The sequence below is a fragment of the Anguilla anguilla genome, chromosome 11 (genome assembly GCF_013347855.1).
Source record: "Anguilla anguilla isolate fAngAng1 chromosome 11, fAngAng1.pri, whole genome shotgun sequence".
Taxonomy (NCBI): domain Eukaryota; kingdom Metazoa; phylum Chordata; class Actinopteri; order Anguilliformes; family Anguillidae; genus Anguilla; species Anguilla anguilla.
The window spans coordinates 8,063,555-8,271,726 of NC_049211.1; the positions used below are offsets into that span (position 1 = coordinate 8,063,555).

At 46.9% G+C, this 208,172-nt stretch overlaps 9 protein-coding genes across 14 annotated transcripts; 2 read left to right on the top strand and 7 right to left on the bottom strand.

The window, feature by feature from the left end:
• Positions 1–871: 871 nt before the first annotated feature.
• Positions 872–36,758, bottom strand: mib2 (mindbomb E3 ubiquitin protein ligase 2). The gene is made up of 5 exons (XM_035382199.1): positions 36,499–36,758; positions 26,069–26,422; positions 22,197–22,368; positions 1,587–1,707; positions 872–934 (listed from the first exon to the last, which is right to left on the bottom strand). Exons 1-5 carry the CDS (start codon positions 36,593–36,595, stop codon positions 872–874), a joined length of 807 nt encoding a protein of 268 aa, XP_035238090.1. The 5' UTR covers positions 36,596–36,758.
• A 14,251-nt stretch (positions 36,759–51,009) lies between these two features.
• Positions 51,010–55,381, bottom strand: ubiad1 (UbiA prenyltransferase domain containing 1). Of its 2 annotated transcripts, none has more exons than XM_035383532.1 (3): positions 55,191–55,381; positions 53,901–54,519; positions 51,010–53,617 (listed from the first exon to the last, which is right to left on the bottom strand). In XM_035383532.1, exons 2-3 carry the CDS (start codon positions 54,454–54,456, stop codon positions 53,130–53,132), a joined length of 1,044 nt encoding a protein of 347 aa, XP_035239423.1. In that variant the 5' UTR covers positions 54,457–54,519; positions 55,191–55,381; the 3' UTR covers positions 51,010–53,129. The 2 variants fall into 2 exon arrangements, with proteins under 2 accessions (XP_035239423.1, XP_035239422.1); XM_035383531.1 differs by having other exon boundaries at positions 55,099–55,379.
• A 1,516-nt stretch (positions 55,382–56,897) lies between these two features.
• On the top strand, positions 56,898–67,828 carry mmp23ba (matrix metallopeptidase 23ba). 2 transcript variants are annotated; one of them, XM_035380748.1, is made up of 8 exons: positions 56,898–57,473; positions 61,935–62,074; positions 62,698–62,837; positions 63,396–63,563; positions 64,231–64,395; positions 64,811–64,921; positions 66,135–66,261; positions 66,831–67,828. In XM_035380748.1, exons 1-8 carry the CDS (start codon positions 57,345–57,347, stop codon positions 67,003–67,005), a joined length of 1,155 nt encoding a protein of 384 aa, XP_035236639.1. In that variant the 5' UTR covers positions 56,898–57,344; the 3' UTR covers positions 67,006–67,828. The 2 variants fall into 2 exon arrangements, with proteins under 2 accessions (XP_035236639.1, XP_035236640.1); XM_035380749.1 differs by having other exon boundaries at positions 61,939–62,074.
• Positions 67,829–68,366: 538 nt separating this feature from the next.
• Positions 68,367–82,918, bottom strand: cdk11b (cyclin-dependent kinase 11B). Of its 3 annotated transcripts, XM_035380743.1 has the most exons (22): positions 82,813–82,898; positions 80,417–80,465; positions 79,798–79,928; positions 79,333–79,448; positions 79,115–79,242; positions 78,707–78,857; positions 78,573–78,620; positions 77,820–77,959; positions 77,388–77,513; positions 76,506–76,604; positions 76,185–76,295; positions 75,652–75,723; positions 75,002–75,201; positions 74,218–74,308; positions 73,995–74,116; positions 73,770–73,875; positions 73,064–73,185; positions 72,540–72,647; positions 72,211–72,327; positions 71,771–71,919; positions 69,515–69,704; positions 68,367–69,205 (listed from the first exon to the last, which is right to left on the bottom strand). In XM_035380743.1, exons 3-22 carry the CDS (start codon positions 79,906–79,908, stop codon positions 69,113–69,115), a joined length of 2,400 nt encoding a protein of 799 aa, XP_035236634.1. In that variant the 5' UTR covers positions 79,909–79,928; positions 80,417–80,465; positions 82,813–82,898; the 3' UTR covers positions 68,367–69,112. The 3 variants fall into 3 exon arrangements, with proteins under 3 accessions (XP_035236634.1, XP_035236635.1, XP_035236636.1); XM_035380744.1 differs by lacking the exon at positions 80,417–80,465 and having other exon boundaries at positions 82,813–82,918; XM_035380745.1 differs by lacking the exon at positions 78,573–78,620 and having other exon boundaries at positions 82,813–82,897.
• A 1,723-nt stretch (positions 82,919–84,641) lies between these two features.
• si:ch73-236j9.2 (solute carrier family 35 member E2A) lies at positions 84,642–96,385 on the bottom strand. The gene is made up of 9 exons (XM_035380746.1): positions 96,261–96,385; positions 92,652–93,085; positions 91,395–91,530; positions 90,737–90,864; positions 90,252–90,372; positions 90,112–90,165; positions 89,563–89,635; positions 87,647–87,789; positions 84,642–87,483 (listed from the first exon to the last, which is right to left on the bottom strand). Exons 2-9 carry the CDS (start codon positions 92,929–92,931, stop codon positions 87,246–87,248), a joined length of 1,173 nt encoding a protein of 390 aa, XP_035236637.1. The 5' UTR covers positions 92,932–93,085; positions 96,261–96,385; the 3' UTR covers positions 84,642–87,245.
• A 2,468-nt stretch (positions 96,386–98,853) lies between these two features.
• On the top strand, positions 98,854–105,380 carry LOC118207687. The gene is made up of 9 exons (XM_035381523.1): positions 98,854–99,117; positions 99,933–100,029; positions 100,209–100,377; positions 100,907–101,055; positions 101,586–101,762; positions 102,028–102,144; positions 102,347–102,433; positions 102,687–102,834; positions 104,144–105,380. Exons 1-9 carry the CDS (start codon positions 99,104–99,106, stop codon positions 104,164–104,166), a joined length of 981 nt encoding a protein of 326 aa, XP_035237414.1. The 5' UTR covers positions 98,854–99,103; the 3' UTR covers positions 104,167–105,380.
• A 235-nt stretch (positions 105,381–105,615) lies between these two features.
• nadka (NAD kinase a) lies at positions 105,616–125,856 on the bottom strand. Its single transcript, XM_035381522.1, is given in 13 exon segments — positions 105,616–107,888; positions 108,106–108,188; positions 108,666–108,823; positions 110,680–110,779; positions 111,887–112,029; positions 112,193–112,295; positions 112,452–112,537; positions 113,046–113,154; positions 113,373–113,502; positions 119,415–119,498; positions 123,307–123,386; positions 123,388–123,501; positions 125,673–125,856. Coding segments are annotated over 13 exon segments (1,455 nt in total). The 5' UTR covers positions 125,787–125,856; the 3' UTR covers positions 105,616–107,737.
• Positions 125,857–130,213: 4,357 nt separating this feature from the next.
• gnb1a (guanine nucleotide binding protein (G protein), beta polypeptide 1a) lies at positions 130,214–178,344 on the bottom strand. The gene is made up of 11 exons (XM_035381543.1): positions 177,929–178,344; positions 145,017–145,124; positions 142,075–142,113; positions 141,025–141,131; positions 138,105–138,168; positions 137,545–137,707; positions 136,810–136,876; positions 136,075–136,276; positions 135,322–135,538; positions 133,477–133,592; positions 130,214–132,320 (listed from the first exon to the last, which is right to left on the bottom strand). The coding sequence occupies exons 2-10, from the start codon at positions 145,071–145,073 to the stop codon at positions 133,486–133,488; spliced, it is 1,023 nt and encodes a 340-aa protein (XP_035237434.1). The 5' UTR covers positions 145,074–145,124; positions 177,929–178,344; the 3' UTR covers positions 130,214–132,320; positions 133,477–133,485.
• An 18,538-nt stretch (positions 178,345–196,882) lies between these two features.
• LOC118208337 (transmembrane protein 52B-like) lies at positions 196,883–199,291 on the bottom strand. Of its 2 annotated transcripts, none has more exons than XM_035382916.1 (5): positions 199,117–199,291; positions 198,932–198,969; positions 198,766–198,798; positions 198,053–198,231; positions 196,883–197,726 (listed from the first exon to the last, which is right to left on the bottom strand). In XM_035382916.1, exons 1-5 carry the CDS (start codon positions 199,156–199,158, stop codon positions 197,299–197,301), a joined length of 720 nt encoding a protein of 239 aa, XP_035238807.1. In that variant the 5' UTR covers positions 199,159–199,291; the 3' UTR covers positions 196,883–197,298. The 2 variants fall into 2 exon arrangements, with proteins under 2 accessions (XP_035238807.1, XP_035238806.1); XM_035382915.1 differs by having other exon boundaries at positions 198,757–198,798.
• Positions 199,292–208,172: the final 8,881 nt, after the last annotated feature.

A 208,172-nucleotide genomic window follows, 5' to 3' on the forward strand; every position in this document is an offset into this window, starting at 1 on the left:
CATGGCACGACCTTTAAACCCCAACATATGGTGGCCGGGCACGTCTTCCAACGTCCAATTACAGCAGAGAGAACAACTCCAGAGCCAATCAGCAGCAGATGGGCCCCACCCCCTTCTGCTCAAGGTTTCCTCCTATTACCAGCCAGGGAGTTTTTCCTCCCTGCCCCTGCCCCCCCCCCCCCAGGCCTGCTCTGGGGGGGGTCAGGCCCAGATCTCTGTAAAGCTGCTTTGTGACGACGCCCTTTTCGTGCCACACAAATAATATTGGGCTGAATCAAATCGAGGAACCGCTCGAGCACGAGGGGGCTCCGTTTGAGATGTGACCAGCCCCCCCCCTGTGAAGCAGAGAAGCACAGATGGCTGCTCCACCCCCCCTGCCCCCCCCCCCAGATTGATTTCAGAGACAGCACACAGACATTTTGACTCATTCTGTTGGTGGCTAAGACGCAATAAGCGGCACTGCTGATTACCAGATACCCGACAGCTCACACGTACACCATGTCACACACACACACACACACACACTCACGCACACACACACACACACACACACCAGCGTTTCAGCAGCGAGGAGAAAATTAAACGCAGAAAACAAGGGAAGTGGAAGGAAGCAGATCTATCCGGTGACCTTTAATCACTTACAGCAACTTTACGCAATTTATTACATTCCAGCATCAGTTCGTCACCCTCGTTCACGTCCTCCGAAGCGCTCGATTTTAATTAAGCGCGTAACGCACCGACCATTCAGCGTCGTAAAAGCGTTTGTGAAAAGGCAGGAAACCGACACAGCGGTGGCGAACGATCAGGTTCCACTAAAGCAGGTTCCCCGCACGCGCACAGTCACAGCCGACCACAAAACAGCGTTTTTTTTTTAGTCCTGCTCGGAATACGGAGACGCGTTGTGGGTAATCCACGTGACGCGTCGGGGCCCGTTCTACAAAACCACAGGAAAGTCGGGGCCGAGGGTAGCGAAGCCCGCCGCTTCTGAAGACGCGTCTCTGAGACGCGTCTGCGCTCCCGATCGCGCGACCCACTTCAAAAGGCCGATTAACAGCTCTCGGCGCGAAGAGCGTGACTCATTCCGTAAGACGGAGGTTCCTGAATTAAACGACTCGCGTTCTTGCACGTCCCCGACCGCCAACACCGCGTCCACGCTGAGCTGCACCGGCTGCAGCACTTCTCACCTCTGTACCTCAAAATGCACCTTTCAGCACGCACACACCGTATGGCACTGAATGTGTTGAATAACTCAATAAAGACAAACTGAATCAACAAAATGTGAATAAAGTTAATTTAACTGGAAAATGGCAGATATTCATGACTTTGATTCTATTTGAGGCGATGGGATGGAATTCAAAAAACACTAATTCACCGCGCATCTTTTTGACATTTTAAATATTAACCTTTTCAAAGATCGTAACCTTTTAGTCAGCAAGTGAAAAGGGTAGAGACCAGAAAGCGGCAGACGAGGACGGCATGCAGGCAGGAAGCGTGTTCGCCGTGGATGGTAAAATGCATGCATTGCTAGAACCTTCCGCGTGCCCCACAGCCCCCCCCCCAAAGACAGAACCATGCACCCCCCCCACCCCCCCTCGCTCACCGTCTTGGTTGCCCCAGTCCCAGTCAGGTCCACGAACCACTTTCACCCCCTGGAAGATGCCCTTCAGGATGATCCGGGACAGGTTCTGTCTTGGCACCAAGCTCACTCTGTGGGAAATGACACACGCGGTCTGTCAATCAAAATGACAGCTTTGATACCCTAATGATGGCTGAACACTGAAAAAGATTTGGTTGATTTGTTCTGCAATGTGACAACATTTACAACGGCAGATTTCCAAAGCAGGCAGGGAATGAAACAATCACGCCCTGATACAGGTAAAGGTAAGGCGAGCCACCCATATTTTACACTCTCTCCCCCCCTCCCCAAAAAAGCGTTCCGATGAGACTGGTGCCATCAGAAGCAAACATTAATAATAAACTGTACAAACACAACACAAAATGTACATGTGAATGAAGATGCAGCGTGTGTGTGTGTGTGTGTGTGTGTGTGTGATCGGCAGACGAACAGGACGACACCGTGTGTGACTCAAACACACTTGTACGCAACACCATGACTCAAACACACTCGTAAACAACGCCGTGTCTCAAACACACTGGTAAACAAAACCCTGATCGCAGGCCGTGGGACTGGAGATGACCGACGCGTTCGTGTCCTCGCGCTCCCCGCTCGACAGCGCAGGCCGAGCGCGTGACCCCCGTCGACTTAGCGCGCTTTTCACACACACACACACACACACACACCAGCGGCGGCGGCGGCGCGGCGGCCATCTTACGAGTCAGTCAGACACGCTAACCCTGGTCAATGCCACGGGGAGCTGACACACTTAAGAGGTGCGTGCAGGCTGCGGCGAGCGGGGAACCGACAGGCGACCTCACAGAAACCGAGGGGGGGGGGGGGGGGAGAGGGGGAACTTTTTAAAAAAGTTTAACCGTTATTTAACCAGGAAAACCCCACTGAGATTGAAATCTCTTCTGCAAGGGGGACCTGACATGAAACACAAAGTTGCCCAACAAGACTTAGCCTACACCTAACAAAATGTACAAACATCAAATGTGGAATGAGACAGAGGTGTAACAATAATTAAAAGTAGAGAAGAGGTGAAAAGAGGTTAAAAGCAGGAGCATACTTCGGGCCAGAATTGAAATGAATTTGTCAAGTTTAAAATTCTTCTGCAGATTGTTCCAGCTGTAAGGTGCGAAACATCTGAAAATATCTGAAACAAGAGCCGCAGTTACAGTCCTGTCTCTGACCCCGTCAGCGCGGGACGGCTAGCACTGCGCTGAGCCTCGCCCCTGTGAAATACGCAGGCTTTCCATCTGACCTCAGACACAGGCTCCAACTGCGCCCCGCAGTCTGGGACCGAACCGCAGGGACAGCTAAAACCCAAAAACACGCGGAGTCCACGTCTCCATCCTCCCTTAAAGGCTCCGTCAAAGACTGCCAGCAACCCCACAGCTTCTCAGCCCCCAAATTACTCTCATGAGCCGCTCTGGAAGGTGCTGGCAATAACACAGCCACGTTATAAGACCTGTGGTTCACCCGTGGATTAGACCAGAAAAATCAGGGAAAAATCAAGGGGGAAAGTAACAGTAACAACACCAATTGGTTATAAAAAATAAAATAAAATAAATTTATAAAAACGTACCTGATGGTAAAGATTTGGTCTGATCTGGGTGCAAAGGAACTGCCTATTCCCATACTTCCTGGACGAGGTCAGCGTCCGGCCTACATCCCACCATCGGGGCGGCTCAGCGCCTGACCCCGCGGCTGCTCTACAGAGTGGGGCGGCCCGGGCGGACGATGGCGAGCTTCCTCGCGGTAAATCTTCCTCGAGGGCCGACCGCGGCGGTCTGCGATCACCGTGACCTCGTTTTCTAAAAATTCGGAGGCCTTAACAGCGTCTTGGGCATTTCGGTTCTGAGGACCGCCCGTAAAGCGCCAGCGCGGATAAACGCATCCTCGTGTCCCGCGCTCTCTCGTGTCCCCCTCTCTCTCTCGTGTCCCGCTCTCTCTCGCGCTCCTCCTGTGCGGACTGAAGCAGGCGATCCACACGACAGCACTGTTTGCCTGTGAGAGGCTTAGGGCAGAATAGCTCCAAATCCCCCCGCTGGGCCGTCTGCCCTGGCTCCCAGAGTGCCGAGCTGCGTGGATGTATGGACAAGGGCGGGGCGGGATGGGATGGGGGGTGGGGGCAGGGTTGGGAGGGGGGGGGGGGGGGGGGTTACCTAATCCCCCGTCACAAGGCCACTTGAGCCTCCCGTTGCCAGGACACCTTCGAGAGAATCAGGATCTGGCCGGAGTCGAGCGCTCTGCGACCTGGCCCCGCCCCGCCCCGCCCCGCCCCCCTCTCCGCCGACCGCGCGCCCCGCTCGGAACCCCGCGTGACCGTCGAGACACGACAGGTGTCCGCGGGACGGGCGACTCTTCACCTTTAATCTTCCTCAACAGTCGGGCCGCTCGAGGATACAGGGGTATTTATGGAAGCCTAACCTTCGGGAGGTTCTGAGGAGCGCGTATATTTACACCGGGATGAAAGGTCCTGAACTCGGCAAGGGCGGACGGTGACCCATATTCACCATGTCATCTGGAGACGGACGTAACGGCGCGCGTAACTCTGAGGTCCTGCGCCGGAAACGAAAGGCGTTATATGATTCCGGAAGGGGCAGACAGGTCACAGACATGGTCACATGATCACCAGGGTAAGGGGAATAATGCAGTGAAATAAACCGGAACATTCCACCGACACACGGACCTGGAGCGGCAATGTCTAAAGCAAATGACGGAAGGAAACGGACCAAAATGCAGCTGAACTGAGAAGTAATTAGAACCGCCTGCTTCTCTGGGAGCAGCCAATGCCGTACGACACAGTAAGACAATATCCCAGCGTCTAGCAAAGTGCCTAATAAACGAGAGCAGTTTCGGACGCCACCCACGAGAGATCCACCTTATCAGCACCGACGCATTTAAGAAGCGCTTTAATAAAATCAAGCTGCTGACCTGAGCACATGTGGGTCCTGGCAGGGGGGAGGAAACCCAACCTGCAGGGAACCGGCCAATCGGAGGGAAGGAGAATGCAATCACGGCCAATAGAAACCGTGCTCGAGCGTTAAAGGGGCCGGCGCGCCTGAACAGCACCGAAGGGTAATGAAATCATTCCCACGTTCGGCTCAACAAAAATTAAATGAGCTGCGTTCAGCCCAGCAACGACGGTGCTCGTAGTGAAGTCTGCATCAGCACAAGCAGCTCACAGTTGACCTTTACAGACCCGCAAAGGCTTCTGGGTAAGGGCCTCACCACATCTTCGCACTGGAGCAGCGTTCCTCTCTGGTGTGAAAGACAGATGTGATAATGGCAGAGCTGCACAACTGTCTCTGCACCATCTGAAACTGGGCTGGAACAAAATGGCCGCAGGGTCGATTACCGCTACCATTGTGCTTAACCCGAAGTGCTTCAGCACAGGGGTGTCCGGTCTTACCCGAAAAGGGCCAGTGTGGGTGTGCAGGTTTTCGTTTCAGCCTGGCACCGAGACACCTGATTTTACTTATCAAGGTCTCGATCGAAGACCAAGATTAATTAGTTCATCAGCTGAATCAGGTGTCGTAGAACCCGCACCCACACTGGCCCTTTCAGGATAAGACTGCACAGCCCTGCTTTAGTACATATATCCAGCCGCATAAACTAATACCACGTAAAAATGTAACACTGTGAAAGGTGTGGTAAGGTTCTCTTATCCAGAGCGTATGCCAGCAATGTAACTTAATATACAGGATATTACAAGAGTACCATAATGCAGATCACACAACTTCCAGAAAAGGCACGGTAATCCTCTCGGTATTTGAAATGCCTTCCAACTGTTGGAAAGGCCTAGAAAGCAGTGGCACACAAAGCCACTTAGCCAACAATGCGAAGCGGGTAATGTGAGTTTCCAGTCTTACTCGAGTGCATTCTCAAAGACTGAAAGGAACGTTTGACCTCTCCTGGTTTGGGGGCAGGTAGGGTAAACGTGAACACTGAGGACATCTTCCTCAGAGGTTTAATCTGTACACCCTTGGCCCACTGCTACAGTGGTGGAATTGACAAGACAAAGAAAAATCTGGAAAGCATTTTCCATCGCGATCGCGTTTGTTTACCCTGCCAAACAAACTAATCGGTCGCGGGTCACGTGCGAAACGAGGCCTTGACTTCCTGCCCGACTGCGGTGCGGACGCAGCCAAAGCTCCCGGAGCCCGTCATCTGCAGATAGTTAAGCGTGATGCAATAAAATAAAAATGTGCACAATATCAATCCTTGCCTTTTTTTTTTTTTTTTTTTTTTTTCCAAAAAATCGTTTCGCGGAAAGCATTCACGTTAACTGAAATCATTCCCCCGTTCTACAAATATCGGTGCTACGCGCCGCCACGCAAATCTGCTGTACTACCGAATTGCGCTGGTCCGAATGCAAATGTTTCCATGGAGACCTCTTGTTATTTGTTTTTTAATTATCTTCAACTCAATGCTGAGGATTAGCGCTTTCCGTAGCATACTCATCGGCTAGAACTGCAAGGGGGCACATTTTGGACCGACTCACTGCCCTGACTTCACCGCTCAATAATATGGGCACAATAAAAAGAGAACAGATCCCTCCTTCTGGTCTCCTCCTATAAATCACAAAAGTTAGTTCATCGCTGCACTTGGAAGATCTTCATTTCGCAGTGATGGAAAACACGGCACTTTTTTTGGATTCAGCTGCTGGGCTGCAGATTGAAGCCGGATCCAACTGGCAATCAGTGCGACAGTGCGAGAAATAAAAAGAAATATATAAATAAATAAGTGCACATACTCTCTCCCTCCTCCTCCTCCTCCTCCTCCCCCAAGCTCCCTCAACGCAACACTGAACGCCAGGCTTCCAAACAGCAATGAGACCACAAGGGAAATATCCAAGAGCTGTGTACATCCAAACATTCCAGCCTACTTCTACAGTTTCATGCAGCGAAGACAACTCACTGAGAAGGGGGAAGGGGGGGGGGGCAGGAACTGGAACACAAGTTTCAATCGACCTAAAAAAAAAAAAACGATCAATCAAAAATGGAAAAAAAGAGGAATTGACTCCAATGGTTAAAAAAAAAAGAACAGGATGAAAATAAAGCAGATTGGCATGACTGGTTTGAACCAGAGAGGATGTGAGCCTTGTCCCGGCCCCCCCCCCCCCCCAGTGGAACCAGCTTCACAACAGGGAGCCTTGCAAAACCAACCAGACAAAGTCCAGGGCCGGGGGGGTGCACACCGTGAGCGATCGATGTGGCCTTTTTCTCCTTCGCTGTTCAAACAGGAGATTACTGCAGCCAGCGTGTGCGCACGCACGCACGCACGCACGCACACACACACACACACACACACACACACACACACATAGCCGTGCGACAGCCGCGGCTGGGGGCTAGCTTAGCGCATCGCGCACCAGCTTCGTCCTTTAACATTCAGGAAAAACGCCAGTCCGGGCTGCACTTCCCGAGCAGGTTTCAGTTTCGAGTTGAGCCTGTCGGGGACAAACCAGTTTCCTCGCTGATTCACTCAACCGGCATTCAATGAGTTAATCAATCAGCCTCAACCCCACAGTAATGGAGCCGGCTGCATACCAAACATTTCTTTCCTCCACACGGTGCGAATCCCATAAATAACGATGAGATGCGCATGACGCATCTGCACGGACTGCACGCATCATCACTGTCATACTTTCAGTTCCCTGAACATTCAGAACATTCCAACCAGAGTGTTAGTACACCGGCGTCCCAGCTGGAGGACAGCCCTTGGGGGCAGTGTTCAGGGCCAGCCCTACGACAGGTGTAAGTAAAACATTCCTCCATTAACATTTAAGACGGAGTTTACTGAATAAAACATCCCTTCGGAAAACAAGGGACACATCAAAATGGCCGTTTTTTTCCACAGGATGTGAACCTCCGGTTCCTTGGGGCCGGGTCCCACGTGGTTTTCCCAGTCTCTTCTTCTGTGGTGCCTAGGCCCTGCCGCCAGCTACCAGCGCTGGCCTGCTTTTGAGTGGGGGCGGGGCTGGGAAAAATGAGTGACAGCGGCGAATGAGTCGAAAACACACTCACACGCTGTGTGAAAAGGCAGACCCCATTGTAGCCTATCGCTCACAAACACACCGGCGGTAAGCAGGAGCGCGATGGAGGAGTGCGATGGAGGAGCGCGATGGAGGAGTGCGATGGAGGAGCGTGATGGAGGAGCGCGATGGAGGAGTGCGATGGAGGAGCGCGATGGAGGAGTGCGATGGAGGAGCGCGATGGAGGAGTGCGATGGAGGAGCGCGATGGAGGAGTGCGATGGAGGAGCGCGATGGAGGAGTGCGATGGAGGACTCCCTGCTTTCGTTCCGGAAGAACGTCGGTCTTGGGCCGTAAAACCAGCCGGGGCCGCCCGCGATCCCCGTCCGATCTGGCGTCATAGACTACAGCTCTGGGTCGCGGTGGAGGGGGGGGCGGGGGTAGGGGGAACAGTGACCGAATCGGCCAGAACGGGCTTCAGCTGATGGGGGGGGGACCAGCTCAGACTCGGCCCTGCGGAGGGGACGGCGGTGTCTGTGGACGGCGGTGTCTGTGGCAGCCTCTCAGATCGAGATAAGGGCTCGGGCCATTGTGAAGCGGACAGCCGATAGCTGAGTCATTTCCACAGGGCCCCGCTCCCCCTCCGAGCACTCAGTGCCTGAGAAAACAGCTGCTGTTTCCCAGGGCAGCACAAACACGCGCCTCCCACTCCTCAACACAATCCCCCTTCACTCCTCCTAATCAGCCTGGAGTTCTTCTGTCGCTTGCAGAAACACCGGGGATGAATTACGACCTCCGCTACTGCGGACTAACAAAACCTGAGGGTTCGCGAAAACATTTTCGGTGTTATGTTCCGGACACGGTTAAAACAATGAAGGCCGCGTATAAATTATACATTTTTTACGTGAGCGGGCACTCGTTTCCCGAACGTTAATAAGCGAGGCGTGGCTGTTTTCACTTAACTCTGGACTCGGCGCTCGCTCAGACTCACGCAGCGGATGTTACGTGGGGGGGTGGGACGGAGTGTAGCACAGTGGGTAAGGAACTGGGCTTGTAACCGAAAGGTCGCAGGTTCGATTCCCGGGTAAGGACACTGCCGTTGTACCCTTGAGCAAGGTACTTAACCTGCATTGCTTCAGTATATATCCAGCTGTATAAATGGATACAATGTAAAATGCTATGTAAAAGTTGTGTAAGTCGCTCTGTATAAGAGCGTCTGCTAAATGCCTGTAATGTAATGTAATGGGTGAGAGGGGAAACGGCTGCTGCCCTGTATCGGCAGGTCAAAAGCACGCGGCGCTACTGCTGTTTGTGCTAGGGGCTGAGCGCGCCGCGTGTTAGCATCGCCGCTACATCCTGCAGGGCTTACGGACGCAAAGCAGAAACTGCAGGCGCGAGGCCCGCGGGCCAACTCAATCAGCAGAGTCAGAGTATACATGAGGACTGCTGATTGGATGACCCTGGCATAAGCGTGACTGTCAGAAAAGTCCTTTACAGTGCTGATAAATTAAACAGCAGCTTCCCATTGGACTAAAACCTTTAAAAAAGTGCTCTCCCTAGCAAACTCCAAATTAAGACAGAGACCAGGACTCTAAAAAAAAAAAAAACTCTTTAAATGTTTATTGAGATGACTTATTACTGTTCGTATTATCTTTCATACGATAATGTGAAATATATATATGTGTGTGTGTGAGTGCACTTGTGTGATATATGAATGTCTTAACCGCTCTGCATACTCCTAAACATTCTTTCAAAGACCACATTCCTCATCGGAAAAGAGACCGAGATCCAGACTGAGCCTGTATATGAGCCACAGCCCCCCCAGCCCACCCCCCCACCCCCCTCGCGTGGCTGATAAACGAGAGCAGGCCACTGCAGCAGAAACCCATCACGGGAGGAGGGTGCTCAGAGGGATAAAAGCCCTCAGGGGCCTTGCCCAATTTCCACTGCAAATGAGGGTGTGCGCAGGGGCGGGGCAGCGGCTGTCTCCCCCCTTCCCCCCCCTCCGGGACGCCTGAGGGGGTGCGCACATCTCCCCCGACAGCCCGGAGAGCAGCCGACCCGGCAGGAGAAATGCCCCCCAGCCAACAGCGTCCCCAGGGCCCGGTACCAGTCCCAGCCAGAAACACACGTACACAAACGCACGCGCGCACACACACACACACACACACACACAAGCACACACATACACACGGACGCGCGCACGCATGTCACGCACACACACACACACACACTAACACACATGCACGCGCGTACGTCACACACACACACACACACACACTAACACACGCAGGCACACACACACACTTACACACACAGGCACACAGAAAGATTTATTTCCATCCTCTCAGCCATTGTTTGAAGCACACAAAGAACATATCGGCCAGATGAACTCTTGTACTGAAAACTGCACCCAAAGAGACGTCAGCAGAGCGCATCAGAGCCCGGGCCTCTCACACTGCGCATATAATAATGCGCTCATTATGGATGCCCGCTGGAAAGGAAATTTCCCCAACTGGAGGAAGATGAAAGGAGTCTGCCGGGAGCCAATGGCAAGGCTGCTCCGCATATGATAATGCACCCCGTTTCTGCCCCCCGAAGCTGCTCCACGGCACCCTTCTCCACCCGAATTCAGCACAGACGCACCTCACGCCGGCTCTGGAAAGCTCAGAGAGGCACACGGGCATATCTCTGAGGATGCTGAGAGACCGACGAAAAAATGTCCACTAATTTAACACCTAATAGATCACATTTGGTCCCACATTCCAGAGTGGGGCCAAATGTTATCTGTTCAGGGTTGAATTAACACTGCTATAGTTATATTAACACCGTCAGAGTTGAATTGGCACAGAACATTTTATTGTGCAGAGGGCCCTGATGTAGGCATATTGGCGAAACAGACAGAGAAGAGGCAGCTGACACGACCACACAGTAAAGCAGATTAGCCCCCCATCCCCCTCGCCCCGGCCCCGCCCACCCTCTCCCACCAACCCAATGAAATCCAGCCAAAGTCTATTCACCCCCCCCGAGACGCGAAGCCAGCAGCTGCCCTCGTCTTCCGCCGGACCGCCACGACCACTGACATGGACCCCGCCCTGCAGTAAACATGAGATTGCCCTCTCTCCATCAAAACCAGCCAATCAAATCCCCACCCTGAACGGCCTCCGATGTTCCCATTGTCCAGAAAGATAAAGCAGAACTGAAGGTGGAACATGAGCCAATTTTTAGCCAGTCTGAAGGCTCTTGGTGAAACAAATGTGTGTGGAAACGGACACAAAACTGTACCACTTCCTGTGAACACTCAACATCACGCTGACCCTGAACAACAGCGGGTCTTAGGGAAACGGCTAAAAATGTTCCAGATAAAGACGCCCATGCCATTCACACAGATAAATGACACAAGCAAACCAAACAACAGCCACAGCAGAAGCGGGGGAATGGAAAATACATCACAGTACCATTAAGTAAAAAAAAAAAAAAGACCAACAAACCAGGCATTTCCTGGGTGGGAGTGAGAGAGAGACACAGAGACAGAGGGGGAGAGAGAGAGAGAGAGAGAGAAGGAGAGAAAGAGAAAGACAGACAGAAAAAGGGGGATAAGTGACGACAGCCACCTGTGCTCTTAGACATTAGAGGTGAGCCCAGAGCCTGAAAGATGCACACACAGGGCACGACCCCCATGGGGGGGCGAGGGGGGGTGTAAGGCGGGGTCGGGACACTCTGGGGGGGCTGTCGCAGACACGCGATGAGGATTACCCAAATCCCCGGCACCGGGGCGTCAGTACCTGCCCCCAAGCCGATTAGCTGACCGGGGGAAGTTGTTGTTGTTGTTGTTGTAGTGGCTGTTGCTGTTGTTGTTGTTTTTCCTGCTCCCTCTTAAGCATATGCACGCCCGTATGCTGCACGGCACATCGCCCACAGCCCCCCGTACATCAGTATCCATATGTCCCCACCCCCCCACCCCACCCCACGCTATCACGCGCGAGAGATGACAACGATGGCGACGCCGGGCGTTTGGAACGGCACTCGCGTACCGTCCGCCGTCTGCCGTCCGTCAGTAGGATCTGGCCCCCGTTCTGGCCCCGTTCTGGCCCCTGCAGACGGGGACGCACGCCAAAAAAGGCGGCGGGAGAACGCGACAGACGGCAGGGCTCCAACTGCCGTTTCTGGGTCGCTGCGGCGCCCCGCTAATGCTAACGTCCTTAGCGTCACGGCTGAAGCTAACCGGGCGGCAGCCGGTCAGGAGGCCATTTTCACAGCTCAGGTCTGGCCAGCGAAGCGCGCAGGGCTTGTGAGAACACGCGTAGCAGTCATTCAGCAGCTCGGACCGAATTCAGTGCACAGACCCATTTTTGTTAAAACAATCACCAGAGCCGATAGCTGAAGAGCATGCATTTTCATCACAAAAGGCTCAAATTCTTTTTCTCTATGGAACAAGAGAGTCTGAATAGAGAAGTTGTATTTACGATAAACGAGGCTCATTCACGAGCAGATCAGCAGATCTGTGCAGCAGATCAGAGGGTTTGGGCAGCTTTGGAGTGTTATTTCCCACAGATACTGAAACTGGGGGAAATTCTAACAGATACCAAATTTGGGGGGGAGGGGTTTTCAGCTCCTCATATGCTGCAAGAGCTAGTGTTTGTTTTAGGCCGTGGACCAGTAACTATGGAGACCATGCTAGTGTTTTCCCCACCGAATGCTACGCATGGGCGCTCTCCAAAGGCCGGACTGATTCAAGGGCAGAAGGATCATATTCCTGCGACTATTTCCATGCCAAACAAATTTCCATATTACCTCATTCATATATCAAATCATCATTATATTCACGCAGCAGGCGCTCTTACCCGGAGTGACTCAGGAACTTGTGCGGTATCACCAGGAAGGCACAGGAGGCCATTTATAATCAGTATGTGAGACGATAGCCAAACAAACCTACAATTAGTATTATAAATAAAAACAAATGTCGCTACATGAGATAGCTCAGCGATATAGCGGCATTTGCTTTTGCCGATTATTAATAAACAGTCCTACTAGAGTTTAGATGTAATATTGCATTCACATTATGGAGCCAATGAGGAACAAAATGCACTCATCTTACTACGACCACTGCGTGTACTGCAGGAAAGAGCACTAATGTAACTATAGTACTAAAGAAGGCTATCTCTGTGTAACTTCTGGACTGGTCAGTTAAACAGGACTAGCACACAAAAGGTATGTTTGAACACTATGAACATTAACTATCTGAAAGGGAAGGAGATGGACTTGGACAGAGGCGATGACATAATCCCGCTCATTTCCAATAATACAGCGCGTTATTTCGATTTTTGCACTAAGCTGTCTCTTGGATCTGCATCATTATCTGTAGCGCATCGGACAAGCAAGAGGCCAAAGACTTAATTGGTGTCAATGGCTAATTTTTCTGTGGAAGCAGCGAAATGCTAAGGAAATAAAGAGGCTAAAATAGATGGCAAAAAAAACGAACGTGGCACAAAGGAGGTGGACTGAGCCGAGCGGAGAAGCCAGTGCAGATTAGGGTCTCCCCTCCTGGCGAAAGCGTTCTCCCCAGCCCCAGGTCCTGTAAAGAGATACGCATCGCCCCCATATCGAACGCCCCTGTCACCCTGCGACAGATGGGGGCGGAGAGCCGGGCGAAATTGACGGCGATCGATTGGGTTGATTTAAGGACAGATACAGCGGCTTCCCTTCCTGGGGGGCGGGGGTGGGGGGGGGATCGCGTGAAGGACACACCTTTAGACGCTCGGACGGGGGATAGCCAGTGGCATCGCGTTACGGTCGTGAAACAGGACGCCGTAATCGAAAGCGGAAAATCGTTTGAATCTGAAGATGATTTCGCCAGCGCAGTAGCTCAGCTGCTGAATATGAGTCACACTCAAAGAGTCACATGGCCTGTTTTTCACGGGCGTGAGATGACAGGGATCAGAAAGGCTGGCAGAGCCGCAGTGGGCTGACTGTGGTGTGTTCAGATAAACCCTAGCACACTTTTCACTTCCGCATCTGTTCACCCCATTGCCCTGACCCAAGTCGTGACCTGGAGCAAGGTCACATGACCCCAGGGTCCAATGAGGAGGAGGGGGGGAGGGGGCTTGTGTTGACAAGACAGGAAAAGCAGGCATCGAACCAACTCCTGGACTCCAGGCACTGTGAGGCAGTGAGGCTTATGGGTAAGCGTTTATTGAACAGCGGGCCATGAGGGCACAAAATGGCTGCAGTCCTTACACAGTGAACAGCAATTTTTCAGCTGGGAAAGGGCAACTGGGATTGGAGGAACAGCTGCACGGCATCAGCAGCGCACTGCGAGACCGCGTGAGGAGAGGGAGGGCCGGTCTGACGCGATCTCAATCGACCTCTAAGTGCTGATCACCTGCGGACGCCCCCGCGGCTCGGAGAGATCCGCCTCTCCGCGGGCGCGCGGGTTCCCGCTGAGGGGAGGGGCCTCCCGCAGACGGCCCGTCGGCTGGCGGGGGCGGCCGGGCACGGCGGGAGTCCGCCCGCACCCCAGCCTTAATCTGCGAAAGGGGCCGCTCCCGGCCTGTCCTGGGCGAGAATCTGCACGCACTTTTATGTACGACGCTTTGGGTAAAAGCGTCTGGCTAAATAAATGTAATGCAATGAATGGGGCGCGTGCCCGTTGCTAAAAACCGCCCCCACCCCCCCACCCCGTCATCGCACCCCCCCCCCCCCCCCCCATGCAGGTACCAGAAAGAACAAAAGGAGCTCAGAGACCTCGAGGTTTTCGCGTGGGGAGAAATTCACTGCTGTGATTCACGAGGCTGATCACAGGATCTGATAATTTATCGCTCCTGTTGGGAGTCTTTTCTGGCGTGGAAGAACAGATCTACTGCTGATCTGTTATAAACCCGCTCTACCCCCCCCGACACCTCTCTCTCTCTCTCTCTCTCACGCACATACTATTTTTCTGATCTATATTTATGAATCACTGTCCTTGAGAGTCACCCTTAATACTGAAAAGAAGGGACTGAGCCCTGCGACTAACAGCATCAAGACCGGACATTTCCTCTTTCCTTTCCACACACGCATGGCAAAGCGCGCGCGCGCACGCACACACACACACACACACACACACACACACACACACACATACACACACACACACACACACACACACACACACGCACACACACACACACGCACACAGCACAAACTCAATTCTTTAATTCATTACGCTCTACGCATTAGGGATGGGGAAATAAAAGAGGGGCACGCACGCAAATGGAATACATCCATCTTCCCATCTTCAGAGCGGCTACTTCCTGTGTGGCACTAATGTAACGTAATGGCCACCGTGGTTTCCCTCTCTCTCTCTCTCTCTCTCTGGGTGTGCTGGTAATGGTGCACCGTGACAGCACAGTCAGAGCTTCGGACGTGCTCCTTAACATCTGATAGTGGAACGTCCAGTGGACCCTCACAGCGGCCAGCGATTTGGTTCCAGAACGAGTGCAGGTATCTCCTTGCAGGTAAGCCAGGTCTTCTCAGGAACCACCCTAACCCCCCTCCACGGTCAGATGGATCAATGCTGAGCCTGAGCATCAGGACGTCTCCGTTTAGCATTTGTGGTTTCCTTGCAATTCAATCAGCAGCCAAATACAGCCTTGAGAACAAGATTCATTCAGCCAGGACTCTTCGGCCAATCGAAGACTTAAATTAAATCACTCGTGCTGGAACGCACCAGAAACCCAGCGGACACTGCGGCCCTGCAGGACTGGAGTGGGCCAGCCCAGCTTTTAGCAGTTCAGATCTCGGGGTTCCATGCATTCCTCCTCTTTCGCAAAAAATACAAGAAATCTCACCAGCGGAGGACTCAAACCGCAGGTTTAAGTTTTTTCCCGCAGCTGGCCTCATCAACAAGGCCCGGGACCCCCACTGATACTGTACTGTTATCCTGACCCCCACGGACACCAAAGAGACAGCACCTGTACTTACAACACTTTATCCCCTTGCACTATTGTTTATTGTTTACTGTTTACCGTTTGCACTATGTTTATGTTATGTTATGTCTGTTATGTTTTTTATTGCACTGTTTATTTTATCTTATTTTATGTTCATTGTTACGCACCACCTGACCAAAACAAATTCCTCGTATGTGTAGACCTACTTGGCAATAAAACCTGATTCTGATTCTGATTCTGATTCTGAGGTATGAGTGGGGACGCGATCCCGCGCGGTGCGGTCAGCCGCGAAGGCGATACGCGGATAACCAACCGCTGCTGGATGAAGCGCGCGACGGCATTACTGCGCGGTGCGACACTAAAAACCCTCCCCCCCCCCCCAGCCTCGGGATTCACTGGCTTAATTATATCAGTGAGCGGCCAGAAAGGGGCGCGGCTCTTCTGCTCCGCACACGTCGCTTTCAATAAAGGAAATATTCAGTCAGAGAGGGGGACCTATCAGGCGGGGCCGGGGGCCGCTCGCACGCCGAAGGACGAGGCCTTTGTTCGGTCTCTTCCTGTCTATTAATCCTGTCTTTCCTGTCGTTTTCACTCCTCCGCTTCCTCTCTTTTTCGCAGGCGAGGGTCACTGCCAGGAGGTCCGAACGGAGACTGAGAGTAAAGCCCACACCGTTGCGTGCTGCCCCCCCCCCTCTTTCCCACACTGACACGAAACACTCACAAAATAACACCCGTGATCGACACACCGTTCCACCGAGAGGAGGAGCAGCATTCACCCCTCTGGGTAAAACGCTAGGCGGGAGCGGTGAGGAAAACAGGAAGCCTCAGCTCTCTGCACCTGACCTTCAAATCACCCCCCAACCCCCACCCCCCCAACCCCCCCGGCCTGCGATCAACAGCAATACCCCTGGGTGGGGGGGGATGACCAGGAGAGCTCCACTCCTGAGTGTATAAGTATTCTGCACTAAGCGCTCCTTCGGTGGGGGGGGAGGTCACATCCGCCAGGCCGTGTCCACATAAAAGGGCTCCAGCATCACACATCACTGAGCGAGCGTGCAGCTATCGATCCGCTCCCGCGCTCCAGCGCTTCATCAACCGTCCTCCCGGCCCTCCCGCCCCCCCCGCCCCCCCCTCGCCCACCCACCCCCTCAGAGAGTACAGCACTCACAGACGGGTGGGCATCCAAACTGTCAGAGAGGTGCACCATTACCCAAAGGATTCATTTACCGGGATTCACCTAAAACTCTCGTCTTTCAGATTGTGAAAAGCACTATATAAAATACATTTGTTATTATTATTATTATTATTATTATTATGTCTTTTCAGCGTTTACCTTCCATTTAGTAATTTTAAAACTGGAGCCTATCTCAGGACTCAGATAGCAGGCGCTGTGCGTGTTACTATGCTGGAGATGCAGCGTGGTGCTTCTGCTCTTGTTTATTTGAGTCCGATCGCTACCAGATGCTTATATTTCAGCGGTGTGCTTTTCAGCTTCGCGGCTGACGGTTCGGTGCCAGTGTTCCTGCTCCCTCGTTCCTCCTGCGATGAGTGTGTGTGTGTGTGTGTGTGTGTGTGTTTAATGCACTCTGCACAGATGGCCCTTTACGCTGCTCCAGATGAAGGCAGCGCCTGGTAAACCAACCGAAGACAGAAATAAACTGGAAATTAAATCAGGAACAATAATCTGATCTCGTAATCTGAATGAGACCCTTTCTGTGTGTGACCTCGGGTGATCACACCACACCCGTTCCCAGCACCTGAATGTCTCGTAAGTCTAAAAGTCTCCTGGAACAGCGAGCCCAATTTAAACGCACAGCTGATGCCAAAAAATAAATCCTATCCACTCTTTCATGGAAGAGATAAAGTCACTAATCGCCCCAGTTGGAGTGTGTTGTTTTTGTTTTTGAATCTCTAATCTGATTGCACTAATTAGTCTTCCAGTGGCACTATAAAGCTGGAATAATCAGACTCCTGGAATAGAAGCCCTATTTGATTGGCCGAGGCATGGGAACGTCTTCTTCATAACCGAGCCACGGGCGTTTCTTTGGGTAGTATGTGCCTCACGTGCGCTCAGAAGAACCGAATGAGAGCTCGATCAGATCAGGCTCAGACAATAGAGAACAGACCCAACAACCTTAGCTCGCTTCCCCAAACGTCGTCCTCCTCGAAGGACGTCAGAGGGGCCCGGGCGACATTCCGCATTACGGAGGAATCTGTCCAAACACCGCACGCAACGGTGGGGCTGCCCGACTGGGCGGGAGGGGTTAGGATGATTCTGTCTTTCGTCCTCATTTCTCTCTGTTCACACGCACAGGTGAACCAACATGGCCGATTTTGTGTCACACCGTAAACAGGAATCGCCTGCCTGGCCTCCCAGACTGAAATCAGGTGGTGGGTGGGCGGGGCGGGGGGGTTGTGGTGAGTGAGGGCTGGGGGAACTGTTTGACTGCAAGTTGTAATGGGGAAGGGAAAATAAATAATAATTTTTAAAAAACGTATCCAAAATGCTGACCTAGTTTAGAATCCATGGAAACACACAGAGTTCCGCTACTTGCTTTGAAGAAGAACCGAGGATGAGCACTGCGGCGAGGCCAATTACACAACTGGAAAAGTGAAGCGGAATTTACAGATCATTAGCCAGGCACAGAGGGTGACACACACGCACACACACACACACACAAACACGCACACGCACACACACACACACTCATACACACACACACACACACGCACGCACACATCATTTAAAAACGGCTCTCCTCTTGTTTGGGGAACGCGCTCATCCTGCTGGGTTGGCAATAACGCCCCGAGATGAAGCTCGCCCCCACAGCCATCAGTTTGGGGAGATAAAGAACCCCGGCGGGGTCCGGTTGTTAAAGCCGTTTCTGAAGGCACGACGCCCCCCCCCCCCCACCCCGAAAACCAGGGCCCGGCTGTAATGATGCAACTCCTCTGACAGGGGGTCCGTTTCCTGTGGTTCAATCGGACCTGCAAGAACAGCGCCTCGGAGCAAAGTGATGAGAAGAGCTTTTTTTTTTGTTGTTGTTTTTTTTTGTTTGTTTCTATCTTTCCCTCCATGACTCAGCCAATAGGGTGCCGTACCGATGACAGGCGAATCGCAGTGGAGCCCGCCTATCGGGCAAAGCAAACACACTCCGACAGACGGACGTCAAGGAGAGGCGAACAGGACATGTGGCCGGCCCGGTGGGGGGGTGGGGCGGTGTTTGGCCGATGGGGTTGGCTTATGTAAGCGCGGTTTTTGGCTTTTGCTCCTCATCCCTGGACAAACAGCCAAAACCCAGCAGCCCCGCTCCCCCCCTGCCTGCCTTTGCTCAGAGCAGGAACGACAATATTGGAGAAGACAAATCAATACAATCACGAGCGGCCAGAGCCGGTGTTCTCAACGAAACGTCATCCGATTACAGCGGCAGCTCCGGGGCAGGCAGGGACCGGCTGGCTCTGGTTGCTAGGAGCGGGTTTGGCCACAGCGTCCCGATATGGAGGAACAGAGCGGGAGCCATTTTGTAAGAGGAGGCCCTTTCTCCAGATATTGAGTTTAACCCATTACCTTCTTACCAAAAATGGGGGGTTTGGCTCCATAAAAGGCTACTGCTAACTGCAGCAGAGGGTCCAGAAATGAAAAACAAGCCAGGTTCACTGCAGGAGGCACACAGGCCCAACATTTACGGTCTGTATTCACTCACTGCATTGCATTGCATTTAAGCGCTTAGCAGATGGCCTTATCCAGAGAGACCAGCACACCCTACATTCCACACAGAGTCTGTTTAAACAGCTGTATATTTACTGTGGCGGTTCAGCTTCGTTACTTCGCTCAAGGGCGCAACGGCCTCGTCCCCGCCCAGGAATCGAACCCATTGTGTCGGCGCTGCAGCCCCAGTTCCCCTAATCGTTACCCCAGGGTTCGCCGCCCAACCCTGTTCCTGTGTGGTTGCCGCTCCACGCCCAAAAAAAAAAGCACACCTCATCCAATAGCCAGACATCTCACCGAGCCGCTGACTAGTATGTCTGTTTGGCAGTCGGAGGGTTGCCGGTTCAAACCCCACCCTGGGCGTGTCGAAGTGTCATCAATTGTAAAGCGCTTTGGATAAAAGCGCTATATAAATGCAGTCCATTTACCGTTTAGTATAATCGGTGGTGTGCCAAATCAGGGTTGAAGAGGAAAAACCTTACAGGGCGGTAGATCTCCAGGAGCAGGGCTGGGCAGGGCTGGGCAGGCCTGGCTTAGACTACCCCTCCGCCCACTCCCGTTACTGTATAATGACACAGTTATGTCAGCGTTGGGAGGCTGGAGGCTCAGGTCGGGGCTTTCCGGTCATTAACGCTGATCTCCCCGCTCAGGGCTGGTCCAGCCTGCGGTGCTCACAGAACCCTCTGCTGTGCCGACGGGTTTTTTATTCCTGTTGTGGAAAAACTTGCCGTTCCCTCAGCAGCAGGCCCAGGCCCTGTGTGTGTGTGTGTGTGTGTGTGTGTAATTGGGATATGAATTATTTATAATTACAAGGGGGGGGGGAGCCATTATAATGGCCCCACATCACCAAGCTGTCTAAAAATGGGAGATGCATCCATCTCGCTGTGGGAGGGGGGAGGGTGGGAGTGCGGGGGGGTGCAGGGGGGTGCGGAGGGGGGGGGGGGTCTGATGAGGACTGTGCGTTCCTTCGCGCTCTCTCCTGTTTAATGAAGGACTGCGCTGAGCCGAGGAGCACCCGTCTCCCACAATAAGAAAAGTGATCGATACCCAGGGAGGAGAGCAGGGAGGGAGGGAGGGAGGGAGGGGGGGAGGAGAGAGAGAGAGAGAGAGAGAGAGAGAGAGAGAGAGAGAGAGAGAGAGAGAGAGAGAGAGAGAGACAGAGACAGAGAGGGAGAGAGAGAGAGAGAGAGAGAGGGGGGAGAGAGAGAGAGAGACAGAGACAGAGACAGAGAGGGAGAGAGAGAGAGAGAGAGAGAGAGAGAGAGAGAGAGAGAGAGAGGGGAGAGAGAGGGGGGAGAGAGAGAAAGAGAGAGAGAGACAGAGACAGAGAGGGGGAGAGAGAGAGAGAGAGAGAGAGAGAGAGAGAGAGAGAGAGCGACGCTTCCACACTGGCCTGCTCTCTCGCCGAGGAAACGCAGGCAGGGAAACACCCAGCGGGGGGGACGGCAGATTTGAGGAAGCGGGCACGGAGGGGAATGCCTGGTGCTTTATGTAGCGAGACCAGCCATGGGAGAGCGGAGACTTCATGAGCCCATAAACGGGCAGCCATCACCCGCGCACCAATCAGCACCAGGGTCCCGGTGACTTCTGCCATGCACTGCAAAGTCATTTGTAAGGCTGTGCATACGGCTCATAAGTCTGATGCTGACGGCCACAGTACGGCAGCACCCAGAGCCGTCCCTCCCACTAGGCAGATTATGCACTGAGCCTAGGGCCCCGCCTTCTCACCCAGGGCCCTGCCTTCTCGCCCAGAGCCCCGCCTTCTCTGGCTGGGACCCGCCTTCTCGCCCAGGGCCCCGCCTTCTCGCCCAGGGCCCCAGCAGCAGTAGCACTGGATCCCAAGCAGGAGAATCAGAAGGTGCAAATATTTTGGAGGGGCCCCCAAAAATTCTAGGGACAGCTCAGATATCCACCACCCACTGCAGGAGTAATAAGGACTCACGCTTCCATCGCAAACTAACCATCAGGCTCCAGTGACACTTGGCTATGGTCACATGACAGAGCCCAACCTCTGGACGGTTTAGATGGAGGGGTACAGGGTCTGTGAATCAGCTCTAAAATAGGATTCCCAACACAGAGAGCATCATTTACTAAAGATGATCTACTCACACTGTGCCTCTCCACTTATCTGCATAGAACAAGACACAAGGTTCAGAGCCATTCACTATACTGCCAGTTCACTACAGTGCCAGAGAGAGAGGGGGGGGAGATATTATTTTGTAGTTTATCATTTTGCTAATAGCAGGGCCGTGTCTTGTAATGTACAGTTGGATGAGTTCCCTCTTAACGAACCTTGTTAAGAAAGTGAGCTTCAGAACTTGACAGCTATGCAAACAGCCATTGTTTTCTTTTGTCTCTTCACTTACCACATGCACACAAACGCTCACGCTCACTCACGCAGACCCACCCACACACACACGCGCACGCACACACACACACACACAGAAGCGCACAGAGACACACAGGTGCACACACACAGTGATTTGCTGTGGGTGTTGTACAGAGGAGCGAAAGAATAGCTGCTTAACGAGAAGTCCTCTGTTCTGAATCTCCTGGACAGCACAGCCAGACAATGGATGCAATAGGCCAGCACGGCCTGTCAGTCACATAGTGCCAGTGGGTGAGGGGGAAGGAAGGGGGGGAGGGGCAAAGTGATGCAGAAGGACCAATCAGAACAGAATGGTAATGGTAAATGGACTGCATTTAGATAGCGCTTTTATCCAAAGCGCTTTACAATTGATGCCTCTCATTCACCAGAGCAGTTAGGGGTTAGGTGTCTTGCTCAGGGACACGCCCAGAGCGGGGATCGAACCGGCAACCCTCCGACTGCCAGACAACCGCTCTTACCTCCTGAGCTATGTTGCCCCAGCGGAAGGGAGCAGCTGTAAAGTGCTACAAACCGTGATGTCATGACAGGGCGGGGCCAGGCGGGGGGGGGGGCGGGGCCAGGTGTACTCACGGTTGGGAGTGCGCTGTCTCGTAGCGCTCGAAGGCGTGGCCGAGGTCGTGCTTGTTGTTCATGTAGCACTGGGTGCACAGGTCGTAGTCGAAGCACACCTTGCACTTCCACCGCATTCCCATGATGCCGTGCTTGTCGCAGCTGTCGCAGATGATGTTGGAGTGGCGGACCCCTGGGCCAGAGAGCGAAGGGACGGCGTTACAGAGCAGAAGGAACTCACAACCGGGCGGCACTGCACATCATCATCATCATCATCATCATCATCATCATCAACTCAGTCTGGGGCAGAACACTGAGCTCTGCTCTCACACATAGGTAAAGGTTTATAACATCCTGGGTGGACAGAATTTGAACTTGGTCTTTCACTTCATTACGGACTAATTCTGGGGGGGGGAGGGGGGGATACTGTACACTGCCCTCTCCTAACAAGTAAAGGGTTATAAATTTAAATAATTTTAAATCTTTAGCGAACAGAATTTGAACTTGGTCTTTCACAACATTACCAACTGATTCGGGGGGGAAAAATACTGTACTCTGCTCTCTCTTAACAAGCAAAGGCTTATAAATTTAAATAAAAAATTTTTAATCCTTGGTGAAGAGAATTTGAACTTGGAACAAAGAGTCCAACGCAAACAACAAATAACAAACATTGCTTCCGGCTCTGAGCACTTTAAGCACTGCCTCTGTTAAAAAGCAAAAGCTCAGCAAAATGGCTCAGTCATCTTGGTTGGCACTCGCTCCTAAATTAATTAATGGAACACAAGCCCTGACCCCTTAATCCAAAAACCCATTTTTTTACTTTATTCATTAATTTACGTAAAAACTATAATAGCACTTGCTGGGCAGCGGTCTTTGGAGTTTGCCGGCTCAAAAGGTGCATTCACTGTCTTCTTAACAACATTTTGTGTGGTCATTTATTTGTGGTCTTTCTGTTTTTGCTCAAGTGAACGTAATCCAACGGACTCCCATGAATAATAAGCAGACTTTTGGGCCGTGTGAGTTTTACTGACAGGAACGGCCCAGAGTCACAACAGGAGGCTTCCTTACAGGGGATCTGGCATCCTGGACAGGCCGCGCCCACCACAGCTTAAATGCAGGTACAGGGAGAGCGTTCCATTTCCCCGAGCTCTTACTGGGGGAACGTCAGATAATTCGCACCACAATGATGCAGTTACTCAGTGACCTTCAGAGTTTCTCTCTTCGCCTCTCCCTGCCAGCTTCTCTCTTTCTCTCGCCCTCTCCGTCCAACATCTCTATCTTTCTCTCTCTCTTTCTCCCTCTCACATCTTTCTTTCTCTCCACACTCATTTACTCGCACGCTCCATCAAACAGAAGTGCAATCCGGTTAATTATGAAATATGTACAGTACATGAATTTGCAATATACCATTTTCAGCCACCCCGCCCCAAACTCCCAGTACCCCGGTTACGGTGGAACCAAGACAGGAAACAAGGTGGGACCCGAGGGGAAGTGAGAGAAACGAAGAAGAAGGACACTGCACATCCCAAAGACAGAGAGCCACATAAGGGAGCCATTTTATAAAACAACAACAACCAACAACGACAAAAAGAGCCTTCATAACCTCATCCTCCCCTCCACGAAAGCCTTTCCCAGGCCATTCTCACATCCTGTTCCTGTTTCCGACGGGGTGTCTGTCGGTCAGCAGATCTCCCAGAAAGCAGATCTCTCAGAACTCCCGCAGCGAACCCAAAGCCCGCTCAACGCCCCGCGGTGGCTAATTAAGGACCGCGGTGACCTCATAGGCTGAGACCTCAGCGTCTCCCGCTGCGGGGTGGAGCGAAGGCCCATTCCATTAAACGCGGGACTTAAAACTCCCCGGATTAAACCCACATCACAAACACGGGCGTGTCCTCGAAACGTTACCGCCGCTGCCCGCTGGTAAACAGTCACCTTCGACTAAAAAGGTCACTCAAGGTCACCCGCGAAAGGGTTAACCGAAGCCATTTTTTGGCGGATAATCACTGCAGAACATTCCACCTGCGGTTTGATGACATTCACACAAAAAAACAAAAAAAAAAAAAACGCGTGCCTCAGCAAACGCTCATAAATAATGGATCTAAATTACACGAAGCAGGAACTGGGAGGAGGGCGCGCGCCTCATCACGCAAGGCTTTTTATGCAAACAAATCATTCAGCGGGCGAGCGACTAATGGATCGCTCAAACAACGCAAACAATTCAGCCCGTGAGAAGCCTTCGCTGCGGCTGTAAATCACGTTTGTCTGGTTAAGAAAAAAAAAAGAGAACATCTGAGCGGATTTCTGCAGCGTTGCCCAGACCGCCCTCCTAAAGGAGACAGAATGTCCAGTTTGACACGCACAGGTTTGGGAACACCATCGCAGTGCAGAGCACGACCGCGGCTAATAAGCACTGCGGCGGTGTGCGGGGCATTAATTCGGTCCAGATTGTGTTGTCGTCCCGCTGTTGCCAAATCATTTAACTTCTTTTGGGATACGAGGCTTTTAAGGGTCTCCATCTGCCGCGGGTGCCCTCCTGTACCCCTCTTGTCAATCCCAGCATGCCTCGCTCCCTCCCCCCTCCGCCCCCGCGGCAGGTGCGAGCGCGCGCTGGCTCGGCAGGTGGGTGGGGGGGGGGCAGCTGTCACGGCGTGCGGCGTGTTAATCGGTCGATTTGGGCAGCGGGCGTGAACGCCGGGACACGCGGTGCCAGTCCGCTCCGGTAACGAGGAGAGAACGCCTCCACCGCACCCCACTGCCGCACCTCTCCTCCACACCCCACTGCCGCACCCCTCCCACGTACCCCTCTGCCGCACCCCTCCTCCACACCCCACCTCCGCAACCCACCACCGCACCACCCCACTGCACCCATCCGCTGCACCCCTCTGCCCCACCCCTCCTCCGCACCCCTCCGCCTTGCTTGCCAACCAACGCCATCAGCTCCACGACCCCACAGACACACACGCGCTTCAGTATAAGGAGAGCAGGCTGGAAATTAAGCGATATTACAAACAGCTTAAAAAGCAAGTTCTTGTGCGACTGTTAAACTTTTAAAATACTGTTAATGCGCATTTAATCTATGAATGAACTTCTAATTAGAATCTCGATTGAAAATCAACAAGATTCCCTGGCAACTCGAGGAAGAGCTGATTAGATAAACACAAACGCAGAGATCAATCTGTGTGTGCGAGTGTGTGTGTGCGTGCGAGTGTGTGTGTGCGTCTGACTGTCTTTGGGAGAGAAATCAGAAATCAGAAGAGAAAAGTCTAAAGGTAGCAAAACCCCTCTTATCAGGATGGTGTTCACTATATGAAACACATCTGTACATGTAAACATGAGATTTAAGTGTATAACAACAGAATGCAGGAGATCAGTATGTACTCTAAACACACTGGCTCGAGGTAATCTTTAAAATAACAAAGCTCTTAAGATTTACAGGTTCAGGCTTCATTCAGCAAAACTGCAACACACCTTGCGTGCGCTCCCAAGCATTCTAAGCATTTTTTAACAGCAGAACCTTTGAGCTGCAAGCACTTTGAGAATGACTGTCATTTGAAAAGGATCTTGCCTTTACCACAGCCCTTCTTTAAAAAAAAAATTAATAATAATACATTTTTAAAAACAAGCCACTTTTACTTTGTATGTATAAAACCGTTTAATTTAACAGCTAATGGGCTAAATGAGAGGCAGGGTCTCATTAAGACAGTAAACGACTGAAGGAGAGCACGAGTAAACGAAACGGGTCAGTAAAAATGACGTGTGCCCATAACGAGCAGTGCCCGAATTCAGCAGAGCCTGTAAATGAGCAGGGCACGTCCCCTCATCGCAGGCCCCCTCTGAGGGGTGGGGAGGGGACGGGGCGGGGCGGGGGGTCAGCCGAGGCCCCCGGGACTCACCGATCTGGGCGTTGTCGTACAGCAGCAGGTCGAAGGCGCCCTGGTAGCCCGTGCGGTAGTTGGTGCGGGTGCCGTTGTCCCACTGCACCACCACGGTCTTGTCGGGCGTGGTGGTGCTCCCCTGGCGCCCGATCTCCACCACCGTGCCCACGTGGCCCTCCCCGTCGTCCTGGCCGCCCCACTTCCAGTCCAGGCCGCGCACCACGCGCATGCCCACCTCCATCCCGCCGCGGGGCGGGGGCCTCCCCGGCTCGACGCGCTTCCGGGACCTCGACGCGGGGGCTGGGCGGGGCCGGGGGCCGGCTGGGGGGAGGAAGGGAGGGAGGAAGCTCTCCGGAGACGGCTCTGGGGCGACTGCCAGATCAAAAACAAAAAAAGGAACGCGGGAAAGTTAGCATGGCGAGAACAGGCCGTTCAGCCCATTGGGGCTGGACAGGCTACAGTACTCCAAATCTTAGGCTCCCGACAGGGGGGCCCACAGACCGCTGGGGGTTCTCCAAAGGTACTGTAGGGGGTCCCTGTTCAGCTGGCACATGCACAGTTATAACCCGCCCCCCCCCCCTTCCCAGGCTAGAACCTTTATAAAACTTTTCTTAAATATAGGCAAACCCTTTTTTCTCTATGAAGGGGGTCCCCGGGAAGCCTTTGAGCCTGGGTTTGGGTCCCTGGATCAAAAAAAATGCCTGGACTAAAATACAGTATCCAGCGATGTGCCAAGTCTGGTCTTTGGTCTTGAACACTATGATCTGTGCTTGTACTGCAGGTCTTGGTAAACGATTCAATGCAGAAACAATAAGAACACAAATAAACGACCGAACATTTAGTCAAATCGCTACTCCCAGCACTGATATTTCAGTCGCTAACCCCAAACACCAAAATCATTATAGCTCAAAGCAGCATGGGAACTTCCTGTTTCTCACATTCTCACGCCATTTTGAAAAGGCCCCCGGGGGGGAGCTTCCCGAAACGCGGAGGAGCGACGAATCGAACCCCAGGCTGAAGAGCCACCACAGCTCGGCCTCACATCAGCAGGCAATCCCAAAAAATGAGAGCGCCTGCGCGATGTTCCTACGGAGTGGTACGCACAGGCGCGCTGATGTCCCTCGCTTTAGGCTGGAGGGGCATGCCAGACAACTGCTACTTTAGTGAGCAACGGCCTTTAACCACACGCCTGGCAAGCATCACTAAGTTATCTAACGTCATCTCACTTGAAAGGGTCTACCAGTAATTTATGTACTGACATGGAAGCCATCACCCGATAGTCATCTGAGAATCCAGTACATCAATGTATATTCCTCCAGATATGCTTGCAGTCGTTATGCAAGGGCAAATTTTACTGGAACTTTTGTTCTGAAAATGATGAAAACCTGACTTCTGTAGAAGCCCATTCATTGGTCAAAGCACCATTACCTCATGATGCACTGCAATGAGTGCAGAAGTTCACACTCTCTCAGTGGACATCAATATGAAGAACTGTTGCAAGACGTTGCATAATGCTGTGCTTGACACGCATTTTTAACACTAATGTCATGAGTCTATTGCCGCCTTTGGCTACACTTTCCGTCAGTACAGTTACTTCTTCTGTCCGTCTAATTTGCCTGGGTTACACCAAGTTAAAACTGTTCGAAATTGGCACACACGAATGAGCACACGTTCGCGTTTCAGTGTACCTGCTTTCTGAATGGCCAGCCAAGTCTTCCTCTCTTAATTGAGGACACGTGTAAAAATTAACTGCTCCCAAGCGTGAAGCTCGCAGTTAAGCGTTTAATAGGTCTGACTCAGGGGGTGGAGGCCCTCTATAATCGTTCCCTCTTTTCGTGGGTCGTTTCACACCTTCGGTTTCCGAAACACAGAGGGGTACCCGCTGCTACAACCTGCACCGTTACCAACCGCCTTCGCTTGCATCACCCGGGCCAGCTACCCGCTGTAAACATCGCTTCACTCCCCCAAAATCTTGCACCTTTCGGGGAACTGGTCACCCCCACAGAGTCTCAATCTGCAGCCAGGACTGCAGCAGGTTTGTCTGAATAAGCAGGTCACATGGATTAATAAAGATGAGTCAACCAATAGTGCCTCAACCTCTGTGCTGGTGAAACTGTTTTTCAGGGATTCTTCACGTCTCCAGAAAAGTAAATGTAGGTCCTATCCACAGGATCCAGACTACACACCAAGAAATGGTGTGGGTGCACCAGCTATCAAAGTGGGAAGCACATAATTCTGCCAATAATTATACTTTTGTTTTCTGCTGTATCAAAGCCAAATCCAAGGCAAAGAGTGCCCCAGGCAGCCATTTCATTTTGAACCCTACTGTTCATTTTCTGTGGCTGCAATTTCTACCTGGCAAACCCTTTACCAGATGACATATGTTCAAAAAATACTTTTAAAATGTTATTTGAAATGCAAGGACTTCATGTGAGGTTTAATGGCATCCCACAGTCTTTGGATCACAACTTACAGTTCCACTTTTTGGATGGGGTAGGGTAGGGTTGACTGAGCATGGGGTACAGGGCAGGGCTGACTGTGCAAGCATGTTCTTTTACATTAACACCCTGTTAACACACAATTACCCTAGCCTGTATGTCTTTGGACCGTGGAAGGAAACCCACGCACTCAAGGAGACAACATGCAAACTCCACGCAGGAAGGCCCCGGCCAGGACTCGAACCCGGCACTCTGCTGCTGCAAAGAAATAACCTGCTATTTTAATTCTATTCCATCACGCCCCCCTCCCCCAGCTGACAGCTGGCTGATCTCATCACAGGCACCCGCCTTTCGGGACAGTGATGTCATTAAGAGAATAAAATACAGAGAGGAAGGTCAAAGGTCAGACAGTCGTGAAAAGGAAGCCATCATCTGGTTCTTAACCACAGATCGCAGGCCAGCGGTGACTGAGCTCTCTGGGGACAATGCAGGCAATTGCGTTACAGCCTTTTTTTTAATATAATGAAAAAGGCTAGAAGCAACTCTATAAAAAGACACATGCTGGGCAAAAAATTGGAGAGAGAGAGAGAGAGAGAGAGTGTATGTGTGTAAATATATGTGTGTGTGTGTGCATGAATATGTGTCTGAATGTGTGTGTGAGTGTGTGCGCGTGGGCAGAACAGACGGAGCTGCAGTACTCATCCCACACACACACACACACACACACACACACACACACACACACCTCGGCTTCCCGCTCAGACTGCGTGAGGCACACAGCCCAAGGCGAAGCTTCCCAGCCGCCATACCGCCCGTCTGCCTGGGCAGAACACTCACACAGACGCCAGAAAGTCAGAACCCTGAAGAGAAATCACGGAGGCTTTCCCACACACGCACACACACACACACACACACGCACACGCACACACGCACACACACACGCACACACGCACACACACGCACACACACGCACACACACACACAACCTCAGCTTGGCAACATCGAGGCTTTTTTCTTCTAAACAGTGGGAAGTCATGCTTGAAGTTAACAGAGCAGCAGCACTACGTATAAAGCAGCTTGCGTAACAGGCACTTAAATAAATATGAAGATTTCAGCAACAATTCCTTTAGCAACTAAAGCGCAAAGGGTCTGTACCCTTGATTGAAAGGAAAAAGAAAAAAAAAAACATTCTAAGCAGCATCTCTGGTTCCATATATCAACAATGATGTTCAGCAGTCCACGTTCAACAGAATAGCCGAGCACATCTTGCTATAACCAACATGTGGACGCAACTAGCTTGCACTGAAGAGCACCCCAATTAAGGATTTAACACTGTTCCCACCTACGTATTGTCAACCCGGGGCCAAATTATTTCATAATTATTTCAGAATTTTGAAAAAAACATATTTGTTTTCCTTAATGTGCCATCAGCTGTGAGCAATAAAACCACCCGGCTACTTCGACATCCGCGTGAACCTGGCCAATTAAAACTGACCTCTTCCTCTGCATCCACGGCTCAGACAGACGGTCATTTACAGAAGAGCGCGCAAGCCAACTGCCACCACCGAGAGCGAAAATAAGCCAGAAAAAAAAGGAAAAATGGTCAGCATTCACTCTGTCAACAACTATAAAAAGACCCATTTATAGAGCACAGAAGAATGCTAAACACAAAGATGGTGGCGCACAGCTCCAAATCCTACAGCGACGGCTCCCCGCAGAACTCACCCGGGCTGAACTTGCACAGGAGGGCTACGAACTCGTCCTCGTCGGCAATAACGACGTACGACCGGCGGCACGGCAACGCTTGCGCCTCCATGGTTACAAACGAACGGAAGTCAGCGGAGGGGGAAAAAGACAGAGCTGTACAGGGAAGAGAGAAATTTGCCCAGCCTGGCTGCCAAATTCTGCCCCCCCCCTCTCAGGGGTACCGGCGAGAGGTACAAGGTCGTCTTCAAATCCCTCCGCCGCGCTCCTGAGCGAGGTACGCGCCGTATCGCTAATCTCCCGAACTCCGACGCTTCCCCTTCCTGTTTTCGGCGAGCGGGCGATTCCGGCGGTCGGTCGGTCGGTCGGTCGGTCAGTCGGTCGGTCCTTCGTTCGGCGAGCCCTGACACTGCCATCCCCGGACCCGGAGCGGACGGGGTAAATATCGATCGGGGGGGGGGGGCTGGCCGCGCACCAAACGCGCCCCCCGCTTCCCAGGGAGGAGAAAGCCCAACACCGCCCCCCCCCCGGGGCGTCCCGTCAGAAAACACCCCGCGCGCGTCAGCAGGAAGGGTGAATCAGAGACAGCTCGCGACTTCGCGAGCCCGCAGAGGCGCGGCTGACTGAGCCCAGCCCGGGTCTCATTATCGCCCGCGGCTCGACGGCGTTAAAATGTGACGTGTGGGGGGGGGGGGGGGGGGACACAAAATCATCCGAGGCCAGGGAAGAGAGGGGGATAACCAGGGGAAGAGCCGTTCTGCCTTTCTGCTGTTCAGCGAGGCCGGTAAAATGGCCGTCATTTGTGCAACATAAAGATAAGGCTTTAGGGCATCGGTGAGCACAAGCTATCTCGCAAAGATAACAACTACAACGACCGCAGAGAACGCAACGACACGGCCATGCGTAGACTACTGGGAGAATGAATCACGATCACGAGTAAAACAACCTTTCAGTTAAATGAAAGAAATTACGATTTTACTGATGGCGATGGCACTACAGGACCACGATCAGTCATCTTCCTGTAGAAATACATGTAATGATAACAGGACACCGTCATGCCTCATGAACCCATTAAATAATGATTGTGGGGGTGCTGCTGGGTGGCTAATCCAGTTAAGGAACCGTTCTGGTGTGCGTGTATGAGCCCCACGGTCTTAGATCGAATCCGCAATCGGCAATGACTGTGTCGCCAATGAATGGGAGGGTTCAGTCAAACGAGGGCGGGAATTGGGCAAGTCAACTTTTTAAAAAAAAATTTTAAATAAACTATGATTGTTGGAACCTCAGAACAATTACTGGAACTGTATGTACAATAATGTGATCGTTTCAAAGATCAACCCGCCTGACTGGTTTTAACAGGCACAGTGCAAACACAGGCACTACACCAAGGTCATAAACTACACTCAACACAGACATCAGAAGCGATCTTCTACACACGAGAGGCCGCAGTCCTCCTGTGTTTGCACACCGTGCACTGCGACTTGCGAACAGGAGGCTATTCGGAGAACAGCACGCGTTATCACAAAGGTTATCTCCTGCAACACCAATCGTAGCCTCCTGCAGAAACCGGTGGCTGAGCAAGCGACTGAACCAACGAGAGGACCGACGTCCAAAGTAAGGCCGCGCCGCCCCCCGTCGACCCGCTCACAGAGAACCGGCGTGACGAAACCACGGGGCAAACGCCACCGTGCGACTCCCCAGCGACGGCGCAGGCCCGGGCGCGGCTCCTTCCGCGTAGCGCTGAGGCGAACCGCGAGCCACCGATGCCGTTGACATGCCGGTGACATGCCGGCGCTGCATGCGCTGCAGAGAGAGTTATGCGTGTGCACAAGCACAGAACGCCGTCTGCCAAAGGGGGACGACAGAGTCCTGGCACTCAAAAACAAGGCTGCCTCAACGTCAAGGTTAGAGAGAAATCAGTGCGTGCGCACGAACACAAACACACACACACAGGAAAAAAGCACACAGGGAGGGAGAGAGACACACACATGCACACGCATACATACACACAGAAGTAAAAAGCATACAGAGAGAGAGACACACACACACACACACACACACACACACACACACATACATACACAGACACACACACACAGGAAAAAAGCACACAGGGAGGGAGAGAGACACACACATGCACACGCATACATACACACAGAAGTAAAAAGCATACAGAGAGAGACACACACACACACACACACACATGCATACATACACAGACACATACACGCACTCACACACACTTACACTTGCACAAACACAATTCGAATAATCCAGTAGAAGCTGTTCTTGAAAGATACCTGAATATGTTTCAACGTTTGTTACCGATCTCGTGACAGAACTGCAAAGTACGATTTGATAACCTTTCATTCTGCTGTGGGAACAAGAGGTAAAATGGCAACAGCTATTAAATATAATGCTAAAAGCCACAAAGACTGAGCACTGGAGACACCCCCCCCTTTGAGCTGTGTGGACAGTAACGAGCCCTCAAAGGACAGGACCGAAAATCACACAGATGAGACCTGCAGTACCGGAGAAGGGTAAATGGTAAGTGGACTGCATTTATATAGCGCTTTTATCCAAAGCACTTTACAACTGATGCCTCTCATTTACCCATTCAAACACACACTCACACACCAACGGTGAAAGGCTGCCATGCAAGGTACCAATCAGCTCGCTGGGAGCTCGTTTGGGGGGGGGGGGGGGGGAGGCCCCCAGAGAGGCTCTGGTGAGGCACGGGAGCTGGCGCGGGTCCGGTCAGGAGCGGAACATTCCGGGTGCCTTGCGCCATCAGTCTCCCAGGAGACAGCGGCTCCCGCTGGCGGGCGGAGGACAGCGCCACCCAGGGGCTCGGTCTTGCCCCGTCAGGCCATCGCTGCAGCCCGCCCCCACACCACTCACCCAAAACTTCAGCCTCCCTACAACGCACACACAGCACAGGGCCCAGGCTTTTTACACCACGGGTCACATTGCTTACACAGGACAGCAACCAGGGGTGCACCGCCGCTATTCGGGGAAGGAGTCGTTTTGGTTCAACGGCGCACTTCCTGCCCGCCAGCACACGCAGGAAGGAGCGCTGGTGTAGGAGGGCATGCTGGGCACTTGGCGGCGTTCCCCCCCGGGCACGCCACCTGCCAGGGCATGTCCTTGCCAATCTATTTCTGAAGGCTAAGACTGGGAGGGGGGGCGGGGGGGGGGGGAATAAACAGCTCTGCTACAGCAGATGGGCAGCCCGGGCACACTGCTGGGATTCTGGGGGGGGGGGGGGGGGGGGACAGAGCGAGATAAAGAGGGACATGGAGCAAGAGAGAGGAAGAGGGAGAGAAAGAAAGGGAGGGTGTGAGGAAGAGGGAGAAATAGGGAGGGAGGGAGGGAGGGAGGGAGGGAGTGACAGAAAGGAGGGAGGGGAGAGAGGGAGGGAGAGAGGGACCCAGAGGGCCTCCCTGTGAGTCCTGCATAGTTGCCTCCCACACAGCTCAAAATCTTATAAGGGGGCGGAGCCACAGACTTCACAGGACGAGGAACTGGCGGCACTGTCCTGATTCTGAGAGATGTGACAAAAATCGGAATACTAGCATTCGAAGGAAGCTCGCCACTCGACTTGTTCTTCAGTGCTCTTTCAGGTAATGATATTTAGAAGGTTTCCAAAAAACCTGACTGACTAGCAGTTTCAGTTTTCTGACTGAGAGGCACTTTCAGTTTAGTAAGGATATGAAGAGGCCTATAGCAACAGAAAGGGTAAAATGAACAATGAAGAAAATGTTTTCTTAACAATCTCATAAAACCAGATAAAACTAAATATTTGTTTTATATATATCAAAAACTGCAACCCCCCTCCCCCTGACTATTTCCAGCGTCAGTCTTTTATTTTTTTAAAAGTGACAGCAACGTGCGTTGTTGTATAATATCAAGGTTCATCAGTCCTTCTAAGTTCTATAATATTAGGCACACACAGGATGGATGTGGTCTAAATAAAGTTGTGTTCTTGATCTTCAGACCCTCTCATTTGAGGTCAGAGTTGGATTCTGGTCTTGCGTTCTCTCATTTTGCTGAAGCCATTTTTCTTAAAGTAAACATTGGAAAACAGGCATACATGGGAACACACCATTTTCTGTTTTTTTCATCATGGCTTCTTGAACCAGGGTGTACAACAATGGTCTGACACTGGTTTCTACAAGGCTTTCACCTCAAAGGTTGTGGGTTCGAATCTCCCACTGAAGCACTGCTGTTGCACCCTTGCGCAAGGCTCTGAACCTGCATGGCTTCAGTACAGGTCCAGCGGTATAAATGGGATTGTGTATAAAAAAATGTGATCTGTGCGAGTGGTCTGGATTGTCCCATCGGAGAAGAACCGTAACGTCTGCTGCAGACCACAGAAAATTCCGCTCTGCCAACAGGTCTGCCGAGTCTTCGGTTTCTATGGCCAGTCAACTCCCTTGTTTTGTAAAACCTTGAGCGTTTCACTATTACATTAAATATTCTATGGCATAAATGCTCTGTGGTTGTACATCTTGGTTTCTTGTGCAAAAGTAGTGTGGTGACAGAGAGCAACATTTTCAGGCTGTTCAGGTAGGTATGCACAGAAGCTCACAACATGCAGGCGACTGGACCCAACATTAGCAGAATCACACAGGAAGCGGCAGTTTGCGGTTACATTAGGAAATTATGCAGATTTTGAGAGGTACCGGTGTGTGGCTGATTGATTTTCCTGATTTCACGAGTACTCCCTAGTTCAAAACAAGACTGTTAGTTATCAAGCAAATTGCAGAAATTTAGGGAAGGGATTATTACTGTTCAGATCTCAATGATTGCCTCCAATTTCTGTCTCTCTGTCTGTCTTGTTTGTGTGTGTGTGTGTGTGTGTTTGTGTGTGTGTGTGTGTGTGTGTGTATATATATATATGTGTGTATGCCTAGTCCAGGGCTGCCCAACCCAGATCTACCGTCCTGTACACTTTCAATTCAACCCCAATAGAAAATGTTGATTCTACTAAGTATCAGCTCAATATCTCTAGCAGTTGAACGGAGTGTACTTTGTTAGGGTCGGAGTGAAAACCTACAGGACGGTATCTCCAGGAAGAGGGCTGGGCAGCCCTGGCCTACTCAGTACACTACTGCCCTAGTCAGTAAACCAGGAGTGACTAATCAAGACTGACGACATGTGATGTAGGATTCGCCCCCCTAGGCGGTGTGTAAGACTAATCTCCCAAAATGAGCACCTCGTATGACTTAAATGCGAGGTTTTAACTGCCTCGGGGTTAGAGACAAAGGCCATAGTCCTTGATGGCCCATTCACCCAACAACACTGATCACTAATCAGTATTAAGCAAGTGAGTCACAGAGCAGGCATTGTGCATAATGTGCTGAGCAAGGATCAAAGATCAGCGCTGCTGAGTGGAACAGCGACTGCTTTCAAATGCCCAAAATGCAAAGACACCGGTGACAAAATGGCCGGTAGTCCACCACAAACAGACTTTGTCTGTATGTCAATCATACCACATGCGTTGTGTGATAACCTACATCTCCATTACGCTTAGTATGGTAGTTAGGAGGCTTAACTTGGAGCCAAAATGTTCAACTCACACGTGAGGTGATGTCGTTATTTTCTTAAGCAATGTACACTTCAGTAACCCCCTATAGAAAATACCTAGAAATATAAACGATCAGAATAGGCCGTGCTGTCTGAGTACATTCGGTTAAAGCCGTTCGACTACGAAAGTTAACAGTAACAAGTCATAGGACCTGTGAGGTAAATTTGTTGTTTGCACAGTAAATGTTAATCAAGCTGCTCCAAAAACAGACTCAAAGGGGAAATTGGGCCATTTTAAATATCCTGAAACCTGAAATTGCGGAAAATGTTTATTTTTTTTATTTTATTTTGTAAAAGCACAGACCTTTTTAATCACAGATAGCAGACTGCATCTTGTCGTCGACCCAGCGTTATTCTGGGAACACATCTCAAATCTCACACTCTCCCTCGAAAGATTCATCCAGGTTGGGTGGGCAGACGCAGACCAAAATACGCGAATACAGCATTTTCACAGCATTTAAGCCTACGGTATTTCCACTTCGGTTTTAAAACGTCAGAATAACCTGTTTCCGATAAGGAAAAACGATAGGTATTGGAAACTTTTGAATGAATAATGTAGCTATAATTGAAACAGTTTATCTATTGCACCGTTAGCAGGCTATGTGGCCCGACGCGGGTTGTCATTTTATGTGAGCATTTCTCAACGAATGGGCACGTCCCCAGTGCCCACACACAGACAGACGCGCAAAAAATAATTAAAGGTATTATTACCCATACGTTTCAGGCCGCTACGTAGCATCTTTACCACGCGGCTCTTCCTTTTCTCGTTGTCAGACTTTCCGGCTAACGCCCGCTTCCAAAAGATGATGTTCATTCTGGGACCGCCCCAGAACACAAGTGCCACTACAAGGATCCGTGGGTGAATTAACCTGCCGCAGCAGGTCTGTCCTGTTTGCCTGCGTGTGAACTTTGCTCTTTGTTTTGGAACATGTACTTTTTGCTCTTTTTGACAAGAGGATGTGGCTCAATGTCTTAAACTGGCAAGCTTGAATACATAGAAGTGATTTAGTTTAAATAACTGCTGTTAATAGAGTAGATCCACTGCTTTTATAGCATAAAAGCACTCTCTATATAATTGGAACGTACTTTATAAGTCGCACCCGAAAATTCACCCGCTGTCTCATTGGCCTGCGTTGATAGATCTATATCACACATTTTAAGAATAGTGATACGAACTGAACGTTAAAAGATTAAAACAACTGATGTAATAATCACCGGTTAATAACCAACAAACCCACTAGGTCCATTTCAGCACAATGTTGCAGCTTGAAAGCATCTATATTGACATATTTAATTTTTAAAAACAGACTTTATAAATACAAAATAACCTTTAAAATCCCAAGAGTGTATCAAATACATTTCTGCAAAGCTGTGGCATTTAACTGTTTCATGAGACTTGAAATGTACAATATCTGGCTAATTAAGGGGGGGGGGGAAATATTATTTTGTATTAATTCTTACTTTTTAATTAATTAAATGAAAGAGAAAGATCGCATAATAATATGGATTGTGTTTTTTATTTTATTTCAGGATTCGTTTTGAATTAATTGGAAGCCTACAAGCTGTGCTTTCATATTTTGGTCTCATGCAAAATGCAGTGATATGCATTGAAAAATGCTAATAGCCAACCACCTTTTTCAGTATTTCCATATCTTTAGCTAAGCAGCCATAACAGTGTTAACTATCTACCCCCAAGCAAGAAAGAAAAGAGCTGATTCTCACAATACATAATGGCTAACTAGCTACATGGGTGGTAACGTGGAGTTTTGCTCTTTTTTCAGTTGGACAGGCCACATGTAAAAAGTAATATCATATGCTTTTCAATATAACCATACATTAGGCCTACACAACCATAATAAGAAAACGCAAAAAGAAATATACAGGAGCCGTTTAATCTAGTATTACAAGGGGATGTTGGCCTAAATATTAACCCCACACGCAGTGGGGTAGGTTTCGTTTGGACATTGGGGGGGACACATTAAGCGGGGGGTCTTCCCCGCCCTCAGGAAATTATGAGCGTCAAACACTTCATTTCCTGCATTCTGGTGGATTTTTATGCACCAATTTGTGCCTTTTCTGCATCATTTTAAAAGTCCTCTGCTTCTTTCATGTTTTTATTGGGGGGGGGACAAATGCACGTGTTCTAAATACTGAGGGGGACGTATCCCCTGCGCCGCCCCCCCCGAAATCTACGCCTATGCCCACACGTAATCTCTGAGATTTCAAAAACAAGACTTGGACCCACTTACTAACGTAATCAAAAAACCAAACAAACTATACTGAAGTGCTCAGTGTATTTATCAGAGAGTAACTGGGTAAACACTGGACTGCCTGCTGAAGTTATGTAATTTGCAATGGGTCAAAGTTTTGTCTTTGGTCTTACCCAGGACAAATTCAACCCCCTCACCGCAGCCTGTGTGGGTTTAGTGGTGTTTTTTTAAGATAAGGTATTTGCATTAGCACCAGCACTCACTAACATTATCATTTCACGCCGAGATGCCGGGCTTTTAAAAATAGATTTGCATCAGTTAATTTAATCAGGTAAAGGAAAGGTGTTGGTCTGCCTTCCCAGTTCAACTCAAATAAATTGATTATATATTTTTTCCTTCTAACTGTAAGGATAACTTGATTTTTATTCTAGAATACTGACCTACTACACAGCAATGATTGTGGGTTAGAAGCATCTCGAGCCCTGCTCTAGTTTCCTGCATAGTAGGACACTCTTATAGCGGAATTTACTATACACAGAAACGGTACGTCTATTCTTCGTGATGCATTTACGAAAGGAATTCTTCACATAGCAAATTATTTATTCGTCAGCACTCCGAAAACTCGTCATAATAAAAGAAAACAAACATCCCGCATTTTGATTGGAATACAACGGACAATCCTCTTTTTAAATAAGCAGCGTAATCGCAACAGCTGTAGCCTCAGGGCAGTGATATACAGCCCTGCACCCAAAAGACATGACTGGCTGCTACAAGCACACAGGACAGCTGCAATGAACTCATGCATACAAATGCTAGCTATGCAAGCATTTAGAAATATGGTAAATACAGTACATGTCTATATTTATATCTATATCTGCAAATGCCAAAAAAAATCCCCAAATAAAAAAAATATAGGCACAATAAAAATGAATGAAATAACCATGCCGGTAATATTACCGTTTAATATGTCACGGTTTGTCTCTTTACCTGTTGGAATAAGCGGGGGCCAGCAAACAATATTCAAGGCGCCAAACGGGGAGGACTAGGCGGCCGATCTTTCAGAGACGCGCGAGATGCTGAAGAGCAGCGGTCCAGCCGCCGCCGCAGCAGCAGCACCCCGAAACCAGCTGCGACGGGTGTCCTGGGGGGCGCGAGCCTTGCGCGGTGAGGTAGCCCTCTTTGAATTAAAATGAGACAGAACGCGCTGCGTCCCAGAGCCAGATTAATCAGCAGCCACACCACCGCCAGGGCCAGCAGGTTGAGCCGCGCACGCCGCCGTCTTCTGCGGAGACATCGGCGATTAAAAAATAAATAAAACGAATAAAGGGAAATAAAAAAACGGAGACGTCGGGAGGGAGGGATCGGCTTCGCGCTGGAGGATGCGGTGGGTATTTAGCCCATTGTGTGCCTAGTCAGAAGGGATTATCTGAGAAGGACGAGGAAAGTGGAAACGGCGCGTTCAGGTCGTCGCACGCGCACGCGCGCACGCACACACGCCCGCACTAACACAGAGGCTGACGGCTTCTGTCTTCGCTGTTCCTGGTGCTATTTCTGTCTCTGGCAAACCCCAGTGACACACATGCGCGCGCACACACACACACCACGCGCTGTGCTGGTTTTCTTCTCATTACCCAGGAACACCTCCGCATGCGTGGGTAAACAGAAGACATGAGCAGGAATATCTCTCGTGCAAAACAGAGGCAGTGGAGGGGGTTGGCTCTGTGCGTGTGTCTGTTGGGGGGGCGGGGGTCTTAAGAGAGCATGAGCTGAAAGGGAGGGGCTGACGACGGGTGACGATAAATCAGCACCTGCCATGACTCTGTTCTTCACTTAAAAAGCCCCTGGAGATCCCCGGGCTCAGGGAGAGGGGAAGAAAGGAGAGAGAGCGAGGTCTATTCCCGAGACCACGGGACGCAGGGATAAATCCGGGCGCAGCTGTCGGAGGCGTGGACGCTGTCCAGACCCAAGCTGCATTCCCTGCTCGCAAGCACCCAGCCGCGAGAATCGCACCGCTCTCCACCGACGCTACTGCCACGGTCCGCACGGCCTGGATAAAAAAACACGCAAACGCAATCGCGCAGGCACTCGCGCATGCACGGCCGCACGTTCGCACCGCAACAACAAAGTTGTAACTGCCAGAATGACGGCAGAGCCGCTCTGGTGTGCGATTTACGCCTTAAAAACCAAAGCACTTATACTACAGTAATGTTTCCAAAAACAAAGAGCGCTTTGTTGTCCACCAAGGTCAGCCATATCAAAAATGGCCTGACTGAAATGCCAACTCCCTTCAAAGGGACTAATCTGGGATTTTATTCATTTGTTTCTCACAGTCATCTTTTAAAGGTTCAGAACTGGAACACAGAACAAAGCCAAAAAGGACCAGGCTTCCGCAGGTAGCCTCCCTGTAAATCTGGCAGCGTGAGCAAGTCCACGTACAGAGACGTACAACACTTTGCTTGCCAGCCAACAGCACTGGGAGCTCATTCTTGGTTCCAGTGAGTGATCTTGAGAAATTTCTGGTTGTTGTTGAAAAAAAGAAAAGAAAAAAAGATCTCCCAGACTCTTGCTAGAGATATCTTGCTAGCCACCGTGTGGGCATCTTCGCTATTCGGGTCAGTGATCTGCTGTGCAGACGCTCAGACTCATATTCTGGTGAAGGGACACTTCCTCTCTACCCTTCCTAAATTCCGAGCGACGAGGAAAATACCCTGAACGAGCTCTGGGTGGAAATGTCACGTCAAACGAGGGAAGAGGGCATAACTCATCGCTCTGCGCTGAGTGGCACACACTAAGGGGAAACGGCTCGTGCGCTTTTATCTCCTCCGGGCCGGAGCCTCGACTCCTGGGCCGTGACACTGGCTGCCGAAGCCCATACGGCCTGGGTCCTCGGTGCCATCAATCTAGGCCCGCGGTCCGCAGGGGCAGCCGAGTACAACCGGACGGAGTGTAGCACAGTGGGTAAGGAACTGCGCTTGTAACCAAAAGGTCGCAGGTTCGATTCCCGGGTAAGGACACTGCCGTTGTACCCTTGAGCAAGGTACTTAACCTGCATATATCCAGCTGTATAAATGGATACAATGTAAAATGCTATGTAAAAGTTGTGTAAGTCGCTCTGGATAAGAGCGTCTGCTAAATGCCTGTAATGTAATGTAATGTCATTTCTACATTTCTGAAGGGATGCTACCCCTGCACTGGGACCCCTTGCGATCTGACAAACGTAAACGTTCTGGTGCGGTCACAAAAGGCAGCCCTTCCTTGCTAAAGGTTTTTTTTTTTTTTTTAAAAAAAGGAAAAAGGTTTTGTTAAATTTGTTCATGCCCACTTCTAACACATTGCTTTTTGCACGAACCTCCAGTTCCACAAAAAAAAAAAAAAACAAAGGCCTCAGTCATGTTATGCTTCTCGAAGAAGGGAACAACACGTCCCCAAGACACACCCCCTAAAAACAAAGAGCAACTGCAAACACCACCGCTTCCCAAAACTACAAGCAGCGAATCAAACCCTTGATTCATCTCTTCTGGTGTAGACGCTATGCTGAGGTTTTCAAAAAAAAATTTAAAATGGGGGGGGGGGGGGGGGGGGGGTTTGGCTCTATGGATATTTTTTGCAAGCTACTGCTGTAAACAACTCATGTATTATTCAAGAGACTGCAGTTTTCTAAAAAAATGTTTGAGATAATATCACAGCCTTTGCAGCTCCAAGACTTCCTAACTCCAGTGAAGGCCTCGTTCAATGCCAAATTTCTGGTTTTTACTCACAGAACGTTCAGCTTTCTGTAAACCAACACAATTTTTTTCCAGCAAAAGAGAAGGTATAAAAATGAGATAAGAAAAAGTTAAACTACTTCAAAAGTAATTGAGGAGATAAGATAGGGTAGTATATGATGTGTAACCCTTTTAAATCAGTAATGTTTAAACATTAATAACACCACAGAAATACGTTAGGAAATCAGGCAAACCACCAGGTCTGGGAATGATATAGGCCTGATCAATCCTCCTTGATTGCTAACCTTAAGGTCATAACTAACCACCATATCAGTTAAAACATGGGGAAGATAAACTACCTGGAAAGGTAACAGTTTATTACACTATGACTTCCACAGTCTCCGGGCTAGGGGGCACACTGCCTTGGTTTGAAATTACAAACGTAATGCTCCAAGCTAATACATTCCTGTTAATTTCAGCCTAACACCTGATCTGGAATTTAAGCCATTTATCAGCTAAACAGACATTTAAACAGCCTTTTGGTTGGTTCTCACTTTTATTTCAGTGCATACTAGTAATTAATTCAGTAACTCAGCCATGTCTGTTTATGTGTTCATTTGACAGTTGTTACTAGGCATAGAACAAATAATCAACCAAAACAATCACGCCCAATTCTACTAATTAGCAGCTCAATGAGATCTCAAGCTGCTGAATGAGGTGTGCTTTGTTAGGGTTGGAATGAAAGCCAACAGGACCGGTCTCCAGAAGCAGTGTTGGGCAGCCCTGGCTCATAACCCTGCTATAAGCACATTTATTTAAGATATATACATACATATTAAACTCCTTCACTTGCCCTTTACTCGTCCTTTGGTCAACAGGGGCGGCTGCGTAGTATAATGGGTAAAGAGCTGGTCTTGTAACCTAAAGGTCACAGGTTCGATTCCCAGGTAGGACACTACTGTTGTACCCTCGAGCAAGGTACTTAACCTGCAAGGCTTCAGTATAGGCCTATATCCAGCTGTATAAATGGATACAACGTAAAATGTTGGTAAATGCCTGTAATGTAACGTAACAGCAGGGTCTGCAAGATGCTGTTCGTAGGAGTAGCCCTACATGCATGACATTAAACAATCAGAATTACAGTCAATGACAAAGGGGAACTGCAGCAACAGTCCGTTCCATCACCGCACAGGTGGAAAGATAAACCTCGCCATTATCAGGGGGCAGTAGATGCGTGACTTCCTTGCAGAGCTGATTAACTTGGCTAAATTTAACTTTCTTACACTATGCTTCAACTGCAACTGCAAGTTTCAGGTCTGCTGTGACATTAAACATTTCTTTCTTTCCTGATCCACAAGACCATAGGTGCTCTGTTTATTTGCTCTCATGTCAGTGGGTTGATGCATGCATCAGTGCTGTGCAAAAAAAAAAGAGGGACTTACCAACTGACTAACATGAATGAAAAAAAAACATGACCTTACAAGCTAGACAGCAAACTTTAATCTTTGCTTACTAGCATCCATTCACTAACACTGAATTCATTTGAATGGGCTTAGACAGCAAGCAAGCAAAATAACTTGTTAATTGTACACATTACGTGCCGTTTAATTAGACTGATAAAAATAAAAATCACACAGCACTGATACCTTGTTGTGTCGCTTTTAAAACTAGTCTTAATTATATATTTTTAGCTGTCTTAATTTGAGTAGAATTCCATCATTACTTTGAACATGATGAACTGTGAGAGAGCAAATTAGGCTATTCAAAGCAAGCTTGAGGCAATGTACATAAAGTTACTGATGTAAAAGTAAGTACATAAAAAAAATGCAAATGTTTCATAAAGACATCTTAACTTTCATGCCATTGAAAGGGACATTTATGCAAACACCCACCTGTGCAGCACAGGAAATGTGCTTCTTATGAGTACTGCTGAGCTGGTAGAATTTGCCCAGGTGACTGCACTCAAAAAGATCAGTTCTTGTTATTTTAGCCGGCTCTACATTGTTTTCTCCCTCAATAAGATAGCTGCTGGTCATTACACAGATCTTTAACATAGGCTTTCCAACATACAGGTAATAACTACAGACCAATCAACTGTAAACATATCAGCCTCTACAATTTACCTCTGTGTTGGCAAGTTCCCCATCACACATTTTGCACTGACCTGTTTTTCTGTCTCCAACAATTAACTACAAAAAAAAATTATTTCCATTGTCGCTGAATGCACCCAGGTCAGTGAAACCAGGCTCCATATATATTTTTTTTTTTCATCGCATAGAAAAAGCAATGCATTGGCTCATTTTGTCTCTTCATTTAAAGGAGCCCCCATCTGTAATTACCACATTGACAAGAGCCTTCCCGATTAGGCAATAACAAACAACCAGCGACATTGTTTCCACTGTCTCGTAAATACTGTTTTTCTTATTATCTGACTCTCCTTCATTCCTCAGATCTTAGCGCGCTTTGATCATTTTCAAATTTAACTGTCTGAAGCAGCACTTTTGTGGCAGAGCTGCTTTCTTTCCCCGTCAAAGAAATTAATGGGTTTCTGTTATTGTTGCTTTGTTCGTAACAGGAACAATATGGCTGGCAAGAGAGAAAAATATAGCCTAGGCCTTTGTTATACTTATTTATAATGGCACAATTGTACATAAAACCAAGCTCTACAGCAGGTTCACATTTTCAAGTACACAGGAACTACCATACATATTGAAAGTTGTAAATTGGAAAGAAATACTGTAACATCACTGTTGTTGCATCAGCATTTTCCCTGTATTGTACATTACACATACCAATTACTCAGGCCTACTCTCCAGCACAATATTCAGTTAGTAAGGACTTATTTATCTGTACAGAAAAAATTTCTTGCTGGAATGGACATGCATCTTTGCTTTGCCAGTTGACAATGTTCTGCACAGTCACAAGGAAGCAAATGATTAATGCCATCAAACGATTATAGCTTCAAGAATTCACAAGTCCAAGAGACATGAACTACTGTATTTGTGTTCCAGGGTTTCTTTGCAAATCATATTTCATTACTTCTCCCACTTTTATTTCCATTTTTGTCAGTTTCAAATATTTAAAAAAAACCTTAGTGGAAGCAGAAATGATATGTGTAGGCTTGCTTTCACATTTTTTCCCTCACTTAAACTAATTACTTTACTGGCATTGTCTGTGTTCCATCAGTTAACGATACTACTGTCTTCTATAATGAGCTCCTTTGTATCCATGACTGAAGATAACCGAAGATAGTCTTGACAGAAAGTCCTGACAGCACATTTAGCTTCTTCTTCCTTGGTTACAGCGCCTTCGGTTAGTATTACGGTAGTCTAATTTAAGATTCACACAAGCCTATATATTTCCAGTGTATGCATGGGCAGAATCACATAGCTGTAAATGTATGAGTTTTTTAAAATTTATTATACAGGCCCACCATGGCCTCACTGGAGAGACATATCCAGAGCAGGTTCTGTGATGAACAGAATGTAGTTAATAGTGATTGCTGGGGGGGGGGGGGGGGGGGGACTTTGACTATTCCAATGAAGTTTCAGCGCCATTTCCAAAACAGTGACAAAAGGACAGTAAAAGAAGACAAATTAGCATAAGTGGACCACTGCCCATTCACCGACTCAAGACTATATTTACATTTAAAGTTAAACATTTTCTTCCAGCTCTTCCAGTCTACCACTTCAGTTCCTGCTCCTCCCCTCCCCCCCCCCCCCCCCCCCCCCCCCCCCCCCCCCCCCGCCCTGAAAATAAACACAACCACGTCAACACTTATAAACACGAACTGGACGGAAAACCCAGAGCGTATTCCCAGTGTGCACGCTGCACCCGAGCAGAGAAGTTTTACACTAACTGAACAAAGCAAGAAAGCTGGGTGGCAGCCACTGCGCGCGTCTACAAGTGATTTAATGAGTTTGCATGCAAAGAAGAAGAAGTACTCATCTAAAAAGGCAGCCATGCAAATAGCCATCAGAGGAACTACTAAAATGTAATTCCGGCTTCAGCACCAGACATGAGCAAATAAGCTTACCAAACACTGTATTTGCATGTATTTTCACCAGTCACTGTGTAAAGCCAAAAAGACCAGTTCTTCCAACGAATAAAGTGAAGTAATTAAGTAGTGATATAAACGGAACTGAAACTGAATTAAAGCATCAGTTTTTTACGGAATCGTTCAACCTAGATGCAAGGGTCTTTTTCACTGGAAAACTGGAGATCGGTCAGAAACCATCAGCTGGAGTATTGTGCAATGGATAAATATTTCTCTGCAACTACAGTAGCCTAGATACTAACGTACGAGACTACCCTGTCCTGTTTTGTTGTGCTTATATCCGTAATGACACGGATAACACAGTGCCTCTTTTGTAAGAAAGCATGTATAAGAAGCAATGTGACTTTCTTTTCCCACATTCTGTGTCCAGATTTTCCAAGATAAAATACCATGAATAAACGTGTCAGGATCAGATTACATGATTGCATGTTTTCAAGCGGAGTCATGCATGCAAACTTAACATACATACACGCATAACACTAACCGTTTCAGCAGTGCGTGGCTCCGCTTTTATCAATAATGCTTACTATGCCATTTAAAGATGCTCCAAGCTAATACATTCCTGAATTTTTATAGCCGAAGTAAAGTTGGTACACTTTTTTTTTTGCTGTTATATACATCAGAAGGGGAGGTAAAAGCAAAACTAGTCCACTTCTCACACCCACACTCGTGACAACCTGGGTAAACAGAATCATGCACGAAACCATGCAGACCCACGGCGCACCTGTACAAAGTGTCATGAGTGAAACTTGGCTAACTATATAGCTAGCTATGGTGTGTCCTCACCTCTGTAACGTTATTTGTTGTCCTCCGTGTGTCCATACATCTGTATCGGTGGTACGCGCTAAGTAGGTTAACTAAAGTAGGCGAAACGCTAACATGTTAGGGTTAGCTAAAGAAACGTTAGGCAATAAAGCTGTGCTTAAAAATCTTGTGCCGTTTGAAGTGGTGATTTTGGGAGATGCACCTGCGCATGCGTCCTACTAAACGAAGCACCACCTGCGCATGCGTCCCACAGGTCGTCCATGAGTGAGTGAGTGAGTGACCACAATTTGCCATGCATAGGCCACGGCGGCAGTTCCTGCGCGTCGTGGGAAAAACTATCAATGAACGCATTTTCAATCAGAACCATTTTGGAACTTTGATGAAAAGCGTAGGCCTACACAAATCATTCATACAGACAAGGCAAACATGTTCACTGTTTAACAAAATATAACGTGTGTACTTATATTCTCCTGATAAACTGATGTTGTTTCTAGTACGACAATCTGAACATAGAACTTCACCCCCTTTTGAATTTGTTTACCATTTGTAAGTGGAAGATCTATGTATGATAGCTGCGCCTAGCTGTGATCTGTTGCTTTATTCTTCAACGTAGAGCACCAATAATCGCAATGTTTCATAACGAACGTGGGATTTGCTAATGTTAGTTCGCTTCCAAAATAATGAATAAATAAATACGTGCTATTATTTTATTCCCCTTTGGGAGAAACACCTATTTCGCGAGCTATTTTTTTATTTTTTTAATTAACGTTAGTTTACAGCCACTAGAGTAACAACAGTAATGTAGCTAGCCAGCACTGGCATACCTTTTTCATAATCTAGCTATCACAATCTTGACATCACAGAGCAGACGGTTATTTATGTATATAGCAAACGATAACTAACCGATTTAGCCACATTATGAGCTGTGCTTGAGTAACTAGATGGCGTTATGTGCTTGAGCAGTAGCTAGCAAGTCCAGCATAGTCAACGTTCCCCAGGTGTTAAGCAAAACGCGAATAAGTAGCTAGCTATTTACAAATCGTTAATGCATTGATTTCACGACAGTAAAAAAAATATTGCCGTCTGGCTAATTTGCCTGACAGCAGCATTTGCGCACTGTAGCAACAAAAATACCAAGCTAATCAGTGAGCCACCACATTTTGTTTAGCTAGCTATCATAAGTAGCAGACTATTTGCGCTAGTCTATATTACAGCTACACAAACCGCTTTATGTCACGATCGCACCAAGCTTGTAAAATATTTTGTTTATATATATATCAAAGTTAACTGAATATAACTAACCTTATTAGGAAGATCCTTAATGTACCCGGACTTTTAATTCCATGCCGGTGATCATAACATTATATCAGCTTTCTCTGCCGAGGCGCTCTCAGGCGGAAGTTATTGGTCAATGTGTATGAAGAAGCACTTGGCTACTAGCTAGCTACCAAGCAAGCTAGCTAACGAACGTGTACTCCCTCCACTAGTGAGTCACATGTATTTTCAAGTCATTTCTTCTTTTTCAAAGACATACAATATTAATTTTTAAAAACATAATCAATGTGCGTTAGTTACACACATTCCAAGCACGTGTATCAAAAAGGCAATATAGGCATTTGTACGTCATGACGTTAGTGTAGCTGCACGCACTTTCTACAATTACGCGTTCTCCAAAATTCAGAACATTATCACTTGAAAGATTTGCTCACATTTTTCCACGGGCGTATTTAGGTTCGACAAACGACATAAACATTTGCGTGTTTGAACCATTCTTCGGGCAGCTAGTTTCGCTTAGATATGGCATTTATGCAGACCAGTTTTATGGAACAATTGCATTTGATTTAAGCAAAGTATAGCTGTATATAGGTGGATGTGTACTGATGAGAGAGGTTTGAGGTTTTATGAACCTCACAATGGACAGCTACAATGAATGATCAGGCATTACCTTGTTTGTAACAATCAAAACATTTTGCTCTCCGCAACTAAGCACAATGATCGAATCATTGAGTCCACTGATAACACATGATGAAGCCTCATTTCTCCATCACTACTGATTTCAGGTCAAGATAACACCTTCAAGCTTGTTTCTTTTTATGGCACAACAATAAATTCAGATTGATGGTAAACGCTTCCCTGCCATTCAAATATTGATAATTTATTATTTTCTACTTCATGAGAGTAGGTAGACATTCTGAAATGTATTAATTGCCCAGCACTGATTAAATGTGACTTGACTGTATTCATTAGAATGTTAAAAAAATTTCATTTTCTGTTCACATTGATATAAATGGCTTACTGGTGGGCATACTGCAAAACAACCGAGAGCAATCTTACTTTAAATCAGTGACTCCTAGTGTTAGTCCAAAGCAACAGCACTTATAATTTCCCCCGTGTTCCAAATCCCAACTGTTGGCCCTTCCATCTCAGCAACAAGGGAAACATACTGCACTCACATGGTCTGAAACCAGGTACAACTTTTCCCAATGTCCAATCAGATAGCTAAGTTGCTGCAGTTACTGGACCATATGAATTTGCAACTGGTGCAGGCAAATCGCAGACACCGGACCCAGCAGTCATCAGTAGTGTGCCATGAAGCATGGCTACCGTATCAACTGAGACATTTCAAATACAATTTCTTTCCCATTGCTGCCTGTGGCAAATGTTGGGTGATATACACCAGGGGTGCTCAACAAGGGCAGTTTCAGTATTTTTGTGCCAACTTCTGCTCTTATTTATTTAATAAGCTCAATCATATCTTGATATGACATTTTGACATTTGTATAAGCACCAGCTACAGCCACAGACAAGTGTATCCTAAAGGTTCTACTGTGCAGGTGTGAACAGGGCGTATAAAGCTGTAAGAAAAACAAAACTAAGCTAACAGGTTTGAAAAAAAAAAAAGAAAACAGCATGCAGACCGGCCCTCAAGGAACAGATTTGTCACCGCTGTTTTACACACTTTAGTGATGACATCTATGACACTAAAAGTGAAAAAAAGTGAGTTTTTACCATAGGGATCTTTCACTCATTTAAATGCATGTACTAATGGTTTGATTATCACAACATTTTTCATAAACACTGAGATTAATGAGCTCTCTGACTAGCTCTTCATTGATTAAAGCAGAATATTGAAGATTGGAATTCTAAAAATGGGTGTGAATCTGTCCTTCACGTTTTGTTATTTCCACTTGGATAGGCTACCTTTTGAATGGCTAGAGCAAGCATGTAAACGAGTGTGCATTTTAATCAATCATGAGTGGATGGCGGGTGTGACGTCATAGCCTGTTGTAGCCTATGCATGGACCGTAGAAAAAAAATACATTATATTACCGTGCATCGCCGATAGTTGGTTCGCGGCAATGTTTGCAGGCTTACGTCCAAAGATCAAGAACTGGTTATTATTTCGACATCCAACAAGAGGTGTCGAAAGACGCCAATACCTAACCAAACAACTGATCAAATCACTGCGATCGAGTCGCGCTGCAACGCACGGCCATTTTCAGTTATTATTAGCTAGTTCCATCTTGCTACATGTGTCAAAGCCAAGGTATATTTTTGGTAGGTAACAGTGCATGTGGACAGCTCTTAAATTCATTCACGAGTGCTGGTCGATCTATTTTAATCTAGCAGGGGTCCAGCACAGCACGTCAACGCATCAGCTATACAGAAATTGATTTGAATTCAGCTGCCTAGATCACATGAGCCAGATAGCCTGCAATCAGTGAATATTTAATGTTTGCTCATAGAAACAGACAATATTTCGCTCAATATCTATGAAGCTAGCTTGCTTCAATTCCAACCGGAGCACACACGTTTGCATCGGAGATATTAAAGCAATTAACCTTTGGACACTGGACTGTTAGTAGTAGGGCCGTTGTACCTGCGGTTAAAACCAATGTTTTGGAAGTTTTGGAAAATGTCATAGAAACGACATGCTCTTGGCGACTTGCGAACTACTTATTCAATTTCATCGTGATCTCTGGTCATTTTAGAAGCATGGCTACATCTGAACATATACAAATGTGACAATTTGCTTCATTGTTCCGATACATTAACTTGTAGGATAGCGCCTTCTGCTGACATAAAACATAGATTTACAGTGCACGTATAGTTTCAAGACTCACCATATGATAAAACGAATATATCCAAGGTATCACTGCACAACAGAATGCATTATTTGTCGCAGTGATTCTCAAACCAGTCCTGGGCCCCCTTTCTATGTTGCTTCCGTTGCATCTGATCTATTGATCAATTAAGGTTCTTGAAAACGTGTATATATTCTTTCATGTCTTCTCATTTGAAACACGTTTAGCCCTTTCAATCACTTAAATGTTAAACAAATGCACTTTAAATCCCTGCTCGACAATTTGTGAAACATGTTACAACAGATAAGAATAACTCTAACCTTATAAGATTTGGTTACGTGGATTAAAAAAGAGCACAATCAGAATGGGCGTAAAAATGTATTTGTGTAAAAAAATTAATAAATACATTGCCGATTTAACCGTTTATTTCCTACTTCCACCATGAAACTGTTTATGAAATAATGAATGAAAACAAAGCAGACATAAAATGCATTTGAGAGCCTCTTGCATTTGTAAACCAACACAAAAAAGCTTGTAATTTCTAGCAGCTTTCACAAGTGATGAGTAATGGCCACCAAAAGCATCACACAGCCTACAAATAATTGCGCAGCAATAGGCACTATATGGCACCTGAATCAGAATTATTCTGGCCAGTGAGTTTTGCTTAGCACAGTAAATGGAGGCTCTCCTGGATAAGCTTGACAACTAACTTTATTGTTTTGTTTTGTTTTTTTTGTTTTGTTTTTTTTTTTGTTTTTGAGGGGGGTGCTGATAGATCAGTTGGTGCAATGAAAGAAGAAAAAAAAGCTATAAAATTCGATGCTGTTCAAGAAAACAAAATGGCGTATTATAAATTTTTCTGTATTCCCCATCAAATAAATCTGAAATGAACAAAGGGAAAATCAAGTGTTACAATTCAGTATAAAAAACATCGGTTCAACTTTAGAAAAACACAACTCTGGCTCACTATATATAAATTACCCATGTAGAGAGACTGACAGATCAAACAGCCTACATGTAGGCTAATTATTGGCAATTTTGAATTTTCAAGTCTTGCAAATGTTTTTAGACAGATTACCGCATCACAAAACTGAACAAAACTTCCAGGGCAAAGGGGTAGCTGAAAAATTATCACCAACCAGCATGTAATCATCTGACTTTCTGCGTTTGGTACAATTTGACAGGTACACAAGTATTCCAAGGAATGTCAGAGTTTCATATTCTGTTCTCGGTTAATTTTGGGTCTTAAAAGTGTATTTTAATGTTATAGCAAGCAATCCCTTTACCTGCAGCTGAGAAAATGTTAGCTGCTGCTATACAACCTGAAGTACCTGTATTCAAATGCAATTACCCTCTGAAGTACATCTTATAAAATGTGATTGGGTAATTGCTCCATTTGACATTCTTCATTTTGTTCAATTTTGTAGATGCACATTTTTAAGGAATGTCCCAAAGGTTATTTTCTAACTGCAGGTCTATTTTGGGTCTCAAATTTGATCTTATTGCGAACCGCTCCCTTTGTATGCAACCACAGTAAATTATGCAAAAGCTACACAAAATGAAAGAACAAGATTGACCCACAGACTGGTGTTTCTGTAGTTAAACTAAATTTGAGCTAAACTGGTTTCCTCCATCGTGACAGGCCCTATATGTACAAGACTGAAGAAACAAGTGTTGTCAGATTTTCTGACTGTACGTATGACACGCTAAGGTCATAGGCCGCCAAAACACCAACCTAACTCAATTAAAATAACCATTACAATTTTTTTCCTTCAAATCCACAACAGTATGTAGATTTCAGGAAGGGCCCAAACACTGAACACGGTATGTCTAATAGTACTATGGCATGTGCTACCTTTTTGAGACAATGCATTTAAAAAATAAATTAGTTGCTTTTTAATCTTGTCAACAACTAGTAGCAATGACTGAAATGTTTGTGTGTTTAAAGATTCATAATACGTTTTGTGAAAGAACAGAGAGCATAGCCTTGTTAAAAAAATCTCAAGACCTGCAGTCTGTTAATCTAGTACTGAAAAGGGTTGTTAACACTTCTCATACACCACATTACATCTTGTATGTGCAATGTTAAAACAATAACAAACCCGGTGGTAAGCTATAACAAAATTGACAAACCTGGTGATATAATATAAACAAAATTGGTTAAACACCAGTAAAGGGTTTACATCTGTCCTGAAATACAATTTAAACAAAACAATAAATTAAAGCCGTTAAACCGCACAAATAAATCAGAATAAATACACCGATGCATGTAATCTAATCTACTCTGTACTACAGTGGTCCCCAACCTTGCTCCTGGAGATCTACTGTCCTGTAGGTTTTCACCCCAACCCTAAGAAAGCACACCTCATTCAACAGCTACAGATCTCCAAGAGATGCCGATTAGCAGAATCAGGTGTGCCAGATTTGGGTTGATATGAAAACCTACAGGACAGCATATCTCCAGGAACACAGTTGGGAACCGCTGCTGTACTAGAACGACGACAAAAAAAAAAAACCGAAGATGAATTCACAGGCGCGGCAAACTGCCTCGCGGTGACAATATTATCCCAAAGACGTAGAAGAGCCCCATCAGGAGGTTGAGTTTTGCGGTTTTCTGGGGGATTTTGGAGTAGCACTGGCTGCGGAACTGCTTCTCCAGCGGGAAAGCCATGGGGAGGGTGAGCAGGGGCAGGGCCATGCTGATGGTGTAGCGGGTGGCCAGGATGCAGAAGAGGACGTACGGGACGAAGAGCAGGAGGTTGAACAGCACGTAGGACAGCGTGGGCCCGATGAGGATGGCCAGGGTGACGATGCCCGCCTGCTTGTCCGAGTCCATGTCTCGCGTGTTGTTGCTGTGCAGGATGGCCTCGGTGTTCAGGGCCAGCGGGACGGCGTAGACCAGGGGCAGCACGGACAGGTGACCCACCTGCACCGCGTGGGCAAACATGACCGCGAGGGGGCCAAAGGTAATCAGGATCACCACGTCCCCCAGGGCAACATATTTCAGCCCAATACCTGCAAAGGGAAAAGGAAAAAGATGAACAGAATTAAAACGGGCAAGATTCTCACCGTGCCACTAGAGACCCTCATTTCACAAGTGGTCAAAACTTCCATTCTAAATACAAAGCTTGAACTAGAAACCAAAATTTACGTGGAGTCATAAATAACTACAGAGAGAACAAATATTAAGCGGAAACACGGCAGTTACAACTACTGCGACTCCACATTTGTGTATCAACAAGGCACTAGGGAAAGTTAGTAGTCGAAGAAGCACAACCATCCATCAGCAGAAATTCACCTCCGGTATAAAGGAAGGAGCTGGAGAGCCCCCCAAAGTAAATGAGGGCCAGGTGCTCCAACCTCAGTGCGGACAGGTAAAACAGAAGAGTCGCACACAAGCACCCGAGGGAGTAGAGCACAGCTCCAAACATGACAACATCCTGGGGCTCCAGGATCTGATCCACCAGTGTCCTATCATCGCTCTTCTTGTGGTCAATGCCCTTGGAGAAATCGTAGTAGGTGTTCACCAGGTTCCCGGCGCCATGAACCACCAGTACAGCCACAGCACACACCAACAGGATCACAAAGTCCACCGTCCCCTCTGACTTGTAGGCCAGCGCACTGCCCAGGGCCACAGGTGTCAGCGAGGCACTAAAACTCCACGGACGGAGGGCCAGGACATAGGCGGCACACTTGTGCTTCATGTCCATCGCTACTCTGGCAATTCCTGAGGATTTTTCGACGTGGTTCCTGTCCAAGCCATTCAGGCGGGCATCTTCTCTGCTTCCGTTGTGCCCGTTCGATCCAGCGAATATACAAGTCTCTGCACCGCCCGATTTCTGCCCCTCTGCCATCCTCCCGACGGGATGTGTTGGAGTACTACAAAGTGCTCCAGCCCAGGGGCAAGTAAGGGAAACCTGAGGAAGAAAATGCATTTAAACGAGTCAACTGATTAAGGTCCATTAGAAGTAGATAAGTGTATGCATTTAGTTCGGTGTGCGTATCCAAAACATGTGAATCCCTTAACGGTGAGTGTGGAACACTATTGCAACACAGCGAAGGGGTACTTCGGTACACTGCTGCTGCACTTCACAGCACAATACAGTGCTGTACAGAGTAGAACTTAAACTCTTAAGAAATGGGGGCGCTGATTAGCCCTGATCTACTGGCCGCAATATAGGCCACCAAGCAAGTTAGCTAACTTGAGTTGAAGTTTGCAAGCGATTGTCTTGGCAAGCTTTAAAGGTAGATGTATAGCTAAATTAGAGACCTTAGTTAATCATCTCAGCGAAAATGGAACCCAAAACTTCGTTAAAATCTTATCAAATACTCCTCTAACATTCAACATCAATATCGCATTCCTAGCAAACGCTGCATTAGCTGACAAACAAGCCAAGTGATTATCGGAGATTATCTCATCGGCTCAGTGTTAGCTAACTAGTTAGCAAGCTACCAAGGTAATGTCTAAACAAGGAACGCAAACATTCTAAACTTACCCACGCGTGAAATATTCTAAAAAGCCTCTCTAATGCACCGAGATATCATCCCTCTTGTCCTTGCATGACCCTTTTGTGACAACTTGACTTGCCTTGATATCACACAACCACCCAGTTACGTGTCAAATCAGACATCGCAAGCCACCATCTGAAAGCCGCCATTTTGTCCAACCCTTTTAAGTGTAACATGTTTAGTGTCCGAAGGAAACATGCTACCGATTCAAGTATATCCTCCCAATTACAAAATATACAGTGGTGCTCGCGTGTCAGACCACCCAGTCTGTGTTCTCGTTTTCCCTCGATGCCAAGATGCCTTTTCCAAACAGTTAGTTTTCGGGAAGTTTGCAAGTTTACGTTTTTTTTTACCTAATCGAACCCAGACTGTGGTATTGTACCATTTCACAACGTTGTCAAAGTCAACTACTGCAAAGTCAAATGTGCCAAACGCTCAGTACTCAGTTAAATGAATTCGTCACCGTACACTGTATTCAATTGTTAAGGTCTATTTTACACGAAGTGAGATATTCCCACATATGTAGAATTTACACTACAGTGCAATTGCATAATCGTTACAATCAATTAGGCAATTGCATGTAGAAATTAAGTCAGGACCAAGCAAGACTTCTAGTCTTAGAAGGTAAAGCAAAAATGTAACAATTTACATTTAAGTGTATTTGAATTCTTCTGACCATTGCACATAATGTGTCGTCTTTCTGTCACATTTTCAGTGATACATTTATTCAATGACCCACACAACCTCTGCTATAAAACAAACAAAAATGAGGTTTAAAAACTATTTCTAAAAACTATATTCAAATAGCTTCAGTAATCTAAAATGGATAATCCCTTGTAGGCTGTACCAGTTACTTGCTAATTTATAAAATATTGGCTGAAATGATTGCCTTTTCTGTCAAATTAGAAAGAAATTCACACAGGCATCACTTGTAAAAGACTCAATTTCAGGCAACTCACGAGGAGTTGAAAAGGTTTGATACCATTTTGACATACATATAAGTATGAATACCTATGTGTGGGCATATACATGAATACCTATGTGTGTATGCAAAAATGGTGTGCATATATGGATGCTTACTGTGGCCTTGTTGAGAAGTAGGACTACACACAATGATGAAACACATACTGATTCATACAAATATGATGTATGAATCATTTGGTTAACTGTTGTGGCTCTGAAGACCATTTTCAATTTGAGCTACTTCAGAGCCTATGGGGTACACTTTGGAAGCAGCACTTCATCTTGAAGTCTTCTGTGGTTCTGCTTTAAGATTACACATACCCTGAAGCTGAAACGGTTTATAGTAGCATGCCCTCAATTAGCTGATCTCCTGGGGCTGAATGCAGATGTTTTTTGTTTGTTTTGTTTTTTGACAGGTCCTTTGGTAATTTATTGTACTTTTCTAGCCTTTTCTGGACCTGTTGACAAACCTGACAACAGGCATATAGCAGAATCTTAACTTCCCATCCACTAGTTATAGGCCTACTCAAGGAGCAGCCAACCTATAATGAGGATACTGCAGTCTCTATTCTAAACTAGCAGGATTTACAACAGAAAAGATCTGAAGTACCTGTTTTTTGTTTTTTTTTAGATTTGTTGGCGAGGGATCAATGTGAATGCAAACAGAAATTGATAATTAGATTTTCCATATATCTGATGTCTCATACACGTCTATTTTAGAAGATAACACCAGAAAATCGTATATATTTTTAGCTATGACTCGATTGATTGCGTAACTGGTCTTGCTGCAGAAAGATCCTTTTGCACAATACATGTTTGACTCGATGATATCCCCTTCACTGCTAGGCTAGGATAGCCCTGTGATTTCAAGTCTAACAAGGGTCGACTGGCTTTACGAACAATGTATAGAAAACTATGGTCTAGGACTGGCTTTATATTAAAATGCGTACAGCCGGTTTCCTTTCGGCATGAACTTGACAAGCAATGACCTCCATAAGTAATGTGATACCGCTTGGCCGTCTGTGCGGAGTAGCGCTGCAGTAGAAAATAGAAAAAAAAGTGGGAGTTTGGTGCAGACACCAAACTTGAAAGCGACTTTTATATTGAAGCGGAGCCGGACTGTTTGTGCTTTCCCGCTCTAACTTGCATTCTTGCCATAAACTAAGAATAATAGCCTAATAAAGACCAGTTCGATGGTCATTGCATAAATGTTGGCGAAGTACGCTAGAGTATTTCTTTCTTAGGGAAAGCAGTTGGAGGCTTTGCAGTGATGGAGTGTCAGACATTCAGAAGTCATCGACAAGGCGACTCCAGTGTTATATTCTTCACATTGTGTGTGATCAGTGTTTTTTTAGCAGGGATGCAAGAAATCGCGGCATTCCCCACCTGGAGGATTGAGGTAGGGTGTGCCTATTGTATTTTCTGTGTGCATAATTTCTGTTATGTCATCGTAATGTCAATTTATGTTGAGAATTCATTATGTTTTAATACAATCAATTGCTTTATTGGTTTCTTTAAAAAATCCAGTTTTATATGTGTACGATATTAAACTACTTTATTATAATAAGAGAAATCCTAAATATGAATATGATCAGACTACATCAAGTATGAAAGGGATCCAGACTTTATGTTGGCTTGATTTTTCGTTATGCAAAAACAGAACTTTATGAAAAATTACTTAAGTAGAACGTTCAGTAACTTGCAAAAAGTTGATTTTAGCCAGACGTCTTTCCCATAGTTTTCATTGCGATTTGAGCTGAAATCCGGCGCGTCCTCTGAGATTAAAAGGCTGCTTCCGCTGTAAGGTCATTTCCATGACAATTAGATAACTTCACAAAACAGCACCGGCGTCTGTCTTCATTGTGTTTTTTTATGTGAAAACCTTCTATTTTCCATACTTTTTTCATAATCATTCTTATTCGGTGCCTCGTGTAGCCTATACATACCTTGCCAAAACTTTATTCCTTGCCAAACCTTTGCGTCTGGAATCTCGTAACACATGGAACCTCAACATCCATTAACCTAATACTTATGATGACCCGGGCTGTCTGATAAAGGAATTTTATTTCAATGGATTTTATTAACGTTTTTAAAAAAATTTTTTGAAAGGTAATTCTTAAATCACAAATAAACCAATTAATAATTTAGGAAATGCCATGTGAATCATGTCAGTGAATGTGGCAGTACATACTGTTGGAGAAAGACAGTTTTTGGACACAACACTGGCAGTGAAATGTTAGTGAAGGCATGCCTTTCATAAAACAATTCCTCAAAATTTTTTAATTTAGACTAAGAGTAAAATGTAGTTTAAATTAATAAGGCATAGTTTGTTGTAGCTGACAGTAGCAATCAATAGTGAACACATCATGAGGAAACAAGTTGGACTGGGGGGTCAACATAGTTCTATTGTCAATTTACTTTACAACCACTCTTGCGTACATACATGTGATTTGTTCCTTCTCTTTAATACATCACACGGTACATCGTAGGCCGTCATACAGCTGGTATATTTTAGCAAAACTTTAGCTTTAGCCAGGGAGCTGCTGAGTTCCTCATTCAGATGGCAGGGTCACAGGTTCAGGCTTCAGCTTTTTCAGTAAGCAACGATGACCGAGAGGCAGTTCTGAGAAAGAAGCACTGACAATCGGCCTTGTCATAGAATGGGACTCAGCCTGTCAATCCTCCTTGGGCTACTCCTGCATACAGTAAATGCCCATTGGTTTTTCGCCAGGCCGAAATTGTGGATTCCAAATTGGGAAGAACAAAGGAAAAGAACATAAAAACATAAAAGCTACACATTCTTTTTTGGGGTAGCCGTTTATTGAGCGGATCAATCGGAGAAACTGAATGCCAATCCTCGTGCCTTGGCTCAAGTTGGGATGAACCTCAGAATGCGAAAAAGAAAGGACGAAAAGTTGAACGGTCAAGAGAAACGAAACAAGGCCAGAAGCCGGTGCTTGTCCCCAGGCGGAGACAAGAAATGATCTGGTTCGAAGGGCTGCCTCCGCTGAGCTCGTCTTGGACTTGGAATACCTTTTCCACTTTCCCTTCTTTTTTCCTAGGAGCGCAGCTAGCCACCCCTTTGCCAAGGCTGCCTTCTTAAGAGTAACGCTGAGCTCCCAGTGCACCTGAAGAGGTGCCAGCGGGTTTGCGAGTGGTACTGTATCAGACACGGCCAGAACTCGGCCGTCCTCCTCCTCAGGAACGCCAGCGCCACCTCATTTTGGGTAGAAGTGACAGGGCTCATAAATCCAGTCTCCCTGTCTCCGTTATCGGTAGTATGCAAAGGCTTTCCTACACGCCCATCATCGCTGGCCAGAAAATGTGTCTGGCCTCTGCTGCTTGGCAAAGCTGTGCTGTTTTCCTGAAGAACACTGGAAAAAAAGGGAAGAACTTTAGGAATGCAAATTATATATACACGGTGCTTCTTCTGTTACATGAAACATCTTACTTAAAGAAATTTGGCTTGAAACTCCCCCCCCCCCAAAAAAAAGAAGCGTATTTATGCTTATGCTGCTTTTGGAAGAAAATATTCAGATTAATTGTTTCCAGTGTCTGTGCGGAAGATTTACTCAGTTGGGCAGTTGTCTCATATAATAAGTTGGGCAGCTCTATGCAATATAACCCAATTTTCCAAATCTCCTGGGTAACTGAATAAACTATTTATGCTCATGCTAAAACCTTTTATTTCAAGTTTTATTTTTCGGACTGAAATTAAATTTAAAAAGCACCTTTTTCTACCAGCATTTTTTGAACATCTTTTTTTGGTGAACTATGTGTTTCCTCTTCTTCCTCCACATGCTCTTATCTTTTACCTTAAAAACGGTCATGTTTTCTCTTTAGAGTCCCCTGTCAGCAGTCATTTTTGCTGCATTTTAGACTAAAATATTTATAGTCTTCCCCTCTTAACTCAGTTGGAGCGCTTTCCTTGTGCCGGATGTACTGATGTTTAATGAGGAAACATGTAGGGCCAAAACAACATTAAGAGCATCCCTCCCTTTTTTTTAAAAGTCGTGGAACAGCCAGTTCTGCAGCCCTGTCTGTGTCGCCCCAAGTTCATGTCGTTCATTCTCATTTCTCAGCTTTATGACCCTAGAGTAATGGCTGGATGGGGTGGTTAGCCACATCATCAAAAAGGCAAACAGGAAAAAAAAAAAAATCTTTTTTTTTTTTTTTCTTTCGTCAGAAAAGCAAAAAAGCACAGAGGATGACAAATAGGGAAGGGACCACAGCGGAGAAAATGGCACAGTGGGGATCGAACCTCCTCCCACGCGTACGGCTTAAGACCCGGCCGCCCTACGGACTGCGCCACACGCCTCGCCGGAAATATTATTTTAAGAACAGCGCCGGAGACGGCGCGGGCTTAAGCAGAGAACCAATCAGTGCGCGCGGTTCTTTATATAGCGCAATTGTACTCCGGTGACCTGCCACAATTCCCACATAAACACAAGCTCAGGATACAGGCTGAGCTGCAGTTTGCAGAGAAGGATTGTGATCAGAACTAATGCATTACTTTTCAGCTCTGTTGCTGGCTTTATTAAAGAGAAGGATTTAATCCATAAGGAAATCTAGCTGTCATTGGTATGGGTTCCAAAAACGGATGACTAGGCAACTAGACCATTCAGTAGATCCGCGGAACACGTCTTGCTCAAAATGTTGGACATAATCATTAACAACGGATGCCTTCCTGTTCCCACATACCGTAATGGGATGGCCTTGCATGAAAGTGCAAAACATTCCATTCACAATATATTCATTTAGGTGGTGACACAGTCATGTGAAAATATTAGAATTTGCCAGGTTTGCAGAGGAGGCCTGCAACGTGTAGCTTTAAATTCCTGGAAATGTAAATTTCTCATTGTTAACATCCTTGGTATTTGGACTGAGGCCAGAAAAAAAAAATCAAGTTGGGTCATTCACCGTCTTGTTACTACCCCACCACTCCCCCTCCCGCCAAGAGTTTCATTTCCCCCTTTCCCGATGTATGTTTGAGAACACCATCTTAGACAGGCATCTGCCATTTCGGAGAAAGGGAAGACATTACTTGCTTCTCGGACTCGTGATGGCTGCTTTCCCCACACTGAGAGAGGTGCATGTGCTTCGGTTAAACCCCATCCCATTAAACCCTATCCCAAAGATCATCAAATGCAATTTATGAGTTTTCAAATGTGCGTGTTTAACATTTTACCATGCGTGTTTGAAAACTCATAAATTGCCTTTTTCGATGATCTTCAGGAGGCAGGTTAATTTATTTGTGTTTTGTTGTAGGGTAAATCTCTCCCTTTTTTAACCGTAGAAAATGTTTTATGGAGCATTAATTCGAAGAATATGTTTAGTTTGAGTGGCCGCCAGGTCCAGCCTAGTGTGGGGAGCGCTGTAGTCATCACGAAGGCCTCCAAGTCACCGAAAGGTGAATATAATTGGAAATGCAGGGGCTCCCCAGCTGCATCCGGCTAGGTCGCTCATACATAATGCAGCAAGGCGTCCCGTGGGCCAGACCCAGTCGAACTGGGAACCGTGAGGGAGGACTTCGGTCAGCAGGCAGGGGGGAAACCCCTTACCTCGTCCCCCTGCAGACATGCAGCTGTTCAGGATGACTGCATGTCTGCAGCCTCCCCGCGTTTGACCACGCTGCCCTCGGGCACGGTAGGTCAGCTGTGAAATAATCGCAGTAATCGAGTTGGTGAAGTGGAAGAGAAGCAGTGGACTGACTGCCCATGTTTTATAGAAGGCACATGCTTGTGCACTTCCTCCTAAATGGACAACCTTGAAAGGCTGTTTTTTTATTTTTAATAATAATAAAAAATGACCTGTATCAGTTGAAAGATTTTTGATTAATCTAAAGTTCTTTTTGTCCAAGGAAGAAGCTCATCCCTCTGGGGTCTTGATGTTTGGCATTCGTAAAAATGCCCGTTCTCAAGTTCTGCACCTCTCCAGGAACAAGCGCTACGCCCTCACTCCAGAGAAGCTGAAGTGGGACAAATTCAAGCTCACGTACAAGTAGGAACCATTATTTTTTGCAGTCTGCGTAGTTCCCTTGTGGATGGAGATGGACCAGGGAAGTGAACTAGGTTTATCTCCACAAACAGGAAACATTTAAATAATTAAACATAGAATAAACAGTTCCTCTGTTTTTCCAAGCGCCACCCCCGCATCCCCGTTTGTTTATTAACCGCCATTCTCAGTTCTGTGGAGAACTTTTTCTTTCAGAACAAGGCATGGATGGTAAATAAGTTCAAATGGAAAGGCGAGAAGTACTGAAGCCAGAACAAGACATGATCCTGATGAGATTTGACACATATGATTGTGTTAAACCACTGCACTAACTTTATTTTCATCATCTTGTGATGTATAAGCCTGTGAACTTTAAATTTATCAATTAGATGAGAGCTTTGAGCCTTGGTCATCTTGAAAAGCTCTTTTTAAAGGTCTGGTTTATTATTATTAATGTTAATAATAATAATAATAATAATAATAATAATAATAATACCTTTTCATACAGGAAAATAAGTTACTCATGGTGTTTTAGCTCTCTGTTGATAACAGCACCAGGCGCTAGTTTTGGGGAAACTGGTTCAGCACGTTCAGATTGCGCCCCGCGTTGTGTTGTGTGTCCTGCTGAGGTTGCTGTCCTTCCCCCAAAACCTGATGAACGAGAGTGACACGAGGAAGGGGTTCGCCAAGGCCTTCCGCATGTGGAGCAACGTCTCTCCCTTCAGCTTCCGGGAGGTCCCGGCGTACGAGGAGGCCGACATCAAGATCGGTGAGACGCGAGCGCGCTCTGCGATTACGGCATTACAGCGACTGATTGCATCTGTCTGTTGAACCAATCAGCGCTTGCCCTTTTGCTGGCCTTTAAGTGGATGTGTGCATTTCACTTAAGGCATAGACACATCGCTATAAAACAATCTTGAGAAGTTTGTGAGAAGTCCCATATCAGAGAAATCCCATTAAAAGAAACGGGCATCTAAAATTTTATATTTAAGCTGCATAACCACACTTCATGAGCAAAAAAAAAAAAAAAAATACTTACTTGGCCAGACTTACCTTATTTTCTATTCTGTCCTCCAAATATGCACAAAATTAATTCTACATCCCTTTATTGAGACCAGAGATCTTTTCCCTTTCATTCCAGCATGAATTCCCTGGAAGAGAGAGAATGGTTTTCCTCTGGAATGGGAGTTTGATTTGTAGAGGACACACCCAGACAGTGATATACAGGATGTGGATCCAGGCGCATTAGAGAATATGTCTCCTAGGAACTGAAAATTCTGTTCTCCCTCTCTTTCTCTCTGACACACACACACACACACTCTGGTAGGCTTTTACCCTATCAACCATACTGACTGCATGCAGTCTTATCTGCACCACTGTTTCGATGGCATCACCGGGGAGCTGGCCCACGCATTCTTTCCCCAAAATGGAGAAATACACTTTGATGACCACGAGTACTGGATTCTGGGAAACATGCGTTTCAGCTGGAAGAAAGGTACGTACAGTTAGATGCTGTCGTTTTGACTGCTGGTAGCATTGATTTAACAACTTTTTGTCCACGTTTAAAAAAATAAATAAAAATTTCCCCTAGTTTTGAATGAGCAATTGCATTTATTTACCTGTCCCATCCCTAGGAGGGGACAGACGAGTATGTGCATCCTCGAAACGCATGCAGCTTGCAATGGCTTTACACTTGACCAGCTGAGCTGTACAGCCATTGTGCTGCAGGACTCCCCATCTCATGTAGCCAGTGCTGTCCCTAGACTTATGGGGGCTCTGGGCAAAAGATTATTTGGGGATTACACAAGAACATTGGCATCTTCTGATTCTTTATTCTTGGGCGAGACGGCGGGGCCCTAGGCGCAGTGCCTGATCTGTCTAATGGGAGGGACGGCCCTGCATGTGGCAAGCCTAGTACACGGAGTGGTCTTGATTGAGCAGTTGTTCCCCAGGCAACATGATGGCCAACACATGTCCCAGAATTCCATTCCTTTTGCTAGACAAGCTACCCAAAGAAGCCCTATTACAGCTGGTAATCACTGGCTCATTGTAGAGGGGATGTTTGGAGTCATGCCACAGTCTGCAGATTTAATGAAGTACTGTTGTATTTGTGTGTCCACGCACATGTGTGTGTGTGTGTGTGTGTGTGTGGGCACGTGCAGGGGTGTGGCTGACGGACCTGGTCCACGTGGCGGTTCATGAGATCGGCCACGCCCTGGGCCTCATGCACTCGCTCAACCCCATGGCCGTCATGCACCTCAACGCCACCCTGACGGGACGCAAGCACATCACGCAGGACGACGTGTGGGGCATATTCCGACTCTACGGTAGGCGCGGCGCGCTCGGAGGGCACCGAAACGTTAAAATCATGACTTTACTTCGGCCGACGTACAGCAAGTCAGCATCAACATCAATACTGAGATTACTGCCGTTTGTTCCTTAACCCTTCGGATTGTTTTTTTTTCCCAAGGCATTCTAGAACTCCGTTGCTTCCAGTTACCAGTAGCGATTGTTACATCAGCATTAGAATGTTCAGTTACAAACATTTTAATCACGTGCCTGTGATCCTACGCCTTAAAGGGTTAAAACATAAAACAGCCGCACTGTTAACCTTGCACAGGTCAGCATTCCCCTGCTCCTCCTCCTCCTCCTCCTCCCCCCCCCCCCCCCCCCCCCCCCATTTCCACAGTGTTGATTCACTGCCGTCTCCTCCCTCCCCCAACCCCACCCCCCCCACTCCAGGATGTTTGGACAGGCTGTTCATCTGTTCTGCCTGGGCCCGTAAGGGGTACTGCGACAGCAAGCGAAAGCTCATGCAGAAGCACTGTCCGTCCAGCTGCGATTTCTGTCATGGTAAGAGCCATGTGCTGCATGCCTCGGTGAAAAAGAAGACATCTGCCGTGGTTATCTTGGCCCCCCCCCCCCCCTTCGCACACGGCACCGTTCCCACCGGGGTCCGGGACGGGGGACGGGAACCAGCAGCTTTTTTACCGGTAGCCCTGTATATTGTTGGAAATAAATCAAGGAGGTTCGCTTACTCTGAGGACGCGCCAATAAATATCTCCGCACGTCGGGCGTCGTCCAAATGAATTACGCGAGCGTCTTTAGCGCTCCTCTGTGGGACCCAATAAAAAAAGGACACCCCTATTAGTTTTCACGAGGGTCCCATTCGAGGGACTTACGGTTCCCTTTCCGCTTAAGCCGCCGTCGTTCTCCGGAGCTCGCTCACATTTTTATTTGTAAAAAGCAGGATAACGGGGGGGGAATAAAAAGTGGAAAGGATAAAATTCCCTCGCCTGTAATCTGTTTCTCATTGTTGATTGGGGGATAAGTCGCATTGCTATGGAAAATTCCAGCGTGACTACAAACCATCGGAATCTCAAGACTGTGGCTTGTGGGCTAGAGACAGAAGGGGGTCAGCTCCGCATTTACACTGGCTTTGCCAGAGCGGATCGAGAAAAAAAACGAAAAAAAAAAAACGAACTTTCAGACGGACCGAATGAAAAGGATCGGTTTTCTGAGGGGACTTGCCGAAAAGAAGCACACCGTTAATAAATCCAAAGTTCGCTTCCCTTCGATAAACAGTATGTTACATAACCTTCACAGGGCAAAAAACACGGGACAGACATCTCTTTGAATCGATATCTATTAAACCAGACCGAACTGGAGCAAAACCAACCCCTGAACACTCTCTAGGTCAGGGCTGCGCATCCCTGTTCCTGGAGATGTACAGTCCTTCATGTTTTCACCCCAACCCCCAACGAAGCGCACCTCACTCAACAGCTGGAGATCTCGTTGAGCTGCCGATTAGTAGAATCGGCTGTGCCAAATTAGGGTCGAAATGAAAAACCTCCAGGACGGTAGATCTCACAGAACAGGGCTGGGCAGCCCCGATCTGGGGTATGACACAAGCTCCGCATTGCTGTGTGGCACAGAAACTCCACTGCCCTTCACCAGGGCGAAATTCACAACTGTGCATGAAAATTAATGGGATGCGTAATTAGGAGGTGGAAAACTGGAGCACTCACAGAGCGCTAACCCCCCCCCCATATCTCCCTCTCCACAGACTTCCCTTTCCCGACTGCCGCCCCGACCACCATCCCCCCCAGGACCAAACACAAGCTGGTGGTGGAGGGCAAGAAGCTGACCTTCCGGTGCGGAAAGAAGGTCGCCGCGAAGAAAGGAAAAGTGTAGTGAGTACATCCCCTGCTTTTCTGTCACCCCCCCCCTCCACACACACCCACCCCCCACCCCCTTCCGTTCTGGCTGATCCTGGGTCCGGTCTCAGTGACAGAGATGTAAAAAAAAATTTTCATGTGCACTTCTAAAACTTCTAGTGCCGCCATTTTAAAACGACACCCTTTTATGTGCTTTTCGTGGAAGCGCGTGCTGTTGCTCATCTGCTCACGCGCAAACACCGAGCACTGCTTTGGCGCTCCCAGCTATGCAACTGCCCTGGGAGGGGAAGCACTGCATTACATTACAGGCATTTAGCAGGCGCTCTTATCCAGAGAGACATACACAACTTTTTTTTACATTGCATTTACACTGCAACCATTCATACAACTGGATATATACCAAAGCAACGCAGGTTAAGTACCTTGCTCAAGGGTTACAACGGCGGTGTCCTAACCAGGAATCGAACCTGCGACCTTTAGGTTTCAAGACCAGTTCCTTACTCGTTACGCTACACTGCCGCCCTTTTTTCCCCCCATTCTTTCATGGTTTTTCCCCCTAACGCGGAGCACTCTGGCCTCCACAGCTGGTATAAGGACGGAGAGCTCCTGGAGTACTCGCACCCCGGGTACATCTCCCTGAAAGACGACCAGCTGAGCATCGTGGCCAACGCCATCAACGAGGGCACGTACACCTGCATCGTCAGGAAGAAGCACAAAGTGCTGACCAACTACTCCTGGCGGGTACGCGTGCGCTTCTGAGGGGGTGGGGAGGGGGGGGGGGGCGCGCTACCACGGCAACGGACAAAGCGAGAGACGGGGGCGCGCTACCACGGCAACGGACAAAGCAAGAGGACAGACCCTTACCACTCACCTCCACTATAATCAGGCTAAGACCTCACACTAAGCTGGGCACATATTTCAGAAATGATAAATGAAAATTGTCATTGTTTTATTCAGGTTTTTTTTTCTTTTCTTCCAGTTTTTGTACATGCTGATGCCAATTAAAACAATTTTATTCTGTCACTTGATACGTGTTTTCATTAAATATTCTATCTTTTGGAGACAAATACGAATTTGTTATATTCATGAGGTTTTAAAACTTTTCCAAAACCAGATAACTCGGCTCATGTCAAATTTCAAAAATAGTTAAAATGGAGGATATTACATTGCTATATAGTTGAGTATCAAGCAGGAAAAGAAAAAATGAACATTTGCATTTTAGACGCCAACAACATCAAAGGGGAACAGCTATTGAACAGCTAGTGCTCCTCTCATAAAATGTTTTGAAAAATTCAGACAGCTGTATGCATCGTACATGGCCCATCAAGCACGTGGCCACAACCACATATGGCATCCAAGTCAAATATTAGCTTTGCAAAAAATACTGTAAATATTTGAGGAGAGATGACAGACAGCTGAAGCATGTCTGGAGCATAAGGACACCCTTGCTGTCAGCAAAAAGAATGAACTATCTCCATTTGTTTGTAAATCAAAAAGCCTTGTGGCTCTCCCCGTGTCAGACACTGTTTGGTCTAGAGACGTCTGCAAAAGAAAACAAAAAGAAAAGAAAAAAAAAAAAAAACTTTTTTGGTTGTGCAATCCTTGGCCCGCACCAGCTATCCCCATTGTTAACACATCAAAGTTCAGCTGCTGAATGTCACATAAGCACTTAAATTCAGAAATAAAAGTCACCCCAAAAAAAAAAAGAGAAGAAAATTATATAGAACTTAAGTGGCACAACAAGAAGAGCACAAAATTCATAAGAGCGGTTAGAAACCTGAGAATTGACTGGTTAAATAAAAATTCAGAACACACTCCTCCCCCCTCTCACAAAAGAAGGAAAATTAAGATCGTCTACTCCGAGCAGAACAAAGTAGCGTGTGATCCTCCTGCAGACGGAGAGGGGCGTGCCAAAGCATGATATCACATTTGGATGTCTGCCGTCCGAGTTCGGTTCAGTGCTGGACTTTATTAAATAGGCTAACTCTTCTAGCTAAGAATGCTTTATTGCAAATTGCGGAAACCTATGAAAGGACCAGGTTGAATACGTGTATGCGTGTGTGTAGCTTCGGATGACACAAAATCGCAGAAGTGAGAAAATGAGAATTTCATGCATACTGAACGTTTTAATTATGTATATATTTATTTTTTAAAAAGGCCCTTCTCTGAAGTTAGCCGAACCCGAACTGACTCCATCCTACCGAATAAAACCATTTTATTTCTGTGCCAAAAAAAGAATAAATCTAAATCATAGAACTCTCCAGAAGAGTCCCACTAATGACAGCTTTAAAAAAAAGGACAAAATAACTAACGCAAAATAACTAATCCCAAATGCTTTTTTGTTTATTTTTCCACTATATCTTCACAAGAAATAAAGCCTTAATTCAGTGATATTATAAAGTACTGAGTACTACTGAAATGTAGAAACCAGCAGGTGGACATTTCCCACGAAAAGGAGGAGAGGAACACGGACATTATAACAAAAGTTTGCATCTGTGTGCGAGCCAAACCGACCAGCACCCCTCCCAGTCCGGGCCTTTCCGCGGGAAGGGGGAGAAATGGCGGTTTAAATCCGCCTCGTGCTCTCTGAATAGGGTCTCTCGCACCCTCTCCCAAAAACAAGGCGTAGGATTCCTTCCCATCTGCATGGCTCTGCGAGTGCTGGTCACTGATTGGTCAACGTTCTCGTGAACACACGGGTTCCAGTCTCCACTGCTCAGGGAGTGGGCGGGGCTGGAGGGCGGGCGGGCGGGAGGGAGGAAGGGAGGGATAGGGCCAGAGCAACCGCGTTTCTGTGCAGATTCCATTTCTGTCCAGTCAGTCTGCTCAAAATTCCCAAATCCGGAATAAAGGGGCCGGATCCGGATCAGAACTTGAGGCTGAACCCCGGCCCGGCCGCGGAAGCTCCCTGGTTTGTGGTGGTCAGATGAAAACCCGTGTCCTTCAAGTCGTCATCACCCTATCAGAACACACGAGGACGCGTCCACGTTAGCTGGCTTTAAAGGCTAACAATCATACGCAAAATAAGAAGGTAAAGGCACTCCAAAGCAAAAAAAAAAAAGAGTATTACAATAAAACATGCACCATTAGAACCATATCTTCTCAGTCTTAAAAAAAAGTGTTTTGAGTATTTGACTCTAATAATGAATAAGAATAAGATGTACTGGATGCCCGTGTCCTGTTTGCTCAGGCCAAGTTTAAGTTTGAGACGCAAGCGAGCGAATAGGGACGCGGGACGTGCAGGGAAGGGTCCAGACGCAGGACTCACCAGCTGGCTGTACCCCAGACCGCCCTCTGGGGGGCGCGGGCTGGTACCCCGTTTCACTCTCTGCTGCTCGCTCTTGGCCGGCCACGTGGGGAACATGGAGGGGTCGATGGGCAGGGGGGTCTCCCGAAAATACTCGTGCTTCAGGGCCTCCTCTGCCGTGATCCTCTTGCTGGGACAGTAGGTGAGGAACCTTTGGGACAGGAGAGGCGGAAGGGGTGCTCAGGTTCGGCGGTTCACCCTCACACACACGCACGCGACAATGTTCAGGGTTCAGATGGCACTTATTAACCGATTTTCTCTTTGCTACCCTAATTTTGAACGGCCCATCATGGTCTTGCTGCAGCGGTCACGGCAACCTCTGGATTTGGGAAAACGCAGACAAGTGTGCATTTTTCAACGCGTGCGACGTCAGCCATCGGTTCTGACCACAACACAGAGCGCAAGTTGGGCTCGTGCCGTTACGGGTCGGTGGAAAACGTTTCATGGGCAGGGGGGGGGGGGAGGGGGTGTCACTCGCAAGCGGAGAAACACTGTCAGCTTAACCGACCAAAACTCCCGCATGCCCGGCCAATGTTAGAGCCGTTAAAAAGTGAAGACGTGCTTTTAAATAAAAATCCTGTCTAGGAAGATCTGGTTTATTCAGATTTTACGTGCTATGGAAAACCAAACACTACTGACCCAGAGGTCATAATACTTGGGGCGAGCACTCCTCTTGAGAGGAACCTGTATAACAATGGAAATTTTGCTTCATAAATCGCATAAACCAACCGAAAATCGAGCAAACGCATGCACAGTGCAAAAATCCAAGCGTTTCGGCGACGCTGAATCTTCCACACGCGGAAGGCCTGTGGGAACCCGACGCCCAGCTGCCTCTCTCTCCAACTGCTCCGGACAGCTGTTGCTGAGACGGCGGTTACCGAGACGACGGTTGCATAGCGCGCCAAGCCAAACCCGACGGATGCTCCACCCAACCGAAACAGCGCTAGCCGGCTGCCCCGCCGGGCCGGTTCAAACGGGGCGTGGGAACGGCGCACGGGGGCTCGAGGCCGCCCCCGCCCGGAAGCCGCCGTTCACCCGCCGCCGGCCCGAGGCCGTGGCCTCCGCGGTCCCGAGCGACAGGGTTCGATCCGGCTCGCCGCAGGGGCCCGGGGCTGCACCAGAGCACGACATTCGCAGCGTGACCGCGATGTCCGCCAGCCCGGCCGGCTCCGCACCGCACCGCACAGGGAGAACCCCAAAACTGCAGAATCCCCCCCGCGCTGGGCTCACGACTCTCTGGCTGCTGTCCACGGCGTCAGGGCTGGACTCAATATCAGGACTGATAGGACACACATGGGAGGTCCGCTGTGGAGCTTACACCTCCCATTCACACACTGGGACAAACAACCCCAGCGTCTGGGTCACTCAACACGTGCATGTATTTTTGGTCCTACCACTGCAGTGCTTTAAATCAGGTTTCAGCAGGTTACCAAGTTATTTATTTATCCTAGTAATCTAAGGTCAAAAAGCAGGCCTCTTATTTGCTGAATGCTATACACAGGAACAAAATGAACCCGTTCACTGGCCTGATGTTGATGTTGACAGCAGTAGGATTCACTGAAGACAATATGACACAGTCCCAACATCAACTGAACAGTAACCAACTCCTGCTCAGAGCAGAGGAAGCATCCTTTTTCCCCCGTCTTCTCCAGATATAGAGGTCAGTGTCTTTTCTGAGCTAATATTTGCTGGAAGGGGAGCGAGGTCGTCTGTGACATTTAACACAGGGCTGCTGAGAGACTGGGGACAAGCACAGCCTGTCACTGCACAGCACCTCACACACCGCAAAAACCCCCACATCACAGCAGAGTCAATAACCCTGTCACCAGGCACATTCACCCCCTAAAAAGAGTGGGCCTTTTTTTTGGAATGTTTGTTCAAATTTCCATATGTCAGCATTCTAGAACTGGTAGGCTTGCTTTCAGTCACCAGCAATGAATGTTACATCAGCATTAGAATGTTCAGTTATGAGCATTCTTATCACGCATTTGTGAACTTACACGGTAAAGGGTTAAGAACATTCTGACTTTCAGCCACGAAAGTAACTATGAAAAAACATACACTCCCCCCCCAAACCCAGATTTATTCAGGTGCAGCTGTACACCCAAACCCCATATTTATGGCTTCCCGAGGAGATACCGGGGCCTGAGAATTTATACTAGAGGAACCTCCCCATATATGTAGGTATGTGATAGTGAGGTCGCCGCGGAGACGTACTTGTTCATGAGGTCGAAGCCCTGGTCGGACAGGAGCGCCCCAAAGCGCTTGCGCAGGTTGTTGTAGGGGTACTCCGTGAAGGTCATCTTCTTCACTGCAGGCAGCTCGTTGTAACCTGGCCAGATCTTTTCACTGGGCGATCCCAAATCCTGGTGTGGGGAGAGAGAGAGACAGCCACAAACACCCTGGGTCAGAGGTCTCATAAGTATTTTTCTCATGATCTGACAGAATTCTGCTGAGGAGATGTACACTTCTATGATCCAAAGAAAACTGAGAACCGAATAATGTTCAAATGCCTACGTACTGTGGCTAACATCTTTGCAAAAACCCTTACTGTTTTTCTGCTTTCATAACTAGCAATCGTACAAAACACTGACACCTAGTGTTCACAAATGTTGTTACACCTCACTCGTGCGCAACCACAAAAGTTCAACAGGTACCTTAAAAATCTTGTTTATTTGGTCAATTTCGGACTTTCCGGGGAAGAGAGGCTTCTGGGTCAGGAGCTCTCCAAATATGCAGCCGACGGACCACATGTCCACAGCGGTGGAGTACTCCTGTGTGGGGGGGGGAGAGGGATTTAAAATCAAAACTTCCTCTTGAGGTTCTGAGGTCTGGTACAGGCTGCCAGGGGGGAGAGGTGTTAACAGCCGGTGTTTATAAGCAGAGTTTTAACAGCTGAGCTCGACAGCAGCTGCTCCCTCCAGCCTCCAGGGAGCCGGCGCTGGGGGGGCCGGGCGCTAGCGGGCCGGGCCCTAACGAGCCTCACCTTGGCCCCGAGCAGCAGGTCTGGGGACCGGTACCACAGCGTCACCACCACCGGCGTGTAGGGCTTGAGCGGGGAACCGTACTCGCGGGCCAAGCCGAAATCTCCCACCTGCGGGAGGACGGGGTACAACGGCACCACTCTGTTAAAATCAATCATCCTCTAATGACTTTAATGAAGTAGATAAGTATTAACACTGAAAACCCCGCCCCCCACGCTGCTGCCAGCTCATCAGGGAGAGATGATGGTCTGCTTTAGAAAACCTTACGCTGATGGCCAGGAAGTGCCAGTGTTCTGGACACAGCTTGAGTGGGATATAATTAGGACTAAGGAACATTTCGTTTTCATAAAATGCAAAAACCGACCAAAAATCAACCTTCATCGTTACAGGCGACTGCATGAGAGGCCAAGTCTCACGAACGCCAAATTTGGACATGACAGTGGAGCGAGACAAATTAGCCCGAAAAACACAACAGAAAGAGACAGCACACAGAGTGCTTGGGCTGCACACGGCTCTGGCTCTCCACCTTCAGAATGCCCTTGTGGCTCAGCAGAAGGTTGGAGGTCTTCAGGTCACGGTGGAGGATCCAGTTGTCATGGAGATGGCGCACTCCCCTAAGCAGCTGGATCATCAGGGTCTTCACCTCACCTGGAGGGAGAGGGGGGGGAGGGAGGGAGAGAGAGAGAGAGAGAGGGACAGAGTGAAAGAGTGAAAGTGAAAGAGAGAAGGAGAGTGAGAACGTGGAAAAGCAAAATAGAGACATGGGAGAGTCGAAGTGGGAAACAAAGGGAAGAGGGAGGGAAGAAAAAAATTGAATAAGAAAACAGCATGAGGAGGATGAGTATGAGAGGACGACAGATTGCAGAAAGAGTGATGGCGACAGCAAGTGACTGACAGACTGTGTGTGAGGCACTGTGACTGCGTCAGACACACTGACTGAGACCGTGTGAGGGACACTGACTGACAGACTGAGAGGCATGGTGATGGACCAACTGTGTGTGAGGCACTGTGAACTGACAGACTGTGTGAGAGGCACTGTGACTGACAGACTGTGTGAGAGGCACTGTGACTGACAGACTGTGTGAGGCACTGTGACTGACAGACTGTGAGGCACTGTGAATGACAGACTGTGTGAGAGGCACTGTGACTGTGTGAGAGGCACTGTGAATGACAGACTGTGTGAGAGGCACTGTGACTGCGTCAAACGCACTGCGACTGACAGACTTGCTCACCTGGCAGAAAGGGCTGCTTCATGGTCTCCATCAGGCTCTTCAGGTCATGCTCCACGTAATTCATCACAATGTAGATCTTATCCATGTTACTGCCAACGACAATCTCCTAAACATGGCGGAGAGGGAGAGGAACTTCCATCAGCTTACAGCCTGCAGGTTAAACTGCCTGAGCATCTGCCAGAGCATTAACATCGGCAGGGCCCTCTTACCCCCCCCCAAACTCACCCTGACTGTGACGATGTTGGGGTGCTGCGCTTTCAGGATGGTGTTGATCTCTCTCAGGGAGGTGATGGGAAAGCCCTCTTTCTCCTTCTCCATCTTCAGCCTCTTCAGGGCCACAATCTCATCTGAGACGCAGGGGAACAGCAGCAGTCTGAGTTTCAGACTCAACTCCAATCGCGAAAATGAAAAAGCGGTTTTTGAAAATACACAAGATGGCGCTGCATACCCGTCTTTTTGTCCTTGGCTCGGTACACCACCCCGTAAGTGCCTTCCTCTATCCGGTTCAAACACTGGAACTCCTCCACACTGCGACACCCCTGAAAGAGATACAGGCACGTTAGGGAATAAGTAACTCGCTGAGGGTACAATCAGAGTCCTCTGGTCATTCCTTCAGAGCAGAGGTTGCCAGCCCTGTTTCTAGAGAGGCAAAGCATTTCCTGTCCACAAGAAACCAGCTGAGATGAGTTAATGTTGTAAATAACAGCAACTTTAATTGACCAATTCAGTGTTAAGTAAATAAAACCAGCCGACCCTACAGGGTAAGAAAACCCCCCCCACACACACTTCCCCCACCACGCTGCACATCCTGGTCACATCTCCCATCTCTTTTGGAGTGTCCCACTGCAGTCAGGGAAGCAGATACGCTGTCTATCTCCAGACACAGACTGAAGACCCACTCTCTTCAGATAGCACCATGGGTCCCCCGACCCCCTACCTATCATCTTTCTTTTTGCATTTCTATTTGGCATAGTAATGGTATAGGTATAGTTATGTAAAAATCGGCTAGCTGTATAGTAGCATTTACTTTTGCATGTGCCACTAATTCCACTAATTTCTGGTTTGGTGGGCTAACTTCACATGTACGGATTATAAATGGGTTTGCAGGGCAATATCAACAGTACAGAAATAGTGATACTGCACGTCTGTATTCCTGAGACAAACACAGTGTCAGGAGCTCTGGATGAGGCTGTACACTGAATGTGATGTCATGTAAAGCAGCAGCAGCACACCTGGAGCGCAGGCAGGTATTTGGGCAGCTCCTTCTTCAGCTCCACGGGGGACATGACGGGCGAATCCGGGATGTACTTGTCATCCGGGGTGGGGGAGCGCGAGTGGGACGGGGGCGTGGGCTCGCCCTCCTCCACCTCTTCGGGCTCCTCCTCCTCCTCCACGCTGTCCTCCGTGTCGTGATCGAAGCGCGACTCGGGCACTGTGCCGGAAAGCGGAAAAACCGAAGATCTCCTAAGAGGCGGCCCCTCCAGCAGCACACAAACTTAAGTCTTATATTATTCTCTCTCTTTAGTCTTACACAGGTATGGGGCATGCTGCCCCGCCAAGGTGTAATTTGGTGGGATGGCATACCTGCCACCCCAATATTCCACTCTCTCTATAGTCTTATATTCTGCTCTCTCTAGTTGGCTTGTTTTCTGTTGAACCTGTGTTGCACTCTAAAAAATTATTTAGAAATGATCGAATGGGCATATTGTCCAGCGCTACTTTTAGCTCATAACAGATATGGTTATGATATGGACAGGGAAAAACTGATACACAATCAGCACTCCGAGCTGAAAGCTACAGCGCGATTTACAGCGAGAGAGATTCATTTGGTTAGAAGGAAATGCTAACAGCATTTTTCCCAATGTGGAGTTGCCATGCCTACCGGGAGGAATGTGGTTTCCGTTCTCCGCCTCCTCTTCGTACTCCTCAGACTGCTCTTCCTCACTCACTTCATCTGAAATGAAAAGAACGGTGTGAATGACCGGATCGCTGCTCACCCTCTGGAGCACCTGTGCACTGAGAGAACACACGGTCTCACCTGTGCACTGAGAGAACACACGGTCTCACCTGTGCACTGAGAGAACACACAGGCTCACCTGCACACTGAGAGAACACACGGTCTCACCTGTGCACTGAGAGAACACACAGGTTCACCTGTGCACTGAGAGAACACACGGTCTCACCTGTGCACTGAGAGAACACACGGGCTCACCTGTGCACTGAGAGAACACACAGGCTCACCTGTGCACTGAGAGAACACACAGGCTCACCTGTGCACTGAGAGAACACACAGGCTCACCTGTGCACTGAGAGAACACACAGGCTCACCTGTGCACTGAGAGAACACACAGGCTCACCTGCGCTCTGTGAGAACACACAGGCTCACCTGTGCACTGTGAGAACACACAGGCTCACCTGCGCTCTGTTCAGAGCCTGCCGAGTTGGAGCCGGACTCCTCCTCCTCTCCCTCGCTCTGGCTGCTGGTCTCTTCCTCCTCCTCCTCTTCCTCAGACCCTGACCCTGATCCTGGATGGGAGAAACAGACCAACGACTTCACACCAGTGTCTTTACCCATTTACCCAGTCCACCTCCTCTGCAGGAACATTACACGGGAAGACCAACAGCCTCCAAGTCTCTGCAGGCATCTTCCTAAGCTTTATGTGCATCACCTTTGCTGTCCCATTCTGGGTGTTTCCATGGTTACCGTGGTTAAAGAGTGTAAGGTCCTGGGCGTACCTGAGGAAGACTCTGCCGTGCTGGTCTTCCTCTCGTTGTCGCTGATGTCCTGCAGGTCAGAGAGCAGGTCCCTGTCCTCAGGCTTCTCATCCCGCACCGCTGGAAAACACCACACACCTTTACCCACAATGCCCTGCATTGTCAAAAACACCACAGATCTTTACCCACAGTGCCCTACGCTGTCACAAACACCACAGTCCTTTACCCACAATGCCCTACGCTGTCACAAATACCACAGTCCTTTACCCACAATGCCCTGCGCTGTCACAAACACCACAGTCCTTTACCCACAATGCCCTACGCTGTCACAAATACCACAGTCCTTTACCTACAATGCCCTGCGCTGTCAAAAACACCACAGATCTTTACCCACAGTGCCCTACGCTGTCACAAACACCACAGTCCTTTACCCACAATGCCCTACGCTGTCACAAATACCACAGTCCTTTACCCACAATGCCCTGCGCTGTCACAAAAAACACCACAGTCCTTTACCCACAATGCCCTACGCTGTCAAAAACACCACAGACCTTTACTGCGCCGTTACAGAAAAAAACAGACCCTCACTCCTACCCACCACATGTCAACTCAACAGCCAGTCAGCTTCTTTATTTTACCCCTTTCTCCATTTAATGTATAGATATATTTTATGGAATGAATGAGTGCACAGGTGAATGAGACTCAGAGAGCGAAAGCTGCAGTGAGATGTGGGTCTACTTCCACACAGATTGCAGGTAAGCCTGGTAAACCTTAGACTTGTAGACTTTGCGGTAACATTTCTATGTAGCTCTAACAAACAGAAGACGTCACATTCTGTAGAACACCAGGAGGGTGTTCCTAGGAGACTGACGCTAGGGGGCGCCAGACCGTCGGCTCCCTCACCCATGCGGCGGGGCTCGGCCTGTTCGGGCTTGCTCTCGCGGGGGGGCCGGAGGGGGCTGCGGCTGCGGTGGCTCTGTTTGGGCTTCTCCCCGTAGTCGTCCAGCTGCCCCCGGTGGTGGGACGGCACTGCGGGGCGGGACACGCACGCGAGACGTTAACACCGGGAGGTCTGTAACTGAGCCAGGTACAGCCGCCAGGTGCTCACAGAAAGCAGAAACACTGAGGAGCTGCGCCTGAAACACTGATCCCAGTACAACCTCGCATTCACTGTCAACAACTGAACAGGGGTAACGCACATCACAGGAAATGACCCGCGCAAGGTCAGTGTCTGTTTCCATATATAAGTCCAGTTATTAGAGTACCGCATCCAATACAGCACTGTATGATATAGACAATTTTACCCAAACAGGTTTAAGTTCCCCAGCCTCTGACCTTCTCTGCGCGCCTCCCTCTCTTTCCGCCTTTCCTCGGCCCTCCTCTCTCGCTCCTTCTGCTCCCTCTGCTCCTTCTGCTGCTGCTCGCGGAGCTTCCGTTCCCGCTCCCTCTGTCGCTCCAGCTGTTCCAGGCGGTCCCTGCGTCCCGGGGGAGGAAAGGGGAAGTGTGTTTAGCAGTTTACCACACGCCAGGCACAGCTGGAGAAGGCTGGCAGAGCACTCAGTACAGAGAGCCCACAGACAGGAACCGCAGAGTACTGCGTCCCACACACAGGCTCAGGCTCAGACACGCACATGCACGCACGCACGCACGCACACACACACACACACACACACACAGGCACTACAAACACTGAAAAACACATACATGCTCAAACACACACACACGTGCACGAACAACACACGCGCGCGCGCACACACGCACACACACACACACACACACACACACACAGGCACTACAAACACTGAAAAACACATACATGCTCAAAAACACACACACGTGCACGCACGACACACACACGTGCACACACACACACAGGCACCACAAACACTGAAAAACACTCAAATTCACACAAATACACCACATGCTCAACTAGGCACACAAAAGTATACAAAGCAAAACACACAAATATTATCCCTCCATTTCCCTGGACATCATCTCTATGGCCTGTGTTGAGTCCAGGGAATCATTTTAGTTTCCGTCCCCCATATCAATTTCAACTGGGTTTTCCGCCTTAATTTAGAAAATTACCTCTGCAAATGGCCCCTTGTTGTGTGCTGCGTCTCTGTAAGTGATGCTCTAAAGGATAAATGACATAAATGACTGACAGACTGATCGACCAGTCCTGCGGAAGCACCCTCGCTGAGGGGGGGGGTGGTGGTCACCTCTCCATGCGGGAGTGGGCCCGGGCAAGCTCCCTGCGCTTCTGCCTCTCCCAGTCCCGCCGGGCCTTGTCCTGCTCCTCCCTCTGCCTCTTCCTGCGCTCGTTCTCCCTCTCCTTCTCCTTGTCCTTGTCCTTCGAGCGAATGTGCTTTCCTGTCGACCGAACCAGAGCAACACCCGTTAGCCTGACGGCGTGACAGGGTTGTGCAATATGACAGGGATCTAACCCCTCTGAAGAGTACATTCACAGGAATGGAATGTCAGTGTTCTAGAACTCCGTTGCTGTAGTTACCAGCAGTGATTGTGACATCAGCATTAGAATGTTCAGTTACGTACATTCTAATCATGCATTGGTGATTTTACGCCGTAAAGGCTAAAGGAAGAGGAAACGTGCGGCCCCCCGAGGTCACCTCCTTCTGCCGAGTGGCTGCGGCGACGCCTCTTGTCCTTTCTCCTCTCCTCTTTCCTGTGGTGCGATTTCTCTTTTCTTGCCATTTGCTGGGGGGGCTTGATAGCGAGGGACTCGTCCTCTTCCCCTCTGGAAGACACAGAGCAGGAGGAGACGATGGCGGCCTCTGCTGGCTCGGAGGCAGACCGCCGGTGGGCGGGCCCGGGGTGGGGGTGGTACCTGTCTTCCGTGGAGTCCTCCCGCAGGTAAGGGGAGTTACGGATCGTTATTTCCATCCTGTGATCCCGCAGCTCTCCTTCCTCCAGAGTGTCCCGCTTGGTGTCCCGTTCATCCGTCTGGGGGGAGGCGCACAGTGCAAACGAGGTCAGACGAAAGAGGAAACCGGGTAATGGGGCGCGTCCAATCAGAGAGCTGCTTCGCACACACGCGTGCACTCGCACACCTCCCAAACAAATAGTTATTTAACATGTGATGGTGAATCACTTGAAGAATGCTAATTATAATCAATATTGACAAAGAGCACAATAAAATATTCAAGTATAATTCTTCAATAACAGAGCCCAGTGGGATAAATTGCACTCTATCAGAGTAAAGTAGAGTTAGTTTTAGAGTTTATTTAAAACTGAAGTTTTTTTTTTGCCATGAGCTTGTGCGCAGCTCCGATCGACAGACTGCAGGACTCACAGCTTTCTGGCGTTTGGGGTCGGCCTTCTCTTCCAGCTCTTTTCTGCGTTTTTTTTCTTGGAGAATCTCGTCCAGTGTTTTAACTTTCCAGGTGTCCTTTTCGTCCCCCATCAGCGCCAAGTGACCACCAACTGCAAAACAAAGAGAGGGAGAGAGCGGATCAGTTCAAATTTCCCAGCCGACAGAATAACTTTCTTAATTGCACATGGTGTGTGGTGTGTGTCTATTTTATTTAAGCAATAAAAATGTCTTATATCTATATCATGTAGAGAAAAAACATCTCTTGTAGGATTATGAAGCATCAAAGCCATCAGACCATAACAGAATTCATATCAGCTAAAATCAATACACGTTTGTAGTACAAGTGTACACACACCACTCACAATCTGGTACGCATTCATGCAAACATATTAAAAGTACAATTCAATACTGAGGCAAGATGGCTTCAAAGGGGGGGAAAGTATATTCCCTCTCAATTCACATTACCCTCCAGGTAAAGGAACGCAATGTTGCACATCAAACACATTTTAAGGTTCAAGGGTTCCTTTAAAGGGACAAAGAAAAAAAAGGGGGTGGTGCTAAAATAAACCTATGACCACCCTTTTATTTCTCCAGTTACCTGAGACGTGCTCGGTATCCTATCCATAGTCAGTACCTTCACACTTTCACTGGATAAAATAAACACACAAGTAAAAACACCAACCCAAAAATTAAACCATGAACATGAGTAAGAAGCAAATAAACCACATAATGAGCATCCATACAAATGTATCGCTGTGTGCACATGATGTATTTCAGAGAGAAAATAAATCATGTAGAATTGGGACAGATTTTTTGTCTAAGATTTATCATTCATCACTGCCTGTGGCATGCTCAAGAGAATTTGACTGCCGCGTAAACACTACATCACATTCCAATTCAGACAGATAAGCGGCATAAAGTCAAATGTAGTTTTTTTTAAAAACTAAACCAAAAAGGACTTTCATAGTAATCGAGAGAACCACATCTTTGTGTCAACAGTATGGCTGACACTTGGACAGAGTCAGTCTCAGGTGTTCAATCAGCTATTAAAGGCTGTATGATATATGGTAAACTACTACAGCTAAACACAGACTGTAAATAACAGGCCATGACCTAGGAGACCAACGACAACTTGCCAAAATAAAGACCTAAAGATGATTCAATAATCTGGTCCATTTTGGACTGCCTAATAAACAGAAGGTCACAACATGCCCTGTAGCAGTAGCTCTGGGGGGTATTTCACGAAGCAGGGTAACTGCACTGAGTAAAACCCGGAACAGCTCTTGTTACTTCAGCTCACGTTCCAGATTTGGGAGGGTTCCGCGTTTCACTCAGTGCAGTTATCCAGCCAACTCAGAAATCCTGCTTTCGTGAAACAGGGCCCTGGGCAGGAGATGGACCCAAACGTACTGTTTGCTGTCCACAGTACCAAAGAGGGGCTCTAGTCTGTGCTCACCAGCATTCACTGCTGAAACAGAAGGTTGTGTTACAATCTGCGTAGCACAGCCCTCTTTGGTGATGCATGACATTTGTGTGCACACTACCATAAATGACATCAGAATATGTGGACATAGATGCCTGCTATTCTACAACCAACCAATGGAGAGGAGGGCCAACAAGCAGCAAGGCTACTTGTAGCAACTCGGGGCTAGCTACTCCAATGCATCCTGAAATCTCCCTCGCCAACCTTCTGGCAGGCTCACAGTGAAAAGATTATATTCCAGCCAAAACAATGCAATCTTATTCTCATGCTGCTGGGCTAACAATTACAGCACTGCAATAAGAATGTGAATTATTCCATAGATGCCCTACTCTCCAGGCTTGTTAGCCATGTAAACATGACTGTCATCAAAGTTTCAAAGACATTGAAAAGGTCAATTCCTAGACAGGCTCTGCAAGAATAATAGGATATATTTTCAGATGATACAAAGCAAATGTACAACTTATTTTGCTTCCAATGGTGGCAACAGACACTACAAATGTGTGAATGCAACAGCAGACCACCAGCTGATGACAAATAATGATGCTTAGAGGAGTTCTGACAATGCATGCCAGTCAAAGAGACTGTTGATGTGATTTGTTCAAATTGAGCACCCAAGACTTTTAATTTGCAGGCATTTATATATTTAAAATGTAAACACAGTGATCGCAAGGAACAGGGATCGAATTGCAGGTTATTGATCTGAGCTGCAAAAAGTGTAAGCAAGGATAAACAAGCCTGATAAACAAATAAGCCAATTACAAGAAAAGTACACCACGTCAGTTGGTTACCTAGTTATCTAGCCACGACTTTCAATTTGAGCCGTTAATAAATGTGTGTACCAATCATGTAGCTATGCATCTAGTAAACTGTTAGTTGAAATGAAAGTTTCAAAACGAGTTAGATCATTGGCTAGCTAGCCAGCTGTCATCAAACTCGTGGTCCCACCGAACGCTTGCGCCAATGTTTTTCCTCACATTTCGGTGAATTTCATGAAGATCGAAAAATAGACGAATTAATGTGTGTTGCTCACTATAAACCATGTAGCTGCTATGACAGTCAAAATATACGTTAGAGTCAATTTAATGGATCACAAATAAACATGGATTGACGTAAGTTAAACGTGCTTCGTTCAAAACAAAGCAGGCCGCCTTTTTTTCAAAGGACCACGATGGAAGTAAGCTAGCTAGCCATCTACCATTAATGATGAAATCTATAACTATTTGATCTGATTCACGGGCAGAACCTTGTGTTCTAATTACTATAACATTGATACATAGTTCGAAAATGACTGAGGTAGATTGCACACTTTTCAAGCTTTAAATTTAGCTTAGCTGGTACTAGCTAGCTGGCGCTAAATGAAATGTCGCTAGCTAGCTAGTAGGGACGCTGAAAACAATTAATAAACAACATTCTTACTACATTTCTTTATTTTTAACCATTGAATTACACTTTTTGCAGACGATATATCTAATGCTCCACGATTATATACAAAAATTAATGTTTTGACTAACCTGAAATATGCTCCACGCAATTGGAACACACCGTCGCCGGAAAAATAAAACACTTCCTGTCGACGCTTCAATCAGACGTAATTTCCTGCCTGGTGTTCTTGTCGAAGTTCTGTTGTGGTCCTATAAAGAAATTCCTGAAGGGCTTATTCACATAATGACAATTTTTTGTAATGCGATCAATACGTTAGATTATAAACGTATGGTCGGCCGAATGGATATTGATGATTCAAGGTGTAAAAACATATTAGAGAAGCTTTTTACAATAGATGGAGGGCAACACATGTTGTACTTATTGTAATTTGTTGATTGAAAACATAGACTGAAAGAAGACCTGTCAGTTTACCTTACAAATTCTGTTAACCAAATAAGACCAGAGACTTGCATTTAAAAATAATACACAGTATTTCTCCCACAAATACATTTATATCTAAATTTACAAATGTATAGAAAAACTGCTCTTTTTGTGATTCTGACACAGAAAATGTCATCTCTTCTGGTCCTGTATTGTAACTACAATGTTCTTGGAGGATCTCTCAGCCTGCCTCATAAGAATTCCCATTTTAAAGGGCCTTTAATTATATATAACATTTGTTATTTTAAATCTAAGGATAACAAGTTAGTTAGTTAGGTACTGATGGGAAAAGGTTTACATTCGCAAAAGCAAATTTGGGGAGAAAGAAGCCATTATACAGGTGACTTAGGTGCATTAACTGTCTTAACGACTACTTGTATTTTTTCCATAGATCGCGTTGTTGCCGTTCTCGTTGTTAGTGTTAATCAGTTTAACCTCCAGGGTCCAAGTTGAACTATGCGGTTGTTCCCTGCACTTGGACCGGTACTTCTCTCTAGGGGTTTCGTCATACTTGTTCCTGGTTATGGTTATACACTTTGTTGTTCGTCGCTCTGGATAAGAGCGTCTGCCAAATGCCTGTAATGTAATGTAATGTAATATTCCAAGCTTCCCTTTGCGAATTCAAATTAGACTCAAAAACTACACAATAGTAGGAAAAGTAAAAACAGTAAAGTACTGTAAGGTTTTTTTATTTTATTTTTTTTAAATACGATGAATAGATATTTCATGATATTTCTGTATATTTTGCAATCTTTTTTTTTGTTGTTGTTGTTGATATCAGTTTCTGTATTGGCATTCCTGCCTGGATTCCTGGAATACATACTGAAGTTTTATATGTGGAATTTTATATGGGGTATGTCTAACAGTTCACTGTTATGACACCAATTGAAAATGCATTGGAGTCAAAGTTCTGCATCAATCTCATCAGCAAAGCTTCAAAGGTCACTTTTTCTAGTAAACAAGTGGCAGGGAGTTATCTACAGGGCATACAAATGTCTATGGAGCTATCCAGACCACATGTAGTCACTATCAGCATGTAACGATTTTAACATTTCAGCCCCTCTGGTTGTAAGTTGCAGTTATTTATTTTTTGCAAATTCAGTTTTGTAATGACAAAGAAAACACATTACTTTTTAGCTGATTAGCAGATTTGAAAGGAGACCCGTATGCTCTCGTACATTGTCCTGATGCAAGGTTAATCGTCATGATTGTGCCCATGTCCTTCTGGTGTGGCCAAAGCCAAATCCCCCAAGAAGTGGACAATAGCATTCAGTCTAAACTAATCAATACAAGCACTCTGACGCAGGGATCAGTGATGGTCACAAATCAGATTAGCCTATTCTCACTGGTGTGAAGTGAAACTAATGTTAATTACAACAACCACAATAATACCATGAGAAATGTCAATAAACTCCATTTCATTTTCAATCAATTAAAAGTAAATGTGTTCATGTACACAGTGAACAGAGCACACAAAAATGTTTAAAAATATTTATTTCAGACCAGTTTGATGCATTTGAAGAGTAATGCAAGTTTGTGCTGTAAATCAAGCAAAGTAAAAGCAAGACCATCTTCTTGAAATTGCACAAAACATAGAAATTTAACAGATCCCCGCTTCTTACATTTCCCTTTGCAGCATATTTCTCCTATTTTATACTTCACTGTACAGTAAGTTACTGAAAGATGTCCAGTTATAAAAGTGAAAATGGTCAACCCTTCAGAAACGAACGTTGTGGAATTTCAAAACATGGGCCAACCACTTTGATGTTTTAAACCTGTAATGCCTACACCAGACAAAAGTCAGTTTGCTACAAAATGTATGCGAGTCAAGACAGGAATCATTAAACATGTTTCAATTCACGAATGGAATAATAATCACAGCACAAATATCAGGTCCATATGGTCCATGTGGTAAACAAAAAAAATGAATTGGCCCTTTTTTTTGTAATACAAGAATGTTAATATTCTAGTCCACAATATGTTAAAACAAGACACCAAATCTCTAAGAACTCATTGATACACCACAGACATAAAGGAAGAAATACCATCATAGTCAAGTTTTTGACTTATATTCTACAAATATGGACAAAAGGAAATCTACACCTGCTTAACCCTTTCTAAAGACCTGGTTAAACATCTTTCATCACAGTAGTCTTCAGAGCACAGGCAATCTGATTGCGAAAGAAAAGCACACAGCAGCGCAAAAAAAACAAAAAAAACAATCATTTCCAGGCAGGCGCATCTTGTGTGCTCGGACATAGTGGCAAAATAATATCAATGAAAACACACAACCCATTACACTAGATTAAACTGGTCATGTACATTCTTGATGCACAGCACTGAAAAGTAGCAATGTCCCAAGGACAGTAAGAGAACATCACTGTGGTCATACCACAGCACTGACAAGTTTATAGGCTGGTGCAGGTTTGACTAGTAGGCTAAACTGCTATTACGATCTATACAGTAATTCAAGTTGCTTTCTTACGTGTCGGGCACTCTAGCTTAGCAAACAATGTTGAATTTTTTTGCTTCTTTCTGACAAGGCTTTTATTTGAGGGGACCACTGTTCACACAGCGGGTCACACTGACTTCCAGTTTAACTACTTTTCAAAAAAAAAAAAAAAAAAAAAAAAAAAAAAATTCTAACGTCTGCTATGGAGAACAAGGGATAGTATGCAAATAAGAAAAGCTACATACAACCACATCTTCCGTATGTAAGAGCACAGACCCCGCACTCAGGGATGGTTTTATGGCAGCTAAACAAGAGAGCTTTCAACATAAATTAGCACTTTTAAAAGAGCAGTGAGCACAAATATCAATTCCTGGATTAAGTGATACAGAATGGATGCACAATTCAATGGTTCATACGTGCTACCACAACCCTCAGGCATCCAAAACCCAAGGGCTCATCTGCCATGGGGTCTTAAAATGAATCAAACAAAAAAGGTGCATCTTAACATGCTGTATTTTCCTTGTTTTCGTAAAACCTTGGATAGCTTTAATACAATATCAGGCCGCTCCATTATAAATTGAAAGAACCACCTTTAAACCTACAACCTCCACCAACATAGAATGACATTGACATTACAGACACACTGGATTTAAAATATTGCCTGTGTCAATTTATATGTATGTATGTACGTTAAGTGGTGATGGTAAATACTGTATATTCAGTACTACCAGCTGTAATGAATTATGGGGTCCCTTTTTCAGTCTACTATGAGAACCATTTTGCATCTATGCAAAAAGCAATAAAAAGCTTTGCATTTACACTGACTCATGTAAACAAATTAAGCACATCCTCTCACTCACCGAACAATTCCAAAGAAACCTGAGCTGTTTGCTTTTTTTTTTTTTCCCCAACACCAACATTCAAATATATATTTATTTTGAAGTCTGTGCCTTTCTTTGCTGTGCGAGACATGAGACGTTTTGTGAAGTGTTGCGTTAACAGCAAGGCCACACTTCTGAATCACTTTGAGGTATTCCTCCTTTTAGACAAAGCTGTACTTTCACCGTCATTCACAAAACAAAAATCACAGATCACTTGCGTAAAAAGAAGTATCCATATTGCTGACCACTCCACAGTATTCTAACCACTGTCTCTCACAACCAAAACCCTTTAATGTTCTGATGAAGTTCGTGTAATATTCCTGGAGGGTGTTGCCAAAATAATTCCATAACTGGAATAGTTATGCACAGTGGGGTTTTTTCCCCTACCATTTAACATAATTCTTCCCCCCCCCCCCCCCCCACCAAAAAAGAAATGTAAAAATAAGACTCTTCCACTGAATAAAAACCCACTGGAAAAGAAACAAGAATACAGAAATATGCAGGAGCTCGCAGGGAGACTGGCTCTCACAGGCACGAGAGAGAGAGATCAAGTATTCAGGTTTGACCCGTCTCCGTCTTCACTGGACATCCCAAAGGAGCGGAATGTGGCCTTTTAACTGGTGATCTGTGATGGAACGGAAGAGCAGAAAACACTGCATCGTAGGCCCTGGGTGACTGTTCCAGAAGGATCTGATGAGGCATACTCCTCCTCCTCCTCATACCCTCCAGGGCAGGGCGTGGAGGGGTTTTAGGAGAGGTGTCCGTCAGCAGCTTTGTCCCCCTCCTGAAGCGGGAGCTTCTGGTCCACCTCGGCAGCCTGGGCCAGCGCGTGCAACGTGTCCCTCTGCATCCTCCGGGCCTTGTTGTACAGTATGACCCCGATGATGACCAGCACCGTCCCCACCGCCGACAGCACCGTGATCCTGTTGCTGAACACGATGATGCTCAGCCAGATGGACAGGGCGTGCTTCACCGTGCTGGCCACACTGAACGCCGGGAAAACAGCGCAAGGATAAAAAGAGTGATGGCGAATTACCTCAGAGTCCACCGTACAAAAAAAAAAAGAACAGGTGCTTCCACTTCCCACCTCTCACATCCAGGGGACGTATTACAGGTGCGCTGAGGAAGAGGAGCCAGACTGGCCCTTACCTGAAGGTGACGGGCGAGATGCGGCCCATGAGAGCGTACGCGGTGACGCTCTGGAGGTGGAACAGCACCCCGGCGAAAAGCAGCAAGACGACAACGTCCTGGTTAATGCTGAAGCTGCCGTTCTTCCCGGCCACCGGAAGGTCCTGCATTTTCCCCAGGAAACACACACTCAGACAATGAAATGCACTTTTACACTTTTTACAGTTAAAGCAACATTCGAAAAGCACTGGTTCCTATGTAATCCCAGCTATCACGTTGTCTGAGTACCGAGTACACAAATTAACTAAAGCAATTGAGGAGCGCAGGTGTGTAGACCCAAAAATAATAACTCATAGAAGTTAATAGAAGGTCATAGAAGTCCTCACACAAATCCATAATGCAGGCAAATAATTTCAAACTAGGGCCAGGCTATACAATAATGATGAGAATGACTATGAATATTCTGGGCAGGATATGGGTTTTTGCACTGAGGATCTCTCAATAGTACACACATCGGAGTTGCTGCTAAAAGCACTGTGCCCTTTGTCCTTCCCTATCGTCATAGCAACCACTCAGCTTACATGCGCCAAGTCATCGCAAGCCACATGACTGCTCATGTGAGTCAGCTGTACAGTCTAGGTGTAACACAAAAGCTCTGTGTGAAAGTAGCAAGAGCATCATTACATCTTAACTTGGGCATTGAGCCAGCTAGCTAGACACAACATACCTGCCTTGCAAAATCTGATCATTTATTTATCAGTTTTCCAGCCGTCTTATATTACCAAACTTTATTTCTTAGCTAATCTGTTTAGTAATTTGTACTGTTGCTTTACATTTAGCTAGCTTCATGATATTTCTGTAGACCACATTGTCCACACCCATTTAGAACACGAAAAACAACTTTTCCATTACATTTTCAGCTTAAAATATTCTTTCCACCATAAAAACAACAATCACCTTTGTTCTCTTATGTAATGAGAGATTTAATAAATTTAGCGCAGAGCATTACACTCTCGTTATTTCATGACAGTGCACATATTGAGCACGACTACCACTGGTGCAGAAAAAAGCCAACATAAGAAACTTGTATCAACAGCTCAGACAAAAGATACGACGATTAAAAATTCCATTCATTTGGTCTAACAAGATTAAACAAGCATTCAGTAGTCTCAAGGAGGTGCTCCACCCACAGCTGGTAAACACTGAAACCAACGCATCGTTTCTTATTTTTCTTTGCATCCACCATTTGACTCGTGCTGCACACAGACCATAGTTTTCATAAACGCAGGGCACGGAAAGCAGCGTGGTGAAGAACGCATGTTATTTTTACTTCACATGCTTTCTGAATGTGTCAGCACGACCATGCCCAATCAATCAAAAATTAAACATTTTAACAGCATTTTAAGACTATTCAATGCAAAAGCCCAGCAGGCTATATTCTCGATGCTAAAAATAGAGGTTCACTACAGATGTAATCACCATGAAGGTAATGACCAGTTTACTTCAATATATGCAATTTAAGAACGTGCAAGGACACAGCCATGCTGAAAAACACAGTACGTGGCGAAAGGGTTTTTGTGATCTTAATCGTTTCATTGTTCGGATATTGAATGAAGACAATGCCTCCGAAACAAAACAGAGATGATGCACACAAGCCCTTTCAATGGAGGGTGACAAACTGACGGAGAGTATACCATCCATGGCACCCATTGCTGCAATCGATTCGGGAGAGCCTGACCGTGGGGCCCATCCCTGAACTAAAACCGTGCCTTAACAGGATGAGCCACACGGCAGTCCCTTAAAAAAAAAAATAACCTCTGCAAACCAACAATGAAAGGCAACTCCCAGCAAGTATAATGTATTTGTCAGGTGTTTCAAAAGAAGAGAAAATATGATTCATGAGTAATCTGTAAGGGTATGGTGTGAGCGTCACTCACCAGCATGAAAATCCATGCAGGAATAAGCATTATGGTAGCTGCAGCACTAGTATAGAACTGCAGCTCAGGAGGGCTGAAAAGAAACCAGAAGATGACATCAAAACGGTCAACACTGTTACTTTAATGCAAATATTCCCGCAGGCTGTTGCCCAGCGAAGACATTTGCATGATTGCCCTTAAACATACGTTTTTTTTTTTTTTTAAATAGATTTGAACGCATGGTGATAATGCACTGTAGATAACCTCCAGCGGTTACTGCAGAGCAACTGCAAAATGAACGAAACGCTCACGCATGTAAAGTTAGACACAAGACACAACAGGTTTCATTACTCCAGAACACCAAGCCCAGTTTTGTCAGAAATAGCTTCCTGGAAAAAAAAGCACTGATCAAAGGCATATCAATGGGGAATTACTGGGCAAACTTCCATCCAAAAGTGGACTGGTCATAACAAAGGTACATTAATGGAGAACGACGGGGTAAACTTTGATCTTTTACACCCCCCAAGCTACAAGTAAACAACACCCGAAGACTACTCCCATTGAACTCACCTAAACTTATACTTGTCTCCACTGAGCAGCTTCTTTGAAAACACATTCTGCAAACTAGAGGGAAACACATGATAAGGCTTAGAGGACATGGAAGTCTTCACACAGACACCAACAGGCGTAAAGTAAGAGTGAACTTTTACCAGTCCATGATGTTTGTGGAGAGGGCTGCAGAGAAGCCCAGCATGTTGAAGCTGATCTCTGTTGCCGTGCAGAGGGCCAGGCCAGCCATGATGGGGAACAGGGACAGGTTCACCCACAGACCTACACACCACACAGGTATCACCAAGGCAACTGTCAATCAGCTCTGTTCAGTAGCCGTAGCAAATCCACATCCAAATTATAGATGTCCAAATGATAAACCCGACAGGCTTCCAGTATACTAAACCACAGAGCAAAGCGCGCGACACTTGATCTCCTGGCACATCTGACAGCACCGCACCATAATACGATAATAAACCTGCTTGGTCTGTAAAGTTTGCGGTTCTCCATTGTGCCAGTGACTTAATGATACTGTGCAAACTTAAACAATATGACACACTATCAACATCACAGGACCGGACCACAAGTCAACATTAACTCCAGATGAAACGGAGATGATTTCGGCTTTCTCTCTCCGGCACATTACCGATGTACTCTCCCAGGATCAGCCTGGACATGATGACGGTGAAGATGGGCGCAGAGCTCTTCACGGTCTCCGCAAAGGAAACGGCCACGTTCTTCAGGCTGACCAGCCCCAACACCACCGTGCTGAATCTGTGAGGGAGGCCCCAGTGCAGCCCTTTTAAAAAATCAATCCGCATACCGCCTCACACACCGGCCATTACACAAACAAACAGCAAGGGAGGACGGGCCTCATCGCGCAACAATGAGCTAGGGGCGTCATAGCTCAGGAGGTAAGAGCGGACGTCTGGCAGTCGGAGGGTTGCCGGTTCGATCCCCCGCCCTGGGCATGTCGAAGTGTCCCTGAGCAAGACACCTAACCCCTAATTGCTCTGGTGAATGCGAGGCATCAATTGTAAAGCGCTTTGGATAAAAGCACTATATAAATGCAGTCCATTTACCATTTTACCATTTGAGCTCCTCTAGGCCAACTGGGCACCTGTAATCTGCACGAGCCAACCTTGGGCTGAACGCAAATGTTAGCGCTCCACACTAGCGGACCTTGGCCCACGCGGACTTCGGTCTAGCCTACAGTACTGTAAACAAGCTGCAGTGAATACTAATGCATACAGCGCTGTGCGTGCATTTTTACATCAGCAATATTAAATGATAAAAAAAATTACCTCATTAATCCAACGAATAGCATTATCATCAGGAAGTTGGGAGGGTACTCCGTCCTGGACTTGTGCTGGTACAGGCAGCAAGGCACATACATCTTCATACAGCCAATTATAGTGGTAGACAACATCTGAATAGCACCTGCCAGTTAAAGAGATCAGAAATCAAAGAAAGACGACATTACAATATGCACCACAGTTCTATACAACTCGCAAGCAAGCATTTTTTCATTCATCTACACATCCTAGTAAATGACATCATAATGAAAACTGCCCATTAAGTCAAAATCATGAAGAGCACTGGAGCTGCTCAGGCAATATTCTCCCAGAATAAAACAAGGGAATGCTTACTTCCCCTAGATTAGTTCAGGTCTATACCAATCTCATAAAAAACACGTTTTCAACGTACAAAAATGCCAAGTTACTCAAAAGTATTGATATCAAAATGACGCCAGGTTACGGTACTACAAACAATATAGGCTATCTTGCCTCACCACAATTAAATAAGATGTATTCCAAAGCAATGCTACCCAATATTTCCTCAGTTCTTTCAAGTCACTTGGCCCTGTGTGTATAAGCATGGACTACATGGACAGGCCAAACATGTGTGTGGATGGCTATCTCACAGTCAAGATTGATTGAATAGGCGTGTATATGTCCAATTTGTATTGGTATGTATGTATTTCGCTGCCCAACCTTTCTGTTGCCTGAATGATAGTATGTGTCTTGCTATAAGTGTGTGTTCGTAAATGTGAATGTAACATGCTGCGAGGGAAATGTCCCCATGGGGATAAAGAAGTTCTCTATGTATGCATGTACAATATGTATTTTACATGCAGTATTTATTGTACGTAGCAAATATACAATAACTTGTACATGTACTCAAATTCAGTTCAGAAGCAAGTATAAACATGTTTTCTGGAGAAATATGCCTCCTGTAGCTACTCAGCAGCAGTTTTGTACATGAATTTCGATGTGTTCCATGAGGCAATTCGAAATATTTGACTCTTTGATCTTACACAAAGTTTGGATGACATTGTAAAATGGTAAGATTACAAAACACAGGGCCAAGTGAATTTAATAACTGAACAAATTCAGTGAAGCTGTGGTCATGTGGTCTAACTGAAGGACATTTACTTGAACAATGCGGACAAAAAATATTTATAGTATTTGTCATTGCCCACAGTGTTTGCCAGTGAAGAATGCATTTGTCAGTGAAGAACGACAAACGTTGACATCATGGGTCTTCAAAAGGCAGCTTACCCAGCATGCTCGGCTCCCCCTCAAGCAGCGTCAGGATGTACTTGTTGAGGAACAGCGTGCAAAAGCTGAAGAAGTACCACAGTCCCAGGTAGGCCAGGGACTTGGAGTTCCACACCCCTGAGTCGGCCTCGATCACGGTCGTCTCGGTGATGGTGATCTTCAGGACGCTCTCGCCGGGAACGCTCTCGCTGCGCGCCAGAACCACGCGCTCCGGCCTGCTCCTGAACACCGAGAACAGGTGCCAAAAAGAGCTCCTCCCGGCCCTGCCACTGCCTGCCATGGCCAGACCACGGCCCGGCGAGCCTTTCCAGGTGACCGTCTACGGACCTCAGGAGGGAAATCTGGCCCAGTGTCAATCCATCTTCCCGGTCCGAGCATACGCCAATTAAAATGGTTCTCCTGTGTGCTGGCTCTTCCGCTGCATGACTCACTTTCTGAAACAGAAGCACAGGCCTTTACTGCATTCTCACTGCTTTATTACGGAGTACACTTAATGAGAAGCAGTTAGACAGAGTACACTTAATGAATGAGAGGCAGAGACAGAGTATACTTAGTGAGAGGCAGTTAGACAGAGTACACTTAATGAATGAGAGGCAGAGACAGAGTATACTTAGTGAGAGGCAGTTAGACAGAGTACACTTAATGAATGAGAGGCAGAGACAGAGTATAGTACTTAGTGAGAAGCAGTTAGACAGAGTACACTTAATGAATGAGAGGGAGAGACAGAGTATACTTAGTGAGAGGCAGTTAGACAGAGTACACTTAATGAATGAGAGGCAGAGACAGAGTATAGGCTACTTAATGAGAGGCAGTTACAAAGTACACTTAACGAATGCGAGGCAGTTACAGACTGATGTTGCTCCGCAATACATTTTTTTTTTTTCAATCTAACCCCCATGTGCTCAGTTCAGACACACAGTAGACATGGATCACAGCTTGAAAAAAAGAGCACCCTTGTAACAAAATGACTAAATCCCCACATCCTATGAGAGTCTCACGCAGTAAACATACAGGACATGTATATTCTGAAAAATAACAGAAATGACAAAAAATAAATTTTGCATTTTCCTTATTCAGTAGCGATTACATGCACTTCTGAGACAAGGGGAAACAGATTCATTTTTCAGTCGTACTGCGAAGTTTGACTATTTTCCCCAAAAATGAGCTCAAGTGTACCCAAAACCAAAAAAAATGACCAAGAATTTAAGGATCCTGGAGGCCCCTTGGACTTATGCTGACGCACAAAGACGCACGCGGTAACAACCGTCGACACAGACGACAAGAGCCAACAACCAAATACAATAATAAGGGCTTGTGCACGCAGTATAGCATAAAATCACACACTTTGGAGAACTACAAGCATGACAACACAACAACTCAAAAAACAATAACACACAATAGCTGCCACTGCGGGCATGATGACACCATACAACATACAACTCCACAACCTAGTGAAACAGCAGCCAGCCTCCCATGGCAGGCACGATGGCACAATGCAACTCTCAATCGAACGATGATAGATAAACCAACGACTACTGCTTCAATGTTTAAACATGTAACATGTCCCGCACCCCAGCTGCCTGAAGTCTGCAACCCAGAGACGTCAGCAGATGGTCTGGTATCTTCTCAGGTCATGCTCTGCCAGGCCTGCACTGCAGCCATATTCAGTTCCTGCTGGTTTCTGAGGCTTTTCGCTTGAGCAAGTGAACCACATGTCGAGTTGAATTCAGGCCAGGTGATTGACTTGGCCAGCCAAGAACATTCCACTCTTGACCTGAAAAACTCATTGGTTGCTTGAGCAGTATGTATGGGCTCACTGTCCAGCTACAAGATGAAATGCAGTCCGATGGGTTTTGAGGCATTTGGTTGGATCCCAAAAAATGTTTCAGTACACTTTTGAATTCATCCTGACCCTGCTGTCAGCAGTCACATCAACAATATAGACAAGTGAGCCAGGTTTCAGTGGCAAACATTCATGCTCAATGTTACGTCCCCTGCCTCTGCTTGCCTGGGTAGTGCAGGTGGAGGTAGTTGCTTAATTACCTAATTGCCTGATTGCTTCCACCTGCCTGTGGTCCAATATAAGCCCAGTAGTATGAGGCAGGGGATAAATTTTCTTTTGGGGCTTGTGATTTGTGTGGAGAGACTTGGTTTTGTGAACTTTGTGTGTTTTTGTTTGTAATTTAGATTAATAAATGTCTGGGTTTGTTTTTAGATCAGTTTCTGTCGTGTTTTTGGTGCATCTGGACTTTGTTGTTATGGCTTGAGTGTTGCGGCCGGCTCGACTGGCCGCAACACTCAAGCCATAACAACACTTCCAACCATGTTTACCAGGTGAGGGGGGTGCTTTGGACCATCAGCTGAAAACTTCCCACCAATTTAGTTTGGTACAGGTTAATACTCGTCTCATCCTACATAAGACTTTGTTGCAGAAGCCTAACAAAGTCTCTTTGTTTTTATTTATCAAAAAATTGCGAGACGCCGGCATCCAATTAAGACGGCCATTGAGGTTACAAATGACATCTCTTGAAATATCTTAAAAGGAAACCTTGCATTAATAGACAGAGCAGACCAAAGATACATCGTTTTGCAAACGTGGCACCACTCATAGGCCTATCAAAGAAACAGCAGTTTCAGTTACTGGTTCGGATTATCTTAAGCACAAGACAGTATGACAACAACGCTTGCGGAAGCTAGCAATATACATGCCGTCACTATTGTGTTCTGTAGTACGTGCAAAACTAACGCCGCGGACCCAAATTCAAAAGCGAGTGTGCGCCTCATCAAAATGAACGTGGCTCTGCGTGCAGTTATAAAAAGGACTACAATAAGGCTAGTTTTAAAGCAATTTATTTCACCTGGAAAAACTAGTGCATGCAATAGCTAACGCCATATGCATTGTTTCGCTAGTTCTCGGAGTTCCCCATTCTCCATTTACCTTTTAGCTAACTTGGCAATTTACCGGAGTTGAGTTAACGCTAGCTCGCATAAATCAATAAACAGCAACGAGTCACCAGACAATGCAAACACCACTGTATTTTTTCCTAATCTCTGATTGTTTTCAAATCATCAGCGTTGTATGTAAACATTCTATATTTTAATTCTATCAAGCAAGGATAACGTTGACCAATTAGCTAATGTTATAATGTAACAAATCGACTTTAAGTTACCTTGCTATCTCCTTACACGTGGCCCCGAAGAGTTACATCGCTAGCCAATGTTAGCTAACCTGGGGTAACAATGAAATCACACAATATTCGCGGCCATGGCTGGCCAACTATGGTAACGTTAACATTACAGGGCGTTCTGCAAAAGTCAATAGCTAACAGGCTGGGTTGTAAGCTAATCAGACAGCTAAATATATGGTTACTACCATTAGCTAAGTTTTCCAATAGTTTGCCGAGAAGTACCCATATACAGTGGGAAAATAGTACCTATAATCTTATGTTAGCTTGTTCGCTAACGATATAAGCTAGCTCGGTGGTCAGCTAACAATTTAAGCAGCATATGAACCGGCTTAACATCCAGGTGTCGATTCTTTGTTGCTGAATACAAAGCATGACACTTGCACATTTTTTAAAATACACATTAAAAAACGAATGACAATACCTTATCGAGCGCCACATATGCAGTCAGAAAATGAGCATTCATCCAGCCAAAATAAAACCATCGTGCAAAAACTCCTCCCACGCCGAGCGCTGGGCGTCTATTTACATACACGGAGTTCAAAACAATAGCGGGAGGTCCCAAGCAAAACACGATGCCCGTGCTCGAAACAATGTTGCCATGACTGCGGTTTTCTAGTCCAGAACTACTAAAGATCTATGAAGCAAAAACTAAGCAGTGTACCCAGCATCTCCAAATCTACCCACAATGTCTAAATTATTAACACTGGTCTAAAATAGCTAAGGGTCCAGAAACGAATCCAAAATCTCTCCAAAAAGGAATATAATGCTTTTTGTCCATTGTAAAGCATATGAGCCCCCTATGAAGGTTTAAGATGAAACATAGATATAATTTAAACATAATGCAAACATATAGTCACACAATGCTGCACAGTAGCCTACCTAAATGTGTAATAATTAACTCTTGTGTGTAGCCTATTTCTATACTCTGTACACTCCTATGTTTTCTTGTATGGGAATGGGACGATATAAAAACATTTTTCAGCCGTCCACCACGTTTTGGCAATGTTTCAACACTCTCCTCATCACTCTTGTATGCGTCACAAAAACCATTACACTACTAACTAACGCTTACATTACAGTGTGAAATATCCACATTACATAATACCACTAACCTATTTAAAGACACTCAATTTCTAAAATAACGTAATAACCGAAATATTTTGAGCAGTAATACTTACATAGCAATGATGAAATCTTATCTATGTTCAGTAGATGGAGACAGAGACAGTAAATCAATGACAGTTATATCCGCTTCTGTTTTGCTCCAGAAAACGATGTCAGATAGGTCTATCAGCAAACATATGGCTTAGCTATGCCCAGAAGTCCTCAATAATAATGGTATTTTCCAAGGAATTACGAAAAATCGTTGACAACGTTTCGTTAGGTGCAACGTCTTTTAATGCTACCATATAGAGCGAATGCCATGGTAAGAAAATGTACGGTTACGCGAACCTATAAAACGCTATTCCAAAAGTAAAATTAAACATGTTATACATCGTTAGAAAGCTTATACTCTCACCTACTGATTGAGCGTCCACCATTTTAGCAACCTCACACAGTAAACAAACATAGGCTACTACCACACGGCTTTATTTATGGGCGGTGGCTTGACCGAAACAAAGTGACAATAGCCAACGAAATCAAACATGCTAATTAAACTGCACCCCCATCACGTCTCCAAAACCCGGCTGTAAGAATCACTAAAACAAGCCGACTTTGACCCTAAAAATGTTGTTTATTCTATTGAGTGACTTCTTCAACACTTTAACTTTCGTAATATGAAAAAAGGAAAACAGTAAAAAAAAATTTAAAAAACCTTTTTTGCCTCCTAGCGCGATTTCAAGATTTGCGACTTGCGGACCTTTTCTCCAGCACCCGTCACAATTTTCCGTGTCCCAGCTCACCCTTCTGTGGACCCAAGGGCCCAGGAATATGCTATATGACTGAGTTTTTTTTTTTTTAATGTATATGACTGAACATAATGAGTCGCACCACTTGTCTACTAACGACCACCCATCAACCCCTTCACTGCATACCTTCACAATCTCATCCTAGTTTTCCTTAACAAAATGAAAAGGACATGGACCCAAGTTACCCAGCTCTCCACAGTTCATCTTGAACCTGCTACTGAAGCCTCCAGACAGCAATACACGACTGCATATCTGAAACATCGTAGGCCACCCATCATTCAAAACCACTAAATCATAGGCTCCAGGGTTCACTTGCAAAAGAGACGTCAATCTCAATGTGACTCTCTTGGTTAAACAGAGGTTAAATAAAAGTAAAAATAAAAGCACTCCACTGGCCTTAGAGTAACACGCTGGAAGCTTACTGCCTCCTTCTCTCACCCACTTTAAATCCATTGCCTTAGTTAATCTATCTCTATAACATAAACACCAACACCCCAAAGATGACCCCCTTCACCACAGCCCTTTCCCCCTGACCCATACTCAATGGGCAGCCAAATGCCAATGCATTTCTCTGAGTGATTTTTGTTTGGAATAAGGAACTCTGACTCTCTGTGCTCTTTTTGAGATGAAAATCTCTGTATAATGACACTTGGAACAGTGAATGATCTGGGTACCTTTGTACCGGAAGCTGCTTTTTTCCTTCAGTACCTTCAAGCTGGAGTTCCTCTAAGAAAACAATCCTGTGCGGCTGGGCAGGGCCTTCCTGTTTCCTTGATATATTTCTATTATATATTATATTTAGCAGAAGTTGATAGGGAGAGCACACCGAGCCTGGCCACTTCAAGTGAATGGTTAGGTGCTGTGAAGTTCCTTGTAAATCTTATTATAGGGTATAGAAGGAGTGGTCCTTAATTTAGACTGGTGAGGTTGGAATGAAAAACCAGCATGCACAGGGGTCCCCCAGGACCAAGTTTGAGAACCACTGACCGAGGGGACATCATTTCGCCCGATCCCATTTATCCCTAGGGATGCTATGTATTCTGCAGTCTTGTAGTAAGTTCCGGTTCACGTTCACATGCAGAAAAAATAGAGTTCCGAAAATCGCACATCTGCCACGGAAATGTAAGTGTTCACTGGAAGTGCAATATCTCGCTACTACTGATCGACAATCTTTGGAAACAAACCAGGAAGTCTTTGTTTCAAATTATTTCATTGGGTTACAGAAATGGTTAGCTAGCTAACTTAACTAGCTAGCTACGAAGCTGGATTTGCCCATTTATGCAATTCTAGATACTGCGCTTAGAGGTATTTAAATGCACCGACTCGCCAAGTAGCCATCTAAATTCTCCCTAAAATGGACGAAATAAGGTCAGTGAATTTGAATATTTTGTTTTGAATCTAGCCCACTGCTGTTGTAGTAGTAAGCTGGAATGATAGCTAGCTAGTACTACTAGTCAGGCAGTTAGCCAAGTCGATAGATCTAGCATCATCAGTCAACAGATGGCTTTGAATAACATTAGCTAGCTAGCTAACCTGGCGCCTGAGCAGTGAAGAAAGCCACTTGACCAACGTTAGCTAAGTTAATTAGCATGCAGCTTCGACTTGAAATATGAATAGGTTGGATTAAGCCAATGCACTATCACTTTGATTCTTCAAAAAAATAAAAATAAAAAAGTTATCAAGCTAGTGATGCAGCTACATCGCAAACCATACAGTCTAACGTTGCTAAGCCAACGTATGTGGCCAGGTGCCTAACTTCTAAAAGTTATAGATCGCTGTAACCAGGATGTGACTGCTATGGTACCTAGGTTTTACAGTGATGTGAAGAGGGGTGGTAATTAGTTGTCTACTTAAGAAGTTAGTCTTGCAGTAGCCTATAAAGTTTGATTTCCAGCTAGCTAGTTGAGTTTCCGTTTGGAAGATTCCGTGACGGGATTTCAGAACATTACTTGTCTGACCAGACTGACTTCTTAAATGGGCATTTAAATAAACGATGTAAATACATTAAATTATAGCTGTTGTGTGCATAAATATGCAGTTTATTTATGTGATTATAACGAACAGCCCAAATACACCAAAATCCATCTGAAGTAAAAAGTTGTGTATCAAAAGTCGTTCTGGATAAGAGCGTCTGCTAAATGCCTGTAATGTAATGTAATGATGCTATGTGCTTCTTATTTTAGTCCGTTGCTGACCCCTCGGCACTCTGAAAGTGTTGATCTTCCGTCTCCAAATTTGAGACCAAGGCACCGCGAGCTCATCCCGACGCCCTGCGGTCCAGTGAGTTATTTGAGGCTCGCTGATGCTCTTCAGCATGTTCAAGAGATGCAGATGATGAGCCCTTCAACTTTAGGAATATATTTTTGGAAATGCAATGTTAAAGAAAACGTGAAAAAGAAACAGAAATAATCTCTCTCTCTCCCCATCACCCCCCTTCTCTCTTCCATTTATCTGTCTAGATAAAGCCATGGTCGGAGTTGACGTGCCTGGTTAAAGTGTATTATTGTTTCACCATCACATCTTTAGTAGGGGTTCTGGCTCTTACTTTGGTTAACGTATACAGACAGTTCCAGAAGAATGACAGTTATGAAGAGGAGTCTGTGTCCCTCATTCAGCTTGTGGGAATCTGTAAGTAAAATGGCAGGTATGGGTGGCCCTGCATAGGTTATGTGCAAGTGTTCAAAACAAGTACACAAGCCAACAAATACCAAGCACATTGCAAAAAAAAAAAAAAAAAAAAAGTCTATTTTGATGATTATTATTATTTTAAAGGCTTTGTGCTTCTTTTATCACTTCTGAAATAATGTAACTTTTTATATTTTGTCACTTCAGAAATACCAACTGACCACTCAATGAAAACCCCAGTTGCTTTGGCGAAATCTTATTGCGGCTGTCTGTTGTTGCAACAAACAGGAAATACTTTCCTAAGATAGCAGAACTTGCTGAAGGGATTGGTTTCCTTTTTTTTTTTTTTTTTCAAGGGGGGGCAGCTGAGACCAGTGTAACATTTTCTGCCTGGTATTAGTCTGTCAAACTGTTGAAATGAAAGTGTTTCAGTTCCCTGAAGTGTTTTGCAAAAAAAAAAAAAAAAAAAAAAAAAAAAGCTTGCTTCCAAGCGCTGTTCTCTGAGCTGCATTTCGACCGTTACCGCCCGCAGTGTTCTGCCTGTATTACGTCACGCGGGGGATTCTGCAGGAGAACCGGCAGGAGCTGATCGCCTTCGTGCTGAGCGTGCTGCTGGTCATGGTGCGCTCCGTGGTCAACTTCACCGTCCTACCGCCCGAGGAGCGCAGAAGCCTGCTCCTGGTGCGTCACGTGACCAGGCAGGAGGGGGCGGGGCGGGGCGGTCAGTTCTGGAAAGTTCAGCCTGTCGCTTCAGGCCACCCACACTGGGGGGAAAAGTCACAGTTGATGAATGTGAAAAGTTAAATTATGCATGTCCATCCTTCTGGCTCCCACGTTGCATGTTATTGTAGAACTTAAAGGGGTGCCATTGGTTTTATGCCGATCAAGAAACTCAAAAAGAAAGTTCACAAAAGGCTGCTTATAGGGAATTGAAGAAGAGTAGTGGAGAGAATGGGACAAGATAAAGAACTAGTTCTATCAGCTTGTTCATTTACCACTCATTACTTAAATATTTGTGCGGGCATGAGTTTGATCCCTGGCGTGGTGCTTTCTCCATGGTGGTCCCTTCCCTATCTGTTACCCTCTCTGCCCTCTCCCTGTCTGAATAAAGCAAAAAACAAAAAGAGAAAGGTCGACTGTTCTACTAAAAAAACAGACAAAAAAAATCCCCTCCACTACAGGATGAAGATGATTTAAATGGTATCTTGCAGGTGCGGTTCGTGTGCATCCTGTTCGTGGGGATGCTCCACGTGGTCTGCGCCACCCTTCTCGTCCAGAGGCCCAACATGATGGCGTTCCGTGTGGGAGGAGCCCTGGAGAGCCTGCAGGAGCAGTACTTCCTGCTCAACCTCTGCTTTTCCATGGTCACCTTCGACCTGCAGGCCCAGGTGAAATGCCGCTCTCGTCTTCTTTCGGTCGGGTCACATGACCGCACGGCCCCTGCGCTCCGAACGAAAATGTTAAACTCGTCGTCCGCGGGAAATGCAAATGACCGGGCAGCCCTGATCTCTATACGCCTTCCGCTCGTCTGAGAACGCCCGCTGCTGCTGTGTTTAGACTCGCACCTCGTGGAGACAGAGGCATGTTTTGGGAATGTTATCTGACTGGAGTGCGCATTGATTTCGGGTGTTTGCTTTTCTCCGTCTCTCCCAGCTGTGCCTGTGTATCCTGATAATAACGTCGAGCATGTCTCTGTCCTACTCCCACAACATCATCCTGGGCTTTGGGGTCATCTGGGCCTGCTTCACTGCTGCCGTTGGAGCCACAGCGGTGAGTCTCGACAGAACACACGAGGAAGAGCGGTCCCGTACTTCCGTTAATTATATGGGTTTCAGAAACCACAGAGATTCCGTGAAGCAGCTTGACCGCGCTCTCCAGTCTACGCAGAGCCCGCGCAACGCAAGAGACCAATGCTCGGATTTGAGATTAAAACGAAGTGAAAGAAATGAATACTTCTGCATTTCTCTTTCAGGTTCTAAAAGAATTAAAGCCGCTTGTTTGGACTTTCGTCCTTCAAAACCTGCCAGAGCTGGCCTATTTAATTTACCTTCTTTACGTGGTAAGTTGATGGTATCCTTGCTTTACATTATTAGTCAGCAAGTTGGGGTTGCTGGACCTAAGTACGGGGTTATTAGTTGTGAAACACAAAGTGAGCAGTCCGGTCGAACGTGGTTTTTTTGACAGCTGCGGGTGAGTGGTGTTATGAGTTGGAGTAGCAGCATTTTGTTTGAGGGGGGAGGGAGCTTTTGTTTCTTGATATCAGGCTGTGACAGGTGTAATCTTGTAAACGCCCGCCCCCCCTCGTTGTCCAGGTGAGTGTGGAGTGGGGACAGGGCAAGTCCTACAGCCAGGAAGCGGCCGCCGTCACTGGCTCCTGCATCTCGGTGCTGATCAAAGGCGTGCTGTTCTGGTCCCTGTTCCGGCTGTACCGCAGCTTCGGCCAGGGCCTGAGGGAGCGCAGTGAGTGCCCTTCCTTTGCCCGCCACTGGCTGTTTATTTGTGTTAGCGTCTGTGTATTTATGTAGATTCTATATTGTTCATTGTCCAAATAGACTGTTATTATAGATCCACGATGCTATGACACCGCACTGAATGGACAGTTAGTTCATTGACGGTACGTCTGATCAAACCCGTTGCTCTGGTGTGACAGCACACGCTAATCTCCACCGTCAGTACGTCGCAGATATATGACTGTGATGAAAAATCAAGTTGTTAAGCTATTTCAGAGAATGCATTAATATCAAGATATGTAGAGCATGTCACTAAAAAGATTTTAAAAATAGAGATGATTTTTTTTAGCCAATATCACCCAGCCCTACTCTGTCATAGGAGGTCAGATCCAAGATCCTCCCCACCAATCTGATGAAAACTGCAAAACACACTACAAGAAAATGGGAAAAAAAACAAACCTGCCTGCCTCTAATATATATGACAAAATAAATACAAGTCAAACAAGGATAAAGCAATAACCAAAAAAAAAAAAAATAGAAGAAAACCCAACAACTCCTCTACCAGAGCTGTTTCAGCAGGAGTGGAGCGAATGAGGAGAGACAGAGGAGCCGTGCCTTACCCCATTTAGGCCCCCTTCCAGCAGTCCACGCCCGAATCTGCCGCGACACAGACGGGAGGGGCACACCGTAGAAACCCCAGGCGTCCGAGTTAAATCCGGACCGCGAAGCGCCCGAGGGCGCAGCTCTGGCTCTGCGGTCTCATAACAGGCTCTCCGGGTTTCTCTCTGAAAGCAGTGATACTCAAATCTGGTGCACGAGGCCAGCGGTGCTGCCTGCTGGTTTCAATCTTCCCCTCTAATCAGGACTGATTTTTAAACCTGGGACACCAGGTGAGTTTAATCTCTGACCAATCAGTGGCATTAATCCATCAATTAACTATCAGGGAGAAAAGAGAACCGGCGGTGCTGCTGGGCTCGAGGGCCAGATCTGAGTATCCCTGGTGGGGAGGTTTTTAAGTGCGTGGATGCCTGTGCATTTTATGATTTCGTTTTGACTGGAGAACCCCACATGCACCATTACACATTCTATACACGTTCTCAAAGCCACTTAAAAATCACGCCTGTGGCTAGTTTTGTTTCGTCCCAACAAGCAAAGGCCCTTGTTGTGTTCAGTTAAACTCCATGCGCGGTCCAAGCAGACTGCGCAGCAGTGAAACGTGGCCTACCTGAGCACCTTTGCCCCCAGCGCGCTTTCTGGCGTCTGCCCTTCAGCCCTTCTCCACTCCAGCCGGCACCTAATCGCCTCTGTTTGCTCTGCAGTGTTTGCCTCAGGCCAGCAGTGAGGCCACGCCCCCTGCCAGCAAGGAGCATCATGGGATATGTGCCGTCAACGATGGGTCCGTAACTCTTGCACGATGTGAAGGCACCGGAGAAGTGACTCTACAGGTTTTGGTGACGTCTTGAGTAACAACACACGGTTAGCGTATTGCTCCAAGCCCTTGGCTAGAAGGCAGATTGGGATGTGACCCTGCCTGTGAATTACAGGAAGCTGCTGCATTGCCTCCTGCAGGCTTTTATATAGGATTGGTTCTAATGTGTTGCACTAACGAGGGGGGAAAAAAACCCGTAATCTTGTCCTTGAAAGGTCAATTCTGGACACAGCAGGTATAACCAGTCACCTGTCGTCCTTGTAAATATTTGTAAAAGTGCCTTTGTAACTTGCTTTTGTAATTATCACTCACAGTTTTGTTTGAATTTATACACCGCATTTTTCTTACACACTTTTTATTTGTTTATTTTGTTTAAGGAAGACATTACGTAAATAACGAGAAGCTAAATCCTGTCTATAGAATTTCTAAACGTAATTCTGTTTTTTATGACAAAATCTGTGAAAGCATATATATATATTGTTTTTTTGTTGACTGAAAGTATTAGGTCTTTAGTCTTTATTTTACAGTGGGAAAGATATTTTGCACGACGTGAGGCACAAGGCACGCTTTTCATTGAAAGACTAACTTAACTTATATATTGCCCCCTTGTGGACGGAATGTGCGTAGCATTAACTTGGTTTTGAACGCCTTTTGCAACTACCAAAGGAATTTTACGAGTGGAATTATTTTACCATTTGAAATGACTCTGTTAACCTTTTAACTCTTGATACGGATGTACTAATATTTAATTTACAAGGACCTCTAATTGTTTAAAAAGGTTTTAATTGGGATTTTTTCCCCGACTGTAAGCATGTGTGAGCTTTGTGTTGCATTCAGGTATTGGTTTGTTTGATATGAAAACATCACTCGTCTCCAATCTGAATGTGGATAGGAATAAGGGTGCCACAGTCTCTTACTACAGTTATCAGTTCATCAGGTCTGGCCTCATGGTTCCATTTTACCTTTTTCACTGGCTTGGTATGTACTAAAATGGATAAACATCTTAAGGCAGAAACTAACCAGGCCTGTTATGGTGGCCACTTTACGTATATTTTTTTTATTTGTGTGTGTTTTCTATGTCAAGCCAATCAAGATCCATTAAATAAAATTTGTATTAAGTGGTTCATGCAGCAAGTGGTATCGATTTTGTTTTTGCATGATGAAAAATGCCTTTTTTACCCTCCGTGGCACAGTTTACAGGAAGAGGAAGTGCAGACGTGCACTGCGAAATGGAACATTTTGAAATGACAGCTACACTTGGGATCTGGTAACATTGGGGGTGGGGGGGTTGTTAAACTGATGACAGTTCAGGTTTCTGCACAACCAGTTTGCTTTGAGAAAGGAGACCTCACACCATCGGGGACACATTTATCTCTGTTTATTAAAACGCTGAGAAAATAGCCAAATCTGATTTCAATACCAATATTTACAAAGTTTCCGTAGAACTGACAATTAGAAAATACTAAGTTAAAGGAGAAGATATAAAACAGCAGAAAATTAATATGAAGCTGTGTGGCATTCTTAGAATGAGAGACTGACTAAGTTAATTCCATACAGGATTTTTTTTAATTAAAAAAAAAAAAAAAAAAAGTGCCTAACAATGTTGACACGGATTGTTTTTAACGAGCTAACGACAAACTCATTTTGAAGAGTCCCACACAGACAAGGTGATAACAGATAATGTAAAGTGCCTTTAAATGCGAAACGAATCCTGTAAACAAACAAACAGACAAACGCCACCCAAAAGTCTCTGGAGGAAGAAAGACCTTGGATGGATCTTCCACGATGATAACGTGTCGGCTCCTCCCACCTCATAACAGAAATGCGTGTGATCGTTTCAGGAATGTCGGGGAATGCGAGCGGCCGAGTCGAAGCCAAAAGCGGCGCGCCGCTCTCACGATCGTTCGGTTCGCTTCACCCTCGGGCGTGCTGCGTGCAAACGTGTAAAACAGCCTTCAGGGTAGCCTGACGGGGCAGGAATGTAACCCCTGCGTTACACGTGCGTCATTAAGAGAGCGCCTGTGTACAATTCAGAATACAAAAAAACAACACCATTTTACCAAGGGTGGCCCAAAAAAAAGGAAAAGAAAAAAAAGGCAAAAACAGCAGTAATGCATTACATTCAGACATCCAGAGTGGAAATATGAAGGAATGACTGTGTTTTATATTCACTAATCTTCTTGTGGAGTGAGTGACGCTGGTGTAAACTGGATTTGGACCCAACTCATCCATCTGAGACAGTTTAAACGGTAGGAAAGATGTACTCTTAGTTTAACTTAAAAATGGCTTAACCCCCCCTTGGGAACATCTAATTAATTAGTCCTGACCGTTGCCATATTCCACAATACGTCTCATTTAAATATACAGCGCACAACATTGTGGTTAGCTCTAAAATAAAACGCACTATGATATGCAATATAAAAATTCTGCTAAGACAGGATTTTGGAACACTGCTTTCAGGTAGCTCAACAGCCTTTTTGTCACGCAAAGATCCTCGATACGTAGTTCATTACAGAGAACTCTTACTACAGATGAAGAAGGCCACTTCAGCGATAACAGACAACTCTGAGAGGTTCAGCACAGAACAGAATGCGGAGTTTGCTGACGGATGCATCTTCTTGCAGCACCTGTCTACACTCACTGTTGGAGCCGGTATTGCAATTACAGACTGGAAAAGAACCGGAAAACCAATCATCTCTGACACTGAGCTTTACCCAAGATAAATATTCAAGGTACTATTTAAACATTTTAAGTGAAATATAAGCAACGATAGCCAATGTTAGCTTTGGTGCACCTGTGGTCTTTTGTAAAATGCTAAAAAGCACTACACTGGTTCCACTGAGACAGGAAGAGTAGTTTATTCTTTTCTTAAACTAATGAACTGCTCTGTTTTATCTTTGCCATGAATGACACTAAATTAAATCTTAACATGTAATCGTTATTCAAGAACAGGTTGAACAAAAATGGTTTAAAACTTCTTTTCAGGACAAGTCGTCCCAAAATCTATAAATGGCCATTCATTTATTAAACAACTGAAGGTTGCTCTAGGTCACAGATCTAGAGTTGAATGTGAGCAGATCACAATGGAACATAAGTTCAAAAGAAATGTAAAAAAAAAAAAAAAAAGAAAGAAATACAAATGTTAAAATGATTATGCTCACATAATTTAGTGACTTAAGGCACTAGCTACATTTTTAATTGCAGGAAAGACAGCTGAAGTTCAATGCTACCTCTAAAATGACCTCCTGTAAAGAGTTATAAATATTTCATAAAAAGATGCTTCACTGAGACACTCCGCTTCAGAAAGTGGACATTAAGGAGCCACATCTTCATTAGAGATGTCACTGGTAATTTTACTAGAACACGTACTGCAGCAGATCCCTGAACGCACCGCGGTCTGAACGGAACTCCCCGTCCCCCCGCGAGTCCACAGCTGATCCTCGAAGTCTTCGCCGAGTCGCCGAGACGGCCTCCGCAGCGCTGCTCAGTACTCCTCTTCCTCCTCCGACCCAAGGTAGTGCTGCTTTTTCCTGACGTTCCAGTGTAAACATTGAGCCAGGCTCTCGAACCAGTCGTTGACGGGGTCCCGGAAACAGATGGAGGGGACGGGGAAGCAGGAGGTAGTGATGGTGATGCTGGAGGGCGGGAGACGAAAAATTTCAAGTCAGGCGACGGTTTGGAATGTGAATTATCAGTACTATTAAAAGCAGGCGTGGGCAATTCTAGACCGGGACGGCTGGTCTGACTGCTGAAATTGACAGGCTTGTGCAGCGTGTGTGTGTAACTTTGGTCCGACAAAATGAAGCACATTTCTTATTACTGGGGGGGGTGAACTCCCATGATGCACCTCACCTGTCCCCATGGCAGACTTCCTGTCGTTTTCTCCCATCAAAGGAAACCCAGGCGGTGTTTCTGGCACCACAGGAGAGCATGATCTGAGGAATGGACAGATGCTCAACTGTAAGTCGTATACATTTCCCCGGACATGGCCACACGCTGAAACAAATTATACAGGAAGGGGAGGAGTTTGCACGTACAGTCAATTTCAAACTAGACTGTATCAGTCAATTTATGCCAACTCCACTAGGGCTCTGACCCTGGCAGAAGTTGCCAGAGAAATTCACCCAGTAGATTTCAGATCCAATCATTTGAATTACAAAATGTGTGAATGCGTTTTAAATTTTACTTCTCCTTTCAGCTGGGACTTCTCCTGCCAAAGGTCCCTTTCTGACCTTGGCCTGTCATTTTAAAGGTCACAGATCAAAGAAGAAATTTTTAAAAATAACAGTTGCAAAACAGTTGCAAAACATGCTGGTGAACTGTTCCAGTGAAACGCGAGTAGGAATGCCCCTTTTTTTGTGGTTGCCCCGTGCATCTGGCAGGAAGTGACCCGTATGCGTGGCGCGCTGTACCTTGAGCTCCACCCCCGCGGGGACCACGATGGGGCGGAAGGACAGGGAGTGGGGGCAGATGGGCGTGATCATGATGGCCGGCACGTTGGGGTGGATCATGGACGCCCCCGCCGCCACCGCGTACGCCGTGCTGCCCGTCGGCGTGGAGACGATCACACCTGCGAGCGGGACAGAAACGAGGGTCACGTGACCTGGACATCCAAAACCAGCGGCCTTGGATGACTGGCGGAGGGGGGGGAGGGCGGGGAGAGCGAGGGGGTTGGGGAGGGAGGGGGGGGGTGAGACTAAATAAGGACTTATCTGCTGCCCTGGCCTTGCACTGCCAGCAGACAGACAGCAGGTGGGTGAGCACAGGGGTTAACCGTGTGTGGGAGAGAGACCCTGTCTCCACCCCTGCTCCTTTAACTCCTCTTTACGCAAAAGACAGAAAGGAGGAATAACCACTAAAATAAATAATAAACAGCGGCAAGCAAGTGCAGTCCTTATCTGACTAAGTCTTCGCTAGAAATTCCTGCTTCCTTAGGAATGCATCAATAGGGTGTGATGAACTGAACTTCCACTCACTGCAGTTCAACCAAATTCAAATTGCATTATGTTTCATAAGTGAACTGAGCAACACAAACAGATACAGTAATCCAATACTTTCATAAATTCAATGGCCCAAAATTGTCAATGTGAAAAGGTAAAGGGGCCTACAGTTTTATTTTAAATGAATTTGTATAAATTGTTTTGCATTGTATGTATATTTTTTCATGGAAAAAGTTCTTATATGGATGAATGGAGGATACAGAAATAGCAGAGGCCAAAATCATAACATACTGCATGCATGTTTGTTTTTATAGCTCTACATTGTACAGGATTTAATGGATGGGTTCTATACGTGACAGTGTATAATTTCACAGGGAACAAGCGCAAAGCACGAAGAAACAATAAATCTCACTCTTCCATTGCAGCAGTTAAAAACACACTTTGAAATGACACTCTGCCAAAAAGAATCCCGAAAAGAGGTTAAACAACATTTCGTCTATTACACACCACAAAAAGCCTGGTGCCTGTCTATATGCTGCTTAATTAGATGTTTTTTGTTTTTTTTAACTTACACCTAAAGCTTAGTAATTAAGGAACTGCAGCAAAACCACAAAGTTTAAACTAAGAGCCTACAATATGTGTATCATCTGTCAACAACGTATTCTTACAAAAATACAATTTTTTTAAAACATTTTAAAATGAACCATTTCCTTCCTGTAGTCTGTAAACTGGAACACAAGAACGACCATAGCAGCATCAAACGTTTGGACTTTAAAATGCAAATTACTTAAACACCGCAAATTCAATACTCTCCTCGTTCCACGACTTTTCTTAAATAGTTGGGGTTAAAATAATGTGTTGGTAGAATAAAAAAAAATAAAAAATCGACTTATTAAAGTATAGGCATTTTGTGCCATTTTCTTGACAAAACCCCCCTGCCAGACAATAGGTAACACGCGCTGATACCCAGGTGTGCAGGTGTGAAATGGCTGCTCTCTCCTCCAGCACACTATTCAGCAACTGAATGACCGACGCTTTGATACAAGTTTCTGGGTGGAGCGCTATTGAAACTAATTTTGCACGTATAATGCAGGATCAGTGCTAGGCTGGTGATAAGCAGCCTCAGAACATGCAGGATCAGTATTATGCTGATGATAAGCAACCTCAGAACATGCAGGATCAGTATTATGCTGGTGATAAGCAACCTCAGAACATGCAGGATCAGTATTATGCTGGTGATAAGCAACCTCAGAACATGCAGGATCAGTGTTATGCTGGTGATAAGCAACCTCAGAACATGTAGGATCAGAGCTATGCTGGTGATAAACTGATGTGCAGAAAAAGCTGATATATGTACTCCGACCGTGGAGTGCTGATGTAATCCCATCCATTTTGTTTTAGAAAGTGCACGCTGTAGCTGCCTGGGGTGTAGGGGATGGGACAGTCATGTAAGATGGCGGAGAACTTGCTCTGGAAGGACACTCACCGTCTCCCTGCACTGTGGTAATCAGGTGGCCGTCCAGAAAGAGGTCAACGTTAGAGAGGTATGACGAGGGTCCCCGATCCACCACCACCTCGTTCAGTACCTGAGCGGCCAGGGAGGAGACACCCAGTCAGTCCAGGCAGCCGCACACAGCTCATACACCGCTTTCACTTTAACATCTCTCCATTACGCTTTCAAACAAGAGACAGAGAGCGAACCTAAATGAACTAACACATATTGCATGCAAAAATCTATTGTCCCAGGCCCAAAAAAAAAAAAACCAAACTTATTTGCAGTCATAGGTGTTTTAGATTTTCTTGACAGTGACATACAAATATATATTTTTTAAATTATCTGGGCGTTTTATGTTAAGATTTATGATGGCTGAAAACATCGGGAAAAAACAGTAGTAGTGAAAAACACTAGTTGCAAGCATCAAAATCAGTCATAAAACACTACCTAAATGAATCCAGTATGCTCCTTCTCATTTTGAGTACTAATCCACCAACCGCTGGGTCTGTGTGTTACAGGCAACCATAACCATGAGCAACACACACGCGCGCACGCACGCACACACACACAAGCACACACACACACACGCACACACACGCACACGCGCACACGCGCACACGCACGCACGCGCGCGCACGCGCACGCGCACGCACACACGCGCGCGCGCGCACGCACGCACGCACACACACACACACACACACACACACACACACACACACACACACACACACACACACACACACACACACACACACACACACACACGCACACACACACACGCACACACAAGCATCCGGCCGAGCCTCATGCAGGCGCGCAGATGAAAATCACGTCTGTCAGCATTACCGCGATACCTAACCCTGCACGCGACACGCTCACGCAGCCTGATAAACCGCACGTCTCCGCACGTCTCCGCACACAAAGCACACTTCTCTGGAAACGAGACCAAACTCACGACAACCCAGGGGCAGGGCGGGCGAGCCAGGCCACGCTCAGACCCCCGCCGCTCAGCGGTACTGCCGCGTCAGCAGCGCCGTGTCACAGAGTGACGGCCGCCTGGCGATGATAAACATTCTCACCGCGTGCGGTTTCAGAAAACTGCTGCCTCACCGTTACCCAGCACCCTCGGGCAGCTGGAAACCTGACCACGGTGACATCATCGCCGCAGCAGGCGCGTTCCGATTGGCCGGTAGCTCACCTGGTATTGCATAGTCGTGCGGCCGGTGTCCGCCTCCCCGTTGGTGAGGATGACGCCCTGCTCGTCCACGCCGCTCTTCCTCTCCCGGCACTCCTTCACCACCCTCACCTTCAGACGGCTCCGCAGCACGATGGCCGCGTTACCTGTGTGGGTGAGACCCGCCCGTCAGCCGAGCAGAGCAGGGCAGGGCAGAGCAACCGCCGCTCTCCGGAGAGGACGGGGTGTGTGTGTGTGTGTGTGTACGAGCGCGTGCGATCGTGTGCTCCGAGCAGAGCCAGGTCGCCCCCCCCACCCCCCCGCACTCACCTTCGATAACCTGCGTGACCTGAGACTGGTAGGTGTCGAACTTGAAGGGCGTGAGGAACCCCAGGGAGCCCAGGTGGAAGGCCATGACGGGGGGGACGCTCTCCTGGGACGGGGGGGGAGAGAGAGAGGACCAGGGTCAGAATGGCCCTGTCTCAGCTTTAACACGCGCCTCATAAACGCCCTTTCCTCCTCAGCCCACCACAATCCCCTTCATCATCCGCTCACGGCGGCTCGAGTGAGGAAGAGGAGCGGCGGTTACCTGGAAGAGGGACGAGGCGTACAGCAGAGTTCCGTCTCCTCCCAGGCAGATGATGAAGTCCACCTGGTCAGAAATATCGTCGAAATCTGAGGGAGGAACGCGCAGAGGGTCAGTAACGCCCGAGTTTGGCGGACTTGGCGACCACAGCGCTGCAGTGTAAAGGGCTGCACTGGGCGGGCAGGCGGCGGTGTTTTTAAAGCTGCAGGTGGACACGTTTGAATGTGCCTTTAATACGCAGGCATGATGTATGAAGGCCCAAATGTTTCTCCCAGAAATTACCAATATGATGTGAATGCACTGTAGGGTACATAGGTATAGTTGCCGGTTAACAAAGCAAACGTGTCACAGAACACAGAACCATGCCAACGCACCTGTCAATTAACTGCACATCCATCAACAGTCTACGCACACACATATCTAGTTTCATTTCCCGATTCACTGCACATCCATCAACAGTCTACGCACACATCTCTAGTTTCATTTGCCTATATGGGTCTATATGCAAGCAGGCAGGCTTGGGAAAAGTATTGCTGGGTGTTGGCAGGTGAGGCAAGAAAACCTGCAGACCTATATTTATACTATAGCACGCATTACCTTCTTCGAAAGTGCAGAACGTCTTTTTCACCGCCACAAAGCTCTCGTCGGCCACGATGGCTGGATCTTCCAGAACTTTCTGCTCCACGTAGACAATCATGCCTTTCACCTGGGAAGGACAAACCTGAGGTCGACTACAATTCCTTCCGAGTGCACTCACAAAAGGACAACCGATTTTAAGGCCAACATGCCACCACTTCAACTAAAATAATAATCAAATAAAAACACTAATTGTGTGAGCCAAAAAGGATAACAACGCAGGAAGGATGAACTAGCTCAACTAAAGGAGAGGGAGTGTCCAGCATCTTTAGGAAACGCTAGCCTTACCTCAGTGAGGAATCTGCACAGCTCTTTGAAAGGCTGTAGTAAACTGGCATCTCTGATCTTCTTAATGACAAGGACACTTTTGGGGGGTTTGTTCCACGTTAATCTCTGGCTGGCTGGATCCTGAATGTGCCTGAAACGGAGCACAGGGACAGGGACAGCCTAAACACAGGAGCACAAACCCGGGACAGGACTGCTGATCATCAACGGCTGACCAAGTTTAGAGTTAATGACACCTGGGAAGGAAAATGGCTAATAACCCCCCTGGGTGGTTTTTACACACAGAAGACATCTCTGGCTGTGAAAGCAGGCATTGCAGACGCTCCAAACAAAAGACCCTCAGCGCACAGGATTTCAAAACCTGGCCTCGTTTTGGGTGTGCATTTGTGTGTGTGTGTGTGCGTGCGAGTTTGTCTGTGTGTGTATGTGTGCGCGCGCAAGCATTTGTGTGTGTATGTGTAGTGCGCGAGCGTTTGTGTGTGTGTGTGTGTGTGTGTGTGTGCGCGAGCGTTTGTGTGTGTGTGTGTGTGTATGTGTGTGAGTGTGTGTGTGTATGTGTGTGTACGTGTGTGTGTGTGTGCGTGTGCGCGCATGAGTTTGTGTATGTTTGTGTGTGTGTGTGTGCGTGTGCGCGCATGCGTTTGTGTGTGTGTGTGTGTATGTGTGCGCATGAGTTTGTGTATGTTTGTGTGTGTGTGTGAGTGTGTATGTGTGTGTACGTGTGTGTGTGTGCGTGCGCGTGCGTTTGTGTGTGTGTGTTCAGTAGCTGGTTGAGTAATCCACAGTGCCTGGCTGCTGACACAGTCCTGCTGCAGAGCCCGCGCTGCTAATCGCACATCCAATTAAAAGCTGGGCTGAGCGCGCTGCAGGCGGCTAGCGCGGGCCGGAGGGGACATAAACCCGCCGGTTACGCAAACCGGCAGCACGGGCGCCACGTGAGGCACGGCTGCGCCCGCGTGCACCCGGGGAAGAGTCCACGTCCCCGGCGGAAGATTCCAGAAAAAAATAAATCAGGGGGAACGGCCGACGTGTTCCATATTTGCACTTTCCCCGTCGTGTTTGTCCAAGGGAGCAAGCTGATGCACTCCAGTAATCCACGCTGGACGAGCTTAGCGCCTCGGTCTGCCGCTCCACATTTCAGCGCCGCTAATACCCGGCTTGAGCGGCAAGCCGAAAGCGGTAAAGTGCCTTACGTAAAACGAGCCCGCGCGGCTGCCTGCGCGCAGAAGCGGGAAGTCGCTTTGCGAAAGGCTCGGTCGCAGACCGCAACTCTGTGGCTTGATTGTACAAGAGCGGCATGATCTGTGACAAAGGCAGCACACGTCATCATCTCCAGGGGACTCACGCTTTCTATAAATGGCCCGCGAAGTGAAGCAGGAGGCTTGAAAATACTGGGTCAGTGAAATGCAAAAAAGGGAGCCTTCCTCCACAAACTGGAGAAAAAAAAAATTCCCTAATTGATCTGTCTGCCCAGTTCTTTTCTGTACACTACACCCAGCTGAGTTTCCATAGTGACCGATCGCCTGCTTTGTATAAATGAAATTTTAGAAAACACATAACAGTTCCTGCTGTTTTACATGCTAGAAGAGATGCAAACTGTTGTTCTGAGGTAGTACAGCAGAGTGGAACTGTTAAAACTTGATGTGATTAATTTGCATGTTGTAGAACTGTTTCCATGCCAAAAAGCACAAATGTACCAACACAATTTCCAATTAAAAACTGCTCGAGGGATAACATGAACCAATCAGACACAGCACACAGAGGAACATGAATCTAATTAAATTCCATTGATATTCATCTTTCAGATCCAAAAGATGATCCTAATTTTATGGTGCAAATGAGCGTCTGTCTCTGTTGTTGTAGAAAATGAGCGTCTGTCTCTGTCTTCTGCTCTAATCGCACAGTACAATATGGCATGACCTTTGTATTCTTCAGCGGCAGAAATCTGGCAGCTACATGAGAGCCAAGCCTCCTCTGAGACAGGTGCTCTTGTAGCACGACACACGGTAAGGACACATGTGTAGTGCCACATGACGTGGAAAAAGAAAAACAGCACGAACGGTACAGGACACAACAAAAAAAAAAAATGCAACTTTGCGAACTCAAATTCTCTTATCAGCAGTTCTGGAAACTGGTTGACAAAAAGTTGTTGCGGTCCATTCGTATAAATGATACAGTTTCAAACGATCAGTTCTTAGATTAAATTTTTACTGCATTATACCGCACAATATCAAAATTCACAAAAAAATTTTTTTTAAAGGCACTAGTTCTCACCATTTCCACACTCTGTTGTTGTTGCTGTCCCCTGGGACTTGCCGTTGGACACACTGGTTGAATTTCATGACTTCCTGCATGTGATGCCCGTTCACCAGCAGTCTGCCTACACCTGCCCTTTCCCCAAAACTACAGCGACCAAGCTTCCCGGTCCCAAAGGAAGAACGCTCATTCTAACAAAAATAAAAGCCTTGTCGAAGAACACCTCATACTGCTACAGCCCTAAAATCAGATTTGAAGGATACTGGCTCCAGCTTCTCGCTAATCTGACTTGGCAGCGAGGAGATGTGGACACACGTTTCCTGGAAAGGCTGCTTTTCTGGCTCTGTCCGAGCGAGTCTCGCCCCTAATTCCCCGCAGCTCATTCTGCCTCTCTGACCCATACCTCTTCAACATTTAAGTCGAACCTGAAAGGGTGATGTCATCCTAGGCCTGCCCACAAAGCGGCACAGTCCCACCCACTAAAGGAGAACTGCGCGCTGCGATTGGCTGGTATGCACAGTGATGTTATACAATGAGGAAGTTGCAGAGCAAGGATTTCCCGTAGCTCAGTATCACACAAACACAATACAGAGCAACCTTTCTTCCCAGATTTTCCACAAAGGTCTTTTTCTCCATTGTGTTTTTTTTTTTTTGCCCAAATTTTAATTGTGTACTTGCATCATTTTCATATTCAAAACATTTTAATTTAAAAAAATTAAGAGTTCTGAAATGGTGACCTGGCTATTTCAGAAAAATCAAAGACAAATTTACAGGACTTAAAGGGTACAAGAGCTCATTCTCAAAAATCACCATATTTTTTAAAAGCAACAAAAGTACAAGAAATTATTCAATTTGTTAAATGATAATAATAAATAATACATTTATTTTATATAGCGCTTTTCATGAACTCAAAGACGCTTTGATGCATGATACATGGGTTCTTATGGCTCATAAGAGTGTAACTGAAATGCAGGTGTAAATGTCCAACCTTTTTTCTGCACAAAACCCAAAACTTTGAGGAGCTACCCAGGAATCTGTAAACCCAACAATGATTTTCAAAGCTCCGGCGAGCTTTTCACAGATGTATGTGAAATAACCACTGCAAAATGAAGTTTCTTTTTAAAAATGGTAGTATTAAACTGTAAAAACCTAAATAAAATGCACATACACACAACTCATTTAGATGAGCAAATGTAGATAGATGAAGATGTCACTGGATTCGGTCTTCTGAACCAGTCCACCTAGTTATTTTTGACAACTGGGACTTACTGCAGTGACCGTCCAAAGCCATGCCCCACCCGGTCATGAAAACAAAGTAGACTCAAGGTAATTAGCGTGCCAATAATGAGTGTAAACAGTGTGTGTCGGGCGAGTGAACCAGTGTCAGACAGATTCGACATGCTGATTGCAGACTAACACAGCAAAACCGGTTCTCCGCCAGGCCTGATGACATAAGCCCCATTCCTGTGGCTCACTCATCGGTGCAGTGTTCACCCCCACCGCCCAACCACCCAACCACACACACCCCCCCCCCCCCACCCCATTGTCTTCATAACAACATCCCTCAGCGCTTGGGAGAGTACCTGTGCTCCCTGTAGCCCCACCCAAGCCTCTCTTCAACCGAGACACAAAAAAGATTACAGATTGAGCTGTCGACTGCGGCGGCGGCTCTGCTCCGACGCCACCCACGCCCGCCTCACCGTTTGCTCATCAGATGCCGAGAGGCCAGAGGGTCTGCGGCGGTGGGGGGGGGGGGGGGGGAAACCCGTCAAACGGCCTTTCACGATAGCTGCGGCCTTTCACGTGGAAATCTGCCACAAACAAGTTCACGCCGCGTCCTCAGTTTCAATGGAAGAGAGTCATCACATCCCCAAGAACCCTTCTCAAGGAAAACAAGGAAATATTTTCAAAAGCCTCCTTTTCCAAAGAAACATCAGCTACGTAACGTTAGAGCTCATGATCGCAGCGACCAAACCGAGAACACTCCACAGTCAGGCCTGGGGTGCGGAGTAGGGTGTCTTAAGGTGAGACTGGGGAATTAAAATAGAACCGAGGGAATTCAGGTTCAAATCCAGAACGAGGCAGAGCAGTTCAGACCCCGTAAGGAACACACTCCACCGGACTAGCTTCAGCTAAAATCCACCAGTATTTGCAAACAAAATTTTCTACAAGATGCACGTGAAGTTTAAATAGCAGAAGTCTGCGAGTTAACTTTGTGAAGCACTCTTTCAGCGGGCTAGTGCAGCGGGTTTGCACTAAAGAACTTAATCCAGTGCGGTTTATCTCTGCCTAAAACAGACAGCATTACCACGCAGTTACATGACGGGGCCCAGCTTCCCCCTTAAAACGGGAACCCTTTCATAAGAGTCTCAGAGCCGCACAGTGACCCAGAAAAGTGTACGCAGAACCGTGCCGTTGGAGCCCGTCCGGCAGAGCATGGACACGATTTCTTAGTCCTCATTCACACATTGGTTTAGCTCAGATTCGCACTGCATAAATACTTGGCGAATCTGAGCTAAACCAACGAGTGAATGAGGACAAAGAAACTACGCAGACCACTGTTCCTGCTTGCGGCACGCCGTTCCAAAAAACATCTGTGGACCCGAAGAAGAAGCAGTGGCACGTACGGATAATGAGAGCATATTTCTGCCTCTGATGGAAGGGAAGTTCCTTAGAACTCAGAGTCGTCAACTTCCCTGTCTCGTTAGCAAAGATTCACTCTGTCAATTTTCTTCAACTGCCCTTTTCGTGGAAATGAATGTACAAGTCGCAGCGTAATTACACAAATACACTGCTGCCACCCGAGCCACCAAGTTAACTTCATGCAATGACAAAGCAGGGGTCATTTCCCTTTTGTGAGCTTTCTGTAAAATCTTCACACAACACACGGACCTTACATGTGATGCTGCTGAAAGCAGTTCTTTTTCGCACATGCATCATTGCTAAGCTGTTTGCTATTCTAGGCACGTAACTGTGACAGGCAAACAGCTGTGTGATTCTCCAGTGTAATTACACGAGTAATGATCTCAGCAATGTCCAGAGAGGGTTCAGCAGTCACTCCAAGGCAAACGCTGCTGTTCTGTCTCTCCATGGATTTAAGAAACTCAAGCCGTCATACTGAGGTCAGGGGACAACTACAGAAACTCACGCTGGTGCGGTCAAGAGAAACAAACCCATTCAAATAACAATAGACATAACACCATTAGCCTACATGCTGTCCTACTAAGTGTGTCTGTGTGTGTGTGTGCGTGTGTGCATGTGTCTGTGTGTGTACTGACATTTACATGGTAGCCTCATGATGCCCTTTTACATCACTTTCCAGCAGCACCACAGACAACCCCAGTATTGACACATCCAGTGTGCGGGGAAAATGAAAGGCCGAGCAGGAAGTCCTGCAGAAAGATCCGCTTAAGACTTCCCATTTTGTAAGGGGGGCCGTGGCGAGGGTGGGGGGTGGGGGTGGGGGGTTCCCAGACACGGCCCCACCGGGAAATGCCCTCTAAATAAACTAATGATAATACACAATAAAGTAGCCCAAATAAAGTGGCACACTGGAAGTGTGAAGAAATCTGGAGTGCAGTATTTTTACAGTGGTCATGATGAAGGAAATGAACAAGGCTTCTACTCCCTCAAAGTAAACAGATTTCACCCTTCCCAGGTTACTGACTGTTACTCACCGTTCTTCCCCTAATTCCATGCCTGTTTCTATGGATACAGGAAATGTTCTCTTCCCAGGATGTCACAAACCAGTGTCCAGTAGGCTGCCCGGGGTGGTGTGGTCATACTCACATGACAGTTTTAGGGTTCTGCAGCATACAGGCTTTTGGTCCAAAGGTGGTCACAGGGCTCGGTCCATGCAGAGACTGGTTCCTCCTACAAAATCAAGCAGTGAGGGTAAGGGGGGGGGGGCATGATTACCAAACCAACCACATCCTGCTGGCAACTGAAGACGTGATATCCTTCACTTCTTCTGTACACTTGTCTTATCAAATGTCATTACGTTTTTACATAAGAAATCACACCAGGGCAAATCACTTTGTGCAAAGAGCTTGTTTACACAGCAATGAGATTTGACTCCTGAGAAACAGTGGTAGATTAAGTGATTGCGTCAGTGAAGAATCCCTGCTTTCCTAATTAATCATTGATTTCTGCAGTCAAGCTCAACTTGATATGTACAGTGTAACGGGTAAAGACCAGACAGCAGTGGACCTTTGGACTCCAGCATTTTTACGCCCAGAATGTTCCACGTGAATCTTTTTGGCTACAGTTCTCACTGTAGATGTATAGTCAGATGTGGCATCCAGGCTAATCGTTTAGGAATAATGCACTGCTTTTAAATAAAAACATATATATACACCGATAAGCCACAACATTAAAACCACTGACAGGTGAAGTGAATAACATCGATTATCTCGTTTCAACGGCACCTGTCAAGGGGTGGGATATATTAGGCAGCAAGTGAACAGTTCGTTCTTGAAGTTGATGTGTTGGAAGCAGGAAGAATGGGCAAGCGTAAGGATCTGAGCGACTTTGACCAGGGCCAAATCGTGATGGCTAGACGACTGGGTCAGAGCATCACCAAAACGGCAGGTCTTGTGGGGGTGTCCAAGGAAGGACAACCGGTGAACCAAGGACAGGGTCACGGGCGCCCAAGGCTAATTGATGCGCGTGGGGGGGCGAAGGCTAGCCCGTCTGGTCCCCGATCCCACAGAACAGCTGCTGCAGCACAAATTGCTGAAAAAGCTAATGCTGGCTCTGATAGACAGGTGTCAGAACACACAGTGCATCGCAGCTGGCTGCGTATGGGGCTGCGCAGCCGCAGACCGGTCAGACCTGTTTTGGCGGCATGAGGGGGACCCACACAATATCAGGCAGGTGGTTTCAATGTTGTGGCTGATCGGCTTACACCAGAGGTGGACAATTCAGGTTCAGAAAGTAAAAGTTTATCCTGGGATTTTGTTCCAGTCACCTGGATTTGCTAATGAGCACCATTTTTCAGCCAGGAGGTAGAGTTAAATCAGCTGGCTGAGTTCAGGGGTGGATGAAATACATAGCAGGAATTTTACTTTCTGACCCCTGGAACGTCCACCTCTGGTGTACACACTCATAACAGCAAATTAGAACGATACAGAAGTGTACAGAATCAGAAGCAGTGTTAGTTCCCACTTCTGATTACAAAACCACACAGAAGTGAGACTATCTGGGAAAACACAGATCCTGTTAAACAGCATGCATGCGGACTTCATGTTCCTGATAATACGGGTCGATAACGTTTAGCCTGCACAGTCACGCAAAAGGTTGACTTAAGGATAGGAACACGCATTGGTATTTGTCTATAGCCAACTTCAAATAAAAGCAAGGACACCCTGAAAATGAAATTCCAAGCAATCTTTCAACTGAACAGGAATTAAAATATTCGTCTTGATCAGAATGGACATAACAGAGAACAACAAACAACTCCTGGAAGGGGCTGCTGGGAGGTAAACAACCTGCACGTACACCTTAAAGACTCACCAGACTGCATGTGCCAAAACTAAGACTGCGCTCCTCAAAAGAGTGCTGTAAAATGCTTATCCAAAAGCACAGTATACTGTGCAGCTAGTTAGTAAGGTAGGCTAATTCCAGTGTGTAGCCTATTTCTTTGGTGTACATGCTTCATTCACCTTCTGATTTTCTGCAGTAGTAAGAAGCAACACAGCTGGTTGCACGTCTTAGAGTAACAAGTTGGAGTTGTGGGACTGATCTGAATACCAGAAGTTACCGTTTGGGGGTCATACACAAACATTCCGGAACACTGCAGGGTAAGGTTGGGCGTGTGAAACGGATTTAGTAAGAGCCGGAGCTGGCATTCCAGAAAAGTTGCTCTGGCAATTTTCCAGTTCACATTTCATATAGGAAAGACAATACAAAGAAAGTTATGAACAAAACAAAAAAAGAAGAAGATAACCAAAAAACAAAACACCGAAGCTGTTTCCACAGAGCAGCGCGTGCAGATTTATCGCTGACTGATACGGAGGAGATTTCAACTCGAGTCACCACCATCATCGCAGCGCGCTTCCGAAAGACATAAACAAAACAAAAAACAAAAAAAGCTCTGGGCTGCGGAAGGGAAATGGCCGCTGCACGTGAAGGCATGGGGAACGGCGAACACGCTAACAGGGAGCGGCGAAATCGGCGGGGCGCCGCTCTTCTCAGGCGAGGCACAAACAGGGGTGACCCCTGGGTAAACGAGCACGGGGGGGGGGGCGGGGCGCGGGGTGGCAACAGTGGCTCCGGCGCTCACACACAGAGCATCAAGAGGCTCCAGTCTTCAGCCCCCCCGAGTCATGTGACCCAGGTCAGCAAATCCGATTAGCCATCTAAGATTTAATAGTCCACCATCTGCTGCGGACCGCTCTTCAGATAAACGGTATCAAACAAAAACAGGATTTCAATGAGACGAGGCTTCAGAGGGCCGGCCAACGCGGGGAGCACCAGCTGCAGGAGCTTCATTTGTTCTCCGGTTCTGATTGTGAGATCTGAGAGGCCTTTATAAAAATCAGTGCGCTTTTTTCATCGAGGCGCAGAGAATGGCGTTTCTCAGGTGCTCACATTATACAAAAACCTCACATCCACGCTACATTTGCATAAAATTTCTATTTGTCATTTGCTAGTTAAAATTAGCAGCCAATGCATGAAGGGGTTTTTTTGTAAATACTTTTTTGGATTGTAATACAAAAATCAACCTATAACAACACTTTGTTTCAGACTTTTCCTTGGTAAAAATTAATCTCAATGGAATAAATTAACAGTAAATAACTTTTTACAGACAAAATTTAGTCCTAATTTTAAAATGCAAATGAGAGAATGGGAATGCATTCTTCATGCATATGCTTATTGTTCTTTTTCCATACAGCTATCATATTTAAAGCAGGATGACTTGGTAAAAAAAATCTTTGTACATTTTGAAATATAGCTGTAGCTAAGAAAAAAACTAAAATTAAAGTGTGGAAATGATTGACAATGTATTCTTTACGACCCAACTGAAGATATGTTTTTCTGTTTAAGAATGCAATGGTCATATCACGCCCTGGATGTTTAAACAAATCGAAGCTAATAAAGTTTGGCAAGCAAACGAAATGCCCAATTCCACAGTGCCAAACAAACAGGCGTTTGTTTAGGTTTGTCTTTGCAATCCTGGCGTATCAGAGCAACCGTGCCTGAGGCAGGAGAAGCGCCGCCCGCCGGCGAAATCTACACTTCCGCTCTCCGCGCGATGGAGCGAAGCCTCGAACCTCACTCTTCCGTCGGGGCACGAGGGCAGCCGGGAGGACCCCATGAGCGAGTGAAGCAGCCCCCACTGCTGGAGCCCTCAGCCGTCACTCTGCACCGTCTCAGGGCGGGCTCTTTGTGTGGGTTTCCCCCCGAAACCCCCTCTCTGCGACCACGCCTCATCGTCAACGTCGTCGATCCGGCAGAAGGTACGGTATGCGAAATGTTTAGAATACATCACACACTCCCCGTGCGTGTGTGTGTCCCCTTCAACCACGCCCCCCCCCCCGAAAATTAAAAATAAATAAATAAATAAAATAAAATAAAAAAACGGCACAGGAGAAGGTGAACAGTTCAACACAGCGTGCCCAAACTGAGAATCCGGTCCGACGCTCTCCACTCAGGGCCGGGGGGAGGGTGACGCTCGTACCTGTAGTCGCTGGATGCGGACATGCTTCGGGCCTTGGTCCTGCCGCGGAGGGCGTGTCCCCGGCCGTGCGCGTCCCCCCCCATCGCAGGCGGAGCAGCAGTACGGCGACGCCCCCGCCGGGCATTCCTGAGCCTCCCTGGCACGACTCGGCCCCTGGCTGTTCTCCATCACCACGGTTTTACCGGAGGCGCAGGTCTACCAGGAAACACAGGCCACATTCCTATAAACGACTGCCGTCCGCCACAGCCAAACCCCTGGAGCTCAAAGCAAGGAAAGAGTGATTTATTGCAATACGGGCAATAACTTGATCCTACTTTAGAAAGTAATACCAGGAGTACGGCTTATGTTTGCGAAGAGGAAGACGAGCAATCGAGGAAGTTTGTTTAAGCCTTACGTGAAGGTTTTTCCCCCCCCAACAGCCACAAAAGCGGTAAAACGAGCATTTCACAAGTTCCATACTGAAGCAATACAAGGCAGTCCCCAACACACAATGACAAAACAAGAGCTGCTGCCTACTCACACAAGAAACAAAGAAATATCTATTAAAAATTAAACCCCCCAGGCACTTACAGGAAAACTTCCTGGGTCATTTATAAATGATACATACAAGCAAGGAACTTCCTCCAGTTTGCAATGGATTGTATATATAGCAATTTTCTGAATTAAATTAACTTCTGTGGTGAACCGCCAGGAATGCCAGTGCAGTTTTAGAAACATAGCCTTAAGTACTCTGTAAATTGCCTTTAAGAGCACACAAAATTACATTAGCACAAATACAGAGTTCTTGTAAATTTGAGTTTTGTTTTTGAAATACGTGCGTTGGCACAGCCTGGATAAGCCAGCCAACGCCTCACTTTCTCCACATAACACCGCACAGCAAGTGAAACCCGGAGGAATTATCGAAATCACCCAGCGGGCGCACAGGGAGGTGCAGAGTGCGACTGGTTTCCGTTCCCAAAATAGGCAGCGAGTTAACTGCGCAATGAACTGCTGTCAGTACTGAGTAACTCTGAACTCCCCAGGTTGGGTACCCCTGGGGCTGAACATGCTTTCAGGCCACTGGAGTGGTGATTATGCGCGGTTATGTCATGGAAATGCGAATCCCTTTTCAGAAAAATAATTTTTGAATGTATAATGACTGGACTCCTAAATTACCCCCTAGTGTGAAGAGATATTTGGACTCACGTGCACTTGATTTAACAAAAGGGGCTCACCCATTGCACCAACAGGGCTACTGTCGTTATTATAAATATCAAATGTGTTTAACCTCCTACTGCTATTCACTTCACTCATTATATTTCAAATTCAACTGGGGCTCAGGGATGATGTTCATGCCAAAGGGCCACATCTAGCATGCCCTGTACGCAATATACACTACACAGCCAAAAGTATGTGGACACTCAGACATCACACCCATTTGTGCTTGTTGAACATCTCATTTTGAAATCATGGGCATTAGTATGGAGTTGGACCCCCCTTGGCTGCTATAACAGCCTCCGCTCTTCTGGGAAGACTTTCCGGTAAATTCTGGAACATGCATATGGGGATTCGCTTCCATTCAGCCACAAGAGCATTAGTGAGGTCGGGCACTGATGTTGGGCCACAAGGCCTGGCCCGCAGTCGGCATTCCAATTCATCCCGAAGGTGTTGGACGGGGTTGAGGTCAGGCCTCTGTGCAGGCCAGTCTTCCACACCAAACTTGGCAAATCATTTCTTTATGGACCTTGCTTTGTGCACAGGGGTATCGTCATTCTGAAACTGGGATGGGCCTCCCCCAGACTGTTGCCAAACAGCTGAAAGCACACAATTCTCTAGAATGTCATTGTATTCTGTAGCATTAAGGTTTTCCTTCATTGGAACTAAGGGGCCTAGCCCACGCCATGAAAAACAGCCCCAGATTATTATTCCTCCTCCACGAAACTTTACAGGCGGCACCACGCATACGGGCAGATAGCGTTTCTCCTGGCAATCGCCAAACCCAGATTTGCCCGTCAGACCGCCAGATAGTGAAGCGTGACTCATCGCTCCAGAGAACGCGTCTCCACTGCTCCAGAGACCAGTGGCGGTGTGCTTTATCACGCACCACTCCAGCAGACGCCTGGCATTGCACATGGTGATCTCCGGCTCAGGCTTGTGTGTGGCTGCTCGGCCATGGAAACTAATTTCACGAAGCTCCCGAACAAACCGTTTTTGTGCTGATGTTGCTTCCAGAGGCAGTCTGGGGCTAGAAAGTGAGCGTTACAACCGAGGACATAGGATTTTTACGTGCTTAGCACGTCAGCAGTCGCCGGTCCAGTTCTGTACCGCTTTGCGGCTAAGCTGTTTGTTGCTCCAAGACGGCTCCACCTCACAATAACGGCACTTACCCATGACCGGGGCAGCACTAGCAGTGCAGGAATTTCACGAACTGACTTGTTGAAAAGGTGGCATCCTATGACAGTGCCATGTTGAAAGTCACTGAGCTCTTCGGTGCGACCCATTCTACTGCCAACGTTTGCCTAAGGAAATTGCAAGGCTGCATGCTTAATTTCATGCACCTGTTAGCAATGGGTGTGGCCGAACCCACTAATTAGAAGGGGTGTCCACATACTTTTGGCCTTTTACATACGGTTTCAGCACAGTTGTACCAATATAGTTTTATATAATTTTTTTGCGTAAAAACAAGCGAGTTTGCTTAAACTGGAACAGGAGTATCTTAAGAGTACAGACAATACTCCACAATCATCTTTGATAACAGACATCTTTGACACAAAGTCCCTCAGACACTTCTAAAATTTGCCGTCACTTGTCTGCACAGCATATACGGCACTTGCTTTACTATTAAACACAGAGAGCCCAAATGCTGAGACAACCAAATAATTTCTTGCATTTTTGCGCGGTTCAAGTTTTCACATTATAAACACCAAAACCAAAAGTTTATCTTACACATAATCACAAATGTTACTGATATGATACAGATCATATAGCCTAGATGTCACTAAATTCAAATAGTGAAATCGTCATTGGAATCTGGTGCGAATCATAATGAGGTAGAACAACAGTTACTTTAATTCAGTCAATAATTTGAAGGTTGGAATTAAGAATAAATGATGATTGACGAAACTAGCAATTTCAGAATGCATATTACTAGCTTTTCATATACAACTCTTACCAGGTAACTGTAATATTTCGCATCATTTCACGGCAATTAACGAAGTATGTCAACAGTCACAAGACCGAAAAAGTATGTGATCCGTAGTCTAAGTTAGTATCTACATAACGATACAGTTAATTTCCTCTTTTTCAAACCTGACCGATACGAAGTTCCCACAAAGGAACCAAGAGAAAGCCACAATGGCGCAAAAATGCTGCCAGTGTCTTCCTGTCAAAAGTAGTACGACTCCAGTCTCTCGTTGCTATTGGACCATCCTCGGTCAGACCACAAAAACAAAGCTAATCGAAAGCTAATTTTTCTCCTCTTTACCCTACATTGCTTTTCTATGCAGGATCAGTCGGCTTGTTAAGTCTGTTAACTTAATGACGTTTGCTCCACAAACATGTTTCTTTGCCTCACAAAATTGTGGTAGTTATTTGTGTTTTTTTAAATTTTTTTTACTTCATTGTCTTGTCATTTCGAGGGAGACGATTTTAAAGTGATCTTTAAAAAAGTTGACGTTAGTCAGACCGACTCGGATAAGAAAATGGTAATCCATATTAAATAATTTACACAACGAATTTAAAATGCAGATGTACAGTACATTCAAAGTACGATACTGCAAATGACATACCCATGGCATATTTCTTAAACTAGTTGGCGGACGTTATACAACCGGATTATGTGGGCTAACGTAAATGCCTGGGGCTGGCCATTCAAAAGTTAGCCAGCTAGTCAAACCAAAACGCTTCGCTAAAGTCAGCCAATATAACTCCTGAAACAGCAGATATCATGTGCATGCTTACTTCATTAATAGTAGCTAGCTAGCCAGTACATACCTAGTAATACAGCAAGCAAATCCAAAATCTAGCCATCTACACACCCGCGAATTTTACTATGATAAAAACAAACTGGTAGGAACGTCCTCGTCAGCTAGCTTATCTGTAGCACAAAGCCTTTGGCGGTATCTCGCAGCCGACAAAGACAGGAACCACAGCTATAACGTCAATGTTGATTACTTCTCTAGCGTTAGCTAGCGACCAATCAATTAAATAGCTAGCTACGGAACTAGCGCTGGCTCCGTTTCTCCATATGAAAGATAACTAGCTAGCTAAATTACCTTGGCTACCAATAATGCTAATGCCATAGGCTGGTTGTATTAAATTATCAACAAGAACCTAATAACTTGACAGCATGCTTTGCAAATGAATCATAACTGTTAGACTACCTAGCTATGTTGTTACAACGAACATGTGCATACTGCCGGTGAACACCACTCAAAAATGAAATTACGTTAGCTAGTTGGCTATCGTTAGCTAAACTACGTTAACATTACCTTAATCCGTCAGTCTACGTGCACTTTGCGGTTCAGCAGTCGTACTACAGTATCTACTGACTCTTGATCAGAGCACCTCCCTAAACAAATCAGCCAACGTCAGATAGTTGTGGTCCTAGAAACTGTCCATGGTAAACCCATTACCCACATAGGCTACAATTTAGCCTACTCATCTGCCTTCTACTTCTTTCGTTACTTAGTGAGGAAATCAGTTCAAGCAGTTTGACAGACACCGGGATCACCGTTGCCAGGCCCTTAGTGTTCCTATCGTTCTGTCAAAAATCCCCTATCCGGAATTCCCTTCCCTGGCTCTACTGACCTCGAAATTAGCAATCGGGAGATGCTGGTGCCGTTGAGCGATGAGAAGGGTTCCAAGTAGGAAATGCACCAGAACAGATTCATACGTTCTCAGTTAATCGTCCTAGTAGAAATTCTTACCAGAATCTATTCTGTTTTCGTTGTGTTAAGACGCGCTCAATAAAATTCCCCACGGCATCTCTCCACAGACTTCAACATCTTAAAAATGCGGGGTTTCATCAGATTTGGCAACACCAGAGTCGAAAGCCTGCCCCAGTAAATCTATTGGTTACTTTCGCACACGTCATTGTTCAAAGAGAAATTACCCAGAATGCACAAAAAAGAATCATCGTTCTATACAGATGATGACATAAGACAGTGTGCAGTATTTAGTCTATTGGCGGTATGAAATTGCCGATGGGAGTGACTATAACAAATCGGTAAATTCGTTAGGTAAGAAAAGAACGTTGTCAACGCGTTTCTTTCAATCACGTTGTTAACTCAAAAGGACATGCTATATAAACGCTGTTAATGCACAGAGCAGGAGTGTGGTCGTTGCATGTGTGGGTGTTGGGCAGGCAGGAACCGTTTGGTGCAATAGGTATTCAAAAGGCTTATGTCTAGGTCTGTGCAAATAATTTTGGTTTTGGGCAAGGTTTCCGTCAGATTCCACAGAGGATGAATTAGTTTGACATGTGCTTCAACATTTCAGGATAATAGGCGAGAAGAGCAATTATAGAGATACTTAATCCATACTGTTGGTTTCTCCCATACTCCTATACTTAAAAAAGAGGTCTTAATCTTCACTGACTGCAAACATTGTTCAAAAACACAAAGGAAAGAAACATACATTTTTCACTTGCATGACTGGTTTGTAAAATGTTTCAGATATGTATAGCCTAGTTATAATTGAGAACAGACACCCCACAGGCTGTGTTCCTGTATACTTCCAGAAGTTAACCGCTATATCAAGTAAACATTCAGAAACCACTGAAACAATACAAGTGAAGCAAAGTAAGATGCATGGGCCATCATTTAGTTGACTTTTGAGGTTCCTATCCCATTTAGTTGGATTTCTTTAATTTCACATATGTGTATGGTGTACCAAGATCAAATACACGGAAACAAATTGTACATTAGCTACCTGGAGTGAGTGGTCTTGGTTCTCATTTGCTCTCTAGTGTGATGACATCACTGTCAGAGCTTTCACATACAGCTTCAAATGAATATTTAACTTAACTGATTGACCCCCCAAGGTCCCTCCCCCTCTAACACGACTGATTATTTGTGTTGAGCAAGATGGCACAAAATAGCCCCTGTGCATTATCTAGGTGATACTACACACATCGATGGGGACTGAGGTTAATTTCCCCTTCACTGCAAGATGCAGAGAACCTAAGAGGAAAAGGTTTGCTTTCTTTTGTTCATTTCTCTCTCTCTCTCTCTCTCTCTCTCTCCACAGTGTTGGAGAAATGAAGTAAATTTCAACTTTTGGTCACTTAAGCTTATAATGTGTGAATAACAAGTGAAAACAATCAATACAATATTCAGGGTTAATACACATTTCAACTAAAAATATTGAGTTCTTTCTGAAATATGTGGAAAATCACACAAGGCTTCAATACATCTCAAAGAGGGAATATTCCAAGGGTTTTGCTGAGGTGTCCAGGGGAGAAGTGCTTGGCTCAGGATGTAAAACTTTACTGGCATTTAGCAGACGCTCTTATTCAGAGCCATTTACAGTGCAAGCACAAATGCAAATATCAGGGATCAAAGTGCATAAATTATAGGGGAACAGTGCTGTCCCAAGAGAGACAGCAAGTGCAAGAAGTGCAGACTTGATTGCAACTACCCTACTGAACATTAAACTAAGATCTACAAATAAGAACAAAACCACCCTAATTTTCAGCCAAGCCAAATGCATTACACAACATTAAATGAACAGCAGTGAAACTAGAACTTTCCTGAAATCGCTGCAATGAGAGCAAGGATATAGCATTTTAAACCCGGACAGATTTCAGCTTGGAAACCTCACCCAGTTTAATGTGTTGTGTGAAAATGACCTCAGGGCAGAGACTCATAAGAGAGGTTATCCCAAAAAAACCCAGAACATTTCTAAAGGAATGAGACACCCAAAAACATCATCTCAAACTGCTTTTATTACATCTTAAATAACAGTACATTTTAATATAGTTTCTATCTTGCATCCAGCTTTCTGTAGTACATTGACTGACTTTAAAATTAAATACAAAAGGTGAAAGGGGTACAGTTGGGGGTGCAGAACTTTACAGTTATTTCATGGATAGAGAAAAAGAAAGGGAATTTATTTAATTTTTTCTTCTTTTTAAAATGTTTTTTTTTTTTTTGTTGCCAACTCCAGGCCTAACGCACAATTACAGCACATTTTTTCTACAGAATGTCGCAGAGAAAAAACAGAATGGGAAATAATGGCACTACCGCTAAAGAAAGAGCTTCTGTTTACAGTGAGAAGGGAACAACAGAAAGTTCTGCCATTCAGATGCTGCAAGGTTTTTTTTATTTATTTTTTTCCCCATTTTTTATTATTAAAGAAAGCCAGAAAAAAACCTGTTTGTTACAAAATGATTCTTAACATTTTTTTTGTTTTTGTTTCTGGAAATTGTTTGCTACAGAGGAAGTCTGAACGTCTTTGTTCTATTTGTGTGTGCGCATGCGTGTCTGTGTGTGTGTGTGTGTGTGTGTGTGTTTGTGAGCGTGTTTGCTTCGTGTAGACAGAAAAAGGACATCTTGTTTTCATTCCTCAATTAACAGTTTCAAATGTGTTGACAACAGGTCGTGTGCAGATTTTTAGCCAATATGTTTGCTTCTCTCAGGTGCATAGCGTTGCCAGTTTAGTTGAATTATGTATGCACAGAGTAGCCAAAAACAGTATAAATACAGCTGTGAAGGACAGTTTAACAGGTTAATTTCTTAAAGAAAAACATCAAAGGACTTAGTTCCATATGCACTTTTTTAAGCAATTCTACAGCATGCGATTCTAAGTTAACCCACCCATGGCAGACAACCAAAAGAAATTCTTTCTTTTTTTCAATTTTTAACTTAGAAAGTTTCAATATTATTTTCAAACATTGATTTGTACAACATTTCATTCACAGAGCAGGAACTGTATTTCCAAGCACAGAGCTCTTGAAGCTCTGTTCAAACAGGAAACTCCGGACGGAAGCCAGGGTAAAAATTCAGCCCCACCCCCCCCCCCCCAACCCAACCCAGCCACAACCCCCGTCCAAAAACCCGAGTTCAACAAAAAAGAAAAGAAAAAATGATGAATTGAGGGGTTAATCTTCATTTAATTATTCTACATTACCCAACAAAATGGTGAAGAAATGGTTAAAATTGTTTTTTTTTGTTGTTTTAAAAACGAGCATTCATTATCATAAACAGCATGTGCTTGGTTAGTTAACGTTTTCAACATTATTCTATATACGCAAGGTTTCTTTTTGTGCAAACAAAGATTTGTGACGAGACAGAAACAGAAAATGGGGGGGGGGGGGGAATCTGAGACTAAATATACAGAACTGACATGCCCCGAAAGCTGGCCATGGACTCCCTGGTGAAGCTGATTATATTTCGCTCTGTTTTCGCTTACTACTGTCTGGTTTTCCTCGTGGTAAAGCTGGATTAAAAATGACACGTGAGTTCTTCTGACTTTTAACTTTAAATCTACAAACTCAATTCTAAAAAATTTGAAAGACTAGGAGATAAAAGCTTTCAATCCTCATTTAAACATTAACCGACGGAGTTCACCGATCTAATTCTTGGGGGAAAAACCCCAATAAAACAAAAACAAAAAACAAACAAAACAAAACAAAAAAAAGCCTATCAACAGTTAGATCACTGTATAATTACGCTCACTCAAACATTTCTTTTCAAGGTACATGATACATTTGGATGGGATGATAGTGTTTGTTTCTCATCATAGAATGGTCCCAGAGGGAATGCACAATTTCATTTTCCCCGTTTCATTTATTACCACACAATTCTTCCTTTTTTGTTGTTGTTGTTTTTTCTTTTTTAGCTGAGTGATAATCACTTGTGCTCTTCTTTTTTTTAAATGAGAAAGAAAGGTACCGTTTTTTTTTGCCTTTCATGGTTTTGGGGATGTTTTGAGTCAGTTTGTTTGTGGCGTTTGAGAAGATTGGATATGCAATGAAATTTTAACATTTTGATGTTGGAATGGTCTTCCAGTCAACTTTGGAGTCCGGATGCCACCTGGAAGAGAGCACAGAGAAGGGGAAATGTGGTTGAATGCGAGCTGGATCACCAAGCTTCTCAAACTGCTTTCAAATTGGGTGTCTTGAAAAAAACTAAGTGCTATGCCACACTCCAGCAGCAGATGGCAGAAAAGAGTTAGAAACCAATGTGTTCAGCTGTATGTCCAAACCACCCCTCTCCTCTCTCGCACGCACGCGCGCGCACACACACCTCACCTCCCACGTAGTGGTACACCTTTACAACTGATGAGCAGACTTCACACAAATACAACCTTAAGCATTTGCTGCTCTTTAATGGCACCAAAGTAATGTCTTCAGACTGCATGACAAGTCTAAAAATCTAAAAACCAATCTTAAAATAGACTTGTTCTTATAATCACAACTTGAGCAGTTATGGGGCTTTACAAACAGAAAATAATCTACAGAAGGTTTAGACGGCCAGTACCCTCAAGTTACAGCCTCCCCTTGCAGACATTTCACTTCCTTAAAATAAAAAATAAAATGCACAGGCACTCGTCATAGATGAAATGACACAGGAAGAGCAGCTTATGTAATGTGAGTGCAAAAAGCAAGCATTCTGTCCTTTTACAAGACTCTACTGGTGAAAACAAAAAAGGTCCAGCCCACTGACAAAGCCAGCAGTACTAAACCTTGCACCTTTCAAATATGGCTGAAAAATGCAAAAGAAGAAGTTATTCATAAAGCCATTAATAAACACAACAGCTAATCATAAATACATTAAAAACGACAACAATAAAGATGTCCAGTGAACATTTTAACTAGATTGCAACAAATCAACGTTGTACATTGAGCCACTATAAACATGCCTAAAATCGATAGCTTGTAGCAATATTTCTGTAATGTTACTTTGAAAAAACTGACCTTAAATTCTATAATTATCTTCCAGTCCAAGCTTATGAAGTTACCTGCGCTGTGTATTTAACTCACACATGCAGCGGGCTTATTCTATAACTTTTGGATGAAGCCCAACACCTGACGAAGCGGACCGCAAGTCGACGTCGCGTGTTACATGTTGGCGCGGTGTCAGGACTCCGATGGCACGATAAGCGCTGTAAACATGAGCTCGGCTGCCGTGGATGGATGGATGGATGGATGGGGGGGGGGGGGGGGCGGGCGCGGGGGCGGGGCCCGACCTTCAGGCTCTAGTTCCAGATCTTGAGGAAGCTGTCCCAGGACCCTGTGGCTACCGCCATGCCGTCGTCGGTCACGCCCAAGCAGCTCACGCGGTTGTCGTGGCCGGCCAGCACACCTGGAACGCGTCACAGCGACACGGTTACGATCTCAACACCACCCGCCATTTTAAACATTTCATCGGCCGCGTTACCTTGTACATTGCAGCACAACCTGGCGGGTTACCTGTCAAAGTGGCTGCTAGAGTAGAGAAATCTTACCGGCCTCAATCAAAATTTTACCTGGTAGCTGGGTGTTCACTTCACACCCTGGTCAGAACGCATAAAAAACATTTCCGCCATTTCTCTCTTATCCACAGCATCTTACACTTCAATGTAGTTTCCATTTACACAGCAGGATATTTACTGAAGCATATTCAGGTTAAGCAGCTTGTTCAAGGGTACAACAGCAGTGCCCCGTCTGAGATCTGAACCGGCAACCTCAGGGTCACACGCCCAGTTCCCTAACTATTAGACTACACTTGTGTCCAATCAGAGTCAAGTGTAGCCTAATGGTTACACACTGACCACCCCTGCTGAATTTAGAAAGAGATGCCCTCCCACACCCACCCACCCACCCAAATTTGTCCTGTTTCCCAGTATCGATCGGCTCAGTATGTAAAGCACTTTGAGCTGCAATGCTGCAGGAAAGGTGGTACATAAATGAGGCTCATATTACTAGTATTATTAATTCAGCCTGCTACTAAACCCAACAAACAGTTCAAACAAAACCAGGCATCAAATTCTGCACACGCTCACACGGGGCAAGACGAAAGAACCACTCCTTGCAATCATCTGGTGTGAGGACTGACCAAATGGCAGAACCATCAACCCTTTGAATGCATTTATTTATTAAATTCTTTATTTATTTTTTTAAACGATTGTCGTCTGTGGCTGTACGTCAGCCCCAGTTCCCTTTAGCCAGCTTCCCTGTGATCACTAATGCACGCCCAGTCGATATCACTGAAAAATTCATGGCCCCGGTAGGAAGCCTTCCGCAGCGGCAGCTGGTGAAATGGCTGGAGGTGGCTGTGAGGAGGGGGGGGGGCCTGGACTGCGTGTCTCCACAGGGCCCCTCCTGAGCCGACTGGCCCCTCCCACTGCACACTGGCTCCTGCCACTAGTGACCGGCCCCTCCCACTGCCGACTGGCCCCTCCCACTGGTGACGGCCTCCATCCCCACTCTCGAATGGCCCCTCCCCATCATGTACCACCCACCCTCCCCACTTCCTGACTGGCCCCCCTCCACACCCAACCGGCCCCATTTTACAGCAGGTATAGGGCTCTTTAAGCGCAACTTCCACAGATGGAAAGATGACATCGTTAGTTCTGCTCGTCCTGCGAACGTCACTGTGAACAATGGCCGGGGGCAGTCCAAGCCAGAAGTGAAGTGCTCGGCCGCCCACGTTCAGTTCAGTTCCATTTTTAAGTAAAGAGGGGAAAAAACAAAAACATTTCCAGTGACAAACGAGTATGGCTGCTTTCCTTTAAAGTCTCTGCAGAAGGGGATTCACGGTGTTGTTTTTTTTTCATAAGTTACTGTAAATGGTTGTGTAATGGTTGTGCAAGTGCTGTGACCTTAAGCTGGCATGAAGAGGTTGTCGGCGTCAACATTATAACACTCGGTTTCATGCAACCCACAAATCGATGCAGTCGAGAGTTGCACGTTCACAGAGATTCACAAGCCGGCTCAATTAGCTCACCGAAAATTGCTCGCGGAGAAGGCCGAGACTGAGGCTGTGCCGTGTGTCACATGACCGCTGCGTCGGTACAGGAGAGCGCGCTTTTAATTTGGTTTTTTTTCCTCACCTGCGCGGTCGGCCTTGAGCGTGTCCCACACGTTGCAGTTGAAGTCGTCGTAGCCGGCCAGCAGCAGGCGGCCGCTCTTGGAGAACGCCACCGAGGTGATGCCGCAGATGATGTTGTCGTGGGAGTACACCATCAGCTCCTGGTCGGCGCGCAGGTCGAACAGCCTGCAGGTGGCGTCGTCCGAGCCCGTGGCGAAGGCGTTGCCGTTGGGGAAGAACTGAAACCCCGCGTCGAGAGGTGTTACTTCTCTACCGGAGTGCAAAGTCATCTCACAAGCACGACCGAAAAACGGAGCATCATCATGACTTCATTCACTCGGTGAGACTCACCTGAATCTTCTGAATCTCTAAACCTCTTCCCCACACTCTGTACCTTGTTTTTAACCCGAGCCAAGCGTGAGGTATTCAGTCTTTTAAACATCATTCTCACTGACTGACAGCTAGGGTTGCCAGATTTAGAATTTGTGCAAACCAGACAACTGGAAGGCTTAATCGCGGACAAGGTGAGGAACTGTTGGAATAGATGGCGGATTGGGGTAGGTGGGGATGAATTCTGACTGCAGATTCATTACAAATTAACGGTTAATTTTTAAAATCCTTTACTCAGACCGGGCGTTACCTTGTTCGTTTGGGACCACAAACCGAACCTGTACAAGCAATTAAAAAACCGGACATTCGGGTTGAAAAACCGGGCATCTGGCAACCCCGCGGACAGCCCGTCCTGCTCGCGCTGCGGAAAGGGGGAGGGACTCACGCAGATGGCGTTGATGTCGGACTCGTGGCCCGTGAAGGTCTGCCGGCACATGCCTTCTCGGACGTCCCACAGCTTGGCGGAGGCGTCGCAGGCGCCCGACACAAATAACCGGGTGTCCGGCGCCAGGGAGAGGCTCATGACGTCGCCGGTGTGGCCAGCGAAGGTGGTCGTCTGCTGGCCGGTCTCGATGTCCCACAGAGCGCTGCGGGACGGGAAACGCAGGCGCGCACGGGTCAGTAACGGGAGCCATTTTGGCTCAACGAGCGCAACAGTAACAGGGTGAATTTGTGACGAATCCCTGCACGAACGCTCCAAAAGGAAACAAAAGCATTTTGTTTCACCCCTGCACCTCTCGTATTCCCCGGCTGAGCGACAGCCCAGGTGCGTGCGTGCGTGCGTGCGTGCGTGCGTGTGTGTGTGTGCGTGTGTGTGTGTGAGTGCGTGTGTGTGTGTGTGTGTGTGAGTGTGTGTGTGTGTGTGTCTCTTTGCGTGTGTGCGTGTGTGTACGTGCGTGTGCGTGCGTGTGTGTGTGTGTGTGGTTAGCGCTCATAATCCCGTCTCCAGTTTATTCTCATGAACACGCTGTTCATTTCTGCCGTGTATCTGGCGTGCATTAATCAATCTGACGTCTGTGCCGTCAGAGGAAACGCACAGCCAATGGCCTGTGGGCAGCCGCTGGGGGGGGGGGGGGGGGGGGGGGGGGGGGTGAGCCTGCAGTGCAGTTCCCTTACTCACCAGGTGGTGTCTCCAGAGCTGGTGACAATCTGGTTATCATCCAGGAAACGACAGCAGGAAAGGTAACCTGGGGGTGAGAGGTTAGGGGGAAGGGGGGGGGGGGGGGGGGTAAGTGTCATTGCCAAATGCCCAGAAATAACATTCAGTGATCTTAAAGAAAGACGTCATGTTTTTAAAAAATGTATTTCAGTCAGTCCTGCTGGAATTGCTCAGTAGTAGTGCTTGAGATTTGGGCCCTAAATCTCCCAGCGAGGCGCTGTGAGCCTGTAAAGTGGGGTTAAATGTGAGACGGCCCGCACGTGGATGAGCACAGACAGCTAGGCGGTGTGCGGACGGGGCGGGGTCTGCTTTCACACAGGACATGAAAGCGCTAGCAGCGCTGCGGTTTGGAATACCCATCAGCCCCCAGTCAGCGAGTCATGCCAGCGCTCTGCCAGTACGCCTCACCTAACGACCTGCAAAACCGCAGGCCGGTGGCCCCGCCCACAACCCACAGCGAAGCGTGACAGAGCCGCCCCCCCCCCCCCCCCCCTCCCCAGTCTAACCCACACACAGAGCCTGGGTGGACTCAAAAAAGAACTGTTAAAAAACACCTGCAGCTGCTGCTTCAAACGCAGCAAAGGCAACGTGTGTGTCAGAGCAAGCAGCCCAGGGCCCCTCTGTGCAAGAGCCCCTGACCCGATCCAGGAGCCGGCACTATTTCACTGCAGTCAGGCGCGCAGGGCGTAAACGTACCCGTGTGTCCGGCTAACTCGCGGCTCACGCGGACGTTCCCCTCGCGCGTCTTCAGGTTGTAGATGGAGCAGATGTTGTCCAGGCCGCCGCAGGCCACGTAGTTCCCAGACGGGGCGTACGCGCAGGTCATCACCCACGAGGAGCGCAGCGGGATGGCGTGCACCTGCGGGAGCCCAAGAGCGGCGAGTGAGAAACGCACGCGCAAGCGAGCACACGCGCATGTACGCATACATGTACACATGCAGACACGCACGCAAGCATGCGTGCACGCGCGTACACAAACACGCAAGCACGCAGGTACGCGTGCACAGACACACAAACGCACACACACACACACACACACACACAAGCAGGCATGCATGCATGTACAGATACACGCAAGAACGCACACATGTAAACACATGCGGACACACAAACACAAAAGGATCTACACACTCACTAGCACACAGCGGCTGGGTATAAATGATCTCACATGATTAACACTGTGATCACAGCGAATGCAAAACAGAAAACGCACAGTTGAAATGACAATGAACTGGATGTAGGTTCGAGGGTCTCACCTTGTTTGTGGTATAGCTATCCCAGATGATGAGTTTACCATCCTGGGAGGCACTCACTAAGAGCCTGTGGGTGAGAAAGAAGAGGAATGTCAGACAATTCACACAATAAGTGCTCCAGAAAATAAAGTTCTCATCTGGAACACAGAACCAGAACCAGAACCAGCGTAGTAGAAGGTAACTGAAGGACAAGAACAGCACATTTTTGGGTGGGGCACACATCTCCACCCCAACAGTCTTGTTAGAAACAAACAAACAAAGAAACATTCAAATGTGATCGGGTCATTTGAGGGTCACACACACACACACACACACACACACACACACAGAACCGCTGCAAGGCAAGTCAAACACAGCTGGTTGTCATGCCGCTAGCTGCACGCGGGACACAGACGTCAGTGCTGACGGCACACGCTCTCCGGCCCCCACCGGCTTTGAATAGGCAAATGAAAGGGAGCTGCCAGCGTTTCCGCACGCGGGCGTCGAAGGCAAATCACCTCACTGGAACCTCCGCCGCCGCGGCTCGGGAAGGCGGTCGGCTTCGTTATCCAAATCAAAGAAGTGACAGTTTACTGGACGTCTGAGCGCCTCGGCAGGAAAACGCTGGTCTCTCCTCCCCTATCCTCCTCCTCCTCCTCCCCCCCCCCCCCCCCCCCCCCCCCCCCCCCCCCCCCCGCCCCCAATCCACCAAAGCCAGTATAACCACGCCGGCAGAGACGGGCACGTCTTCCCGAGGTCACATGACCCTCGTCATAGGGGCTCTCCAGGTACAGTCCTGCCAAGAACTCTCTCTCTCTCGATACCGGCCTTGGAGACGGACACACTCGGGCACACGGCCCGGAGCGTCCCCGAGAGACCTTTCACTTTCAGCCTCTCCCACCTCCGTCCTGTGCTTAAAGATGTCCCCGTTCTTCTTCAAAACCTGGCTCATGCCCTGCATGGGTGCGGGGTGGGGGGGGGGGGGGGTTGGAGTGGGGGGATTTGCTCCCACAATCGTACACCAACACAACGCCAACCATTTGGGCAGTGCTTTTTCCCAACAAAAGTTTTTTCGAACTGAGCAACACCTAACGATTTATGACCTCAAAAAAAAAAAAACACTTGGGACCTTCAACCCAAAAACGGCCCAACGGTGTAGGGACTTCCCCTTCGACCTGGCACACGCCTCGACCCTCGCACCTCTGAGAAAGATGCGTACGAGACCGTCAGGCATCGTCTGACTTCTCAGACACGCGCTCCCACGTTTAAGGAGGAGTGGAATTAAGCAAGCCTGCTTCTTCAGATTAGCCCCGAAATTCGTTTGCATTTACTAATTAAAAACTGGGTTCGGATTAACGCTTTTAAATCACAAACAGGGTCATTTAAATCACCCTGGTAGTCATGCCAACCGTTGTGCATCTTCATGCTGAACCACCTCCTGTATAAGACAGCTCTCAAATAAATAAATGTTTTCGTACATCTGATAATATGGTCTATTCCACGCGTCAAAAATACAGTATTATTAATGTTAATGACCAAAAACTATGCTCACACGCAAGAAACAGGAATGACTGCATTCCTCTGAACCATCACATGAGAAAGGTAGAATTAAAAAGAAAGTTGATTTGAGTGCATGTGTGTGTGTGTGTGTGTGTGTGTGTGTGTGTGCGTGCGCGGTGTGTGTGTGTGTGTGTGTGTGTGTGTGTGTGTGTGTGTGTGTGTGTGCGCGGTGTGTGTATGTGTGTGTGTGTGTGTGTGTGTGTGTGAGTGTCTGTGTGTGTGTGTGTGTGTGTGTGTGTGTGAGCGTGTGTGGTGTGTGTGTGTGTGTGTGTGTGTGTGAGTGTGTGTGAGTGTCTGTGTGTGTGTGTGTGTCTGTGTGTGTGTGTGTGTGTGTGTGTGTGTGTGTCTGTGTGTGTGTGTGTGTGTGTGTGTGTGTGTGTGTGTGTGTGTGTGTGTGTGTGTGTGTGTGAGCGTGTGTGGTGTGTGTGTGTGTGTGAGTGTGTGTGTGTGTGTGTGTGTGTGTGTGTGTGTGTGTGTGTGCGTGAGTGTGTATAAGTGTGTGTGTGTGTGTGGTGAGCGTGTGTGTGTGTGTGTGTGTGTGTGTGTGTGTGTGTGTGTGTGAGAGAGTGTGTGTGTGTGTGTGTGTGTGTGTGTGTGAGAGAGTGTGTGTGTGTGTGTGTGTGTGTTTGGGAAAGGGGTACAAGTCAAGACCGTTAGCACCCCTATTATGAATAAAAGCGAGCTGGTAGAACCTGCTGGAAGGATGCTGGCTGTCTTTGCTTACTGTACGCTGCTGACAGGGAGACGGGGGGCATTCCTAACCCCGAACGAAAAAGCCATCGGTCTCAGTCGGCCCCGCCTTCTTCGCCCACGCGATCCACCGGGCCCGGGCGCTCGTACGTCAGAGCCGGGGCGCGGCGGCTGACGCCGGACGCTTCGCTAAGAGAAGCCCAGCGCCCAATCGGGAGCCGGAGAGCGCGGCAGCATGACAAAGCAATCTGACTGTTCCCCGCGGACCCCGAGCACACCCACCGTCAGGTAATTAGTTTTGAGAAGCTGAGGTGAGTGAGTATGCCCTGAGAGACCGCCCCACGGCCCAAATCCCACTGAAGAAGCATACCTCCCCCCCCCCCACGCACCTGGGCACACACACACAGGCCACAAGCTCACCGATTCTGAGATTTCTGACTACGCCCTGGATTTTCAAAAAATCCCACCCGTAAGATTGTATTTTGAGGGGTGCGTTCTGTGGAAGCAGCGTTTTTTTTAATTTTTTTTAAATCGTGCGAGTGATCTCGGCGAGCGGCTCGGAGGCTGACAGCGCAGGGGAGACGGCGCGAGATGCAATCTGCAGCGAGTAAAACCCGCTTCCACGCTCACTTCCTGGATTCGCAAAATGGAGCAATTCAATTTACTGACACGACATGCGGCTTGATGAAATTACCTTGAGTCAGTGCCCCAGTGCATGGCGTAGATCTTAGCCAGATGCCCCCTCAGTGTTCGTCTGGTGCGCATCTGAATTCGGCCAACGGGATCGATGTTGGCTGTGATCTATTTTTAATTTAAAAGAAAAAAAGGGGGGGAGGGGGGGGACAGGACAATTCAGCACAAGTCATTCCCATACAGCGCCAGTCTAAGTGAAATTCACCACAGCGTCCCTGCAATGGTTTGATAATATCTGAATTTGTGTGTACCTGCATGAGGTCCCCACAAAGGTCTGAGAATAGAAATGTGTGTGTACCTGCATGAGGCCCGAGGTCCCTACAATGTTCTGAGAATCTGAAAATGTGTGTATCTCCATGCTGATGGAAGTCCCTACAATGTTCTGAGAATCTGAAAATATGTGTATCTCCATGCTGATGGAAGTCCCTACAATGTTCTGATAATCTGAATCTATGTGTACTGGCATGATGTCTGAATGTTAATGACAACGTCCTTTTTTTTTTTTTTCCATACAAAGAAAGTTCTAGACTTGGCTCTTGTACTGAATGCTCTCTGCTCTCTGCACTGAACTCTCTTCTTAACAGGAAAAGGCGGTGCTGCACTAGACGTGCACCAGGGCAGGAAACCTAGCATGGCCGCTCTGTCCAAACAATCTCACTCTAAATACAGCTCTCTGAATCTGGATGTTATGAGCATCCAAACACTTCGCCATTAGCCTACTGAGAGCGGATGCAGCTCGACATCAACCCATTCTGTAATATTTCCATGAAAGGGTCTGTGCAAGAACCACATGACGCTTTTGTAAGTATTAGGTAACGTCCTTTTCAGCACTGCACAAACATTCATTAATACTTGCCACATAAGACCGTCGCTGGACGAGCCACATAAGCATCCATGTAATACTGTGATATTTAAGATACTATACACAGCACTCCTAACAGTCTAGGCTGGGCACACAATGTCTGTGCAAGTTGTCATGATGTTTACATGCAGTGTTTTGTGAAGTATTATATATATGACTCAAAGCTAGTGAATTTTCACGAGGGTTTACCTGAGACAAGGTAGCATCTGCGCATGCTTTCCTGGCATCCTGCAAGAAAGTAAGAAAAGAACAACATTTTACTCACATGACCGGATAAATCCAGGTAAATGAACAGGATATGAGTCATGCGCGAGCATGCATATGCAAACTTGCGAACACGTGTGCGTGCGCACAAAACTGCCCTAAATGGTCAATTCAAATATTGCCAAAAATGAATGTCAAATTCCAACAGAAACCAGTTAGAAAATATTTGTAAAACACGATCGAGTCCAACTTCTTTATTTCATTTTTTAAATACTGTCCCAAAAGCAGCCTCTGGAGGCAGACATCCCGACATCCCAAATCCCCCTTCTGTGTTTTGTCCTGCGGAAGCCCTTCTAAACGAACACCCCCCCATCACCCCCCACCCCCACCAAACGTAAACCTGGACCCATTTCACTGCGCCTGGCCCCCGTCCAGTACAGGAGACATTCGGGAACAGCCATCAGATCCAGCCCACATCCCGCTCGGGCCCAATCTGTTTACAGTAGGGACCCCAGTGCGCCGCTCTCGCCCTCGCACAGGCCCGGGCCGGGGGGGGGCGCGGGGGGGGGAGATTACACCTGAACTTCCCGTCAGCCCAATAAATCAGGTTCAGTTTGGGTTAGCAGCCCAGGCGCTGGAACACAGCCACCGAGCCGGAGGAACACCGGACTCAGAGCTCGACACAGAACAGGCCTGGGCCCTCTGTTAAAGGTGGGGGGGGGGGGGTCATATGCGTCATACAGGGGGGAATCTATTGAGAAATGGAAAACTAATGTTTCAGAAAAAACGACACATGCACGTCTCTGCCACTCTGACTTGTCTGTAGTTAAAGCCAACTGTGACTGGCATTCAATGCATTTCGCTTCTGCTCACAACATGGGGGTATTTACACAGGGACCTGAGAGAAGCCTAAACATTAGGGCACTTCCTCTTCAGCAGATACTGGACTGTATTATCGCCAGATTAAAAATAAGGAGACGTGGCCCCCGGTGGAACCGAGTCACACAGCTGGGAGGTGGCTGGGGAGCGGAGTGCACTTTGTTTTCTGGACGTCAGCTGGCTGCTGGTGGGGGGGGGGGGGGGCATGCCACGGGCTGCACAAGCAGGAATGTTTGTCGGCTGGATTTTTCCAAAACAAACAGGTTATCTTCTAATGTAATCCCCCGTGACCTGGTTCTACACAGGCAGACAGGTAAGCAACAGCAGCACACAAACACGCCCGCACACAACACACAGGAGGGACGCACACACACATACAACACACAGGAGGGACGCGCACACACACACACACACACACCACACACAGGAGGGACACACACACACAACACAATACACAGAAGGACACACACACACACAAGCACAGAGGGACGCACACATAGATATACAGAGAGACACACACACACACAACACACAGTGGGACGCACACACACACTATACTCAGAGGGACACACACACAGACATAACACACAGAGGGGCGCACACACTATACACTGAGGGACACAGACACAACACACAGAGGGATGCACACACACACACACACACACACACAATACACAGAGGGACACACACAGATATACCAAGAGAGAGACACACACGCAACACACAGAGGGACAGACACGATACACAGAGGGACGCACACAGACACACACACAAAGGGACGCACACACAGATATACAGACACACACACACATACACACACAGACATGTAGAGAGACACACACAACCACAGGCGGGCACACACAGACACAAATACTAACACAGACAAGCACACACACACACAGACACAAACACATACACACACACGTACACGTCAGCGTGGTACATAAAGATGAAATTAAGTGTTGGCTGATCTGATGGACTACGCTCCATGAGCTGGGCTGTATTTCCTGCTCAATGCGCCTGGACTTGCGGCCTGACGAGCGGAAGCTGAGCTCTGATTGGCCGGCGGATGTGAATGGAAACAGGAAAAGAACAGACATGGCGCTGCCTCCCCATCAGCCTGATTATGTGTCTGGCAGTGGGGGGGCCACACCCCGAGAGTCAGCAAGGACACCGACTCCATACCGAGACCCCACAAGCAAACCACGCATCTGTACAGCCACTGACTGGCCACAAGAAACACAGCAACACACCCAGGGACCCTGTGTGTGTGTGTGTGCGCGTGCGTGTAAGTGTGTGTGAGTGTGCGTGCGTGGGTCTATGTGCGTGTATTTATGAGTAAATCTTTATATGCTTTATTTGCATTTGTATGTGCATAATTGCACAAGCCATTAAAAGTACGTATGTAGGTACGAGTGCGTCCATGAGTGGTCTTAAACTTGTTCGCAAGTGTTTGCGCACGGGTGGGTGTGTAATTGTGTGTGTGTGTGTGTGTGTACAGTACGAGCGAGCGGGACGTGTGTGTACAGTACGAGCAAGCGTGTGTGTGTGTGCGTGTGTACAGTACGAGGGAGTGGGATGTGTGTGTGTGTGTGTATGTGTGTGTGTGTGTGTGTGTGTGTGTGTGTGTATGTGTGTGTGTGTGTGTGTGTGTGTGTGTGTGTGTGTGTATGTATGTGTGCGTGTTTACAGTACGAGCGAGCGGGACGTGTGTGTGTGTGTGTGTGCGTGTGCGTGTGTACAGTACGAGCGAGTGGGACGTGTGTGTGTGTGTGTGTGTGTGTGTGTGTGTATGTATGTGTGTGTGCAGTACGAGCGAGCGGGATGTGTGTGTGTGTGTGTGTGTGTATGTATGTGTGTGTGTGTGTGTGTGTGTGTATGTATGTGTGTGTGTGCGTGTGTGAGTGTGTGTGTGTGTATGTGTGTATGTATGTGTGTGTGTACAGTACGAGCGAGCAGGACGTGTGTGTGTGTGTGTGTGTGTGTGTGTGTGTGTGTGTGTGCGTGTGTGCGCGCGCGTACGTGTACGGAACCCGAACGACACTCACTCTGATCTGGTTCTTGAGCTGCTCAGCCTCCTGGCGTAGCTGGTCCAGTTCGCTCATTTTCCACTGCTAACGGTGTGCTTCACTCCGGCCGCCGGGACACGCGCTGATCTGAGAGAGAGAGAGAGAGGGGCACGCTGTCAATCAAACATATCCTGAAACAGGGAGGGGCTCTCCCAATCAAACTCAACACAGAGACAGAAAGAGAGGGGCAAGCTGTCAATCAAACACATCCTGAAACAGGGAGGGGCTCTCCCAATCAAACTCAACACAATGAGAGAGGCAAGCTGTCAATCAAACACGTACTGAAACAGGGAGGGGCCCATCCAATCAAACTCAACACAGAGAGAGAGAGGCAAGCTGTCAATCAAACACGTACTGAAACAGGGAGGGGCCCATCCAATCAAACTCAACACAGAGAGAGAGAGGCAAGCTGTCAATCAAACACGTTCTGAAACAGGGAGGGGCCCGTCCAATCAAACTCAACACAGAGAGAGAGAGGCAAGCTGTCAATCAAACACGTTCTGAAACAGGGAGGGGCCCGTCCAATCAAACTCAACACAGAGAGAGAGAGGCAAGCTGTCAATCAAACACGTTCTGAAACAGGGAGGGGCCCATCCAATCAAACTCAACCATACAGAGACAAAACAGAGAGAGAGAGAGGCATGCTGTCAATCAAACATCCTGAAACAGGGAGGGGCTCTCCCACTCAAACACAGCTTTACAAAGACCCAACACAGAGAGGGGCAAACTGTCAAACGCATCCTGCAACAGCCCTTCCAAACAAATACAGCTTTACAGAGACCCAAAACAGAGAAGGACCCATCCATACAAACCAATCTTTACAGAGACCCAACACAGAGAAGGACCCATCCAAACAAACCCATCTTTACAGAAACCCAACACAGAGAAGGACCCGTCCAAACAAACCCATCTTTACAGCGACCCAACACAGAGAGGGACCCATCCAAACAAACAGTCAGTCAGAGCAGTTAAAAGCAGGGCTCAGTCAAACACTGTGGAAAGAAAACCTGTGCGTGGATCAAAAATTAACTTGCGTGACTATGCAAGGCCAGGTTGATCGCAAACTACGACACCAGCCAGATTACATGAATCTGAGGACCTTTGGTACGATCCATTCACAAGGCCACAGACAGACGCCCCAGGCGAGGGTTTACAAAGTCTCCAGATAATCTGTTTTGTGTCGTCCGTGCGATTAAAACGGGGCGAGCGCAAGAAAGGCACAGCAGTGAATGGCACTGTCCCGTTCCAGAGTACAGTGGGTCAGAATGGCCTCCCAGAATACCAGGCTCATTTGAGCAGCACTTATCGGAACAGACGTAAGTACACCTCGGCCGAAGTGCCCAGAGATGCCCCGGTGCCTCTCCTGAATAGAGCGCACGTCGTCTTTCCGCCATGTGCACCCCAGGCAAATTCAGCGTCTCTTTTTTTCAAAAACCACAAAGTCAAGAATGGAGCAAGACCACAAGCGGCTGAACCATGGAAGGAGGGGCAAACACGAAAAAGCACTGAACTCCACGACCCGACACGGGACGACTAGGAAACGCCCCCCCCCCCCCCCCGCGTACAAGAAGAATCGGGAGTCATTTTTAGAAACCTCGACCCCCGAGCGGTACGCACCGCGCCCGGTGAGTGAGAGACGGCGAGCGAAAGCGCGTCCAGAGACTCGGGGAGTCGATGACTCCGCGCGCGCGCCGAGCCTCAGTCCCTCTCACAGACCGAGACGGTGTCCTCGCCAGTCTGAATCCGTTACCTAGCAACAGGGTTCTGCCACTAGCCTCGCGCTGAAAAGATCGCTGTTACACAATTCAGCTCCCCTTCCCAAAAGTAGCCCTAACACCCCCCCCCAACCCACCGCCACCAAAAAAAACCCCAAAAACTTTGACGCTGTAAGGAACGACTTCGAGACGCGCCCATTTGGCTTAGAGTGGCTGTCGTAAGGAAAGCAGACTCATGGGAGGAGAATGGCGGTTCCTCTCACTGGGAGGAGAGGGGACACTAAACTCGGGACGGTACGAGGCGGCGGGGGCCTGCCCCGTCTGCGGGGGGTCACGGGTCACCAGGAGGCTCACCTGACGTCCCCTGCCCCGGGACACGCAGGCTCGCCTGGCGGACCCCCCCCCCCCCCCCCCCCCCCCCCACCCCACCACCCCAATGTCACCCGTGTAATCCAGGGACACCGTTGATTCAGCTCCTCCAGGCAAATCCGGTTAAGACCGAACCTGCTGATGATCCTAAAAGCAGCCGCTATCCTGTTGACCCCAATCCTCCAGACGGCGGTCTTAGCCCTGACACTTTCACTCAGCCGGGGCGGCGGGGAGACACACCGCCAAAACCGCCGTCTCCTGCGCCTCAGGCTAGGGGGGGGGGGGTACCCTACTTTAAGCGTTAAAAAGCCGGACATACGAAGACGTCCAAAAAACATAACCATGAAAATCAAAATGGACGGCATTGAACTTGCATCGTACATGAAAAAAACCCACTGACCTGTACTTTACTTCATAGCTCCGCACTGAAACCGCATTGGTCCTAAAGCCCTCCAGTGTTCTATACCGGCAACAAATTTACATCGTTTTATAATTTCTGGATTAGCAGAAGACCACGAGCTGTATTATCCATTGGCAGTAGAATGGACATGGAAGAGAAACCTCACGACTTCCCCTATATGTGGCAAACAAACGGAGAGAGGAGCGAACAACCACCCTAAGTCACTCTAGTGAGGCTCTCGACATGAATGAAGCAAACTATTGTCATTTAGCTCCACTAGAACCCATTAAGAGTCTAATAAAAGTTCCAGTCTGAAAACAGCATCGCAAGTTCCACCAAATCAGTTCACACCTTCAGGTGACACGTAAATCACGTTTAAAACCGGTTCCTCTTCCTGTGTGCGGAGTACACTCCGTTTGCCAGCCCACTTCCACCGTGTCTGCACACCGCCTGCAAATAATTCTTCCCAACACATCTTAACTGTCCCCACAAATTCAGAAACGCCCCTCCCCCCAAAAAAAACACTGCAATATACTACTTTCTGATTATATAACCAAAAGGCTGTTTTTTTTAGGTAGGTTTTTATAATGCTCCATCTGGCAGCTCTTCAGATTAAGTTATATTTTCACCATTACACAAACCGAAACTACATTTTTTTAAAAAGCGAGTAAAAAACCAAAATAAACTGCCACTTGTGGCCCTGGACGCTCTGTTTTTGATTTGTGCCATTCAGACCAACCCTCTGCCCCAGGTCTTCTTCACCGCCCCGCTTACCTCACTTTCCCTTTCAGATTCGCTTGGCGCGTCTTCGTCGGAATGAACGCCTTAACCAGCGGGGCACCTAATCACCCCCTCCGGGGCACGCCCCCAGCTGATTGGTCAGCGCGACTAACCGGGTTTGGATCTGGGTGATGCGACTAAACCCCCGCTAATCTAATTGATAAAAAAAAAAAAAAAAAAGGTGTGATGGTGATATAGTTCATTCCCCGCCCCCTCTGCCTCGCTCGCTCGCTTGCTCACTCCGGAGAGGAAAACCAGGGGCGAGCGAACTGCACGACTCGGGTATGACCCTTAATCACCTCTCGGGATGCAAGAGCACGGGCGCAAATTTAAAAAAAAAAAAAAAACTGTCCTAGCCCACGTAAAAATTTTTTTTTTTTTTTTTTTTTTTTTTTTTTTTTAAAAGCTCACCGGGCGAACGTTTACTGGAATGGAGCCCGGCGGCCGAGAGCACGTAGTCGGACCTGCCGGAGCACACGGACGCCTGCTCACGGGAACGAGCAAACCGCCGAACCCCAGAGCAGAGCGCTGACCGTGGGGGGGGGGAAGCACTGGAACAGGGAAACGTCTGCTCCTCTAACCGGACTTTACTGGCGACGCCGAAACGCGCCGGAACGGCACCCCGTCGCTCCGGCGGAAAAGCGCCGGCGCGCTCGCAGCCTGCTTCGCACGCGGGCTATTTTTAGAGAGGCGGTAAGATGGGCTCGGTTAGAGGGAGGGAGGGAGGGAGGGAGAGCGGACTCCAGATTTTCCAGCCGCTCCTATCGGCTCAGCCATCTTCCAGCACAATGCAGCGAGCGAGTGGAAAAGGAAGTGAAATTCAGCTCTGCAGAAAAACGCCCGCCTCACTCGCTTTCTGATTACATTACATTTAAAAACCCTTCTTTTTTTTGTTTTAGTTTGCATTTTTTTTGTTGTGGGGGATGGGGGAGAAGGGGGAGGTGTGGGGGGGGGTGGGGTGGTGGGGTGGTGGGGGGGAGTTTACTTCCTGACACGTGCTTCCGCAGAGAAGAGGCAGCGATTCTGAAGAACCCGCCCTTTGCCTGGATTGCGAAGGCTGGTACATTTCAGCCCCAGCTAATTTTAGCCACACAGACACCATCCAGCCCTATAAACTCCCCCAATCTGGCCACCGAATCCAGAGGGGGACCAAACCCTGGCAACCCCCCATCAACAAGCTCTCCTTTTATGACAACCACCACCCACTTTCCAACAGATAAGCAAGGAAATCAAAAACAAAAAAAAGCATGAAGTAAAAAAACTGAATCCAAGTAAGAGTAAGCCGTTTAGACGCAACTGTTCTTACCCAAAATCTGCAATATAGGGCACTCGTGGTCAAAAATGAGGAACAAGCTGTGTTTCTCTCGCTTACGGAAACTGGTGCCAACAAAAAAAAAGTTACTTGTGCCCACCGAAAAAGAAACCTGAATGCACTTCCCTCTTATGCAGGGAAAGCTTCACTGCCAAGAGATTGGAGGATGCCACCCATACATACGGCCAACAGAAACAGGAGAGTCGTATGGAGAAATTCACAGCCAGAACACAGCCAAGGATTTTTGTCTTCGAGAGAAAGTCACTTTAAACTTCTGGTAATAGTGTTTAACGGGACATTCTTCCCAAAGATGTCTGGGAAGAATGTACCGTTATCCGCCATTTATGTTGTGGCTTCGGTAGATGTTAGGCTCTCTCTTCCGATTGGATGTTAACTTGGAGATCCCGCAGATGGCTGCTGAGATAATGATCTAGACGATTTGTTTCTTTACAGAACAGACATCTTAAGAAGTCCAACTTCAGATTATCAAGAAATAGGATTTGAAGATAACAAAGCTGTCATATTGTTCAGCCAGCTAACCAGTGAATCATTTCTCGCTAGTTTGATAGGCAACAGATATTATATTACATTACATTACATTACAGGCATTTAGCAGATGCTCTTATCCAGAGCAACTTACATTGTATCCATTTATACAGCTGGATACATAGTAGAGCAATGCAGGTTAAGTACCTTGCTCAAGGGTACAACAGCAGTGTCCTACCCGGGAATCGAACCTGCGACCTTTCGGTTACAAGCCCAGTTCCTTACCCACTGTGCTACACTCCGTCCTATATGAATTTGCAGGGGGTGGGGGGGTGTGGGGGTGTGGGTGTGGAGTACGGTAGATCTTTCTCCTTGGCAGTGTGAGAGCTGAGAAGTACTGGACGACACAGGAGAGCTGGCTTGTGCAGGACAGAGAGAGATTAGACTAACGGGAGCGTACACACAGAGGACGTTTGGGAGGAGAGCCGCAGATTAACCCTGTGACGGGGGGGGGGGAGGGGCGGGAGGTGGGGTAACCTTCAGGGGAAGGGGGGCAGGCTGAGGCGAGCGGTTCGATGGGACGTCTTCACACAGGAGCCAGCGACCGCTCTGGATTTTTACAAACTGAACATTCTGGCCAACTGTGAAACGCGTAAGGGGGACATGCAGACTGAGAGCAGAGCTTCAGGTGTTGTCAGGGTTTTCAATGGGGAGAGAGGGCAGCTGTGCACACTACAAACCTACTGTAGTTTAAAAAAGGTGCAAAAGTCTAACATCCTCAAAGAGAGCAGGACAGTCCTGCACTCAGGCAGGGGTGCTCAAAAAGGTCCGATCCATTTCAGGATTTCGTGCCAACCTCAGCCCTTAATCATATCTTGATCTGACATTTGTGTAAGCCCCAGCTAGAGCTGCAGACTGCAAGTGTGTCCCAAAGATTTTACTGTGCTCAAGCAGAGGAGAGAGCCAGCCTAGTTTAGGTTAAATATCTGTCTGATAATTTGGTTAGAACAAAAACCAGGCTGCGGACCGGCCCTCAAGGACCGGAGCTGCGCACTCCCGTCTCCTCTGGCCGAGCAGGTGTCTGCAGCAGCTGCGCAGGAGCTGCAGTTCTGCAGGTCTGCGCAGGCTCAGGCCGCAGACGTCCTGAGGGCCACACACGCTTCACAGCACTGCTTCTTAAATTATTTTATATTGGGACCCAAAATATCAGGGCACAAATGAGAAAGGTATTACCCCTCAGGGACCCGTCAGATACACGTACCAGCATAGCCTAGTGCACTACAGGCTCATTCAGGGACCCACCTCATACACTCCTGCGATGCACAGTTCAGAGGGGACGTGAAGCACTGAGTAACATGACTGTGGTTAATTTATTTTTCTTACGTTAGATATGATATGGCCCTGCATACCAATCTGAAATTTACCCGTATTTGCCAGAAAAATGAACTGAAGTTTGCTATTTTTGCAGCTTGGTAGCAATAGGGCTCAGGCATCTTGGAACAAGCCAGGTTGTGATGTCACTAGGTTGGTGGATGTTCCTACTACTAGACTGTCGACTTTCAACCCCTTGATACCTTATAAAGAAATGTTTTCCAGTCTGTTTGGTCATTGCAGAAAGTTCATTCAACAATCAGTGTACAATTATCACCCTCCCCCTTTTATCAGTTCAACTTTGCACAATGCTAAAACCAACACAACATATTTTTACATAATCAGCTCTGGCTGCGATTACGAAAATGGATCATTAGCCTAACTGCTGGCAAGTTACTAAAATTCCACACATCAAATTTTTATGCTTGTTCAAGCCCTTTTCCCCAAAACGAACACTTCATCTGAGCGGAATGTCCACGGAACCGACGCAAACGTCATCAAAACACTTGCTAGCCTTCATTCATTAATCTCGTAACGTCACGCCATTGTCGGCGGTCGAAATTCTTCTGCCAGCTAATCTGGGGAAGTATGCAGTTTGGCTAATGCCTCTGGATGGATTTTCTGGTTCTGCGTTTCCAAGTACAGGCACAAACATTATCAAAGCGAGCGCAGGCCCAAACTACGCGGCAGGAGTGATATTTCCTTTAGCGCGGCGCTAATTCGCACCGCGGCCTGCGACGCAGTTCGCGGCGCCTCATGACTTCGGGCCCTGAACAGGAAGTGAGGCGTGATTCCTGGAAGAGCCCGGGCTCGGATACATTAGCGGCAGCGGCCGGCGGCTCACACGGCGTTTCAAGCGAGCTGCCATCCAAACCCCCCCCCCCCCGCCCCCCCCCCCCCCCCCAACCCCGCCCGGAACATGAGGGGGGGGGGGGGCGGCGTGGAGAGTGACCGGTTCAAAGACGCAGAGACGCCACCGCCGCGTCTTCTCCCACTGCGGTGCGGCATCTATTAAACATGACGCCCCGATTCTGGTGGGAACATTAATAATTAAAGCCCCCCCCTCCTCCTTTCCCAGCTGCACCCCTCCCCACGGGAGGGCGGGGGTAAGGTGGGGGGAGGAGGGGGGGGATAAGGGGGGGCAGGCTGGCGGGGGTTAACTCCTTCCTGCCCGCCTGAGTCCTGCCAGGGGCCGCGGGGGCCACCTGAGACCTGGGGCCGGTCCTGCTCCGACAGGCGCAGCCCCGCCCCCACAGCGCCGCCGCGCTCATTAAAAACACAGCACTGACCCGCAGCGTTCGCTCCACAGCTGCCAGCTCACTCAGCTCCGAAACGGGGGGGGGGGGGGATAAACCCCCCAACCACCTGGGTCCGCGGCCTGTTTGAACCCACCGCAGCGCCACTCTCCCGTCCGCGAGCAGCCGACCAGCGGGAGAGCGGCGGGCCCTGAAAGCCAGCCGGCCCGGAAGCGGATGGCGGCTGTCTGGTGCGCTCCAGCGAGGTGCGGCGGGATTGTCCGCTGGCTGAGCACGCTAATGGAGGGCCGTGAATCTCAGCCGCCCCGGGGCGTTTCCCCTGCCCCCTCCCCCTCCCCCTCCTCCCCTCCCCCTCCTCCCCCCCCCTCCCCCTCCTCCTCCTCCCCCTCCTCCCCCCCTCCCCCTCCCCCTCCTCCCCCTCCCCCTCGCTCCCGCGCGCTTCTTCATTCTCCTTCCGTCAGCGGGCCGCCAGAGAACAGGAAGCGCGCGGGAGCGGCGGCGGCTTCCTCCCCGGCGCCCCCTACCCTCAGCTCGAGCGCCCGCGAGCGGGAAGGGCATGATGGGAGAGGAGACGGGCAGAGGTCCTGAGGCGCACCCCGCTCTCTTGCTCTCCCTCTCTCACTCCCTCACTCTTTCTAACCCTCTCTCTCTCTCTCTCTCCTTCCCTCTCTCTTTCTAACCCTCTCTCACTCTCACTCCCTCCCTCCATCCCTCCCTCCCTCCCTCTCTCTCTCACACTCTCTCTCACACACTCCCTCCGTCCCTCCCTCTCTCTCTTGCTCACACACTCTCTCTCTCTCTCGGCGCCTCTCTCTCTCCCTCCCTCTCTCTCACACTCCGTCTCACTCTCTCTCTCGCCTCCTCTCTCGCTCCCTCTCTCGCCCTCGCTCTCCCCTTCCTGACTGGGGTGAGACGGGGAAGACGGAGCACTGGCAGGGTCAGGCGGTGCATACCTCTGCAGCCCGTCATGCGGCCTGCAGGCTCATTTTCCACATACCAGGTACGGAGCGCAGAGAAGCAGGAATTCCCCCGCGGCCGTGCTGCCCTACCGGCAGAGGAGCGCTCGTCCAGCAGCCACGCGCACCAGGCCCTGCGCGGCGGGAAGCGCGGACAGCCGCCGACACGCCAGAGCCAGAACACGCCAGAGCCGCGAACACGCCAGAGCCAGAACACGCCAGAGCCGCGAACACGCCAGAGCCACCAACACGCCAGAGCCACCAACACGCCAGAGCCACCAACACGCCAGAGCCACCAACACGCCAGAGCCGCCAACACGCGTGGCGACTCCGTAAAGAACGCGGCGAGCACAGGCAGCACCAAATTCAACCGACAGCAGCAAAAACTGGTTATTTTTTCTGAATGAAACACTGAAGCAGTTTTTTCTTAACCAGCTTATCTGACCTTGTTGCTCAATTTCAATTCCGGTGTTACTCATTCAATGGAAAATTACTGAGCGCCAAGTCTCTTTTTTTTCCACCGTTACTTAGTACCCGCATGGTGTATAGACTGGATTAAATTTTTAAAATGTAATTGGGCGTAAATTCACCAGCTCTTGTTCGGCGTGCTGTTTTTGTCCCTCTTCTTATATATACCGCACCCGACAACAGCGTCAGCTGACTGCTCTTCAAACAGGAAGGACGGGGTGTGGTGTGCGGCAGTAACCACGGGAACCTTGCGCAGGCTCGGCATCGCCTGGTTACTCAACTCGCCGTGGAAACCGTGGCCTCGGCCTCTCCGCCTCCCTCCTTCATTGGGTCAGAGGTGAAAGTGGGCGGGGTCACGCGCCGCCGGGCTCAATCATTGGAAGGGGAGCCAAACCGCAGCCGTGCGATTGGCTCGCAGGTCCACAGCCGGGCCGTTCTACGGGCTGCTCAGCGCAGCCTCCCGCGTCCTGCCCCCTACTGACGGCTACTGACATTACACAGCCGGGCGGGAAAGGGAATGCAGTGAAACCGCTGCTCAGGACGGATCTCGAGCCGACGGCGCCAAGACGAGCGCACAAACTAACGGCCATGACAGAGACGGTCTGATTGACAGTCTGGGGGTTGCCATGGAGCCCGGTCGGGAGAACGCCCCGGCCCTCTCCCCGGCGTAGAGGTCTCCGGCCTTTGGGGGGGCGAGCCGGCGGGGGCGACGCCATCACCCTCGCGGGCGGGTGACCAGGGCGCTACGCGGGGCATTAATGCTCTGGTGCCCCGCGTCTCCTAATGAGATCGCAGGAGGGGGCATCAGGATTAACTACTGAACCGCTGCCACCTCCTAATGGACACGCGCCTCGTAAAAAGTAAGGACAGGGAAGAGAAGAGGACTATTCGTATTCTAATTTGATTCCCCCCCCTCCCCCCCCCTAGTTCTGAGCGCTCTGGGAGGGGCAGTGAGTGACCTACTGACTGCAGATCTGCATACTGTGAGAACGCACGCATGCGCACACACAGACACACACGTGTGCACGTTCCAATGAAGCCGCACGCAAAAAAAAAAACGCACACGCCTATTCACGGGCACTCACCAACACACACGCACAAACCTGCATCGGCGCAGTGCTCACACAGTGCACAAGACCGTGGCACACAGCACCGAACTTCTGGCTTAAATCTATCCATTTTGCCCCCAATAGTAAAGACAGATACCATATGTGCGGATTAATAAATGTGCATTACCTGATCAAACGTTTCAGCATACTGCTCTAATTAGTGAAATTTTATACGTCCAACATACCCAACTTTATAGCCACAGGTGTACAAGCTAAACAGAGAGGAACTGCCAATTAGAGCCTCTGTTTTCAGGTAGGCTATTAATGAGTACCTGATCTGTGGCAAAGTGATATACACTTCAAACAGAAAACGCAAGCACGTTATTTAAAAGGTTATTTCAGGTTATTCACATAGTTCCTCAAAAGGCTGTGATTTTTAAAAAAGGGATTTTAATATGCGTGTTGCCTCTGCGTCCGTGCGGCACGGAAGACCCACGTGAAACAGGCCACCTGAACCCGGGGGAAATAAACGGTTAGCGTCCAGGTAGCGTCGAGCTGGAGCATCTCTCCAGCACAGCCAGCTCAGACTGCTGCTCGCTAATGATCTGTGAACAACAGTGAGTCTCTAACTAGGCGTAACGCGTGAAACCGATGAAACAAATGTCTGCCAACGTCTTATTCACCGTTCGCTCGTCGAGATGATTCATATACCTTGATTCAGAGTACCTTGGGTCTTAGTAGAATGAGGTCGAGGTCATGGCCTTGATCACAGGCCACTTTAAACTGCTCGTGTGTTTGTCAACGTGAGAAACACACCTTCAATTTTGAGTAATTTTTCTTTTTCATTTTAAAACAAAAATAAAATATAAACAAACATGTATATGTTTTTGCACGTTTGGGTACGGCTATCAGTTGACTGGTTGCAGGAAACGCTGTTCTTGATTGGACGAACAGCGTAGCTGCTGATCACATGACCCTCCCTTAGTTCTCCCCGAAGGGGGGGGGGGGGGGGGGGGGGAAGGCCAGTTTCCTGGGTGTGTCAGAAGACTGTTACTGAACTCAAAATTTCTCTTTCAGTCACTATCATGGTTTATCGCCCAACTTCTCATACGGGTCACTCTTACGAAAAGCGAGGAAAGTCTCTCTCAGACATGACCCCCTCACCCGCCTCCCCCATTAGGGGCTAGCTGACCGAGGCTTGTTGCTTTACCCTCCCTCTCTCTCTCAGGAACTCCTGGGTGTGTCAGAAGACTGTTACTGAACTCAAAATCTCTCTTTCAGTCACTATCATGGTTTATCGCCCAACTTCTAGTACGGGATGCTCTTACGAAAAGCGAGGAAAGTCTCTCTCAGACATGACCCCCCCCCCCCCCCCCATTAGGGGCTAGCTGACCGAGGCTTGGTGCTTTACCCTCTCTCTCTCTCTCTCAGGAACTCCTGGGTGTGTCAGAAGACTGTTAGTCAACTCAAAATCTCTCTTTCGGTCACTATCATGGTTTATCGCCCAACTTCTCGTACGGGATGCTCTTACGAAAAGCGAGGAAAGTCTCTCTCAGACATGACCCCCTCACCTCCCCCCCCCCCATTAGGGGCTAGCTGACCGAGGCTTGGTGCTTTACCCTCTCTCTCTCTCTCTCTCTCTCAGGAACTGCAGCAGGCCAAACGCAGCCTCTGGCGCGGCCTACATTCAGAGAGGAGCGTTTTTTCCCTCTCACAGCAGATATGGGTCAGGCCTCTGCTCCGTAAGCCCCCCCCCACCCCCCCCCCCCCACCGCCACCCCCCAACCCCCCACCCCCCACCCCCCCCAGACCGAGGCGGCGGGGGCCGGAGACCCGCCCAGACCTCAGCGGCCCATTAGAGCCGCGGCAGGAGAGAGAGAGCGCGGCTCGAGAGGAGCGGGCGGCAGGATATTGCTTCTCTTGCTTCCTGCTCAGGCTGCGTTGAGACAGAGCTTCCCTTCCCAATGAAACCCCGCAGACCGTTAGCAATCACGCGACGCCGCCCACAGAAACGCCGTGACGTCACTTCGGAGTGCTCGATTGCGACAGCGCACACCCTGCCCCGCCCAACTCCTCTCACCCCCCTCCCCCAAAAAAAAACTGAAATAAGACTTCCACAGAATGAAAAGCTCAGTTTGTCAGTTGGTCAGTCTGTCAGTCGGTCAGTCAGTGGACTACGTCACTTTCTCATGACGGACCACAGAGCAGCCGCATGAGCAAACCTTTTTTTTCTGCCTTTCGAGGGCAACTTAGAGCGTCCATGACAGCAGGAAGTCCAAAATCACTTACAAGGGGGAGTCTGAGACACAAGACGACGGCCAAACCTGCCCTGCCCTGCCCTGACCTGGGATCAGCCACGCGGCCCTCTACCCGCCCGATACAGCCGTGCACACTGACCCCAGATCAGTGCGCACGGCAGCCGCCACACCTAAAACCCGCTGCAGCTGATCCCAGCCAATCCCCACGCCGGCTCCGCGGCGGCTCCTTACCGCCATGGTGGGCTTCCCGAAGCCCCCACGTTCACACAGCGCATCCGGAGAACCGGCCCCCGCCTCGGCGGGCCCACCTGCGCTCCGGACGTCCACGAGCAGCGAAGCCCCGGCGGAACGTGCCCCCCCCCCCCCCCGCCCCCCCGCGTGCGTCATACGCCCCGCTCAGTCCCTTGACTCGCACCCCTAGCCTGGGGTCTCGCAGGCGCACAAAGGAGCCTGTCCGGCAGGAGCGGGCGCAGGAGCGGGCGCCAGCGGCTTTTCGGGGGCTCTGAAAGGCGCTCCTTTGTCTGGGCCGGGGCGGCGAGCGGGCCGCGGCCCCCGGCTCTGCGCACAACACACGGAGTATGTAATATTTAAGAGCACTCAGCCCCCGGCCACTCCCCTCCCCTCCCCTCCCCTCCCCTCCCATCCCATCCCTTTAAACAGGTCCACATACAAGTACACAAAGACCTCTCTCACTCTCCCTCCTCTCTCTCTCCTCCTCTCTATCACTCTCACTCCCCTTCTGTCCCTCCCTCTCTCTCCCCTTTCTCACTCGCACTCCTGACTCTCTCTCCCTACTCTCTCTTTCTCTCTGTACAAAAAAGTCTTGGTTTTTCAGGTGTTTTCACAAAGAATTCCTAGGCAGCCGCCTTGTTCATCTTCAGTGCCTCCATGGGGAAAACGCGACCGGCGTTGGTGATAATAAAGCCCATTCCGATAGCCTGGTGCTCAGTGGACTGCCATCATCTCAGCATGCAATGGCGGCACTTCTCCAGGGTGGTGCTGTAGAGCAATCAGCACTAACGTACAGCACTAATAGCATGTGTAGCTTAACCTAGGCTATAGACCAAGAAATATAATGATAACACACAATTTAATAAATACGTATAATGTCATACAGTTAGCTAACACTAGCTGTCAAGTAACTTACTACGTAGCCAAACCATCAGTTTGCTTTCAGTGATTGGATTTTAGCTAGCAAAATGATGAATGATGGGTAGCTGCCAGGTTTAGCAATGAGGTGAATATTCACTCAGTTGCCCAAACTGACCTCTTAACAGAACGGTGAGCATAAAATGGCAGACCGAGGAGCAGGGTGGACGCGGCTAACGTAGATAGTAATGCACAATGTCATGACTCCAATCGGGACGAGAGGGAGAGAGAGCGAGCGAACAGGTCACTAACCATCCACACTAATGCCAGCTATTTTTAACGGTGCCTACCAAAAGCACCAGCACTACCACGGCGTTTAGCAGAGAGATCACCCACTCAGCCTCCGTTAAGGGTGTGCAATATTGGGCCTTCCACCTCTGCGGTGCCGTATTTAACCTGCGCTGTCAGCGCAGCTCTGCGAGGGCGTGGTTATTTCCAGCGCCCTGTCCTACATGCGCCGCACACAGACGGGATGCTGGGAAGGCTCTCGTATCTGGAGCGCCTCAGTGCTCGGAGTGAGCCGTGCGTGTGAATGCGAGAGAAGCACAAGGAGGTCAGGGACAGGGTGTGGGACGGGAGGGAGGAGGAGGAGGAACCCCCAGCGCTTCCAGAAGAGACGCTGGGAGCCATTTTTTATTTTTTTTAAAGCCCACCATTCTCTCGCCTTCTTCACCAATCTGGCTGAAAAAGGACAAAAAGGAAAGGAGAGGGAGGGGGCAGAGAGAGAGAGAGAGAGAGCAAGAGAGACAGAATTAGAGAGAGAGAGAGAGAGAGAGGGCAAGAGCGAGAGAGCAGAACAGCATGAGAGACAGAATGAGAGAGAGAGAGAAAGACAGAGGAAAAGACAGAGACCTCCACTACACCTCCCCTGCTCTCCTGGAGGACGCAGAATTCAATCAGACAGCGAGACACTTTCCTTGCTGGTGAGGAGGGGCCCCATTCTCCGGCATCTATTTATAGTCTAATCCTGAAGACGCAGGCACACTGCGCAGCCTGAGCATACCCGTCTGCGCAGACCAAGCCGTGCCAGTTCGTGCAGCCTGAGCTGTACCCGTCTGCGCAGCGGACAGTCTGCGCAGACTCATGGGCCCCTATGGGTCAGGCATCTGCCCCCACTTTGACTCTCCAGCCGCTGACGGAGATGCGCTGTTCTCACGCTACTCTCAGGGAAAATTACACACTCACAACAGCCAGGGGGTCTCATGTCATTAAGCTCCACCCAGACATACTGCTTTAGCCAATCAGGACGAACGAGGCCTCTCTGAACCGGTGCAGTTTGAGAAAGCCATCGGAAGCACAGAGCGGATCCAACACTAGGCTCTCTTTACTAGAGCAGTTCAGCACAGCGCAACAATCCCAAAATCCATGGCATTTTCATCAGGACAGCGCAGGCAACAATCTCCACGCACATAAAACATGAAAAGCGCACAAAAACCTCTGATTTTATGATGCTCCATGTGAACATACATTTTATGACCCAGCAGACATAGTGACAATGGCAGCTGACTCCACCCACCCCAGCTCAGCACAAGAGTCTGCATATTACCTGAGCCCAGCTTTCAAGCACAGGCTCTCTGGGGCCTTCAACGTCTTCTGCTTATTCAGGAGAGAAAACGGGGCCTGTCAGACGCAGGGCTCGACGGTGCTCCCATTTTAGGAGCGTTTGCTGCCGAAAACCGATGTGGTGCTAACTGGAAAAATTATTTAGAAGCACAGCCTCTAACTGGGGTGCACTAGCGTTCTCCTCCCTAAATTTCTGGACCTAGGAGCGCGTGTGTGCCATGGAAACAATGCTAGCGGAGAGGGAACTTTATGGCATGTGCAGCCGCCGTCTCTCTCTCTCCTCGCATGCTGGGAGAGGGACGTGTTGCGTATCCTAGCAACGGTCCGCTCACCCTGGTGCGCTTCCCGCTGCCGCCGCCGCCTCTCTCTGGTATAGACGCTGGTTTTTTTCCACTGGTCTCTCTCTCTCTCTTTTTATTCTCTCTCTCTCTCCCCCCCCCTCCCTCATCTCTCTCTCGCTCTCTCTCTCCCTCTCTACCTCATCTCTCTCTCTCCCCCTCTACCTCATCTCTCTCTCTCCCCCTCTCCCTCATCTCTCTCTCTCCCTCTCGCTTTACCGTGAACTTTCCTCGCTGCGGCCCATAGTGCCAGAGGCAGGGAGCCTCCGTGTCCATTTCAACACGCCATCTCCCGCGCAGACACCGCGTCACGCGTGTGCGACAGAAATGACGGAGGACGCAAAACGGAATTTCACAGGTCCGGTCGAGCTGGCTCACACTCGGGGTCCACGCCGCGTATCATTCGCCAGGTATTAACAACCTTCCATTACTGACTCGGAAACGCATTTAAACGCGCGCAGAACGAAAAGCGAAATTTATATTTAAGGAAACAAACCGCGCCGTCGTCTGAATCATCGTTCCGGCACTTCCTCCGAGGTCCGCGCCTCCCCTCTCTCCGTTCATTCAGAAAACGAGAAGCGAACTGCGCCCTGCGCCGTACGGCCCCGCACCACTTCAGCCCTGTTCATACACAACTTCCAAAAAGTGTGACCCGCTGCCACGGTAACCGCACCTGGAAGCGCTGTCGCTAACGGTCGGGAGAGGAACGGCTCTCCGACAGAATCGGGTGGCGTCAGAGACGGGGTGCGACTCCACGGAAAGATAACAAGCGTTCTGTAGGGACATGGGGGGAAGGGGGGGGAGTCCAGGGAGAACAGGTGCCCTGGGGTTTGCTGCTATTGCGTGCAGTCTTACCAAGGTGTGTATGTGTGTGTGTGTGTGTGTGTGTGTGTGTGTGGGGTGTGTGTGCGCTGTGTTTGTGTGTGTGTGGTGCATGGTGTGCGTAGGGGATGTGTGTGATTGTGTGTGTGTGTGTGTGTGTGTGGTGTGTGTGAGAGTGTCTGTGTGTGTGCCTGTGTGTGGTGTGAGTGAGTGTCTGTGAGTGTGTGATTGTGTGCGTGTGCCTGTGTGTGTGTGGTGTGTGTGAGAGTGTGCGTGAGTGTGATTGTGTGCGTGTGTGTGGTGTGTGTGTGTGATTGTGTGCGCATCTCTCCACTGTTTACAGGTTGTTTGGTAAGACGTGCGAGTCTAGCAGAAAGCCCAGGCAGAACTCAGCATGACGTGGGCAGGCACACCACACCTTCATACGAAGGCTAAGACAGCAGAAGCTCTATTTTGCCCGTTTCTCCTTTAAAACACGCAGCGTGTGGGCGTGCGGCCGACTGAAGAGACTCGCCGCCCCCCTGAAATGGGCGTGGCGCTCTGCGGCCTAGCCTGTAACGGGCGTCCCTGGCTTACCGAAACATCACAGGAAGCGCCGTGTACTCAGGAGACGGGGGGAAGGAACAGGACCCGCCCGACATTTCGCTTTGTTTACCCGCCGCTGAGGTTGGAGCTCCTAAATATTTGATGGCCCTCGGGCTCCGCGGGAGGACCCCGGGGCGACAGGCTTTTCGCTCGCCCGTTCAGCCACGCCTGCTACCCAATGGTGAAGGCCCTGGCCCAGCACAACAACCACTCCCAAAAAGAGAGCGGGCGGCCGGTCACCGGTGGGGTGTTCAGAGCACTTGTACAGGTAAGATTTCTCCTGGCCTGTTTGCACACGGGCCACCACAACCTTCTCCCCCCGTTCGGGTTCAGGCAGCTGGGACAGAGCCACCCAAATCTCACTCCCATGCTGCTGCCCCCCGCCAAAAAAAAGATCCACAGACGTGGGACCATGATGGGGCGATGCAAAGGAGAAAGGCCACACTCTGCTGCTCATACCGCCCGTGCGTTTTCTTAACGCTTCGATCCGAGCTGCCACAGATCATGCGGGAAGCACATGAACGTCCACTGGAGGCCTCACCACCAACATGGCAGCCAACTGCTAATGAGTGTCAACCGCTTCTAGGCGCAGACTGCTATGATTCTGGAGTGCAATTTTCAGTTCTCCGAGATATGGATATGCAATCTAAACTCTGAGGATCTGGGGGTGGATGGTTCAGAATCTCACCACCGAAAAAGATGCGCTGAAAGTTTCGTACTGCTTTTCCAGATCGGCTGTCATCCTCCATTTCACCACAAGAGGCATCGGGGAGGCTACCGAAAACCTACCACCCGAAATGACTTCTGGACCCGGAGACCGAAACGCTATCGTCGCTTCACGAGCAGGACAGATACCGCCTCCAAGCACAGGAGCCCTTCCACACTCTGTGAACTTGCGCCTGATAACTCCAGGGGGACGAAGTATTTCAGAGTTGCCACCAGCGACGTCCTGCGGTCTATTTTTACATTTTCATTCTCTCCCCTGCCAAAAAAAACACCGCGAGGGTGGGCGCGCGCGGTCCCGCGAATCCGGAAGAGCGCCGGGCGTCGGCGTCACCTTCGGCAGCGAGCAGGAACATCGGCTGAGAACGGGGGCTTCGAAAAAAACCATCCCGCTGGAGCCCTGGGGGCCTGGCCGAAACACCGAGCCTTATGGGAAAACCCTGCTCTTGCAGGACCATCGCACATGAAACGTTCTCCTCTACCTTCAAAGCTGTGTGTCGCGGGTGTTGCGTGATTGGCTGGGGACACAGTCACACAAAGCAGGGAGCCAATGGCGTCCTTGCCTGCCTTACAGCGTTACCACCCATTCGCAGGCAGCCCACAAGTGTCCATCCCACTTTCTCGCGCTATGGTGGAGGACGCAATCTTTGGGTTACCCAGCAACAACTGTCCAATATTAAGATTGCACACGGTGTACGGTGGCCTTTAAGGCTCACACGACCTGTAGCGCTGCAGTAACTCAGATCTCCCACAGCCCGTTATTCGCCTCTCGGTGCGATTTCGAGCGGACGCGATCGCCCGTCTGGAGGGCGGAACATATTGGACGTGTTGGCGGAGGCGAGCCAGCGCATATGGCGGCCGTTTGGCACCGCGCGGCGCGGCGTAGCGTTAGCGTGGGAGAGCACGGAGACCAGCAGCAGCGGGCCGTTACCAGGACCAGGGTGGGGAAATAAGACTACCCTCTCACACGCTGAAGCAAGAAAGCCCAAAGTGAATTTGGCGGGTCAGGACCCGAAGTCTGTACGTGTGAGTGTGTGTGTGTGTGTGTGTTTGTGCGTGTGTGCATCCGTGTTGCAGTATCCCAGTGGTTACTGCAGAAGTAGGAACCTGTGCATTCCATTTGTAAACAAGGGTCCATTTCCCCCTTTATTAATGATCAACCTAACGGGGAGGGGACTCTCACGGGAGGAAGACACCTAATCGAGGGGTCGGGGTGTAAAAGAAAAGGGTATAGCCTAACTGACGTTTTCACACAAATCAGTGTAGGAGATATCCTAAAAGAGCCTCCGGTCAGCCCTGTAGGAAGTGTGTAAAAATCCAAGGTTTTATCGCTCATTCCCTCCCCATTTTACCTCTGGGCATAAATTCTGTCATGGGCAGCAAAACGGCCATTTTAGACTTTTGTTTGGATTACTTTCACTTTAGCCATCATGACACCAAGTGTTTTTCCTACAAACTGCTTACGGCGCTATGGCAACGCTCCTCACTTCCCTCCACTCAGTACTCCAGTTTCTTTTTCTTCACTCACTTTCCACGGCCAATAAACGATTAAATATGAGAAATAAGCAGACCACATAAATCAGTAGGCTAATCCTTGCCTACACACACAGGACCCTTAAGGCGTCAGCGTAGTCAAAATGAAATCGAACTTTTTTTTTTTTTTGTTCGAAACGACCCTTTTCTGGGGCGAAAGACGAACAAAAAGAGGCGGCGTTTTGAGTTCGAACATCGCGGCGCGCGCACGCCCCCAGCGCAAAACTGTTCGCACGCGGTTCACAAGTTCACAGACCTCCGCCCATCAAGACATTCTCAGATCTGAGATTCAAAACGGAGCTCTCGCTGCAGATACGAAAACATAAATGCGATTTTGCGCGCGCACAAGCAGATGCAACTGGCACGAGGCGCTGCGACTGCTTTCTGACTCAAACCAGGCAATTACACCATTAAATGCAAATTAATTTGAACAAAACCTGATTGCGAAAAAGATGTTTTTTTTTTTCTGAAACGCTCAGGCGTTGGGCATACATTCTGTCCCAAATACTCCGCCTGCTACCCACTAAAAAAATAGGCTAAAAGGCATTCTGACCTAAAATAGGCCCGCACAGTTTTCTCATTCGCTCAGGAAAAACATTTTGTCATGTTCAGAGTGTGCAGTAGAATGAGATGTACCATAAAAAAATCAATTAAAAAAAACACCTACCCAGGCTATGACTGTAAAAACAGCGTAGCCAGAAGGACTGAGAGCAACTCCACACCTGTTCCATGGCATTCCATACTTTTAACACTTCCGGACACTCACCTGTACAGTGACATTCAGCAAGTCTAAACAGAGAAGTCTGAAGCATTTGTGAGGACAAGCGTTGAAGTCCACAAAAGGCACGATGAAAGACTTCATTAGGAGCACTGGCACTTCACTGCCACTCTAGAACATTCGTAACCACGCTAGAATAACGTTCCCATTTTAAAACCAGTTTTGGCCTTCGACTGCTCCAATAAAACTTTCGCCTCATTCAAACTGCCTTGTGCAGTCACCCATTTAGGATTCACATGAACGCCATTACTGGCAGCCGGCCAATAGCATATCAGCTGGCGGATGCCGACTGCCAATCACGTATCAGTCAATTACATATCAGCCAATCACATATTCTCAGTCATGGGAAACCAGAGAGCAGAAACGGGTGATGCATGAGATGTCAGAATTACTCACTTCCACTCCAAATGATTGCTCTTGCATGGCATGACCAATAATCTGCGTGGAAGTACATTGCTTAACAAAACTCCAGGCCAGTTATTGCACAGCAATGTCCGCTAGCATGTTCTAGCATGGCTCGAGCGTGACTGCCTGCATCAGATAAAGCAATAAACTGTCACCCGAGTTCAGCTTTGCCACAAACTGCACTTTCTCAAGAGTCAGCGCTGTGTGATGCTTATTCGACAGCAGTACAACAGCTGTTAGAAATATAAACACAAATACTTAATATATATGTGATATCGGGACACAAATGAAGAGGGCGGGTGACACAGTTTTGAGAAGAGCTGCCCAGTTTGACGTCAGTCATCCGCACACTACAGATGAGTGACTGACGTGGCACGAGAACGCAAAGTGTTAGGTGTCTTTGCCAATGTCAGGACAAAACCCGTCGCCTTCCGTTTCCGGTCCGGTCCCGGAACTGGCGACTATCGAACATATCGAGTCCTTATTAGAAACGATAAGCATGTGTAACTGTGTGGTCATTCGTGCAGAATCTGGGTCGGACAGTCTTGCCGTTACTAGCCTAGTGGGTAAAGCCCCACAAGTAGTTCAATCAATCATCAATCAAACTTTATTTATATAGCACATTTCAGACAAATCAAACTGCAAAGTTAGCTAAAGCAAGTAAACGGTAGAAAACCTAGAAAGGCCGATATGATATGAAATGACTCGACTATAACGTGGCTTTATCACTCACAGGTTAGCAGGTAGCTAGCTAGCTAGCTACAAAGCCTTGTTAGCTGCCTCCATAACCAATACAGCTACACACAGGACACTAAGTGAACCAACGTACCAGTAACTCGTATGTATGCATGCGCAAAGCAATGTGCCAAAGTTCAAATCATGTGATAGTGTTTTATCCAATAAGGGTTTGAAGTGGAACGCAACAGGTTTTGCATGGGCAACAGATTTTGTACTGACACGTGCGTACAGGAAGGGGGGGGGAGGGGAGCATCATGTGTACCAGTCAGGCATTTGAGAAATGGCAAAAAGAATACCAGGACACACCTCATCAGACCTGTCAAAAGCCACAAGTGCGTGCACAAGCATTTTTTGGGGGATTTAGCTGTTGAAAGTGAACGACAAAGGCAACCTCGATGCCCAACAGGCTGTTCTTACAGAATGTTCTCAGGGTGTCCCCTGTTAGGACTAGCCTGTTAGGAAACAAACAAACAGCACTTGCAGGGGGGAATTCTGAATTTTAAATGTTTCTAAACATTCTAGAGTAAGTTTCTGCACCTATATTTTCACAAAAAAGCACAAAAAGGAGAGGTTGCCCTGTGTCTTTCCACATTATCTCCATTAACCTTCTTTGCCAAGAGTAATTCTGTACACTGCACTAGCAAACCCACTGTCAAACTAATTAACTTGGAATTGATCATTGCGGATAGCGTTAGCATACCGCACCACTTTATTCACAAAATGGCACTGCCCTGGTGAAATATTTTCCATTTATTAATGCATTTTCTTAGCATAAATGATACTGAAATTGCACATATTTAATCAGTTGCGGACTAGCCAATTACACACCGGCACATACAGGAAGGCCATTTCCTGGGAGGGGGGGGTAGTGGGTATTATACCGACAATTCAGCCTGAAAAAACTAACAGCCATGACATAGACTGAGCCAGCTTTCAATTTCATTTTGTGTGAGGCAAAGCAAGGCTTATTTTTCTTTTACGTTACTATTCTCTTGTAAGCCTTTTAAGGCTTGACTGAGAACAAAGGCTCCCATGGTTTCCCCATTATTGGGTCACAACACCAGTGCTTGGTTCACAAAAGATGCCACATGGACACTCCACACGGCCCAGGAGGGAAACGCATATTTGGAGGAAAGCTATCGCTAACATCAAACTAGGCGCTGTTACTCGCTAGCTAGGCAGCTGAAATCAGAATGAGTGATCTTAAGTTAACAATTCCAAGAGATTATCTAGCAGTTTCTAGGTTAATACACACTAACTGCGCAAAAAAAAAAAACGAATATGTGAACAGTACATGTAACTGACGTTAGCTAATTAGCATCGGACGGTTAGCCTGCTTAGATTATCGTTAGCCAGCCATTTCGCCACTTGCCCAGTGCACATAATATCTCTGTGCACACGATGTTATCCATTAAGTAGAAAAACATGCACACGCATATACAAATGAGAAATATATGCATAAGCTTCCCCCCTTTTCATTAGCTAACATTGGTTAGCATCACATTACCTGTGACTTAATATAATATAATGCTTGTGCAGTAGCTATGGCAGCCCAGGATTGAATCTCAGGCTGGAACTGAGGGATTGTCTGTCTGCACTCAGTTCAGGAGTCCCTAGAAGCCCAAAAACACTGAAACACACGATGATTGATCAAGCACGAGCAATGTAATACCTTCCCCCGCACTTCATTCAAATGCAGCTCCAAGGTGATCGAGTAGCCATTTGGCATATCTTAGCTTATCCATGCCTAAACCTGCCACAGATCATGAAAACGTGGACTCTACCTTCGCAAGCCAAACACTGGTTTGTTTACACTACAGGTGATTACAAACACAACCCCATCTATTACCCTAGCCATAAAGGATTGGTTAATAGTCACCACCTCCCACCCAACACCAACCCAGCCATCTCACCCTTGAGCCCTCCCCCCACCACTACCCCCATCCCAACCATTCCTTTCACAGGTATAAATGGGGGCGGAGCGCAATCTACCTGTGACCAACCCTGAACTGCGATCTCGGGAATGGCGCTACCCACCCACGGTGCACCAGCGTCACAGCTTCCTCCCTGTGCCCCCTCTCCACCGTTCCCCCCTGCTGCACGAGGCTGAGAACAAACTGGTTCCGCAGGAATGGGAGGCCGCCCTGGCCCGGCCGAGGAGCCAGGCGGGATGCTTTGCATGCCGGAGCGCGAGAGAGTGACGCGGGGGGAAGCCAGGGCAGGCAGAATTAAACGTGCTGACCGCACCTCACACGCGGCGCTGAAAACAAAAACACAGCATATGCGGCGACGAAGTGAAATACAGAAGTGAAATCCTTTCAAAACTCCCCATTTAAGCACGTCAGAACGAAAGCAGCTCGGAGAAAGCCCTGGTCTGGTCTGTCCGGAACCATCGATACAATTATCTGTTTCACAGGGGAAATAATCAAGACGTCCAACTCAGACTTAAGCTTGCCCAAAGCCAAAAGCATGACTTCGTTTAAAAACACAAAATACATTCCTTTGATTGCATAAATACACATCCCCCCTCCTCCTCCTCCCTTACCCCAATTCTAAAACGGCAGAAAAGCTCAAGTGTGTGCAGAGTCACATGATTTGTGGCATGAGCCAATCAGTTCACTCCGGCAGCTCGGTTTCTCTCCCACACACACACACGTACACACACACACACGCGTACACGTACACACACGTGTACACAAACACACACAGAACAGACAAGAGCTCTGGGCCTCAGCCTTCAGGTTTAGCCACATTTCTTTCCCCCAGCAGGGAGTCAAATCTTTGGCCTAAAATGTAAACAGAAAAGCAGGGCCTCCATTCAAAGCAGGTCACTGAGGTTTGACATGCAAACTGCGGTCGGCGCTGTGCGGTCCTGGCCACGCCATCGCAGCCGAAACGCAGCCAGGGGACAACGGGCAGCCTTGCTGTCCGCTTTGGGTATGCAAAGCAGGACGCCTCTGTTCTCCACGCCCGCAGGTCGGCCGCCGGGCGGGGGGTGGATCTTCATCCCGGCCGCTCGCGGGGCGAACTGCGGACCCGCCGGCCACGCCCTGCAGTCCTCGGAGCGTGGAAACTGCGCGCAGCGACGGTGTTTTCACAACAACCGCGTTTTCGACACTTTTCATTCTGATGCCACAGCCGATTCATGAGGAGAAAGCGGAAAGTACTTTTTTTTTTTAGACAAGTTCCCCCTCCGCCCTGCCCCCCGCCCTCCCCCCCCCCCCCCCCCCACATTCTAAACTTATTCTTTTCAAATGATCTGCTGTAATAACACAGCCAGTAACCGTTTTCATTAAGTAAATTATTCTAAGTTTATTATAAAACTCATAAGTTTCTCTGGCTCATATGAGACAGTGTGGGAGGAAGCCTGATTCTATTCCAGGCAGGGCAGGAAAACTAACTTTTCATTCGCTGTCCACAGTGGCTGCTGCACCCCAAAAATCCACCGGCCAATTTCACCGTTCTGCCAAACGACTAAGTATTCAGACTAGAACAGGATCTCCAAGTGATGGCTGGTTACCTGCCAAAGTGGCCGGCAGAGGAGACAAACTTAGCGGCCACAGATAAAATGTACCAGCATTTGGCCTGTGTGTTAATTTCCCACCCAGGTTCCAGGTATTTTGCGCAGGTTCCATTTCTGGCAAAAAGAAGTCCCCAGAATCGTTGCGTGTTCCAAATCAAGGTGTTCCAAATGAGCCCAAATCATTCTTGAATCGACTCCCGTGAATCGATTCGCAGCCGTGAGACTGTAGTTTGAATCAAACGGCCGTGTACGTCACGGTGGCACTCCCTGTAACTACCGCCGCTGGGGGCCTTGAGGACGAGCAGAAGAGCAGGGTGGCTCTTCTCTGGAGCCGCACGCTGCAGCTGATGGGACAGTGCGAAAAGAAAAAAAGAAAGAAGAAAAGGATGGGGGGGGCGGGGAGGGGGGGGGGAAACGGCACAGTGGAAAGTCACATGCAGCCAACACTAAAAATAAAACGACTGTGGAGAGGATCTGCTTGTTTGTGTTCAAATATACCGCAACCTAGGGGTCAGGCTCCTGCTTCGCAAGGCCCGCCCACTCGAAAACTGGGGAGGGAGGTGGTGGTAGCGTGGGGGGGGGGCCTGCTTACGTTGCCGTGCCCAGACTTCCTCCCATTGGCACTTTGCTTCTCTTAATGCTTAAAAGAGGGGCAGGCCATGTCTTCACAGGGCGTTCTCGCCGAAAAAAGCCCTGCTGCGGCTCTTTTTGGGATGTAGGGCGACGCTGAAGGGACAGGGACCCGCCGCGCCCCAGCCGCGCCCCGGGCTAACGGCCCGGTCCGCGCGTCAGAGCGTCCCGGAGCGCCAGTCGAAGCGCGGGATCCCCCTGCGGCCGGTGAAACGCGCGCCCCCTGTACCTGTGTCTAAAGCGCTGGCCGGTGCGGGGGGAAGGCGAGCCACGTGCCCCACGCCGCAGCCAGAGCCCCTCCCCCCTCCCCCCGAGCACCCGCTGCATTCTGGACCCCGCGGCGCACTCTTTTGAGGCCACATGCAGCAGCCAAAAAACCAGGCCAGTCTCACACCTGGCAACCCCTGCCCCCCTCCCTCCCTCCCTCCCTCCCTCGCCCAACGTCCCGCGTGCAGCTGGCTTATCGGCGCTCAAAGTAGGTGAGGCACTGAAGTGAACTTGCACACAGGAAAGAGTGGCTGAGTCAGGCGCACGTGCGGCTCTGTCAGAGCAGCATCACTGCGCTCCACTGCGCTCGCAGCTCGCAGCTCACAGCTCGCAGCTCGCAGCTCGCGTGTTAGATCTCTCACAGCGCCTGTGAAGGCCAAGCCCTCCACATTCTGCACAGACATGCCGCTAAGAGACTGCAGACAGACAGACAGATGGACGGACACGGTCAGTCACACACACACACACGCACAGACACAGTAACACACACACACACTAACACACACAGTCACACACAGTAACGCATACACACAGACACAGTAACACTTCATGTTTAACCATAAATTATGAAACCGAAAAAAGCAAAGACTGACTTTTGGCATGTTCTGTCTTGGACCGACAATTCACAGGAAGTGGTTTCACAAGGTGATTCGGAGGGAAATCACCAATTCTGCAGAAATATGCTACACATACATAGCTTACCTATGCCATACCTGTTCATATGCAAACCAGAGAGGTGAACAAGGCTTTGATTTAGGACCGTATGGATATAACTGTGGAAACCTTACAGTCTTACACAGTAACACCGACACTCATAGTTGAGCATTATTCCAATTACTGTTATCTTGGCGTATGTTGGTGCATCTAAATTAACTTTAGAAAGCCTTATGCCACAGCTGCATTGTGCTTTCAATTTCCTGTCCGGGGCTGTTGTTATGGACACGCGATAGACAGCTCACTCCTTTTAACTGCGGTGAGGTGCGTCTGTTACACAGAGAGACACGTGACCGACAGGACAGCAATGGCTGCGTTCTACAGAAGCAGCAGACAGCAGCATCCTAGCGCATCTCTGAAGAGGCCGTGCATGCTGCTGACCTACTCAACCCCTCTCTTACTGACGCCACGTTTCACACGCCCACTACCTGTCGGACACCCGCCCCAATTACGCACCCCCCCCCGACCCCCCCCAGTGTTAAATTCATTTTCTGTGTTTTACATTGACACCCCCACCCTTTTCCAGAGGTTTTAATTTGTAGCCATAACCTACACCGCCCTCCTGCCCCACCCAAACCTGACCTATCCAACTGCCCCATTATGAAAAGAAATGGCTTTATTTGCGCCTGCACCTCCCATGTCATCGTTTCCTCCTGAGGGAGAGGAGGGTCTCTCCTGGTGACGTCTCCCCTCCCCCCGTGCTCCCCTGCCGCTCGGCCCGCTCCCCTGGGTGTGGTCCTGGCACGGGCTTGTTCTCTGTACCCCCCCACCCCCCACCCACCCACCCACCCAAAAATCTGTGAGCTCATTTGAATTCAATGCTGCAACGCCCACAGCACTGTCATTCACTGTGGCCACCCGGCTTCCTCCATGAGCTGATCTCCTGGCAGCCCCCACCCCTTCCCCCACCCACCGGCAAACTTTAACAGTTCAGCACCCAAACACGCTGCGTCCCTCCCACTGTCTGTACCAGCTGACCAATAAAGTACCGGGGCCGACAGTCCGAGGGACTACTCATCCCACGCGTCTCGGCCTGCTTCCTTGGCCGAACGCTTCCTGGTTGACCTTGCAGCCTCCATCTTCACGTCAACGCGCCATTCCTCGCCGCCCGCACCCAACGTGCTGTCTGCACAGCCAGGGCAGCCGGGCATAAGCCCTCCAAGGAGAGACGGAAATGATCCAGAGTCCCACCCGACCAAGAAATCTACCGTTTTCCAATCCCCTCCCCCAAAATCCACAGCCAGTAAAGCCCATGGGTGAGGTGAAGTGGAAAGGGACACCTTCAAATTAAGATACTGGAACTACATCAACGTTTTTGGGAACCTCCCCAACCCCTTCAAAAAAAAAAAAAAAGGAAAGTGCTCAAGTAACGCAATACGGAAATTTTGTTTTCACAACTGGGGACAGATTGTGACATAGTAATATTTTTTGAATGTTACCAGGTCACAATGTTTCAATTTTAGCGAAATTAAATTAAAAACGGAAAACATCCAAAGTTGAGTCTGGGAAAATCCAAATTGTAATTTCACGCCCATTATCAAAAGTATCAAATATAAACGCTGTAGTGCCCTGCTCTTTGTCATCTGAACACAACATAACCTTACCAAATCCTTCACTTTAGGACACTGTGATATTACGAAATACTGTACACTGATGTCCGCACATGATGAAAGCGAACAAAAAGCCAACGTATCTGTGAAAATTCTTCCAGTACCCTACGGGCAAATATGTATACAGGCTTGTTAGCATGACAGTATAAGAGGAAATTCCGTATGGCTAATGCAGGATCAGGGAAAAGAAGAAAATCAGCACTATCCCTAACCAAGCCAGTAATCCTGAAAGCTGAAATCCACGGACAGTAAGAATTTAATCCCATTCATACCCACTCACAGAAAAAAAATCTGCTATAAACAAAATAAATATCCCTCAGCTCACAAATGCCAGATAATTCAGTGACATCTAGGCTACTGTTTTAAGAATTTTGGAAGCCCCATTGATAATTTTTTTTTTACTCCATGCAATGTTTAGTGACATTTCACTTCCACATTTTAACTTTTAAACAGAAAACCCACCAATAAGGTGGTAAAAGCTCTCCTGAGGCTACAAGGAGTTTGTACAACTGTCCTAATAAAAAACACAGAGCACACAGGAAACAGTCATGATGCATATTTAAGTGTATAAATTTTAAGTGATGTGGATTTCTTTAGGGCCAATTTATGTTATGGATATTAAAATACAAAAATACAACTTTAGCCATTTAATCTGAATACGTATTAAGCGTGCCTAGTAAAGACAACTATCACACTTGGATTACCTTAGATGATGCTCATAAGTAGAATGAGATGAAACTTATCAAAAATAAAAACAGCATGGTGCCAACAACACAACGCAATGGTATGAAATGCAACAAATACACGCACACTGTCCTTCAGGGTGCAACACTGGCCATTCGAGCTAGAAGGCTTTTCCCAAGTAGCCGCCCTGAAATGAATGGCAGCATGCGGATGCATGTAGACCACTTCTCCACATCCTCCATGACCAGCAGCCCACTGGGGGGGGGGGGGGGGGGGGGGGGGGGGGTTAATTTACTGTCTTCAGCCAGGAGCAGCATCACACACCCAAACATGCAGTCCTTGCAGTTTCATTTCAGGCTCGGGACACGCGTGAACCTGCAAGCGGGATGCAATGCAATGCCATGACCATTGCCACTGCTTACGTGCTGAATAATGCAGTCAACTCTCCCTCCGTCACTAAACATCAGCGGGGGCGACCTCCTCAACCAATTTCATGGAGCCATTACTCCAAATTAGGGATGTACTCTTGGCTTTGATTCGCTTATCATTCAGTGGGGCCAACTATTAGTGGTGGAAGTGCTACAACAATGCACGATCATTAAATTTGGTCTATACACAAAGTCAATTAACCGCTCTCGAACACTGCGTCACAGAAGAACCTAATGGACAGTTGTCTTCATAATGTACCAGGAAATATTTTTCTAAATAACTGGAAGTTTGCTTGGACACTGCTGTGTGTATTGGGATGCTACCAGCAGTGCTGCCTTTGTTGTGCTTGTTTTCGGTTTCTTGTAGGTGCCTATTTTTTCATATGGATTTAGCATAGTTGTGGTGCTGCCATATAATAATCCTACCTCTGCATTACAAAGTTTGAATGCAACTTGTTTGTCGCCTATTTTCTCACAAAAAGCCAAAAGGGGACTCATTTTATTTTTTCCTGGGCTAGACATTTGGTAAAGGCACTCAATTTGATTTCAAGGAATTCACATTGAATCACCACATACATTCTTGCCAAACTGCGTTATTAAATGCACAACACACATTTTTTTCCATTTCAGTGATTTTCCTTTTATTTGGTGTGTCATTTTTCTATAAAATGATAAAAAATCTAACCCTAACGAACCAAATTATAATAAACTAAAGCATTATAAAAGGGAAGAGCGAATTCAGGTGTACTGCACCTATAGCTTACGTAAAAGGAAATATTTAGAAGTTATTCAACTCTCTGTTCTATTTATTATGCTTTTGAGTAGACATAGAACAGAGTGCAGGCACGAAAGTACACAACTTGAAATGCCTGGGACATAAAGAGGATGTTAGCCAGACATTGTACATTCTTACCAGTCATGACATAATCCTGCACAAATTTAGAGCGGCATTTCGCAGAATGCTAGCCATACTTAATAAAGACATATGACAAAATGTGAATATGTAATCAGCTCCAGTTCATTGGATGTGTAATAAGCAGAAACAGGGGAAACTGCCAAAAATCTGATCACAAAAAGAACCAGAAGAGTACTGCTTACACCTTGATTAAAAGACGTATAATACGCAAATAAATGTGTCATCAACAGAATTAACTGAACCTATAACTATATGTCTGAGGTCCATTTTGAACATCCATGGTGTCAGTCCTTAATCAGATTATTCAGTGTTTCACATGACTTTCGGTCTTTGTGTATTCTGAAACCTTATGCCAGTTGTCAACTGACAATGTTTCACTACCGATGGTAACCTGGGTAAGGGGATGTTGAGGACTATATGCAATGCAGATGGTGTTGAAGGCCCTACATGGTATCCAGACTCCTGTTTATGCATGATAAATATGGCACTAGATATTCATATTTTCATAGCGTATGTGGAGAAATAATTTGCATTAAAAAAATAGTGAAACACACCCAAGGAATTCAGGAATTTACTGGCCAACTTAAATTACCGTTCACCTAAACTATAAACTACATCATCCGAACAGCGCGAAGTCACTTTCACAAAAACATCAGCTTCATAACCTTTCAGGTTTCACTGAAATTTAGACACGTTAACACCAGCCCAATATTTTCACAAATTCTCGGTTAAATACAGATATTACTATTATTTAATGATACTGTCAAGTCTATGGTAATCAAAATATAAACTGTGACATAATTTTGAGTATCTGAACATAAAAAGATAACTTAGCAAGCACTCTCCCTATCCTTGATTTAACCGATGCTGAGCTGCCGTCTTGCCAAGATAGCGAGAAAGCGTTGTGAAAAAAGCAACGAACGCCATCTTGTTCGTTGCAGCTGCTTGGGCCCAGAATAGAGGAACCCATTCATTCTACATGGGACCTGGATGAATTCATCTTTGTAAACTAACCAAATGCAAAATAGCTCGTAAGAAAAAAAAAAAAACTTCAAATCCCGCAACTTGCCAAAAATAACCACGATGATCAGTGGATAAGATAAACGTGGAAAAAAACAAGACCTGCCGTCGATTGTTCCAATTATGTATCAAATCAGTGAACCTGCTTTCAACCAACCTTGATAGCCGCAACACAGTTGCTAGCCGGTGAATCAAAATACATTTTACAACAAAATATTTAACAAAACTACCGTTAACATTCTAAACTCAGCGTTAGAGCATGTGTCTTAAATGGTTTACGTTTAATGTTCTCGAAAGAATTTCCCCTCACTGCACAATTGTTTTCTCAGTTCTCGCATTTGGGAGGATATTCGCAGCTTCCTCATTTTAAATAAACGAGCTAGCGATCAGCCCATTTCCTCGATTTTTAACGGTGCAATGGCATTGGTAACAGTTGCCAAAAAGAAAGAGCGGCATCCATCAAACCAGATAGTCTGTTAGTTCCATTAAATAAAGAGATTGCAAAAATCCAATTACCTCATCGCTAGATCGTTAAAAGCAGCACACATTAACTAAGACGGATCAAATGTGCCCGGACAATGCGCTAACCACCGAGCTAGCAGCTGGAGAACTTTGGCTGAAACCACCGCGGATGACACATTAAACAAAACAGTGAACGTTAGGTCCACTAGGTAATCAAATTTGAACACATGTGGGTTTAACGGAATTTAAATGGCTGTGTTTAGTGATATGCAAAAAAATACAGGATTACAAACAGAGAGGACAAAATCTATGCGGCGCTCGGATTGCTAACGAGCCAGCTAACTGGGTGGCCGCAGTTAGGAAGATGGCTAATGCTAGCTAGCCTGCCAATTCATGCAATAAACGTACGTAGCGCTAAGCTAGCAAGCCAGCTAATGAGTCGGCATTCTGGTGTCTTCTGAGTGTGATTTACAGCCCCGAATCTCTCCCCATCTTAGATGAATACCTAATCACCATACCCATGTGTGATACTAGGTACTAAGTGAAGGCGGTAACTTAAGATTGATAGCTTTTCACAATCCAGACTAGCTGCCTGGTATCCAGTAAATAAGGATACAAGAGAAGCTAACGTAGGTAAAATATTCTTCCCTGTTGCTGTCTAATCAATCTTTTTGAAACGGACCACTAGCTGGCCGTCCAACTAAATCATTGCATGGCTGTCTGAAACCTTCAGTGAAGGTACACACCCAGACACTCAACGGCCAGTGCATGGAACTGTAAAGAGAGAAAGAGGGGGTGGTGGTAGGAGTGAACAGGCTGGATAGCCAATTTTCCAGGTAGCTATTTTATTGCAATGTAGTATTGAAACTACCAGTCTATTGCTCAGTCTAATGCCTGGCTACTGTTATTTGGAGATACCTAGTTGGGAAACAGGTCGACACAGCAAAACTAAAAGCCAACATAAAATAGTTCACAAGCAAACTAGACAGTTAATCGTAACGCAATAATGTTGACCGGCAACACTGGCAAAATGGGAAGTCTTGCTAATCGAGCACCATGGTAGCAAGCTACCTAATGCATGGGCGATGCCGGGTGATCCTACTTACTGGAATCATTTCCATTTCTACCCAATCAAGGTGTGTTCCTAGTTAACTAGTAAATTCAGAAAAACCTCCAATAGAAGTTGAACTAATCCAGTGCATTTTGCAACCTAATCCAGCAGGATTTTATTTGAACTTTCAGGACCCACAAATGCCGCAGAAGACACTAGATAGCTAGCAAACCAGCTAGCCGACTGTATATGTAACAAACTAGTTAGCCAGCTTAGCTTAATTTTGGGAGGAAAATATTCACTGACCTGATACAAGAACTTAAATGTGCTATAAGGCCACAATTCAAAAGATACTATATCAATGTCACCCAATTAGCTAGCTAAGCTAGCTACCCCCACCCCCGTCGCAGCACAAACCACGAACCATCGAGTCAGCCAACCCAATTTAACCCCTTTCGACGATCTAGCTGCGGCTCTGACACATTCCTTGAAAGAAGACTCTCCATCTTGCCCAAAATGCATATTTCCTTACCCGTTTTCAGTCGGGGGTGTCCGTTGTTTATATCGCATTGACTGGAAAAAACGAAGATTGGGTTCTCCTCTACGCACCAGCAGATTTCACTACCGAGGAGCGGCACTCCCCGAACCCAGCTTTCGATACGCCAAGGGAAACACACCGGCACACTGGCGCAAAGATGGGGCAGGGTTCACCGCAGCAAAGGCAAATTTAGCAACTGTGCGTTTTAATAAAGCGTCATCTAATGCCGCCTCGTCTCACTACCTTCTCTTCCAGTCCCTCAACTCTTATCTAACCTTTCTTATCTTTCTCGCTCTGTGTCGCTCTCTCAGAGTCACTCTCGTTTCTCTCCAGCACCTCAATCTCTTCCTCCGGCCATCAAACAGCAGAGATGGGCGCGGTAACCCTGCACTCAGGTCCGGGAAACCCCACGCTGTTGCGGCGTCACTACGCACAAGAGGGATCGTCTGCGCAAACCGTACTGGGTGCCATGCGCGGTAATGGGGTACATGGCGATCATTCCAAAATTTCATTAATTGAACTCTTATCAGAAAAATGATAAATAACAAAAGTGAACATTTACTACGGGAAAGCAATACCATCTATACAAATAGTGTAGTTAACTGAATGGTAGATATAAACCACAAACATAGGAAACATCAAAAAATAAATACCCATTTATTTGGATGATTCGATTGGATCAATCTGTAACTGATATATATCTAACTTTACAGAATTTACAGAAACCAGTTTACTAACCAGTGAAAACATGGCCTACCATGACTGTCCTTCAAGTTGTGTGTTCCCTTTTCAAGAGAAATTCTTGACGGATCAAGTGTAAGTTTTGAAATAATTTGCCCGGATTTAGAGATCCTGTAGGTTTAACAAATAAACTGGATGATACGTACAGGCTGTCATCACGAGTACAGAAGGTGTTCATCTACCTGGGGCTCTTGTTAAGGTCAGTTGATTCATGAAATACAGAAAGCACCAATATATTTTGCACCAACACTTGGTTACTTCCACCAAGAAGCGGAAACTTAGTCACAAATGAATCTTTCACCAAGTCAATGATCACAAGCATACATCAAAATCAACCATGCAATGGTTAACTGACCATACAATTACCATTTTGCAATGGTCACCTCAGCCTCCAGACCCCAATCAAAAATCTGTGGTTTGCGGTTTGAGGTCAGTCGACATGTACAGACCAAATGGTCTGGACACTCTCAGAGATAGCGGTACATTTTTGTGAGGGAATACATTTCCCAAATGAACCCTGAATGTACAATAATGTTCCATTTGGCTACTAATAAGTACCTTTTGCCAGCATCAAAGGTACAAATGAATAGTGCATTGTGAAATTTTAAGTACCTGCAGGACAGCATCCCAATAAAAGCATTTGCACATTTGTAGGCACCTTTTTCTGAGAATGAAGGGACTCTAAAGATTCCGTATGGAGGAATGGTCAAAGATCTCCTAATATATGTTCACTTCATAAAACACAGAAGATGACTCAGTAGTGTTATCTTTGCGAGGGACAAAGTACTGAAAACAGGGGTGTGAATATTTGTTAGTTTGTAAGAAAAGTGTTAGTTTGTTTGATTCCACTGAATCTTTATTAAAGTCGAATGCTATAATGTTGGAGACCTAAAATATAGCGCAGTGCATTATTTCTTTTTTCACAACTCACTTTTTTGTTTGCCTTTATCGAGGTTATGAACACATTTTGAGGGCACTGCATACGTGTGTGTGTGTGTGTGCTGTGTGTGTATGTACATATACATATGCAAAATAACAAAATAGTAATACTTTTGACAGAATGTTTCTTTTTGTCCTCGGTGACTTTTTTGATAGTCACACTTAGATCGTTTAGTTACCTTCAAGCAGCCTCCATTTGTGCCTCTTGTGAAGAAAAACACGGCGGCGCTTGCAGGTGTGTCGGAGTCTGGGGACAGCCGTGAACTCAGACAGGAGGGGAAAATATCACTCCTCACGGAGAGATAGAGAGGCTCATTATCACCAACAAGCAGTCAGAGGGAGAGGCTCCTCCGAGGGACAGCACCGTTACTTAGAGACCTGGAAGACAACAAGCCCCTCGTCCATTACCCAAAGGGGAATGAAAGAGTCCTCACCATTCCCCAGCCTGACAACCCATGTGAGGAGACCCCCCCCCCCCCGCATCACACGATTCCTCCAGGAGCCCAGCCTCTGTTTGAACCTCAAGGTCACGTCAGGTGTATGTGTTCCTCAATTACAAACACTCTTTCTCTGATGGAAGAAAACAGTATATTGTTGGCTTAAATTTCATGTTTGAGTGACAAGGTCAATTGCAAATTACATTACATCTGGGGCATATGTTGCTTTACTCACTTTTCAGTAATTTTCATCAACTTTTGATCGTGTGAAAAACAACAGCGACAAATCCTACCACGTACTATATGTGTGCACACGTCTACAAGCTTAAACCCAAAAACAAAGCTGGAAATCGATATTTCATGTGTATTGCCAGTAACTTTACATATTGCTTCAGTAAAACACAATAACCAATCTCAAGTCAAGTTCAAAACATCTGACACAATAACAAGATTAGCACAACAGAAAGACATATTAGTATAGTGCAACATTGGTTGTCCATGTGTTCATCAAAGGTAGTTTGGAGAAAGTAATGTCTGTTGATGTCCTAGTTCTTTTGCAAATGTTATGCAAATAAGGACGTTAACTCACAGCAGGACAGAGTGCATAAGACAATACCAGCATTCAATTTATTTTTGTATCAAGATGGAAGCCCACTGTGTCACTTACACTTTAATTTATGGAACAAATAGTGTTATGTTCCAACACTAGCATTCTCTGCTATGCTTGGCGGGTCCACCAATACACAAATACCCCCTGGCCTTCAATTAAACTGGAAAAGCCTTGGATAAAATGTGTCTTTGACTTCAATTCACAATCATGGCCAACAATGAATGTCTACATTGGAAACAAGGTTGAAATCATTATATACAGAAAAATCAAAGCTCCAAAATTGAACAGACATGATTAAAATGTTTTGGAATTGATTTTGTTCTCTCTTCTCTTGCCAATCCTCCCTACGAGTTCAATTCATTGGGAACAAACAGTTCACAAAATAATCATGGGCTCTCCAGAGAGATCCGTTCAGTGTTCTGCTAATTAACATCGCTGGGCAAGGTAACACACCCACTTCATTGTCGCCCTAGGATTTAGGCCCTTTTTTTAAGCTCTCTGTGATGTTCTGTGTAAGGACCCACACGCAGACCAGGGAAATCCAAAAAACGTTGTCTTTAATCAGTGCGAAGTTCGAAGCCAGGTGATCAGAGAGAGTGCGGTACAGAATCGAGTTTCCAAAAGAAAAGTAAAAAGACAGGCAAAAAGTCAAAAACCAGGAGATCAGAAATAGCGAAGGTACAAAGGGGCAGGCAAAAGAGAAGTCAAAGAAAAGCGAAGGTCGAACCAGATCAAACAAAACCAAAAGGGGCAGGCAAACTCGAAGTCGGGCAAAGGGGTGTCGCAAGAATCTCAATAAACAAAGGCTTACAAATAATCGGCACAATGAATATGATCAACGTTCTGACAGGGACTTGGTGGAAAAGACTGACATTTATACACTGGGGAAGGTAACAATCAAGGAGGGGTTACGTGAGTGAGGGCGGAGTAACAAACAACATCCAGGTGAAGAACATTAGGATAACTAATTAAATGACAGGGGACTGACAAAACGCGGACTGGAATCACATAGACAACAATGATAGCAGACGGCCTGGGTTTAGCAGGTAAAACACGTGCAGAGAGAGAGAGGTGCAGGCAATTGCAGAACTCAGCGTAGAGCAGGCTAGAAAGAAAAGGGGCGGAGCTACAGCGCAGCATGGAAAAGGGGAGACTGGTTAATGTATTAGTATAGTGATCTAAACTATCAAAAACCCAAAACTAGTGTGTGTTAGTCCATTAGTAATATTCACATGTTAGTATATTAGTGAGGTTAGTACTTTACAATCTATAAGTTAGTAGGGATTAGTAGAAATTAGTAAAACTAGAAATCAGCAGGAAGAAAGTAAAGCGAGACTGGAAAGAAGGGGGGAAACCACGAAAACCCGGAACCACCCGAATAGTGAAATCACACAAGTACAGGGGAGTGAAGCAGCTCAGGGAACACAGACACAGAGACAGTACTGGGGAGACAAGTGACTGGGAAATACAGACCACAACAGTACCCCCCCCCCTAGGAAACGCCTCTTGGCGTTTTCACCGGTGGTACAGGGTGTTTGACATGAAAGTCCTTAACCATCTGCTTATCCAAAATGAAGCGAGAGGGGATCCAGCTTCTTTCCTCGGGGCCGTAGCCTTCCCAGTCCACCAGGTACTGAAGGCCGCGACCCCGACGACGAACATCCAACAGTTTGTTCACGGTGTAGGCATCACCACCATCAATGAGTCGGGGGGGAGGGGGGGGCTCAGGGGCAGGGCAGAGGGGATGGGTAACAACGGGTTTTAAGCGGGAAACATGAAAAGTGGGGTGAATTCTGCGCATGGTGGAGGGTAACTTTAATATAACAGCAGTGGGGCTGAGGATTTTAACAATAGGGAAGGGGCCAATAAAACGAGGAGCTAACTTCTGGGACTCAACACGTAGGGGAATGTCTCTGGTGGTGAGCCAAACACGCTGTCCAACTCTGTAGGAGGGGGCTTTAGAGCGGCGGCGATCGGCCGTCACCTTCATCCTGGCGCTGGCGCGAAGCAAGTTGAGGCGAGCGGTCTTCCATGTTCTTCTGCAGCGCCGGATGAAGGCTTCAGCTGAGGGGACCCCCACCTCCTCCTCCTGACTAGGGAATAGAGGCGGCTGGTACCCTAGGCAGCACTCGAACGGAGAAAGTTTGGAAGCGGAGGTGTGTGAGTTAATGGCATACTCTGCCCAGGGTAGTTGATAAGACCATGAGGTGGGGTTCTTGGAGCAGAGGCATCTAAGGACAGTTTCGATCACTTGATTGGCCCGCTCGGTCTGGCCATTGGTCTGGGGGTGAAATCCTGAGGATAGGCTAATGGAGGAACCCAACAGTGAGCAGAAAGCTTTCCAGAAACGTGCAGTGAACTGGGGGCCTCTATCGGAAACTATATTAGTGGGGATGCCGTGTAATCTAATAACGTGATGAATGAGTAAGTTGGCGGTTTCTTTGGCAGAGGGAAGCTTGGTGAGGGGAACGAAGTGAACAGCTTTAGAGAACCTATCAACTATGGTGAGGATAGTGGTGAAAGTGTTGGATGGGGGTAAGCCTGTGATGAAATCTAATGCTATGTGAGACCAGGGGCGGTGTGGGATGGGGAGGGGCTGTAACAGACCTGAGGGTGGGTGGTGAGAGGGTTTGTTCTGGGCACAGACCAAGCAGGCAGCCACAAAGTCCAAGATCTCTTGTTTCATGGAGGGCCACCAAAAACGTCTCTGAATAAATGTCCTGGTTCTGGTGGCCCCCGGGTGGCATGAGAGTTGCGAAGCGTGGCCCCAAAGGAGAACTTGAGAGCGGACTTGGGCAGGAACGTAGAGACGATCCGCTGGGCAATTACTTGGACCAGCCTCATCCTCCTGGGCCTTACGAACCATCTCCTCGATGTCCAAGTGAATGGCATTGATGAAACAGCTCCGCGGGAGGATGGTGTCAGGTGAAGGATCTTTGGTGGGTGGTTCAAACCGGCGGGAGAGGGCGTCAGGCTTGGTATTCTTTGACCCGGGGCGGTAAGCAAGGGTAAAGTCAAATCTGGAGAAGAATAGTGCCCATCGGGCCTGGCGAGAGTTGAGGCGTTTGGCTGTGTGAAGGTACTCCAGGTTCTTATGATCAGTCCACACCAGGAAAGGTGTTTGAGAGCCCTCAAGCCAATGGCGCCATTCTCCCAAAGCCATCCTCACCGCCAACAGCTCACGGTTCCCAATGTCATAGTTCTGTTCTGTGGGTGTCAGGCGGTGAGAGAAGTAGGCACAGGGATGGATCTTATTGTCCCTGGAGGAACGCTGAGAGAGAACGGCTCCCACCCCAATGTTGGAGGCATCAACCTCTACGATGAACTGAGCCGCAGAGTCAGGATGAACAAGGATGGGTGCAGAGGTGAAGTGGTTTTTGAGGGCTCGGAAGGCTGTTTCAGCCTGGGCGTTCCACTGGAATCGGGTCTTAATGGATGTGAGGGCGGTGAGTGGGGCTGCCAGAGAACTGTAATTACGGATGAAACGGCGGTAAAAGTTGGCGAAGCCCAGGAAACGTTGCAGTTCCCGACGACAGTCTGGCTGAGGCCATTCCACAACCGCCCGGATCTTCTGGGGGTCCATCTGAATGCTGCCGGCAGAGATGATGTATCCCAGGAAAGAAGTGGTGTTGCAACTAAACTCACATTTCTCCGCCTTGACAAATAAGCGGTTCTCCAACAGTCTCTGGAGCACCTTGCGGACCTGGATGATATGTTCCTCCTTAGTTTTGGAAAAGATCAGGATGTCATCCAGGTATACAAAAACAAACTTATTTATCCAGTCCCTCAGAACATCATTCACCAGTGTCTGGAAAATAGCTGGTGCGTTTGTGAGCCCGAAGGGCATCACCAAATACTCCCAGTGTCCGGTAGGAGTGTTGAAGGCTGTCTTCCATTCATCGCCCTCTCGAATGCGCACCAGGTGATAGGCGTTGCGCAGGTCCAGCTTGGTGAATATGGTGGCTCCTTGCAGGAGTTCAAAGGCGGAAGCCATGAGGGGGAGTGGGTAACGGTTCTTGATCGTAATGTCATTGAGGGCTCGGTAGTCGACGCAAGGCCGGAGTGAGCCATCCTTCTTCCCCACAAAGAAGAATCCGGCCCCTGCTGGTGAGGATGAAGGACGGATGATGCCGGCAGTCAAGGACTCCTGGAGGTATTTATTCATAGCTTCCGTCTCCGGCCGAGACAGAGAGAACAATCGACCTCTGGTGGGAGTGGTGCCGGGCTTCAGGTCAATGGTGCAGTCGTAAGGGCGGTGAGGAGGCAGAGAGGTGGCTCGGGACTTGCTGAAGACCTCTTCAAGGTCCAGGTACTCGGGAGGAACCGCCGACAGGTCCGTCGGCTTCTCGGGAGGAGGTGCCTCAGGAACAGAAGAATGGGCCTCTCGCAGACAAGATGCTAAACAGAATGGGCTCCAGCCCAAAATCTTGTGCGAGTTCCACTCCAAGGTGGGGTTGTGCTTCTCAAGCCAGGGATGCCCGAGAATGATGGGTGAGTGGGGAGATTCAATGATGTGGAGCCGAAGCTCCTCTTGATGGTTGCCGGAGAGCCGAACCTTGAGAGGAACGCTGGTGTGAGTAATATTCGCCAACCTTTGACCATTGAGCGAGTTGGCCACTAGGGGGCATGACATCTTCTCCAAGGGGATCCCCCATCTCTCGGCGGCCCCAGCGTCCAGGAAGTTCTCCTCGGCCCCGGAGTCGATGAGGGCGGTGGTCCCTTTGGTTCGTCCACCCCACTCAATGTTGACAGGCAGGCAAGTCCGGTGTTTGGAGGAGGATTCGGTTGGAATCATACCCACTAGTGCTTCTCGACACACTAGCGGGCGTTGTCTTTTTAGTGGGCAGGCTGCGACATAGTGGCCTGGTTTCCCACAGTAGAGGCATGACCTGGTGTGCATTCTTCTATCCCTCTCCTCCTTGGTCAGGCGAGCACGGTTGACTTGCATCGGCTCCGGGTCCGACATCATGACTGGAGGAGGTTTGAGATTGGTAGAAGGTGCAGCAGTGGTTCTGGACCTCTCAGTGACTGCTCGGTTGTAGACCCCTTGACTGCGAGCCCGTTGGCGCTCTCGGATGCGTGAATCCACGCGGATAGCCAGGGCAATGAGATCGTTTAGGTCCTCGGGCAGGTCCCGGGTCAGCAGCTCGTCCTTCACGCTCTCAGACAGGCCATTGAGGAAGGTGTCGTACTGAGATTTCTCCTCCCAGCCACTGGCGGTAGCCAGAGTACGAAAGTCGATGGCGAAGTCCGACACCGTCATTCCCCCTTGGCGCATGCGCAGGAGTTCTTGCGCCGCATCATGGCCGTGCTTGGAGCGGTCGAAGACCCGTTTCATCTCTTCTGCGAGCAGCGTGGAGGTCTGCACGCAGGGAAGCCCCTCCTCCCAGGCAGCCGTTCCCCACTTCCTAGCTCGCCCGGTGAGCTGCGTGATGATGTAGGCAACTCGGGCCTGCTCAGTGGGGAAGGTAGCTGGCTGTAGCTGGAAGATCAGCCGGCACTGGGTAAGGAATGGGCGGCAGCCACCAGGTTCTCCATCGTACTTCTCCGGAGGAGGAAGGTCAGGCTCACGAGCACGTACAGGTGGGATGTCAGGCGTAGCGGGAGCCGCAGGTTGCTGGGGAGCGAAGCCAGGCGAGGAAGCCCGGAGTGCAGATATCAGCTCCGCCACGCAGGAGGTTAGGGTCTGCAGCTGGTGAGAGACCGACTCCAAGTGGGACTGGTGGCGTCCCAACATGGCTCCCTGCTGCCCAAGTACAAATTGTACCTGGGCAGGGTCCGCTGGGTCCATCCTGGTCAGAACGTACTGTGATGTTCTGTGTAAGGACCCACACGCAGACCAGGGAAATCCAAAAAACGTTGTCTTTAATCAGTGCGAAGTTCGAAGCCAGGTGATCAGAGAGAGTGCGGTACAGAATCGAGTTTCCAAAAGAAAAGTAAAAAGACAGGCAAAAAGTCAAAAACCAGGAGATCAGAAATAGCGAAGGTACAAAGGGGCAGGCAAAAGAGAAGTCAAAGAAAAGCGAAGGTCGAACCAGATCAAACAAAACCAAAAGGGGCAGGCAAACTCGAAGTCGGGCAAAGGGGTGTCGCAAGAATCTCAATAAACAAAGGCTTACAAATAATCGGCACAATGAATATGATCAACGTTCTGACAGGGACTTGGTGGAAAAGACTGACATTTATACACTGGGGAAGGTAACAATCAAGGAGGGGTTACGTGAGTGAGGGCGGAGTAACAAACAACATCCAGGTGAAGAACATTAGGATAACTAATTAAATGACAGGGGACTGACAAAACGCGGACTGGAATCACATAGACAACAATGATAGCAGACGGCCTGGGTTTAGCAGGTAAAACACGTGCAGAGAGAGAGAGGTGCAGGCAATTGCAGAACTCAGCGTAGAGCAGGCTAGAAAGAAAAGGGGCGGAGCTACAGCGCAGCATGGAAAAGGGGAGACTGGTTAATGTATTAGTATAGTGATCTAAACTATCAAAAACCCAAAACTAGTGTGTGTTAGTCCATTAGTAATATTCACATGTTAGTATATTAGTGAGGTTAGTACTTTACAATCTATAAGTTAGTAGGGATTAGTAGAAATTAGTAAAACTAGAAATCAGCAGGAAGAAAGTAAAGCGAGACTGGAAAGAAGGGGGGAAACCACGAAAACCCGGAACCACCCGAATAGTGAAATCACACAAGTACAGGGGAGTGAAGCAGCTCAGGGAACACAGACACAGAGACAGTACTGGGGAGACAAGTGACTGGGAAATACAGACCACAACACTCTCGTTTCTGGGATTGTGAGTTCACTGACAAACATACAAAAAAAACAGTTTCATGAATAATGGTAATCTGAGATGGCAATTTCATTAAGACAATGAGAGATGAACAATGCTGATATTACAACTCAGAAATTACCTTTAATTGTTTAGGATTTATTATGTGTTATGTACTCTATTTGCACTGTATTTTAGTTTGTTCAGAACAACCAAATGTATTTTTGAAGAATAAACCATATAAGCACACAATAATAAGGCACCTGTAAATCATCTGATAAGACATCCATTTTCCACTCTGAGTACAGAGTGGAAAAAAACACGTGTTGTACGTCGCTCTGGATAAGAGCGTCTGCCAAATGCCTATAATGTAATGTAATGTAAAGTTGAGAAAATGGCTTTGTAAGAGGTTAATGTAAATCCTTAACCTTCATTATGAAAACTGGGAGTGTAAAGAATGCCTTCTGTTTAAACACATAATATACAGTGTGTGTAGATGCATATCAATGCTCAAATATAGTGAATATTCAGCAGATGTATTTCAATATGGATACACATATTTACTCAGCTACTAATAGTGGAAAATGGTATGTGATTTTGCCTTCTTTTAAACTGTATACTTCGAAATCAAACCAATGTTATAAATCTTATGTGTAGTATCTGATCTGGAATATGCATTTTAGTGTTCAGGAGAAAGCATTTGTTTTGGCATTTGATCAACGGCAAAAATGCACCTTTATTTTTTGTCAGCCATTATCACCACCTTTAACTTTGGTCCACCAGTTTATGTCAAGGCACATACAGTGTTAGTGTAAAGCATTCAACATAAAGTGCAAGCATAATAAAAATTTTAAGTACATATTAATTTTTTTTCCAACCAAAAACTTTCAGATGTTTGTGCATGCAGCAGACATGGCATGGTTCATGTTTTAAGTTCTTAGGTTGCTTTAAGCAGTGATCTCGCACCATTGCTCAAATCCGAGTACATTACGCAGATTGCATTAAAAACCGGTGTCTGTGAAACATAGCCGCAATGGAAGCTCCGTTGCCAGTTGAAGGGAGCGCATGGGAGATTTGGTTACCCTGGATACCCCTCGTCTGCACGCATCCGTCGCAAAGCTTCACCGCGAGTCCCCCAGGGAACCATTAGTAAACCGGCTCTGCCTCTTCACACGAGCGAGTACCTGTAGCTCAGACAGCGGAGCGCGAGGCCGTTAGGAAACACCGCGACACCGCCCAGTCGCACGGTTTCTGAGCCACGCCAGCGATTCGCTTTCTGTTTTGAAAGATGAAATAAAAGGAAAATAAGCACAGTTCTGTCTCTACGTGGACAAAATATGATTTCATTGCTAGTGGAAGCTTTGTTTTTCCCTCACAAATTATTTTATTGTTAGTGATTCCCCACCTCCCTTCACATCTAAGCTGTCCAATCTGTGTGTACATAGGGTTTCCCACAAAAATAACTGCAGTGACCACAGACTGTTACACCAGCCAAACTTGTTAACCTCAGTACCCTCTTGCTTTGTGTAACTCTGCGTGAGATACAATTTCACGCAGCAATGAAACAAAGCTTAAAACATGGGTTATTTTGCATCTCTTCCTTATCTCCCCTCCGGCCCTGCAATTTTAATCCCTTCAACCAAGAATAATATCTGTTAATAGTAGCCAACCGCAGAACACTGAAGTTATTTTCCTATTTGAAACATCACTTACTCTCCTGTGATTAGTTAATCGAACTGTCAGTTATTTCTTGGAACAACAACCCCCATCCCCCCCACCGAAAAGAAAGGATGGCTCTATTCTGTCAAGGAGTTATTTCTTTTACAGGCCCTAGAAGCCTGAAGGGAGGGGGGGGGGGGGGGGGGGGGGGGGGCTAGGAGGACAGTGGCAGAGAATGAAACTGTACTTACAGTCTGTGCACATGTGATCCACACATTCACATCACAGAGTGTACCCATTCACATCTGAAGACTCCTTTTGTAAGGCATTCTATCAGCATGATTAGACTCAAGCTATTGAATGAGCCCACATTCCTCCAGGTACCCTTCCAGCACAGTCAGAAATAGAAAGCCAGACTCCATCATCAGCCTATAAACTACATATAAATCAGGACAGACGATATGCACATCAATAACAATAAAATCATTATACTGGATGCCAGGCTAGTCATACTTTTCTATTTTTAAAACAGACCATGTGTGCAGGTAGGAGAACCAGGTGGTGAAGGATTAAAGCTGGTTTGGCATATAATATAAAATGGGCAGCAGTGTAGGATAGTGGTTAGAAAACTGCGGTTGCAGCTCTGTAGTTGTAGGATGTATTCCCAGGTGGAGAACTGACATTTCATGGCGTTTAACCTGAATTGTTTTAGTAAAAATGTCCCAGCCATTAAATTTCAACATCTACTCTTCTTACAGAGTCAGTAAGGGGTTGAAAGCTTACTGAATATAATACAGAAGACAGGAGTGCAGTTTATTTATTGGTGTTCATTTATTACACTGGAAAACCTGCACAAATGCATGAGTGCTGGCATACAAATGCAAATTAAAATCTTTGGGCCCTACTTGGTATCGGTAGTGATTTTCAGGGGGTTCCCTGCCCTGCAAACAAGGGAGAAAAGAAAGATAAAAATGCATAAAGAGCCTAAAAGAACTGAGGAAAGAGGGGCTAAAACTAGTGGGAGAAGATTATAGTTTAAACAGGAAATAAAAATAGACACAAAGTTAAATGTGTGTTCAGTGTTAATTCAATTCGAACAGAGTGCAAATGAGTCCAGTACGGAGGACCATTTGTATTCTGAAAATGTTTATTCAACACTGAACATTTTACTGTGCAGCTGATAGGTTATCTATGGAAATGAAAAGCATCTATGGAAATGAGGGCGAACAAGGAAGAAAGATTAGACCACTGAAGAAGTGTATTTCAAACCTGAGATGATACAGATTTTCTGTGTGCCTTTTAAACAAATGAAACACATGAAAATGAGTGACTTATTGTGTTTTCTACTGGAACTATGAAGCTGCAAAGGCATTACCTATTCATTCACGCTTAACTAATTTTCTGTTCCCCAAAAGTAAAAACAATACCTTTGTTTTGCCACAAGGAGGCGAAAAACCACTAATAAAGGCACTGTCACTGCCTCAAACAGCTCCTTACATTTTTTGCACGCGTTTTAGTTTGTTCTTTTGCATACATTAAAGAAAACGGAAAAAAGAAAAATCAAGAAAAACAGAAGGCTATTGTTTGGTCTTCTTTAGCACTGATGAAGATGACTCTTTCCATAAAAGATTGGAAGAATGTTCTTGCAGTACTAGTAGTTCTCATATCATACCACTCCTTATTGCACTTCAGGGGCTACCTGTTATAGGGAACATCAAGTTGAAATATTTGGCTGTAGCTTATTTGTCTCTGAAGGGAATAGCTCCAATATAACTTCAATCAGTTTCCAAACCCAATACAGCAGACAGTGCTATCTGTTCTGCAAACCAGAGGTGACCTACTATCCGGTCCATGTGAGGTCACTTCTCCCAGTAACAACAGACCTCATTCACAAAACTTTTCATGAATTATTCTTACTTTTGGTCTTAAAAATGTTCATATAAAAAAACTATATGAGATTCATGACACATGTGCAGACCTGTTTTTGTGCATATCCCAGGTGTATGAGACGATGAATGCTACAATGTTTGTACATTTTATGTGGAATCCTGTTCTTGTGATTTGCATAAGAAAACAGCCATGAACAAATACAGACGAGTATGTTTTTACATGCAGTTTACAATCAAATGTGATCATTGTGAATGAGGCCCAATGTCTGAACTGGCCCCCCAGTGGTGGGGAACAAACTTTCCACAATGGACAGCAGAACGGTTAGCCACCCTCCAATCCCACCATTTATACAATTCAGGTTATGTTATTTTTTGTAATTTCAGGTTATATATATATTTTAAATGGTTTTAGCTTTCTCTTCTTGGGACTTGGTTATAGATGCAATATGTATTTCTTCCGAACTGACCGCACTTACGTTTTCCCCGCATTGTAATATGCGCTGGTAAGAGTGTCTGCTAAATGAACAGAATGTAAATGTCATGTGAATAAGTCACATTACGCGTTCAATTGTTTAATCGCTTGCTTAATATACTGCAGCAGCATCTCGTGTGCTGCTGCTTATTCAACAGTGAAGCACACATTCATTGTACATATATCAGATGTGTTGGAAAAAAATGTGTATATTTGAAATCTAACTGCCAATTTCCAGAGGTATGGGCAGACTGAATACCAAGGACGCCATGGTTTCAAGCCCTGATATTTTCCCTGAGCAACTGTTCAATGTAAAATGTAGTTCAGCCATTGTGTTCTATTTAAAATTCTTTCCACGACTTTCTTGCATTTCTGTGGGGGGGGGGGGGTTTCCATTAGATTAATGTGTTCTGATGTGCATGACCCGTGGAGATAAGGTCCACAGTACTCTGACCTTCTGCGTCTGCTTGTTTTTAACATTATCATTTCTATGATACTCCTATCCTCCTTAGTAGTTTTAGGAATTAGTGGAAACATTTACGTAAAAGAACCATCACCCCTCAAGACAACTCATTCAACCAACTGCACGTTAGCATTAGTTCTCTGTATGGCTACGATAAATAGCAGTATTGCACAGCATTAATGTTTAGTCAGATTAGGAGAAAAAAAAAAACCAGATGGTACAAATATGACATAAAAAGATTTCATGCGTTTGATGAAAAGACTGACATTACATTAAGCCAAAGCTCATAATGACCTGGCTTTTTATAGCCGGGCTGGGATATAATAATAATAATAATAATCTGATTTAGTGTAATCTGCTTCAATCTCCAGTAAACGCTGACGATATGTTTCTCTGAGGACAGACCGCTCCCATTGGCCAATGCGCAGCCTCACAGTCATCTGCTGTTGGTACAGAATACCTTATACATATGACTATTTACTTCAAAAGGGAGCACAGGTCTTATGACCTTACACATTATGGCCGAGCAAGGCAACAACTTCTCCTCTTCCCCTGTGTATAATCCATTTGTGCTCTGTAATTTAAACAAATAATAAATAAATAAAAACCAAATGAACATATCTGGGGAAAAGCAATGACAGAGTCAGGCTTCTATTAAGGGACAAATGCGTGGAACTAATAATACAGCTTCAGTATTACTTACTACATTCATTTTGTTATTATTTCTTAATACTTTTTTGTCATTCTACTTTTCTGTTGTGCATTCTTATTCTGTCTTGTAAAGGATTTTTGACTTTGTTTTGAAAGGTGCTATGTAAATAAAGATTATTGCTGTTGTTGTTGTTATTATTAGTATTATATGAGAAATGTCTCCCAATAGACTACACAACTATACTGTCCATCTGTGTACTGTGGGTTTGATTAGCCAAATATGTGCTTTTGCTAGCTGTGGCGCACCAATGGAAAATCTGAACAAAGAGCAATAAATAGCATTAAAACGCATTAATCCACTCAGAAAAAAATAGCTCTCTTCGTACGCTGATACTCTGGTGAAAACAAACAGAATTAATGACAGCGAGGGCTGAGCTTTTTATAATATAGTTTTTTTTTTTTAAATATCAGATTTCAACACATTGCACAGCAACCATGCAGGCGACCATATCTCAGCCATTAGCTGCTCTGTATGACACACCGGCATAAGACAAAGGAATGGGGAGATGATGGTGGCATGTGAAATCTGGCCAGGACACCGGGGTTGCCGCCCCTGTCCATCAGATCTTCAGTGACTCATCAGAGAGAGACAAGTCACGCCACGGCGCACAGCACCAGACTCCGCACTAAGACAGGAGCTGACCCAGGTTTTAGGCCTTTAAAAATCTTGATCACAGACTGATCCATTACATTGCATGACAGGCATTTAGCAGACGCTCTTATTCACAGCGACTGACACAAATTTTTCTTACATAGTATTTACATTTCATTCATTTATACACGTGGCTATGTACTGAAGCGATGCAGGTTACGTACCTTGCTCAAGGGTACAACGGACCTGTGAGCTTTAGGCTACAAGGCCAGTTCCTTACTCATTATACCAGTGGTTCTCAAACTCGGTCCTGGGGGACCCCTGTGTATGCTGGTTTTTATTCCAACCTCAACAGCAATCCCAGAATTGCTGTTAATTTTTCTTAATTAGATGCTTTTTATGTTTTAGAGCTGGGGTTCCAGAAAGGGTCAGTGTGGGTGCACACACCTGATTCTACTAATCAATCACGAGAGTCATTGCTAAGCACCTTGATTAGTAGAATCAGGGTCAGGTGTGTGCACCCACACTGGCCCTTTCTGGATAAGACTGGGGACCCCAGCTCTAATATACTACACTGCCACTGTGTGTAATGTGTATAAAATGTGTACTGTGAAGTAACAGGTAATGACTAACGTGTGCTCAATATTGTAGAAATGATCAATTGTATATTTATTTACTCAATTGGCAGATTCTCTAAACCAGAGCTACCTACCAAGTATTAAAATACATCACAGAAAAGCAATAATATACACACAAAGCAAGCCTAACTGCAATACATACTGAGGTTAAAAAGTACACTTAGTGGCTAGCAATTCTCCTAGCAATTAGCAACAGCCATACCACACTGTATCCTTTCTACATCAAATTACTGGAACTAAGCAGGTGTGGGCTTGGTTAATACTGAGAGCCCTGGGAGAACTAGTGCTAGGAAAGCTGTTGTTGGACTAGTAGGGGGCACTTGTCTGGGGCATTTAGAAGGAATCCAATGGCCTCCTCCCATAATGCAATGATTCTGAACAAAGCAGACTATTAGGCCCGAGAGAAATTGCACCAAATGAAAGAAAATCATTATGAAAGGAGACAGAAACAGCTGTAAACCTTTGAGCTGAAATATTACATTTGCTAATTATCAACCTGTGTAACTCCTTCTTCAGCATTTATTTGGCTTTCAGGTATTCAAAATTCTCCAGCTATGAGAGCAGGCATATTTTACATTCACCTCTGTCCCTGTACACCACTGTCAAGGCACATGACAACTCAAACACAATTACTGATTTAGATTATCACTTCATCTAATCTGATATGTAATTTGATTCCCTGACTGATATGGCGAGTTTTAAGGGTGGTGGCGGTGTGTCTTACGTCTTGCGTCTGGGTGGTATGTTGTATCTACTTCCTGTTTACTGACGTTTTTAAGAGCAGTGCGCTCCCGAATGCGATTATCAGTTATCGCACACCATCTAGTGGTGAACAAAAACATTGCAGGTAACACAATATTTAACCAAACTATTTATATTTATTTATATTTTATGAATGAAACAAAATAAATTACACAAATCATAAAATAACTGTATGTAGTTTAAAAACCAAGGTATATACACTTTTACAAAAGCAAACAACGAAGCATTACCAGGCAGTGAGGAGTGAATATGGAGCAAATTAGTAAAATAGATACAGAATTGAAAGATTTGACTAGTGGAAATTGTGTGGGCTGGAAACATAGAGAACAGGAATAACACCCAACATGGTTGACATTACATTGCATTTCAGCGTTAAAAACTCTTATCCAGAGCAACCTAACACAGATCACTTTTAAATCTTTTTAAACAGCTGAATATTTTTAATGAAACAATTCAGGTTAAGTATCAGATGTTGTTCTTATGCTTCTCTCTGACAGGATCTTTTCAGTCTATTGTACTGGAAATGACAATGACAAGTGACATCAGAAATAACATTTTAACCAGATTTTTTATTGTTTTGTCCGATTTACAACTTCAATACACGTTATTTTAAAATTAGAAAGTTGCCATTCTGAGAATGATACCTCCTTTCAGGATTCATTGAATGATTCTCAGCAAAAAAACTTTCCGTTCTTCTAAGAGCACATTTTTTAAATTGCGCTTTTACAATGTTGCATTTTCAATGTTTCATGGACCGCGGTTTGCTATTAATGTTCACGTTCGTTTGAATGTGCCGCAGAGGTGGAAAGTCCAGGCAAAAGACAGTAAAGGTCCCCTTCAGTGTTTTGTTCCAATCACCTGGATTGTGCTAATGAGCACAGTTCTTTAGCCCGGGGGTAGAACTGAACTGAGTTCATGGGTGGAAGAAATACATGGCAGGCCTTTTACTTTCTGAGCCCTGGACTTTCCACCTCTGTAGGCATTGTTTTGATTTGCTGTAAGATCTGAAGCACAGGCCAAACCTGTGGCAACACAGTTTTTTTAAAATTTTATTTTAATTGCAAGTAGGCTATTCTAAGTCAGCACGATGACAACCAGCAAGGAGCAAATAAATAATTTCACAAAGCTGCTCTGAAAATTATAGCTGACTAGCTTTCTTCAAGGAACTACCTAATAAGTACCAATAGTACTTACACAGTGTTTTGTACTAGAAACATCCAGTCAAGAATAGATACAAATAAATGAATAAAATCCAGTATACTATCACTAGATAGCAGGAAATATCTGGAAAAAGACAGGTGTCACAAGAAATCTTGTGCAGATCCATTTGCTTGCTACTTGCAACAAGTGAACTGGCTGAAATCCTTACTTCAGTACACATTTCCTATTCTGCCTCATCCAAAAGACATCAGACTTTTGTAAATATTTATTTTGCACTCCCTGTAGAAAATGCCGAGACAAATTTTCATACACTAAATATCTTCAACATCACGGAAGCCCTGTATTTCTGTACTTTATATAGATTTTGTCAAAATAATTTGTATCAATTACAAACAACATGTGTCAAGAGTTGGAAGATACTTAGAGTCGATAACAAGAAAGTATGTGACATTCATTGTTTTTAAAACAATATTTAAAACAACAATCTGTGCTGGCACTTATTAAAACAATTATCAAGAAAATCTATGTACAAAATTCCTGTAAACCAGCATAAACAATCATTAAAAAAACATTTAGTAAATACTGAAAGTTCAAAACACACAAATAAAAATATATCTCCATGTACATATTAAACAACATATACACACAAAGGCAGCAAGTCGTGGACATATACGATATAGGATTCAGTCAATACATGTGCATGTGGTCACATGGTAGCTTCAATACAAACCAATGTGTGGCACAAAATGTGTGCCAATTAAAAAAAAATCTTTTGGTATCTGTGCAGATACGCATTTATATACCTCAGAGATTAAAACGAAACAATAGGTCTGGGTAGTGATTTTGTAAGATAAGCACTTCAGACCAAACCTTAATGGGCAGAGAGATTTCAGCGCTTGGGTATTTGATAACACCCTTAAATACTCTTAGTACCAGGAACAACAGTAACAGGTGACTCAATCTCTGGTGTTCAGTGAAATGTCTCTGATGTAAAAATAATTACCGAGGCCAAACTCCAGTTAAACCTGACAGACGACAGAGTGGGCCGAGGGTTGGGGGAGGGCGGGGGGGGGGGGGGGGGGGGGGGGGGTGTGCGGTGGGGGAGGCAGGGGGGCGGTGTTGGCCCTTTTTTTTTTTCACGACGAGAACAATGAGGGTTTCACACAAAAGCAGGAAGCCCTCTCCGCTCCCTCTGTTTTTCACCAAAGCAAAGGCTTGGTCATGCGCGCCTGAAGCAGCCATGACTGTAAACAGTGACACAGCGCCTTATCAGAGCCGAACGCATGTGGTGAAATGGAGGGGGGGGGGGGAAGTGTAGGCCATAGGGCACAGGCTCCAGCTAGACAAACAAACCCAAACTGATTTTGCGCGTTGGTGCCTTTTGTCTTCCGGCGGGCGACGCTCCCATTCCTTGCCCCCAAGTGCAAGACCTTTACACTTCTAGAGCGGTCTGGGTCCTTGGGTTCATCTCCCGGCTTCATGACAGGGGTTTTTTTGCGAAGTCCAGCTTCAGACGTTTTGTTCGCGGGTGTCGACGTCCTCCCCGTGCCTCTCGGCGGGGTCAAGTTCATCCAGGTCCACTTCGTTAAATTCGTCCTCGGCTACGCCGCCGTACAGCTCGTATGCCGGCGGCTCCTCCTCCTCCTCCTCCTCATCCCACGCCGTGTAGTCCGGCGTGTCCCGGAGGCCCTCTCGCCGCGGGGCCTCCCAGGTGAACTCCGTCGGCTCCCCCTCCCCGTCGGGCGAGCGCGCCTCGTAGAAGTCCCCGGGGAGGTCCTCGGCGTTTCCGATGCCGACGCGTGCCGGCGCGTTGGCGGGCATGGCCAAAGCCTCGTCGTACTGTGGCAGGCTGTCCAGGGTGCACAGGTTGTAGGGCGGAGGAGAGAAGCTGTCCGCTGCAGTCGTGAACGGGCGGGGCGCGTGCGATTGGGTAAAGGCTGGTGAGCAAAGCACGAGAAACAAAGATACATGGGCAGGGCTCAAACTTTTCACCTCACATCTTACTGCCGCTTTGACGAATAGCCGATAATAATAAACTCACAAGTTAGACACCCGTAATGTCCATATTGCAACATACCTTGCCTTACTGCGGCTGTTTACTTAAATGGAGTTGGAACTAGCTGAATAAGGGACTACAAAAGGGTGTTAGGCACCGATATGCTAACTGTGCCACTCAAAGTAGCCATCTAAAATGGCTAACCAGATAAAGTTATTCCCCCCTCCAAATACACTAGAAACATTGAGTAAATGACAAGATGCTTACAGGGAGCGGGGCTTATGTTGCGCATTGTGTTTTGATGGTGATCGATGGAAATTACGGTGACTTCAAGGGGGTGGCTCTCAAACACCGGAACAGGTGGCTTATTCGATCTACAGCACATCTTGATGCAGCTGGCGATAAATCCGCATCCAAGTAGCGCAGATATAAATACAAGAATCACCCTGGAAAAAAAGAACACAGATTAGTGAAACGGAAATACCACTTTACTTACTGAGTGGGTACATCTCTGCGATCAAATGGTTAATTACACAGAAATAAATAAATGAATAAACACATAAATAAATGAATCGCGTAAGCGTACGGTCCTGGTGGGTTATCGCAGAATTAAGGTAGGCTATCTTGCCACAATTAACCAGCTCACATGAATAACCAAATAAATCACAAAAATAAAATAAAAAATGAAGTGGTAGGTCTATATCCAACGGATCATTTCCCTGAATGGGTCATACCATGCGACAACGCAAATTTGCGCGTTTTTACATTTCGCTCTGGAATTCGAATGCAGTCGTTTCATTTTCTGTACAAGTTATAATTGGATATAAATTGCCTACAGTTCCGTTCACTTTTTCAGAATAGGCAATAAATATTCTAAACAGGAATCTAACGAGCTTAAAGAAATCATTAAGGTAGTTAAAGGTATATAAGAGTTTAATTATATGAATAGAACAAATTGTACATAGACTTACCAAACATACCACAAATTAGACGGATCGAAGTCTCTCTGACAGCTACATGGGTGAAATAAAAACAAAAATAAGTTTTGAAATACATGGCTCGGATTTAAGATTAAAGTAAAAACCTGTAACGTTAACGAATACAATCCCAACTGAAATTCAATCAACTACAAGTAAGTATACTTACTTTTTTATACAGCGTTCATCTGCGGCAATGAAAGATACCTGTAAAAGAAAGAAGAAGAAAAAAACACTCACACGCACATTCAAAAAGTAGCACAAATTATATTTCTGATGTTGAACATCTTTCACTGAATCGGCTGACCTAAGAAACGAAAAAAGATGCTTCAACACAACAACCTAGCTACTCACCAATAACACCAAAAAAGTTAATAGAACTTCGATGCTCCTCATTGCTCGTTAATTGTAAGGCCAAAAAAGTTTGAAAATATGAAGCGCACACAACTGTTACACTCAAAACATCTGCCTACAGTATCCTAGTTATAGCCTACAAGCTATAACAACCGCACACCAACGTATTCTTTCGGAATTGGCTTTATAGGCAGGCCACGCCTGCCTGCTTCCTCGAAATAACTAAAGTGGAATGGAAACGCCTCCTTCTGACAAACGTACACCTCTGATAGCTACCTGGATTCACTTAGCCTACAGACAAGTAGGCCTATTGAGACTTTCATTGGGCAGGTCAGTGAACATTAAATTGCACCACTAGATACGTGAATGCTTTCAACCACGTTTTTATGCATTTCCTGAAGATTATACTTGATAATAACCCATCACAAAACACACATTTATTGCAAATCTTTCCGTATTTCGGATGTGACGTTGAACAGAGGTCCTGACTCACTGTGGTCATTAAAGATCCCGTGACATTTATCGCAAAGAGTAGGGGGTTCCCCGGTGTCCTGGCTAAACTTCAAACTTGGGTCTCTCTCTCCCCTGATCTACTGGGCTAAACCAAAAAAAAAATCGTTCTCTCCCTCTCCACATCAGGTGAGCGTTCCGGCGCAAAATGCTGCCGACCATCACCCAGGTGCGTGCTAGACATTGGTGGTGGCTGAGGTGACCGCCCCCTCATCACTGTAAAGCACCTTGAGTGTCTGGAAAAGTACTATATAAAGGAAATGTTTCATCAGTTAATTCATTAATTCATTCATCCATCCATTAATTCATTTGTTCGTTCGTTCGTTCATTCATTTTTAACTTATAGGTGAATCTGAGTATTAATGAGCACATGTTCACAACAATACTACAATAATATTGATTTCAGAGATTTTTCCTATTGAAAAAACATAATAAATGTGTGATGGTTGCCATAGCAGCTACTGTTTCAATATTAAGACAGGAAGCATAGGATCAACAGGAACCTAGGTAGCCTACTGGTATTTATGGTTCGGTCGTGTCTATTCTGAAATAAAGTAGCATGTTAACCACATTAACCTGAAAAATCTATGTATTGTAATATGAAGACAAGTCTCTATATTGGGTCCATGATTCAGTGACTAGTTTATTTACATGTTTGGTATTTTATGAAAAATGATGGTTTGATCATGTCTGAATATTGGGGGGTTACATCCAGTTTGTCAGCAATTGTCATTGACAATGAATAAACTACCACCATCATCCCTGACGTCACTCAGTGTGGAAAAAGTCAAGGCGTAATCATAAACATCGTCCCCTTGTTGTCAGCGGTCCTGCATTTTGAACGAGCACTGCTATAGAATATGAAAAAGTCTTTCAACAGATTAACAAAACAAAATTATCTCTCTTTTCTCTCTCCTCCTCTCATTCTCTTGTTCACACATACTCAAATGTACACCCTTCATGACATCAGGAGAGTTTGAACAACATTTCCGCTGTGTTCAGCAGGTATTCCTATGTTGGAAATGTCTAAGAAAGTGAGGCTCTATGAACTAAAATGCCAATAACCACCCCATTGGGATAGAAATATATTTGCACTGGTGAGCTGGAAGGTATTCCCTGAAAGGAAGTGATACTACCATTAATGTAAGGGACTCTTGCGTCATTGTTGGTTTGTGTTAAAAATATGATGCATACATAATATTTAGAAGATAATTGCCAAAACCAAAATGTGAAACAGTTCAGCCAGAAACCTTAAGCATTGATCCATGTCTTGATAAAGTCTATCTATGTAATTTATTTCTGTTAATTGTATAGGTTGCAAACCAGAGATCCTTATAAAGAAAGATCCAAGGAAATATGGTATTAACCAGCATCGTGTCCAACAGAGAATCCCCAACTTTAAAAAATATGAAGGCCCCCAAAAATGACTCGTCTATAGTTGAGTTATAAGAGTAGAAATTAACGGCAGGTGTACATTAAATGGTCAAATTGGAGGTTTTTTGAACAGGAAGTGACAGCGGGCCCATACCGCCCTGCTCACAGTATTTTCTGTGCTTTACCTGTGCCGCGTACCTGATCCTGGGACATTCTGTCACACGGCGGTCTGAAACAGCGGAGTGTTATTGTTGCCCTCCCCTGTTCCCGCAGCGAGACATCCTCGACTCTTTCCTTGCGGTCCTGATAACATCACCGCTCGCTGTTTTGTTCGTCTCGCTCAGGTATTTCAGTTCCCAGGTATACTGTAAGTGAGTCAGGCCCCAGCACAACAACAGGCTTGAGGTTAGACCGAGCCACAAACCTCAGAAAGCCCACAGCAGCACCACAGTCAGAACTTTTTTAATTAAATAAAATAAAAAAATTATCTGAATTATTTATAACTACAGCTAATAATATTACTACTAGAACATTTACTAAAAGCAGAACATTTCCCTTTTTTTGCCTTTTGATTGGGCAAAAAAGGAAACTTCCCTTTCATCTCGTCTTAAAATATCATTTTTCCATTGCGTGGTTTCCATTTTCCATACTTTTGTTTGCATATCTACTTTAAACAGGAGTCAACTCCGGTCCCATATTATTAATAGTGGATGATTATCCGTCTTGTGTTTCAGTTCATTTAAAAATAAACATGGCCAAAGAATGTCAAATTACACGTGACGATGTTGAAGGATAAAGGGTTGCAGTTAGTGGCATGTTGTCAAAACAAGCATTACAACTGTAGACCGTTACCGTAGAACAGAAAAATCATCAACAGACATGTCTGAGCTCAGATATGAATGTGCCCTTTAGGTCTTGAGAATGGGAATGGTATATGATGCTATAATGGTGACTAAATATTTGTTTATGTCACTGAACTTTATCCGTGGTGGTTCCGGTCATTGTCAACTGATCTCCTTCTGAGCAAAAAATAGCTTTTATAGTGAACATTTCCATGACCGTATCAGACATTTGAGAAAGCTTTATTAACATCACTTTTACGTGCACCGTGTACTTCTCCCAGAATATATATAATTCCATTATTCTAGGTGATTATAGTACATAAATGGTACTGGATTAGGGTTAGAGTGGATGGATGAGGCAAACAGCTCACCTTGTCAAAGTATGCTTCCTTGACAAGACGTTCATACCCTGGCCACACTTACCAGTTGTCATAGTAGCCATTTTAGATCACACTGAACACTGATCAGGTATACTCTAAACCCAGGATCTAAAACTCAGATCCTGGAGGGGTGCTGTGCCTGCTGGTTTTGATGTGTTCCTACAATTAAGTGCTTGATTTAAGACGCTGATTGACTTAAAGTGTCCGCATAGCTTGTTTTTAAGGCCTCCATTGGCTGCTAATTGGAAGAAGATCACATTGACCAGCAGCCGCAGCAGTTTAAGACCCCTAATCCCAGTCTCATTCAGTATTTTTTTGTTTGTTGCTAAAACGAAGGCTAAAAATGAGGCTGAAATCAATTGTGATGTATTAAAATATTATATTGTGAAGGCCCGCCCGACCCTTGGGAAGCCAGGAATCACGCAGGCTCGCAGTGACTCTAGGCTCCCACTCTCCAGGGTCCCCCCCATAGCAACTTGAGAATACCCCAGCCAATGAAGCCCAAGCAGCTGGAGGTGGTGGAGTCGGAGGCGGGTTCGCAATCGGCCCTGGTGGTGTTGTGTTGGGGGGGGGTGGTGGTTGTGCTGTGGGGTGGGGGGGGTGGGGGGTGAGGGGTGAGGGGTTGTCGGGTGTGTGTGCGTGGGGGGGGGGCGGCCTGGCGGGTGCGCGTGCTAATAGCATTGATGACCACTATATATACATATATATATTTTTTTTTTCTTTACTTATTTATTTATTTATTTTCTCTTTCTCTTCTTTGTTTGATTATTGGTTTTCTTTCCTCTTTTTCTGTTTTGTTCTGGTTGGATTAGGTCATTTTATTTTATGACTTTGTTACCTCCTTTGCCCTTTTGTTTTGTTTGTTTTTGCTTACTTAATAAAAAAAAATAAAAAAAATATTACCACATCTTACAAGCAAGATATAACTTAGGTCTAGCTAAATTCTTACCCAAATATTCAATTTCAGTTTTGCGTTTTCATTCACCGTCATGCACTTGCACCCATATACAGATGCACTCGAACACACTTAACTTGCCAGAAATAGGCACGTTCACTCTACTAGACCAGATAAGGGAGAGCAAACAACTGTCAGAGGGGAGGTACATCTCTCACCGAAAACAACTGGCCAGCTCTGGGCACCTGCTTTGTCTTTGACGGGATCAAATGTTGCAGAAACCCAAGGAACCACGGGCAACGTTCCCCTACCCTGTGCCAACTTCGAGCTGGCACTGCAGGCTCCCGACCCCGTTCAGTTTAAACAAGTACTGTTCCATAAATAAGCTAGGACAAGGAAAAAACCCAAGGCACTTTTAAAAAGAAAATGTCTTTAGCAAACTAGCTAAAGCTACTTGGGGAATCCCCCAAAATATTTCAATATAATCATGACTATTAGGTATGTGTTATGGTTTGGCATTAAGAATTATTGAGTTAATGCATGAGGTACCACTGATGTCACACTCAAAAAAAAAAATTTTTTTTTTTTTTTACAATTATGGCTATTAGAGAAGTAGACATGTGGTAAGAATGATCATTAAATGTTTTTTAGAGTTTTGCTTCCCATTCAAAATCTCTGGGAAGGAAACAAATTCTGGGAGAATCTAATCTAACGTTGATAAGATCTCACTGTTTGCTTTTTGATTGTCTTCGTTAAGTGCCATACCCTTGTTTTCTTTCAATGTCATATGAGCAGCTATGTTAAATGACCTTGAAATTAAGTTAACGTGAGCACTGTGTGTCTAATTGGTGTATTGTATTGTGCAGTACAGTACAGTCTGCCTCCTGTTCAGGTGCATTATTTTATTGTTGTTAATGTTCACTTCTGTTGTTACCTGCTGCTCATATCTGAGTGCGTACCAGTAACAGAATGTTCTTTTCTTTACCTGCCTATTCGCTGATGCAGATCAGCTTACAAAAAATCTGGCATCATAAACTAAAGAACTTGAAAGAAAAAAGTTATTATATTGCCCAACGATCCATGAAAATATCCATATTTTGTTTAATTGAAAAAATAATTTCTCCTTTTTTGCAGGTATTTACAGAACAACAAATTGAGGCAATGCAAGATTTAGCAATGCCTTACACAATTTTGGTCACCTAACCCTTTTTCAAATACCATTTTGGCAGACTACCAACCCAGCCAGAAAACGCACAGCGCCCACTTGTGGTCAGTCATCAGCATTGCTGTCAGCTCACCAGCATTGTGCAAATCTGGCATGAGATGAGTATCACTTGGCAGCAGAATGCAAAAAGAGCAGGTGAACGTCCCTCCAGCCATGATCCACGTTTTGGAGGCGAGCGCTTTTCCCAGTCAGTTTCCTCAAACTGACAATTTCTCCTGAACTGACCGTGAACGTTGAACTAATGAGAGCTGCTGATGACCAAGTCGAGCATTCCAAAGTGGGAAAAAATTCAAAAAGCTTTAAAACTACCATTCCACCAAACTCCACACATTACATCAAAGCACATCAGTGTTTTAACAAAGGTAATAAAATGATTATAATATAATGATTATATATAAAATGAGTATAAAATGATTAAATGAGCAAGGATGACTTATTCAGGCACACTTAGCAGTACTTGAGTATTTTTTTAAGTTCCCATTTATGCCTGATCATTTCCCCACAAGCAATTCATCACCACCCTTTTTCACCTCAGCCGCAACACCCTTCTTCATCCCATAAACACCACCCTTCCTCATCTTCGGCGACACCGCCTTTTTCACCTCGGCCCCCGGAAAAAGAGAATAACCATTTGCCGCTGATTAACGTTTGCATGGGCAGGTTTACAAGGTCAAGGCCCAGCTGCCCTCAGCGTTACGAGCGGCAGCAGACGGATGGGAAACCCCGAGCTGCTCTGGTAATGCTCTGTCTGAAAGTATGCGCTGTGCGGGCCAAACCGATCCGGTAAAGGGAACCAGTTTCCGGCAGTGACGCGGTGAAAGGACACACACGCACGTCACACGCTGGTGACCTAACCCAGCTGATAAAGTGCTTCTGCGGGGGGGGGGGGGGTAATACGCTTCCGCCTGGTTTCTGTCCTTGAGAAACAAGAAGCCGTTGAAACACACCTCTGTTCATCATAAAAAAATAAAAAAATAAAAAAAACGAAATCACTGAAGCAGAATAAAAGACGAGGGGAAAAGCTAAAGTACATGTCTACAGCTTGGACATGTTTACTGACTGACAGGGGTGTTCAAGTGCAGGACTGATGCAGTCAAGTTTGTGAGTATATGATGATCATAGACAGGCTGAAAGGAATGTTTTTGTCAGGGTTAGTATTCTTAGTTCTCATGTTGCTATGCACTGGTCTTTACCACACCCCCACCACCAAATGAAAGCAGTAGGGGCGTGACTATAGTTAAAACATATTATTTATTAACCACAAAGGCTGCAGAGGATTCTGAAAGTGTTTAGCTGCGAACGGCCGATGGCAAAATAAACCATTACTGCTTACTGCACTTAGCAATGCTAAAATGGCATAATACTTATGTTGAAAGGAATGTGGTCGTGGAATTATACTATTTATAGCTCTAAACCAGTTGTTTGGTCTGACCTATTTTGGTGTAGAAAGGCCACAGGTAGCAAAGCTAACCTGTTACTGGTGGCAGACTAACACCTCAATCAGGAATCCATCCCTGTGTATCACTGACAACGAACCAGGCATGTGAACTCTTACATGGATATCAGTACCAGCACCACACCTTGTCCCTGGACAGACAAACAAAGTGTGAAAAGCACCAGGCTTTTTTTCCAGGCTTGCTTGCATTCCGATCGATAGATTTTGTCAGTCTGCTCTGCTGCACATGCTTTCAGAAGGCCCCTTCAACATAAAGATCTCTGCAATGCACAGACAGAATGAGAGCACTCAGTCATCAATCGACACCTACAAACAGGGCTGATAAGGCTCCAGATAAGCTCTTAAACCGTGAGACTAAGTGCATTACAAGTGGCCATGACCCCGTCCAATGCATTAAGTAATTTCGTATATCAACCGTCCCCATCCTTAAAAAAATAAGCCTTTACTTATCATTTTCTTAACATTAAGCTGTGGTGAGCTTATCAAGCATTCAGCATAGTTTAGCAAATTCTAATAAAGCAATATAAAATCAATGTGTAATTGCACCTTTGTTAAGTGACAAAGGAATGCCACTGTGGAATGAACAAACCAATTACTGTGACCAGATCAAATAAAGTGACATACAATCGATGCATACACTGTACATATCAAACATTGCACAACTGTCAACATGTGTCGAAACCATTGTTGAAGTATTAAAAATGGTGTTTCACTAGTTTCTGATTGGTTTGAAATGAAGGCATTTGGTTTACTGAGCACAGATGCATTCTAATGAGTGAGCATTAAAACTACACCCCTGGATACCAAGAACAGACAAACGACTCTATTTATTTACCCTTCTTGCTAGATTAGAGTTAGATTTCTTTCGAAGAAAGGTTCCTTTTAACAGGTAAAGTGGTACTTCAGGAGGTAATGTGTAGGCTGAGACCGAAGTTCACCTGCATGTTCTGGGGTTACAGGTGTTCATTTCAAACAAACTGTCGAGGAACTAGGGGATTTGGGGGGGGAGGGGGGGTTTGGTGGGGAACCTGAACCAAAGTCCTCCACCTCCACCCCTCCCAGCCATGCCCCCCCCCTCCCCCCAGGGTGCCAGACGTAGAAAGGAATGCAATAAGAATTCTGTGCAAAAACACTTCAGCTAAACAAATGCAAGATCTACTTTGGAAATCCTGGTTTCAGACCAATGGACCAAAAAAAAGTACCTGTGACGTATGTTGTTATGCCAATTTCAACGCTTTGCCCTTTGCCCTAAAAATAACCTGTTAGCTAAAAAATAACTTGAGCTACAGATGACGCATACAAGCAGGCACGTGTAAACAAATAGTTCAGCCTTTTCAAGGAAAAAAAAAAACCACACAGCTGGATCACAAACTTTGTGGACATATTACAAGCAAAAAATATATAAGCATGAGTCAAGGGATCGTTGAACTGCATTTTGTGAAACCTCTGCATCATATCATAATATGACGATCCCATTAATCTGCAGTAAGGGAATTTCCTAACAGCGCATGCATTCTCTTCTGGTTACTGAATGCTGAAATATTACGTCAGTTCCTCTCCCGCTCAGACGCTTACTCACTCACGCGGGGACTTAGTGGCCTTCACCAGCAGACTGCAGCTAGCTGGTCACAACTCCTCCAAATAAAACAGAATCACGTGACTGTGTCCACTCCCAGGCCGCCGGCAGCCAGACGGATGTTATGAGCCAAACCGTGACCCGTTTGACGGCCCAGTTCGCGGCGCGTTTTTAGGGGCGTCTAAAAAACAACGCCACACAGAAAGCACCCCGGAAACCCTGCTGCGTTCGCTTCTGCAGGAACCTTGCAGACGCATAAATCAATTTGACAAAAATTGGTTTGTTATCCCGAAAACCAGAAACTGAAATATGAATGTGTCCGGAAAACGCATCGAGCCAATTTCTCCTCATTATCCGTATGATACAAAGCCACAGGCTGCACACTTCAGAAAGCCACAGTGATAATTACTCTCCCCTGAGAGGTCTACCGAACAGCCCGGTCTGTGCATCTGGGAAGATATCGCAGTATTCAGGTTATGAGAGCTCTGGGACTCAACAATACGCACTGAGACACACAGAATGCATACAGTTATATGCAATTTAAGATTTAATTTCCTATTTTCTTATGCATGCCACCAGTATATAAAGCAAGGTATTCAAGTCTTTACAAATTGAGTTGTTAAATGCATTGTTGGGTGGGGGTCACAAATAAATACAAATCACCAAAAAAAAAAAACAAAAAAAAAAAAAACAACAACAAATTAACATACTGTATCCTCTGAATGTCGAAACTAATTTGTAACAACGGAAGATATTAATTATCATAAGAAAAACATAAACCAAACAGTTATTCTGGCT

Excerpts from the sequence above, each read along its gene's own strand:
- LOC118208337 (XM_035382915.1), bottom strand. The coding sequence starts at position 199,158 with ATGAGGAGCATCGAAGTTCTATTAACTTTTTTGGTGTTATTG. Across the intron at positions 198,970-199,116 it reads TAACTTTTTTGGTGTTATTG|GTATCTTTCATTGCCGCAGA; the intron begins GTGAGTAGCTAG and ends TTTCTTTTACAG. Across the intron at positions 197,727-198,052 it reads CAACATAAGCCCCGCTCCCT|CCTTTACCCAATCGCACGCG; the intron begins GTAAGCATCTTG and ends TTTGCTCACCAG.
- ubiad1 (XM_035383532.1), bottom strand. The coding sequence starts at position 54,456 with ATGGCAGAGGGGCAGAAATCGGGCGGTGCAGAGACTTGTATATTCGCT. Across the intron at positions 53,618-53,900 it reads CTCCTTCCTTTATACCGGAG|GTATTGGGCTGAAATATGTT; the intron begins GTGAATTTCTGC and ends TTCCCTTTGCAG.
- mib2 (XM_035382199.1), bottom strand. The coding sequence starts at position 36,595 with ATGAACATCATCTTTTGGAAGCGGGCGTTAGCCGGAAAGTCTGACAAC. Across the intron at positions 26,423-36,498 it reads GCTACGTAGCGGCCTGAAAC|TCGCCCCAGAGCCGTCTCCG; the intron begins GTATGGGTAATA and ends TTGATCTGGCAG. Across the intron at positions 1,708-22,196 it reads GAGACAGCGCACTCCCAACC|AGTGAGCTTGGTGCCAAGAC; the intron begins GTGAGTACACCT and ends CATTTCCCACAG.
- cdk11b (XM_035380744.1), bottom strand. The coding sequence starts at position 79,908 with ATGGGGGACGAAAAGGACACCTGGAAAGTTAAAACACTGGACGAGATT. Across the intron at positions 75,724-76,184 it reads AGGCTCTGAACAGAGCGCAG|ATGAAGTGAGTGAGGAAGAG; the intron begins GTGAGCCTGTGT and ends TTTTCATTTCAG. Across the intron at positions 73,876-73,994 it reads CCAACATCGTCACAGTCAGG|GAGATTGTCGTTGGCAGTAA; the intron begins GTGAGTTTGGGG and ends CGCCATGTTTAG.
- mmp23ba (XM_035380748.1), top strand. The coding sequence starts at position 57,345 with ATGGAGTGTCAGACATTCAGAAGTCATCGACAAGGCGACTCCAGTGTT. Across the intron at positions 62,838-63,395 it reads GGAGGCCGACATCAAGATCG|GCTTTTACCCTATCAACCAT; the intron begins GTGAGACGCGAG and ends ACACTCTGGTAG. Across the intron at positions 64,396-64,810 it reads GGGCATATTCCGACTCTACG|GATGTTTGGACAGGCTGTTC; the intron begins GTAGGCGCGGCG and ends CCCCCACTCCAG.
- LOC118207687 (XM_035381523.1), top strand. Across the intron at positions 101,056-101,585 it reads AGCGCAGAAGCCTGCTCCTG|GTGCGGTTCGTGTGCATCCT; the intron begins GTGCGTCACGTG and ends GGTATCTTGCAG. Across the intron at positions 101,763-102,027 it reads CCTTCGACCTGCAGGCCCAG|CTGTGCCTGTGTATCCTGAT; the intron begins GTGAAATGCCGC and ends CGTCTCTCCCAG.
- si:ch73-236j9.2 (XM_035380746.1), bottom strand. The coding sequence starts at position 92,931 with ATGGCAGGCAGTGGCAGGGCCGGGAGGAGCTCTTTTTGGCACCTGTTC. Across the intron at positions 90,373-90,736 it reads GATCCTGGGAGAGTACATCG|GTCTGTGGGTGAACCTGTCC; the intron begins GTAATGTGCCGG and ends TGTGGTGTGTAG. Across the intron at positions 90,166-90,251 it reads TCCACAAACATCATGGACTG|TTTGCAGAATGTGTTTTCAA; the intron begins GTAAAAGTTCAC and ends GTTTCCCTCTAG.
- gnb1a (XM_035381543.1), bottom strand. The coding sequence starts at position 145,073 with ATGAGCGAACTGGACCAGCTACGCCAGGAGGCTGAGCAGCTCAAGAAC. Across the intron at positions 141,132-142,074 it reads CAGATGCTACCTTGTCTCAG|ATCACAGCCAACATCGATCC; the intron begins GTAAACCCTCGT and ends AATTAAAAATAG. Across the intron at positions 138,169-141,024 it reads CACTGGGGCACTGACTCAAG|GCTCTTAGTGAGTGCCTCCC; the intron begins GTAATTTCATCA and ends TCTCACCCACAG.